The 288,358-nt window shown below is 43.7% G+C and overlaps 1 long non-coding RNA gene across 1 annotated transcript; it reads right to left on the bottom strand.

The window, feature by feature from the left end:
- Positions 1–12,461: 12,461 nt before the first annotated feature.
- LOC122810925 lies at positions 12,462–217,652 on the bottom strand. The gene is made up of 2 exons (XR_006366155.1): positions 217,567–217,652; positions 12,462–12,782 (listed from the first exon to the last, which is right to left on the bottom strand). It is a non-coding gene; the product is annotated as an uncharacterized LOC122810925 (long non-coding RNA).
- Positions 217,653–288,358: the final 70,706 nt, after the last annotated feature.

Here is a 288,358-nt window from a genome sequence, read left to right on the forward strand (position 1 = left end):
AACTCTTTCTATTGCTTTCATTCGAGTCAGCAGAGTGATTTGCTTGATAGCCTCTGCCCTTTGATGTTGTGGTAGATTTGGCATGCCTTGTTTTCTTGGTAAGGTATGAAAATGAAACCTGTACCCTCGGTCTATAATGTCCAAAATCCATTTGTCCTTTGTTAGTCTGTGCCAGTTTTCTGCAAACAGAGATAATTTCCCACCCAAGGGAGCTTCTAGTTGTTCCCTGGTAGGCGGTAGTAGAGGAAAGTCATTGAGTTTGTGGTTGTTGGGCAGGTGAAACCCCTGCGTCACTTCTTTGGTTTCCTGGCTGCCATTGTCGCCCCTGTAAGGGCCTCTGTATTGGCCTCTTCCTCGCCACGCCTGTTCTTACCCCTTTGAAACTTTTCTGCATTAGGAAAGGACCAGTTTTTTGAAGGTCAATTCCTACTGAATCTGGGGGTTGAACCTGGAGGAAATCTTTCACAGTCTGAACTGATTTTGCTTTTTCTTCGATGGTCTTTAACACATCCTTAGCATTTGCACCAAAAAGCTTGTTCTTTTCCAAAGGTGCATCCAGAAGTTTTGCTTTACATGATCTGGTAGAGGTTGATCTTTAACCAAGCATGTCTACGCATCACTGCCCCTGTCATAGCTGCCCTACATGAAGCTTCCAGTGCATCATATCCACACTGCAGGAAGTGATTGCTTACTTGCTGAGTGTTATGTACAGCTTCCTGCAAAGTCTTCCTGTCTAAAGGATCAGGAGAAGCTAATGATTTTTGTAAATCTTCTAAGAGATAATCCTGATATTGGAACATATGAAAAGGCAATTTAAAGCTCTCATAGATAAGGTAGTGGATGTGTAAACCTTTTACCCCATCTCTCTAATGACCTTGCTTCCCTGTTGGAGGGCAAAGGATTTTTGAGGTGGAGGCTGAAACTCCTTTAGGCCCCTGTGAAATAGTTTCCAAATCAGCAGTATGGGCCCTGAATAAATGGGAATGAGTTTCTGGGACCCTGTAATATCTGTCTGGCTTGGCTGGAGCAGGAGGAAGAGAATCAGGGGTAGCACTAGAATCAGAATACAAATCATCCAGAACATCAAGTACAGGAGGAATAGCTAAGGGCCTGTGCTGAGGCTTCTTAAGGAAAGTCCTAAGGCTTTCCTAGAATCAGAATATTCCTGACCCTGCCACTTGAAATGTTCCCTCATGGTGCAGAACTTCCCCAAAAGAAATATCCTCAGGAGGGAGGCCAAGGTATGGAATCTTCTGCATCCGAGTCCTCATAGGTCTGGAAGAGCTCTTCCTGGCTATCAGAGTGGACAGAGCCCTCAGAGTCTTCATCTGAAGGAGAAGGGTCAGAGGGTTCAACCCGGGCCTTTATCAGGAGGAGGCTGGGATGCTCTCAGGATGGGACTGTGAACCTCTAATCATGGAAATTAAATCAGCAGCCATGGACATAATTTGTGTCTCCAGAGTCGGCTGAGGTAAGGATTTGGAAGTAATATGCTTTGTTTTGCTGGCTGCCTTAGCCCTAGTGTAGGCCTTAATAGACATGGCCATAGGAGGCCTGGCAGCTCCACGTGCAGGAGTGACCTTGTCTACAGCAATGGTCTTGGACATTTCCTCGGTTTCGGTATCTGGAGGAAAAACTATAACTGGCATCGGAGTAATGTCTGGAATCGGAGTCGTCGGTAATGCGGTGTCTTCGGTTCGGAGCGGTGGAGAGACCGTCTCAGAGGGAACCGGAGCACTCGCGCTAGGTTTTGGCGTGGAGTCGGTGGTAGACGCGGGCCGAGGATGTCGGTCCCGGTCTTTTCGCTTTTTGGGAGTTGCGATGTCAGAAGATGCGACGGCATGGTGTAAGCAAAATTATCGCCGAAAAAATCTTCAGCGAACTCCGCCCGGCGCCTGAGAGCGCGCTTGTTGAAGTGAGCACAGGCTACACAGGCCGAGACGTCGTGGTCTGGGCCCAGGCAAGGAAGGCAGTAAGAGTGGAAATCCTTATGAGGTATTTGTTTATCACAAAAAAGACAATTGTTAACTTTTTCAGTAATTTCTGACATCGGCTGAGGCAAGAAAAGGTCCCCAACGGGGTACTTAGCTTTTTTGATGACTTCGGTATCGTAGAATACAGGAGCTGACCGACCGGCACTTGCGAACTGCTTCTGCTTCGGGCACCGCGCAGCAAGAAAGACTGAAGAAAATGGCGTCGGCTGATGCTTATGTACTCCAGCCGCTCTGACGTCGGAGAGAAATGCGACATCAGCCGACGTCGGACCCAGACTTTGGAATCCGGCCGACCGAGGGCTGCCTGAGGCAGGACATCCCACATGTTATGACTGCAGTTGCATTCTTGAAGGACATCCTCTTGCTGTGGGGAGACAACGCTACCGCTGGACCACTGTGGCTTGCTCTTATTATGTTTATTATTGGGAGTTAATTTTAGAAAACATTTTCTTGTTTGTTCAAGTAACATATTTACAACAAGATGGCATAGCTATGGGCACATCATGTGCAAATATCTACGTCAATATAGTGATGGCTATATAGGAGGAAGATACTATTTTAAACTCCATTGGGAATACGGTAATTTTTTTATAGACTGTAGATTACCTGTTTTTAGTATGGGCAAGTAATAAAAGTGACCTTTTAGTCTTCCGTGAACATTTCAGCACTATGTTTTTGAAGTTCTGTATGAACTTCTCTTCAATGCAGGTAGATTTCTTACATGTGAAGATATGCAAGGCAGTTGAGGGAGTAATTACTACCAAGATTTACTGTAAGGACTGTTACAGAAATACATTATTACATGGGGAAAGTATGAGTTAATTGATTTAAACATGAATAGTGAAAGCATTAATGTTCAGCATTAGGGGGAAATAAAGCAACATTTCTGTGGACAGGATTACTTTTTTTTTAAACAAGAAACATCTTTATTAAATCATGTATGACATAGACATCTTACATTTATATAAATGAAAATAAACCATACCGACAATCTCGGCTGCTAACATTACAAACCATGCCGACATGACTGTAGCTACATACATTACACATCACTTGTAATATATCAAGTCAATGTCAGTCAGCCATTACATAGCTGTTCCTACCTTCTTTTAAAACTCATTCCTCCTTCACATGCATTGATCCCACATTTCCAATTTTTTCCTGTGTAATTTGCTCCTAATCTTTTATGAAGTTCCCATTTCCAGTTGTTTTACCTCTTGTTACTATATTTGCTACTTCTAGTAAAGTTGGTTTAGACACTGATTTCCATTTTCTAGTAATTCCTTTTTTGTCTATCATAATTAGACACTGCAAGGTCTTACTATGGCTAGGCAATTCCAATTCTGTATCATAGCTCAAAAAATCATTTCCTTAGTAACACCAACTTGTGCACCCTGCATTTTGAAGAGAGCAGTCTACAGAAAATCTTTAAAGTCTGTCCCCAGTTACCTCTTTCTTCCCCATCACACCAACATTTGCCGTCTACCGAGAAAAAATTCTATGGAGTCTACTTGGGGTATATAAAAATACCTATGTAAACAATTCTAAGATCCAAAATTGTCCAGACTTTGTTGCACATTTGTGATACATACACATATCCCCCATTGTTTCTTTGTGAATTTTTTACCAATCTCTCTTCCCAATCATTTCTAACCTCCTCTGATTCTTATAGTTATCATGCAATATTTTATATGCTCTACTAATTACTCCTTTCTTAATGGCAGCTTCTGTTCTAGAGTCTACTAAAAACTCTACCAGTGCTGGTCATTCATTTAGGAGCCCCATATTTCTCTTTGCCTATACTCTGATATCAATCCTCGTTAGGGAAGGCAATCTCTAACCTGCAATCCAAGTAAGTTCTTGGCATCTTCCCATTCTGTTACCTTTCACTCTCTAGTTATTTGTTCTCAATACCTTGGTTCCTTTGCCAGTTTTCTCCAATAAATTCCACCCCACTCTTGCCTATGGTGTACATCTCTAACCGCAGTCATCCCTAATCAGCAAAATCTCCTTTCTACATTCCTGTGCTGGCTTAGCTCTTAGAATACCTTCTGCTACTTTACAAATATAAAATTATGTGTGATTACTGTTATTCTTAAAGATATGCATCCAAAATCCCACTCTTTCTTCAACTTCCCCCGTTTCATCAGCACTATCGACTTTGAATTATAGTTTTCTGTTTGTGCTACGTATGGAAGCCTTAACTGTAAAAGCAATGTATTTCGGCTTTTCCCGGTTAGGGGTCGCCATAGCAGATCACCGTTCCACTTATGATTGGCAGTGGATTTTTACGGTGTCAAGTTACCAACCCAGCACCCAACCTTCAAAGAATGCACACCCACTCACACAAGCACTTACCTACATGTCTTTAAGGTTCACTCGACCACTGGGAGGACATGCAGACTCTGCACAGAAGCCTTAACTGTGTTCCTCTGACATAACCCTTCAAATCGGGTAATCCAAATTTGCCCTGTTCTACTGGAAGAATAAGCTTATCCCACTTGACTCTTGCAGTTTTCTCCTCACAGATAAAATCCTTCAGCTCTTTATTAATTGCTATCCAAACTTCTCCTCTGGTTGATAAAAATATGCCTGACCTGTGTACAAGACTAAAGGGACTGAAAACATTTTCGATATCCATATAACAGAGCTTCCATTTTCTCAGTTTTTATATTACCTTTTTAGTCTCTTCTCTTGCATCCTTAGCTGCCACATCAGAATCATTTTTAATCCATACTCCTAAATACTTCATTTTGTCTTTTTCCCCATTATGTATGGATATTGCTGAACCAAATTGTATATGGGTACATAATTTACTGCTATTGCCATTGTTTTAGCTTCATTTATTTTATCTGAAAAGATTTGAAAATGTCTCAATGTGTTCCACACACTGTAATGTCCCTTTCTGGTTTTGTCAAGTATAAAACAAAGTCATTCATGTGCAAATACAACTAGCTTTTCTTGACTACCATCCCAATTATATCCTTGAATTTTTTAGTATTTTCTTTGCCACTGGTTCTATAGTGCAAATAAAGGGGAAAGGAGACGACCCCTGCCTGGTTCCTCTGCTCAAACAAATTATCGGAGAGGAATCCATCCATGTTAAATTTCGCCTCCAATCCCTCATACATCCTACTAATCAGCTTTAAAATTTTTATCAGGGAATGCAAATGCTTCCATTATCCTGCTCAAACTCCCAGCTTACTCTGTCAAATGCTTTCTTGGCATCAAGACCCAACAACAATACTATTTTCTTATATTCAGCTTCCCTCTGGGTCACCAATGTTCTTATAATATTGTCAAATGTTTGCCTCCCCTCCACTAAACCACACTGATCCATGTCTATCAGTTTTGGCATCACCTTTGCCATTCTTTTAGCCATTACAGACAAACACTCTATAATCAAGGTTTAAGATTGAAATGGGCCTGTATGAAGATGGATCTGATGGGTCTTTACTCCCTTCTAGGTATTACAGGCACCACTTGGTGCCTCCCCTCCTCTTAAAATACTGTTAAACAAAACCTTTCAGATAACACTCTTTTTGATCATGTTTGTTGAACCATATTTATGGATGACATCTGGGAGGAATAATGCAAACTATCCACTTGAGATTCAACTCAAAGGAACAGGATGAAGATGACTACTCTTCACTTAGGTAGAACAGGAACACAACCAAGATAGTGGTGTGTATGTGTGTGTGTGTGTGTGTGTGTGTGAATTTTAGCTATCTGCCAGTACAGAAAGGTAGTTCTCTGTGAAACGTCTGCAGAGAAACTCCCAAGAAAGTACTGAGGGAGGTGGTAGTGATGCTAGGGCCTCAGGCATATGGCCCTCCCTCTCCAAAAGAGATGCAGTATCAGGAAGTCCAGGTTTGTAAAACAATCTCTTGACATACCTGTGAAGAAGCAACACCAAAGAAAGAAACCCACCATTTGCCTCTGGAAGGATTGGGACAGGTGGAACTCAACAATAATGTTATGCCAGGCAAGGGTAAAAAAAACAAGCAGATTCTCACCAGAACAAGGGATAGCAGAGCTCTGTGGTAATGCTGCAGTTACAAAGGTGTTAAACTCTCTGTGCACCATTTTCTTAACTGTTCATTTTTAAGTCTGTTCTACCTTACAGATTTTCCTTTGCTAAATGTCAGTGATAGAGGGACTGCTTGGCTGGTAGTCTGCTTGTACCACAGCTTTTTTTCTGGGAAATTAGACCTAAACATTCTGCACCCTACTTGCAAAAATATTTTTTTCTATTAAGTTGCACAATATTCACAAGTAATCACCTGGTGCCTTTCCCTTTAACAGAAAAAAGGATTTTAAATGGAAATCCTTAGGAAGAATTTATCCTCCACGTGCATACTTATTAAAACTGGGACCTTGGAAAGTTTACACTATGCAAATCCAATACAAATCCAGTCATATCAATAACAGACTTGGCTAATACTTTCAGCTCTAGAAAATTCTGAACAGATAGCAATACTAAAATGAATACATTCTGTGCTCTGGAAGACACCTGAGAGAGAGAGAGATGTAAAACAGTATGTGACTGATGGTCAGGGAGCAGCAAAAAGTACAGTTTTGTACCTACCATAAATGTAGATGTCCGATAGGTATGCATATGCAGTCCTAACATATGGGTTGTCCTGCCTCAGGCAGCCCTTCGGTCGGCCGGATTCCAAAGTCTGGGTCTGGCCTCGGCTGATGTCGCACTTCACCCGACGTCATAGCTGCTGGGGTATAAAGGCATCAGCCGACGCCATTTTCCTCAGTGTTTCTTGCCCCAGATACCAGGTGCCCTCTAGGAAGGCTAAATTTGGATAAATGCAAATAATTCCAAACAGTAGAAAGCAAAAAATATATATATATACATATATACAAACAAATACACCATAATACATTCCCCCAGCTAGCTAAAAGAGGGGTAAGTACCCTAGGAATACCACAGAGGGGAAGGAGGGTGGGTAATCCTGACTGCAGATGCATACCTATTGGACATCTACACTTATGGTAGGTACAAAACTGTACTATGTCCTTCAAGGATGCATCTGCAATCCTAACATATGGGTAGAATACCATAGCCAAACTGGGGGAGGAGGCACTAAGATAAAGATGGTGTAGTTAGGATCCCTTGCAAAACAGCAGTTGCAAAACCTGCTCGGGATCTGGAGTATAAAGGAAGATTATAATGCTTGGCAAATGTATGCATGGAGCTCCAAGTAGCAGCTTCTAAAATGTCTTTGGTAGCCACTCCTCGTAGGAAAGCTGTAGTGGTGGCTGTAGCTCTTGTGGAATGAGGCCTGATATTTTCAGGCGTTGTCTTTCCAAGAAAAGAGTAGCAAAATCTAATGCAATTTCCTATCCATTTTGAGATTGTCTGTTTTGAAATTGCTTTTCCTTGTATTCCTGTTGCATATGCTACCAGAAGCTGGTCAGTTTTTCTGTTGGTCTTAGTTCTGTCCAGATAGTAGCGTAATTGTCTGTGCACATCCAAGGTATGTAGTAGTCTCCCCCCCCCCCTGTTCTGTGGGTTGGGGAAGAATGTAGGTAAATTAATTGCTTGGTTCAATGATACTCTGGAGACCACTTTTGGCATAAAAGTAGGGTTAGTTCTCAGAGACACTCTATCCTGATGGAAGATAAGGAAGGGCTGTACTGCCATTAATGCCTGTAACTCAGATACCCTTCTTGCAGAAGTGATTGCTAGCAGGAAAGCAGTTTTCCAAGATAAGAACTGTCTGCTGTTGCTGCTGGTTCAAAAGGGGGAAGTGTTAACTTTTCCAGCACAAAGTTGAGATCCCATGTAGGTAAAGGTGGTTTCCTTGGAGGCTTTACATTTTTGATTCCTCTCAAAAACTGCCTGAGTAGAGGATGAGAGAAGACAGGAGGATCCATGTTGTATTCTGCTGAAATTGCTGATGCATGAATCTTAATGGAGGAGTAGGACAGGCCATTGTGGAACAGTTCTGCTAAGTATTCCAGGATGTGTGCTATGTTTGCCAATGAGACATTTTCTCCCTTTGCTGCACTCCAAATGAGGTATCTTTTCCATTTGGCTGAATAAGTTTTCCTTGTGGAGGGTCTGCGTGCCTCCAGGATAATGTCCTTAACCCTCTGAGATAAATCTGGTTTATTTTGTCTTATGCACTATTCCAAGCAGCTAGCTGCAGTGTTTTCAAGTTTGGATGCAGGATCTTGTAGTTGTTCTGTGTTAGAAGTAAGGGACATAGAGGTAGAGGCCATGAGTGTGTCCGAGACATGCTTCTCAGTAGCGGGTACCAATGTTGCCTTGGCCAGTCTGGAGCTATCAGGATTACCCTTGGCTGATCCTCTCTGATCTTCAGTAGGACTTTGTACATCAAAGGAAGAGGTGGAAATGCATATGCTGTCAGGTTTTTCCAGCTGAAGGAAAGGGAGTCCACCCTCCAGGCAAGTGGGTGGTATGCTCTTGTGCAGAATTTCTTCAATTGGTGGTTGTGTGGGGAGGCGAACAGGTCTCTCTCTGGCATTCCCCATTTCTTTGTTATGGTTTTGAAGATATCTGGATGCAGCATCCATTCGTGAGCATCCGTGGTAGTTCTGCTTAAGGTGTCTGCTAGTGAATTTTCTTTTCCTGGTACAAATCTGGCCTGTAGTTGAATGTTGAGATTCAGGGCCAAATTCCACAGGTCCATTGCCATCCGGCATAGAGGATATGAGTGTGTACCTCCCTGTTTGTTGATGTACCACATGACTGTGGTATTGTCCGTCCTTATCAGCAGGTGACCTTGTTGAAGGAGTGATCTGAATGCCTGGATTGCATGTTTCACTGCCAGCATCTCCTTTAGATTTATGTGTAGATTCAGCTGGTCTTGGGTCCATAGGCCTTGTATACACTTGTCCACTATGTGTGCCCCCCAGCCTAGGTCTGAGGTGTCCGTGGTGATGATCTGGCTTGGATGTGGTTTGTGGAAAGGCAATCCTCTGTTCAACTGACAGGCCTGAGCCAACCACAGGAATTCTTGTTTCAGGCATGGAATTATTGGAATCTGGGCTTCTAGACTGTGCTTGTGTTGAGACCATACATTCCTTAGGTACCATTGCAACTTTCTCATATGCAGCCTGGCATGCGGAATCAATATTATGCAGGATGCCATGTAACCCAGGGCTTGCAGGACTTTCCTTGCAGTAAGCTGAGTTTGTGTTGTTAATGTCATGAAATAGACTGGTAGTTGCTTTTGTTTTTCTTCTGAGAGAAAAGCCATCTGAGTTGATGTATCCAGTTCTGCACCCAAAAATGTTATCCTTTGGGATGGTACTAGTCTTGACTTTTGCATGTTGACTGTGTATCCCAAGGCTTGCAACAGTTGTATGACATTTTCCAAATCTTTTGTTAATTTTGTCTTGTTGTCCGCTTGTATTAGGCAGTCGTCCAGGTATGGGTAAATTTGAATTCCCGGAAGCCTGCAATGAGCAATTACTGATGCCAGGCATTTCGTGAATACTCTGGGCAGTAGATAAGCCAAAGGGCAATGCTGAGAATTGATAATGCTCTGATCCTGCAAGAAATCTGAGGTGTCTTCTGCAATCTGGTCGTATAGGGACGTGCAGGTATGCCTCCTTGAGATCTAGAGTCACCAGCCAAGACTCCTTGCCCAGCATGGGAAGAAGTTGCTGGAGGGTCAGCATTTTGGAACAATGAGGTATGTGTTCAGTGCGGACAAGTCGAGAATAGGTCTCCATTGATTTTCTTTTCTTGGTACAAGGAAAAGCCTGGAGTAAAATCCTTGGCCTTGTTCCATAGGTGGTACCTTTTCTATAGCTCTCATTCTTAGTAAGTTGTTGATTTGTCTTTGAGCCTCTGTTTTTTGGCTTGGTGGTAGGTTTGGCATTCCTCTCTTTTTTGGTAGAGTGTGGAAGTGAAACCTGTAGCCCTTGTCTATTGTTTGTAAAGTCCATTTGTCTCCTGTAATGCAATGCCAGTTGTCGGAAAATAAGGCTAGCTTTCCGCCCAAGGGTGCTTCCAGTTGTTCCCAGGTAGGCGGAACCAGAGCCAAGTCATTGTGTCTGTCCTGTGGAAGTGGTTGTAGTTGAATCTGTGACAGCACTTCTCTGGTTGGCAGGTTGCCACTGACGTCCCCTGTAGGCACCCCTAGATTGACCTCTGCCTCTTGGGCGTCTATTTCTGCCTCTCTGTGCTCTGGAGGTGTCTGGAAAGGACCAATTCTTCGAAGGCCAACTTCTGCTAAACCTCGGAGGTTGGACCTGTAAGAAATCCTTGACTGTTTGGACAGATTTTGCTTTTTCTTCCACTTTCTTTAGAACCTCCTGTGCAAGGGAGCCAAACAAACTTTGTTTCTCCATAGGAGCACCTAGGAGTTTTGACTTAACATGGTCTGGTAAGGATTGTTCTTTTAACCAGGCATGCCTTCGAAACACTGCTCCAGTCATAGCTGATCTAAAGGAAGCCTCCAGTGCATCATAGCCACATTTTAAGAAATGATTACTGACCTGCTGAGAGTTATGTACCAAATCCTGAAGGGACTTGCGGTCTATAGGTTCAGGAGAGGACAGTTTTTTATTTAGCTGGTCTAACAAAAATTCCTGGTACTGAATCATGTGAAATTGACAGTTTAAGGCCCTGGCCGAAAGAGTAGCAGAAGTATAAACCTTTTTACCCCATCTCTAATGCTCTAGATTCCCTTTCAGAGGGAAGAGGGTTTTTGGCAGAGGCAGCTGCCACACCTTTAGGGCCCTGTGAAATGGTTTCTGGGTCTGCAACAGGAGCCTTATACAAGTGGTAGTGTGTGTCCAGGACCCTGTAATATCTGTCAGGCTTGGCAGGGGCCGGAGGAAGAGAATCAGGGGCAGTACAGGCATCATTATATGCATCATCAACAACTGATAGTACTGGAGGAATGGCTAAAGGCCTATGCTGTGGTAAGTGTAAAAAAGTCCTTGGCCTTTTCCTTGAATATGAAAAATCCTGGCCCTGCCATTGGAAGTGTTCCCTCATAGCATGTAGGGTTTACCCAAAAGAACATTCTTCAGGAGGAGAAGCAGAAGGAATGGAGTCTTCTGCATCAGAATCCTCATAAGGAGAATATGGGCCTTCCTGATGGTCTGAAATATCTGAGTCATCCGAGGAATAGTCTGTAGAGACAGGTTCCGGGGGTTCAATCCTAGACCTCTTATCTGGAGGGGGTTGAGAGGCCCTGTCTGGGTGAGGTTGTGATCCCCTGATCAAAGAAATAAGATCCTCAGCCAGGCTGAGTATTTGGGAACTAGAGGTAGGCCTGTGTGAGGGAGTTTTAGCAGGTAAGGACTTAGAAGATTTAGCTGCTTTAGCCCTGGAAAAGGCCTTGATAGACATAGAAGCGGGGGGTCTAGCAGCCCCACGTGCAGGGGTAGAAATGTCTAAAGGAATAGTGTCTGACAAATCCTGGGTGCCTGCTTCTGTAGCAGTAATTTCAGTAGCAGATTCAGCCATGCTCTGTGAGGCCTCGGTTATCGGAGGCATGCTTTTGGCCGAAGGAAGAATCGAGGGCTCTGTTTCAGCCGAAACCGAGACACTCGCGGTTGGCCTAACCGTGGTTTCAGCCGAAACCGCGGACCGCGAGTGTCGGTCCTTTTCCTTGCGCTTTTTAGCTAATTGTGTAGTCGGAGTCTCCGACGGCATTTTGTATGCAAAAGCGGGACCAAAAAACTCCTCTGCAAACTCTGACAGACGTCTAAGCGTCAGTCGGTTGAAGGAAGCACAGGCTAGACAAGCCGATACGTCGTGGTCTGGGCCTAAGCAAGGAAGGCAGTAAGAGTGGAAATCCTTATGAGGTATTTGTTTCCCACAAGTTAAACAATTATTTACTTTGTCTGACATCGGCTGAGGCAAGAAAGAGTCCCCAACGGGTACTTAGCTTTAGAAGTCTTCGGTAGTAGAAATCTCTGGATCTGACCGACCGCACTTGCGAACAGCTTCTGCTTGGGCACCGCAGCGGCAAGAAAGACTGAGGAAAATGGCGTCGGCTGATGCCTTTATACCCCAGCAGCTATGACGTCGGGTGAAGTGTGACATCAGCCGAGGCCAGACCCAGACTTTGGAATCCAGCCGACCGAAGGGCTGCCTGAGGCAGGACAACCCATATGTTAGGACTGCAGATGCATCCTTGAAGGACATCTCACTAGACCAACCCAGACCATGCAGTCAGCTTCTTTAGGAGTTGGTGGCTAGGATTCTGGGAAGTCAGAAAGTTTGGAAACTAACTTAAGTAAAACATTCAAGAAACATTACTGCAGCTGTGATGCTACAATGAACATCTGCACTATAATTTATTTACACAGACTTTTTTGCTAAGAATATAATTTCAGTTGGGATGATGGCAGTTACTGTGAATAAGAACAATCTTTATTCTTACAAAGGTGTCACTCTCTTCATTAAAGCACACAGGATAAAATAAGCAAGCCAAGTTAAAACATCTAAGCAAACGTACACAATTGTTTTCCACACTTTTTTTTTAATTTGGCATTTTTAAAATGTATAAATAGATACATGATAAAACACCTGATCCTGCAGTCACTTTAAGTACAAAATGAACACAGATAAGTCCATTTGGACAGTTAAAAACCATTAAAACCGAAGACAATTCTGTAACCATGTTAAACACAGGTTAAGCCTGACTCATAAAATCGACAAGTAAAACTTAATGACTTTTAAAAACGTTGATCCTTGAATTGAGTCATGTCTTCAAATTCCCTTTAAGTGTAGTCTGAACAATTTTAATTTGTTCAGTTGACAGTCACGAGCTGGTTGTCATCCTGAAATAAAAGCACAAGAGAAAGGTATCAGTGTAATGTGCTCTGCTGTTAAAATAACACCAACATTCCAATGTGAGCAAATGGGCGCGCGCGCACACACACACACACACACACACACACACACACACACACATAATTTGGTGCATCACCAATTCACTTACAGCAGTTGCTTAGAATAGGACAGGAAACTGTATCAGCTGGTGAAAACTCATACAGACATAAGAAAGTACAGTTGTGTACACCTACCATAAATGTAGATGTTCGAGTGTCTTCACTGTTGCAGTCATAACAGTAGGGTGCTCCTGCTGGCAGGCAGCCCGAGGTCGGCCAGAATTCCAAAGTCTGGGTCTGGAGTCAGCTGTACCAGCAAGTACCCTGACGTCAGAACGTAGAGGTATAAAGCTGACAGCCGACGCCATCTTCTCCAGCCTTTCTTGCCCCAGATGTCAGAAGCCCCCAACAAAGAAACCAAAAGGTGTCCAAATAGAAACACAAATACACCACAAAGGAAGTGGAAGAGAGACCAAGTGAAAAATAGAGGGGATTGGTGGGAGGGAAACACCGACTGCAACAGTGAAGACACTCTAACATCTACATTTATGGTAGGTGTACACAACTGTACTATGTTCTTAGTGTTTCACTGTTGCAGTCATAACTGTAGGGTAGAATCCCAAAGCTGTGAATGAGGGAGGAGGTTATGCAGAAGGGGCAGCTAGAAGGCCCTGCAAAACAGCAGAGGCAAAGCCTGCCCTAGACTTAGAATACAAAGGGAGATTATAGTGCTTAGAAAAGTATGCACTGAACTCCAAGTGGCAGCTTCCAAAATGTCCTTGGTAGGAACTCCTCTGAGAAAAGCTGCTGAAGTGGCAGCTGCTCTAGTAGAATGACTTCTAACAATACCTGGAATCTGTTTCCCATAGTGAGAGTAACAAAACCTTATTCCATGAGCAATCCATTTGGAAATAGTTTGTTTAGAAATAGCCTTACCTAGAGAACTGGAGGCATAAGAGATAAGCAATTGATCAGATTTTCTGAAATCTTTAGTTTTGTCCAGGTAAAATCGTAGTTGTCTGTGTACGTCCAATGAATGTAAGATCCTTTCCCCTTTATTTTGAGGATTTGGAAAGAAGGTAGGAAGGTGAATAGTCTGATTTAGAGCCACTTTAGAAATCACCTTAGGCATAAATGTAGGATTGGTCCTCAAGGAAACTCTGTCTTGGTGGAAGATAAGATATGGTTCCACAGCCATGAGAGATTGTAACTCTGAAACCCTTCTAGCAGAAGTCAATGCTAATAAAATAGCTGTTTTCCAGGATAACAACTTGATATCCAAAGCCGCAGCAGGCTCAAAAGGAGGCAAAGTAAGTTTCTCCAAGACATAATTAAGATCCCAAGCAGGAACAGGAGGAGTTCTGGGAGGTCTTAAATTCTTAGCTCCTCCCAAAAATTGTCTCACCAGCTGGTGAGAAAAGATGGGAGGATCAGTGTTGAAATGAGCCAAGATAGCAGAAGCATGGATTTTGATGGAGGAAAAGGAGAGGCCTTTAAGCAAAAGGTCTGAGAGGTAAAGTAAAATGGAAGAAATATCAGGCAAAAGAGGATCTGAACCTCGATCCTGCATCCAAATACAAAATCTTTTCCATTTAGAAGCATAAGATTTTCTAGTGCTAGGCTGCCTAGCTTCTAAAAGAACATCCAAAACTTGTTTGGGAAGAGAAGAAGAAATCAAAGGCCCTTGTAGAGCCAAGCTGCCAGGCATAGAGTCTTGATTTGAGAGTGTAGCATCTGACCCTGATGCTGGGACAGAAGAGAAGGGATCAGAGGTAGAATCCATGGAGGTTCCAAGAATAGGTGTTTCAAAGTTGGATACCAAAACTGCCTTGGCCAATTTGGAGCTATCAAAATGATCATCTTTGGTTTGTCCTGTTTTATTTTCAGTAACACCCGAGGCAGAAGAGGAAGAGGAGGGAAGGCATATCCCGAAAGATTCCTCCAGCTGAATGACAGGGCATCCACTTTCCACGCTGTTTTGTGGAAGGACCTGGTGCAAAAGAGAGGCAACTGATGATTGAGATGGGATGTAAACAGATCTATCTGAGGACAACCCCAAACTGCAGTAATCCTGCTGAACAAGTTGGGGTCCAGCATCCATTCGTGAGGATCCAACAGGTTTCTGCTTAGGCTGTCTGCTAAGAGGTTCTGTTTTCCTGGAATGAATTGAGCTTGAAGATGAAGATTCAGATTTAGAGCTGTGTCCCATAAACTCATGGCTAGTCTGCAAAGGGGGTAAGAGTGAGAGCCCCCTTGCTTATGTACCACATGACTGTGGTATTGTCTGTACGAATCAGAAGAGGCCCTGGTTGCAAAAGATTCTGGAAGGCTAGAAGAGTATTTTGGACTGCCAACATTTCCTTCAAGTTGATGTGCCAAGGAAGATGCTTCTTTGTCCAAGAGCCCTGCTGGCAAATGTCTAGAAAATGAGCTCCCCAAGCATAACCCGAAGCGTCCGTGGTTATGATCTGAGAAGGTTGAGGCAGACGAAAGGGATTCCCTTTGTTTAAAGCACAAGCCCTGGACCACCAAAGGAACTCTTTTTGGAGGCAGGGAATCAGTGGAATCGTTGTGTCCAGACTGTGGTAATGCTGTGACCATACACTCTTTAGGTACCATTGAAGTTCTCATATGAAGCCTTGCATTTGGAATCAACAGGATGCAAGAAGCCATGTAGCCCAATGCCTGCAGGAATTTCCTTGCAGTGAGCTGAGTTAAAGTAGCCAAGGTCTTGAAAATTGAGGCCAGTTGTAATTGTTTTTATGGAGTGAGGAAGGCCCTTTGCAAGCTTGTGTTTAGAAGAGCTCCTAAAAAAATCATTTGCTGAGAGGGGATCAGATGTGACTTTTTTGTGTTCACTGAAAATCCCAGAAGTAGGAGAAGACGTTGAACTGCAGATGTTGAAGTAGAAGGTCTTTGCTGTCCGCCTGAATAAGGCAGTCGTCCAGATAGGGGTAAATTTGAATCCCTTGGAGTCTGCAATAAGCTACTACTGGAGCCAGACACTTGGTAAAGACTCTGGGCACAGTAGATAAGCCAAAGGGCAGTACAGAGAATTGAAAATGCCTCAAACCTGCCTTGAATCTGAGGTATTTTCTGCGTTCCTGCCTGATGGGGATGTGCAAGTAGGCTTCCTTTAAGTCCAATGTCACCATCCAAGCATCCTGGGAGAGCAATGGAAGAAGTTGTTGTAGAGTAAGCATCTTGAATTTTGGAATTTCCAGATAGGTGTTCAATACTGAAAGGTCCAGAATAGGTCTCCATGAGTTTTGTTTTCTTGGGACCAGAAATAGTCTTGAGTAAAAACCTTTTCCCATTTCTGAAAGTGGAACAGGTTCTATAGCTCTCATGGCCAATAAAGCGTCCACTTGATTTAAGGCCTCTAACCATTGATGTTTTGGCAGATCTGGCCAACCAAAAGACCTTGGTAGAGTATGAAAGTGGAACTTGTAACCTCTTAAAATCACGTCTAAAACCCATTTGTCTTGGGTAATATGTGTCTAATTTTGGTAGAAAAGAGAAAGTTTTCCTCCGAGGGGGGCTTCCAGGCAAGGAGGACCTGTAGCCCAACAGAGGGAGTCATTGGGTCTGCTTCCTTTTTGATTGAGATCCCTCTTCTCCCCTTCTAGGTGATGAAGCAGTCCATTGTCTGGACCTGTAAGAGGTCTGAGCCCGACCTCTGGAGCATCTATATCTTCCCCTTTGAGGCCTGTCAGACGTGGGAAAGGACCAATTTTTGGAGTGACAATTTCTGGAAAATCTAGGAGGCTGAACTTGTAAGAAATCTTTAACAGTCTGCATAGATTTCGCTTTATCTTCCATCTTTTTAATAACCTCCTCAGCCTTAGACCCAAACAAAACATCATGCTGAACAGGGGCATCTAACAATTTAGCCTTAACTTGCTCAGGTAAATTCTGCTCTCGAAGCCAAGCATGTCTCCTGATAACAGTACCAGAGGCTGCGGCCCTGCAAGAAGCCTCCAAGGCATCAAAACAACAATGTAAACTATGTTTGCTAACTTGTTCAGTTGCATGCAATACATCCTGTAATTCCTTGTCCTCTGCACATGCAGGAAAGGTAGAAAGTTTTTGCTTTAAAACAGACAAAAGAAATTGCTGATACTTGAACATATGAAACTGGCAATTTAAAGCTCTAATAGAAAGAGTAGCAGAAGTATACACCTTTTTGCCCCATCTGTCCAAGGCACGAGAATCCTTTTCAGAGGGAATAGGATTTTTAGATGAAGCGGCCTTAGCAGCCTTGGAACCCTGAGAAATAGTTTCAGGATCTGCAGAAGGGTTCTTGTACAAAAATTGATGGGAATCAGGGACCCTGTAAAATCTATCCGGCTTAGAAGGAGCAGGCGGAAAGGAATCAGGATTCAGGTTCTGTTCAGAGAAAGCATCATCCACAATATCAAGAACAGGAGGAATAGCCAAAGGTCTGTGTTGAGGGAGAAGGAGAAACTCCCTAAGTCTCTTCTTGGTAGCGGAATAATCCTGACCTTCAAAATGAAAATGCTCTCTCATCTCATGCAAAGTTTCCCCAAAAGAAAAATCTTCAGGGGGAGAAGCAGAGGGAATAGAGTCCTCTGCATCAGAATCCTCATAGGGAGGAAAAGAATAATCCTGGTCAGAGGAAGAGACTGAAGACACAGAAGCCTGATCAGAGGAATCCAAAGGAATATCCTGCCTAGGCCTTTTTTCAGGAGGAGGGTGAGAGCCCCTAGTCATAGTAAGCAAATCTTCAGCCATTCTTAATAATTGCTTCTGGGTCTTGGGAGCTGAATCCGAAGAAACTTGAGAAGAAACCCTTGGCTTAACATGGGGTCTTTGACTTTGCCTTTGTCTTTGTAGTAATAGTGATATGAGAAGGCCTGAAAACCCCTTCAGAAGCTGGTACCTGCACAGCGGTTCTGGACCCATCTGAAGGAGCGATGTCCGAAGGTCCTGCAGCAGCTAAAATACTGGGGCTAGTTGGCTCCCCATGGGTGTCCGTGTCGGCCATCGGTTCCGAAGTGATGACCGCCGAACCTGGCTCTGGCTGCAAAGTATCCTGTTTGGACCTCGGAGGCCTATCCTTGTCCTTGCGTTTCTTGTGAATTCCGGTTGCTGGTAAAGTATCCAACGACATCCTATAATTGAACCATCTACCAAAATAATTCAAGGCCCAATCGTACCTACGCTTAATAGTGCGAGAATTAAACCTGGCACAAAACCGACAGCAAGAAACGTCGTGGTCAGGGCCCAAGCAAGGAAGACAGTAAGAGTGGAAATCTTTATGAGGTATTTTTCCCACATGATATACAATTATTAACTTTTTCTGACATCGGAGGAGCAAGAAAAAAGTTTCCCCAACGGGGTACTTAGCTTGAGAAGAGAAGACGATGACTTCGGACCGACGACAATCAAAGCACGTTGTCCGGAATCCGCCAACCAACAACTTGCGAGCTGCTTTCCACCGCACGGCAAGAAAGACTGGAGAAGATGGCGTCGGCTGTCAGCTTTATACCTCTACATTCTGACGTCAGGGTACTTGCTGGTACAGCCGACGCTGGACCCAGACTTTGGAATTCTGGCCGACCTCGGGCTGCCTGCCAGCAGGAGCACCCTACAGTTATGACTGCAACAGTGAAACACGAAGAACATCATGTAAACTCCACAAAGACATCACCACAGCAGCTCTAATGGTCATGCCACTCAGATTAATTTTAAATAGAAAAGAATCCGGAAATAAAAGCCAGATCTAAAACAAAGAAATTAGAAGAGTTTAATGAAAATGCTATATAACAATACATGATCATACTAAACACCACAGAAAGGCAAAGGGAGGAGAAGAAATGCAATAATGTAATATATTGCTTATGAGCTTCTTCCTGTAACCCAGGATACAATGTTTGACTTCGGTTCCCTCCATTTGCCTACTGTGCTACTCTGAGCATGTCACTTAAAGGACAATGGGATTCTATTATTAAATGCTCAACTTCTCTATCCTTTTTCTCCCTATTTACTGTCCCTGCTATGAATAAACAATACAGTAGCATTTAAAAGATTTTAAATAAACTGCTTCTCTCCACTAGAACAGTACCTTACTGTACTGTGGTGGTTTCACTTTCAAAAACATTTATCCTGCCCTGGAAAAGCTTGCTGCAGTCTCCATTTCAATGATGTCAAGGTAGTTTCCTGGCCATTTCCCACCCCAAACTGACATCACCATGACCTTCCTAAAAACCCACCCATGCTGTGATGTCACAGCTCCCTGGTCCTTCCCCTACTCATTACATAAAGTAAAGGCTAGAACAAGGAAATAGTACACAAGTCAAGTCTCCTGCTGTTAGCTGTCAATCACAGCAGGTAACATCTCAAATTACCCTTAACACTTTGACAGTTAGGGAAGTTGGGTGTGAAGGCAGATGGTAGAGGAGTCGAAGTAGTACAATTCAGGCTTCACAAAAGACTGCAATTTAGTAAAAAGCACTTTGAAAGTCTGTTCTGTGGTATTTGCACTGCTTGTGTTTTAAGTAGTCATTGAAAGGCATGAAATGTTACTTAAACTGACTGAAAGATAGCAGTGTATGCATATAAAAATCAATGCAGTGACTGGAGCTTTCGGAAGAAAGAGGCCTGTGTGATGTAATTTTTTTTTTTTTTTTTACACAGACAAGCACTACATTGTGGGACACCTAAAGGCAGACTAAACGATCAGGATCAATGAGATTCTACACCTCATGTGGTCAGACTCAGAAATTACATATAAAATATTTAAAAACCTGTAAATAGTCCCAGAGTGGTGTTAAAATGTAGGAAACCAAACCATGATGAAATAAACATGTTTGAGTCTGTGGGTGTGGTTCTCCTTTAACCAGAGACACTGCTCATGTGTCACCCCTAAAAAGGGGCACTTATGTCCAGTGGGATATTCCAATTAACAAATGTATATAAAACAAAAAAAAACTGGCAAAAGGAGTTCACCAATTTCCACATGAAAAGATTCTGGGGAAAAAGAGGCACAAGGTATCCAACAATAGTTAGACTAAACAGGAGAGTCAGAAGAACTTGTGAAATGCTCACCATAAAGTACACCTGTGTCAATATACTCAACATAACAGCATATGTCCACACAGGTTTATTGTTGCACTGTAATTCATTATACATGGGAATTAAACAAGCAGATGGCCATCTTGCATTTATTTATTAGTATTTGTTTACCGGGAAGGTCTGCCTGGGTAAGTTAAAGTTACCCCAGGGGAAAAAAGCTCCAATAAACACAATGCAATAAAAATATCAAACAGTGAATATTATACATCAATAGTGTTGGACAAAGGAAATCTACATATTGTCAAACTGAAAGTGCAGGTATATACTGACATGGGGAAAACAGTGTTGCGGTAATCGTGGCTCTTAAAGTGAAAAATAAAGGATGTGTTGAAACTGCAAGATATATAGGAACACATTAATCCTTTGTAAGAACATGAAAATGATTAGTTATGTACTTACCATAACTTGGTATTTGTGTTGTCCTTTTCTCATTCTGCTTCACGTATGGGTCTCTGATCCAAACCTTGGATCCGGTTCGGCCACCTCCCACACAAACTTCTAGGTTCAAACTCCTCCCCTACCCATAATCCTCTATATACAGCCCAACCTCCTCAGATTGCATTTGCTGTCCCCAAAGCCAAGGAAGAAAGGAAAGATAACCAGGAGCTCAACCTGTAACCATGGTTCCAACAAAGGCTATTTAGATCCTCTAGAAGCAAATCCAAAAGGAGGGGGATGGTTGGGCAGGAAGGTGAAGCAGCACAAGAACAAGGCAACACGGATACCAAGTTATGTTAAGTACATGACTAACCAATCGGATGCAGTCCTCCTCATTCTGCTTCACTTATGGGCCAGATCCCCCAGCTACATGATTACTTGGGCGGCCTCAGGGAAACACCAAAGGAATCCTGCTCCTGGACACAGCATCCAATTTATTGTGGGACACAAAAGTGTGGGACCATGTGGTTGCAGCACAAATCTCATCAATGAGGATCCTAGAAGAAAAGGCAGCAGACAGCAACAGATCTTTTTGAATGGGCCTTTGGAGAACCTGGCAACTGCCAACCATTCTTGTCATAAAAGAAAGCAATACAGTTACTAATCCACTGTGCAACTGTCACTTTGGAAACAGCTTGATCCCTACGATTAGGGGAAAAGAAAACAAATAACTGGTCTGACTTCCTGAAGTGCTTAGTCCTTATAGCTGTAGAACCAAAGCTGCCTTTGAACATGCAGAGAACGCAGAAGGTATTCTCCTTTGTTACAGTAACTGGGAAAGAACACTGGCAATTTAATATATTGGTTAATATACTGGATGATGTGGCCAACTTTGGCATGAAGGATTAGTACAAAGAGACACCCTATTGTAGTGGAAAATTATGCAAGGATGCTTGGAAGAAAGGGCTTGCAACTCAGAAACCCTTTTCGCTAACGTAATGGCAACCAGAAAGACAGATTTCCATGATAAAAATTAAGTCACAATCCTTAGCAAGCTCAAAGGGACTCTGGGTTAAGGCTTGCAAAATCAGAGCAAGATCCTGCAGGGGCATAGGATCTTTAGTAGGAACCCTCAAGAGAAAAATACCCTTCATGAAGGCTTTACACAATCTAGCAGAAGCAATCAATCCAGAAGGCAATCCTGAATAAAAGTTGGAGGTAGCTGCTAACTGGAGTTTAATGGCAGCAAAACTAGAACTTTGCTTAAATAAGGACTCCAAGAATGACAGAATAGAGGGAATCGGAGTTGAAAAGGGATCAGTGTTATTACTGACTGCCCAGATAGAAAATCTCTTCCACTTACTCTTGTAAACCTTCTTGGTAGATTGTTTCTGAGAGGCCAAAAGGATAGCTTTGACCAGAGGGGAAAACTTGGGCCCTCAGCAATCATGGGAAGTGGAGAAAAGTACAGTTGTGTACACTTACCATAAATGTAGATGTTAGAGTGTATTCACTGTTGAAGTAATCATATTTGGGTTATCTGCTTGCAGTAGCTCTCAGTTGGCCTGATTATCAAAGTCTTGGGTCCTGCGTCAGTTGCTGTCATCTTCCGTGATGTCAGGTAGTCAGTGATATAATGCAAGCAGCAGACGCCATTACATCAGTTTTCTTGCCCCAGATATCAGGTGCCCCCCTTAATGGGAAGCAATTAAATATATATATATATATATATATATATATATATATATATATATATATATATATATATATATATATATATACACACACACACACACACACACACACACACACATGGATCTAGGACGTTTGCTCGACTGAGCAAACGTTCAAATCCATAAAACCCGAACACACTAACGAAAGCACTTATCGAAAAAGCGCTTTTGTTAAAGCGTGTGACAAAAAAAAGCACTTCATTTACATTTTAGCAGGGGGGCTTTGCCCAGCTGCACCCTCCATGTGGGGGGCTGTGCCCCCCACACCCCCCTACTTTAATATTCTCCCTCTGAGACTGCACTACAGTCGGGAAAAGTGAAATTTCCCTTACCCGCACCATAGTACAGCCTCGGCAACAGTCATACTTATGCAAAAGTGCTGCTTCAGTGAATAGGACTTTCGCGTAAGTATGCCCGGCCGTTTCGATTTCGGTCGTTTGCTCAGTTGAGCAAACATCCTAGATCCATATTTATATATATATATATATATATATATATATATATATATATATATATATATATATAGATATATATACACATATACATACACACACACGCACACACACACAAGGTTATACCTCCAATAGAAAAGCAAATACACCAAAAAGCTTTTGAGTACAGTAAAGGAGAATAGAGGTATAGCCATAAGTAGTCAGGGGGCTGGAGGGAGGGTAACCAGGACTGCAACAGTGAATACACTCGAACATCTACATTTATGGTAAGAGTACACAACTGAACTATGTTCTTTGCATTTCACTGTTGCAGTCATCACATTTGGGTAGATTCCCAAAGCTAAGGATGGAAGGAGGAATTTAGATAGCATTAGGACCAGCTGTAAGACCCTGCAAGACTGCAGTGGCAAAGTCAGCTCTGGATTTAGAGAAAATTGGCAAATGGTGATGCTTGGTGAAAGTATGTACAGACCTCCAGGTAGCAGATTCTAGGATGTCTCTGGTAGGGACACCTCTGAGAAAGGCTATAGAGGTAGATGCAGCCCTGGTTGAATGGGGTCTAATCCCTTGTGGGATAGGTTTTCCATGGTGCTTATAGCAGAAATGAATGCAATGGCCTATCCATTTAGAAACAGTTTGCTTTGAAATAGCCTTCCCCTCTGCCCCTGCAGCAAAAGCCACCAGCAGTTCAGATTTCCTTTGAGGTTTAGTCCTGTCCAAGTAAAATTGTCTGTGCACATCTAAGGAGTGCTGTATCCATTCCCCTTTGCTCTGTGGATTAGAAAAGAAGGTTGGCAAATGAATAGACCGATTAAGAGCCACACTGGATACCACCTTGGGCATGAAAGAGGGATTGGTCCTGAGGGACACCCTGTTTGCATGAAAGATGATGAAAGGCTCCACTGTCATAAGGGCCTGTAATTCAGATGCCTTTCTTGCTGAAGTGACTGCTAAAAGGAAAGCTGTTTTCCAAGAAAGGAATTTTAACTCTGCAGTTGCAGCTGGCTCAAAAGGAGGAAGAGCGAGGTTTTCCAATATAAAATTAAGGTCCCAGGCTGGAGTTGGGGCTCTCCTGGGTGGTCAAGTTTTTGGCCCCTCTGAGGAACTGCTTGAGCAGTGGGTGAAAAAAGAGGGGTGGATCTGTGTTGTAATGAGCTGAAATGGCTGAGGCGTGAATTTTGATGGAGGAAAAGGAAAGGCCCTTGTGAAGCATCTCAGTTAAGTATTGAAGAATTTGAGGTAAACTGGGCACTGCTGTGGCCATCCCTTGAGTTTGGTTCCAGTCACAGAATCATTTCCATTTCTCAGCATAAGATTTTCTAGTACTAGGCCTCCTTGCCTCCAAAATAACACCCAACACTTGTTTACTGAGAGATGGTAACAGAGAGCTTAGGTAATTAGCCAGGCTGCCAGCTTCAGGGTTTGAAGCTGGGGGTGCAGAATCCGGCTCTCCTGCTGAGACAGCAGGGTAGGGGTCTGAGATAGGTGCCATGGGGCCAGCTGTGACACTGCACAAGAGGGGGTACCCAGTGTTGGTGTGGCCAGTCTGGTGCAATCAGTATCATCCTTGGTTTGTCCTGTTTCATCTTTAGTAGTACTTTGGAGAGGAGAGGCAGAGGAGGAAAGGCATAAACTGATAGATTTTTCCAGCTGAAGGACAGAGCATCCACTTTCCAAGCTTGATTGTGGGGAGTCCTTGTGCAGAATTTGTTCAATTGGTAGTTCTGGGGGAGGCAATCTGGTCTATATCTGGGGTCCCCCATTTGATCACCATGTTGAAAATCTTTGGTTCCAGTTTCCACTCATGTTGGACCATGAGATTTCTGCTTAGTTCGTCTGCCAGTGTATTTAGTTTTCCTGGGAGGAAGTGAGCCTGTAGATGCACTTGGTAACTCAAGGCTGTGTTCCATAGAGCCATGGCTAGTCTGCAGAGGGGGTAAGAATGGGTACCCCCCTGCTTGTTTATGTACCACATAACAGTGGTGTTTGTCCATCTTTACCATTAATTGTCCTGGAAGATTGTGGTCCTTGAAGACTGTCAGAGCATTCTGTACAGCTAACATTTCTTTTTGATTCATATGCAGGTGCATTTGACTTGGGTTCCATTTGCCCTGAATGCACTTCCCTGCCAGGTGAGTCCCCCTATGCATAGTCTGTTGTGTCTGTTAGGGTTTGGGCAGCAGGAGGTAGTGTGAATGGTAGTCCCTTGTTTTGGTGGCAGGCCTCTGCCACCAAAGAAACTCTAGGCATAGACAAGGTATGCTAGGAGTCATTGCTTCTAAAATATTAAGAATGTTGACACCATAGACTTTTTAGATGCTATTGTAGTTTCCTCATATGCAGTCTTGCATATGGAATTAGTAGAATGCACGACACCATGAACCCCAAGGCTTGCAGTATTTACCTTGCAGATAGCAGGGTTTTTGTGGCCACTAGCTTGAAGTAAGCTGTTAAATGATTTTGTTTCTCTGGCGTGAGGAAAGCCATCTGGGAAGTTGTGTTCAAGCTTGCTCCCAGGAATATAATTTGTTGACAGGATACCAGATGTGATTTATTTTCGTTTATGATGCACCCCAGACAAGTTAACACCTTTTGTACAAATGCAGATGATTCAGAAGTATGTCCTGGCTTTCTGCCTGAATTAGACATTCGTCCAGGTATGGGTATATTTGAATATTTCTTTGCCTGCAAAATGCAATGACTGGAGCTAGGCACTTTGTGAATACCCTGGGTGCAGTAGATAAGCCAAAGGGCAGTGCAGAGAACTGATGGTGCAAGCAGCCTGCTTTGAAGCATAGGTATTTTCTGCAAGATTCCCTGATTGGGATGTGCAGGTAGGCTTCCTTTAAATCCAGTGTTGTCAACCATGCATATTTGCCTATCATGGAAAGCAACTGAAGAATTAGCAACTTGAATTTTGGAATCACAAAAAAGGTGTTTAGGATAGACAGGTCCAGGATAGGATGCCATGAGTTGTCTTTTCTGGGTACCAGGAAAAGTCTCGAGTAGAAACCTTGTCCCTTTTCCTCTTCTGGTGCAGACTGAATAGCCTTTAATCTTAAGAGAGAGCGTACTTGCTTTTGAGCCTCTGTCCACTGATTTGGGGGTAGATCTAGCCAACGGTTTGGGGTTGGTAACGTGTGGAAGTAAAATCTGTATCCTTGGGAAACTATGTTCAAAACCCATTTGTCCTGGGTAATGAGTTCCCAGTTTTTTGCTTGCAGAGAAATCTTTCCCCCTAAAGGAGCAGTCAGTTGAGAAGTGCTTGAAAGTTTTAAACTTAAGTAATTGATACAGCTTACCATATGGGGGAGTCTTACTACTCCCTGATTTGGAAGTGGGAGCCCCCCACTGCTTAGTCCTGTGCGTACCATGGGACTGAAGCCTGGGTGTGCTGCTGGTTCTGGGTTTGAACTGAAAAGGCCTGGAAGAGGCAGGAAAGGACCAATTTTTGGGGGCCAATGCCTACTAAATCAAGGAGGCTGCACTTGTAAGAAACCTTTAACTGTTTGCCTAGATTTAGCTTTTTCCTCCATCTTTTTAAGAACTTCTTCTGCTTTGTCGCCAAACAGGTGGTCCTGATTTAAAGGAGCATCCAGTAATTTAGTTTTAACATGATCTGGCAAAGATTGCTCCTTAAGCCAAGCATGCCTTCTAAGTACAGACCCGGTGACAGCAGCCCTGCAAGATGCCTCTAGTGAATCAAAACCACATTGCAAAGTATGTTTTCCAACTTGTTCAGCAGAATGGATTAAATCCTGTAAATCCTTATTTTCAGCACAATCAGGAATCAACATCATTTTCTGTTTAAGCAATCCAATAATATGCTGCTGATACTTTAACATACAAAACTGGCAATTTAAGGCCCTGATGGCCAAGGTTGCAGAGGTGTATACCTTCTTACCCCATCTATCCAGGGCCCTGGAATCTTTATCAGAGGAGGTAGGATTTTTGGCAGTAGTAGCCTTAATGCCCTTGGGTCCCTGTGAAATGGTCTCAGGATCCGCAGTAAGATTTTTAAAAAGGAACTTGTGAGAATCAGGAACCCTGTAATATCTATCAGGTTTTCTGGGAGCAGGAGGTAGAGAGTCAGGGGCCAAGCTAGATTCCAAAAAGGCATTGTCAATGTCCAGAACAGGAGGGATAGCTAAAGGCCTGTGTTGGGGCAAGAGTAAGAAATCTCTAAGCCTCTTTTTAGAATCAGAGTAATCCTGGCTTTCCCAGTGAAAATGATCCCTAAGAGTATGCAAGGTTTCACCAAAAGAAAAATCCTCTGGGGGAGAAGCAGAGGGAATAGAGTCCTCTGCATCAGAATCCTCATAGGTAGATAAGGGTAAATCCTGGTCATCAGAGGAGACAAATTTCAGAATCCTGGTCAGAGGAGACAAATTTCAGAATCCTGGTCAGAAGTATCATAAGCAAATTCAGTCCTAGGTCTCAGAGGGGGAAGGCTGGCTTCCCCTGATTAAAGTAATAAGATCTTCAGCCATTCTTATTTGTTTTTTAGGCATAGAGGCCTGACCATGCGGTTTGGGTGTCTGCTTCCTAGGCATGGTTCGAGTTTTAGAAGTAGAGACATCTGCAGGTTCCACAGTTGAAGCATCTCACGGCATACCGGACTCCGAATGGGTCTCAGTATAGGCCTGCGAATCTGAAGTAGTGGGTATCAGGGGCTACAAAAGCGCCGGAGTACCGGTGAACTGGTGACTAGCTTAGGAGAAGCGTCAGCAGCTTTGGACCTAGACGGCCTGTCTCTGTCTATCTTTGCGTTTTTTCAGAATGTCGGTAATCAGGTGACTTACCAAAGACATATCTGGATAATTGAACAGAGTACCAAAATATTTAGAAGCAAAAATGTACCGACTATGAATAGTTGTGGGATAAATAAGGCACAAAACCGACAGAGGTACATCGTGGTCAGGGCCTAGGCAAGGAATACAGTTCGAATGAAAATCTTTGAGGTATTTGCTTTCCACAAGACATACAAATACTGACTTTTACTGACATCGGTTTAGAGCAAGAAAGTTTCCCCACTGGGGTACTTAGCTTTTAGTTGAAGACTTCGGCTCTGAAACTCGAAAATGAAAATTTCAGGAGTCAGTCTACCGGCACTTGTAAACTGATTCTGCTTCGGGCACCGCACGGCAAGAAAGACTGATGTAATGGTGTTGGCTGCATGCTTTATACCCCTGACTACCTGACGTCATGGAAGATGACAGCAACTGACGCAGGACCCAAGACTTTGATAATCAGGCCGACTGAGGGCTACTGCAAGCAGATAACCCAAATGTGATGACTGCAACAGTGAAACACGAAGAACGTCCATGCGGTCTTGTGTGTATGAAGATCGGGGTGGTGCCCTAATATTGGAGAAAGGAGATCCGGTTTGGTTTCCAGCATCCAAGGAGGATGTTTGAGAGGATACCAAAAGAAGGAGAGAACCACAACTGATGAGGCCAGAAGGGGGGCAATGAGGATCACTGAGCTCTTCAACCATTTGGTTTTTTGAAGAAATCCTGGGATCAAAGGGAGAAGAGGACAGACGTACAGAAGTCCAGGAGGCCAATCGTGGACCAGAGGATCCCTTTTGGCAGCCCTCAGATGGGGAATCAGAGTGAACTAATTGCTGCATTTGGTGTTGTAAGGGGATGCAAAGAGGTCGTAGCAGGGAGGGACTCCAAGGGTTGCATATCTAGCTCGCCACTTAATTGGAGGAACCACTCATAAGGCATCAGAATAGACCTGCTGAGCCTGTCCACTAATGCATTGGATTTCCCCCAGTACATGTGTTACAAGAAGAAAGCGGTTTGAAGATATCACCCATTCCCAGATTCTCTTGGCCTCCCTGTAGAGAGGGTACAAACAGGTTCCTCCTTGCTTGTTGATAAACCAGACAACTGACATGGTGTGAATAGCAACTGTACCTGGAGGGAGGGTGTCCTGAAAGGCTTGGAATGACAGAACTCAGAGTCCATGTGCCTTAGAACATCTTTCCCTGTAAATGCCCCCCCATCACCTTAGATGGGAAGCGTCCATGGTCACAGGGGCTATGGGTGAGGAAAGAATGAATGGTCTGCCTAAAGTCAGACTGGTTTTAATCCACCACCTTAAACAGGATCTGCTAATGTTTGTCAACCTGATAGGAGCAGACAAGGGATGATGCAGAATGGGCCACTGAATAGTGTCCATTGGAAAATGCACATATAGAACCTTGCCAGTGGAACCAAAAGAATGGTAGCAGCCATACTCCCCAGACCTCTTAGAATCAATCTGGCAGTAGGTGGTGGAGAACGTAGAAGAGCTTGAACTTGTGACTTCAAAGTGTTGCTGTGACATTGGGGTAAGGCAGCTATCTGAGTAGAAGCGTTCAGATGTACCGCAATGAACTCTAGGCTCTGAACCAGCATAGGATGTGACTGTCTACATTTATGGTAATGCTTAGACAATGAGACAATTGGTAAAGTTGATCCCTGGCCTGAGAAAGCTGATGCTGAGTAGGGGCAGTCCAGGAGCCAGTCGTCCAGATATGGAAATACCTGAAACCCTTGTAGTCATAGATGAGCTGCAACCTCTGCCATGCACTTGGTAATCACCCAGGGAGCCACGGTGAGACTAAAGGGCAGAGTTCAAAATTGGAAATGATTGGCTCTTCGACAAAAGCGCAGATTACTTCTGGAGCACCTATTTTTATGTAATAGTATGCATTCTTGAAGTCCACCGAGCACATCCAATTGTTCTTCCTCAGTAATGGGAGTATGGACTGTACAGTTACCATCCAGAAATTGGTCTTCAACAGATTCAGATTGCTTAGGTCCAGAATGGATCACAGGTCCTATTTTCTTTGGCACCAAAAAGAAATGGGAGTAAATTCCAGATCCTTTATGATCTGCCAGGACCTGGCAGATGACTTTTTCAGAGCAAAGCAGTGATTTTGGCCACTGCCAACACCCTCTGACTGGGTGGAACATTGGGGAGTGATTTCAGTGCATTTGGAGGGGGGAAGGGAAAAGGGAATGAAGTAACTTCTGGATATGATTTTTAGCAACCCAGCGTTTGACGGGATCTGGGCCCAGATGCTTGAGTGTACAGAAAAATGACCTCCAACTGTCTTCAGAGTAGGACAGAAGGACAGTGCTTCAGGAGTGCTGAAAGGGCTTGTCAGGAAGAGATTTCCCTGTAACCCAGATTCTGCGGGCCCCTTCCGCCTCTAGGGTGGCGTCTCCCATTATAGGCTCCTTGTCTGCCTCTGGAGGAGAATTCTCAGTTCTGGTTAGGCAAGGAACCCTGGGACTTACAAAACCAATTTTTTTTAGCAACCCATTGATTCCTAGAATAGGCTCACTGGGGACAGAAAACTTAATCCCTACGGCAGACAAGGTCTTGCCATCTTGCTCGCAGTGGGTCAGCGTGTCCTTAACAGATGGTCCAAACAGCAATGAACCATCAAAGGGGGCAATGATAAATGACGCCTTAAAGGGCTCTGTGAAATTGCAGTTGCATCAAGGCATGACAGCGCACAGCAATGCCGGTGCCAGCTGCTCTGGAAGAACCTTCTGCTGACTGTGAAATAAGCCAAGTGAGAGTGACTAGCTTAAGGGAAATCTTATTGAACTCTGCCTTAGGCATAGACTCAAAGTTCCTTGATCATGTCTTTCTGTAGGCACGTAAAATGTGCCAGATAATTGAGTGCTCACAGTGAAAAAGTCACTGAGGCAAAAGTGGGCTTCCCAAACCTGTCCATCGTTCTGGTCTTTCTGTTCAGCAGATGGACAGTGGGGCTCTGCTGGGCAAGCTCCTTCTTGGTAACAGCTGCTACCACCACAGCATCAGCAGGAAAACCTTTACTCCAGAAAGTGTGGTCCTCAGGAAGTGAGAGTATCTTATCTGGGTGTTTTGGAACTGGTTCTATTGTGTCCAGCTCCTTCCATGCCCAACTGGCAACCAGATCAATGACAGCGTCTGCCGAAACCACCACCCAAGATGTAGACGGCCCCATCCAGAAAGCCTCCAGGAATACAGATTCCTCCAGAGAGGGGGTTTTGGAAGTCCAGCCACCTTTTGTCTTCAAAATCTGTAATATGTCTGCAATGGAGATATCGTCCGGTGGTGTTTTAGGGGACCCCTCTCCCTCATCATAGTCCGTATCCTCGGTGAAAAACTCCATAGGGGAGTCCAACTGCCTCCTTTTGCATATCCTCTTCCATGGCTTCTCCTCCGTGGGATACTCAGGGGAGTAGTCGGAAGAGGAAGCGACCACCTCCGGTGGAGCAGACTGGAAGTCCTTCAAGACAGGCTGACCCTGGGAAAGAATGGCTAATCCAAGACCACAATCCATTGGAGGAACACAGGGTACAGTAGCAGCCAAGGGTTTGGTACTCTTCTAGCAGAGAACACCTTTTCTGAGCCTGAAAGGCAGAGGGCCCAGGAGAGATACCTCAAAGTTCTCCTGGAGTCAAAGCTGCCAAGGAAGACTGAGGCAGCCCACCAGAACCTAGACTCCCAGATGGAACCAGAACTGCACTGTACAGAGTCAAAGCTCCAAGAGGGAGAGACTGATCCAAGAGTAGCGAAGCATACCCAATCCCTCGGATCCGGCCGCAACATCCCAGGTCCAGGACGCACTCTGATCAGAGGACTTTACAGCAGAGGCATTCAAAGCAACAGCTGGAGTAGAGGAAGCAAAGGCCCTGTGATCTGACTCAGAATCTCTCGGTAGGCTACTGTCCTGGGGCTCTGAAACAGATAGCTGGATCAGAGAAGCAGAAAAGGTCACAGGCTGGGATTACTGGGGGGGGGGGACAACAGGAAGAACCCCCATCTGAATCTGTGTCTTGATTATGGCTCTAACCATTCTCTCCATGTCCACGTAAAGGGTTGTAGTTGACCTAGAAGAAGCCATGGATGAAGGATAAGAATGTTTAGGCATTTGGAGATCTTTTCTGGTAAAGTCGGGAGAGACACCAACAGGACAGATCTTCCTGGAGACTGGATCCAGAGACTGATGGATCTGAGGAGGGCTACATGGATCCAGAGGCTTAGGATCAGAGGGCACAGTGGAAGGCTCAGCTCAGAGCCATTAGGATCATCGGATCCGACGGAGCAGACAGAGGTCTTGGCGTCGTCAAGGCTGGATCCAATAACCTCAGAGCCTTGGCAGGCAGCTCCAAGGAAGCTCTTGGTTCCTTAAGGTGCTTTTCCTTAGCGTCAGAGCAGAGATATGGAGGGGGGGGGGTTAAGCCCCTGGAGAAACAGAAGCGGGTAAATAGGCCTTTCAAAATAAGTTTGTTTCTCCTCTCTTGTAAGGCCCTAGGGTTAAAACTCTCTCAGCTCTTGCAGGAAGAATCAAGATGACCTGGCCCTAGGCAGTAGACAACGATCGTATGCATCTGTATGTGGAATCTTTCTCTCGCATTGGGAGCACCACTTAAAGCCAAAGGCTTCTCCATAGCAGGTAGAACAAAACTAAAGACAAACTGTCAAGAAAAAAAAAACAGACTCTAAACTAAGAGCAAATTACCAAAAAACAAACTTTTTTTCACAAAAGGTTAGAAAAAAAAGAAGGGTCAAAGTCAGGAAGAAAAGTGCAGGAGATAGAGAGAAAAAAAGGCCCCTAAGACACCAAAAAACAAAAACAAAAAAACTACATGGGGAGGAGGAAACTACTCTATATAAAACTAGGAGAAGGAACACTAAAGAAAATAGAAATATAAAGGTTTACCTCCATTAGGTCGCAAATGAAATACGTGACCGTTCAAATAACCAACTCAACAGAAACTGCACTTTCAACTGCTAAAAACAGTGAAAGTACAACACAATTTCAACTATCCGGAAATGTCAAAAGTGTTCAAAACACATTTCCAGATATCTCCAAACACCGTAATGCAGGGGAGCAAGCTCCCCTGCACCCCACAGCCCCTGCTAATTTAATATACTAACTCAAGGATTGCACCACAGTGAAGGAAAGGGCACATGTCCCTGATCCCCACCTGGAATGCCTAATTGAAATGAGCGAATGCACACTGCCATTCGCTCATTTGAATTCACAACTACATGCTTTGACATTCCCAAATCTTGCCATTCTACTTTCGCACTTTAGTGCATCATACAATGGACTCCCAACCTAATGAAGGTAAACCAATATAAAATATAAATGCTTATCAGAGTCTGGAAAAAAATTCACATCTGTGCACACTGGCGTCAAACAAGATCTAAGGAGGTTGGGCTTGATATAAAGTATTATGGGTAGGGGAGGAATTTGTGCCTGGAAGTTCAAGTCTGTGGGAGGTGGTCGAGTCGGATCAGAGGTTCGGTTCCGAAACCCATATATGAAGCAGAATGAGGAGGACATCATCAGATACAGCTATTTAGTGGAAACCTCAATTATGACAGTTTTCTTGGTACCAGGTGACAAGAAGGTCTACAAGTAGCAATACATACAATATTCACATTAGTGCATCTGGTTTGCAGTTATGTAGTCATGGACAGGTGAGGGATGCAGGTGGTACGGAAGGTAGATTAGGTGCATTCTGTGGGCAAGCTATGGCTATACAGAATAAAGGGTGGAGAGGAGGAAATAAAGATGTATATCAAGTATAGAGTTGTTAGGTAGTAGTCAAATTCCTTTGGGCTGGTACTGAGACACAGTCATTTAAAGGAAAACGCCTCCTCCTACAGTTTAAATTTACTCTTCGGTTGCTTTTCTACCTTCAACATGGATTCCAATACTAGCTTTTCACATAAATTTTCACATAAATTACAGAAGAATTTGTCTACATCTGCATGACATACCTTAGGCAGAGAAATTTGTAGTCCAGTACTGCTGACAATCTTATAAGAGTAATTAGTTCTGCTGATGTCAGGAGCTCAGGCTGCCATAAACAACATAGGTGTGAAACTGTTTTCCATTATCTTTATTGCAGGGAGGAAAAAAAACTTGCAGTTTTACAGCTGCTTCCAATGTAGTTATGCCTTTCATAGCACAACAGAGCAACTAGATCAGTCAGTGGTTCAGAGGCAGTTGTCACCTCTTTTGACAAATTTACAAAAGCAGCATCACAGCATTGAAATGCTAATCTTTAAACTTTAAATGGTTTTTATACTATTTTACATTATAAGGTGACCTGAATGCAGTATCCAAGATGTCTGATATTTAAAGAAAAGTCAGAAAATATTTTTCTGGTGAAGTATCTGCACATTTACCAAAGTGTAGGGGGAGGGGCTATAAATTCATCTTGGACTACAAAAAGATACTTTGAACAAAGGCCTGCAGTTTAGCAACTGTTTTGGTTTCAGCTGTATAATGCCCTAGTATACTGTAAAACAAGCCCAGAGACACACACACACACACACACACACACACACACACACACACACGAGGGCCATTCAAGAAATAAAAGAAGCAGCCCTGTTACATACAGTATACAAGACCGTGACTGACAAATCCCATTATGTCAATGGTATGGGAATACACTAGGTCTAGCATGACTCACAAAACGGACTTGAAATGTATTATGGGGAAAAGAAAGGCTTAAAGAAAAAAGATCACGTTGATATGTCAAGCCCCTTTGAAAGCCATTTTGCAGAAAATATTAAAATTCTATAAGAAGCTATGACTTTGAGGTGTTTAACATAGCTCAGAAAACAGACTTTTGTTTTTAGTTTTAAGGTTGAGTTTTCCTTTAATGTGCTCTCTAAGCTGGTCTTTGAAGCCCTACTTAGCTAGGTTGTTTGATTTCAAACTGCAAAGTTCTACAACTTAGCAACATCAAAGGAGTAAAGGCAGTCATTGTCCTGATTAACTTTGGTTGTTAAACAGTGGTGAAGGCAGAACATCTGGATGGGAGAAGTATTGTCATCTGATAAATTGTACTCAGTTCTGCACATTCTAGGTTAAAGGAAAATCTAACCCTCCTTTTCTCTTGATGTTGAGAGGTACAGTTTTAAGTTGTCCACTGATTACCACAAAAACAGTAAACGTATTCCACAAATTCAGCTATGAACAAAAACTGTGGAGAAGAAAGTACAGTTGTGTACACTTACCATAAATGTACATGTTCGAGTGTATTCACTGTTGTAGTCATTACACTTGGGTTATCCTGCTGGCAGGCTATCCTCAGTCGGCTTGAATTCCAAAGTCTAGGTCCGGTGTCGGTTGCGGTCGCCTTTTCCCTGATGTCAGAGCGCCAGGGGTATAAAAGATGCAGCAGACGCCATTTTCTTCAGTTTTTCTTGCCCCAGATGTCAGGTGCCCCCAAAACGGTACCCTAAAGAAATATGCCAATAAAACAAGCATGCACCAAAATATATTATACCTTCATCTACAAGCAAATACACTACATAGGTTGTATAGATTAGAGAAGTGCAGATAAGTTCCAGGAAAGAAATGGGGGATGGTGGGTGGGTAACCTGGACTGTAACAGTGAATACACTCGAACATCTACATTTATGGTAAGTGTACACAACTGTACTATGCTCTTCATGTTTCACTGTTGCAGTCATTACACTTGGGTTGAATCCCAAAGCTATGGATGGGCGGCTGGAGCTAGTATAGCATTAGGAGCGGCTATGAGGCCCTGCAGAACTGCAGTGGCAAAGCCTGCCCTGGATTTAGAGTACAGTGGTAAATTATAGTGCTTTGCAAAGGTGTGCACTGAACTCCAGGTAGCAGCCTCTAAAATGTCTTTGGTTGGTACTCCCCTGAGGAACGTTGCTGAAGTGGCTGCTTCTCTGGTTGAATGTGGCCTAATGCCCTTAGGCACTGGCTTGGTATGTTGTGAATAACAGAACCGAATGCAGTGGCCTATCCATTTAGGAATAGTCTGCTTTGAGATAGCTTTTCCTTGCGATCCTGCAGCATATGCCACTAGTAGTTGCTCAGTCTTTCTGAAAGCTTTGGTTCTGTTCAAGTAGAAGCGTAGTTGTCTGTGTATGTCCAAAGAATGCAGAATTCTCTCCCCCTTATTCTTTGGTTTGGATAGAAAGTAGGCAGATTAATAGCTTGTTAAGGGCCACACTGGACACTACCTTAGGCATGAATGTCGGGTTTGTCCTCAGAGAAACCCTGTCTGGATAAAAAATGATAAAAGGTTTCATAGCCATGAGTGCCAGTAGCTCTGAGACTAGTCTTGCAGAAGTTATTGCTAGGAGCAGAGCTGTTTTCCAAGATAAAAACTTTATATCAGCTGTAGCGGCTGGCTCAAAAGGAGGCAGGGTGAGTTTTTCCAAGACATAACTGAGGTCCCATGCAGGTATTGGTGATCTCCTTGGAGGCCTTAAGTTTTTGGCTCCTCTGAGGTACTGCCCTAACAAAGGATGAGAAAAGATTGGTGGCTCTCTGTATTGTAATGAGCTGAAATGGCAGAGGCATGCATTTTAATTGATGAAAAGGATAGGCCTTTGTCCAGCATCTCAGTTAAGTATTGCAAAATCTGAGGAATATATGGTACAGCTGTGTCAATTCCTTGTGCCTGGTTCCAAGCACAGAATCACTTCCATTTTGCAGCGTAAGATTTTCTGGTACTAGGCCTTCTGGCCTCCAAAATGACATCCATCACAGCTTTAGTGAGGGGTGCGTTTTGTATGACTACATTATCCGCCATGCTGCCAGATTTAAGGTCTTCACCTTACTTAAGACAGAGGTGGCAAGTTTCACAGCCCCCATGCTAAAGGATAACAGTGTCCAAGATGCAGGAACCTTTACAAATGTACTCTATGAGCACCTACAAGGATGCATGGATCGTGCCATCCCTAGCAAAACCAAGACTCACTTCCCTAACAGAAGGAAACCAGTCTGGTGGACTACTGCCATAAACAGGCTATACAACAGGAGGAGGAAACTAGTTCAGAAAAAAAAAACAAATCCCAAGAAGGAAAGACATCCCTTATCAGTATCAGTAAGAAACTAAGGTCCCTCAAAATCATACAAGGCTAACTTCAAATGAAAAATAGCCAAGGATTCAAAAGATAACCATAAAGCCTTCTTTAGCTATGTCAAGAATCTAAGTGGCAACTCACAGATATGCACTGAGCTAGTGCAAAATAGCACAAAATATACTAAACCTACTGACATTGCCAACATCCTGGCAGATAGATTCAGTGTAAACTTCACCCCCCTCTCACCCCCAAAAGGGCCCACAACAATACCGGAAAAGTGTAGTGTCCTGGAAATCAGATGCACAGGTGAAAACGGCCCTTTCAAAAGCCAAACGCACAGCGTCGATGGGACCAGACGGTATCCCAAGCTGTGTCTTGCACGAACTACAGAATGAACTAACCCCCACCTAAACACACTGTTCAACCTCAGCTTCTCCACAGGTTACGTGCCCATAGAATGGCGCACAGCAACGGTTATTCTGCTCCACAAAGGAGGTGCCACAAGTGACCCTGGAACCATCGCCCCATAAGCCTGACTAGCCTGGTCTGCAAGGATATGGAGCACATCATCATGGAACTCATTAACAAAGACATTGGGAACCTCCAAATACTTGACAGGACCCAGTTCGGCTTTAAGGGCAGATCATGCCTACTAAACCTGGTTGACTTCTTCGAGACAGTCACCAAAGTCATAGATGAGGGGAAGGTGGTTCACACAGCCTTCCTTGACCTCAAGGCTTTTGACACCATTCCCCACTCGGGAATTATAGAAAATCTCACCAGCCTGAACATTAACCCCTACATCATGAGATGGGTTGCCAACTGGCTTACAGACAAAACTCACACGGTAAGAATAGTGGGCTCCAGGTCCGACTCTAAACCAGTCACAAGTGGTGTCCCACAAGGCTCAGTCCTGGGACCCCTACTGTTCAGCATATACTTTTCAGAAGTACAGACAAACACAGGAGGACTATGGTTAACCAAGTTTGCCGATGACTGCAAACTGGGAGCCATAACTGACTCTCCGGCTGACCCACATTCTCCAAAAGGGCCTTACTGAGATGGACACCTGGTGTCAAAGTCATGGTCTCAAGCTGAATGCCAAAAAATGCATAGTTATCCCATTTGGGGAAAAACAAAACACCCATGAATTACCACATAGGTGGCAGCCCCCTTAATACAGAAGAGGTAATAAGAGATCTGGGGACCCAGGTAGATAGTAATCTCTCCTTTGACAATCACATTGCCAAAGTAGTTAGGAAATCCTTCTATGTAGCCCATCTAATTACTAAAGGGTTCACATCTAGAAATAAAGAGGTTATAGTGCCCCTCTACTCGTCACTCAGACCCATCATAGAGTACAATGCCCCATTTGGGATGTACCTCACAAGACACTTCCAACAGCTGGAAAGACCACAAAAGTACCTCACCAAGCGGATTACTGGCCTCAAACAAATGTCCTATGCAGCCCGACTGGAAAAACTCTGGCTGTGCTCAGTGACATATCGCTTACTCAGAGGTGATCTCTGCCTGACTTACAAAGCCATGTGCAACTCGGAATTGATGGACATGCTCTACCTAAAGAAATTCAAGTCACTGCGAGCCACTCACTCTAGTGAGCTAAACCTCACCACAACAATAAATAGAACATGCTGGAGGGATAAATTCCTGTCACAGAAACTCCCCATGCTTTGGAACAAAATTCTTAACTACATTAGGCAGAGCCCCTCACTAACACTCAAGAGAAACCTTGATGAGTGGATGGGTAACAGAAAATACACCCCTGGGATCACTTCATTGGCTCTTCTTGACAGAGACTCAGTTAATTAATCAATGGGGTGGCGAAAGCTGACACTGGCTAGGCTTATAAATGCCCTCAGGCAGATAGCCTAGTCCCTACCTATGAACAAATGCTTGTTCAAAAACCCCATTGTTATTGTTTGGGCTAATAAACTCTCCTTCTTGACCCAATATCGGTGCAAACCTATCCAACCTACCTAGGGACACTTCTTTCACCTCCCTAAATAATTCTAATGGGTAATCTCTTAGTAAAAACATCTGTTCCAGAAAGAGACAATCAGAAAATCCTCCTCTTCCGAGGACATCAGACTCCCCCTGACAAATTGCCCCTTAACCAAACTTTTTTCTGGCTATAGGGGTGTGCACTGGTGAAAAATAGGTAGGAATTTGAATAGGTTTCTTTCCTACATACTGTAGATTTGAATCTACCATCACTCTTGTGTATGGTAATATCCAAATAGTTCATATGATTGTGTTGAATGTTACAAGTAAACCTTAAAAAATCAGTAGTGCTAGAAATGTAACTATAAAATTCAAAAAACATCTCCTCAGAGTAATTCCAAATTAAACAATTATCTAGGTACCGTTTGTATAATTTCCAGCATCTTACATATTTTGAATTAAAAATGTACTTGTTCTCCCATACAGAGAATAATATTGGCATAGGTGGGTGCACATTGTGCACCCACAGCCACAGCTTGGATTTGCTGGAAAAATTCACCTTCAAAATAAATGAAATTATTCCCAAGAACTAAATCCATAAAGGTTAAACATGAAAATTATTGGTTAAACTTCCAGATTCAGCCATAGCTTCTTCTAACCAAACTAGTCCCATCTCATGTGGGATAGAGGAAGAGAGATCCACTACGTCGAAGGTAATAAATATTGCATTCTCATCATAAAGATTTAGTTTTACTTGTCTGAGCAAATCCCAGGAATCCTTCAAAGTATTAGTGCATCCCGTAGGAGATTTTAATTTGACATCAAGAAACCTAGCTAAAGGACCCTTCGGCCACCACTATAAGTCTAAGAGGTGGATCCGCCAAGTTTTTGTGCATCTTCGGTATACCAAATATGGTAGGAATTCCTGGTGTTTCATTGTGTAAAAATTTAAACAGGTTCAGATCTATCGAACCCTCCAACAGTGAATCATCAAGCACTGGTAAAATTTCTTATAAGAAATATTTTATTTAATGAAACTCTAGAATATTTGGTATCCTCCAATATATTCATAACTTTGGATTCCTATATTAGGGTATCCATAAAAAGTGCCCCCACCTTTATCAGGGGCCATGACTCAAATTATGGTTATTCCTGATTTCTTCCAATAATTCTCTTTCCTCACGAGATGTATTAGGTATAACTTTATTATTTGCAATAACTTTCCTTAACTCAGATTCGAGTAGGTTCTCAAAATTCTTCAGCTGAGGATCTAATGATGTAATGTTTTTTTTTTTTTTTTTTTTAAGTACTTTGTTTAATCAAGGTAATATTCTTAGATGTCCTGTGCTCATTATTTTTAAATAAAAGCTCCAAGTTTTTTTTTTCTGACAAACAACTTGAGGTCAATGATAACTATTTCAGCCTTCCTTCTGGGGATAAATTTGAAACTCCTAGAAAATATTCTCTTGTATGTCTTCAGCACTATAACTGTATATACTGTATCCCTTGTAGCTGTACTTAGCCCCATCCTGCTCAATTACATCCAAAAGTAATGAATTAGTACAAACTACCTTCTGTTCCCCCTGTATCCCCCTCCCCATCTTGAATGATTGTAACTGACCGGCTCCTTGTTCATTAACCTCTCCGATCTCCAAAGAGGGGGATACTCTAAAGGGTGATTGAACCTATTATATCCTAGTGTTCTCCATTATGTTGTTCTTTGTCAAGATTAAAAGTTGAATCATTTGGTACGTTTACACCTTCCTGTTCAAAATGTTTAAACTTTGTTTTCTTGGGTTTTGGATAAGCTCTATGCTCACTATATTATAAGGTATCACATTCTTTCGACTACCTGTTGAATGCCTCTCTACATTTTTTATTTACTCTTTCTAGCATGTGTTGATATTTTTCCTTTCCACTACCTACTGTACACAAGTCATTCAACATTCATTCATAATAAGTTATTCAGTCATTGATTTAACTCTTCTATTTCTCCCATTAAGGTTTCAATAAATTGGTCATTCTACCTTATAAGAATACGCATTACATCAAAACCACAGTGGTCAAAAACTTTCAACAATTCATTATAACTTTCAGAGTAGGTGTTTACATTTTATAGCTTGACATCTGCTAAAATAGCAGCTTTGGAACAGGAAGACTACAGGGTTAGTCAGTCTTTGAGGAGGCTGGAATGGGAGATAATATTGAATACTTTTGAAAGGTCTAAAAAACAGCTGAGACACATTTACCTTCATTTCTGTTTTTGGTTCATGGAGGTGAAGTTTACAAGAGCTAAATCCATGTTGAGAGGTTAATAGGTGATTATCTACGATGTACTTAAAGAGCTACGCTTAAATGCAATTGTCAAACACTTTTGATAGATATGACAGGATGGCAATGGGCCTAAAGTTAAGAGTTCTGTGAATTTTCCTCCTTTGTGACGTGGAATATAAGATTCTTTCCACATAGTGGGTACATAATTTTCATTTATTGAATGGTTTATGAGAATGGATACACGGTAAGCCAGGTTGTCAGATACAAGTTTTTGTTAATTCAGCTGGTAGGGCTGTCTAAAGCTAGGGTGGTAAATTTTAACTTGGAAATTAACTTTGATGTAAAGGTGTGGACAGGTGTGGACAGGTTTTAATTTGAAGTTAAGGGTAGTACTGGTGTATGTTTTGGCAGGAGAATTAGCAGAGGCTGTATGCTTGAGAAGAAAGGCAACAGTCTGAATGGAGTGAGTGTTAAGCCAAGATGCTATGGTTGGGGTAATGTGGTGAAGTAGTAGGGCTGGGTTAACTATAGACAAAAGAGCTTTTGGTTTTATTTGTGTTTTGGAAATTTGTGAAGCAAGTTTTTTTTTTTTTTTTAAATCAAGTTTAACTCTGAATTTAGCAGTGGTCCGGAGGTTATCTATAAATTTGTAAGTTGGGGGCTGTTTTGTTTTTGAACCAGGCCCTCCAAACTTTGTCCCTTTCATACACAAGTTTTATTTCTTAGGTTAGACAGGTATCTGGTAAAACTTTTTTTTTCTATACGGACTGAGGCATCGGTTTCGAGGAGGTTAAAAAGCAGAATTAAAAAATGAAACAGTCTTCCAGAGGGAAGAAGTGTAAAGGTTTCCATTTCAGGAGTTTAAGGGTAACAGTGAAAGTACCTTTCTAAAGCTTGAGAGATTATGTACTTTATAAATCTGCTGTTTATTTATGTTGGCCCTGCATCTGAGGATGGAATTAGGACCGTGATCAATAAGGGAGTCAGGGATGCAGCCACTAGCCACTAGCTGTAATTTTACCTGGAGCATTAGTAAGTATTCAGTCTGTGGCTGGGTAAGTGTGGCAGCTTTGAGTCTTGCAGGACAGGAAATGAGTTGGGTGAAGTTAAACAGACTTGTAGCATTGTTGGGTGTCTCCCTGTTAATACTGTACCAATCTATATTACACAGTTATCAAGGATTATGGTTTACTTTTTAATATCTGTTACAGTCCAGATGAAGGTTTCTCCTGCACTGGAAATGTTATTGCTAGGTGGAAGTAAACTACTACTGGGCTTTGCTTTTGTGATTATTTAACTTAAGTGACAAAAGTAGTGTTATAGAATTTTGTGTGGCGGGAGGTGGAAAGAGAGGTCGAGTGGGTTTTGGTAGGGTATGTGAACTCCCCCACCCTTTTTTTACTTCTATCAATTCTCAGTATGTTATAGCCAGGGGAAGGGTATCTTCATGTCTAACTTCCTGTTCGAATCAGGTTTCAATAATTACTATTAATACACTTGGGGGGGGAATGCTGGTTAACCTATGCATAGAATTCTGGTACTTTATTGTAAATGCTACAAAGATTCATATAACACAGGCTAAGGTTGGATGACATAACTAGGTTAATCTGTTTGATAGTGGTGGGGCTGTTCAAAGCAATTTGTAGATTTTGGATTTGGGAAGATGGTTTGCTGTTTGAGTGGATGTCCCCATATACTGTGAGGTGATGGTGATATAGATACAGAAGTAGAAAAAGTATTTTTATTTATATTTTATGGTATGGAGGGTGATTAAGAGTTGGGGCGTATATAGTAAGGTACATTTTTCTGTACAAGTGAATATAAGCAATGTTAAATATATGTGCTGCTATGGGAAATTAGAAGTGATACTTAACATGACTTGGCATCTGTGTTGTCCAATTTCATTCCTCCTCACTTCTGGGACGGATGGGAGGGAAGTGAGGAAGAATGAAACTGGACAACATAGATGCCAAGTTATGGTAAGTACATAACTTCTAAATCTGATGTTGTCCACTTCATTCTTCCTCACTTCTAAGTCAGAGTCCCCAGCTATGTAGTGCCCCTGGGTGGCCCTTATGGAAGGATATATGCAGGAGCACCATGGAACCAAAGGATGGTCTACTTCTGGAAACAATGTCTAACATAGTGAGACACGGGTATGATGTCTGGACCAAGTTGCTGCAGCACAAACCATTAATAGAAGTTCTGGCTGAAAAAGTAGATAAAGTGGCAATAGACCTCATAGAATGCACTTTTGGAGGGTGGGGGTAGCTGCATAACATTTAAAGAATAAAGGGTAGAAATGCAATTAGTAATCCATATGAAGACCGTAACACTATTTGGCCCAAGCGAATGGGTGAGAAGGATACGAATAACTGCTCAGATTTCAATGTTTATTTGTCCTGTGTAAATACACACAGTTGCCTATGAACATCAAGGAAATGCAACATGTATTCAACCCATGTTGGAATGGTTCAAGAAGAAAGCTGGAGATTGGATAGTCTGGTTTAGATTTGCCTCCATAGCCACTAAGCATGAAGGAAGGGGTTAGAGTTCTTAAAGAAACCCTATTTTTATGGAAAATAATGTATGGTGACTTGGAAGACAATGCCTGCAATTCAGACACCCTTTTTGTGGTGGTTACAGGCACAAGAAAAGCTGTTTTCCCCAAGATAAAAATGTTATATTACAAGAATCAGCTGGTTTGAAAGGTTTTTCAGTGAGACCTTGGAGGACAACAGTCAGGTCCCACAGAGAAAGATCTTTGATTAATGGCCTAAGTAAGAAGACTAGACTCCTTTCAAAAAGGCTTTACATAGCTTGCTCTTCCAATGTGAAAATATGAAATTGCTGCCAGTTGCAACTTTATAATAGATAAACTAGCTCCATCCTGGAAAAGTGAAGTTAAAAAAAGTAGCATGTCTAATATGGAAGTCTGAATAAGGATTAATATATTGTTTGGAGGCCTAAATAGAAAATGTTTTCCACTTTCTACTGTAGACCTTTTTTGTGGAAGGTTTCTGAGAGGCAAGAATAATCTTTTGGTCTGGCTAGGGTAGCCTGGACTTTGTTAGAATCATTGGAAGTGTAGAAACCAAGAGGTTAACTGAAGGGAGTGGAGATTGGAGGGCTGATGTTCTGACGGGGAAGAGATCAGATCTGACTGAGATCCAATATCCAAGGGGGATATTTCAGATGAGACCTCAGAAAGGGGAACCAAACCAAACAAGGCCAGAAGGGGACAATGAGAATTAGTGCAATCTTCAATCTACTTGCTTTCTGTAGAATTCTTGGGATCAGATGTACTGGAGAGTAAGCATATAGAAGACCCGAAGGCCAATTGTGGATTAGAGGGTCTTTAGGGGACTCTCTGACTGGAGGGATCGGAGCAAAATACCTGCTGCACTTGTTTAGGGGAGAGGTGAACAGATCTCAGCAAGGTTGGCCTCATCAGCTGAAAATGTGGTTTGCTACTGATTGATTGAGGGACCACTTGTGCCGGCTCAGAATGGACTGAGTGTCTTCTAGCACACTGGTCTCTCAGGGATTGTGAATTGCAAGGAGAAAGTGGTTTAACAGGTCACCCATTCCCACACTCTCATAGCCTCTCTGCACAAGGGATATGATAGAGTTCCCCCATTTGTTGATGTACCAGACAACTGACATGTTGCCTGTATGAACTGCTATTGTCCCCAGAGGGAAACAGTTGTGGAAGAATTGCAACGTCAGGAGAACTGCTGTCATCTCTAGGACATGTATATGCAATTTGGTCTCTGTCAGGGACAACGTGCCTCGGACCATTCTTCCCTGTTAATTCCCCCCACCCCAACAGGGAAACGTCTGTGGTCAATGTGGCTGTGGGAGGAGGAAGTGAAAAAGGTCCATCTAGATACACGTCATCTGACAGCATCCACTACTGGAGATGACATTTGCAAACTGGGGTTAGTTTGATAGGAACCAATAAAGGATGGAAGAGAATGGACCACTGCAGTACTCGCATGAAGAACCTCGCTAAAGTTACCAAAAGTATTGCTGCTGGCATTGAACGTAGCGCTCTTAGAATTAGCCATGCAAGAGGAGCTAGCATGTCCAGAAGTGTCTGTACTTGTTGCCTCAGAGATAATGCTCATTGTTGAGGTAACGCTGCTATTTGTGAAATTGTGTTCAACTGCATTCCTATGAACTCCAGGTCTTGCACCGGAGTTAGGTTTGACTTTCCCAGGTTTACAGTAGATACTCTGTGGCCCGGAAGAGGTGATTCTTTGTTGGTGCAATAAGCAGCCAATCGTCCAAATATGGAACACCTGGAATCCTTGCATTCTCAAGGTGAGCTGCTACCACACACTTGGTAAACACCTGAAAGGCTGTGGGTAAGGCCAAAAAGCAGGGCTCTGAACTGATCGTGAATGGCTCCCAGCCAGAAGTGCAGATGTCTCCTGGACAGTCTAGTTTGATATGATACTATGCATCCTGGAGATCCACAGAGCAGATCCATTCATCCCTGTGCAGAAGCTGCAAGATTGCCTGGACCGTGACCATCCAAAACTTCGACTTCTTGACATACAGATTCAGCTTGCTTAGATCCAATATCGGTCGTAGGTTCTCTCTCTTTTTTGGCACCAAAAAGAAGTGCAAATAAGTTCTGGACACTTGTTCAGTTGGGACTTTTGAATGGCTCTTTTTTTCTAGAAGTTTTTGAACTTCCCAAAAGGCGAACTCCCTCTGACTGGGTGGTCATCAGGGAGATTCCTCCTTGGACTTGGAGGTGGTAGGCAAAAGGGAATGTAGTAACTGTTGGATATTATGCTTAGCACCCAGCAGTCACTTGTTAGATTTTCCCAGGCATCTCAGTGCAATGACAGATGGCCCCCAACTGCCTCCACAGTAGGACAGTTGGGCAATGCTTCAGTAGTACTGATACAGCTGGTCAGAGAAGGGTTCTCTGATGCCCTGGTTTTGCAGACCTCCCTCTGCCTTTTCGGTGGTGCCTGCCATTAAATCCTCTTCCTCTGGAAGAGGAATCTTTCTGTGGATCCTGGAAAGAACCTTGACATTTTTTTGAACTCAAATTTTTTTAGCCCCTTGCTGGTTCCTTGAAAAGCTCCTTTGAGGGTAGAAAATGTTATCCATACTGCAGACAAAGTGTTTCCCCCCTTCTGGCTGCTGTGGGTGAGATTGTCATTGACAGATGGTCCGAAAAGGGAGGAAGTATTGAAAGGGGCATTAGTGAAAGATGCCTTAAAAGGTTCTGCAAACCTGCACAGCCTCATCCAGGTATGTCTCCTCAAGGCTATGCCTGATCCCACTGCTCGAGAGGTACCCTCTGCAGCATTAGAGATTAACCTCATCGAGGAATTAGCTAGAGAAGAAAGAGTAGCCAGCTGGGGAGACCCCTTCTTGAAGTCCTCCAACAAAGTCTCTGTAAGAGAGACTGTTAGCTCCTTAACCAAGTCTTTCTGACTGAGTAAAATGGGCCAGGTAGTTCAAAGCTCTCAGCCCAAAAGTGGCTGATGCGTAGATGTGCTTCCCATGTCTGTCCAAAGCTCGGGACGTCATGTTCAGGGGATGAACTGTGGAGCTCTGCTCGGCAGCTGCACCTTTGTGGCTGCCAACACCACAATAGCATCAATGGGTACACCTTTGTTCCATGAAGTCCATCACTAGGAAGGCTTAGATACTTATCTGCAGGTTTTGGAACAGGCTCCATGGTGTCGAGTTCCCTCCATGCCCATCGGGAAACTAGATCAATAAGTTCATCTGCCAAGAGGATTACCAAAGACGTAGATGTCTCCGCCCAAAATGCCTCCAGAAAACACAGACTCCTCAGAAGAGGGAAGTTGGTAGGACCATACACCTCTCTGCCTCAATATTTCCAGAAGTCTCTAAAGGAAACATCTCCAGGTGAAGATTTTGGGGACCTCTCTCCCTCATTTAAGTCTGTGTCCTCAGTTAATGGCTCCATAGGGGAGTCTAAGTGCCTCCTCTTGCACTTTTTCTTCTAATGTACCTCCCCTGCGGGTGGTTCAGGGGAAGAACTGGAAGATATAGGAGACCCCATGGGGGGTAGTAGCAGTCTGAAAGCTAGTTCGGGAGGGCTGACCTATGACAGGATGGATGGGCTCGGGGATCAGAAGAAATATAGACTGGGTAGGATCTGGGGGAAGAAGGAATGCAGCTCCAGGTCTAGAAAAAGTCCTACCACCCACAGGGCTGACAGACTCAAAGAAAACACTCTACTCTCTCAGAACTGAAGCTACCTCAGGAAAAGTAGTAGAATCTACCCCAGATTCGAAACCTCCAGATAGTATCAGACCCGAGCTGCTGAAGACTGAACGTCCTAGAGAAAGGGACAGATCTGACAAGGTTAGACCCAATACTCATCCCCTGGAGTCGGTGTTGACATCTCGGATCACAGACCTGCTCTGCTCCAATGGCATTGGTGCCGAGCAGGTCGATGACCCTGATGGAGTCAAAGAAATCATTATCCTCAGATTTGTTGATAACTCCCTCAGAGATACCGGATCCTGGGATTCCAAAGCAATGGTTTAGATCAGAACAGGAGCATGTAGAGAAGGTGCTGGAGATCTCATGAATCCTGGATGGGACAGAGATGGCAAAAGTCCCAAATCTATCTATGCCTTGAGGAAAGCTAAGCATCATCCTATCCATATCTGATTGAAGGCTCTGAGATAACCTAGAGGAAGCAGAGGAGTGCCTGGATCTTGGCGATGAGATATTGGAGGTAAGAACCAGGGATGCAGGTTTCAATATCAAAACTAGTGTTCCGCTCCAAGACCTCAGACCTGAAGCTGTTGAATCAGAGGATGACATTCTTGGCATAGGAGACTCTATAATGACCATGGTTGGATATGGGAAAAACAAATCCATAGATATATCTTAAGCCAGCTTTGGATCCAAAGTAGATTTAGATGCACTTGGATCCAAAAACTTTGGATCTAGTAGCCTTTGTCTTTTCCAAATGAGTAGCAGCAGCCCCCAGAAAAGCTTTGGAGGTTCCAAGATCCTTAGCGCTCAATGACTTGATAGGAGTTTGAGTTCTAGAAGCAGGAAAAATCCCCTTCAAGATTAACTTGTTCCGGCAGTCAGTGAGGACATGTGGGTTGAAGGCTGCGCATTATAGGATAATCAGCCTGCATATGCTCGGACCCCAGACAATACACACTTCTTGCTGGCATCAGAATTAGGAATGTTGTGCCCACAGGAAATGCATCTTTTGAACCCTTGTAGGCATATCAGTTTTATCAGACATTTTGACAGATAAGCCACACTACCATGTGCTCACAAACATGTGTGCACACACTCTAAAGAAATGCTATACAGAGTAAAAGCAAAGACTATTTAAAAATCTTTTTTTAACTACAGGAAAAGTGCCAAACCACTGAAAAAGAAAGTGAAAGAAAAGGGAAGAGTCCCCAACACTCAAAAAATGAAAAACTATAGGAGCTGAGGTATAGGAAGAATAGCAAAAAGGAATATTTATCTTAATTACGAATTGTAAGGAAAGTTGAACAAGGAGAGAAAAAAAGTCACTCATCTTTACAAATGAACATGCTAGAGCGCCACGGACCACATCTGTACATAAGTGACAAAAGAAATAACAGGGTTAGAGCAAGTGTGAGGCATTATGGGAGAGGGAGGAGCTCGAGGCTCAGATCACAGTCTTGTAAAAGTGGCCAAATTAAATCCTGTCAGATCCTAGACCCAGAAATCAGGAAGAATGAAATGGACATCAGATGTAGTAGTTTCTATTGTTAGGGTAGTTTGAATGTACTGGAAAGTTGTACAGATGTTGTGGTAGTGAAGATACACAGATATGAGAATGAGAGGGTGTGAGATATGCAGGTTTACGTGGAGGTAATGGGGCCAGGAAAGGGGCTTGGAGACCCTATTTAGTAGATAAAGAAATAAGGGGAAGGGAATTAGTCTGCTGAGGATGTAAATGTGGAGATTAACTGGTAGTGTTAGCAAAACGGAAGTGGTACATTCACACAGGCCAGTTGGCTAAACTGGTACAAAGATGGAGACAGGATAGTGTAAATGTAGAGGTTGAGGGGGTGGGTGGGACAGCAAACTGTGGGGCCCACCCACAAGGAGAATAAGCACTTTCACAAGAAAACAATCAGGACAGTGGAGCTCAAGTGAGATGGTGAGTGGATAAAAGCATGCAGGGTGTCAGAAAGACAGCAGTGTTGATTAACTAGTAAAGCATATCATTTTTTACGGGGACTTCCTTGAGTTAAAGGAGAAGTTATGGGAGAAAAAAGTGAAAATGAGGAATGTGTTAAGTGCAAGATCATCACTATGTTCAGGTGAAAAGGATGCAGCAGGCAGGAACAGTCATATATTTAGGGACTTAAGAGCTGAATTATATGACACCTCAGTATAACAAGTAAATGGGAGTTCCATCCCTGAGTCATCAACTGTGGTACCTTATCAATTATTACACAATGGTTAAAAAATATAAATATAAACTTTTCATTCACTGCTCTTTTTTATGGAATATAATAGCTGGCCAACAGTATCAGGACTTTTTATGGAACAGCAGTCATCAAAGAGGAAGGCAACTTAACAGTCAAGGTAGTAGCAAGCAGAAGACTGAGTGATGGACTATAATAGAAGTTGAAATAGCTTCATTAGGAGAGATAAAAGTTACAAGTCCTGGGCTACACTTGGTGTCCTCTTCAAGCTGAGGGTATTAATATGCAGCGCAAAATTAAATGGATTGTTGCCCATAACATCCTCTGTTCTATACTATGAAATCTTCAAAGATGTGTTCAGACGTCCTGTGGAGGCAGCCAAGACTAATTATGAAATGGTCTCTCTCGTTCCATAGATGAGCCTGCCAGATTACCTCAGATGCCCAGGAATAATGGCCCTAACATGTAAAGGATGCGTCTTTGTTTATTCTCCCCAAGAATTGGGGAGGTATGGTGGCAGTTCCCTAAAAACAACAAACCCTAAAGCAGTGGTGATGGTGACTGGCAGATCATATTGCAGTAGCAATCCTGTTATTGAGACAATTACTACAATGGAACATATACTCACAAAATTGTACTGCATTCATCAAAAGGAACACTGTTGCAGTACTTATTTAAATTTGTTTACTGGGATAGAATACTGATCAAACAATGACTAATTACACACAGCCCAGATTACGTACAATGCAAGAAAAACAATGTACAGTACATGAATACCAGTGGTTGACATTTATGGATACATACACTTCCTTCCATATCTGAAGAGTAGTAAAAACAGTTTACTACATCGAGGGGTGGCCTGAGCCCAGACCTGGGAGAAGGCAGCACCATGCCCTGGAGTACTGTAATGGCAAAAACATGTTTGGCTCTTGGACGGCACTTCCAGCATGTATTAATATGGTCTCTCAATACCTGCCAATCAGAAGCACCCCTACATTCACCTGGCATAGTAGTCATCCAGACAAACATAAGACAGAGTTTGTTCCCCTCCATATCCTGTCAGTTCAATCGAATCCAAGGGTATATTTCTGTCACTGACTTGATGGTCTAGCTTCACATCCCTGCCCAGGGCCAGAAGCATTTAAGAATTGACCCAAATGGTAAATAGGCAGGGGAAATACACAGTAACCTTACTAGCAGCAAAGTGGAGTGCTTGTGATACTATCCATCAACCCTTTAGTCACTGTGTGGCCTGCCAACAGTTTCATCTGTTTGGAGAAAGTGTCAGTAATAAGCCTGTTCATTTTTGAAAATAAGCAGATATAGCAGCTGCTCTGGTAGAACAGGTTGAAGTTAGTTGTATGAAGTCCCATTTCTGTGAGTGCAATTACTGCAAAGTAATCTCACTGAAAGACAGTTCAAAGGATCATAGGAGGTTACTAGGCTAATGGCCTTGGGGCCCTTACAAGCCTAGCCAACAGTTTATCCCCAAAAAAGAAACCTCAGTCAGCCCCTGTCAATGAGAGAGACAGGTGAAACCCCTGGGACAACTTTGTGGTTTCCCATCCACTCATCAAGGCTGTACTTGAAGAGGGTCAGTGAAGCACTCTGACATGTACGGGAAGTCTATTCCAGAGAGGAGTTAGATACAGATATGGAGCATCTCTAGTAGGGCAGATTCAATATTGCCTTGTAGGCGAGCTTCCTCTGACTGAGCCTGTCCACATAGGACAGTGGGTGTTGGAGCCCATGGATTCACTTCATTTCTGTGTTTCTGTGGTGGCCCCAGTTTGGAGAGGTACATTTGGAACGTACATACCAAGCAGGGGCTACTAATCAGGGATTGGAGGAGAGAGGGAGTACTCCTTTAATAAAACCTCCTTTTCTTATGAGCTTTTCCTATTCTTATAAAGAGATAAAGGCTTTTTCTGCTACTCTGACATCGAATGTGAGATTGTCAGAATGTGAGCAGCACAACACAGGCCCACTGGTCTCTCACCACTGGTTTGCCGCTTTGCCGGTGATGTGGGGGGCCATGTTTTGGGCCATGTTTATTTGAATGGTTTGATGCATTTTTGTAGGCCATAATAACTTAACCATTTTGACACCAGTCATTTGTTGCTGAGTAGTATATATTTTGTAGTATGTTATCATTTGCAGTCAATGACAGCACCAAACTTACAGACATGGTCATCATGGTCATCCACAGGGCCTTTGCCTTTGCCTGGGCCTAGAGCAGATGCCAAACAGTAGGGATCCCAGGACAGATCTGGGGGAACCACTAGTGGTGGGTCCAAAAAGGGATCAAAGGCCTGGCCAAGTCCAGACCCATTGTATGTAACCTGTATCCCCAGACCAGTGGGGACTGTCAAAGGCCTGACTCAAAGGCAAGATCTGTCAAAGATTCAGCCTAATCAGGGTGGCCTCAATCTGTCTCAGTGAGTCATCAACCTGGTATGTTCAACATAATATCCGCGCCATGGATTTACTGATTTTAAGGATCAGAGTTGTAATGCTAATGGGCGATTCCAGAGAGTCAGGTAGGCACATGGGCCTATGCCAAGGGGATTACAATGGCACACTTTCATTGCTAATGGAGTTTGTACTTTTCCCTATTCTGATATGACATTGGAAGTGCTGTAAGTTTGAGGGTTGTCCTAGCAAAACCATACTTTCCCTATTCCACTTCTCCTATTTTTTCAGTGATTTTGGAAGTGCTGTAAGTTTGAGGGTTGTCCTAGCAAAACCATACTTTGAGGCCCACTGAATTTTTTTTTTTCCAAATCAGTATCAACCATTCCAATCAAACTTCTAAGCCATCAGTAGAATGTGCTTTTATCCTTTCAGTATCAAGTTCATAGCAGAAAGTAATGCAATTAAGCCAGATAATTAATGCATTTTTTTTAGCATCAAACTTTTTGTTTTTGGCATAAAGGGAGGGCAAATAAATCTGCATTGAGCTGTCAAACTAGCTGGTTGTAAGGGAGGCAAGGGCAGTTTCTGTACTGCATTTCAAGTCTAAAAAAATCAAGGAGAGGGTCTTGACAAGATCCCACATGTCAAAAAAGAGCACAAAAATGATAGCTAAAGAGAAAATCCCATGATGCCAAATTTTTCATGATACATAGCTCTTGCACAAATAGCTCAGCAAAGCTTCATCAAGTAGATGCTGCACAAATACTAGATTTATGGATCTTCCTGCCATGCAAAAGCTCAAAACCAGCCTGATTTCCATAGACTTTCATAATCTGTAGTTGACAGTTGTCTGACGGCCCATCAGGCGTCGCGGTCTGTAGTTAGAGGTTGGCTTGTGTCTAGATTCAGGTCTTGACGGCTGGTATCTTAGGTCTGCTGCAGACAGACAGCAAGGTTCAGATGTCAGGTCATAAAAACTTTTGGACAAGATGAGTAGAAGGTGCAAGAAAAGGACAAAAAAAAAAGTACTGATGAGCAAAAAAGAACTAAATGTCGGTCTGATGATAAAGTAAACGAGATGATGGGAAAAAGAGTGTTTGATGAAGGAGCTAGAAAAGGTACCAAGGGGATAAAGCTTTGTAAATGTATGTACAGGACCAAGCTTAGCTTGCTTGGAATCCAACTCTTTCAAAAAGTATAGAGATGAAGCCATCATCCTAGCAGAGTGGGCCTTGACCTTGCCTAGAAGCCCAGCCAGCAGCAGAGTGGGCCAAATTACAATTACCTTAGACAGCCATTTGGAAAACTTTTGTTACAATTTGTTGAAGCCTGTTTTCTTACTTTGTCTGTTTATTGTTTTAGAATTTCTTTGTTTCCTCCTTCCATTTCAATTTTTAATTCTTCACTAGACTGAAGTTCTGTGAAGGCTATCACTATTCCTAAGGTCTTACAAAGTATACTTCCTTAGATTTTTAGGATTTTATAAATACTTTTAGATTTAGATTTTATAAGGTGCAGGGCATACATAGGACTACACAGTGCAGGGTGATACAGCGTCTGTGCCACTTTATGGTGATATAAATATGACACGCCAGTCAAAGCACGAATGCTTATCCATCAGCTGTTCTGCCCATTTGTCTTGTCTTAAGTGCCCCATTCTTTAGTCTTCAGATATTTTTCTGTATTATTCTGTTACTTTTTCTTCTCTTCTCTAGGATATAATTATGTTGTGGGAATTCTGGTCACAATGAAGGAAGGCAGTGAAATTGTCCTAATGCTGGCAGTCATGATCAATATGATCAGTCTCAGTGTCCTATGTAGTTAGTGCTCTGTCCTCATGATGTCTCATACTTGACCCTTCTTTTCTTTATATACCTTGAGAAATATTCTTCTTGTTGGCTGAGGCAGCTAAGGCAAGGCACAGCTAAAACTAAGGGGCAGCTGCAGCCAACAAGGCAACAAGGACAACTCAATCCAGAATGTCTTCCTGGTCTGGTTCCAGTCCAGTCCCATCCAGACATCTCTCAAAGGTGTAGAGACCATCCAGATCCATCCAGATTTTTGGATTGATTCTTCTGAACCCACATGCCTTCTTCTCAGATGCTTTACAATCATCTCCTTTGATGCATTTGGGGTGGATGAAGTTGATCAGGGGTTGAGGGCTTCATCAAATTCATCAAATCTTATCAAATCAAGAGATGAAGAGATTCTATTAGACCCATTCTCATACAATCAGGGACCAGTGAGGGACTGCTAGGGTGTGTAGGTGACAATTAAAAATCAAACTAAAAAGACCAAGTATATTGCCTATATGCTGCCAGCATGACATGAATGGAGATATTCAAAGGCTATTTTAATGCTTAATGCCTTGATGGCCTTGAAGCCACCTCAAGGGACATTAGTCCCTGCTCCTCCCTGGTCTTTCACGCCTATTAAGAGAACACGGGAATCAGATTCCTCATATGAGGACCTAGATTCTGTGGAAGAATCCATTGCATACTCCTCTCAAATTCCTTTTCCTCTGAGCTCAAGTCTAGAGGAACAGGATTCTTTGAGCCTGGATCCCACGTTGGAAAAATTATCCTTTGGGGATACTATTGCTCATATGATGGAGTAATTAAGTGGGATTGCTCCCCGGTCTCTGGCATCCAAAAGATACACTATGAGCTTCTACAAATGGTGTCTCCAAAGCAGTCTGCAGTGCCTCCTGTGTTGGCAGCACCTTTAGACATCACCTCAGCTGTCGCTATAGCTCCTGACTCTCAGCCTCCCCAGCCCCTAAGAAACTTGATGGGTTCTATAAGGTGCCTAAGGACTGCAAATTGTGTGTCCTTCTGCTGACCTGTGGTTTCAAGTCTCAACTGATAAGCCTTCTGAACTTTTGCCTTCTTCTAAGAGTCTTCCTTCAGATAAGGATAGTAGAGATATGGAAAGCTTGGGTAAAAAAAAGTGTACCACATGACAATACATGTCTTGTCTCTCCTTTCTCCAGTACCTAAGATTTTGTATGACCTTCCTGATTCAGAAGCGAAAGTTTCAGCTTTTTTCCCCCGCCTGGGCCCAATTTCCAGGTCACTTGTCACTCCATAAAATGCAGTTACAATGCTGCTGATGCCTCATTCAGGGCTGCTACTTTTGGTTTTCTGAAGAGGCATTTTTCTTGGCTTCATTTTCAGGTTTTTCCTGATAACATTAAAGCCAAACTTTTGGATGGCACTCTGGATAATAACCTTTTGGGGACAACTGCTGCCAACCTCTTCAAGTCCCTACATAAGAGTAAGGCCATGCAGAAACTCCAGAATATTTGTCTCTCCCCTATACCTAAATGTCAAAAATTATCCTTCTAAATCTGCCTTTGTCCATAGGCAGACCTGTCAACCTCCCAAAGTTAAGAAGGGATCCAGGCGTATTCCTCCCAAGTCCACTCAGACCATCTCAGAAGCCTTCCTTTCAGGACAAGACTTTCTATTTGACGCAGTCTCCTCTTCCCCTCAGCCAGGTCCACTTGTCTGTCCACCTTTCTCTCCTCGCGTTCAAATTGGCAAAAGATCACCTCAGACTTTTCAGTGCTGTCCATCATTTGTCAGGGCTACTTTAATTTGAAACAGTGTAAGAAACTTGTGTGTGTGGAAGATTTCAGTCCACATAGCTCTAGTTAATCACTGTATATTAATCAGATCAGACAATAGAAGTAGAAGTAGTGAACTTAAACTCGTCTTAAGTAAAATAAATAAATAAAATATATATAATTGTACAGAATTACTAAGTATTTGAAAGTAATCCAAGCAAGGTAGGCAGTGTTTCCACTTGAAAATCCTTTATTAAGTACACAGACAAGTGATCCAAGTAAAACAAAACTACAGTAATAGTTTCCTCACAAACTTTCTAAATATATATATACTTTTTATCAGGCAAGGGAGTGGTTTATTGTGCTGTACAACAAGAAGTTATGTACTCACCATAACGTTCGATGTATGTAGTCCATCTTGCCTTACATTCTTACCCATGGGTTTGGAGCCGAACCTCGGCTCCGACTCGGCCATACTCTACCTCGAAGTCTTCAATTGGCTTGTGGCTAAGAGGTATCCCATCATGCAACAGGCCCATTCCCCAGATCTTGTTTGTTGCAAGCGCACACACACATACTGGGAAGAACAACCCTAACCAAAAGGACCACTGACACCTAGAGACTATACCTCTAGGTCCTCAAGGAGGGGATAGGAGGGTGGGTTAGTAAGAATGTAAGACGAGATGGACTACATACATCGAACGTTATGGTGAGTACATAACCTCTTGATGTTATGTAGTCCAATCTCACTTTCATTCTTACCCCTGGGACAGCATCCCTAGCACCTTGACCTTGGGTGGCTCAGTGAAAAAAACTCAAGCACTATAGAACCAAAGAAAGACCTGCCTCTAGAGACCAGATCTAAATTGTAGTGACTAATAAAAGTATGAGGCGAAGCCCATGTTGCTGCAGCACAAATATCATCCATAGACATCCTAGCCTGAAATGCAGTAGAGGTAGCCACAGATCGTGTAGAATGAGCCTTCACTTTAAAGGGTAATTCATTGCCATTGGAACCATAAATAAATGAGATGCAATTGGAGATCCAGCGAGACAGGGTTACTTTAAAGACAGGAACCCCAAGTCTAGTGTCTGAAAACGAGACAAACAGTTAATCTGATTTCCTGACATCTTTTGTCCTATGTAAATAGAAATGCAATCATTTATGAACATCTAGCTGATGAAACTTAAATTCTGCCTTGCTAGAAAATTCAGGAAAAAACACAGGCAACTCAATGGCTTGGTTGATATTGACAACAGAAGCAACCTTTGGAATAAAAGAAGGATTGGTTCTTAAGGAGACCCTGTCTTTGTGAAACACCAAATAAGGTGGCTTAATCGATAAAGCTTGGAGCTCAGAGACGCACCTAGCTGAAGTTATGGCTACCAAAAATACTGGTCTTCCATGACAAGAATTTTAGGTCACACGTAGCTACGGGCTCAAAGGGAGCCGAGGTGAGCTTCTGTAAAACAAAACTGAGGTCCTATGGCATTACTGGATCAAAGACTGGAGGTCAGAGTAACATATTGTCCCTTTCAGAATGGCCCTACAAAGCCTATGAGCCATAAGGTTGGGCTCATTAACAACGTGAAAAGTAGAAATCGCTACCAATTTCACTTTAATGGTTGCTGCAGCTGATCCCTGACTGAGCAGTTGAGAAAGAAATTCTAATATTGCCGAAATAGGAGCTGTATAAGGATCAATATGTCTTTCATGAGCCCAAATGGAGAATCTCTTCCACTTACTGGAATAAATCTTCCTGGTAGAAGGCTTGTGGGAAGAAGACAGAATATGGACCACTTCCGGGGAAAATCATGAAGCTCAACAAGGGAGGGAACTGGAGCAGCCAAGCTGTCAACTTGAGGGTCTGGATGGAGGGAGGGATGGAACTGTCCTGACATACGAGTCAGCAGATCTGGATCTGGGTCCAGAATCCAGGGATCGTCCATTAGACAGGGTTGAAGGAAGGGATACCAAATTTGACGAAGCCAGTGTGGGGCAATCAGGATCATTTTGCTTCCCAAAGACTGTGCTTTCTGAATGACCTTTGATATCAGAGGAAACGGTGGAAAGGCATAGAGAAGACCAAAGGGCCAATCATGAACCAGAGCGTCCCTGGGTGTCTCCTCCGGGGGGATAAGGGTGAATTAGCTGTTGCATTTGGCATTGAGGGGGCTGGCAAATAGATCGCAGCAAGGCTGACCCCATCTGTGGAATACCTTCTCCGCAACATATTTGTTCAGGGACCACTCGTGAGGCATTAGGATAGCTCTGCTCAGCCTGTCGGCAATTACATTGGACTTCCCTGGTATATGCGTTGCAATTAGAAAGCGTTGGAAGACACCGCCCACTGCCAAACTCGAAGTGCCTCTCTGCAAAGGGGGTATGATTTAGTTCCTCCCTGCTTGTTCAGATACCATACCACCGACATGTTGTCCGAGTGGATTGCAATTGTACCTAGAGGGAGAAACCTCTGAAGTGCTTGCAGCGCTAATAGCACTGCTCTCATCTCCACAGACATTGATGTGCAAATGGGTCTCGTGATCCTGCCATGTGCCTTGGACTGTCCTGCCGAGATAATGCCCCCCACCCGATCTGGGAGGCATCCGTGGTCACCGTGGCAACTGGAGAAGATGGGACAAAAGGCTTGCCCACATTGAGATTGCTGGCCTGAAGCCACCAGCATAGATCCTGCTTGCACGTGTCCATAATCAGAATAGAATGGGAAAGTGGAAGATAATGTAGTGACCCATTGGGCGAAAAGCAGCCACTGAAGAACCCTGATGTGTAGTCTGGCAAGGGGAACTAGCAGGATCGTGGCAGCCATAGTCCCTAATAACTTGAGGACCACTCTTGCCTTGACCTTCCTCAATGGTAGTAAAGCGTAGACCTGCTGTTGTAGAGCCTGAATTCTCTCTTCTGGTAAGAAGGCCCTCATGAGCACTGTATCTAGTTCGGCGCCGATAAAAGTGACATGCTGCAAGGGCAACAAGGCAGATTTTCCCAATTTAGAGTAATTCCTAACCTTTGGCACAGTGTAATGGTGGCGTCCCTGGTCTAACAGTAGATGCCTGGTGGTGGCAGAAAGGAGCCAGTCATCCAGGTGCAGAAACATATGGAATCCCTGATGTTTTAAGTGAGCCATTACCACTGCCATGCATTTGGTGAACACCCTGGGGGCTGTGGTGAGACCAAATGGCAGGGCATGAAACTGGAAATGACTGGCTCCCAGCCGGAAGCATAGATGACTTCTTGATGCCCTGTCCATCTTGATATGGTAGTAAGCATCTTTGAGGTCAATGGAGCACATCCACACATCTTTCCCTAACAGAGGGAGCATTGACTGTAAGGTGACCATGCGGAACTTGGACTTTTTGTACATGCAGGTTCAATCGGCTGAGATACAAGATAGGTCTCAGGTCCCCTGTTCTTTTCGGCACCAAAAAGAATCTGGAGTAAGTCCCTAATTCTACTTGGTCTGCGGGGACAGGCTGGATGGCTCTCTTTGAAAGCAACTTTTTTAATTCTAAAGTTGCAGTATCCGTTTGACCGGGTGAAAGGTCTGGCATTCTCTTGGTTGGCGAGGGAGGAGAAGAGAAGGGAATATGATAACCTCTGGAAATTATCTTTAAAACCCACTCATCTTGGGTGATGTTTTGCCAGGCTTCTGGAAATAAAGAAATGTGACCCCCGACTGGCTCCAGAGATGCCCAGTCAGGCCTCCTTTCAGAAGTGCTGGTAGGGAGAACCGCGGAAGGAATCACAGTCCCCCTGGTTCTGCGGGCCTCCTCTGCCTTTAGGGCAGCATCTACCTGAATTTCTACCCCCTCCCCTGCCTCTGCAGGGGGAATCACTTTGTGCTTCCTGAAAAAACCTCTGCAACTTCTTGAACCACATTTTCCCACCATTCTGGCCCTTGGGGTAAGGTCTAGAAGGAATGGAAAAATGGACTCCCACGGCAGACAGGGTTTTTCCTTTCTGTTCGCACCTAGTGAGAGTGTCCTTCACCTTGGTTCTGAATAAAGATGAACCGTCAAATGGGGCATTGGTGAATGTAGACTTGAAGGCCTCCGTGAAGTTACACAGGCGCATCCATGAGTATCTCCTAAGAGTGATTCCAGAACCCGCTGCCCTGGTCACTCCGTCTGCTGCGTATGAGATCAGCCTCATGGAGGAGTTGGTAAGGGAATTTATGGTAGACATCTGTGCATTGACCTTCTGTGCCACGGCATTAGAAACGTTACCCTGTAGAGAATCTCCTAGCTCTTTTAGGAGATGTCTCTGGAGCTTTGTAAAATGTATCAAGTAGTTCAGCGACTGCAGAGTAAAGGCCACAGAGGTAAACACATGCTTTCCATACCTGTCCATGGCCCGGGACTCCTCGTTAGGCAGATGGATGGTAGACGAGGATTCAACAAGTTCCTTCTTGGTGGCTGCTGCCACCACCATGGCATCTATTGGAATGCCTTTCGTCAGATATTCCTTGTCTGTGGAAGCGGACAAAAACTTATTGGGTCTTCTAGGGACCAGTTCCACAGTGTCAGGAGTTTCTCACACCTTTCAACAGACGAAATCTAGTAGCTTATTAAAAGGGGGAGAACACCCAAGAGGCAGAAGGTTGAGACCTGAAATCCTTCAGGAACACAGACTCCTCATCAGAAGGGGATTTGGAGGACCAGCCGCCTCTCTGTTTCAAGATCTCCAGGATATCTGAAAAAGAGATCTTCAAGACGACTTGGGGGAACCCTCTGACTCCTCGAGATCGGTGTCTGATGCGACAGACTCCTCCGGGGAGTCGACGTGTTTCCTCGTACACAATCTGTTTCTGGCAGGCTCCTCAGGCAAAAACTCTGGGGAGACGTCAGAAAGTTGGGGACTACTCATGGAGGTATCCTGAGGCCTTGGGTCTCCGCTGTCCTTGGATAGAGGGTGATCTGAAACTGACACTGGTGCCGGAGGGAGCAGTGTGTCAGTGCCGTAGGATGCAGCTGACGACCTGACCAGCATGCTCCTCATAGCCTCGAAGGCTGATTCCCCCCGGCTCCGAAGGTTGACTAACTGTAGAGGATATGGTGGTAGCCCTCGGCGCAGAGATGAGGTCCAAAGCAAATGTCTCGTCCAAGCTCACCTGAGCCAAAGCACAGAGAGGAAGGCTCGGAACTGATGAAGATTGCTCCGAGCCCTCCCCCTCGGGTCTGACTGGGCAACTGTGGACCCTTGACCCCATGGATGGAACAGACTGGGTTGGAGTGGAAATCGGAAAATACAGTTTTGTACCTACCATAAATGTAAATGTCCGATAGGTATGCATCTGCAGTCCTAACATATGGGTTGTCCTGCCTCAGGCAGCCCCTCGGTCGGCCGGATTCCAAAGTCTGGGTCTGGCCTCGGCTGATGTCGCACTTCACCCGACGTCATAGCTGCTGTTTATTGGGTATAAAGGCATCAGCCGACGCCATTTTCCTCAGTGTTTCTTGCCCCAGATGCTAGGTGCCCTCTAGGAAGGCTAAATTTGGATAAATGCAAATAATTCCAAACAGTAGAGAGCAAACAATATATATATATATATATATATATATATATATATATATATATATATAGATATATATATATATATACATATATACAAACAAATACACCATAATAGATTCCCCCAGCTAGCTAAAAGAGGGGTAAATACCCTAGGAATACCACAGAGGGGAAGGAGGGTGGGTAATCCTGACTGCAGATGCATACCTATCGGACATCTACATTTATGGTAGGTACAAAACTGTACTATGTCCTTCAAGGATGCATCTGCAGTCCTAACATATGGGTAGAATACCATAGCCAAACTGGGGGAGGAGGCACTAAGATAAAGATGGTGTAGTTAAGATCCCTTGCAAAACAGCAGTTGCAAAACCTGCTCGGGATCTAGAGTATAAGGGAAGATTATAATGCTTGGCAAATGTATGCACGGAGCTCCAAGTAGCAGCTTCTAAAATGTCTTTGGTAGCCACTCCTCGTAGGAAAGCTGTAGTGGTGGCTGTAGCTCTTGTGGAATGAGGTCTGATATTTTCAGGAGTTATCTTTCCATGAAAAGAATAGCAAAATCGAATGCAATTTCCTATCCATTTTGAGATTGTCTGTTTTGAAATTGCTTTTCCTTGCATTCCTGTTGCATATGCTACCAGAAGCTGGTCAGTTTTTCTGCTGGTCTTAGTTCTGTCCAGATAGTAGCGTAATTGTCTGTGCACATCCAAGGTATGTAGCAGTCTTTCCCCCCTGTTCTGTGGGTTGGGGAAGAATGTAGGTAAATGAATCGCTTGGTTCAATGATACTCTGGAGACCACTTTTGGCATAAAGGTAGGGTTAGTTCTCAGAGAGACTCTGTCCTGATGGAAGATAAGGAAGGGTTGTACTGCCATTAATGCCTGTAACTCAGATACCCTTCTTGCTGAAGTGATTGCTAGCAGGAAAGCAGTTTTCCAAGACAAGAACTGTAACTCTGCTGTTGCTGCTGGTTCGAAAGGGGGGAGTGTTAACTTTTCCAGTACAAAGTTGAGATCCCATGTAGGTAAAGGTGGTTTCCTTGGAGGTTTTACATTTTTGATTCCTCTCAAGAACTGCCTGAGTAGAGGATGAGAGAAGACAGGAGGATCCATGTTGTATTCTGCTGAAATTGCTGATGCATGAATCTTAATGGAGGAGTAAGACAGGCCATTGTGGAACAGTTCTGCTAAATATTCCAGGATGTGTGCTATGTTTGCCAATGAGACATTTTCTCCCTTTGCTGCACTCCAAATGAGGTATCTTTTCCACTTGGCTGAATAAGTCTTCCTTGTGGAGGGTCTGCGTGCCTCCAGGATAATATCCTTAACCCTCTGAGATAAACCTGGGTCATTTTGTTTTATGCAATATTCCAAGCAGCTAGCTGCAGTGTTTTCAAGTTTGGATGTAGGATCTTGTAGTTGTCCTGTGTTAGAAGTAAGGGACATAGAGGTAGAGGCCATGCGTGTGTCCGAGACATGCTTCTCAGTAGCGGGTGGGGAGGCGAACAGGTCTATCTCTGGTAATCCCCATTTCTTTGTTATGGCTTTGAAGATATCTGGATGCAGCATCCATTCGTGAGCATCCGTGGTAGTTCTGCTTAAGGTGTCTGCTAGAGAATTTTCTTTTCCTGGAACAAATCTGGCCTGAAGTTGAATGTTGAGATTTAGGGCCACATTCCACAGGTCCATTGCCATCCGGCATAGAGGATATGAATGTGTACCTCCCTGTTTGTTGATGTACCACATGACTGTGGTATTGTCCATCCTTATCAGCAGATGACCCTGTTGAAGGAGTGGTCTGAATGCCTGGATCGCATGTTTCACTGCCAGCATCTCCTTTAGATTTATGTGTAGATTCAGCTGGTCTTGGGTCCATAGACCTTGTATACACTTGTCCACCATGTGTGCCCCCCATCCTAGTGAGGCGTCCGTGGTGATGATCTGGCTTGGATGAGGTTTGTGGAAAGGCAAGCCTCTGTTCAACTGACAGGCCTGAGCCCACCACAAGAATTCTTGCTTCAGGCATGGAATTATTGGAATCTGGGCTTCTAGACTGTGCTTGTGTTGAGACCATACATTCCTTAGGTACCATTGTAGCTTTCTCATATGCAGCCTGGCATGTGGAACCAATATTATGCAGGATGCCATGTAGCCCAGGGCTTGCAGGACTTTCCTTGCAGTAAGCCGAGTTTGTGTTGTTAATGTCATGAAGTAGACTGGTAGTTGCTTTTGTTTTTCTTCTGTGAGAAAAGCCATCTGAGTTGATGTATCCAGTTCTGCACCCAAAAATGTTATCCTTTGGGATGGTACTAGCCTTGACTTTTGCATGTTGACTGTGTATCCCAAGGCTTGCAACAGTTGTATGACATTTTCCAAATCTTTTGTTAATTTTGCCTTGTTGTCCGCTTGTATTAGGCAGTTGTCCAGGTACGGGTAAATTTGAATTCCCTGAAGCCTGCAATGAGCAATTACTGATGCCAGGCATTTCGTGAATACTCTGGGCGCAGTAGATAAGCCAAAAGGCAATGCTGAGAATTGATAATGCTCTGATCCTGCAAGAAATCTGAGGTGTCTTCTGCAATCTGGTCGTATAGGGACGTGCAGGTATGCCTCCTTGAGATCTAGAGTCACCAGCCAAGACTCCTTGCCCAGCATGGGAAGAAGCTGCTGGAGGGTCAGCATTTTGAATTTTGGAACAATGAGGTATGTGTTCAGTGCGGACAAGTCTAGAATAGGTCTCCATTGATTTTCTTTTCTTGGTACAAGGAAAAGCCTGGAGTAAAATCCTTGGCCTTGTTCCATAGGTGGTACCTCTTCTATAGCTCTCATCCTTAGTAAGTTGTTGATTTGTCTTAGAGCCGCCTGTTTTTGGCTTGGTGGTAGGTTTGGCATTCCTCTCTTTTTGGTAGAGTGTGGAAGTGAAACCTGTAGCCCTTGTCTATTGTTTGTAAAGTCCATTTGTCTCCTGTAATGTAATGCCAGTTGTCGGAAAATAAGGCTAGCTTTCCCAAGGGTGCTTCCAGTTGTTCCCTGGTAGGCGGAACTAGAGCCAAGTCATTGTGTCTGCCCTGTGGAAGTGGTTGTAGTTGAATCTGTGGCAGTACTTCTCTGGTTGGTAAGTTGCCACTGACGTCCCCTGTAGGCACCCCTAGATTGACCTCTGCCTCTGGGGCGTCTATTTCTGCCTCTCTGCGCTCTGGAGTTGTCTGGAAAGGACCAATTCTTCGAAGGCCAATTTCTGCTAAACCTTGGAGGTTGGACCTGTAAGAAATCCTTGACTGTTTGGACAGATTTTGCTTTTTCTTCCACCTTCTTTAGAACCTCCTGTGCAGGGGAGCCAAACAAACTTTGTTTCTCCATGGGAGCATCTAGGAGTTTTGACTTGACATGGTCTGGTAAGGATTGTTCTTTTAACCAGGCATGCCTTCGAATCACTGTTCCAGTCATAGCTGATCTAAAGGAAGCCTCCAGTGCATCATAGCCACATTTTAAGAAATGGTTACTGACCTGCTGAGAGTTATGTACCAAATCCTGAAGGGACTTGCGGTCTAAAGGTTCAGGAGAAGACAGTTTTTTATTTAGCTGGTCTAACAAAAATTCCTGGTACTGAATTATGTGAAATTGACAGTTCAAGGCCCTGGCCGAAAGAGTAGCAGAAGTATAAACCTTTTTACCCCATCTCTCTAATGCTCTAGATTCCCTTTCAGAGGGAAGAGGGTTTTTGGCAGAGACAGCTGCCACACCACCTTTAGGGCCCTGTGAAATGGTTTCAGGGTCTGCAACAGGAGCCTTATACAAATGGTAATGTGTGTCCGGGACCCTGTAATATCTGTCTGGCTTGGCAGGGGCCGGAGGAAGGGAATCAGGGGCAGTACAGGCATCATTATATGCATCATCAACAACTGTTAGTACTGGTGGAATGGCTAAAGGCCTATGCTGTGGTAAGTGTAAAAAGGTCCTTAGCCTTTTCCTTGAATCTGAAAAATCCTGGCCCTGCCATTGGAAGTGTTCCCTCATAGCATGCAAGGTTTCCCCAAAGGAAAATTCTTCAGGAGGAGAAGCAGAAGGAATGGAGTCTTCTGCATCAGAATCCTCATAAGGAGAATATGGGCCTTCGTGAGGGTCTGAAATGTCTGAGTCATCCGAGGAATAATCTGTAGAGACAGGTTCGGGGTTCAGTCCTAGGCCTCTTGTCTGGAGGGCTGAGAGGCCCTGTCTGGGTGAGGTTGGGATCCCTGATCAAAGAAATGAGATCCTCAGCCAGGCTGAGTATTTGGGAACTAGAGGTAGGCCTATGTGAAGGAGTTTTAGCAAGTAAGGCCTTAGAAGATTTAGCTGCTTTAGCCCTGGCAAAAGCCTTGATACACATAGAAGCAGGGGGTCTAGCAGCCCCACGTGCAGGGGTAGATATGTCTAAAGGAATAGTATCTGACAAAACCTGGGTGCCTGCTTCTGTAGCAGTAAATTCAGTAGCAGATTCAGCCATGCTCTGTGAGGCCTCGGCTATCGGAGGCATGCTTTCGGCCGAAGGAAGAACCGGGGGGCTCGGTTTCAGCCGAAACCGAGACACTCGCGGTTGGCCTAACCGTGGTTTCAGCCGAAACCATGGGCCGCGAATGTCAGTCCTTTTCCTTGCGCTTTTTAGCTAATTGAGTAGTCGGAGTCTCCGACGGCATTTTGTATGCAAAAGCGGGACCAAAAAACTCCTCTGCAAACTCCGACCGACGTCTAAGCGTCCGGTTGAAGGAAGCACAGGCTAGACAAGCTGATACGTCGTGGTCTGGGCCTAAGCAAGGAAGGCAGTAAGAGTGGAAATCCTTATGAGGTATTTGTTTCCCACAAGTTAAACAATTATTTACTTTGTCTGACATCGGCTGAGGCAAGAAAGCGTCCCCAATGGGGTACTTAGCTTTTTAGAAGTCTTCGGTAGTAGAAATCTCTGGATCTGACCGACCAGCACTTGCGAACAGCTTCTGCTTCGGGCACCGCGTGGCAAGAAAGACTGGGGAAAATGGCATCGGCTGATGCCTTTATACCCAATAAACAGCAGCTATGACGTCGGGTGAAGTGCGACATCAGCCGAGGCCAGACCCAGACTTTGGAATCCGGCCGACCGAGGGGCTGCCTGAGGCAGGACAACCCATATGTTAGGACTGCAGATGCATCCTTGAAGGACATCCAGGAGGCCAGGCGAAGCTACTGGAACCAACCTAACGCCACCAACCTAATGGCACCCAACGGAACTGACAACTCTGGCTCTGAGGGCCGAGAAAGGCTTGGAGGAGGAACAAACGATGAAGGGGCCCATGGTCTCCGGAGCCAACTGGGTCGGAGTCTAAATCAATTTGCCCAGCACCGATGACTGAAGCAGTTTCTTCACCACTCTATCAATGTTCTCATCGGAAAGGGACCTCGAGGACTTGGAGGATATAGTTCGAGATCTGGATCTCCCTACGAGGGAGACTGATGTGAAGGAGAACCCGGTTGAACAACTGGAGACTGGCTCCGAACCAAAATATCTGTGACCGGCTCTGAAAAGCTGGGAGCCGATACAGACAGTCAATATACCACCTTCTGTCAGCACCGAAGCCAATGGAGCCAAAGGAAGAGATGCTGTTCTAACAACTTTCTCTGGCGTCTCCGAAGAAAGAGACATAGCCGGAAAGCGCTTCTTAGCAGTCTTTTTGTCCTTTTTAGCTGGAGAGGATATGGTACTGGAAGACTTAGCCAAGTCTTCCTCGAAGGAGTGTTTAAGCAGTCCTTTCAGGATGAGCTTTGTTCAGTCCCCGTGTGCTACAGGAGAGGAAGAAGGAATGACAAAACAAGCAGGACTCTTGGAAGTGAATAGCCCCCAAGCAGTACACGCACACAGAGTGCCTCATCAGTCAAAGACATTTTATTGCTGCATTCAATACACTTCTTAAAGCCTGAAGGCTTGTGTTCCTTAGAATCCTTAGACATGCTGTATAAGGAGTACACACACACACACACACACACACACACACACACACACACAGACAGAGACAAGCTGCAAAACCACATGTACACACAAAAAACCTAACTAAACCCTGCGCGGAAAACTAGAGCCTCTAACTAAAAATGGCCTAGTAACTGACGGGAACAGAAACTACAGGGAGGACTAGGTCCTCTAATTTAAATGGGCCTAGCCCAGGGAAAATAAAGGCAGGATAACACCACTATCCGATAAAGATACTAAATACGTTACAAGTAACAGAAGCACAATACAAAGAGACCACACAGAAACAATGGGGAGGACTAGGCCCTCTAACTGAAACGGGCCTAGCCCATGGGAAGAAAGGGAGAGGACGGGATACCAAAAAAACGGCCAAAGAAAAAGGCCACACAACCAGCCAGAGAGAGAGAGAGAGACGCACAGTAGCTATGAAAATAGCCTTTTTAGATCAACAAATATCCAAAACTTTAGAAAAAAGTATACTTAGCCACGGCCAAAAGCACGACCACGTCTGAGCGTAACGAGCGGCAAATGAGATCTGGAGAATGGGCCTGTTACATGATGGGATACCTCTTAGCCACGAGTCAATTGAAGACTTCGAGCTAGAGTACGGCCGAGTCGGAGCAGAGGTTTGGCTCCGAACCCAGGGGTAAGAATGAAGGCAAGATTGGACTACATAACATCAAAGTGTTATTGGTACACATGTTAAATTCACATCCCTTCCCCCATCAGTGTGACATTCAAGCTGGTCCTGCCCTACTTAGTAGCTGTCATAATAATATAACCCTTATGTACTTTAAATACATTTTATAATGTAGTACCTCTTATTTAACCATGTTATTAAGTAGATTATTAAATCTGGGATTTTATCCAAGACAATATACTACATGGTTGGAAATATATCTACCTTAGTCCATTTGGCAATCAAAAATATATACATATACACTTTGCATGTAAAAAATGTTAATAGATTATGAAAATAGAAAAAGAAGTTATGTCCTTACCATAACGTTCCATGTGGAGTGTTCATCTCGCCTTTGTTCTTACACATGGGTGTCGGAGCCGAGTCGGCCGCTTAGCAAAGCTTTGCATCCAGAAGAAGCTTGAGACCAACCTACCTCCCACAATCCCCTCTGCCTTTACCTCAGATCTAGTTTGCAAGAAACACCACCAGATCCAGCAATAACAATGTAATCACCTATAAAGAATACATACGTATACACAAGGAACGTAACTAGCTCAAGCCAGTAGAACAACAGAGAGACCACTAGTGGGAGACAAACAGACCAGACTTCTAAACCGAACGTTCTTCCAGACCTGAGGGTGGGAAGATGGGAATGTAAGAACAAAGGCGAGATGAACACTCCACATGGAACGTTATGGTAAGGACATAACTTCTTTATGTGAGAGTGTTCAATCTCACCGTTTGTTCTTACACATGGGTAGCGTCCCTAGCTCCGTTACCCTGAGTGACTCACGGAAGAATGTTCCTGAGCACAGTGGAACCAAAAGATGCTCTGTCCCTGGGAGTCCTGTCCACTTTATAATGAGTGATGAACGTATGTGGTTTAGACCAAGTGGCGGCTGCACAAATAGTGTCCAAAGGCAGACGAGCCGCATGAGCCAAAGATGTAGAAACTGATCTAGTAGAATGTCCCTTTGGTTTGGTGGGCAAACTCTGATTAGAAGCAGAATAAACAAACAAAGGTAATACAATCAGTTGGCCATTTGGAAAGAGTACGCTTCGTCACTGCCATGCCCTTTTTGTTGTCCGCAAAGGCTATAAAGAGTTGGTCTGCTTTTCTATGGTCTTTAGTTCTATCTAGGTAGAATCTGAGTCATCTATGAACATTCAACTTGTGCAACATATATTCCAGCTTATTGGAGTGGTTTTTGATAAATGTGGGAAACTCAATGGACTGATTAATGTTGTTAACTGAACAAACCTTAGGGAGGAAAGAAGGGTTGGTGCGTAATGATACCCTGTCCGGGTGAAAAATTAAATATGGCTGCTTAATGGAAAGAGCTTGAAGTTCTGATACTCGTCTGGCTGAAGTGATAGCTACTAGGAAAAGAGTTTTCCAGGACAAGAACTTTAAGGAACAGGAAGAAGCTGGTTCAAAGGGTGGTAACATTAGTTGGGATAAGAGTAGATTTACATTCGAAGGAGCTGTAGGAAACCTAACTGCTGGTCTAAGATGAAAGGACCCTTTCAAGAAGGCCTATGAACCATAATGGGCACTCCGTTCTCTCCTACATGAAAGTTCGAAATAGCAGCCAACTGAACTTTTAAAGTGGCAGTAGAGGCCCCTTGATGAAACAGCATGGACAGGAACTCCAAAATCTTGTTTAGAGGGGCCACTAAGTGGTCTAAATGCTGTGCAGTCGCTCAGTAGACAAAACGTTTCCACTTACCGGTGTAAAATTTTGTAGTGGAAGCCTTGAGAGGCTACCAGAATGTCCTGAACCGTCGGAGAGAGAAGATTAGACCTGGCCAAGTAGGGAAGCGGAGCAGCCAAGCTGCTAAACTTGAGGGACAGGAGCGACGGGTGGGGAGCTCCTGACGAATGAGTCAGTAGGTCTGGCACCGGGTCCAGAATCCAGGGCTCCCGCATTTGGTGAGCTTGAAGAAAGGGAAACCAAATCTGTCGAGGCCAGAATGGGGCAATGAGAATTATAGTCCTCTCCTGGTCCTTGGCTTTCTGAAGAAATCTGGGTATCAGAGGTATAGGAGGGAAAGCGTACAGGAGACCCGGGGGCCAATCGTGAATCAGAGCGTCCCTGGGGACATCCCCTGGAGGGGGTAACAGGGCAAAGTAGCTTCTGCATTTGGTGTTCATTGGAGACGCAAATAGATCGCAGCAAGGCTGGCCCCACTTGCGGAAGATTCTTTCCGCCACTATCTGGTTGAGGGACCACTTGTGAGGTAACAGGACGGCTCTGCTCAACCTGTCCGCTATGACGTTGGATAACCCCGGGATGTGCGTTGCTATCAGAAAGCGACCCGTGGATTCTGCCCATTGCCAAATTTTCATGGCTTCTCTGCACAACTGGTAAGATTTGGTTCCTCCTTGTTTGTTTATGTACCAGACTACGGACATGTTGTCCATCTGAACTGCAATGGTCCCTAGAGGTAGAAGGGGGGAGAAGTGTTGCAACGCTAGAAACACTGCCCTCATCTCTAGAACATTGATGTGCAGGTTGTACTCTAAACTGGTCCATTCGCCTTGGACTGTCTGTCCCTGAAAGATGCCCCCCCACCCTATCAGGGAAGCGTCCGTGGTCACTGCGGCTGACGGTGTGGGTAACACAAACGGTCAGCCGCTGATGAAACTGAGACTCTGGAACCACCAGGACAGGTGTGCTTTGCAGGTGTTCGTAATGTGAATCTCATGTGTCAGTGGTAACTGTTGGAACGACCACTGTGCGAACAGCAGCCATTGGAGAACTCTCATGTGTAGCCTCCCCATGGGAACTGCAATGAGGGAAGCTGACATGAGTCCCAAGACTTTCAGGACTAGTTTGGCTGGAGATTTTTTGGACAATAGGAGGAGAGAAACGTGTTCTTGTAGGGAAGCTATTCTTGCGGAGGGGAGTTTTAGTAGCAAAGAATGGGTATCTAGATCTGCCCCTATAAATGAAATATGCTGCGAGGGCTGTAATGCAGATTTTTCGAAATTTTCGAAATCCCTAGCTGAACACAAAGGCTGAGTGTGTAGTCCCTGGCCTGCATCAGTTGACGCTCGGTGGTGGCAGAAAGGAGCCAGTCATCCAGATACGGAAACACCCGGAATCCTAGGCATCTCAAGTGAGACGCTACCACTGCCATGCATTTGGTGAAAACCCTGGGGGCTGAGGTTAGACCAAAAGGCAGGGCCCGAAACTGAAAGTGGCTGGCTTCCAGCTGGAAGTGCAGGTGATCTCTGGACGCTCTGGCCATTTTGATGTGGTAGTAGGCGTCCCTGAGATCTATTGAGCACATCCAGTCGTCCTTCTGTAAGAACAGAAGGATCAATTGAAGCGTGACCATCCGGAACTTTTCTTTCTTCACATACGTATTTAGATTGCTTAGGTCCAGAATTGGCCTCCAGTCCCCTGTCTTTTTTGGAACTAAAAAGAACCTTGAGTAAGTTCCGGATACTCTTTGGTCCGCCGGGACTGGTTGAATGACTCTTTTCTAGCAGCTTTGAGATTTCTATAGCTGCAGGTTCTCGCAGATGGGGTGGTACATCTGGAAATCTTTTTTGTGGTAACGGAGGGAATAGAAAAGGAATTTTGTAACCTCTGGTAATAATGCTTTTTACCCATTTCTCTGAAGTAAGGTTTTGCCAGGCCTGAGGGTATAAAGCTAAGCATCCCCCGACTGCCTCCAGAGCAGGACAGTCAGGCCTCCTCTCAGGACTGCTGGAAAGGCTTCCCAGGGATGGTATCCCTGTCGCCTTGGTTCTGCGGACCCCCTCTGCCACCAGGGCGGCGTCTTCCACTTCTGCCCCCCCCGCCTCTGGAGGGGGCATCACCCTGTGTGCCTGGGAAAGAACTCTGGGGTTTACGAAACCACATCTTTCCACCTCGTTGCCCTTTGGGGTACGGTCTGGATGGGGTGGAAAAACAGACTCCAACAGCAGACAGAGTCTTTCCCTCCTGCTCACACCAGGTCAGGGTCTCCTTTACTTTGGGGCTAAAAAGAGTGGCACCATCAAAGGGGGCGTTAGTAAAGGAAGACTTGAAGGCTTCCGCAAAGGAGCACAGGCGCATCCAGGATTGTCTACGAAGAGCAATCGCTGAAGCTGCAGCCCTACTCGACCCTTCGCCGCATGAGATGAGCCTCATGGACGAGTTCACAATAGATGTAAGGGTATTGAGCTGTGCTGTAACCTTATCCGAGACAGCAGCATCTGTACTACCCTGGAGGGTATCTCCCAACTCTTTGACTAGATCCCTCTGTAATCTTGTGAAGTGTGTCAAGTAGTTCAGCGATCGCATGGAAAAAGTCGCTGAGCTGAAAATGCACTTCCCATATCTGTCCATGGTCCTAGAGTCTCTGTTAGGAGGATGAACAGACGAGGAAGATTCGGACATCTCCTTTTTCGTGGCAGCTGCCACCACCATAGCGTCCACTGGAACTCCCTTAATGAGGTATGACTTATCCTGAGGGGCAGTTATATACTTGCTAGGCTTCCTGGGAACTGGCTCCACTGTGTCAGGTGCCTCCCACGCCCTTCGAGCAATTAATTACATTAACTTGTCGAAGGGCGGAGTGACCCAGGAGGAAGAAGGGCGAGCACCAAATGCCTTCAGCAAAACCGACTCAACCTCAGAAGGGGGTAGGGCCTGCCAATCACCTCTCTGTTTCAGGATCTCCAGGATGTCAGAAAAGGAGACATCCTCCGAAGGTGATTTTGGGGACCCCTCTGACTCGTCCAAGTCAGTATCCGATGTTAAGGATTCTTGTGGAGAATGTAAGTGCCTCCTCTTGCACAATCTTTTCCTCGGAACGTCATCGGGGGGGCATCCGATGAAGCCTCCGAGGAAGAAGGGGCTCCCTCTGGGAGTGGCTGAGACACTGGTGCTCAACGCTTTTGTGTAGTCGTGGGTGCAGAAGACGACAACGGACCTTTATGGGAGGGAGAAGTTGCTTCTGCTAAAGTGGTTGTCTGAGAAGACAATACCTTCCTCATAAGGTCGAAGGCCCCTGGACCCAGAGCCGAGGAATCCCCCAGTTCCGAAGAACACGGAGGTATCTCCGATGCGGAAGCCAAGGGCATCGACCCAGAGGACGGAGCCGAAGTGATCCGTGCCGAGTCGGCACCGAAACATCGGTTCGACTCTCGGTCCCGGAACCAAGGATAGATCGTCGGCTCCGCGAGTCCGGTAATGGTTCCGATGGAGTCGAGGTCAATGGTGCCGACCGAGAAAGGGACGGTTCCGGCACCAAGGGCTCCACTATCATCAGATCAACGTCTCCTGGCTCCGAAGGCTGAGTAGGCCTCAGAGGAGGATCAGATGGAGATAAAGGAAGGCCTTCGAGTCTCGACACCAATTGAGAGGAGACTGCAATGAGTTTGGACAGGGCCATGTTCTCCATTAACTTCTGTACCACACGATCTACGTCGGTGTCAGAGAGGGGCCTGGAAGATCAAGTCGAAGGAATCGAGGACGGTGCCGACCTCAACAGAGCAGGAGGTGGAAGCTCAGTCACCGGTTCCAAGACTCGAGGCTCGGTGACAGACAGAAGTTCGACACTCGGCCCCGAAGTCTGAGGAACCGGTGAACGAACCTTAAACGAAGAACTCGGAGCCGATGACATGGGCTCCAATGTCTTCGACTCCTTCGAGGATTTAGAAGCCTGGTCTGACTTGTCAAGAGCTTCCTGGAAGGCAGGCTTCAAAAGACCTCTGTTCATAAGCTTCCTGCACCTATCTGTCATGACCCTTCCACTAAAGGAATGACAAATAGAACAGTCTTCCTGTAGATGGAGAGGGCCAAGACAGTAGACACAGGAGCTATGGTTGTCGGTGACAGACATCTTCTGCCCACACTGACGCTTCTTAAATCCTGACTTAGCTTTCTCAGACATTCTGTAAGAAAAATACTGTACACTATTCACAAAACACCGACTCCTTCGAGGATTTGCCAAAATAGGTTAGTAAGTCACAGCAATAATATTGCAAGTATCAAATTCTAAGTTTAGTAGTAGGTGGGGTAGGCCCTAAGGTAAAACTAAACTATATATATATATATATATATATATATATATATATATATATATATAATAGAAAAAGGATGACCAGACCACACACACACTAAATATATGTGTCAAGAATCCTAAAAATTTTCAAGAAAATTTTTTAAGAAAAAAAAGTTAGCTTATCTTCCCAGTTGGTCAGAGCTCTTCAGAAACGATGCGATTGGTTGCAGCAGCAAACTAGATCTGAGGTAAAGGCAGAGGGGATTGTGGGAGGTAGGTTGGTCTCGAGCTTCTTCTGGATTCAAAGCTTTGCTAAGCGGCCGACACCTATGTGTAAGAACAAACGGCGAGATTGAACACTCACATCATGAATTTTACAACTGATTTTTATATGCAAAGTGTATATGTATATATTTATATATATTTTTTGATTGCCAAATAGACTAAGGTTGATATATTTCCAGCCATGTAGTATATTGTCTTGGATAAAATCACAGACTTAATCTGGTTAAGAGGTGTATCATTATAAATTTTATTTAAAGTACATAAGGGTTATATTATTATGACAGCTACTAAGTAGGGCAGGACCAGCTTGAATGTCACACTGACGGGGGAAGGGATGGGAATTTAACATGTGTACCAATAACACTGTTTTACAGCACAATAAACCACTCCTTTGCCTCATAAAAAAAAATATATATATATATATATATATATATATATATATATATATATATATATATTTAGAAAGCTTGTGAGGAAACTATTACTTTAATTTTGTTTTACTTGGATTGCTTGTCTGTGTACTTAAAGGATTTTCGAATGGAAACAGACTGCCTGCCTTGCTTGGATTACTTTCGAATACTTAGTAATTCTGTACAATTATGTATATATATATATATATATATATATATATATATATATATATTTTTTTACTTGAAACTAGTTTAAGTTCGCTACATCTACTACTGTCTGATCTGATTAATATACAGTGATTAACTAGAGATATATGGACTGAAAATTTTCCACACACGCAAGTTTCTTGCACTGTTTTTGTTCCCACTACACTTGTTTAGTGGGTTGTTTTGAGACTTTAGGGATACCACGGAGATTGCTTGTTTTTTTGTGGTTACTTTATTTTGCAAACCCATTTGGATCAAGGCACCATTCAACCTGTTCTACCAACCCAAGTGGGAAGAGGTATTTAACTCCTAGGTGTTTTTTTGGTTCCTCAGAAGGTGGGGACTTGGAGACCAATTCAGGACCTCTCTCCCTCTCTAACACTTTCTTAATGTCCCTTCTTTCAGGATGCTCTCTATCCAGATTTTGTTTCCTCTTTTTGCTACCCCAGGGCCTTCTTGGTCTCTCAACCTCAAGGATGCCTATCTTCATATCCCTATTCACCCTCTGTTTAGGAAATATTTCCATTTCTCTGTTTCTTCCTCTCAGTTACAGTTCTCTGCTTTGCACTTTGACTTCTCTATTGGAGCATGGGTATTCACCAAATGGCTTGCTCTCTTCATTGCCTTTTGCAGGCTTTAAGGAATACAGATACTGCCTTATCTAGATGACCTGCTTATTCAGGCTCCTTTTCCCAGCAGTCTTCTGCAAGTTCTTCACTTTACCACTTGTCAAGCAGTCCGTGCTTACACCCTCCCAGGATCATATTTTTCTCAGTTACAGGATTCAAACCATTCCCATTCTGGCATCTCTTGCTCACAAAAACAACTCCAACACCTCCAAAAATAAATTGTACCACACAGTTCCAAAATTCAGCAACGTTGCTGAATTTTGGAACTCTTCTTGCTCCCAAGGTTCTGCCTCTGATGACCTTCGTCCAGTCTTCTTCCTCTGTCCTCTATCACAGCCAGGGAATTTCTCAGGATTCTGGGGTTTATGTCATCCATCATTCCCTGTTGGGTGTTGCCTTTGAGGTCCCTGGCATGGCTGGGGGGCCCTTGTGACTGTCTTTATCCTGGAGGGCTGTCCTGATCTTGTAGGTGGCCTTGTTGGACTTAATTGGACCTTTTAAGTTTCTTGCTTGATTGAGTCAGAGCTCTGGTCTCAGTGAGAGTTTTTTCTGATTTTGGCCATCACTTTTTTCTTTTGTGTACCCTGATGGGGTAGGGATTCTATCAGTGGGGTTTGTTTCAGGTGTTGGATCTGGGCTTATCTCTGGTAGATACAGCGGCCTCACTGTGGCCATTTGAATGTTTGTGCAGGGTTATAATTCTGCATGGTCGGCTGTGTTCTCTGAGTTTGGGGGAGCAGTGAATTTCAATACACTTCATTTAATAGGATGTAGGTTTGCTTTAGACTAGTTCAACTGTTACAGGTTTAGTTGAGTTTTCCAGGTTGATTTTTATTCCCATGGAGACAACTTGTTTTCTGACCTCACCAATGAGGCCATGACATGGTGGGGTGCAATGGACATGGGGGCACAATGTTATCCCATGTTAGTGAGTACTCAGTCCTGTATGTTTGATCCACTGGATGGAGCACGCACTATCTGGTCCAGGGTGTTTGTGCTGATAAAGTCTGTGAAACACTATGCCTGCGAGTTAGAGACAGTGCAGGCTTCTCATTCTAGAAAGAGATATTTAAAGTCTTCAATTAATAGAGTACCTAGTTGGATGGCGAGCATGTCTAGGTCTAGGTAAGATTTGTGAGCTTTGTGGGTCATAGAGGGCCCATCCTGTAGCTGCCTAGGATATAAGGAATCTTGTTTATGGAGACTTGGACATGGATGAACTCTAGGGCATCACCCAGTTTAACCAAATGGGAGTTGTATTAGTTGCCAATGTAGAATGAGACACTGCCACCTTTAGCCCCATTCTGTGCTACTGCTGATCTAAGTGTGTTGAAAGCACTGTAGCCTTCCACTGCCAGAGTATTTTTTGCAGCTTTAAAACAAGTCTCATTGATCACACAGATGTCCATGTTCTACACTGTGAGGAGAGCTAGTAGCACGTGGAGTTTCTTATTTAGGTTTTGAGCACTGAGCACTAACAATTTAAGGCTACTTAAAAGTTTTTTTTTTTGCTGTCTTGGTACTTTTGTTTTGACACGGTCTTGAAATTTTATAAGGGTGGATAAACTTTTAGCCAATATCTGAAAGCCTAGAGTGGACAGGTGCAGACCAATCTTGGCAAAATAACATGGTCTGTTAGCCATGCCCTCCTGTGTTGCTGGACATTGGATTTCCCTAGGGGGACACCAGAAACTAGGACAGTTTTAAAATCAACTAGATAATGCAAATTCTAAGCATCATACTAAATTTCAATTCGACTCCAGGTACTAAAAGTATTACTGGGTTTTGTTGGTGTTATACAAGAAGCACATGAACTTTGCTCCTATGCATTCCTGCTCACTTTCACCACTTATCCCAAGCCTTTAGCCTGGTCTTACGTTGACAGATGGTTTTCCTTTCATGTTTTGTAAACTGTGTGTATGCATTGATGCAGCCATCCATTCGGTACATAGGGTGTTCCAAGAACTCTACCGCCCTCTTTCAGAGGCAGTACAGTAATTAAGCCAGAATTATATACCTTAGCTTTTGAGATGGTTTCTAATCACAAATTTAGGAAAAAGGTGCAAAAAAGTCTTTAAATAGTATGAAAACGGAAATTATCTTCACGTTTACTTTGCATTTGCTATAAAAAATTGTGTTGTTTTGGAAGTTGGATTCATAGAAAATTTGTAGAGTCTGAATACTTTAATTACCTTTCAAGAGGTGAAAAAATGTGTAAAGGATCATTTTAATGCAAGGAAGAACACCATAGAGTACTTCTAACAGGTGTTCTTTGGTAACACTATGGGGTTTGAGATCCATGGGTAAAATATGGGTTTGTATAGATGACTCTGGGGTGAAATTTGCATTGCCCACGTTTGCTAATATTTGCAATATTCACTGGATCAGAGTAACAGTTCCATTATGAATAAATTCAGAGCAATGAATTTGTGGGTTTGATTCTCACATGGGGTAATTGGCTAGGCTTAAAATGGCCCATAAAGGCAGTTAGCCTAGTACTAACCTATGAACCATGGTTCCATTTGCCAGACTTCATATGATGAAGCTTCAACTGTACCTCAAATCGGTGCAACTTCAGCATTGCCACCCCCTGGAGTTTCCTGTTCCTTTGCTTATTCTATCAAACTTGAGCTCCACTGGTGGATTCAGAAAAATTCTCTCAATCTAGGACTGTCTTAAAGCTCCAGTTCCTTCTCAAGAACAGTTTATGGACACCTCAGACCTTTTTTTTGGGGGGGGGCATCATGTGGCCCTCTGAAAGTTCACGGCCTCTTGTCTCTTCAACAGATGTGAACCATATCAATGTAAAAGAGACAAGGGTTCTGCTGACCTTTTATTCCCATTTCCTGCATAGACAGCAGAGATATTTAGATAAAACAAAAGTTATTCACAAAGCACAACATTTTGTTCCTTTTCATTCCAGGAATTTGGGTTTAGATTTTTCTAAACAAAACATTTCCTCTTGGCTCCCTAAGGCCATTTTCTTTTGCTATTTCCTTCATGGCAAATGTCTTTCTTTTCCTTTAAGGGCACATTCTACTAGGGTGGCTGCCTATTCTGGTGCTTTTTTCAAGGGTTTGCAAGCAATTCCATCCTTGAAGTTGCTACTCAAGTCCTCTGTTTACAGTGTTACTAAGCATTACAAACTGGATGTTGTTTCTAGAGCCAGGGCAGGTTTTGCCAGTGCTATTCTGCATGGGTTTGTACAGGGTTTTTTATGTGCCTCCCTCCTCCTACCCTTATTTTTAGCTCCCTTTAGCAAAGAATACCACAACAGTGGCATGTAAGGACATAGTACAGTTGTGTAAATCTTACAATGACAGATGTTCTTTTCACTGTTGCAATATTCAATCCCTCCCTTCTTCCCCCTGTTATGGCTCTTGCCCCTTTCTTTTGTTATTCTCTTGGAAGAGGGACTTTCACTTCCTTTCCCTTCTGAACTTTTTCTTCTGGATGTACATGTTCTACGTTGTCCTTGGGGATATTTTGCACCTCCAGGGGCAATTCAGTCCTGAGTATTTCTCCATATGTCACTTTTATGCCCTACACCCTGTACAGGCAGCATACATGTGATGTACGTCATCTATAAAATCTAAAGGCTTTGGTATACTTGCAAGACATTGGGCTATCCTTGGCAGGAGATCTCTTCAGTGAAGAATACTGCAACAGTGAAGGGAAGGACATCTCCTGTTATTGTAAGATTTTATATAACTGCACTTTTAATCACAGTTATCTGTAGACATCCACAGTATTGGCTATCCTTTCTCCTCAGTTTTATGTTCAAGGAAGAAACTGGGGAGATTGACAGTTTGGCTTAAAGTAAACTTGGATGCCACTTTAGACAGAAAAGGATTTAATTCTCAAAGAAAGCCTACCCTTGTGGAAAACGAAATAGGGCCGACTCACCAGATGAGCTTCCAACTCAAGATACCCTTTCATGAAGGGGTTAGAGCAATCAGTAAAACTGTTCTCCTCGTTAAGAACCTCAAGTCATTCAGATTAGCTGGTTCAAATGGAGTGTGTTAGTTTCTCTTAGTTTCTCTAACACAAAATTAAGATCACAAGGAGGTGATACCAGTTTAATTGGTGGCCTCTTATGCAAAACTCCTTTCAAGAACAATCTGACCCAAGACTGCTTTGAAAGAGGAGGATCCATGAGCAGACATGCTGAAATGGCAGATAAATGAACATTGACGAAGAGTAAGAAAGGCCATGGGAGAGTAACTCACAAATATAAAAACAGAGAACAACTATCCCTCAATGGGTGCTGGTTATGTTTGTACCAACTAAAAATCATTTTCCAGTTGCTAATGCATGAATTTCTAGAAGCAAGCTTTCTTGCCACCATTAATACCCTCTGCATTTCCTCAGAAAACAGGCACTTAAAAGGAATTGCAACCTTATCATCCAGGTAATCAGCTGATGATTAATGTTGAGTACATCAAATATCCCTAGTCTTGTGAGAGTAGATCCAGTCTGTGAAGAAGCCTGCAATAATTGCCCCTGTCCATTCCCAAAAGAAGGGAGAACCACATCAGAAGGAAGTCACCAAATGATCTGGGGGGAGGTCTTCTGAATCTTCAGAAGTTCATTGGTTCATAAGTGTTTACTAGGCTAACTACCCACAAGGGCCTTTTTATGCCTAGCCATGCATCTCAAATCTCCAAGATGTTCCGATACCCTTGATAAGTGTAAGCATGGGCCTAGTAGATGAACCATTTACAGGTTACCCGTGTCCATTAGAGAGACAGGTGTCAAACCAGGGATGAATTTCTGGTTTCCCATCCAACTGTCCAAGTTAAACTTGAATTGATTTAGGGAGAAACTCTGCTTCACATGGATGGGGAGCCTGTTCCATAGATGGGGTAGTCTCTGGGATACATACCCATTTTCCAGCAGATCCTATTTATATCACAGGCAAGGTTTAAGTCTTTAGAACAGGTAATTCTGGTGCTGTTTGTTTTGTGGATATGCAGGAGGTCCATAAGAGTGGGGTCTGACAATGCCCTGTATGCCAGGCATAGACCTCCCTTCAAAGCATGTAGGAGACAGAATACAGGGAAAGGGCCTTGAGGCGGTCTGCGTAGGACATTATACTTATGCCCTGTATTCTTTTAGTGAGGAATCTCTGTGGACGTTCCAGTTGTTGGATATACCTGGTTAGGTACATACCAAAGGAAACACTGTACTCAATGATAGGTTTGATGAAGACCAAATACAGTGGAACAATGACTTCCCTGGACTTAGATGCAATACCTTTGTTTATAAGTTGCGCAACACAAAATGAGTTCCTCACCACTGTAGACACATAATGGTCAAAGGTTAGATTACTGTGTGCCCCCAAATCCCTGACTAATGGGTCAACTGTAAGGGGTGTGTTGTCAATAAGATAGTTACCAGGGATGGAGGACTTCCCAAAGGATACCATTATGCATTTCTTGGCATTTAGTTTTAGTCCACGGCTTTGACACCAGTTGACGGTCAGCCCCTCCAGGAGAACATTTGTGTCAGTGTGAGATTAAATTTGCAAATTAGGAGCTGTCATTGAGTCAGCCATAGACCACTGACCTTGGACTTGACATCTGAGAAGTAAATGCCAAAAAGGAGCGGTCCAAGGACTGCTCCCTGAGGGGACTCCACTTGTGACTGGCCTCTTTGTAGAGATGGAATCCCCAGTTCTAACTTTCTGGGTCCTATGAGGCAGTTGGCTACCCACCAGCTGACATACAGGTTTGTACCCAACCTCTAAAGTTTGTTCAACAATGCCTGAGTGGGGTATTGGTCAAATGCCTTGGCCAGGTCAAGGGAGGCAGTGTGAACTATTTTGCCCTCACCCACTGCTCTGGTGACCTTCTTAAAGAAGCCCACCAGGCTGAGTAGGCATGATCTGCCCTTGACAAAACCAAACTGGGTTGGGTCCAGTGCCTGGAGGTTTATTTCTCAGTTTATTATCTCCATGATTGGTCTTATATGTAAAGCCATGGAAAGAATTGTGAGACTTATGGGTCTGTAGTTTCCAGAGTCTGTAGATGGCCCACCATTGTACAGAGGAATTTTTTTGCCTTTCTCCATTCATGAGGCACAAAGTCTGTTTGGAGGCTACAGTTAAATAGTAATTCCAGATGTCCTGATAGGTCATGTTTCATGCAATTTAGAAGATATCCTGGGATACTGTCTGGGCCCATTCATGCAGTGTTCTTGGCCACAGAGATAGCATTAAGGACCTGTTCCCTAGTGATAATAGGGGGAGTTGTATTTGATATTTCCTGAGGGAAGGTTGAGGGGGAGAGAGGGGTAAAGTTGGAATTGAATTCATCAGCCAGGAGGGTTTGCTATATCTTCTGGCTCAGTACAGGTGGCTCCATTTACAATGAGCTCTACACACAACTGTGTATTGCCTTTGAGCTTGCGGACAAGGCTCAAGGATGGTTTGTGGCTGTCCTTGGCCTGGGAGGCCACACTTACCTCAAATTTGGCTTTGGTAGACTATTTGTCCCGAGTTGTTTTAGTTTGATGAGAGTGCTTTTATATTGCTGGGTGCTGCACTTCTTAATTTTTGCCATGAGTTTTCTTCCGTCTGTTATACTGCCTATTGATTTTGCGATTCCACCAGGATGGCTTGTTTTTTTGAGTTAGTTCTGTACTTCTTCCTGGTGGGTACAGCTGCCTCTATGCAGCTATTAACAGGCTTCTGTGAACAGTTCTGCATAGCCTTAGAATAGTTCCTGAATATTCCAAGTTTAGCTGGGGTTTCAAGTTTTATTTTTACTTCAAAGGAGACCATTTTGTTGTCTGACCTTACCAGGCAAGGCATTACAGTAGGGGTGTGCAGCAGTCTCACATATTGAGGACCAGATCCAGTATGGCTGCACCCCTGCTTGGTGTATTGACTATCTGGTCCAGGGAGTTTGTGTTTACAAAATCCAAGAATCTGTGTGCCTGTACATTTGGTGTCGTATAGGATTCCTAGTTAATAGTGGGGTAAATAAAGTCATCCATAAATATGGTATTGGGTTGAACGGTAAGTGTTTCTAAGATGTTTAAATACATGGTATGGGTTTCCTAGGTCAGAGGGAGACCTATAGCTTGCAAGGAAGTGGTATTGGATTTTGCCTATGGTGATTTGAACATGGAGCAGTCAAGTGCATTGTCCGGTTTGACCAGCCTTGAGGTATATTTATTTTTGATGTAAATAGGGACACCTCCACCTTTAGTCCCTGCCTGTGAAGTAGCTGGCCTAAATGTGTGGAAGGCATTACAACCTTGCACTGTTGGTGTGCTCTCCATGGCTTTAAACCATGTCTCAGTGACCACACAGACAGCAGCATTGTCTAGGGTAAAGGGAGCTTCTAGGAAGGGGAGTTCTTTGTTTAGACTCCTAGCACTGAGCAGCAATACCTTTAGATTTTCTTGGTTTTGATTTGCTATGTCAGAAGTACTTTCAGTTTGGCAGTGCCTAAAAAAAGGCACTATGGAGGAAGGCAACGTTTTTGCTAATATTCGAAAGCCTAGAGGGGAGAGGTGCATACCATCCCTGGCAAAGCAGCATGGTCTGTTGACCATCTCCTTGTATGCTGACAAATATTGCACCCCCTTAGAAAGGCACCAGAAACTAAGCCAATTATTATAGTCAATCATCTTTTGTTTGTATTATGGCATCATCCTTGGAGAAGGCAAAATGCAGCTCAATGCTAGGCTCATACCAGCCTGAGACACACATTCCGAGAGCTTCATGATGTCTCTCTTCATATACTCAAGGAAGGTACGTCTCAGGTCATTTACTCCCACACGGACTATGATGGGGTCATATTAACTGTGGTCCAATGACCCGATTGCATGTGTAATGTGGCAGATCCTAGCCCCTGATAAGCAACTGACCGTAACTTTCTCCTTACTCAGCCTGATGACAGGGACATCAGTGTGTCTCACAACTGAGTCTCCAATGACTAGAATGTTGGAATGTGTGGTGGTTTGCCTTATAGGCTTAGAGGTAGAGGCTCCATAAGATGTAGCACTGTGTGTTGATGTGGGTGTTGTTTTGAAAGAGAGCATTTGGGGCTGCTGATGGTATTTGTTATGTGTACTTCATTTAGGAGGTCTTTGCGGTTTTGGAAGGTTATAAAAGTGCCTCAGCACATGCGGGTCGATATGTCTGCTTTGAATTGTGTATGATGGGTGCAGCACGTGTACTACTGACAATCTTATTGACATTAGGAGTACTTTTATGTGAGAGCTTTGCCTCCAGTGACATTGTGTAAATACATCTCTAACATACCATATCAGCTTGTTTGAGAATTAACTGGTTGTCAGTAAACATGAGGCAATTTCTACATTGCCTCAGGATGTAATGGAAACAGTAGGAAAGTTCATATCTATGGCAACAGACCCTTTTCTATTGATTATACAGGTGGAGTGAATACCAATCACTGTCAGGAGTATCCGGTTTGCAACTATGTGAACAGTGCTTGTTACTGCAAAGTAGTTGTCCTATATGCAAGTACCCTGGATATAAGTGGAAAGCATGGAAAGACATACAGGAACATTCCTGTCCAAAAGAAATGCAAGTTTATTATTTAATTCATTTATTTGTCTTTGTTTACTACGCAACACCCATTTTGCAGCGGAGGCCCGGGAAGAAAAGCTCCATTTGTTTACACTGCATTATACTAATAAGGTTCCAGTTAAACGCAGTAGTTAAATTTCTATTTACATTTATACACAAACAGTAGTTACACATTCTAACATTTTAAAGAGATGGAAGTTACTAAAGAGAAAGCCCACATGAAACTTAGTGAACTGTTCAGTCAGCAATTATGTATAAAAAAATGTTTTGTCATTTCAGTGAGAGGGCGAGAGCATTCTGCTTAAGGAGAGTATTTGGAGAGTATCGTATGGTGAACACAGTCTTAACATTGTGATGAGCATGTGCAGGACCAGGACTGGTTGAGATTTTGTTTAAGCAGTGGTTTAAAACTACTGAGCTTGTCGGAGAGTTTTATTTGTGTGGGATACAATTCCAGGGTTTAGTAACGTAATGGGAGTAGAGAGTCTCCTGCAATGTTATTTGACTTATTTGTAAGTAATACGAATTTGTTAATAGACAGAAGGTCCCTTGCTGGACAGTAGGGCAGTAACAGGCTTTGTAGTGCAGGGCCGTTTTTCTGGATGATTAATGAGTTTTATGTGCTGTAGTTAGTTGTATAATTCGTTAGTTTCATTGCTTTAAGCTATGACAATGGCAGATCCCCATCAGGGAGACTGGTGGCGAATTTAACAATTTTATTGTAGCAGGAGGCAAGTTTTTTTGTTTGTTAGCATAGGAGCGGCATATACGAGTTGGCAAAAGGAAGGCGATGGCTAGAGTTTCCTTGCAGTATCTGTAAAGAATCTATTGATCTTATAAAGGAAGCCTAGTTTCTGGCATGCAGATTTAATGGTGTGCAATATATACTGGTCATATTTGAGATTGTCATTTATTACATCACCTAGTAGTTTACTTTGTGGTACAGTTTCAATCTCAGTAATATTTGCAGAGTTTATGTTAAAAAATTGCTTTAGATTTTGGCAAATTTTTTGAGGTAAAAAACATTAACTTAGTTTTCTTGAGGTTGAGTAGGAGGTTTGAATCTGAGCCAGTTTTATACAGAGGAGAAAGATTTTTTGGTAGTGTCTTGGTGCTTATTTATTGTTGAAGCCGCACACATTACTGTTGAGTCATCTGCATAATTGTTTGTCTCTTTCGGCTTTTCCCGGTTAGGGGTCGCCACAGCGGAACTCCGGTCCGCTAATGATTGGCAGTTGATTTTTACGTACCGGCTTGCCAGGCCTGATGCACAACCTTCAACGAAGGTACACCCATTCACGCATGTCTCCATGCAGAAGACGCTCTAGCTGAGAATCGGACCGGGCAACGTCTTACTGTGAGGCGACAACGCTACTGCAGCACCACCACTGCATAATGTACTAAAAAAAAAAAAAAAGGTTATGTACTCACCACACCGCTCTGTGTTGTCCATTTTCATTCTTACTCAAACATGTGGGTTTGTATCTGATCCTCTGATCCGACTCTGCCGCTGCAAAAGCTCATGGCAACAAAAAGCTCTTGACCTCTTCCCTTACACATAATGCACCCCTCCAAGTTACCTCAGATCTAGTTTGCTGCTATATACAAAAGATACAGATATAGATACAGATACAGCTATGGATATGCATACCAGCAGAAGGGGAGACGACTTCTAGAGCTCAGCACAGGGAAATGACAATTTAGGTGTACACGGTCCTTCAGAAGTACCAATGTCAGGGGATGGGGGATGCAGGATGGGTTGTTTGAAGGATGAAATGACAACACAGATGGAACATTATGGTGAGTAAATAACTGTTTTTATCCAAGTTTGACAATTTTCATTCTATTCCCAGCTATCCTGTACCTTGGGGGACTCATGGAAGTATGTTCCTAAGCACCATTGAGACGCATGAAACTCTTCCCCGGAGACCAAATCCAATTTGTCTTAAAACTGTCTTTCGGCTTTTCCCAGTTAGGGGTCGCCACAGCGGAACTCCGGTCCGCTAATGATTGGCAGTAGATTTTTACGTGCTGACTTGCCAGGCCTAACGCACAACCTTCAACGAAGGAACGCCCATTCACACATGTCGACACACAAGACGCTCTGAGAATCGAACGTGCGACATCTAACTGTGAGGTGACAACGCTACCGCAGCACCACCACGAGTAATAAAGGTATTGTGGGGGAGGGGTATAGCCCAAGTCGTGGCAGCACATACATCATTCATGGATACTCTACACTGGAATACTGATGAAGTTCACTACGGCTCTGGTTGAATGGGCTTGCAAAGGAAAGGTTTAGATAATTCAAGACCTCGTTTCTTGTAAGTATAAGAAATACAATCTGTGATCCATCGAGCCAATGTTACCTTGGGTCACTGGCCTTTTCAGTCTTGTATCTGAAAAGGAGACAAACAGTTGGTCCAATTTCCTGATATTTTTTGTTCTATGAAGGTAAAAACGTAGCTGCCTATGAACATCTAATAAGTGTAACGGGCATTCACCTTTATTTGAAAATTTTGGCAAGAACACTGATAAATGAATGGATTGATTGATATTGTCATCAGACACTATTTTAGGTAAAAAGCATAGGTTAGAATGTAATAAAACCCTGTCTTTATGAAAGATCAAATATGCTGGTTGAGATAAGGCTTGAATCTCTGAAATCCTTCTTGCAGATGTTATGGCTACTAAAAATATAGCTTTCCAAGGAAAGAACTTGAGATCACATGTAGCTGCTGGTTCAAAGGGGGATTGTATAATTTCTTGTAGCACCAAATACGGGTCCCAAGGAGGAGTGGGGTCTTTATAAGGGGGTTTAAGTAAGAGTTCCCTTTAGAAAAGCTTTACAGAGTTTGCATGAAGCAACTGAAGACCATTGATACCAATATGAAAACTGGAAATTGCAGGCAGTTGTACTCTTATTGTTGAAGAAGCTGCTCCTTCGTTAAACAATTGGGCCAAGAAAGAATAGTTATGTAAAATCTTACCATAACCATAGATGTCCTTCTCTTCCATGTTGCAGTATTCTTAGTGTGAGATTCTTGGTCTCAGGCAACCCAAACGTCAGCTCCTATACAAAAGCTTAAGCCTGGTTCCTGTAGGTGTGTGGGATGTCACATGCAGGACCCTAAACCAGGACCTTAAATGTGACATCTGCATGCACAGACCTGAGAACTTAACTGCCTAGTCGGACAGTCAAGTAGAGAAAACCAAATATCAACAAGAAGTGTGAAGTGTCATTTGCTGGCTAGTCTGACTGTAGGTCTAGGAGGTGCACCAGGGTGCCATTTAGACAGGTCAATAGGAAAGAAGGGGGATAGCTGAGGGGGAAGGAATACTGAAACATGGATGAGAAGAGCATCTATGGTTATGGTAAGATTTTACACAATTATTCTATGTCCTTCTATTCCTAGGTTGCAATATTCTTAGTATAAGAGAGTTCCACAGCTTAGGAAGGAGGAAGGGTGGAGGTAGAGGTAGCTGATTCCAGAAAGTCCTGTAGGATTGCCCTAGCAAACCCTGCCCTGGCTCTGGAAACATGGTCCTATTTGTAGTGTCTGGTAACGGTATGTATGGTGGACCAGGTGGCTGCCTCCAGAATGGAGGCTGTGTCCAGGCCTTTGTGGAAGCCACAGCCCTGGTAGCATGAGCTCTTACCCCCTGAAGTAGGTCCTTGCCATGGTGGAAGTAGCAGAAGCAGAAAGTTTTTCTGATCCAGCAGGAAATAGTTTGCTTGGAGACTGCTTACCCCAGCGCCCTGCGGTGGAAGGATACAAAGTTGGTTGGATTTTCTGATGGACTTAGTTTTGTCTAAATAAAACCTTAATTGTCTGTATATGTCCAGGGACTGGAGTATCCTCTCACTGTCATTAGTGGGAGAGGGGAAGAAAGTGGGCAGGTGAATATGTTGGTTTAAGGACAGTTCATTGACCACCTTTGTCATGAAAGAAGGGTTGGTGCACAGAGTCATGCTGCCCTTGTGGAAGATAGTGTAGGGTGAGAGCAGGCCATGACAGCTTGCAACTTGGACACTCTTCTAGCAGAGGTAAGGGCCACCAGCAGTACAGTCTTCCATATGCACATTTGGAGCACTGGCTGGCTCAAATGGAGGCAGTGTGAGTTTTTACAGAATGAAGTTTATGTCGCAGGGAGGTGGGATAGTCTTTCTTCATGGTCTGATGTGTAAGACCCCTTTCACAAACAATTTAACTTCTAGCCTGGATAGTAGAGGGGGTTCTAGGGATAAGCAGGCAGAAACTGCAGATAGGTGGACTTTGAGTATGAAAGACCAGCCTTGATAAGTTCACACACATGTACGGACTAGAGGGGTAACCACTTGAAAGGTATCCCTACGCCTATGGATACACTACTTGGAGAATCTTTCCTATTTTGATATGTAGTACATCCTTGTAGGTTTCCTGGCCTTCCTCCGGACTAAAAGCATGTCCAGAGTAGTGGTGTCTGAAAGGAATTAAACATTTATCACCTAGAGTGTTAAAACTAACATCTCTAGGTGAGGGTGAATGAGTGATCCCTTCTGTTGTGTGAGTAGGCCCACCTTGTGGAGTAACTTGCGGTGATTTCCCTTGGCAAGTGAAAGTAGTAGGGGGAACCAGTGCTGCTTTGGTCAATAGGGAGTCACCAGCAAGATTTTTGGTTTGTTCTTCCTGAGGGTGAATCCCAGACCTTGTAGCAGGGAAATGGTGAACTGCAAATAGTTTTGTAGGGTTATCCTCTCTTTCTGCCAGAATGAGGATGTCGTCTATGTCATCTAGGAAGAGGTAAATTTGAACACCTTTGGTTCTGCAAAAGGCTACAGCTGGGGCTAGGCATTTTGTGAATACCCTGGCTTAGATAAACCAAAGGGCAAGGCTATAAATTGAAAGTGAGAAAAGAGCCCAGTGAAACGCAAGTATTTTCTGTGAGAGGGTTTTATGGGGATATGGAATATAGAGATAGGCCTCCTTCATATGGAATGTGGCCATAAAGGCCTGGGGCTGGTAATAGTGGAAGAAGGGTTTTGTAGGGAAAACAGTCTGAATGATGGAACTTTTAGGAAGTGGTTTAGAAAGGACAGATCCAGAACTAGCCTCCAAGGGTCATCTTTTTTGGGAACACGAAATAATAGAGTAAAAGCCTTTTCTTTCTTGTCCTGGAGGGACAGGTGCTATATAGTTCCATGGTTCAGAAGATCCTGTAGGACCTGAGAAATAAGGTATAGTTGATTTTTGGGGGGGGAAATGGAATGCCCCTTGTAAGGGGCTTTTCTTTCCGAGAGAGGAAATATCCCACTTGTACTATTGCCAGCACCCAGCGGTCTGAGCTGATGGATCTTCAAAGGGGTAGGCAAGCAGTGGGAGAGGCGGGCTGACAAGTGAAGTGGGCAAGGCAGTCACACATTGTTGTAGCCATTTCTGTCATAAAAGGGTGGTCTTTGAATAGGCTGTGAGGTGGCTGGTCTGGAAGTGGTCTGCCTCCTATTTCCTTTTCTATGTCTGGAAGAGGATGGAGTTGCAGAGGAGGGGTCCTCCTGACAAAGGTCTTCTTAGCAAGGTAATTTCTATAATATTTAAGAATGGGAGACACCAGCAGGTACTTAATGTCTTGAAGCTCTTTACTTTTCTCCTGAAGGTTTTTAAAGAGGTCTGCAGACTGTTTACCAAACAGGAGGTTGTGGTCTAGAGGGGCATCAAGAATGTTAGACTTGAAGTCCTCTTGTAGGGGTTGAAGGTGTAGCCATGAGTATCGGCATAGTACTGATGCAGAAGCAGCAGATCTTGCAGATGCCTCTACTGCATCTAACAGAATGTCTGTCCACTTGAGAAGCCAGGGACAATTTTGATGCTATCTCTGTTTTGCTATGGCAGTCAAGCATGGATGACAGGAGGGTAGAAGCTTGGGATACAAGGTCCAGAGCATATTTTATCATATGGGTTTGGTAGTTGATAGCTCTGAATGCTAGGGTGGAGGAGGTATAAACCTTCTTGCCTATCCTGTCCATGTTTTTACTGTCTTTGTCAGTAGGCAAAAGAGATGAAGGACTCGGTCATGACTGCTTGTCAGGGGATACAGCAATAACTGCTGGATCTGCCAGGGGTGGTTTTGCCAGGATTTTTTGTTCATCTGGTACTTTATAGAAACGGTCAGGTTTCTTAGTGGCAGGAGGTTGAGAGTCTGGGTTTTTTGATGCTGAAGAGAATGCATCAAGGTAGGTAGGTAGGTATAACTGGGGGAATGGCTGAAGGGAAGGGAGATGCCACTTGAAGTAACTCAAAGTATCTCTCTTGAGTTTGTCATTTGGGAAGTGTCCCAGTGATGGCCTCCCCAAAGGTGATATCCTCTGGTGGACCGTCCCTTTCTATGGATTCTTCATCAGGGGAATAATATTCTAGTAGAGAAGCAATTTAAAATGAACAAGTAATGGACTCAAAAGATTAGTAAGCCTCCTGTTCTTCCCCTTCATAGGTAGTAGGAAGGTGGAGAGAAGAAGCTGAGGCAGGCCTAGGGCTGAGGACAGGAACGGTGGAGGGGGAAGAGGGTGTGGGCCTAAAGGCCATGAAGCCCTGCATCAAGAAGTTAGTGAAAGACTACCAGTCTGGAACTCCCTGTGGGGGGAGGTAGGGGTTTAGTTTTCTGCTTCCTTTTAAAAGGAGTAGTTCTAGGAGAAGGCCTGGTTTCAGGGGCCTGGATTGGATCTGGGGCTTCAGGTAGTGGCATCCCCCTCGGTCTTCTGGCGTTGCCTGGTTCCCCCTAGACATCGGTAGGGACCAACGTCTGAGTTGTCTCTGTGGATAGCCTGGCTGTTACTTCCAAAGCAGCTTCCTCAAGGGGAGTCAAAGTAGACGGCTTTATCAGATGTCCCTCAACTCCTGAACTGGAAGCTGGCGGGACATCCGATGGTGGAGAGGCAGAGGTACTAGGCCTTAGAAACTTGGCCTTTTTCCATAGTGATACTGCTGGGGAGGCTGACTCGAGATCCATCCTGAGTGCTAGCTTTTTAAGCCTCTGGTTTTCCAGATACAGATTAAGGGCGGCCAGACAGCTTCGGAGGGTCTTTGGTACAAAGGATTGGCAAATAGGGCAAGAGGTATGGTCGTATTCTCAGCCTAGGCAGAAAACGCAACAGTTGTCCATATCCTTATGAGGAATCTGGTACCCACATCGGCATTTATCCTTCTTAGCAGACATCAGCTAACAGAGGGGAACAGCAAACCAAGCTCAAGCAAATAAATAAAAAAATCCCCAACAGGGTACCTCACTTTAGACTTTTTCAAAGAGGAGGAGCTAAGTGATCTGTGTGATGGGTGACTGCGGCTGAAAAGTTCTGAAGTCTGTGCGTGCAGACGTCACATTTAAGGTCCCTGGTTTATGGCCCTACGTGCGACATCCCACGCACCTACAACCAGGCTTAAGCTTTTGTATAGGAGCTGATGTTCGGGTCACCTGAGGCAGAGAATCCCACACTAAGAATACTGCAACATAGGAATACCAGGACATCAAGGATCCTATGAATCGGAGCCAAGAATTGGTCCAAGTCATTTTGCTATGCCCAGTAAACAAATCTCTTCCCTTTACTGGAGTATAGTTTATGGATAGATGCCTTATAAGAAGACAATAGTATGCGACAGACTGAGGACGACAGCATAGGTCATCTGGCTATTAATGGAATTGGAGAAGCCAAGCAGTTAGCTTGAGGTTTGGAATGTCTGGGTGAATCATGCCCGTCTGGGTGAAACAGGAGGTCCAGAGTTGGCAGAATCCATGGTTATGTCAGTAAATGAGGCCAAAGGAAGGGAAACAAATCTCTCGAGTCAAGTATGGTCCAATGAGGATTACTTTGCTCTTCAGCCTGCTCACTTTCTGTAGAAATTTGGGGATTAATGGGGTTGGAGGAAAGGCATTAAAGGAGACTGGGGGCCAATCATGAACAGCATTCCTTGGGGATTTGCTGTGGGCTCCATTGGCCCAGTATGCACCTGCCATCCAGGTGAGCACCCCAGGCATAGTCTGATACATCTGTTGTGAGGGTCTGCGTGGCATGGGGTGGTGAGAAAGGTAATCTCTTGTTGTGGGAGCATGCTGCTGCCCATCAAAAAAAATCTTTATTTAGGTAAAGTATCATTGGTATAAGAGTTTCCAAGTCTCAAGAGTGTTGACAACAAAGGCTTTTTAGGTACCATTGAAGTTTCCTCATATGCAGTCTGGCACATGGAATGAGTAGAATGCAAGATGCCATGAACCCCAGAGCTTGCAAGATTTTCCTTGCAGATAACTGGGGTCTGGTGGCTAGTTGAGAGAAGTAGGCTGTTTGGTAAGTTTGCTTTTCTGGTGTAAGGAATGCCATCTGGGATGCTGTGTCCAGGCTTGCTCCCAGGAATATAATCCTTTGGGTGGGTACTAGTTTGGATTTCTTTTCATTGATAGTGTACCCTGGGGAGCTCAGTAGGGATGTTACAAAGGCCAGGTGCTTGAGCAGCTTTTCCGGACTGTCTGGCTGAATTAGGCAGTCGTCTAAGTATGGGTAAATTTGGATATTCCTTTGTCTGCAAAAGGCAATGGCAGGAGCCAGACTTTTTGTGAAAACTCTGGGAGCAGTAGATAAGCCAAAGGGAAGCACAGAGAACTGAAAGTGCAGGGATCCTGCCCTGAAATGTAGATATTTCCTGCATGAGTCCCTGATAGGGATGTAGAGGTGGGTCTCTTTTAGGTCTAGGGTGGCTAGTCAAGCATCCTTGGAGAGCATGGGTAGCAGTTGCTGGAGGGTGAGCATTTTGAATTTTGGCATCACCAGGAAGATGTTTAGAATGGATAGAGAATGGGGCGCCAGGTGCCCTCTTTTCTGGGTACCAGAAATAGTCTGGAGTAGAAACCTTGGCCTATCTGTTCTGCAGGAATGTGCTTTATTGCCCTCATACAGAGCAGGGGAAGGACTTGCTTTTTTGCCTCTGCCCACTGGTTTGGAGGGGGGAACCCTTCTGGGGTCAGAAGAGTGTGGAAAGAAAATTTGTATCCCTGGGACACTATGTTGAAGACCCAGCGGTCACTGGTAATAGTGGCCCAGGTGCTTGCGTGAAAGGAGAGTTTCCCCCCTAGGGGTAAGTGTAGGTGGGCAGAGGGAGTGGGTGAAGAGGAGAGTCATTGTGAGCTTTTAACATGAGGGGGTGGCTTAGAACTCCCTGGTTTTGAAGTGGAGGAATTCCACTGGTTTGATCTCTGCATTCCCTGTGGCGGTTGTCTGGGGGGGGGGGTATGCTTCCCCAGGGTCTGGGCTGAACTGACCTGGTGGGAAGCAGGAAAGGACCAGTAATTGGAGGGGCAATGCCTGCTAAATCTTGGTGGCTGGACCTGTAGGAGATCCTTAACTGTCTGCATAGATTTAGCTTTTTCTTCCATCTTTTTTTAAGACCTCCTCTGCCTTAGTGCCAATTAATATGTCTGTATAAGGGTGGTGCATCCAATAATGTAGATTTAACATGGTCTGGCAAGGGCTGTTCCTTAAGCCATGCATGTCTTCCAAGGACAGAACTGGTGACTGCTGCCCTGCAAGAAGCTTCTAGGGCATCAAAACCACAGTGTAAGGTATGCTTAGTCACTTGACTTGCAGAACGCATTAACTCTTGCAGCTCATTAGATTCTGCACAAGCAGGAAAGGAAGACACTTTGTTTGAGGAGTTCCATGGTGTGTTGCTGAAATTTTGGCATATGGAACTGGCAATTTAGTGCTCTGACAGCAAAAGTAGCAGAGGTGTATACTTTTTTACCCCATCTGTCTAATGCTCAGGAATCCCTATCTGAGGGGGTGTGGGGTTCTTAGCAGAGGTTGCTTTAATTTCTTTGGGCCCTTGAGAAGTTACCTCAGGGTCAGCAATAGAATTTTTGAAATGAAATTTGTGAGAGTCAAGGACTCTAATACCCATCAGGTTTTTTGGGTGCAGGAGGGAGGGTGTCAAGAGTCAAAGTGGATTCCAGAAAAACATCATCCACAACATCCAGGACTGGGGGAATGGCCAGGGGCCTGTGCTGTGGAAGATCCAAGAATTATTTGTGTCTCTTCAGACTGAGGGTAGTCCTGATATTCCCACTGGAAATGCTCCCTTAAGGTATGAAGGGTTTCCCCAAAGGAATAGTCCTCTGGTAGAGAGGCTGAAGGAATGGATTCCTCTGCATCAGAATCCTCATAAGCAGAGGGGGGTTTGCATGTCTTCATATTCAGATGCAGTCTCAGACTCCTGCTCAGACAAAACTACTGAGGACAGATCTCTTTTCCTTTTGGAAGGGGTAGCTTGGCTTCCCCTAATCAGGATGAGAAGGTCTTCCGCCATTTTAAGCATTTGAGACTGAGGCAAGGAAGCAGGTGCCTGAGATTGGGTAGTCTGTTTCTTGGGAGTGTTTCGTACCCTGGGCCGTAGAAACTCGGTAGTTTTTGAAAGAAAAGTAGACGCAAAATAAGTCGGTTTGTGATGAGAATCGGTAGTGCGAAGTACTTCCTTGGAAGCCGGTGCCTGCTCAGTGGCTATGTACCCATCCGAGGGCAAGACAACTGCAGGATCCTTAGTCGAATAAGAGTTCTGCGGCATACCAGACTCCGAAAGGGCCTTGGTAGCGGCCTGCGAATCCACAGAATTGGGCATCAGGGGCTGCGAAAGCACCTCACTGAGACATGAGAACTGATGACTAGCTTAATGGAAGCGCCATCAGTAGGTTTGGACCTATGCGGTCTGTCTCTGTCTTTATCCTTACGTTTTTTCAGAAGATCTGCTGTCGGATGGCTTACTGAAGCCATTTTGGAATTAGAGGACTGTAAGCAAAAATATCTAGCTACAATAAGGGCCCGATGACATATAGTTCTGGCATTAAGCAAAGCACAAAAGCAACAGCGAGGGACTTCTTGGTCTGAACCCAAGCAAGTGATGCAGTAAGAATTAAAGTCTCGGTGTGGTATTTACTTTCCACAGCAGAGACAATTGTTAACTTTTTCTGACATCGGTTAGAGCAAGAAAAAACGATCCCAATGGGGTACTTATCTTTTAGAAGACTTCAGCTTCAATTCGGAAGATGAAACTCTGGTAGCAGCCGACTGGCACTCGTGCAAACTGCTTCAGGCTCCTTGGCAAGAAAGACTGATGTAATGGCATTGGCTGTCTTATTTTATACTACTGATAAACTGATGTCAGTCCTGAAGCGACAGCAACTGATACAGAAATACTAAGCTTCTGGTATTCGGGCTGGCTGAGGGCTACCCTGGCAGGGGATAACCCAAATGTGATGACTGCAACAGTGAAACACAAAGAACATCTATCTACACGTGTGTTCTGAAAAGGTCCTTGGGGCTTTTTGAACCACATTTTTCCAGTACTTCTGATTCCTGGAGAAGTTTGAGTTTGAATTTTTTTTTCCTGGAGAAGGATCTCTGAGGAGTGGAAAAATATATGCCCACAACAGACATGGTCTTTCCATCTTTCTCACATCTAGATTAAGTATCTTTTACCTTGCAGCCAAACAGGGATGTACAGTCCAATGGAGTGTTGCCGAAGTTCTGAATTCTCTCTTGTCTGGGGGGACCTCTTGGATGACTTTTAGCCGCCTTTGAACTTGAATGGCTGCCTGATACCTCCGACTAAGTGGAACATCAGGGATTTTTTTTGTTTTGGGGAGGAGGAAGGGAAAAGCATATAAAGATGTTATGTCTAGCGAGGCTGTTTGGTGCAGGGACAATCAACCCAGATGGTCTCTAGAGCAGGACAACTGGGTCTCCCTTCAGGATCGCTGGAAGGGCCTCCCAAATAATGCATCTCTAGACCCTTGATTTTGCAGGCCTCCTCTGCCGCAAGGGCAGTGTCTTCCATTAGAGTTCCCCCCTCTGCCCCTAGGGGGAATACCTCCACACATGTTCTGAAAAGGCCCTTTCCACTACTACTGTGGTTCCTGGACTAAGGTCTCTGAGGAGTGGAAAAATGCGCACCCATGGTAGATGGGGTCTTTCCATCTTGCTCACACCTGAACAAGGTATCTTATATACTTTTGGGCCAAACAAGGAAGTACTGTCAAAAGGAGAAATGATTGATGAAGACTTGAAAGGCACTGGAAAGTCACACAGGCGCAGCTTGGCATGTCTCCTTATAGATAAGCTTGAACCTGTTGCACTACTCGTTCCTTTGGCTACATGTGAAATGAGCCTCATGGAAGAGTTAGATATGGATTGTAGGGTGGACAGCTGAGAAGCAACTGAGGCTTGTACTTCTTCAGAAACGGCTCCCGAAAGGGTATTTAACAGCTCATTTATCACATCCCTTTGCAATCTCATAAAATGTGAAAGATAATTCGGGGACCTTAGAGTGACGTTTGCTGAAGCATAAACACTTTCCAAATCTATCCACAGTTTGACTCCTTGTTAGGAAGATAGATAAAAACTTTCTTCAGCTAGTTCTTTCCTGGTGGCTGCCACCATGACCATGGCATCTACTGGTACACCTTTAGTCCAGAACTGGTTATCCTCTGGGGCCGTAATAATTTTATCTGATCTCCAGAGAATAGGTTTGATGGTGTCTGGGGTGTTCCATGCATACCGAGAGTTCAACTCTGAGCTCAACGGTGGGTTCCATGCATACCGAGAGTTCAACTCTGAGCTCAACGGTGGGTGGAGTCAACCGGGAGGGTAGATGGATGAGCACCAAATGCCACCAGATATACAGACTCCTCAGATGAAGGACTGCTGGACTTCCAGTTACCTCTCTGTTTTAGGATTTCTAAGATGTTTCCAAAGGAGACATCAGGAAGTGACCTTGGGGATTTTTCACCCTGATCAAAGCCCATGTCTTCGGTGACTGATTCCTCAGTGGTGTCCAGATGTTTCCTCTTACATGTCCTCTTCTTAGGGACCTCCTCAGTAAGATGTTCTGGAAAGGTATCAGAAGAGGTGGGGAAGCCTGTTGGGAAATCTGGGGTTTTGGTGCCCACTGTACTGTGGGAGATCCAAGTGAGAAGCCATGTGCAAAGTTGTCAAAGGTGAGAGTTGCAAATCTGAGGGGATAGGCAGTGTCTGAGCTGCAGAAGCAGTCATGTCTCTCTCCAGGGCCTCAAATGCTGACTGTCCCCAAGAAGAAAGACACTCCAGATCAGACAGGGCATACCTCTTTGGTCATAGTCTCTCCCGGTCGGAAGACAATCTTCCCGGGGTCAAAGCTGGAGACGAGCTAGTCCAAGCAAAGGCTCAGATATGTAGAAATGGCTATAAAAATCTCTGGACCGAATCTATCACCTCAGATCTGACAAGGCCGCTACAGCTCAGAGGTCTCTGGCTCTGACTGGGATGAAGAACTCAGAGCAAACATCAAATCAGAGGAAAAGTATATCCTTTGATTCAATACAGAACATGTCATGCAGTTTGGATCCAATGGCTACAATACCGCAAAAGAAATCAGAGGTGGAAAAAGTGGAGGGGTAGCTGATGCATGGAACTCAGGTAGGAGCTAAAGGAGCCCCTCACATCCCCTGTGACCAGAGAATCTTCTTCACTAGTCTGTTCACGTCTTCAGTGAGACTCCTGGAAGAGTGAGTTGACATGACTGATGGAGATTTTGGTCTCTCCAGAAGCAAGATGGAACCCTGGAAGAGACCAGGTCAAGAGGGTGAATATTGAGTCCTAAGAAGGTACATCTGATCTGAACCGTCGTCCTTCCTGAGTTGGGCTGGATCCGAAGTAGTTAGATCCAATGTCTTGGCCTTTTTTGGAGTGGGATTCAATGGAGAAGTTTGCACTTAAGCAGGTCTTTTTCTTCCTTTGTCCGAAACTCTAGAGGACAAGGAAGAAGCAGAGCTCAACTGTCCAGATTTGCTAGATTTAGACTTTTCTTTTGGTGTAGCTCATACGGTATTCTGTATACAGAAAAAAAAAAGGAAAAAATGTACTTATGCTATTAATTTAAACTAGTTGCTAAGGTAAAGGATAGAAAGAGTTAAAGGAAACTAGAGGAAGTTAGATAAAAATATAATACTGAAAAATTTTACTAGAGGGCTCCTTAGCCCGGATTTGTATCAGTTTTTGATGACTGATGAACCAGTTTTGGGTAAATTTGGAATACCCAAACTCAAAGATTTTAATTCACCTTTTCGACCTATAGTTTCCGCTCCTTATTCTGTTATCAAATGTATTTCATTATATTTAGATATATTTAACCCAGTAGTCCAGAAGTCACATTCATATATTAAGGGGATTTTTGGAATAAATAGGAGATTTTAGTTCTATGTAGATCACTTTTAATACATGTTCCATATTTACTTGCATACCTCATGAAGTGGGAATAGAATAAGGGAATATTTGAAAATAGTAGAACACATGCCTTATAATAAAATTTACTTGCAGCCTTTTGGATATCATATTAAAATAACTTTTTATTCAATGGAAAAAGATTTACAGGCAACTTAAAGGGGCTGCTATGGGGTCAGCGGTAGCCCCAGCGTTTTCTAATGTGGTGTTGGCATTCTGGGAGCATTTTATTCTGACTTTTATTGTTGCTACATTTACAGTAGTTTACGTCAGGTCTGTTGACTACTTACTTTTTTATTACTGAACGGAAAAGTGATGATGTAACATTACTTTTGAAAACATTAAATGACAAGTCAGGGTTCCTACAGTTTATGAGAGGAAATTCTGGTCTTACTGTCAAATAAGTTGGATGTATTGATTTCTTGGAATTATGGAAAACATCGTTTTGACAGTGACGTTTATAGGAAAAGTATCTTCACCAACAATTTACAATTTAATAGCAATCACCTTTACTTCATAAAGAATATTCCAAGAGACCAATTTATTAGCGCCTCAAGAATGACTACCAGTGATTATATTTTTAATAAAGAGGTTGGACTGAATACTGCTATGTTCTTAGAAATAGGATACAAGAAAGAACTATTATCTAAGGCAGCTGAAGAAATTAGTACAAGGAGGGTCACTGATTTTCAACCTATTTTAGTGGCAGGGTTAAATGCAGTCAGCAATGACAATACCCTTTTAGCAGATCATAGTTTGGCATGTGGTTTAGACATGACTACTGATAGTGCCAATATAATTTCCATTATTAGAAGAAATTGGACTATTCTACAGGGTAACTTAGATTTGATTCCTGTTATTGGGCATTCCCCAAAATTTGTATATAGAAATAATTTTAATTTAAAGAGGGCTTTACAGAATGGTAATTTTAAGGTAGCCCGGCTACCCCTAGTTCAAACAAGAATAAAGGGATGTATAAAGTGTGGGATGTGCTCAGAGTGTAGGTACACTTTAGAAGGACTGTTTACTGATTTAAAACATCTTGACAAAACACTGACTGTACCTGGGGTTTTCACTTGGAAAACTGCTGGAGTTGTTTATATATGTGCTTGTTCAGGCTGCCAATGTTTTTATGTTGGTATGACAACTAGAAGTCTTGAAAAACGTATTAAGGAACATGTTTAAAGTATTAAATCTAAGAACAAAAACAATGCTTTATATAGACACAGCGTAGTACAGTATGTAAAAATAGTAATAAATTCTTATTTTCTATTTTTGAACAGGTTCCCAAAGATATCAGAGGGGGGACGATTATAAAAACACTGTAGAAATAAGACAGACACTTTGGCAACTTGAGTTAAGACAGAAAATGCCAGGAATAAATGACTCCATCAACATTAAATGTTTAAAATCATGAAGGTTAAAAGTAAATAGTCATTTTGATAATTTTATTTTAATTTATTTGATTACCTTGTGACTAACAGGGAATTTGCTCAACTGTTTTATTGTATTAGATTACATGATTATGTGATTTGAATAATTGTTTTTATTGGTTACTTGTGTATTTAAAAGGTGGGCATGTGTTAGTTGAATAATTGTTCTGCAGATGTCTTGTTTAAGACTAAAGCAAGTTCTTTAATGCTAATTCTAACAGAGATTCATTCCCCGATGCTGCAAACCTTGATGTTTTTTTATTTTATAATATTGAAAATTCACTTAGCTGTGCAACAGCTACAGGAGAACCACGTCTTCGCAAAGCAGCAAATGAGATTTGAGGTAGCTTGGAGGGGTGCATTATGGGTAAGGGAATAGCTCAAGAGCTTTTTTGTTACAAGCTATTGCAATGGCTAAGTCGGATCCAAGGATCAAATCCAAACCCACAGGTTTGAGGGGGTCTATATTAGAAGACTGAACATTTAGGTGATCGAACACCTAAATGTTGAGGATCTATTATCGAACCACACAACATTGAACGTCCCAGAGAAACACATCCCTCGGCCACAACACAAAAAACATTACTTTACAACTAAATTAAGTGGGGGATGTGCCTAACTAAATATACCAACTCCAAGATCGCTCAACAATAGGGTAATAGCAAACTCGGGCGAACGGCCAAGGGAAATCTTTCCCTGCATTAAATCGGCTGTTCGCCATTGTTTGCTTTCGACATTGTAAGATTGATGTTTAGGTGTTCGATTACCTAAACATTCAGATTTTCAATATAAACCCGGTTTGAGGATAAAATGAAAACTGACATAAGATTTAGCATTGTGAGTGGAGGTAATTAATAAATATATTAAATAGGGGAAAACTGCATCTGTCTTCCAGGCCTTCTTGCCTGGAGTCCTGGGACAGGATTTTTCGAACTGATTATTTAGAGAGGAAGCAAAGAGGTGGTCTTGAGATCAAATCTTGGAAGACCCCCTGGATCTATTTTCCATCCATGAAGGTCTGCCCTGGTCCTGCTCAGCTCATCTGCCACACAGTTTTACTCTACCACAATGCAAATGCCTGCAGAGTGAGATTATGCTGTAAAGGTATATCCCAAGCTAACATGGCTAATCTACAAAAGGGTATCAACCTGTTTCCTCACTTGCTTGTTGATGTAACCAGATGACTATAGTATTGTCTGTAATCACCTGAAGAGGTCCAGGGGACCAAAGACAGTTCAGAGAGTTGAGTGCCTTGAACAGGGCAAGAATCTCCTTGATATTTATATGTGCTTGCATCTGTCCTTGAAGTCTCACACCATCTGCACTTTTATCCCTCCTAAAACTGCTCCCCAAGCAAAGTCTTTAGAGTCTGTGGTGATCGACTACTTTAGAGCAGGGAGGAAGAAGGGCTGGATTTAAGGATATCTGTTGTTTCCAACAAGATTTCTCTTCTGACAAATCCCAGTACTGGGATCTGAAAAGATAACAGGTGTTGATGCTGTGACCAAAGTGATTTCAGATACCAATGTATCTTTCTGATATGGGGTTTTGTCAGAAGTATCATGAGAAACATGAATGCCATGAGAACCAAAAACTTGAGGTACTTCCTTGCAGCGACAGAAGTTGACAACCTTAGAAATGGATCTAAATATAGATCTTTTTTTTCCTGTTGAAGAAAAGCTCTTTGAGCTGCTGTGTCTAGTTGACATCCCAGGAAAACAATCCTGTGCAATGGAGATAGGAAAAATGTTTGAATTGTTCTCTTATAATCCCACTTTCTGCAAGAGATCTCTCATCCAAGAGGGATTATGGACACCTTGAAAGAGACTCTGTAAAGATAAGCAAGTAATTTAAATTTGGAAAAATGTGGGTACATTGAAGCCTGCAAGAAGTTATTATCAAGAGCTACACACTTTGGTTTAGTGGATATTCCAAAAAGTAAGGCAGAAACTGGCACTGTGATCCTGATGGACAAAAAATCTTACAAAATGTCTGAAGTCTGGATGAATAGATGTGATAAACATCTTTTAAGCCTAGTGTTATCAAGAAATATGAAAGAGGAGGAACAGGTTATGAAGTGCCAACGTTTTTAATTTGGGCACCATCACAAATAGGATTAGGAAAAAAAAAACAGAAATTATCTCCAAGCATTTTCTCCGTCACTTAGAACAGGTCTACATTAAAATCTCAAAGAGGCATTTCAGCAAATGCCTCTTCATCGACACATATTGAATGAACGCACTAAACCACTATTGTTCAGAACAGAAATTTTCTTTCCCTGGAAAATAAATCAATTGCCCTCAAGCCACAAATACACCACTTCAAACAAAACGTTGCCCCCCCCCCCAACTAAATATACCAACTCAGAGATCACACTACAGTGGAGAAAACGGCAAACTAAAACGGACAGCCAAGCAATTTACTTCCCAGGGAAAGAAATTACTGTTGTGAACCATCACGGTTTAGTGCATTCATTCAGTGTCGGTGAAGAGGCGTTCGCTGAAACGCCTCTTCGAGATTCTGATATAAACCTCTTAGAACATCCCTGAATAAAACCGTTTCCCCACCTGTGAAGGAGGAACTCCTTAGGACAGCATGTGATAAAGAACAGGTGGAAACAGAGTCTGATCTGCAGAATGAGGAATGATGCCCTAGAAAGAAGAGATTTCCTCCATTGCCATATGTAACCTTGATGAATGTTTCAGACAGATGGGTTCTAAAAAATCAATCTGCTGCCAAAGAGAAAAAGGAGATTCAGACTTTCTGGAAGAGAAAAAAGGGCAGGCTGGGGGAAGGGGGGGGGGGGTCACAAGATCTCTTGAATAGTCATTCAGACTTGGATTATCCTTGTTTTTTGGGAGGTTTGAGACTTCTTTTTGGCCCCCCCTTGCCATTTCTTTTTTCTTTCTTTCTTTTAAGACACCTTTACCAAATTATTAGTTGTGACACAGGCAAACTTACATTTATATAAAAAGTCTTCTTCTTTTGTCTGCTCCTGTTAGGGGTCACCACAGCAGATCAACTGTTTCCATTTCTTTCTGTCCTCTGCATCTTGCTCTGTCACACCAACCACCTGCATTATCCTCTCTCACCACATCCATAAACCTTATCTTAGGCCTTCTTCTTTTCCTGTTACCTGGCAGCTTCGTCCTTAGCATCTTTTTCCCAATATACTCTGCATCCCTCCTCAGCACATGTCCAAACCAACATAATCTTGCCTGTCTTTTTCTCCATACCTTCCAACCTGGGCTGACCCTCTAATATACTTATTCATAATCCTGTCCATCCTCGTCACACCCAGTGCAAATCTTAACATCTTTAACTCTGCCACGCCAAGTTCGGATTCCTGCCTTTTTGTCAATGCCACTGTCTCCAACCCATACAACATAGCTGGTCTCACAACCCTCTTGTAGACCTTCCATTTCACTCTTACTGGTACTCATCTGTCACAAATCACTCCTGACACTCTTCTCCACCCACTCCATCCTGCCTGTACTCTCTTCTTCACCTCTCTTCCTCACTCACCATTACTCTGAACTGTTGATCCCAAGTACTTAAAACTCCTCCACCTTCACCACCTCTACTCCCTGCATCCTCACCATTCCTCTACCCTCCCTCTCATTTACATACATATTATTAGTCCTGCTGACCTTCATTCCTCTTCTCTCTAGAGCATATCTCCACCTCTCCAGGGTCTCCTCGACCTGTTCCCTACTCTCACTACAGATCACAATGTCATCTGCAAACATCATAGTCCACGGGGACTCCTATCTGATCTAGTCTGTCAACCTGTCCATCACCATTGCAAATAAGAAAGGGCTCAGAGCTGATCATTGATGTAATCCCACCTCCACCTTAAATGCATCAGTCACTCCCACCGCAGACCTCGCCTCTGTCACACTACCCTTGTACATATCCTGTACCACTCTTACAAACTTCTCTGACACTCAACTTCCTCATACAATACCACAACTCCTCTCTAGGCACCCTGACATATGCTTTCTCTAAATCCACAAAGACACAATGCAACTCCTTCTGACATTCTCTGTACTTAATCAACACTCTGAGAAAACATCGCATCTGTAGTGCTCTTTCCTGGCATGAAACCATACTGCTGATCACTAATCATCACCTCCCTTCTTAACCTAGCTTCCACTACTCTTTCCCATAACTTCATGCTGTGACTGATCAATTTAATCCCTCTGTAGTTACTACAGTTCTGCACACCACCCTTATTCTTAAAAATCGGTACCAAAACACTTTCTCCATTCCTCAGGCATCCTCTCACTTTCCAAGATTTCATTAAACAATCCAGTTAAAAACTCCACTGCCATTTCACCTAAACACCTCCATGCTTCCATAGGTATGTCATCTGGACCCACAACCTTTCCGTTCTTCATCCTCTTCATAGCTATCCTTCCTTCCTCCTTGCTAATTCACTGAACTTTATGATTCACTATCTGCACATCATCCAACCTTCTCTCCCTCTCATTCTCTTCACTCATCAACCCCTCAAAGTACTCTCTCCATCTGCTCAACACACTCTCCTTGCTTGTGAGTATGTTTCCCTCATTATCCTTTATCACCCTTACCTGCTGCACATCTTTACTAGCTCGGTCCCTCTGTCTAGACAATCGGTACAGGTCCTTTTCTCCCTCCTTAGTGTTCGACCTTTTATACAACTCTTCATACGCCTTATCTTTAGCCTTCGCCACCTCTCCCTCTGCCATGCACCTCATCTCTTTATACTCTTGTCTACTTTCTTCATCTCTTTGACAATCCCACTTCATCTTCGCCAACCTCTTTCTCTGTATACTCTCCTGTACTTCTTCATTCCACCACCAGGTCTCCTTCCTCTTTCCAGATGTCACACCAAGCACCTTTCTAGCCATCTCTCTTACTAGCTCTGCTGTAGTTAGCCAGCTATTCGGTAACTCTTCACTGCCACCCAGTACCTGTCTTAACTCTTCCCTGAACATCACCTCACAATTACCACCATTTGATCCTTGGTGCTGCCCTCACACTCATCCTCCTCCTCTTCTTGATCACCAATGTCATCCTACAAACCACCATCCTATGCTGCCTAACTACACTTTCCCCTGCCACCACTTTACAGTCTCCAATCTCCTTCAGACTGGCCCTTCTACATAAGATATAATCTACATGTGTGTATCTTCCTCCACTCTTGTATGTCACCCTATGCTCCTCCCTCTTGTTAAAATACATATTTATCAAAGCCATGTCCATCCTTTTCACAAAATCCACTACCATCTGACCTTCTGCATTCCTTTGCTTAACTCCATACCTACCCATCACTTCCTCATCCCCTCTGTTCCCTTCACCAACATGCCCATTGAAATCTATATTTATATAAAAAGTAATTAAACAATATTACCAAGTTCATATTTAAAAACATTATACATCACATATCCTTGTCATTTTATCTGAATTGTGTTCAGGCTGTTTATTCAGTTTTTTTTTTTTTGCCAAAACTGGTTGAGGAGAAAGAAAATCCCTTGGATAATTTGGAAAAGGATGGCTGAAAAATCTTAGATTCCCTGGAGAAACTTTCACCTCTGCAACAGACAGGCCAAACACAATCTCTACTCAATTGAGATTTTAAAATCTTATTTTTTTACATCTAGGAGGTTCTGAGAATGTAGCTAAGCAAACCTCCTTAAAATAGTACCAGTGGCCATAGCCCTGGAAGAAATACCAACAAAGTCATAGACACACTGCAAACAATGAGTAGTGACCTATACAAAAAAACAGACTAAGCTTTCTTCAAGCAGATTTTTATTCACAAAAAAAAAAAAAACATTATTCGTACTTTCACAATTTGTCAGAACAAACTTTAAAATATGAAGCTGACAAGTCAAAATTCTAACAAATCAAAGTAGCTGAAATACACATTATTAGAACAAGTAGGATCGGAATTAAGGGCTTAGCAGCAGGGGATTCAGCCAAGGCTACAGCTGCCGAGTCAGGTTTGGGAATAGTGTATAAAAATTTAAATGCAGTTCCCCAATCTATTGACTTTTTTAGGGACAGCTAGTTGACTGTTAGGAAGATTGTAGGCAAGGCATTCTCTAAAGTAGAGGGGACATTGGGAATGGGTATATGTTCTGGAAAATCCTTCTGTAACAACTCAGTATTTTCTGAGGGACTGATAAACTTTGTTGTTCTCCAACTGAAAACACTGGGACATTCTAGCAATAGTCTTACAGAAAGGGAACCTCTGACAAGGAGGAATCAGAAACTGAGCAGAGTCTGAATCAGAAATCTGAGGACAAAACCCTAAATCTGTCTGTGCATATTTTTGTTCAGATTTAGAATCTTGAATCTTTTCAGAAAAAGAGGAATCCCTCTTTCTTTTACCAGAAACTGCATTACAAGAAGGATCTACAGCCTAAATTAAACCTTTAACCAGTCCCAGTAAACTACTCCTATGCAAAGAAATTTGAAGAGGATTTGGTGTTTCTTTTTGACAGGAAATAGGGGGCTAATCATGCTACTAATGGTGGCAGTTGCTTCCCCACGGATGGGTACAGCTTTTCGACACAAAAGGGTAACATTCTTTATTCCCTCTGCCAGGACAGAAAAGAGCATTTCTCCCTTGCCCACTGAGGACTTTCAAACAGTTGCAGAGGATGTGGCTAACCCCTGGTCCACAGTAGCTGTAGATGCTACACCAGAGGGATCTGGGGCAAAAGAGGAGTTGTCTGAGGTAAAACCAATTGCCAAAGCAGAACATCCATTCTATACTACAGCAAACTACTAGCCTGCTGTGGTTGCAAAGGTTGCTTGCTTAACTTTCTTTTTGTGGCTGGAAGAAGGACCGGCCGTGTGACTGGTAGACTCTTCCAAGCTGAAAATAGTGCCACTTTCCCAAAGAAGACAAGCAGCAAATGCTATTACGTTTTTGACAGAAAAAAAGAAATGCTACGGCAGCCCCACAATGTAAAAAAAATAAACAATTTCTCTACAGAAAAATATTTTCAGTACGTATAAACTATTTTAATCTAACAGAAACTAGTGCTCCATTTAAAAGAACGTTAAAGTCTTGAGACCAAATAACTTTTCAGAAGAGAAAGGTAATTAGTCAACAACATTTTTTTCCCCAAAAAGGAACTTATCTATCCAGCAAAGAAAAGCACAAGTCCACTGTCAATCCTCAAAAGCCTCAGTGGAGCATACTCTTTGGTGGCAAAGCTCTGAAGAGCTTTGCATACAGTTTTGTCTTTTAGTCAACTCAGCTGGAGCTACTTGCCAGTTTGAGTGCGTGGAAGGTGCCCCAAAGCTTTGGAAGATGGTTGGCTGTTAAATCCTTGGCAGGATATAACCCATATAGCTACGGCTACTGCAGCAGTGATCAATATGATGAATATCAGCTGTGCTTGTATGCCAAAAAAATCCATTTAAAACTGAAAAATGGCAGACAGATGCACTATATGTTGGTCTTTCTCTAACCATTACTATAAGTGAATGGACCATGCCTGGCTTACCTCTTAGATTTCTGATGGACAAACTACATAGAACAGTTGATGCTACAGTCAAGGTCAATGAGGCATATTTTGTTCACTATTTGTAAAGACTAAGTGGAAAAAGTGGCTATACGATGGATTACACATGTACTGAAATGAGGATTATATATAGCATATTTAATAGATGTAATATATGGAAGAATTTACAGCATTTTATTACAGGTCAGTATGTATGCCAGAATGGAAGCACCTGTTAAAACAGGAGTCTAAAAGAGAAAAGATTTTAGGAAAGTACAGTTGTGCAAGTAGCTTACCATAACTGCTGATGTTACAATGTGGTCACTGTTGCAGTCATAACTTATAGGAGCCTCTACCACAACCAGAGTCCAATTCCTGACCTATCTTTTCATATCTGGCAGACCTCCCCTGAAGTCTTTTGTTGCCTGAACTGAGACCTCTCTACATACCTTGTATATGGATGGCATCAACCCTTTCCATCTTTGGCTCTTTCCTTCCTATAAATCTGGGCACAGCAATGCATCTGTTTGCGTCTGCTAGGACATATGCCTAAACCAGGGTATGTTGATCTGGCCTACTTCAGGGGTGCAGGCCACTGAGAGAATATAAGCTCTCTTTAGGTAACCAAGAGAATAAGGGAAACAATAGAGGACACCGACAAGAGAAAGGGATACAACAGTACTCACCCAGCCAAGAATACTCCACTGTAATACAGGGGAAGAAGGGAGTGAAATAGGACTACAATAGTAACCACACTTGCTCATCCACAGTTACAATAAATTGCCTACACAACTATACTCTTCTTCATGGGTCACAGTTGTAGGCATAACTTGCAGAGAACATTCCCAAAGCTCATCTAATCCAGAAGAGTGGCTGAACAATTCTCTCAACTAACACTGGAATATGGCCTCCAGGACAGAGGCAAATCCAGCCCTAACCCTTCTCTCCTCGCTAGTATCCCTCTATAATCCTGTTTGCACTCTCTGTAGCTCCAATCAACTTTCTTGACATTTACAAACCTAACAAAAACACAGGTAAACTACTATACAAAAGCACTGTTGCCCAAGCCTGGAAGAAACTCCTCTCTAATATTCGTACTATCAAATACACAGCTTCAAAAAAAGAAATGAAAAAGTTCCTTGAAATCTCTAGTGCCTGTCAATGCCAGGAACCAACCTAATCCTCCCTCCTTTCTCTCTATGTTGTATTCTTATGTCGCCTACACTTGCACACTAAAAGATGTCTAGTGGCCAATGAGAAGCTGTCAGCAGCATTTTTTACATATTTTATGTACATAATTCTTAAGAGATATAGACAGCATAACCTCCAGTACTAAGCCAGTAAAACTATCATCAGCCTATTGCATACACATTTTAAGTAACATGGTTACCAACTTTTAAGCTACAGACCTATATAGGTAATTCAACTTCAGTCTGCCTTTGCTCTACATAACCTGTATGTTTATCTTCTCTTTGCTCTTCAGAACCATCTTCTCTCTGCTCTTCAGAACCAGTCTGTTTATCTTGTATAAATGTTTTATTTGATTGTTAAACCTAATTCATACAGCTTTGAATCGTTTTTTTTTGCAACGGTTATATTTAATTTGTACTGTTTCTGTACTTGCTTTGTTTTTAGTACAGTTGGAGCTTTTCTCCTCAGGTCTCCACTGAAAATGGGCTTTTGGTTCAGTTGGACTAACCCAGTTAACAAATGACAAATAAATAATAAATCATCACATTAAGCCAGTAGTAGCTATACAGTGTACGAACAGATGACCAAATGGCCACTTCCAGGATATCTTGAATACTAACATCTCTCAGGAAGGCCATAAAAGAAATAGTATTATCCCCTTGCAAGATGGGGTTTGACCTCCTGTGATGTTGTACCATGTGCTTTACAGCACAAATTAATGCAATGTGCAAGTCACTACAATACAGTTTGTCACTGTCAAGCTATGCTTAGTTTCTGCAAATGAAACTGATCTGATTTTCTAAAAGGCTTAGTTATGTCCGAGTAGTATCTCGGTTTTCTATGCACATCCAGTGAGTAAAATTCCTCTATTGTAATTTATATTATTACGATTCCAGTTTATTTTGGGAATTAGGGAAGAACACCAGCAGTCTGACAGTTTGGCTTTACCTCAGTAATAGCATCTAGCATAAAGGAGAGGTTGGTATGTAGGGTCACCCTCTTTATGGAACTGTAGAAAGAGATCCCTGCATACAAAGGCCTGTAGTTCAGAATCTCTTCTTCCTGAAGGTGATAACTACCAGGAATACAATTTTCCAGGTAAGTAAGTTCAAAAGTGAAAATGCTGCTGATTAAAGGGTGATATGCTCAGCTTTTCCAACACAAAACTGAGGTCTCCAGCTGGGGGCGAGTCTTCCTTCTAGGGGCCCCAGGTGGGCCATGCCCTTCTCTGCTCCATAGATGCCAGTGGTGTGGTCCATTTGCAGACATGATGAAATAGATGAGAACAGGCTATTCCTGAAAAGAACAGCTCAGACAAATAATAGAGAAGCACAAGTACAGTCACGTGATTTTGGTGCTGGCTCCTCCTTTGGCAATAGACAGATACCTTCAATTAAGATAGACAGGATTTCCTTGTAATTGGCCTTCTAGCTTTTTAATGATTTTTGGCACATCATCATAGAAAAGGTGACCAAAGAGTAGTAGGATCACAGTCTCCCATCTAATAGTTTGAGCATGGAGATGTGTGAGGGGATCTCTGCATTGTGTCAGAAGGTTCACATAATGAAGATAGTGTTTTCCTTACCATCTGAAATTTGGGGGGAGGGGGGAGACACTAGTGCTGCCTGCAACAGAATAAGGAATCAGGATCATTTCTGGCCTCTTCCCCAAATTTTGCAGTACCCTGGAGAGTGAGAATATGGGAGGTGAAAGCACAGAGAAATAGACTCATCTAACCTAGGGAGAATGCAGCCGTTGCCCAAACTCATACCTTTCCTTTCAGGAATCCACAGCAGAACTTTGTCAATTGCTTGTTGTATGTGGGTCTGTTGAGGTCCTGTTCAATTAGACTAACACATAATTCTCCTGGGTGGGAATACATGTGGCTTTCAAGAGAAGACTGCACTTGGGACCTGACCCCATGTTTACCTGACTAACCTGAATGTGTGTTAAGATTATGTAAGTGACTGTGGTGGTGGTTATGATATGCAGGACCCCATGGTGGTTATGACATGCATAGCAAGTCCCTAGACTGCGCTAAAGAAGCAGAACCTGGACCACCGCCAACGTCTTTTATGGGCAGGTTAATTTATCTTTTCAAAAGGTTCTTGCTATGTGCCCCTATGCAGTGTCTGAGGCATCAGTGTTCAAAGTCTGGTTTGGGGATGGTAGTTTGAAAAGCATGCCCTCATTCATTCCGATGGGGTGTACCCACCATTTCAGTTTTTTTCATTTTGCATGGTAGGACTGAGATGGCATGTTACAGGGATTGAAACTGCTGGTTCCTGTTACTCAAGCACTATTGAAGTTCCTTCTTCAGCAGCCAAGCTATTTGCACCATGACAATTATGGATAAATTGTTGCCTAGAATTAACCCCATAGCTGTCTCCACCAATTTCCTAAGTGTGAAAGCAGATCAAAAGGAATTGTTTTCTCTATGAGAGGTATACTTAAATACAGCAGATGTCTAATGTGCACCCAGGAAAGTAAACTTCATTTAGCTACATAAGTTTAATTACTGTTCAGATAGAACCCTGTTTGTTGAGACAATCTAGAGTGTACTTCAAAGCTCTCCACACTTCTATCTAGCCTAAATCACAGTGATCAAAACAGGGATAAATCTGGATGTCCTACAATGAGCTCTAACTGGTGACAGATATTTTGTAAAAACTGGCTGCAGTAGTCAAATCAAAGAGCAAAAAAGAAAATTGGCAGTGATGGCTCCACACAGTACAAATCTCAACGTAATGTCTTGTCTTTGAAAATCTGAAACCTCGCGAAACCATTAGGGGTGTAGATGCTTGGGGTGTGGGGGCATGACCACCTTACCAGTTAACATCTTGAATGTTGGAACCTTTAAGAATTTGTTTCGTCTTGATAGATCTAGATCTAGCCATCATGATCTGGTCTTTCTTAGAACAAGGAACAGTATAAAGTAAAATCCTTCACCCTTTGGGCCAAGGGCACAGGCTGTATTGTTCCTTGGAAATGCATGTCTTACAGAAGGAATAGGAATAAATATTCCTGAATTTTTGGTACACATGGCAATTTTCTTCCATGGCATGAATCTGTGGAAAATCTGGAATACTCACTGCTCTGAGATTATGCTTAGCTCTTCTGGTTAAAAGGAGACCAACTGGTCTCCCATCTTTGGATGACAGGGAGAGGTGAGGGTTGGTGGCCTGAGGGTACAGGATGCTATTATCACAGCTGCACCATTATGGGGGACACAGCCCTGACTACTCCAAGACCTTCCTCTATCTTAACTGTATAGGAATATTAGGCAAGGAATCACAAAGATAACACGCCTAGCTAAATACACTTTTCAACAGACCCTTAAGATTTTGCCATCCTTTTCAAGCACTAAATAGTGCTCACTTCACAAAGACCAGAGCTGTATGCGAAAAAAAAAACTTCCTACTTGCATAGCAGAGGATAGTTTTGATTCACTGACCTCTGGATTATGGACACAACATGCTTCAGATGTTCCACTCTGCATTCTCTTGGCCTCAGATTCATACTGTCTTCCTGCTGCCATTTACTTTTCTGTGTAGCCTATTTACATTTTGGTTGCTTGCCATTTTCCTGCATTTAGCAGTAAGGACATTGTTTCGAGGGATAGCTTAATTACAGTTCAGGAATAGGAAGGTGAAAGGTATTCCACAGACTCCATGCAGTTCTCATTATCATCCTGCCTTTTAAATGCATAACATGGAGATGGTCCAGAGAGCTGCTCCTAAAACAGTGGAGGCATTAATGAGTAGAAGTTTCATATCCTCAGTTAGGGAATGGGTCCTCATCCAAGAACATCTCTTTATAACTGATTTTTCTGCAGTAGCTCAGTATTCTAGCCTGGGGAAAGCTGACAACCTTGAGCACAATAAATTTCTTCTCCTTTTGCAGCAAGCTAGAGTAGATACCAAATCAGCCAAAACTGAATTTCAACAGTAGGTAAAAGCACCTTGGTTGGCTCAAACATTGTTGGCCCTCTCATATCCATTTGTAACAAAAGCATCTTTCCCGAACAATCCTCCACACCCAAACTCTGCTTAGATATGATTAATGGTATTACTAGAAACATACTCAGTCTTACTAGAAACATACTCAAATCTCCCATCTCTCAATGGTTCACACTGCACTCAGTCTACCAGTAACTTTCTGCACCCCTTCACAAACTAATACAGTAATTCCTTTCTTCAAAACCATCAAGAAAAGAGTGCAGAAAAGATCCATTACAAATTACAATCCATTTTTCCACTCTACCTGTGAATCCTCAGAGTAATCAGCACTATTCTCAAATAAACCTCTTAAATTTAAGTTTAACTTCCCCCTTACTAAAAAAAAAAAGGGTCTATACCACATGAGCGAATCGTACAAATTGTGAATGCTCATATCGAACATACCAGTTCCAACTCAGAGATCGCACTACAGTGAGGAAAGGGCAAATATCCCATTCTTCACTGTATCGCGATCTCAGAAAAAGCACTTCGAGGTCCAGTACATTGAATATTATGAGCGTTCGCAATTTGTGCAATTCGCTCAAATGATATAGACCCAAAAAACAACTAAGTTTAACCATGCACTAGTTATTCCTCTTTAAAACCCAGGAAGTAGTAGACCCCTCAGATATCTGCCCTATTGCCAACATTTACTCACTAGTAAAAATACTTGAAAAAATAATTTTTGAACACGCCATCTTTCCAAATCTGATATATTGACAGCAACAGCTTCTGTCCCCAATTACAGCTCCTTAACCATGCTATGTTCACCGATGAAATTTTAACAATATCGATCAAGGTCTGATGATGGGTGCAATACTTCATGACCTCAAAATAACCTTCAAAATGGTCAGTCCTGAACAAGTTGTAAGCTTACAGGCTGCATCTTCTCTCCTTAGGTTGTACAATGGTTTCACAACTACTTATCCAATAAAACCCTACTATAAATAGAGCTTATGGGTCCTTAGTAAATGAAAAATTTCCTACAGACCATCACAACAGTCCATTTTTGGACCAGCTCTGTTATTGTTTATTAATCTCCCTTAGCACCACCCAGCTCTTGACTGCATAATGTGTGAAGATGATGTACTGTTCACTAGACAAAGGAAATCAACTCATTAAATTCTTACAAAGATACAGTTTGATTTTGAATTACTTTGGAATTGGTTCGCTAACAAAATGCAGTTTGGTACAGTGCAAACGCTTAAATGTGCCCCTATAGCTGTTATCACTGACCCCTCAACATTTTGCCTACAGCCACCTCTCAAAGACACTTGAAAATTGGGTTAGATCCTTCTCTGTTATTTATCTTATTACATCCGAGTGATGTCTCCAAGTGCATCTGCAGTTAAAACCTGTTGACGCCTCTAGGCGTTAAATATTGCTTGTTCAAATTTGCATCAATAATTCCAAAACCATGCTATATACAAAGTTTTAAAAGATTTTATCTTAAAGCTTACACAATGGCAAACTCAACTGCATTAACATTTGACCACTGTCTAGTGCAAGTAAATAGGTATTAACTGTTGTTTTTATGATATTAATTTATATACATATTTTCACATTTTTCTAAATATCTCAACAACCAAATAACTCCTTAGCCCAATATGAAAGCTCTCAACTAGATAAAATGCTGCAGACAGTACGAGTGTAACTTGAGTGGTTGCGGAGATATTGTAAGTTGTTTACAAAATATTACAAATGTAATACTGTGTTTACTGTGACTTATAAAATCAGTTTAAGACCTAGAACCTTAAGAATACTACCACTATAAAAATAGTTTGTGCTGAAGGGTTTGCCATTTACACTTTTCATAACCCCTACGGTTCCAGAGACATGAATATTTGTTTGAAATGTGAGGACATAATTTGATTTTGTCAAAAGGCTTAGGCTCAGCCCATTGGACAATGCATACAGTAGAAACTTCCTGAGCTACATTGGAGTGAATAAGTTATTCTTCATTTAGAGACCAAAGTTATAGTAGGACAACTTAAAACAGCCTATGAAAGATCCAATCTCCTCACTTCTGAAGCCATACATTCCATATCCATCAATATACTCATTCCAAGGATCGAATACAGACTGCCCCTTACTGTTTCAAACTCAGCTGCTAATACATGATCATAAACCACATATAATAGAATATCATGCTTCATCAACCTAGCTAGCAATAGAAAACACACTACAATAAAGAATGGTATATGGTTTACAGAAATGAGCTACTGTTTTACATCCTCATTAATACTAGATCATGTCCACCTCTAAAGACCAGCCTCTAATAAGCATCGTAATTATACTCTTAGAAATATAGATGGCATACATTTTACCAGGTCCCTTTACAAATTAGCCAGTACTGAAAAAAGTCTTCGCGGTTGCAGTATTCTTTACTGAAGGGATGTCATGCCAAGGATAGCCCGTCTGCCCAGTATGCCAAAGCCTTTGGAGTTTATAGGTGCCATACGTCACAAGTATGCTTCCTGCATAGGGCATAAAGGTGACATATGGATGCAAATATTCATAACTGAATTGTCCCATGAGGAGCAAAATATCCCGAAGAACAATGTAGAACATGTACTTCTAGAAGAAAAGTTCAGAAGGGAAAGGAAGCGAAAGCTACTCAGCCAGGAGGGTAACAAAAGACATGGGCAAGAGCCAAAAAGTACAGTTTTGTACCTACCATAAATGTAGATGTCCGAGAGGTATGCATCTGCAGTCCTAACAAATGGGTTGTCCTGCCTCAGGCAGCCCCTTGTCGGCCGGATTCCAAAGTCTGGGTCTGGCCTCGGCTGATGTCGCACTTCACCCGACGTCATAGCTGCTGTCAGTTGGGTATAAAGGCATCAGCCGATGCCATTTTCCTCAGTGTTTCTTGCCCCAGATGCCAGGTGCCCTCTAGGAAGGCTAATTTGGATAAATGCAAATGATTCCAAACAGTAGAGAGCAAATAAAAATAAACATGTATATACATATATACAAACAAATACACCATAATAGATTCCCCCAGCTAGCTACAAGATGGGCAAATACCCTAGGAGTACCACAGAGGAGGGGAGGGTAATCCTGACTGCAGATGCATACCTCTCGGACATCTACATTTATGGTAGGTACAAAACTGTACTATGTCCTTCAAGGATGCATCTGCAGTCCTAACAAATGGGTAGAATACCATAGCCAAACTGGGGAGGAGGCACTAAGAAGATTATGGTGTAGTTAAGATCCCTTGCAAAACAGCAGTGGCAAAACCTGCTCGGGATCTGGAGTATAAAGGTAGATTATAATGCTTGGCAAATGTATGCATGGAGCTCCAAGTAGCAGCCTCTAAAATGTCTTTGGTAGCCACCTCGTAAGAAAGCTGTAGTAGTGGCTGTAGCCCTTGTGGAGTGAGGTCTGATGTTTTCTGGAGTTGTCTTTCCATGAAAAGAGTAACAAAATCTAATGCAATTTCCTATCCATTTTGAGATTGTCTGTTTTGAAATTGCTTTTCCTTACATTCCTGTTGCATATGCTACCAGAAGCTGGTCAGTTTTTCTATTGCTCTTGGTTCTGTCCAGGTAGTAGCGCAATTGCCTGTGCACATCCAAGGTATGCAGTAGTCTTTCCCCCCTGTTCTGTGGGTTGGGGAAGAATGTTGGTAGGTGGATTGCTTGGTTTAATGATACCCTGGAGACCACCTTTGGCATAAAAGTAGGATTAGTTCTCAAGGACACTCTATCCTGATGGAAGATAAGGAAGGGCTGTACTGCCATTAATGCCTGTAATTCAGAAACCCTTCTTGCTGAAGTGATTGCAAGCATGAAAGCAGTTTTCCAAGACAAGAACTGTAATTCTGCTGTTGCTGCTGGTTCAAAAGGGGGAAGTGTTAATTTTTCTAACACAAAGTTCAGGTCCCATGTAGGCAAAGGTGGCTTCCTTGGAGGCTTTACATTTTTAATTCCTCTCCGAAACTGCCTGAGTAGAGGATGAGAGAAGACTGGAGGATCCATGTTGTATTCTGCTGAAATTGCTGATGCATGAATCTTAATGGAGGAGTAAGACAGGCCATTGTGGAAAAGCTCTGCTAAATATTCCAGGATGTTAGCTATGTTTGCCAATGCTACATTTTCTCCTTTTGCTGCACTCCAAATGAGGTATCTTTTCCATTTTGCTGAATAAGTTTTCCTTGTGGAGGGTCTGCGAGCCTCCAGGATAATGTCTTTAACCCTTTGAGACAAATCTGGGTTATTTTGCTTTATGTAATGTTCCAAGCAGCTAGCTGTAGTGTTTTCAAGTTTGGATGCAGGATTTTGAAGTTGTTCTGTGTTAGCAGCAAAGGAACTAGAGGTAGAGGCCATGCGTGTGCCCGAGACATACTCCTCAGTAGCGGGTACCAATGCTGCCTCAGCCAGTCTGGAGCTATCAGAATGATCCTTGGGTGATCTTCTTTGATCTTCAGTAGCACTTTGTGCATCAAAGGAAGAGGTGGGAATGCATATGCTGTCAGGTTTTCCCAACTGAAGGATAGGGAGTCCACCTTCCAAGCAAGTGGGTGGTATGTCCTTGTGCAGAATTTTTTCAATTGGTGGTTGTGTGGGGATGCGAACAGGTCTATTATTTCTTTGTAATGGATTTGAAGATGTCTGGATGCAGCATCCATTCGTGGGCATCCGTGGTAGTTTTGCTTAAGATGTCTGCTAGTATATTTTCTTTTCCTGGCACAAATATGGCCTGGAGCTGAATGTTGAGGTTCAGGGCCACATTCCAGAGGTCCATTGCCATCCGGCAGAGAGGATATGAATGTGTCCCTCCCTGTTTGTTGATATACCACATAACTGTGGTGTTGTCTGTCCTTATCAGCAAATGACCTTGTTGAAGAAACGGTCTGAATGTCTGAATTGCCTGTTTTACTGCCAGCATCTCTTTTTGATTTATGTGTAGGTTCAGCTGGTCTTGTGTCCATAAGCCTTGTATGCACTTGTCCACCATGTGTGCCCCCCAACCGAGGTCTGAGGCGTCCGTGGTGATAGTCTGGCTTCGGTGAGGGCTGTGGAAAGGCAGTCCTTTGTTCAATTGACAGGCCTGAGCCCACCAGGCATGGAATTATTGGAATTTGGGCTTCTAGGCTGTGCTTGTGCTGAGACCATAAATTCCTTAGGTACCATTGCAACTTTCTCATATGTAGTCTGGCATGTGGAATCAATATTATGCAGGATGCCATGTAACCCAGAGCTTGCAGGACTTTCCTTGCTGTAAGCTGGTTCTGCGTTGTTAATGCCATGAAATAGAGTGGTAGTTGCTTTTGCTTTTCTGCTGTGAGGAATGCCATTTGATTTGATGTGTCCAGTTCTGCACCCAAGAAAGTTATGCTTTGGGATGGTATCAGCCTTGACTTTTTTATGTTGACTGTGTATCCCAGGGCTTGCAATAGGTGAATAACCCTTCTCAAATCTTTTGTTAATTTGTTTTTGTTGTCCGCTTGTAACATGCAGTCGTCCAGGTATGGATAAATTTGAATTCCCTGTAGCCTGCAATGAGCAATTACTGATGCCAGGCATTTCGTGAATACTCTGGGCAGTAGATAAGCCAAAAGGCAATGCTGAGAATTGATAATGCTCTGATCCTGCAAGAAATCTGAGGTATCTTCTGCAATCTGGTCGTATGGGGACGTGCAGGTATGCCTCCTTGAGATCTAGAGTCACCAGCCAAGACTCCTTGCCCAGCATGGGAAGAAGTTGCTGTAGGGTCAGCATCTTGAATTTTGGAACAATGAGATATGTGTTCAGAGCGGACAGGTCGAGAATAGGTCTCCATTGGTTTTCCTTTCTTGGTACCAGGAAAAGTCTGGAATAAAATCCTTGTCCTTGCTCCATAGACAGTACCTTTTCTATAGCTCTCATCCTTAGTAAGTGGTTGATTTGTTCTAGAGCGTTTGTTTTTTGGTTTGGTGGTAGGTTTGGCATTCCTCTCTTCCTTGGTAGAGTATGGAAGTGAAACCTGTAACCTTTGTCTATTGTCTGTAAAATCCATTTGTCTCTTGTAATGTAATGCCAGTTTACTGAAAATAAGGCTAGCTTTCCACCCAAGGGTGCTTCTAGTTGTTTCCTGGTAGGCGGTATCAGAGTCAAGTCACTGTGACTGTCCTGTGGAAGTGGTAGTGGCTGGATCTGTGGCAGTACTTCTCTGGTTGTTAGGCTGCCACTGGCGTCCCCTGTAGGCACCTCTGGATTGACCTCCGCCTCTTGGGCGCCTATTTCTGCCTCTCTGTGCTCTGGTGGTGTCTGGAAAGGACCAATTCTTCGCAGGCCAATTCCTACTAAACCTCGGAGGCTGGACCTGTAAGAAATCCTTGACTGTTTGGACAGATTTTGCTTTTTCTTCCACCTTCTTTAACACTTGCTGTGCAGGGAGCCAAACAAACTGTGTCTTTCCATGGGAGCATCTAGGAGCTTTGACTTTACATGGTCTGGTAAGGATTGCTCTTTTAACCATGCATGCCTTCTGATCACTGTACCAGTCATAGCTGATCTGAAGGAAGCCTCCAGTGCATCATAGCCGCATTTTAAGGAATGATTACTGACCTGCTGAGTGTTATGTACCAAATCCTGAAGGGACTTACGGTCTATAGGTTCAGGAGAGGACAGTTTTTATTTAGCTGATCTAACAAAATTCCTGATATTGAATCATGTGGAATTGACAGTTTAAGGCCCTAGCCGAAAGAGTAGCAGAAGTATAAACTTTTACCCCATCTCTCTAATGCTCTAGATTCTCTTTCAGAGGGAGGGTTTTGGCAGAGGCAGCTGCTACAGCTTTGGGGCCCTGTGAAATAGTTTCAGGATCTGCAATAGGAGCCTTATACAAGTGATAATGTGTGTCCGGGACCCTGTAGTATCTGTCGGGCTTAGCAGGGATGAGTCAGGGCAGTACAAGCATCATTAAATGCATCATCCACAACTGTAAGTACTGGAGGAATGGCTAAAGGCCTATGTTGTGGCAAATGTAAAAAGGTCCTAAGCCTTTTCCTTGAATCTGAAAAATCCTGGCCCTGCCATTGAAATTGTTCTCTCATAGCATGCAAGGTTTCCCCAAAAGAAAATTCCTCAGGAGGAGAGGCAGAAGGAATGGAGTCTTCTCGTCAGAGTCCTCATATGGAGAATAAGGGCCTTCTGGAGGATTTGAGTTTTCTGAATCATCAGAGGAATAATCTGTTGAAACTGGCTCAGGGGGCTCTGCTCTAGGCCTCTTCTCTGGAGGGGCATGAGAGGCCCTGTCAGGGTGAGGTTGGGATCCCCTGATCAAAGAAATGAGATCCTCTGCCAGGCTAAGCATTTGGGTACTAGAGCTAGGCCTGTGTGAGGGGGTTTTAGCAGGCAAGGCCTTGGAAGATTTAGCTGCTTTAGCCCTAGAAAAAGCCTTGATAGACATGGATGCAGGGGGCCTAGCAGCTCCACGTGCAGGAGTAGATATGTCCAAGGGAATAGTATCGGATAAATCCTGGGAACCTGCAACAGCAGGTGGAAATTCAGTAGCAGATTCAGCCATGCTGGATGAGGCCTCGGTTGTAGGAGGCATGCTTTCGGCCGAAGGAAGAACCGAGGACTCTGTTTCAGCCGAGAGGTCCTTTTACGCTTTTAGCTAATTGTGAAGTCGGAGCTCCGATGGCATGTTGTAAGCAAAAGTGGGGAAAAACTCCTCCGCAAACTCAGTCGGACCGTCGGTTGAAGGAAGCACAGGCTAGAAAAGCTGCTACGTCGTGGTCTGGGCCTAAGCAAGGAAGGCAGTAAGAGTGGAAATCCTTATGAGGTATTTGTTTCCCACAAGTTAAACAGTTATTTACTTACTTTTTCTGACATCGGCTGAGGCAAGAAAGAGTCCCCAACGGGGTACTTAGCTTTTTAGAAGTCTTCGGTAGTAGTAATCTCTGGTTCTGACCGACCGGCACTTGCGAACAGCTTCTGCTTCAGGCGCCACGTGGCAAGAAAGACTGAGGAAAATGGCGTCGGCTGATGCCTTTATACCCAATTGACAGCAGCTATGACGTCGGGTGAAGTGCGACATCAGCCGAGGCCAGACCCAGACTTTGGAATCCGGCCGACCGAAGGGCTGCCTGAGGCAGGACAACCCATTTGTTAGGACTGCAGATGCATCCTTGAAGGACATCACAGGATGGGAAAGAGGGAGGGACCAAATACTGCAAAAGTGAAGAGGAAGACATCTACTTAGAGCAAGTAACCAGTGTGCCATATTTCCAATAAATCAGGGTCAGAGATTGCCTCGGAGTAGTCTGTATTAAACAGAATAAAGTGACAGTGATTTAAGATGATCCAAATAGGAAAGATGCTGAAGATCGTGAATTTTCCTTGTGAGGAACCTTTGCGATCTTGCCAGTTGCTTCAGGTGCTTGGGAAGTTACATACCAAAAGGGGCGTTACACTCTACTATTGCTCTGATGAGGGAAGAATACAGGGAGGTTATAACTTTTTCCAGAGGCAATGCCCTTACTTATGAGATGAGCAATACAGAATGCATTTCTTACCACTGTGGAGACATGTTGATCAAAGGTGAGGTTGCTGTCAACCTGTGCGCCCAGGTGTCTCACCACTGAGTGCAAACTTAGGGTGATGCTATTGATGTGGTAGTTAGCAGGAACATTGCCCTTAATGAAAGGGATGATAATACATGTTTTGCATTGAGTTAAAGGCCATGAATTTGGCACCAATCATTTGTTTGCCCAAGACACTATTGTAGGACGTTCACATCATTTGGAGATTCCATGACTGCTTCCAGTTTACAGTAGTCAGCAAAGTTTGTCAACCACAGACCTTTAGTTTTTGCGTGTAATTCAGAGAAAGATTCCCAACAGCAGATGTTCCAGGATTGATCCCTGTGGAACACCGCTGGTTACGGGCCTGCTGTTGGAAGTGGGGTCCCCTGTTTTGACTGTCTGGGTTCTAGCTGTGAACTAGTTAGCGGTCCACCTAATGATATAAAGGTCGATACCTAGCTGTCACTATTTTTTAAATTTCTCTGAGTCTTTTGGGTTTCTAATACCATGACGAGAATGGACCCCATCCCCAAGTCAAAGCACGATTAAAGTTCATGAAATTAGTATTGTTTCAATCTTTGACGTCAGCCAGAAGTGCTTTGTGCAAAGTGATACCTAGCTGGGTGAGTTAGTCAATGATGCCTGAGTGGGGTATAGTGTCAAAACCATTGGCTAAACCTAGGTAGGCTGTATGCAGGGCCTCGGTGACCGTCTCAAAGTAGTCCACCAGTTTTAACAGGCATAATCTTCCCTTTGACAAATCCAAACCGAGTAGGGTCAAGTGTTTGGAGATTGCCTGCATCTTTGATAAGGTCCATGATGATTCTCTCCATGGCCCTGCAGATAAGGCTAGTCAGGCTAATAGGTCTACAGTTACTGAAGTCAGTGGAAGCATCACCTTTGTGCAAGGGAATAACTGTGGCCATTTTCTATTCAGCTGGGATGAAGCCGGTGCTTAGACTATGACTGAGAAGAGTACCCAATGGTGTTGCTAATTCTTGTTGGAGCCCATGTAGGATGCAGCCAGGGATGTTATCGGGTCCCATATATGCTGCGTTTTTGGCCTTGGAGATAGATTTACAACCTGCTCTTTACAGATACAAGGTAGGGGAGAGGTAGTAGGGATGTCATGGGGTACGTGTGGTGGGGACATGGGAGTAAAGTTTTCAAAGAACCTGTCAGCCAACGGGTTAGCTATATCCATAAGTACAGTATATGTGGTATCATTAACTACCAGTTTGATGCATATCTGGTCCTTTCTTTTTAGGTTACAAATGTAAGTAAAGAATGCCTTATGACTATCCTTTGTTGAGAAAGCTAACCTGGATTTGTAATATGCTTTGCAGAACTTCACAAGAAGTCTTATTTGCTTAAGTGGAGGAGGGAGTGTTTCCAGTTTAGAGCCCACTCCCTCTTACTATTAGGAAAGCAAATTCTTCCTTTTATTTTAAAGCCTCTTAATGACAACTGTCCACCAGGCAGGTTTGCTCTTCCTTGAAGAGCTTGTTTTGATCCTATCTGCTATGGCCGAATCAATGCAGTTATATGCATGTTTGTATAAAGCATTGGTGTAGGACTCTACATAGTTGATAGCTCCCTCTTTGGGGGGAGGTGCAATGAAGCCATTTATACGATCCCATAACAGGTTATAATCTGCTTTGGAGAAGTTTAGTCTAGTTGCTGCTTGGGGGGGGGAGATCAGGTGTGATAGTTACTTTGAGACTGACGTTTGGTCAGATTTCACCAGGGAAGACCTCACAGCCTCACAGTGGGGGGGTGGGGGTGCTACAGCAGTCCCCCACATTGGTAAGCACCAGATCCAGGATGTTGGTGTCCCTTCTGGGGGTGTCAACCAGCTGGTCCAGAGCACTGGAGTTATAGAGGAACCTCTGGGAAAGTGAGTTTGAGCAGGAGCAATTTACCCAGTCAACAGATGGGTAGTTGAAGTCACCCAAATCCATGGTGTTCAGATGTATCTTGATAGACTTAAGATCCAAATAGGCAGTGTGTGTCCTGTAGCTGGTAATGACTTGAATAGGTGTTGTACCAACATGTAATTGCACCTGAAGTGCCTCCAGGGAATCGTACTGTTTAACCAATCTGTAGGTATTATTTACCTTTAAGGAATATTGATAAATCACCTCCTTTAGCTTTCATGCCTACATTTTGTGGTCTGAATGTGTGGAAGGAGGTTTAATCCTGTATGGCTGGGGTGCTCTCCACAGCCTTGAGCCAGGTCTCTGACTGCACAAATCTCTGTCAAGGTGAGGGCCGATTCCAATGAGTGGAGTTTCATGCGGACTCCTAGCATTTAGCAGCATAACCTTGAGGTTGTTTTTTGATGAAATCTTTATGATGAGAGTTTTGTTCTTTTGACTTTGCCTAAAAAGGCACTATGATGGTGGCAAGAGCCTTTGCCAGTAGCCGAAATCCCAGGGGAGACAGATGAAAACCATCTCTGACAAAGCATCGAGGTCTACAATCATGTCATCCCAGGCTGACAAATGGGAACCCCTTAGAATGAAACCAGAAACTAAGCCAATTATTGAAGTTAATGATTTTCTGTTCATATTGTGGCATCATCCAAGGCAAGGGACATACCTGTCTGTGACACATGATCAGGGATCTCAATCAAGTCTCTCCATGTAGTCAAGGGAGGTACGTCTCAAGTCATTCACACCAACATGTACTATGACCAAATCATAATGGTATTGTTGAAACTTGAGTGCCTGCATTATCTGATGAATCTTGACACCACAAAGACAGTTGACCGTGACTTTCTCCTTGTTCAGCCTGGTGAGGGGGGGATGTCTGTCTCTCACTATAGTCTCCTATGAATAAGATATTTGGAGTAAATGTGCATTGCCTTATGGGCTTTGATGGTGAGACACTTATGCTTGTGTCACATTATGTGTATTGTGGGTTTTGGTTGTTATGGTTGGTTTAGTATTTAGGTGTTTTGGAGGCCTCTGTTGCTTACATACATTTTTTGTGAGCACGTCCGCATATTTTGGTCTGTGTGCATGCTGTGTGTTACGAGTAGGACTTGTGGTAGGTGGGCTGACAACCCACTCTATATTGCTATCTATTGCATGAGAGATCTGTGATTCCAGATTCATAATGTAGGTGCATCTCTCACAAATGGTACAGGTATGATGAAGTAGAAGGTTTTCAGTGTACATGACCAGTGTCAACCAGGCTGGTATGAGAAAAGGAGGAAACTTGACAGTTCATGGTCCCAGGAATAATCTTGGTCTGGCTATAACAGTTGAAGAGGGAATACAGCAGAGGCGGGTATTAGTAAGTTATGCATGAGGGGCTCTGGTTTAGGTAATATTTGCAAGGCTGGAGCAGGTGTCTAACTGGTAATCCCTCTGAGCAGTAGTGAGAGATGCTGCGTGATGGGCAAACAGGTGCAAACAAGCACAAACTGTTTCAAACATTGGGTACTTAAATTAGAAAAACAGGAACCAGCCAAAGTTCAAATTATCCAATCAAAACACCGTAAAACAGAGCCCTGTAACAGTAACTCTAGCTAGATCAGACCAAACTGTGCCCTCCTCCCATGAGGGCACAGCTGGGCCTCTCCAAAGAGAAGATTAACTATTTTTCAATCTCCAAAGGTCACAAGTAGTAATAATTCAGCAACCCAGCAAAAATCCACCAGTTACTTGTCACTATATCACAGACTGCCAAGTGTATTAATTAATACCACACCCAAGTATACTTGTTTGCAACAAGACCCATCACAGAACGATCATAATCTTCATATTTCTCTATTAATGATGTATACTGAAATTTTGTTCATTGTTATGTCACTGGCCATCTCCTCAATGACAAGATATCCCTGTTCTTTAAACATTTTTTTCAGACGGACTACTACTCTTTCAAAATCAGAATAATTTGTGGTTAGTCTACTAATCCTCACCATCTGACCTCTTACTATATTATGCTTTTGATGGGTGGGGAGTCGTCTTCTTCCAGCTCTTCCCGGTTAGGGGTCGACACAGCGGTATGCTACCATAATGAAAGTAGCTATTACTGGCAACAGCTTTTCTTGCAACGGTCGTAAACAAGTCATTTTACAGACATTTCCCAAGCTTATTATCGAAGAATAATATACTGCAAGCGCTTGTAGTGAATGTAAAATACAGGAATTTGGTTTTGTTTTAGTCCTGAAATCTTACTAGCAAATTATTGTCACCATTCCAGACTTGAAGTACATCATCGATAAAGCACACATACTTTTTCAAAAAGATAGAAAAATCACTGCTGTAAACATGAAAGTCTTCCAAGTGTCCCAACACTATTAAACACTGTGGACCACTGCGCATGGCCATCCTTTGTGTTTGCTGAGAAAAATTATTGTTCAGAATGAAGTAGTTGCGTTTCAAAGTTACCTCTAAATATGAAGCGATAAACTTTTCTATCACTAAATGTTCAGTTTTCAACTAAATATTCTTTAAACCAAACAAGACCAATGTCAATGGGAATGACTTGTGTATAGACTGTGAATATTAGATGTTACCAAGTAATCTTGACTTGTTACTGTAACGTTCTTAAGCTTGCGAAATACAGTCATCAAAAACTAATATGAAAGATTTTATGATTTTACAAAAGGTTTCAACTTACATTCAACAAATATAGCAAAAGGCTGTTTTTGAACCTGTAGCCAACATTATCAGTCTTGGGGGCGGATTGTTGCAGTTCTTATGAGGTTTGGGTATGTCAAATATTTTTATTTATTTATTTATTTTATTTTACATTTTAGTCTTGCTAATAGGCTCATTTTTTCAGCAGAGGCAGAGAGAAGAGAGGAACTAGACTCACTAACTAAGACAATACATGGATATATACTTTACTAACTTAATTTTTTTTTTTTTTTAACAAAACAAAAAAAACAAAAAAAAAAAAAACACAGGACAAAAATATAGTTTGTCTTGACTAACTTAACTAGGTTACAGTAAGAGACTGTATTTAAGAGCTTAAGAACGTAAGAAGCTTAAAGTCAGATTACTTGGTAACATCTCTATATTATACACTAGTAATCTTCAGAAACTGACTGCCTACCACAGTATAGCCAGATTTTGCCACTGCTCACCTTCCAAACTCACCACTGTCTTAACTTAAAGAAACCAGCAACAAACTGAACTCCCAGGTAGAAGAGAGAAAGAAAGTACTGTTTCAGAGTAATGACCAGTAATGATCAGTCAGATGAAGAGTCAGGCAAAGCCAGTGGGATAGTAGGTGTTTTTTTTTTTTTTTTTTTTTGGTGAGGTGACATGAGGAGGGGTCAGTAGTGGGAGTTCAGGGAAGTTTATTCATGATAGAATAGTAAAATTTGCAAATAGGGAATCACCTGATTTATTATGAGATTTCAAGGTAGTAACTAATAGCTTGTTGGCTGATCTGAGTGTCTTGAGATTCTTATGTATTGTCTTAGTCACTCCTATTCTGGGAAAGATTACAGTTAAAAATATCTGTCAGCTTTTTATCTGCATACCCCTCTTGTAAATTCCATTGTAAAAATGTCAACTTCTTTGTATCCAGCATTAACTGCTTCTTTATCCACTAGTTTGTAAAAGGAGCCATCACTTAAAGAGTTCATTCATCTTTGTACTAGAACATGTATCCAGGACTACTACAGCCCTGCCTTTATCTGCCTTCATGACCTGCATCTCATTATTAGATAATTTTAACATGTTTTTTTTCTTCAGAAAGATAATAGTAATCAGAGTCTGAAGTCTAAATGTGAACAGACAAAAGCACTCGCTCTGTGTGAGAAAGTGTTGGCTTAAAGGAATGAGACAGTGGATTCCAGATTTTTTTTTCTTGTTTTTACTTTAACACATGGTTATGTTCTTGGAACTTTTTCTCCCAGGGTCCCTGTTGGAAAGGCTTTCTCTGGATAACAGATGCAAACAAATAAATGTTACAGAAACCCCCAGCTTTGAAAGCAGACTACGTTGAAAAGTAAGGCCTTTCCAGTTAAGGTTTTTCCAAAAGCAATTCATGAAGCCAGGAATTGTGTAAACTCCTGGTGTAGTAGCCAATTCAAAGGGCAAAAAATGATTAATGAGGGATAGATGTGATAAAAGCAACAAAATATTATAACAGATCAGGATCAATCATGCATTATTGCAAATAATAAACTAAAAATATCAGCACAGGCAGAATAAACTTGTAGACAAGTAGATAAATATAAAGGAAAACTACAAAATAAGCAATTTATTGATGACCCAAAAATGTTTTCTAGAGAGTTGGGAAACAAGGCAAAAGGAATTAAAACACCACCAAAAAAGAAGTAGATACATTTTGGAGAAATAGCTATGAAAATCCTGTGGAACATAAAGATGCTAAACGAATGGAAGAAAATGAAAAAAAGTTTAAATGTACAGGATATGAAATGTGATGAAGTAATGGCCAGAGAGATTGAAACAATTTTATTTATTTTACATTTGTTTACCGGGAAAGTCCAACTGGGCAGGTCGTTTTTGAGCGAAGGCCCGGTGAGAAAAGCTCCATTACAAAATATAGAGAAGATATGAACATTATAGAACTTAACTTACATGGTCATAACATGCTCACACCAACAGTATTTGCACAATGATAATATATAAAGAGCTTAAGTGGAAGCTTTATCATAGCAAATGGTATTATAGCAAACAAAAGTAATTTCAAGGATAGGAGTAGGTTAAAGTCAGCAAGCAGTGTCTGGTTACGTATATAGAGGTAGTTTAGCCTGGAGACTTAAATGTACAACACCAGATGTTATTAGTTTAGCTACAAAGTAACACACAAAGTTAAGAAAAGCTAATTGGAAAACCCCAGGCCCAGATGCAGTACCTAACTTCTGGCTAAAAGTATTAACACTTTTGCATCAAGATTTAGCCATGAGTAAGAACTATTTATATACACAACCACCACCAAACTGGAAACAAGGCAGCCTGTAGATAAAAACCACCACCACAGAGCCAAAAAATGATTTATTCACCTCACACCTCTAGTGCCTTGGCAAAAGTGCCTTCAAGGAGTAACAATCTCAAAAAAATCCATAAATATACCCAACAATTAAATGAATGGTTGCGCATCTTTTAAACATGGAAGGAGGGTTTAAGATGAAACTGTAGAAAAAATGTATTTTGTTGCAACATACAGTATATATTAAGTGAACAGCTCAATGATTTACTAAGATATTATTGGCCTATTTTGTTTAAAGATAGGGTATTATATGGGCTAAACATTTTCCCTGCATCTCTTATAAAAGAGGACGTTAACAGATTTTTACAGCACATAGTAGGCTTGTTCCCCCTTTAAATAAGTTGAGTAAGCAACTTTGTGGAGTTAGGTACTTTTAAGTGCAACAACTGCTCTGTGTGTAAATATATTGTAAACGGGTTTGCTAAAATAAAAGGCAATATATGATGTCCTTCATGGATGCATCTGCAGTCATAACAAGTGGGTTGTCCTGTCGTCAGGCAGCCCTGCAGTCGGCCGGATTCCAAAGTCCGGGGCCGGCTTCGGCTGATGTCGCACTCCACCCGACGTCATCTCTGTTGGTCTTCGGGTATAAAAGCATCAGCCGACGCCATTTTCCTCAGTTTTTCTTGCCGCGTGGCGCCCGAAGCAGAAGCTGTTCGCAAGTGCCGGTCGGTCGGATCCAGAGATTACTTCTACCGAATACTACTTCGAAGACTTCTAAAGCTAAGTACCCCGTTGGGGACTCTTTCTTGCCTCAGCCGATGTCAGAAAAAGTTAACAATTGTTTAACCTGTGGGAAACAAATACCTCATAAAGATTTCCACTCTTACTGTCTGCCTTGTTTAGGCCCAGCCCACGACGTAGCAGCCTGTTCGCCTGTGCCTCTTTCAACCGACGAACGCTTAGGCGTCGATCGGAGTTTGCAGAACAGTTTTTCGGTTCTGATTTTGCGTACATTATGCCGTCGGATCCTCCGACTACCCCCAAAAACACAAAGATAAAGACCGACACTCGCGGTCCGGTTTCGGCCGAAACCACGGTAAAGCAAATCATGAGTGTCTCGGTTTCGGCCGAAACCGAGAAAACTGCTCAAAGTACAGCTGAACCTATTCTTACAACTGAGGCCCCTGCTACAACTCTTGAATCGACCTCAGAAATTTTACCCACTACGGTGGTTGACTTATCAGACACCATCCCCTTGGATGTCTCTACCCCAGCACGTGGTGCTGCTAGGCCTCCAGCTGCCATGTCCATTAAGGCCTTCGCCAGGGCTAAAGCAGCCAAGACTACTAAAACAGTGCCTGTTAAACCCCCCACATCCAGGCCCTCTTCTAGTTCTCAAATGCTTTCTTTGGCAGAAGATTTAATTTCTTTAATTAGAGGATCTCAGTCTCATCCAGACAGGGCCTCTCAGCCCCCAGAGAAGAGACCTAGGGCAGAGCCCCCTGAGCCAGTGTCTTCTGATGATTCTGCTGATGAATCAGACTTAACTGACCAGCCTGAGGCTCCCTTCTCCAATTTTGAAGATTCTGATGCTGAAGAATCCATTCCAGCTGCTTCCCCACCAGAAGAATTCTCCTTTGGGGAAACCTTGCATGCCATGCGAGAACAGTTCCAATGGCAGCAACAGGATTTTCAGACTCCAGAAAAGACTTAGGACCTTTCTGCACCTCCCACAGCACAGGCCCTTAGCTATACCTCCTGTTCTCTCTGTGGTGGATGATGCTTTCAATGATGTTTGCTCCGCTCCAGATTCTTTACCCCCAGCCCCTGCCAAACCAGACAGATTTTACAGGGTGCCAGATACTCATCACCACCTTTACAAGGCCCCTCTTGCAGACCCAGAAACTATATCCCAGGGTCCCAAGGCAGTAGCTGCGACCACAGCTAAAACCCTATTCCTTCTGAAAGGGAAGCAAGGTCACTAGACAGATGGGGTAAAAGGTCTACACTTCAGCTACTCTCTCAGCTAGAGCTTTAAACTGTCAGTTTCACATGATACAATACCAAGAGTTTATGCTTGATCAGTTAACTAAAAAACTAACCACTGATGAATCTCTTGATAAGAAATATGTAATAGAGATGGTAAATAACATACAACAGGTTAGCAACCATTCCTTAAAATGTGGCTATGATGCACTGGAGGCTTCATTTAGATCAGCCATGACAGGCACAGTGATAAGAAGGCATGCATGGCTAAAGGAACAAGCTTTACGGATCATGTTAAAGCTAAGTTGCTAGATGCTCCTATGGACAAGACAAGTTTGTTTGGTACACCTGCCCAGCAGGTTATGAAGAAAATGGAAGAAAAGGCAAAATCTGTTCAAACTGTTAAAGATTTCTTGCAGGTTCAACCCCCAAGGTTTAGCAGGAACTGGCCTGCCAAAAATTGGTCCTTTCCTGACTCCACAAAATTTCAAAGGGCAGGAATAGACGTTCCAGAGGCAGAAACCAATCCAGAGGAGGTGCCTACAGAGGACGACAGTGGCAAGGTAACAACAGAGGCACAGACACAACCACTGCCACTGCATCAGCACAACCACAGTGACTTAACCCTAAATCCGCCTACCAGGGAACAAATAGCTGCTCCTCTAGGCGGAAAGTTAACCTTATTTTCAAAGAACTGGCACCACATAACAAAAGACAAGTGGATTTTACAAACCATAGATCAAGGTTACCGGTTTCACTTCCACACTTTACCAGTCAAAAGAGGAATGCCAAATCTACCTCCAAATCAAAAAACAGAGGCTCTACGCCAGATAATGGAGTTAGCAAACATGAGAGCTGTGGAAAGAGTGCCAACAGCAGAACAAGGAAAGGGGTTCTACTCCAGACTATTCCTAGTTCCAAGAAAGGAAAAAAGTTGGAGACCAATTCTCGACCTGTCCACCTTAAATACATACATCATTGTCCCAAAATTCAAAATGCTGACCCTACAGCAACTTCTTCCCATGCTGGGCAAGGAGTCTTGGCTGGTAACTCTAGATCTCAAGGAGGCATACCTGCACGTCCCCATTCGACCAATCTGCAGAAGACACCTCAGATTTCTTGCAGGATCAGAGCACTATCAATTCTCAGCATTGCCCTTTGGCTTATCTACTGCCCAGAGTATTCACAAAATGCCTGGCATCAGTAATCGCCCATTGCAGACTACAGGGAATTCAAATTTACCCATACCTGGACGACTGCCTGCTACAAGGGGACAACAAAAGCAAGCTGACAACAGATTTACAAAGGGTCATTTACTTGCTACAAGGACTGGGATACACAGTCAATTTACAAAAGTCAAGGCTGATACCATCCCAAACAAGGACATTCTTGGGCTGAATTGGACACAGTACAACAAATGGCATTCCTGACTACAGAAAAACAAAAAGAACTTCCTCTTTACTTCTTGGCACTAACAAAACTGAACAAGTTAACAGCAAGAAAAGTTCTGCAGGCCTTGGGCTTCATGGCATCATGCATAATCTTGGTCCCATTTGCCAGACTACATATGAGGAAACTACAGTGGTACCTAAAGAATTTATGGTCCCAACACAGACACAGTCTAGAAACAGAAATCCCACTAATTCCATGCTTAAAACAGGAGTTCCTATGGTGGGCTCAGGCATGCCAGTCAAACCCAGGCCTACCCTTTCGCAGATGTCAACCAAGCCAGACCATCACAACAGACGCTTCAGACCTAGGATGGGGGCCCACATGCTGGACAAATGCGTGCAAGGATTGTGGACACAGGATCAACTTCACCTGCACATCAATCTAAAAGAAATGCTGGCAGTAAAACTGGCAATCCAAAAGTTCAAACCATTTCTCAAAGAGGGCCAGTTGATGATAAGGACAGACAACACCACAGTCATGTGGTACATCAACAAACAGGGAGGCACTCATTCATACCCCCTATGCAGGATGACCTTGGAGCTGTGGACCCTGGCACTCAGCTACAACATTCAGTTACAGGCAATATTTGTACCGGGGAAAGACAATACCCTAGCAGACATATTAAGCAGAACCACTTCGGATGCCCACGAATGGAAGTTGCACCCAGACATCTTCAAGACCATCTCGAAGAAATGGGGAATGCCACAGATAGACCTATTCGCATCACCTCTCAATCACCAGCTCAAAAATTGCTCCACAAGGACATTCCACCCACTAGCATGGAAAGTGGACTCACTCTCCTTCAACTGGAAAGGCCTAACAGCATATGCATTCCCACCTCTTCCTTTGATACACAAGGTACTACTAAAAATCAAGGAAGAACGTCCAAGGATAATCCTGATAGCTCCAAACTGGCCAAGACAACACTGGTACCCACTACTGAAGAGCATGTCTCGAACAATATGTGGCCAATACCCTGATGCCTTTGATGTTAACTCAGAACAACTACAGCATCATACATCCAAACCTAAAACGCTGCAACTGACTGCATGGAACATCACATAGCAGCAGCTAATCCAGAACTTTCCCAAAGAGTTAAAGACATTATTCTTGAAGCACGCAGACCTTCAACAAGAAGGAACTATGCTGGAAAATGGAAAAGGTTTGTCATTTGGAGTACGGAAAGAGGAAAAGATGTGTCAAACATAGATATGCCTAACATTCTGGAGTATCTGGCCGAACTTCTTCATTCAGGCCTGTCCTACTCCTCCATCAAGATACATGCATCAGCTATTTCAGCAGAATACAGCTTTGATCCACCTGTTTTTCGCACCCTTTGCTCAGGCAGTTCCTCAGAGGAATCAAGAATGTAAAACCTCCAAGGAAACCACCATTACCAGCTTGGGATTTAAACTTTGTGCTAGAAAAGTTGACACTATCACCCTTTGAACCAGCAGCAACAGCAGACCTACAACACCTGTCATGGAAAACTGCTTTCCTACTGGCAATTACTTCAGCAAGGAGGGTTTCAGAACTACAGGCCTTAATGGCAGTGCAACCCTTCCTAATCTTCCACCAAGATAGAGTGTCCATGAGGACTAATCCTACATTTATGCCCAAGGTGGTATCCAGAGTGTCTTTAAACCGGGCAATCCACCTACCTACCTTCTTTCCCAACCCACAAAACAGAGGGCAAAGAATACTGCATACCTTGGATGTACATAGACAGCTACGCTACTACTTGGACAGAACAAAAAATAGCAGAAAGACTGACCAACTTTTTGTAGCCTATGCAACAGGAAGGGAAGGAAAAGCTATTTCCAAACAGACAATCTCCAAATGGATAGGAAATTGCATACAATACTGTTACTCCTTCCATGGAAAACCAATTCCACAGAACATAAGACCTCATTCTACAAGGGCAACAGCCACTACCACAGCCTTCTTACGAGGAGTGGCAACCAAAGACATTATTGAGGCGGCTACTTGGACCTCCGTGCATACATTTGCCAAGCATTATAATTTGCCTCTATATTCCAGATCCCGAGCAGGGTTTGCCACTGCTGTACTGCAAGGGATCCTAAACACACCATAATCTACTTTTATCCTCCTCCCTAGTTGGCTATGGTATTCTACCCACTTGTTATGACTGCAGATGCATCCATGAAGGACATAGTACAGTTTTGTACCTACCATAAATGTAGATGTCCGAACTGGATAGCATCTGCAGTCAGGATTACCCTCCCTCCTTCCCCTCTGTGGTACTCCTAGGGTGTTTACCCTCCTAATAGCTAGCTGTTGGGGGGGAGACTTTTATGGTGTATTTGTTTGTATATATGTACATATATGCTTATTGTTGTGTTTACCTCTATCTATTTGGAAACATTGGCATCTATCCAAATTTTAGCCTGCAAGAGGGCTACTGGCATCTGGGGCAAGAAACACTGAGGAAAATGGCGTCGGCTGATGCTTTTATACCCGAAGACCAACAGAGATGACGTCGGGTGGAGTGCGACATCAGCCGAAGCTGGACCCGGACTTTGGAATCCGGCCGACTGCAGGGCTGCCTGACGACAGGACAACCCACTTGTTATGACTGCAGATGCTATCCAGTTCGGACATCTACATTTATGGTAGGTACAAAACTGTACTTTTTCCAAAAGAATAGTTTTGTTGCAACACTCAGGGCATTGTGTATATATTAAAATGCCCTTGTAATTTATTTTATGTGGGAGAAAGTGGGAGATCTTTTAAAATCAGGTTGCAGGAGCATGTTAGGGATATTAAAAATGCTAAAATTGAAAGTCCCTTGGATGCTCATTTTCAAAAAGTTCACCATAGTGACCCATCAGTATTGAAAGGTTGTATATTGGAACAACTACACTCTGGGATGGGGGAAACATGGTGATTTTTAAAGACAAATTATTAAAATATGATACACTAGTACCCCAGGGGTTAAATGGCAAATGTAATTAGAAGTACATGATTTAATGTGTGTTAAATATTTTAATTGTTTAATGAATTGTAATTGTTGGGTATATTTATGTTTTTTTTAGATTGTTGTTACTCCTTACAGGCATTTTTGCAGAGGAGCTACAGGTGTGAGGCGAATAAGTCGATTTTTCTGGATCTGTGGTCGTTTTTATCTACTTGCTGCCTCGTTTCCAGTCTGGTGGTTTCTGTGGTTTCCTTATGGCTACAGATCCATCTAATAATATTCCACATATTTTCAGAGATCAAAATATGGATGGTTCACAATGGACCATAAACAGTATATTGTACATGCAAAAGATCAGATCAACAGACCAGGTGAAGCTCTGGTTAAAATATGGGAAGAAAGAAATCACAGAGCTAATAATACTTTCTACAGTAGGTGCATCTGCCACGGTATCAGTTGAACTCCAGGACATCTGCAATAAGCTGGAGAATGTCTTGTTTAAAGAAAGAAATGTACATTTTGGTCAACATGTTTTCAGATGATACAAGAATGTCATTTGGTCTTGACAAATGTGCAAAAGCAACCTTTAGAGCAGGAAAGCTGTAGCATCAAGAAAACATTAGTTTGGGACAAAGAATGTGATATGAAATAACTTGAGCAAGAGGGAGTGTACAAATATTTGGGAATTGATGAAGGATCAACAATAAAACATGAAAAAATGCAAATAAAACTTAGTAAGGAATATTTTAGAAGACTTTAATACTGAAAACAGTGTTGAAATCTAGGAACGAAGTCCAAGCTATAAACCAACTTACTCTTCCTGTCGTAACTTACAGTTTTGGAGTGATTGACTGGCCCCAAAAAAGATGCTGGATAGGTTGGACAGGAAAACAAGGATGCTTCATGCTCAGATGATTTATAAAAATCAGTTCATAACAAAAAGTACAGTTTTGTACCTACCATAAATGTAGATGTTCGAAGATCCACATTGCTGCAGTCCTTACATATGGGTAGTCCGCTGTCCTCGGTCGGCCCGAATACCAAAGTATAAGGCTGACGTCGGTCAAGGCGCTTAAAACTGACATCAGGACGTCAGGGTACAAAAGCGCATGACCGACGTCATATCCTCAGTCTTTTCTTGCCCCAGATGTCAGAAGGCCCTAAAAAGAAAGGCCAAAACCAAAAGACAGCAAAAAACCAACCAACCACCCGTGCACTAATCCTATTTACAATATTTACAATATTCACAACCCAAACCACACAACCGCCTCTAACTACAGAGGGGAAGGAGGGAGGAATTGGACTGCAATGTGGATCTTCGAACATCTACATTTATGGTAGGTACAAAACTGTACTATGTTCTTCATCTCACATTGCTGCAGTCCTTACATATGGGTAGAATCCCAAAGCAGAGGTAAGGGAGGATGGCAAAACTATAAAGCATTAGGAGCTGCCAAAATGCCCTGTAAAATTGCAGTGGCAAACCAGCCCTAGATTTAGAGTAAAGTGGAAGGTGGTAATGCTTAGAGAAAGTATGCACTGAACTCCAAGTAGCTGCCTCCAAAATATCTTTAGTTGCCACCCCCTTTAAAAAAGCTGTAGAAGTGGCAGTAGCCCTAGTGGAATGAGGCCTAATCCCAGCTGGAATCTCCTTACCATGATGGGAATAACAGAAAGCAATACAAAACCCAATCCACTTAGAAATAGTTTGTTTTGAAACAGGCTTGCCCTGAGAACCCAAAGCAAATGAAACAAATAACTGCTGAGACTGCCTGAACCCTTTAGTTCTGCTCAAATAATATCGCAACTGCCAAAGTATATCCAAAGTGTGCAAAATCTTTTCCCCTTTATTTTGGGGGTTTGCATAAAAAGTAGGCAAATGAATAGTTTGGTTTAAAGCCACACTAGAAACCACTTTAGGCATAAAGGAAGGATTAGTACGCAAAGATACCCTATCCTTATGGAAAATTAAGTAAGGCTCAACCGCCATAAGGGCCTGTAATTCAGAAACCCTTCTCGCAGAGGTAATGGCCAACAAAAAAGCAGTCTTCCATGATAAATATTTCAACTCGGCAGTAGCTGCAGGCTCAAAAGGTTGTAGAGTGAGTTTCTCCAACACAAAATTGAGATCCCAAGCAGGAGTAGGAGCTCTACGTGGCGGTCTTATATTCTTTGCCCCTCTAAGGAATTGCTTAAACAAAGGATGAGAAAACAATGGTGGGTCACAGTCATAGTGAGCAGAAATTGCTGCAGCATGAACCTTAATAGAGGAGAAGGACAAACCTTTGTCCAGTAACTCAGTAAGATATTGAAGAGCCACACTTAAATTAGGCTTAGAAACATCAAATGCCTTTGCTGTACTCCAAAATAAAAATCTCCTCCATTTATCTGCATACACTTTCCTTGTACTAGGCCTTCTGGCCTCCAAAATAACATTCAAAACTTGCTGTGGAAGCTGAGACCCTCAGGGTTTAAAACAGAATATGCCAGGCTGTTAGATGTAGAGAGTGAAGTTTGACATTGAGTAAATGACTGTTCTCCTGAGACAGCAGGTGTGGAATCGAAGGCAAAGGCCATGGAGGCTCCCATACCAGACTTCTCAGTAATGGGTACCAGTGCTGTCGAGGCCAATCTGGAGCTATTAAAATCATCTTTGGCTTGTCCTGTCTGACCTTCAGGAGTACCTTTGGGAGGAGAGGCAGAGGTGGAAAGGCATACACATGAAGATTGCTCCAACTGAATGAGAGAGCATCCACTTTCCAAGCTGTGGGATGAAACCTTTTGTGCAAAACTTTGGCAGCTGGTAGTTTAGTGGAGAAGCGAACAGATCTATGTCTGGAGTTCCCCATAACACTGTCAATTTCTGAAATACATGAGGATCCAATTTCCACTCGTGGGGATCCATAATTTGTCTGCTCAACACATCTGCTAAGGAGTTCTGTGCTCCCGGCAGAAACCTTGCCTGAAGATTTAGCTGTAAACTGAGAGCAGTCTCCCACAAAATCATTGCTTGTCTGCATAGAGGATAAGAATGCGTCCCCCCTTGCTTGTTGATGTACCACATGACAGTTGTGTTGTCTGTTAGAACCAACACCTGCCCTGGAAGAAGTAAATCCTTGAAAGCTATTAATGCAAACTGGACTGCCAACATCTCCTTCAAGTTGATATGCAGATGTTGAAGTCTGGCAGGCCACGTGTCTTGTACCCACTTTCCATTTAGATGAGCTCCCCAAGCTTTGTCTGAGGCATCCGTCGTTAGAATCTGACTCGCCTCTGGCCGGGTCACAGAGAGTCCCTTGTTTAGGTGACATTCCTGAGCCCACCACAAAAATTCCTTTTGAATGCAAGGTATTATCTGAATGACAGTGTCCATATCTTGGCAGTGCTGTGTCCATACATTTTTGAGATACCATTGTAGCTTCCTCATATGCAGTTTGGCATTGGGAAGTACCAGAATACAAGATGCCATGAACCCCAAGGCTTGAAGGACTGTCCTTGCAGTCAGCCTGGACTGATGAAACAATTGATGGAAGTAAAGAGAAAGATTCTTTTGTTTGTCCGGGGTCAAAAAGGCCATCTGGGATGCTGTATTCAGTCTCACACCCAGAAAGCACATGTCCTGAGAGGGTACTAGACTGGACTTTATTTTGTTCACAGAATACCCCAGGCATCTTAGCACTGCTATCACATACTGTAAATGATGAAGACGCTTAGTCCTTTCCTTGGGCCAGAATCAGGCAATCGTCCAAATAAGGATAGATCTGTATTCCTCTTAGCCTGAAGAAAGCTATCACTGGAGCCAGAACCTTCGTGAACACTCTGGGCAGTAGATAAGCCAAAGGGCAATGCAGAGAACTGATAATGAGAAGTCCCAGCCCGAAAACGCAGATACTTTCTGCAACTGAGCCTGATAGGAACATGAAGGTAAGCCTCCTTGAAATCCAGAGTCACCATCCAGTGATCTTTGCCCAGCAGAGGTAAAAGCTGTTGTAACGTCAACATTTTGAACTTGGGAATGTCCAGATATGTGTTGAGGATAGATAAATCCAAGATTGGTCTCCACGTGTTCCCTTTCTTTGGTACTAGGAACAGGCGAGAATAAAATCCTAGGCCCACTTCTGGCAGAGGGACCGGTTGTATGGCCCTTATTTGAAGTAGCAGAGAAATTTGTTTGTGAGCCTCTAGTCTTTGCTGAGGAGGAACGTCCGGCATGCCTTTGAAAGGAGGCAAGGTATGGAAATAAAACTTGTAACCTCGGTGTATGATATCCAATACCCATTTGTCTTGGGTAATCAAATTCCAATTTTCCTTGAAGAGTGCCAACCTTCCTCCCAAAGGAGCTGCCAGGCAAGAAGGATCTGGCAGCTGAAAAGGTAGGTCATTGGGCCTGCTTACGAAAGGACTGGCCCCTGCCCTCACCCGAAGATTGTGCAGGTGAACTCCCTGTTCTAGGCCTGAAAGAACTCTGAGCTCTGCCCCTACCACGTCTAGATCTACCCCTAGACTGAGAATCATAAGAAGGATACGTCCACCCCATAGCAGGCCAATTCCTACTAAACTTTGGAGGCTGTACTTGCAAAAAATCTTTAACAGCTTGCATGGACTTAGCCTTGTCTTCCATTTTCTTCAAGACTGACTCCACAGGTGAACCAAACAACACATCAGACTGTAAAGGAGCATCCAAGATCCTTGTCTTAACATGGTCAGATAAATTCTGATCCCTCAGCCATGCGTGCCTGCGAAGAACTGAACCAGTGGCAGCCACTCTAGACAAGGCCTGTACAGCATCAAAACCACTTTGTAAAGAATGCTTACCCACCTGCTCTGAAACATGCACCAAATCTTGTAATTCTTTACACTCAATGCCTTCCGCCAGAGCATCCACCTTAGACTTCAATTGAGAAAGAAGATAGTTTTGATATTTCAACATATGAAACTGGCAATTCAAAGCCCTCATAGCTAGGGTAGAGGATGTATAGACTTTCTTTCCCCATCTATCCAAAGCTCTGGCTTCTTTATCTGGAGGAACCGGATTTTTTACAACAGAGGCCTTGACACCCTTAGGTCCCTGACTAACAGTTTCTGGGTCCGCCCTAGGACTCTTATAAAGATATTTATGAGCCTCAGGCACCCTGTAATACCTATCCGGTTTAACAGGAGCAGGTGGCAGAGAATCAGGATTAAGTGAAGCCTCTGCAAACACATCTTCCACAACATCCAGAACAGGAGGTATAGCCAAGGGCCTATGCTGGGGTAAAAGCAAAAATTCCCTAAGCCTTTTCCTGGAATCAGAGAAGTCCTGACCTTCCCACTTAAAATGTTCCCTCATGGAATGAAGAGTCTCTGAAAAAGAAAAATCCTCTGGAGGAGAAGCAGAAGGAGTCGAATCATCTGCATCAGAATCAGAATAAGGAGAGTACTCAGAAACATCCGAAGTCTGCTCAAAACTCCCCAACTCTGGCTCCACCCTAGGCCTCTTATCAGGCGGGGGCAAAGAACCTCTAATCAGAGTAATCAAATCTTCTGCCATTTTAAGCATGTGCTTCTTGGGCACAGACCCTGCTGCACTAGGAGTGACACCAACAGAAGCTAAACCTGGCCTGCCTCTGGGAGAAGCCTTGGAAACAGAAGGAGAGGGCCTAACCACCCTAGGAAGGGAGGGGAGTACAGTAACCTGGGAAGCCCCTTCAGCCTGACCTGCCTCCTGAGAGGCCACATCTTGCAATATCAAAGTCTCCCCCTGGGACTCCAGAGAAGCCTCCGTCGGAACCACCGTTTCCACTGACGCCTCTAAAGAACCGACGTCCGCAACGGACGACTCTTCTTGCCTGGGTTTAACTGCTTTGTCTTTGCGCTTCTTCGAAGAAGCTGGCCGGAGAATCCGGACGGCATATTATAATTGCACCGCTTCCCGAAGACCAGCCTAGCACAATCTAACTTTCGCTTAATAGTGCGCTTATTGAACCTAGCACAAAAGCGACACCCAACGTCGTGCTCAGGCCCCAAACAAGGAATACACAAAGAATGATAATCCCTATGCGGTATCTGTTTCCCACAAGAAATACAGTTATTCACTTTTTCTGACATCCGGTAAAACACTGAGGCAAGAAAAAACCAAAATATTCTAACGGGTACTTAGCCAACTTTGATTCGGTCTGAAACTCCGAACTCGAAAAATTTCAGAACGCCGAACGGCACTTGCAACGCTGCTTCTGCATCGGACCATGCGGCAAAAAAGACTGAGGATATGACGTCGGTCATGCGCTTTTGTACCCTGACGTCCTGATGTCAGTTTTAAGCGCCTTGACCGACGTCAGCCTTATACTTTGGTATTCGGGCCGACCGAGGACAGCGGACTACCCATATGTAAGGACTGCAGCAATGTGAGATGAAGAACATCTACATAGTCCCCATTCTGAAGGAGGTATAGGCCCTCCTTGAAATTGATTACATGTACAGATCTTAAATTATGGGACTGCATACATATCTGTTGACCTCAAAACCCAAATATAGTGAAAGTTTTGAAACATGAGAATAACTAAGCTGACTTCTCTGCTTAGTTTAGCAGAGGCATACTGGCATTATGCAGAAATTCTAATCAGACCAGAAGTAGATAAGTCAGGGAGCAACTGAATGTGCCAAAAAACAAAAGAAAGAATACAAGGTGAAGGATCAGATGAGAAGGCAAGAAATGTAGAAAATGCATAAATATATTTGCAAGTATAGAAAACTCTTGGAACAACCTTATTTTGATCAGGATCAAACACAGGAATGCTTAAGGAGAAGTGAATTTAAACAAAGACGAAACATTAATATTGGCGGACAAAGATAGCGGATGACCTACACATTTGGTTTACAAAGTCTATCGAACATGTGGAAGAAACAGACAATTGTTGGTATTGTAAAACAAAATTGGAAACGGTCACATCTTATTGTTGGTTGTGATATACAGTGGATTTAAAAAGTTTACACACCCCTGTTAAAATGCCAAGTTTTTGTGATATAAAAAATGAGACCACAATAAATCATTTCAAAACGTCTCCAACCTTTAATGTGACCTATAACTTGTACAATTCAGTTGAAAAAAATAAATCTGTTAGGGGAAAAAATATAAAAAATAAAAAACATGCAATACGCTGGTTGCACAAGTGAGCACACCCTTAAACTAATACTTTGTTGAAGCACCTTTTGATTTAATTACAGCAGTCTTCTTGGGTAGGAGTCTATCAGCATGGCATATCTTGACTTGGCAATATTTGCCCACTCTTCCTTGCAAAAGCACTCCAAATCTGTCAGATTGTGAAGACATCTCTTGTGCACAGCCCTCTTCAGGTCACCCCACAGATTTTCTATTGGATTTAGGACTGGGCTCTGACTGGGCGATTCCAAAACTTTAATTTTTCTTCTTGTGAAGCCATTCTTTTTTTTATTTGGATGTATGCTTGGGATCATTGTTGTGTTGAAAGGTGAAATTCATCTTCAGCTTTCTAGCAGACCCCTGAAGGTTTTGGGCCAAAAGTGACTGGTATTTGGAACGGTTCATAATTCCCTCCACCTTGACTAAAGCCCCAGTTCCAGCTGAAGAAAAGCAACCCCAAAGCATGATACTGCCACCACCATGCTTCATTGTGGGGATGGTGTTCTTTTGGAGAAGCGAAGTGTTTTTGCACTAAACGTACCGTTTGGAATTGTGGCCAAAAAGTTCAACCTTGGTCTCAGACCATAACACATTTTCCCACATGCGTTTGGGAGACTATGTATTGTTTTGCAAATTTTAGCCGGGCTTGGATGTTTTTCTGTGCAAGAAAAGGCTTCAGTCTTGCAACCCTCTTCCCTGTAGTCCAGGCATATGGAGAGTATGGGAGATTGTTGTCACATGTGGTACAGAACTAGTACTTGCCAGAAATTCCTACAGCTCCTTCAGTGCTGCTGTAGGTCTCTTGGCAGCCTCCCTGACCAGTTTTTATCTGGTCTTTTCATTAGTTTTGAAGGAACGTTCAGTTCTTTGCAACATCACTGTTGTCCCATATTTTCTCCACTTTTTGATGACTGTCTTCACTGTGTTCCATAGTATATCCAATGCTGTGGAAATGTTTCTGTACCCTTCTCCTGACTGATACCTTTTAACGAGATCCCTTTGATATTTTGTAAGCTCTCTGCGAACCATGGCTTTTGCTGTAGCATGCAACTAAGTGTCAGGAAAATCCTACTAGGACAGCTGAACTTTATTTGGGGTTAATCAGAGTCTCTATTTGATGGTAGGTGTGTACCCAAAAAGACTGAATGTTGTAATTAAATCAAAAAGTCATTCAACAAAGTATTAGTTTAAGGGTGTGCACACAAAGTATTAGTTTAAGGGTGCGCACACACAAAGTATTAGGTTAAGGGTGTGCACACTTATGCAACCAGCATATTGTATGTTTTTTATTTTTTATATTTTTTCTCCTAACAGATTAGTTTGTTTTTCAATTGAATTGAACAGGTTATAGGTCACATCAAAGATCGGGAAAGTTTTGAAATGATTTATTGTGGTCTCATTTCTTTATATCACAAAAACCTGGCATTATAACAGGGGTGTGTAAACTTTTAATATCCACTTTACTAATGGCAGAAGGACTGTACAATGAATGGCATAATAATGTGGCAAGACTGTTGAACTGGGGATTGTGCAAACATTATGGTACTGAAGTGACTGAAAGAACACTGGAAGCATTAGCCACAAAGCATTATAGAAAATGTAGTTTATCACATGTAATCACCCATTACCTTTCTTTCTTTTCGGCTTTTCCCGGTTAGGGGTCGCCACAGTAGAACTCCGGTCCGCTAATGATTGGTAGTCGATTTTTATGGTGCCGAGTTGCCAGCCCAGTGATCAACCTTCAGCGAAGGCACCCCCATTTACCCATGTCTTTCGGAGACCACTCAACCACGGGGAGGACAGGCAGACTCCACACCGAAGGCACTCCAGCAGAGAATTGAACAGGAGAACCTCTTTGCTGTGAGGCAACAACGTTACCGCTGTACACACACAACAAGGTTGATCACCCATTACTAACGGTAAAAAAAAAAACAGATGCAAGAAAACCAGATACAGTAGTCCATGAAAGGACAAAAGTAAAGTACAGTTTTGTACCTACCATAAATGTAGATGTCCGATAGATATGCAACTGCAGTCCTGACATATGGGTTGTCCTGCCTCAGGCAGCCCTTCGGTCGGCCGGATTCCAAAGTCTGGGTCCGGCGTCGGCTGATGTCTCTTCTTCCCCGACGTCAGAGCGGCTGGGGTATAAAAGCATCAGCCGATGCCATCTTCTTCAGTGTTTCTTGCCCCAGATGCCAGGTGCCCTCCAAGGAAGGCTAAATTTAGAGAATGGATAAAAATTCCAGACATGCACAACAGTAATAAACAGATACACCATAACAGATATCCCCAGCTAATTTGAAAAGGGGAGTGGACCCAAAAGAGAATTACAGAGGGTAGGAGGGAGGGAAAACCTGACTGCAGTTGCATATCTATCGGACATCTACATTTATGGTAGGTACAAAACTGTACTATGTCCTTCAAGAATGAAACTGCAGTCCTGACATATGGGTTGAATACCATAGCCAAGCTGGGGGTGGTAGGATCTAAGATAAGGATGGTGTAGCTAAAATGCCCTGCAGGACTGCAGAAGCAAAGCTTGCTCGGGATCTGGAATATAAAGGCAGGTTGTAATGTTTGGAAAATGTATGCACGGAGCTCCATGTAGCAGCTTCTAGAATGTCCTTTGTAGCCACCCCTCTTAGAAAGGCTGTGGAGGTGGCTGTAGCTCTGGTGGAGTGTGGCCTGATATTGGCTGGCACACCTTTTCCATGGAAAGAGTAGCAGAATCTGATGCAGTCCCCAATCCATTTTGAAACTGTTTGTTTGGAAATTGCCTTTCCTTGTACTCCAGCAGCGTAAGCTACAAATAGTTGGTCAGACTTTCTGTTGGCCTTTGTTCTGTCCAAGTAGTAGCGCAATTGTCTGTGTATGTCCAAAGTGTGCAGAAGCTTTTCTCCTTTATTTTGAGGATTGGGAAAGAAAGTAGGCAGGTGAATTGCTTGATTTAGAGAAACCCTGGATATCACTTTTGGCATGAATGAAGGATTGGTTCTTAAAGAGACTCTGTCCTGATGGAAAATGAGAAATGGAGGTACTGCCATGAGGGCCTGTATCTCCGAGACTCTTCTTGCTGAAGTAATTGCCAACAGGAAAACTGTTTTCCAGGAGAGAAATTGCAATTCTGAAGATGCTGCTGGCTCAAAAGGAGGAAGAGTTAATTTTTCCAAGACAAAGTTGAGGTCCCACGCAGGCACTGGTGGTTTTCTTGGAGGTTTGATATTCTTTATCCCTCTTAGAAACTGTCTTAGCAAAGGATGTGAAAACACAGGTGGATCACAGTTGTATTTTGCTGAAATTGCTGAAGCGTGTATTTTTATGGAAGAATATGAAAGGCCGTTGTGAAGCATTTCTGCCAAGTATTCTAGTATCCGTGGGATGCTCATTACTGATGCATCCTGACCCTTGTTGGCATTCCAGATGTTGAATCTCTTCCATTTGGCTGAATACGTTTTTTCTGGTGGAAGGCCTGCGTGCTTCCAGTAAGATCTCTTGAACTTTTTGGAGAGAGAGATATGGGGAGAAGTCATGGAACCATCCAAGCTGTCAGTTGCAATGTTTGCAGGTTGGGATGAAGAGTCCTGTAATTGTGCTGAGTTATAAGCAGAGGCCATTGAGGCAGGGGCCACGGCTTGGTGCGAGTTATGCTCCTTAGTAATGGATACCAGTGCTGTCTTGGCCAGTCTGGAGCTATCAAAATGCCTTTCGGTTGTTCTGCTTTGATCTTCAGTAACACCTTGGTCATTAATGGTAGAGGTGGGAATGCATAGATTGTTAGAGAATTCCAGCTGAAGGAGACAGCATCCATTCTCTAGGCTTGAGGATGGTGTGTCCTTGAGCAGAACTTCTTCAGATGATGATTGAGGTGTGAGGCAAAGAGATCTATGTCCGGCCTTCCCCATGCATGAGTTATTTGTGAATAAATGTCTGGATGCAACATCCATTTGTGCGGGTCCATAATGTTTCTGCTTAGACTGTCCGCCAGAATATTGTCCTTGCCTGGAACAAACTGGGATTGCAACTGTATGTTCAGTTTCAGGGACTTTTCCCAAAGAGACATTGTTAGTCTGCAGAGGGGGTAAGAATGGGTGCCTCCCTGTTTGTTTATGTACCACATAACAGTGGTGTTGTCTGTCTTTATTAGCAGATGACCTTGCTGAAGAAATTTTCCGAAGGCCTCGATTGCATGAATCACTGCCAACATCTCTTTTTGATTGATGTGCAGATGCCATTCCCGGGGTGCCCATTGCCCTTGAATGCATCTGCCCTCCATGTGCGTCCCCCATCCATGATCTGAGGCGTCTGTTGTAATGGTTTGGCTTGCTTGAGGTTTGTTGAAAGACATGCCTTTGTTTAGCTGGCTTGCTTGTGCCCACCACAAAAATTCCTTTTGTAGACATGGAATGAGTGGAATAATCACTTCTAAGTTGTGGCTGTGTTGAGACCATAAACGTTTTAGGTACCATTGTAGTTTTCTCATGTGTAGTCTTGCCAGTGGAATCAGAAGAATGCAAGATGCCATGAAACCCAGGGCCTGCAGGATTTTCCTTGCAGTCATCTGGGTGTGCTTTGCTAGGCTTTTGAAGTAATCTGGTAATTGTTCTTGTTTTTCTTCTGTGAGGAAAGCCATTTGTGAGTTTGTGTCCAGTTTGGCTCCTAGAAAAAATATTTGTTGGGATGGCAGTAGTCTTGATTTTTGAATGTTGACTGTGTATCCCAAAGCCTGTAGTAAGTGAATGACATAGTCCAAGTTTCTTATCAAGGCTTGCTTGCTGTCCGCTTGTATAAGGCAGTCGTCCAGGTAAGGGTATATTTGTATCCCCTGAAGTCTGCAATGTGCAATTACTGATGCCAGGCGTTTCGTGAATACTCTGGGCGCAGTAGATAAGCCAAAAGGCAATGCTGAGAATTGATAATGCTCTGACCCTGCAAGAAATCTGAGGTATCTTCTGCAGCTGTGTCTGATTGGGACATGCAGGTATGCCTCCTTGAGGTACAGAGTAACCAGCCAAGACCCCTTGCCCAGCATGGGAAGAAGTTGCTGTAACGTCAGCATTTTGAATTTTGGCACAATGAGAAAAGTGTTTAGAGCGGACAAGTCCAGTATAGGTCTCCATTGCTTTTCTTTTCTTGGAACAAGGAACAGTCTTGAGTAGAATCCCTGGCCTTGTTCCTGAGGAGGAACCTTTTCTATTGCTTTGATTTGTAGCAGCTTTGAAACTTGTATGAGTGCCTTTGCCCTTTGATTGTGTGGCAGGTTTGGCATGCCTTGTCTTGTTGGTAAGGTATGGAAGTGGAACTTGTAACCTTTGTCTATTATGTCCAAAATCCATTTGTCCTTTGTAAAAACGTGCCAATTTTTGGAAAATAAAGATAATTTTCCACCTAAAGGTGCTTCTCTTTGAGCCTAGGTCGGCGGTGTCAAAGTCAAGTCATTGTGACTGTCCCTGTGGAGCAGTAGAAGTCCCTGCGCCACTTCTCTGATTAGTTGGTTGCCATTGGCGGCCCCTGTAGGAGCCTCGGTATTGCCCTCTACCTCGAGCACGCCTGTTTTTTTCCCCTTTGGAACTTGTCAGTGTCTGGAAAGGACCAATTCTTCAAAGGCCAATTCCTGCTGAACCTTGGTGGCTGAACCTGGAGGAAATCTTTGACTGTTTGTACTGATTTAGCCTTTTCCTCAATTGATTTCAACACACCCTGTGCATTAGTACCAAATAGCTTGTGTTTTTCCAGAGGTGCATCTAGAAGCTTTACTTTAACATGAACTGGTAATGCCTGTTCTTTCAACCAAGCATGTCTACGTATGACGGCCCCTGTCATAGCTGCCCTACATGAAGCTTCCAATGCATCATAACCACACTGAAGAAAATGATTGCTAACCTGCTGAGTATTATGAACCAAATCCTGCAAGGCCTTTCTATCTAAAGGCTCAGGAGAGGCTAACTTTTTCTGCAAATCATCCATCAAGAAATCCTGATACTGAAACATATGAAAAAGACAGTTAAGTGCCCTCATGGCAAGGGTGGTTGAGGTATAAACTTTTACCCCACCTCTCCAGGGACCTAGATTCCCTGTCTGGGCAAAGGATTTTTGGCGTGGAAGTGGCCACTCCTTTGGGCCCCTGAGAAATAGTTTCTAGATCAACAGAGTGGGCCTTAAAGAGATGTTTATGAGTTTCAGGAACCCTGTAATATCTGTCTGGCTTGACAGGAGCAGGAGGGAGAGAATCAGGAGAAGTACTGGAGTCTGAGTACACATCATCCAATACATCTAACACTGGGGTATAGCTAAAGGCCTGTGCTGGGGTAACTTAAGGAAAGTCCGAAGCCTTTTCCTGGAGTCGCAGAAATCCTGGCCCTGCCACTGAAAATGCTCTCTCATGGAGTGGAGAATTTCCCCGAAAGAAATCTCCTCAGGAGGAGAGGCAGAGGGAATGGATTCATCAGCATCAGAATCCTCGTAGGCCAGGAAGGATTCTTCCTGGGAATCTGAATGGCCTGACTCACCAGAGGCTTCATCTGAGAAAAGGGTATCTGCCTGCTCAACCCTAGGCCTTTTGTCTGAAGGCGGCTGAGAGCCCCTGATTAAAGAAATTAGATCTGCAGCTAAAGTCATGATCTGTTTATCAGAAGTGGGACCCTGTGAAAAAGATTTATGAGGGTGAGACTTAGCCTGGCTGGCAGCCTTAGCACGTGTGTAGGCCTTGATGGACAGACACAGGAGGCCTAGCTGCCCCACGTGCTGGAGTAACTTTGTCCACCGGTATGGTGTCAGGCAAATCTTGGGCTTCGTTTTCAGGAGGAAAATCAATAACCGGCACCGGGGTAGCCTCCGGGACCGAAGTGTGCGGTAAAGCGGTGTCGTCGGCCTGGAGCGGTTGAATTACCGCCTCCGAAGAGACAGATGCACTCGCGGTAGGCTTTAGCGTGGTGTCGGTGGAAGTCGCGGGCCGCGAATGTCAGTCCCGGTCCTTCTGGTTTTTGGAAATATGTGCTGTCGGTAGTTCCGAAGGCATGATATAGGAGTAATTTTCCCAAAAAAGTCTTCAGCAAATTCTGCCCGGCGCCTAAGTGTGCGCTTATTGAAGCAAGCACAGGCAGCACAGGCTGAGACGTCGTCGTCTGGGCTGAGGCAGGGAAGGCAGTATGAATGGAAGTCCTTATGAGGTATTTGTTTACCACAAGACAAGCAATTATTAACTTTTGCAGTTTTATCTGACATCGGCTGAGGCAAGAAAAGGTTCCCCAACGGGGTACTTAGCTTTTTGATGACTTCGGTACCTGAAAACACAGGAGCTGGTTGACCGGCACTTGCGAACTGCTTCTGCTTCGGGCACCGCGCGGCAAGAAAGACTGGAGAAGATGGCGTCGGCTGATGCTTTTATACCCCAGCCACTCTGACGTCGAGGAAGAGGCGACATCAGCCGACACCGGACCCAGACTTTGGAATCCGGCCGACCGAAGGGCTGCCTGAGGCAGGACAACCCATATGTCAGGACTGCAGTTGCATTCTTGAAGGACATCACTGATCACCAAAATTGCTACACCCAGTGGCTACAGTGTCTCACATACAGAGAAAATCATAAAATACCAGGATTCACAGGCAGAAACAAAGGCAATGTGACAGTTCCAATAGTAATAGGAGCAACGGGTCTTAAAAGAATTTACAATTGTACTTAGGTTACCAATACATGCATCTCTGTACGAATTGCAGGAGTCATCATTACTGAGCACATTGCAGGTGCTGTGAAGAGCACTTCTGTCCATCATCAAAGACTGGAACAATACTAATTTCATGAACTTTAATCATGCTTTTATCTTAGAATGGGGTCCCTTCCAATCATGGTATTAAAAACCCAAAAGACTTGGAGAAATTAAAAGAATAAAGCCATAAAGAATGCCTCATCACAGAACAAAAAGTAGCAGCCCTGGAATAGACATAAGCAGCATTGTACCTGTACTTAATGGAGTGACAGCGACCAGTGAAGTGGACCCAAGCAGGAAAAAAGGCGAAGCTTTCCCTTCAAAATCCGGTAGATCAGACACAACCTTAGCTACCAGACAGAGGAGAGCCAATACATACCTGGTCATGTGGGTTTGTTAATATACCCAAATGACAAGGTGACGGCAATATATACTTTTTATCCAACCTTTCCATAGCTCTACGACCCTTATCGGAAGGGAGGAGCTTAGAAGAAGGCAAAAGTTTTGAAGGCTTATCAGTTGAGATTGAAACCAAAGAAAGGTCAGAAGCACATTTAAACAAGAACCTGCAGCCCTCATGCACCTTGTAGAACCCATCAGGTTTCTTAGGGACCAGGGGCTGAGAGTCGGGAGCTACAGAGGCAGCAGTGATGGTGTTTCAAAAGTGCTGCTAACACAGGAGAAACTGCAGATAACTTAAGAGACTCCATTTGTATAAGCTCATATTTCTCTTGGATGTCAGAGACCTGTGAACGATCTCACCTAAAAGTACTTCATCAAATGAGCAATAGTATCCACAAAGGAGAATTCTTCCAAGAGGGAATCTGGGCTCAAAGAATCCTCTTCCTCCGAACCATGATCTAGAGAAGGAATCAGAGAAGTATGCAAGGAATTCCTTCCCAGAATCAAGGTCCTCATCTAGGAATGCAGTTCTCTTATCCTCTTAACAGATGTAGAAGACTAAGGAAGAGCAGGGACGGACACCCCTTGAGGAGGCTTCAAGTCCATCAAGGCATTAAGCAAGCATTGGGGATATTTTGCAATAGGGATAATATGCTTGGTCTTCTGCTTTTTCTTAAGTGGGATACCCGTCCTGACAACCCTGGGCAGGATTCAATCATAGTAGGATTCTCTTCCCACACTACGATTTGAGGAATCCCCTTTGGAAATAATCAACTATGGTTCCCCATGAACATCTGGGGCAGACATGTGATAAGGTTCAGAGGATGCATGAGAACTCTGATCTCTGCCAGATTCCAAAAGGATTGTGGCAGAGGAATCCAATGAAAACCCCAGTCATTCTTCAAGGCTTTCACTAGCTTCTAAAGTGATGTCTGGTGGAGGCTGGACAGCAACTGCGGGCCTAGACTTTTGCCTTCTTGGAAGATGTTTTCCAATGTGATGGGAGGACTTTGTCATGGAACCCTGAGCCAACAATTTAACATGTTTGCTTTCAAGGCATATGGAGAGGGAAGATAAATTCTGGATGGTCGTAGGGCATAAGCTTAACAAATAGAGCACTCTTTATGGTCTTGGGAAACACCCAGGCAAAAAAAAACAAAACACTGGTCTTGGTGGCCTTTATGAGGAATCTGTCTCCCTTCTTGGATGGCATGAACACACGTAACAACAAAACTGGGAAAAAAAGAGATGAATCCCCTAAAGTGCATGGGGCACTTAACTGAAGACAGCTTGGCAACACCAGCACAGCAGACGGGCATTCAGACCAACATTTGAAAAAGGCATTTAGACTGGCAGCAAGGAAGTTCTGAGCTTTGTATCTATATATCACCTTTATGCCCTACACACACAGGGAGCATGTGTGTGATGTATGGTGCCTACAAGACCACAAGGCTTTGGTATATTGGCCAGATGTTGTGCTGTCCTCGTCAGGAGATCCCTTCAGTGAAGAATACTGCAACAATTACATGGGAGGATATCTGAAAAAACAGCATGCCTGCAAGTGCTTCAGAGATATGGGCCTTAAAGAACCCATAAGGCAAGGAACAATTATGTATTCCATCTACTAGCTTAATGCCATTTCAGATTTTATCATATTCATTGAAATACTTCTATAGAATTGAGCTGTCAAGATGCTCTGTCAGTAATGACCTGTACCTACCTGAAAATTCAAAATTATCTATTCCTAAAAGAAAATTTATTACTGTGCTATATCAACAACTAGGTTACTGTCAGTGCCTATGTAAATAAATGTACATTCTGTTGTATGTTTAGTTGCACTGCCTGACATCACGGACTTGTGTCATGACTGAAGAGAGTCCTTGGACTAGTTCATCTACCTGGTTAACAAAATGTTAAATGAACGAATGAATAAATGAATAAATGCTACACCAACAGCATCGACACTGAAGTTTATGGCATGTTTCCCAGCTGCCAAGTAAGTCTGGATTTGGCCATCCTATTTGCCTTCAGGGTTTCATCTCACATTCCCCCCAAAGCTGTTCTGAGGATACCTAATGATATGCCCCTAATATTGCAGTAATGTGGGTCTGAACATTCAACGCCTTGAATACCAGGGCTTGTAAAGTATACACCTTCCCTCATCAGTCTTGTAACCTGCTTGCCCTGTCACTGGGAAGAGTAATCTGCACTGGAACTAGTCTACTCCCTTTGGTAGTTTCTGGCAACAGTGTGTCTGGATATGCATTAGGAGTTCTTACACAAACTCAAAGTTCCTGAACTGTACATAATCAGTCAGGCCTCTTGGGATCTAGGGAGTTGGTAATAGAGCACCAAGAATGCTGTCTGGAAATATTCAAGAATGCTTCCTGGACAGGAGGAATTTTCAATGGCTTTAGGGCAAAGATCCAGAAGGTCCCAGTATTTATTCTGTGAGTTTGAGACCTTTTGAGATTTTCATTTTAAGTGCTCTTTCATTACAAAGTGTGCCTTCAAATGACAAGCCCTCTGGCTGGGTGTCAGAGTCCTGGGTGTCCTCAATATCTAAAAAATGAATGAGAGAGAAAACTCACTTTATTTAAAACATGAAACAAAGCTTTCGGGAATAACCCTTGCCCTCAATATCTGTCAGACCCAAGGAGGGAGGAAACCTGATCTGTAATCCAGTTCCTCTTCCTTAAAAAAAAAATCAGAGGAATCGGTGCCCTTCAATGAGGATGCTTCTCTCTCCTTCAAAAAGTCTATGTTGGGGAAGGCTCCTGACAGAGACAGCTGCTCCTAGTCCAAGTACCAGTACACAGAAATTTAAGGAAACCTGTGCCAACCTTCACCTGAACTACTGAGGGAGTTTGGCTGAGGCTACAGGCAAAGTACAGTTTTGTACCTACCATAAATGTAGATGTCCGAACTGGATAGCATCTGCAGTCATAACAACTGGGTTGTCCTGTCGTCAGGCAGCCCTTCAGTCGGCCGGATTCCAAAGTCCGGGTCCGCTGATGTCGCACTTGACCCGACTACATCTCTGTTGGTCTTCGGGTATAAAAGCATCAGCCAACGCCATTTTCCTCAGTGTTTCTTGCCCCAGATGCCAGTAGCCCTCTTGAAGGCTAAAATTTGGATAGATGCCAATGTTTCCAAAAAGATAGAGGTAAACACAAAAATAAGCATGTATGTACATATATACAAACAAATACACCATAAAGACTCCCCACCAGCTAGCTATTAGGAGGGTAAACACCCTAGGAGTACCACAGAGGGAAGGAGGGAGGGTAATCCTGACTGCAGATGCTATCCAGTTCGGACATCTACATTTATGGTAGGTACAAAACTGTACTATGTCCTTCATGGATGCATCTGCAGTCATAACAACTGGGTAGAATACCATAGCCAACTAGGGAGGAGGATAAAAGTAGATTATGGTGTGTTTAGGATCCCTTGCAGTACAGCAGTGGCAAACCCTGCTCGGGATCTGGAATATAGAGGCAAATTATAATGCTTGGCAAATGTATGCACGGAGGTCCAAGTAGCCGCCTCAATAATGTCTTTGGTTGCCACTCCTCGTAAGAAGGCTGTGGTAGTGGCTGTTGCCCTTGTAGAATGAGGTCTTATGTTCTGTGGAATTGGTTTTCCATGGAAGGAGTAACAGAATCGTATGCAATTTCCTATCCATTTGGAGATTGTCTGTTTGGAAATAGCTTTTCCTTCCCTTCCTGTTGCATAGGCTACAAAAGTTGGTCAGTCTTTCTGCTATTTTTGTTCTGTCCAAGTAGTAGCGTAGCTGTCTATGTACATCCAAGGTATGCAGTATTCTTTCCCTCTGTTTTGTGGGTTGGGAAAGAAGGTAGGTAGGTGGATTGCCTGGTTTAAAGACACTCTGGATACCACCTTAAGCATAAATGTAGGATTAGTCCTCATGGACACTCTATCTTGGTGGAAGATTAGGAAGGGTTGCACTGCCATTAAGGCCTGTAGTTCTGAAACCCTCCTTGCTGAAGTAATTGCCAGTAGGAAAGCAGTTTTCAATGACAGGTGTTGTAGGTCTGCTGTTGCTGCTGGTTCAAAGGGTGATAGTGTCAACTTTTCTAGCACAAAGTTTAAGTCCCAAGCTGGTAATGGTGGTTTCCTTGGAGGTTTTACATTCTTGATTCCTCTGAGGAACTGCCTGAGCAAAGGGTGCGAAAAAACAGGTGGATCAAAGCTGTATTCTGCTGAAATAGCTGATGCATGTATCTTGATGGAGGAGTAGGACAGGCCTGAATGAAGAAGTTCGGCCAGATACTCCAGAATGTTAGGCATATCTATGTTTGACACATCTTTTCCTCTTTCTGTACTCCAAATGACAAACCTTTTCCATTTTCCAGCATAGTTTCTTCTTGTTGAAGGTCTGCGTGCTTCAAGAATAATGTCTAACTCTTTGGGAAAGTTCTGGATTAGCTGCTGCTATGTGATGTTCCATGCAGTCAGTTGCAACGTGTTTAGGTTTGGATGTATGATGCTGTAGTTGTTCTGAGTTAACATCAAAGGCATCAGGGTATTGGCCACATATTGTTCGAGACATGCTCCTCAGCAGTGGGTACCAGTGTTGTCTTGGCCAGTTTGGAGCTATCAGGATTATCCTTGGACGTTCTTCCTTGATTTTTAGTAGTACTTTGTGTATCAAGGGAAGAGGTGGGAATGCATATGCTGTTAGGCCTTTCCAGCTGAAGGAGAGCGAATCCACTTTCCATGCTAGTGGGTGGAATGTCCTTGTGCAGAACTTTTGAGCTGGTGATTGAGAGGTGATGCGAATAGATCTATCTGAGGCATTCCCCATTTCTTTGAGATGGTCTTGAAGATGTCCGGTGCAGCTTCCATTCGTGGGCATCCGATGTGGTTCTGCTTAATATGTCTGCTAGAGTATTTTCTTTTCCCGGTACAAATATTGCCTGTAACTGGATGTTGTAGCTGAGTGCCAGGGTCCACAGCTCCAAAGTCATTCTGCATAGGGGTATGAATGAGTGCCTCCTGTTTGTTGATGTACCACATGACTGTGGTGTTGTCTGTCCTTATCAACTGGCCCTCTTGGAGAAATGGTTTGAACTTTTGGATTGCCAGTTTTACTGCCAGCATTTCTTTTAGGTTGATGTGCAGGTGAAGTTGATCCTGTGTCCACAATCCTTGCACGCATTTGTCCAGCATGTGGGCCCCCATCCTAGGTCTGAAGCGTCTGTTGTGATGGTCTGGCTTGCTTGACATCTGCGAAAGGGTAGGCCTGGGTTTGACTGACATGCCTGAGCCCACCATAGGAACTCCTGCTTTAAGCATGGAATTAGTGGGATTTCTGTTTCTAGGCTGTGTCTGTGTTGGGACCATAAATTCTTTAGGTACCACTGTAGTTTTCTCATATGTAGTCTGGCAAATGGGACCAAGATTATGCATGATGCCATGAAGCCCAAGGCCTGCAGTACTTTTCTTGCTGTTAACTTGTTCAGTTTTGTTAGTGCCAAGAAGTAAAGAGGGAGTTCTTTTGTTTTTCTGTAGTCAGGAATGCCATTTGTTTTACTGTGTCCAATTCCGCCCAAGAATGTCCTTGTTTGGGATGGTATCAGCCTTGACTTTGTAAATTGACTGTGTATCCCAGTGCTTGTAGCAAGTAAATGACCCTTTGTAAATCTGTTGTCAGCTTGCTTATGTTGTCCCTTGTAGCAGGCAGTCGTCCAGGTATGGGTAAATTTGAATTCTGTAGTCTGCAATGATTACTGATGCCAGGCATTTTGTGAATACTCTGGGCAGTAGATAAGCCAAAGGGCAATGCTGAGAATTGATAGTGCTCTGATCCTGCAAGAAATCTGAGGTATCTTCTGCAGATTGGTCGAATGGGGACGTGCAGGTATGCCTCCTTGAGATCTAGAGTTACCAGCCAAGACTCCTTGCCCAGCATGGGAAGAAGTTGCTGTAGGGTCAGCATTTTGAATTTTGGGACAATGATGTATGTATTTAAGGTGGACAGGTCGAGAATTGGTCTCCAACTTTTTCCTTTCTTGGAACTAGGAATAGTCTGGAGTAGAACCCTTTCCTTGCTCTGCTGTTGGCACTCTTTCCACAGCTCTCATGTTTGCTAACTCCATTACCTGTTGTAGTGCCTCTGTTTTTTGATTTGGAGGTAGATTTGGCATTCCTCTTTGACTGGTAAAGTGTGGAAGTGAAACCGTAACCTTGATCTATGGTTTGTAAAATCCACTTGTCTTTTGTTATGTAGTGCCAGTTCTTTGAAAATAGGGTTAACTTTCCGCCTAGAGGAGCTGCTATTTGTTCCCTGGTAGGCGGATTTAGGGTTAAGTCACTGTGGTTGTGCTGATGCAGTGGCAGTGGTTGTGTCTGTGCCTCTGTTGTTACCTTGCCACTGTCGTCCTCTGTAGGCACCTCCTCTGGATTGGTTTCTGCCTCTGGAACGTCTATTCCTGCCCCTTTGAAATTTTGTGGAGTCAGGAAAGGACCAATTTTTGGCAGGCCAGTTCCTGCTAAACCTTGGGGGTTGAACCTGCAAGAAATCTTTAACCGTTTGAACAGATTTTGCCTTTTCTTCCATTTTCTTCATAACCTGCTGGGCAGGTGTACCAAACAAACTTGTCTTATCCATAGGAGCATCTAGCAACTTAGCTTTAACATGATCCGGTAAAAGCTTGCTCCTTTAGCCATGCATGCCTTCTTATCACTGTGCCAGTCATGGCTGATCTAAATGAAGCCTCCAGTGCATCATAGCCACATTTTAAGGAATGGTTGCTAACCTGTTGTATGTTATTTACCATTTCTAATACATATTTCTTATCAAGAGATTCATCAGTGGTTAGTTTTTAGTTAACTGATCAAGCATAAACTCTTGGTATTGTATCATGTGAAACTGACAGTTTAAAGCTCTAGCTGAGAGAGTAGCTGAAGTGTAGACCTTTTACCCCATCTGTCTAATGACCTTGCTTCCCTTTCAGAAGGAATAGGGTTTTTAGCTATGGTCGCTACTGCCTTGGGACCCTGGGATATAGTTTCGGGTCTGCAAGTGGGGCCTTGTAAAGGTGGTGATGAGTATCTGGCACCCTGTAAAATCTGTCTGGTTTGGCAGGGGCTGGGGTAAAGAATCTGGAGCGGAGCAGACATCATTGAAAGCACCATCCACCACAGAGAGAACAGGAGGTATAGCTAAGGGCCTGTGCTGTGGGAGGTGCAGAAAGGTCCTAAGTCTTTTCTGGAGTCTGAAAAATCCTGTTGCTGCCATTGGAACTGCTCTCGCATGACATGTAAGGTTTCCCCAAAGGAGGATTCTCCTGGTGGGGACGGAGCTGGAACGGACTCTTCAGCATCAGAATCTTCAAAATTGGAGAAAGGAGCCTCTGGCTGGTCAGTTATGTCTGATTCGTCAGCAGAATCATCAGAGGACACTGGCTCAGGGGCTCTGCCCTAGGTCTCTTCTCTGGGGCTGAGAGGCCCTGTCTGGGTGAGATTGAGATCCCCTAATTAATGAAATTAAATCTTCTGCCAAAGTAAGCATTTGAGAACTAGAAGAGGGCCTGGTTGTGGGGGTTTAACAGGCACTGTCTTAGTAGTCTTGGCTGCTTTAGCCCTGGCGAAGGCCTTAATGGACATGGTTGCTGGAGGCCTAGCAGCACCACGTGCTGGGGTAGAGACATCCAAGGAATGGTGTCTGATAAGTCGGTGGCAACCACCGTAGTGGATAAAATTTCTGAGGCCGATTCAAGAGTGGTAGCAGGGGTCTCAGTTGTAGAGATAGGTTCAGCTGTACTTTGATCAGTTTGTTTCGCCGAAACCTTTGCTTAACCATGGTTTCGGCGAAACCGCGGACGTGTCGGTCTTTATCTTTGCTTTTGGCAGATTGGGTAGTCGGAGGATCCGACGGCATAATGTACGCAAAATCAGAACCGAAAACTGTTCTGCAAACTCCGGCCTAAGCCGCGTGCGTCGGTTGAAAGAAGCACAGGCGAACAGGCTGCTACGTGGCTGGGCCTAAACAAGGCAGGCAATAAGAGTGGAAATCTTTATGAGGTATTTGTTTCCCACAGGTTAAACAATTATTAACTTTTTCTGACATCGGCTGAGGCAAGAAAGAGTCCCCAACGGGGTACTTAGCTTTAGAAGTCTTCGGTAGAAGTAATCTCTGGATCCGACCGACCGGCACTTGCGAACAGCTTCTGCTGGAGCCACGCGGCAAGAAAGACTGAGGAAAATGGCATCGGCTGATGCTTTTATACCCGAAGACCAACAGAGATGACGTCGGGTGAAGTGCGACATCAGCCGAAGCCGGACCCGGACTTTGGAATCCGGCCGACTGAAGGGCTGCCTGACGACAGGACAACCCAGTTGTTATGACTGCAGATGCATCCATGAAGGACATCATACCACTCACTGGCCAGCTGGCTAGGTAAAAGAGGCACCTTGCAAATAGACTGGAGTTTTAAGAGGAGACTTTGGAATCCTTTGAGAGCAGGGCTATCCTCCTTGATTAAGACTAAGGCATAGAAATGTTCCATATTTTTAACTTTGGGGAACTGCCCTCCCCTTGTATGAATCAGATGGCATTTCAGGCAGAAGTTGAGGAACTAGTATCCAAAGTGGAGTGAAAGGCTAATCTTTTGTCTGGTGAAACTGGCTATGGTCTGGCATGTATGATGAGTTCCCAATAGGTGACAGAGGCCTTGGCCATTGCAGTTATTGGGTACATGGGCTATGAGGGCATCCGTGACACTGGTACCCTCTAATTGAAGGATATACTCTGGCTCTGAAAGTACCAACGTGTCCTTCCCTTCTTGTGGGTGCATTTCTTTGTTGGCTAGATATCTATGCTACCCTACAAAGATGGCAGGAACAAGAAGTTATGTACTCACCATAACATTCGATGTATTTAGTCCATCTTGACTTACATTCTTACCCGTGGGTTCGGAGCCGAACCTCAGCTCCGACTCGGCCATACTCTAGCTCAGTCTTCAATTGGCTCATGGCTAAGAGGTATCCCATCATGCAACAGGCCCATTCTCCAGATCTTGTTTGCTGCAAGCGCGCGCACACACACACACACACACACACACACACACACACACACACACACACACACACACACACACACACAGAAAAACAACCCCAACAGAAAGGACTACTGACACCTAGAGACAATACCTCCAGGTCCTCAAGGAGGGTGGGGGGGTTAGCAAGAATGTAAGATGAGATGGACTACATAAATTGAACGTTATGATGAGTACATAACTTCTTGATGTTATGTAGTCCAATCTCACCTTCATTCTTACCTGTGGGAAAGCATCCCTAAGCATCTTAACCTTGGATGGCTCAGTGAAAAATACTATTGAGCACTGTGGAACCAAAGGAAGATCTGCCTCTAGAGACCAGATCTAATTTGTAGTGACTAATAAAAGTATGCGGCGAAGCCCATATTGCTGCAGCACAAATATCATCCATAGACATCCTAGCCTGAAATGCAGTACAGGTAGCCACAGATCGTGTAGAATGAGCCTTCACTTTAAAGGGTAATTCTTTGCCATTGGAAGCATAAATAAAGGAGATGCAAGTGGAAATCCAGGGAGACAAGGTTACTTTTAGAAACAGGAACCCCAAGTCTAGTGTCTGAAAACGAGACAAACAGTTGATTTGATGATCTGAAATATTTTGTCCTATGTAAATAGAAATGCAATGGTCTATGAACGTCTAGCTGATTAAACTTAAATTCTGCCTTGTTAGAGAATTCAGGAAAAAACACAGGCAACTCAATGGATTGGTTGATATTGACAACACAAGCAACCTTTGGAATAAAGGAAGGATTGGTTCGACCCTATCTTTGTGAAACACCAAATAATGTGGCTTAAATCGATAAAGCTTGGAGCTCAGAGACCCGCCAAGTTATGCCTACCAAGAATACTGTCTTCCATTACAAGAATTTAATGTCACACATAGCTGTGGGCTCGAAGGAGTCGAGGTGAACTTCTGTAATACAAAATTGAGGTCCCATGGCATTACTGGATTAAAAACTGGAGGTCGGAGTAACACTGTCCCCTTCAGAAAGGCCCTACAAAGCCTATGAGCCATAAGGTTGGGCTCATTAGCAACGTGAAAGGTAGAAATCGCTGCCAGTTGCTGCAGTTGACCCCTGACTGAACAGGTAAGAAAGAAATTCTAATATTGCCAAAATAGGTGCTGTATAAGGATCAATATGTCTTTCACGGGCCCAAACGGAGAATCTCTTCCACTTACTGGAATAAATCTTCCTGGTAGAAGGCTTGTGGGAAGTTGACAGAATGTAGACCACTTCCGGGGAAAAATCATGAAGCCTGACTAGGGACGGAACTGGAGCAGCCAAGCTGTCAACTTGAGGGTCTGGATGGAGGGATGGAGCTGCCCTGACATATGAATCAGCAGATCTGGATCCGAGTCCACAATCCAGGGATCATCCATTAGATAGGGTTGAAGGAAGGGAAACCAAATCTGACGAGGCCAGTGTGGGGCAATCAGGATCATTTTGCTTCCCAAAGACTGTGCTTTCTGAATGACCTTTGATATCAGAGGAAACGGTGGAAAGGCATAGAGAAGACCGGAGGGCCAATCGTGAACCAGAGCGTCCCTGGGTGTCTCCCCCTCCGGGGGGATAAGGGTTAAGTAGCTGCTGCATTTGGCATTGAGGGGGCTGGCAAATAAGGCTGACCCCATCTGCGGAATATCTTTTCCGCAACACATTTGTTCAGGGACCACTTGTGAGGCATTAGGATAGCTCTGCTCAGCCTGTCGGCAATCACGGATTTCCCCGGTATATGCGTTCCAACTAGAAAGCATTGGGAAGACACCGCCCAATGCCAAAATCAAAGTGCCTCTCTGCAAAGGGGGTATGATTTGGTTCATTCCTGCTTGTTCAGATACCATACCACTGACATGTTGTCTGAGTGGACTGCAATAGTCCCTAGAGGGAGAAAGCTCTGAAGTGCTTGCAATGCTAATAGCACTGCTCTCATCTCCAAGACATTGATATGCAAATGGGTCTTGTGATCCTGCCACATGCCTTGGACTGTCCTGCCGAGACAATGCCTGGGAGGCATCCGTGGTCACCATGGCAACTGGAGAAGATGGGACAAAAGGCTTGCCCATGTTGAGATTGCTGGCCTGAAGCCACCAGCATGTCCATAATCAGAATAAGATGGGAGAGTGGAAGATACTGTAGTGACCATTGGGTGAAAAGCAGCCACTGAAGAACCCTTATGTGTAGTCTGGAAAGGGGAACTAGCATGATCATGGCAGCCATGGTCCCTAATAACTTGAGGACCACTTTTGCCTTGACCTTCCTCAATGGTAGTAAGGCATAGATCTGCTGTTGTAGACCCTGAATTCTCTCTTTTGGTAAGAAGGCCCTCATGAGCACTGTATCTAGTTCGCCGCCGATAAAAGTAACACTCTGCGAGGGCAACAAGGCAGATTTTTCCCAATTTAGAGTAATTCCTAACCTTTGGCACAGTGTAATGGTGGCGTCCCTGGTCTGTAACAGTAGATGCCTGGTGGTGGCAGAAAGGAGCCAGTCGTCCAGGTACGGAAACACTTGGAATCCCTGACATTGCAAGTGAGCCATTACCACTGCGCCATGCATTTGGTGAACACCCTGGGGGCTGTGGTGAGACCAAAGGGCAAAGCACAAAACTGAAAATAACTGGCTCCCAGCCGGAAGCGTAGATGACTTCTCAATGCCCTGTTCATCTTGATATGGTAGTAATAACCCCAGGCCTTTACAAGCCTAGCCAAGTTGCACTTGTTTCCACGATCAGCACCTATTGCCCCTGTCCAACAGAGAGACAGGTGAAACCCTTGGGTGAATTTACAGTTACCTGTCCAACTGGACAAACTGCGTTTGAAGAAGGCTAATGAGGGGCTCTGTTTTAACATGAAGTGGGAGTCTGTTCCAAAGGTGTGGTAACCTCTGGGAGACGAATCTGCCCCTCCAGCAGATTCTATTAATGTCACATACCAGGTTTAGGTCTTTAGAGCGAGTAACTCATGTACATTTTGACTTGCGGACATGCAGCACTTCCAATACAGTGGAGTCAGAGATTGCCCTCTACGCAAGGCAGAGATTGCCTCTGAGTAGTCTGTATGAAACAAAATAAAGTGACAGTGATACCAGATGATCCTTATAGAACAGATGCTGAAGACCTTGAATTTTCCTTGTGAAGAACACCTTTGGAGTCTTGCCAATTGCTTCAGGTGCTTGGGAAGGTACATACCACAAGGGGCGTTGTACACTATTGGCCTGATGAGGGAAGAATACAGGGAAGTTACAACTTTTTTTTCCCCAGAGGCAATGTCCTTACTTATGAAATGAGCAATATAGAATGCCCTTCTTACCATTGTGGAGACATGTTGATCAAAGTTAAGGTTGCTGTCAACCTGTGTGCCCAGGTCTCTCACCAGTGAGAACGAACTTAGGGTGATGCTACTGATGGGTTATTAAGTAGGAACATCACTCTTAATGAAAGGGATGATAATACAGGTTTTGCATGGAGTTTAAAGCCATAAATTTTGCACCAATCATCTATTTGCGTAAGACCCTCTTGTAGGATGTTGACATCATCTGGACATTCTATGACCTCTCCCAGTTTGCAGTAGTCAGCAAACTTTGTCAGCCATACACCTTTAGTTTTTGCTTATACTTCAGAAAAATAGATTCCTAACAGCAGATGTCCCAGGACTGATCCCTATGGAGTACCACTAGTTACGGGTCTGCTGTTGGAGGTGGATTCCTCTACTTTGACTGTATGGGTTCTAGCAGTGAACTAGTTGGCAACCCACCTAACGATATACAGGTGGATACCTAGCTGTCATTATTTTTTTAAATTCTCCAAGTCTTTTGGGGTCCTAATACCATGACGGAATGGACCCCATTCCTAACTCAAAGTATGATTAAAGTTCATGAAATTAGTATGGTTTCAATCTTTGACGTCAGCCAGAAGTGCTTTGTGCAAAGTGATACCTGACTGGGGGAAGTTTATCAATGTTGCATGAGTGGGGTATAGTGTCTAAACCCTTGGCTAAGCCTAGGTAGGCTGCAGGCACACATTTCCCCTTGTTTAAGGACTTGGTGACTGTCTCAAAGAATTCCACCAGTTTTAACAGGCACGATCTTCCCTTGCCAAATCCAAACTGAGTAGGGTCAAGTGTTTGGAGATTACATCTTTGAGAAGGTCCATGATGATTCTCTCCATGGCCCTGCAGATAAGGCTATTCAGGCTAATACATCTATAGTTCCTGGAGTAAGTGAAAGCACACCTTTGTGCAAGGGAGTAACTGTGGCCATTGTCCATTCAGCTGGGATGATTCTGGTGCTTAGATTATGACTGAGAAGAGTAGCCAATGGTGTTGCTAATTCTTGTTGGAGCCCATGTAGGATGCAACCAGGGATGTTATTAGGTCCGATATATGCTGTTTTTGGCCTTGGAGAGGGCATTTACTACATGTTCTTTACAGATACAAGGTAGGGGACAGGTGGTAGGGATGTTATGGGTATGTTGTGGGGACAGTGGAGTAAAGTTTTCAAAGTACCCGTCCGCTAACAGGTAAGCTATGTCCACAAACAGTATATGTGGTATCATTAACTACCAGTTTGTTGCAAATCTGGTCCTTTCCTTTTAGATTATGGATGTCAGTAAAGAATGCCTTACTACTGTCCTTAGTTGAGAAAGCTAATTTGGATTCATAATTGCTTTGGAGGACTTCACAAGAAGTCGTATTTCCTTGTTTAAGCGGAGTAGGGAGTGTTTCCAGTTTACGGCCTGCTCCCTCTTACTCCAACAGAATTTTTTTCCTATTATTGTATAGTCTCTTAATGACAGCTGTCCACCAGGCATGTTTGTTCTTCCTTGAAGTGCTTGTTTTGGTAATACATGGTACAGCCGAATCAATACAGTTATACACGTGTTTGTATAAAGCACTGGTGTAGGACTCGACATAGTTGACCGTTCCATCTTTGGGGGGAGGTGCAATGAAGCTATTTATACCATCTTGTAAGATGTTATAATCTGCTTTGGAGAAGTTTAGTCTAGTTGCTGCTGGGGGGGGGGGGGTGAGGTGCAACAGTTACTTTGAATGAGACGGATTTGTGGTCAGATCTCACCAGGGAAGACCTCACAGTGGGAGTGCTACAGGGGTCCCCCATATTGGTAAGTACCAGATCCAGCTGGTCGAGGTTATTGGAGTTAAAGTACAGGAACCTCTGGGCAAACAAGTTTGAGCATGAGTAATTTACCCAGTCAACAGATGTGTAGTTGAAATTACCCAAAACCATGGTGTTCAGATGTATCTTGATAGCCTTAAGTAGACCCAGATAGGCAGTGTGTATGTCCTGATTCATGGAGGGGGTCCTGTAGCTGGCAATAACTTGAATAGGTGTCTTACCAACAGTTAACTACAGCTGAAGCATCTCCAGGGAATCATACTGTTTAACCAATCTGGAGGTGTATTTAAATTAATGAATATTGCTACACCACCTACTTTAGTTTTCATGCCTACAGTTTGTGGTCTGAACGTGTGGAAGGAGGTGTAATCTTGTAAGGCTGGGGTGCTCTCCACAGCCTTGAGCAAGGTCTCCGTGACTGCACAAATCTGTCAAGGTGAGGGATGATAGTTTCATGCTAAGACTCCTAGCATTTAGCAACATAACCTTGAGGTTGTTTATGAACTTTTTACATTGAGAGTTTTGTTCTTATGACTTTTTCTAAAAATGGCACTATGGGGCTGGCAAGAGCTTTTGCCAGTAGCCAAAATCCCAGGGTTGACAGATGAAAACTCTCTGGCAAAGCATCCAGGTCTATTATCATGTCATCCCAGGCTGACAGCTGGGATCCCCTTAGAATGACACCAGAAACTAAGCCAATTATTGAAGTTAATGATTTTATGTTTATATTGCGGCATCATCCTAGGTGAGGGTAATATGTTGCTCAAGGGTAGGGACATACCTGTTGATGATTTGATATAGAGGTATGTTGTTCTGACTGTAGTGCACAGGGTACTGGGTTCAAGACTTGGCAGTGAAATGCATGGTGACACAGAGAGCTCTATCATGCCTCTCCATGTAGTCCAGGGAGGTACATCTCAAATCATTCACACCAATATGTACCATGACTGAATCATAATGGTACTTTTTGAGAGACTTGAGTGCCTGTGTTATCTGATGAAACCTGGCACCAGAAAGACAGCTGTGACTTTCTCCTTGTTCAGCCTGGTGAGGGGGATGTCTGTCTCGCTATAGAGTCGCCTATGAATAAGATATCTGGAGTGATGTACATTGCCTTATCGGCTTTGTTGGTGAGACACTTATGCTTGTGTCATTATGTGTACGTTTTGGGTGTTATGCCTGGTTTAGTATGCATGTGTTTTGGAGGTCTCATGCTTAGAAGTAGATTTTCTGTGAGCACCTCCGCATATGTTGGCCTACGTGTATGCTGTGTGTTATGAGTAGTTGTTGCGGTAGGTGGGCTGACATCCCACTCTGTACTGCTATCAATTGCACAATAGATCTGACATTCCAGATTCATAATGTATGAGCATTTGTCACAAATGGTACAGGAATGATTTAGAAGTAGGGGGTTGTCAGTGTATATGAGGCAGTTGTAACACTGCCTCAGTAGACTCATGTCAATCAGGCTGGTAAGAGAAAAGGAGGGAGAAGTACAGTTGTGTACACTTACCATAAATGTAGATGTTGAGTGTATTCACTGTTGCAGTCATTACATTTGGGTAATCTGCTGGCAGGTTGCCCTCAGTCGGCCTGATTAAAGTCTTGGGTCCTGCGTCAGTTGCTGTCCCTTCTTGCATGACGTCAAGTTGTCAGGGGTATAAAACATGCAGCTGATGCCATTACATCAGTTTTTCTTGCCCCAGATGTCAGGTGCCCCCCAAATGGGGAGCAAATAAAATTAAAAACACAAAAATATACCTCCAACCAAAAGCAAATACACCAAAAAGGCTTTTAAGCATAGTAAAAGAAAGTAGAGGTATACTAAGGGAAAAAATAGGGGGCTGGAGCGAGGGTAACCAGAGGACTGCAACAGTGAATACACTCAAACATCTACATTTATGTTAAGTGTACACAACTGTACTATGTTCTTCGTGTTTCACTGTTGCAGTCATTACATTTGGGCAGATTCCCAAAGCTATGGTTGGGAGGATGGATTTATACAGCATTAGGACCAGCTATAAGGCCCTGCAAGACAGCAGTGGCAAAGCCAGCTCTGGATTTAGAGAAAATTGGTAAATGATAATGCTTGGTGAAAGTATGTACAGAACTCCAGGTAGCAGCTTCTAGAATATCCCTGGTAGGAACAACTCTGAGAAAGGCTGCAGAAGTAGATGCAGCCCTGGCGGAATGCGATCTGATCCCCTGGGGGATCCGTTTTCCATGATGCTTATAGCAGAAATGAATGCAATGGCCTATCCATTTAGAAATGGTTTGTTTTGAAATAGCCTTCCTCTCTGCCCCAGCAGCAAATGCCACTAGCAATTGTTCAGATTTTCTTCGAAATTTAGTTCTGTCCAAGTAGAATCTAAGTTGTCTGTGCACGTCCAAGGAACGCAGAATCCGTCCCCTCTTTTTTCTGTGGATTGGGATAGAAGGTTGGCAAATGAATGGACTTGGTTAAGAGCCACACTGGAAACCCCCTTGGGCATGAAGGATGGATTGGTCCTCAGAGATACCCCTGTCCACATGAAAGATGATAAAAGGCTCCACTGCCATAAGGGCCTGTAATTCAGATATCCTTCTAGCTGAAGTGATTGCTAAAAGGAAGGCCATTTTCCAAGAAAGAAATTTTAAGTCTGCAGTAGCAGCTGGCTCGAAAGGAGGTAAAGTGAGCTTCTCCAAAACAAAGTTAAGGTCCCAGGCAGGGGTAGGAGCTCTCCTGAGTGGTCTCAAGTTCTTTGCCCCTCAGAGATACTGCTTGAGCAGGGGATGAGAAAAAAGGGGTGGTTCTGTGTTATAGTGAGCTGAAATAGCTGAAGCATGGATTTTAATAGAGGAAAAAGACAGGCCCTTGTGAAGCATCGCAGTTAAGTATTGCAAAATCTGAGGTAAATTGGGCGCTGCTGTGCTCATCCCTAAAGATTGGTTCCAGGCACAGAATATTTTCCATTTGTCAGCATAAGATTTTCTAGTACTAGGTCTTCTCGCCTCCAAGATGACATCCATCACAGGTTTGCTGAGGGATGCTAAGGCTGAATTTAAGTGATTAGCCAAGCTGCAAGGTTCAATGTTGGGAGCTGAGGGTGCAGAATTTGGTTCTCCTACTGAGACAGCAAGGAAGGTGTCTGAGGCAGGTGCCATGGAGATATTTGTGACACACTGCACAGGAGTGGGTACCAGTGTTGGAGTGGCCAGTCTGGAGCAATCAAAATCATTCTTAGTTTGTCCTGTTTGACTTTTAGCAGAACTTTGGAGAGCAGGGGCAGAGGGGGAAAGGCGTAGACTGATAGGTTTTTCCAGCTGAAGGACAGAGCATCCACTTTCCAGGCTTTTTTGTGGGGAGTCCTTGTGCAAAATTTGTCCAACTGGTAGTTCTGGGGGGGGGGACAAATAGATCTATGTCTGGGCTCCCCCATTTGCTTGTCAACATGTTGAAAATCCGTGGTTCCAGTTTCCACTCGTGTGGGTCCATGAGATTTCTGCTTAGTCCGTCTGCCAGTGTATTCAGTTTTCCTGGCAGGAATTGAGCTTGTAGTGGCACTTGGTAGCTCAAGGCCATGTTCCACAATGCCATGGCTAGTCTGCAGAGGGGATAGGAATGTGTACCCCCCTGCTTGTTTATGTACCACATAACCGTGGTGTTGTCCGTCTTTACCATTAGTTGTCCTGGAAGAATGTAGTCCTTGAAGGCTGTCAGAGCATTCTGTACAGCTAACATTTCTTTTTGATTGATATGTAGGTGCATTTGATTTGGGTTCCATTTGCCCTGAATGCACTTCCCTGCCAGGCGAGACTCCATGCATAGTCTGATGGGTCTGTAGCTAGGGTTTGGGCAGCAGGGGATAGTGTGAATGGCAGTCCCTTGTTTTGGTGGCAGGCCTCTATCCACCATAGGAACTCCAGGTGTAGGCAAGGTATGATAGGAATCATTTTTTTCAGGCTGTGGCAATGTTGACTCCATAGACTTTTTAAGTACCACTGAAGTTTCCTCATATGCAGTCGTACATATGGAATTAGAAGAATGCAAGAGGCCATGAACCCCAAGGTTTGCAGTATTTGTCTTGCAGATAGCAGGGTTTTTATGGCCACTTGTTTGAAGTAAGTTACCAATTGAATTTGCTTTTCTGTCATGAGGAAAGCCATCTGGGCAGTTGTATTCAAGCTTGAACACAGGAATGTAATCTGTTGAGAGGGTAACGGTTGTGATTTCTTTTCGTTTATGGTGTACCCCAGACAAGTCAGAACCCTTTTTACAAGCGCCAGATGATTCAGAAGTATGGCCTGGTTTTCTGCCTGAATTAAACAATCGTCCAGGTATGGATATATTTGAATATTTCTTTGCCTGCAAAATGCAATTACTGGAGCCAGGCATTTTGTGAATACCCTGGGCGCAGTAGACAAGCCAAAGGGCAGTGCAGAGAACTGATAATGCAAGTAGCCTGTCTGAAGTGTAGGTATCTTCTGTAAGATTCCCTGATTAGGATATGCAGGTAACTTCTTTTAAATCTAGAGTTGCCAACCAGGCATCTTTGCCTAGCATAGGAAGTAACTGTTGAAGAGTCAGCATCTTGAATTTTGGAATGTCCAGAAAGGTGTTTAGAGTAGACAGGTCCAGAATTGGATGCCATGGTTCGTCTTTTCTGGGTACCAGGAAAAACCTGGAATAGAAACCTTGTCCCTTTTCCTCTTCTGGTACCGGTTGAACAGCCCCCATGTTTAAGAGGGAAAGTACTAGTTTTTGAGCCTCTGCCCACTAATTTGGGGGCAGGTCTGGCCACCCATTTGGTGTTGGCAATGTGTGGAAATGAAATCTATCCCTGAGACACTATTTAAAACCCATTTGTCCTGGGTTATGAGTTCCCAGTTTTTTGCACGAAGAGGAATTTTTCCCCCCAAAGGGGCGGCTAAAAGGTAAGTGCTTGGTAATTTTAAAGGAAAGTCATTGAGACTGTTTACCACAGGGGGGTGTTTTGTTATTTCCAGATTTGGAAGTGGAGGCCCCCCATTGCTTAGTTCTGAGAGTCTATAGAATATACAAATGAAGAACACCAATTGCTGTACGTTTGAAATTTTAATTCTGGTACCTCCTGGAATACAGTTTACATAGCAAACACCACCCATTTTTAAAGAACATTTTGATTGAATTATTGATGCACCATCCCCTAATTATCCAATTAGGCTCACTTATTACTGTTTCACAACACCTATCCAGCATCTTTCCCTCTATTACATGGATATATACACATAAATAGTTTATTACAAAAAATATATGTAACATTTAATACATAAATACTATAATATAAACAGTATTTGTGCTTTTTTCTTTCTTCCTTATTTAAGCTTTGGTAAGACCAACCAAGGTCCTAATATATACATAAATATAAATACTGTTATAAAATGGATATTAATTTTCATATAACCCTTGCGAACAATTCATTCAAATTTTATTAACAGACAATTCCTCAAATCAATTATTTACTATTTTCGAGAAATATGTGGAAAATACACTAAACTTCCATGTTCATTCCATTGGGAAACAATGTTTTCAAATTGAGAATGAACCTAGATTCCATCAATAATAATTTTTCCCGGAAAATAGCTTCATTACCAAATACATTGGGTCTGCCCAATACACTGAATACAAAACCATCTGGAACCCCCCCATGGTTATCACAAAATGTCTTCCTACCGGACTCTCCAATCTCCTGTGCCTTATATCCCCTAGATGTTCTAGGATCCTTAGTTTGACCCTCCTAGTGGTTTGTCCTATGTACCAATTTTGTTTCTCACATCCACATCCTATGATATACACTACCCCTGTTGAATTGCAGTCATAATATTCTGTGGCATTATATCTGACCTCATTAATTTTGAGACCATCCAAGTTCTTAACCCAATTACACACCTTACATTTTCCACACCTGAATGTTCCCTTTCTGTTACCTTTACTACATCTACTGTTTTTTCTGAAATGTAATATTTCCCTGAGATTGAAATATCTCTTAAACGAAAAGGTAACCCTTGACGGAAAAAGTTTTCCTATTCTATCATCCTCACAGATAATAGGCCAAAATCTACCCACTAATTCCTTCAGTGTGTTGGAGAAATGGGAATATCTGGTCACAAAAAATATTTTGTCACCAGACCCATTCTTACCACCATCATTGTCAACATCAATCCTAGTATTCCCAGAATACCCATAAATCCAGGATCTGCCCCTGTTGCCAGACCATTTTACAAGACCTAACTCACTTTCTACCCTCTTTCTGGCTTTCCTGACACTCATTTCGGAATATCCCTCCTACCAACTTTCCTTCAACCTTGTTGAATTCTCTTGGAATCAAACTTTTCTCAGAAGTATGCCTGCCTATTCTTTTAAACTCGCTCAATGGTAAAGAACTTATCAAAGAGTCACTGTGCATACTAGAGGCGTGAAGAAAATTTTCCGCTGCAGTCTTTTTGTGATAAGGTTTGTAATGTATTTTGTTATCAGGGCACACATAGATTTCCACATCCAAATAATGGATACTTCTACCCCCTATAATGCGAGTAAAATCCAATCCCCAGTGGTTTTGCTTCATCTCCGAAACAAAATTGCCAAATTCCTCTGGTGAACCCCTGCACAAAAATAAGAAGTCATCAATAAATCTCACATATTTGACTACCTTGCTTCTGTAAAATTGAGAGGGATAAATATAACAATTCTCAAAATGGGCCATGAACAAAATGGCATATGAGGAAATGCTGCCCCCATTGCTGTGCCCTCCTTTGCAGAAAATGCCTTCCTAACTCGAAGCAATTATGCGTAAGGCAGAAGTCCAATAAACTAATGATAAAAAATGTTCTTGGTCCATCCCCCAACATTTTCTCCACTGCTTTTAGACCATGGAACCTATTGATGCTAGTGTATAAAGACTTGACGTCCACACTTGCCCAGTAGAAATCTTTGCCCCATACAATGTTGCTGACCTTAAAACACACCTCATCACTGTTTTTAACATATGACTGTACCCTTTCCAAATGGCCTTTTAATAAGGAATCCAGGAATATTCCTACATTCTGTAAATAACCTCCCTTTCCTGAAACTATGGGGCGTCCTGGTGGATTCCTGATGTTTTTATGTATTTTGGGAATAGTGAAAAATTTTGCTACTCTAGGATTTTTTACATACAACTTCCTAACATCCCCTGAAGACAAAAAGCCAAGCCTTTCTCCCCTTTCCAATAATTCCAATAATAGTATGTTATATTCTTTCATTGGATTAAAAGGTAATTCTAAATAGGTGTTGGAGTCCTTTAATAGATCCAGTGCCATGGAATTGTATTTGTCCCTGGAAAGAACTACCCAGTTCCCTCCCTTGTCTGCTTGAGTGAATACATACTGATTGTTCATATCCTTTAAATCACACAAAGCTTTCCATTTGTCTTTCTTTAAATTATATTTTTTCTTTTCTCCACAAAACTTTTTATATTCTTCTTCTAAAGTTTTTAATAATGTTTTCTCAAAAACATTACTAACCAAATTCTTTCTAGGTGGCATAAATTCACTTTTGCAAGGTACATTGGGTACTGCTAGCCTTCCATAACCAGTGCTAAAGGCAAACCCCCCCCCCCCCAACTTCACACACTTCATCTTGTTCATGGATATCCACCAAATCATTTTCATGTAATGTTAGATTCAACAAGGACTCATCAAAAAGTTCTACATTCTCTACATTTTCTAAGCCATCAGAAATTAGAACATTATTATTAAGTCCATCATTGTTTCTATCATGAAAAAAACTTTGATTCCCAAAAAATTCTTTTAAATACAATTTTCTGCAAAACTGCTTAATTTCCAAAGATAGGTCAGCTAAGGAAGGAAAACAAACAGGTACAAATTTGGTGCCTTTAAATAAAACATGTTTAACACTCTCGGAGATATGTAAATCCGAGATATTTACAATATTGTAATTCTCACCTTCACAAATGTCCACATTATCACCAAAAACTGCTGCAATGTCCTGTATGGGAACCATTTCATTGGCAATATCAGTGTTTCCTTCCAACACAGGAACCTGCATAAAATCCTGTTGTAACCTTCCCTCGGTAGCAAAAACAATCTCTGGAAAGACATTTCCCTGCTTCTTAAATCTGGATGCGCTGTCATCTCCTCCTTCCCTTGGTTTGAAAACGACGGCCTCTTCCTTTCTGCTGCACTGCTGTCTGGTCTGGGTCGCTTGTTACACCATTCGCTCCCATACAGGATTCATGCTCCGTGTTCAAACTCTCGAAAGACACACTCTTTCTGCTGCTCAATTCTTCCGCCGAAGAAGCAGAGGTTTCACCACCGGTGGATCTCGGGCCCCTAGTGACATCACGGGAAGCGCCCAGCTTCCTCTTAAAGCTGTACTGCCAAGAAAACAGCTTACCCATTTCATGATCTTTAATGTCACGGAGATACTTTCTTTTTTTGCGGGAAACCACCTCTGCCTCTATTTTAGATACTCTATTTTTAATTTCAACCATGTTCTTATTAAAAAGAGTTTAAGAGATATTTCAATCTCAGGGAAATATTAAATTTCAGAAAAAACAGTAGATGTAGTAAAGGTAACAGAAAGGGAACATTCAGGTGTGGAAAATGTAAGGTGTGTAACTGGGTTAAGAACTTGGATGGTCTCAAAATTAATGAGGTCAGATATAATGCCACAGAATATTATGACTGCAATTCAACAGGGGTAGTGTACATCATAGGATGTGGATGTGAGAAACAAAATTGGTACATAGGACAAACCACTAGGAGGGTCAAACTAAGGATCCTAGAACATCTAGGAGATATAAGGCACAGGAGATTGGAGAGTCCGGTAGGAAGACATTTTTGTGATAACCATGGGGGGGTTCCAGATGGTTTTGTATTCAGTGTTTTGGGCAGACCCAATGTATTTGGTAATGAAGCTATTTTCCGGGAAAAATTATTATTGATGGAATCTAGGTTCATTCTCAATTTGAAAACATTGTTTCCCAATGGAATGAACATGGAAGTTTAGTGTATTTTCCACATATTTCTCGAAAATAGTAAATAATTGATTTGAGGAATTGTCTGTTAATAAAATTTGAATGAATTGTTCGCAAGGGTTATATGAAAATTAATATCCATTTTATGACAGTATTTATATTTATGTATATAATAGGACCTTGGTTCGGTCTTACCAAAGCTTAAATAAGGAAGAAAGAAAAAAGCACAAATACTGTTTATATTATAGTATTTATGTATTAAATGTTATATATATTTTTTGTAATAAACTATTTATGTGTATATATCCATGTAATAGAGGGAAAGATGCTAGATAGGTGTTGTGAAATAGTAATAAGTGAGCCTAATTGTATAATTAGGGGATGGTGCATCAATAATTCAATCAAAATGTTCTTTAAAAATGGGTGGTGTTTGCTATGTAAACTGTATTCCAGGAGAAGGCCGAGGTACCAGAATTAAAATTTCAAACGTACAGCAATTGGTGTTCTTCATTTGTATATTCTATATACTTGGATTTGTGAAGGAGTAGAAGAGTTGTGTTTCTTTTAGTTCTGAGAGTCCCCTGGAACTGAAACCTGGTGCTTTTGGTGTGTATGGGTTTGGCTTGAGAGGATCTGGAAGAAGCTGGAAAGGACCAATTCTTAGTAGGCCAGTGCCTACTAAATCTTGGAGGTTGCACTTGTAAGAAATATTTTACAGTTTGTATAGATTTAACTTTATCTTTCATCTTTTATTGCCAAACAGGTGGTCCTGATTTAAAGGAACATCCAACAATTTTGCTTTAACATGATCAGGCAGAGATTGCTCCTTAAGCCAAGCATGCCTTCTAAGCACAGACCCAGTAACAGCAGCCCTGCAAGAGGCCTCTAAAGAATCAAAACCACATTGCAAAGTATGTTTTCCAACTTGTTCAGCAGAATGCAATAAATCCTGTAAATCTTTATTTTCCACACAGTCAGAAATCATCATTTTCTGCTTTAGCAGTCCAATAATATGATGTTGATATTTTAACATATGAAATTGGCAGTTTAAAGCCCTGATTGCCAAGGTTGCAGAAGTATAAACCTTTTTACCCCATCTATCCAGCACCCTGGAGTCTCTATCAGAAGGGGTAGGATTTTTAGCAGTAGAAGCCTTAATGCCCTTGGGCCCCTGAGAAAAGGTTTCTGGATCCACCACAGGATTTTTGAAAAGGAACTTGTGAGACTCAGGAACCCTGTAGTATCTGTCAGGTTTACTAGGAGCCGGAGGCAGGGAATCAGGGGCCATACTGGATTCCGAAAACACATCAACAATACAGTACAGGAGGTATAGCCAAAGGCCTATGCTGAGGTAGAAGGAAGTCCCTAAGCCTCTTTTTAGATTCAGAAAATTCCTGGCTTTCCCAGTGGAAATGCTCCCTTAAGGTATGCAAAGTTTCTCCTAAAGAAAAATCCTCAGGGGGGATCCAGAGGGAATGGAATCCTCTGCATCAGAATCTTCATAAGTAGGTATGGACAAATCCAGGTCATTAGAAGAATCAGAAGAAACAGAGATCTGGTCAGAAGATTCGTAGTCAAGCTCAGGCCTAGGCCTCTTAGAAGGGGGGGGGGGGGGTTGACTACCCCTAATTAAAGTAACATCTTCAGCCATTTTGATCATTTGTCTTTTAGGCATAGGGGCTTGAACATGTGGCCTGGACATCATTTTTTTAGACACAGATCGAGATTTAGGCCTTAGAATAGAAGGTGGATTCAGTTTAATATGCAAGTCTGTAGGCCTGAATACTCCCTCAGAAGCAGGTGCCTGCACAGCAGCTCTGGACCCATCCAAGGTAGAGACATCCGCGGGTTCCAAAGGTGAATCATCTCGTGGCATACCATAGTCCAAATGGGTCTCACTAGAGGCCTGCGAGTCAGAAGTAGCGGGTATAAGGGGCTGCGAAAGCGCCTGAGTACCAGCGACTGGCTTAGGAGAAGTGTCATTGGCAGTTTTGGACCTCGACGGCCTGTCTCTTTTTCTTTGCGTTTTTTCAGAATTCCATTAGTCGGATAGCTAACTGACGTCATTTCTGGATAATTAAACCGAGAACCAAAATATTTAGAGGCAAAAACGTACCGATGACGGATAGTGCGCTGATTAAAGCACAAAACTGACAGCAAGGTACGTCGTGGTCAGGACCAAGGCAAGAAATACAGCACAAATGAAAATCTTTATGAGGTATTTGCTTTCCACAAGTAATGCAATTATTAACTTTTACTGACATCAGTAAGGAGCAAGAAAAAGTTTCCCCAATGGGGTACTTAACTTTAAGTTGAAGACTTCGGTTCTGAAACTCAAAAATTAAAATTTCAGGAGTCGGCCGACCAGCACTTGTGAACTGCTTCTGCTTCAGGTACCGCACGGCAAGAAAGACTGATGAAATGCCGTTGGCTGCATGTTCTATACCCCTGACTACCTGACTTCATAGAAGAAGGGACAGCAACTGACGCAGGACCCAAGACTTTGTTAATCAGGCCAACTGAGGGCAACCTGCCAGATTACCCAAATGTAATAACTGCAACAGTGAAACACAAAGAACATCTGACAGTTCATGGTCCCAGGAATAATCTTGGTCTGGCTGTAACAGTTGAAGAGGGAATACGGCAGGGCAGGTATTAGTAGGTTAGGCATGAGGAGCTTTGCTTTAGGTAATATTTGCAAGGCTAGAGCAGGCATCTGTAACAGGTAATCCCTCTGAGCAGTAGTGCGAGATGCTGCGTGATGGAACAGGTGCAAACAAGCACAAACCAGTTCAAACACTGGCTATTTAAAGCAGAAAAATAGGAACCAGCCAAAGTTCAAATTATTTATTTATTTATAGTTTGTTTGCCAGGATAGTCCATTGGGCCATGCGGAGGCCGTTTTCAATGGAGTCATGGGGAGAAAAGCTCCAGAAAATTACAAATTACAGATTTAACAGAAGAGTAAGTTATTAGAAACGTAATGTGCACAAATGAAGCAAAATTAAACAAATAGAAAACACATACGAGTAGCGTGCACAAATTAGTACAATGCAATAAGAGTAATATTTGCAAACAGTCAAAGTTTTTAACAATTTAACATATTAGCACAATGCAATAACAAACAGTCTAAATTTTTTAGCAGTTAAGCTAATTCAGTTAATTTCTAGGGTACTGAATTGTACCATTCTAGGAGTTATGCTAATTCCTAGAGTTTATTAGGGGGTACAAAACAATGGGAGGCTATTGTGAATTATAGCTTATAAAGAGTAGCTATACTGTAGGGAGATTATGTGGGGTGGGAGCAATAGCATTCCCATAGTGAAGTTAGGTGTGTGTGAAGTAAGGTTTTGAATGAAGAGGCGCTGCTGATGCTGCAGATGAGAGGTGGGAGGGAATTCCAATGGCATGCTAGAGAGAAGGACATCAGATGTTTGCCTTTTGGATGGGCAGGTAATGCAGTTCAATTAGATTTTGGGAATTAGATCTCAAAAGTCTATTTGGTTGGTGCATTTTAAAGGTGGTGGCAAGACGGGGACAGAGAGAGGGGGTGAAAATAAGTGTGCATGCTTGGACAAGTTGAATATAGATGAAGGAATTGGACAGCTCAAGCCAATTCAGTTGGTGTAGGGCACTGCAGTGATGGGAAGTGGAACTATGGCTGGTTGCAAATTTTGTTATTTTATTATAGCAAGAGGAGAGTTTAGTCTTGAGGGAGGATTGCAGGTTAGTAAGAAGAGAGGCACCGTATAGGAGGGATGGGATAAGGCAAGTGTTGGCGAGGGTGAGCCTAGTGGAGGGAGAGCTGTAACCATTGTGGTGGTAAGGCATGCCTTTTTTTTTTTGATATTTACTTGTAGATGATTATCAAACTTTAGCTGGTCATCAATCAGGATTCCTAGTAGTTTAGCATTAGAGACTATTTCAAGATGACTATTATTTTGACTGGTGACTGAGAATGAGGTTTTATCTAGGGTGTTTTTTTTTGGCAGCAGTAAATATGAGTTGAGTTTTAGTAGCATTGAGTGCTAGATGGTTCTCCATCATCCATTGCTCAGCGGAGAAAGCATCTTGGGTTAATTTAACTAGGGTGGGTATAGAAGAGGCAGAGTAGATTATTGTTGAATCGTCGGCGTATTGGACAAGGTTGGCATTTGGGATGGCTTGGAAGAAATAGTTTATGAATATATTGAATAGAAGGGGGCCTAAAACTGAACCCTGGGAGACACCTGGGGGAGTATTGAGAAAAGGGGAGGTGGCTTTTTTCCATCTGACTGCTTAATGCCTGTTTGAGAGGTAAATGGTAAACCAGTTAATACAGGAGTAGGATAGATTTAGTTTGGAGAGTTTAGTGAAAAGAAAGTTATGAGAGAGAGTGTCGAATGTCTTAGAGAGGTCAAGGAGAGTGGATACAATGTGGCCAGTGTCACGGGCCTTATTAACTGTTTCTAGGAAGGAGAGGAGAGCTGTGGTAGTACTGTGGCTGGTTCTGAAACCATGTTGAGCAGGGGTTAGAAGTTGGTTGTTTATGAGGCAAGGTAGAAGTTGTAGATGGATGCATTTTTCGAGAAGTTTAGAAATGGGGGATAAGACAGCGATAGGTCAAAAGTTTGTGATATTATTATTACCTTTATGGAGTGAAATAAAGGTCTTTTTCCAGAGCTGGGGAACTTGACCTTCAGCAATAGATCGATTTATAAGAATGCAGATGGGAAGAGCTATGCCTTCTGCGGCAACTTTTAAGAAAAGAGGGCATATCATCAAGGGAATTGGAGCCGGGTTTCAATGTTAGAAGTTTTTTTTTATGGTGGCTGTAGGGATGGGGTGAAGGAGAAAGGAGGTTGGGAGCAGGAGATGCTAGGGGAGGGAAGGATAGGTGGAAATATGGGTGAGGAAGCCGAATGGAAAGTGAAGGATGATAAGTGTTAAATTGGGTGACTAAGTGCAAGTCAGAGGCATCTGGATCAGGGCAGCCGTTTTCTTTTTTGCCAGGGTTGAGAAGGAAGGAGATTCCATGCCAGAATTTTATGGGGCTTGTTGGTGTTATGGTTGGTTTGGAGTGTAGAGAAGTAGGCTTTGCGGTCTCAGATAAGTTTTTTTTTTACTTTGTTACGAAGTGCTTTAAATTTAAGGGTGGTGATAGTTTTATTTTTGTAGTAGTGCTTCCAGGCTTTATCCCGGGATTGCATGGCTAGTAAGGTATTTTTGCTTAGCCAAGGTACAGGATTGCTTCATATGCATTTTGTTTTCAGAGGGACAAAGGAGTCAAGCAAGTTGAAGAAAGTTGAGTTAAAGTAGGTAACTCAATTTTCTAAGGGAAGGCTTTTTAATGGGTTCCAGTTCATTTTTTAGTGCATCTGAGAATGTGCTAGGATTTAAGTTTTTTTAGACAGCAAGTGAAGGGGTAGGTATGAGTTAGTTGCGTGGAGGAGGGAAGATGGTGGGCAAAAGTGAGGAAGCGGTCGCCTAATGGGTCGGGCAGAGGGCCACTATCAGAGATGTGATGTGGATGAAAAACTAGAATCCAGTCCAGGGTGCTAACAGTAAGGAAGTTCTTGGAAGGCATAGTTGTTGAGTTAATAAGCTGAGTGAAGATGTACAAGTTTCCAATAAGTGAGGCTGAAGGAGATTGAATTGTTGACCAGTTAATATTATCACCACCCAGGATTACAGTTTCATTAGTGATGTTGTTAGAGAACCAGGAGAGAATATCTTCAAGGGTGGAGATATTGTCTCCAGGAGGGATATAAAGGGAGACTATGCATATAAATTTATTTGTTTATATGAAGTAGGGCTGGAATTAGTTCTGCCTTGCCAAATTTGGGAATAGGTTTGGTATAGGGGGTAACTAAGTGGGATGAGGAGTAGAGGAGAGACACTCACCCCTCCTTTTTGTGTGCTCTGTCTTTCCTAATTATGGAGTAGTTGGGTGGTGTTAGTTCAGAGTCTTTTATATGGGGTTTGTGCCAGGTTTCTGAGATGGCCACAATATCGGGTTGGTTATGGAGAAGCCAGGGATGGAGGTTAGGAAATTTGTTGCATATGCTCTGAGCATTTAGAGCTGAGAAACGGAGGGGTTTACCAGCTGTGGGAGGAAGATGGGATTGGGAGGTTGAGATGTGTCAAAACACCCTAAAACATAGCCCTGTAACAGTAACTCTAGCTAGATCAGACCAAACTGTACCTTCCCTCCCATGATGACACAGCTGGGCCTCTCTGGAGAGAAGATGAACTGTTTTACAATCTCCAAAGGTCACAAACAGTACTAGATTCAGCAACTCAGCCAAAATCCACCAGTTACTTGTCACTATATCACAGACTGTTGGAGTGTTGTATATAAATTAATACTACACCTAAGTATACTTGTTTGCATCAACACCCATCATAGAAGGATCATAATCTTCATCTTTGCCGATCAATGGTTTATACTGAAGTTTTCTTCATTATGTCACTGGCCATCTCCTCAATGACACTTACAGGATTATCCCCTTTCTTTAAGCTTTTTTCCAGACAGACCACTTCTCTTTCAAACTCAGAATCATTTGTGATTAGTCTACTAATCCTCACTGTCTGACCTCTTACTATACTATGCTTTTGGTGGGTGGGCTGCATGCTACCATAATGAAAGCGGCTATTACTGGCAACAGCTTTTCTTGCAACTGTCGTAAACTAGTCATTTAACAGATATTTCTCAAGCTTAATATCCAAGAATATTATACTGCAAGTGTTTGTAGTGAATGTAAAATGCAGGAATTTGGTTGTTTCGTTCAAATAGTCCTGAAATCTTACTAGCAAATGATTGTCACCATTCCAGATTTGAAGTACATCGATAAAGCACACATACTTTAAAAAAAAAAAAAAAAAAATCACTGCTGTAAACATGCACGTCTTCCAAGTGTGCCAACACTATTAGCAAAACTGCAGGCCACTACACATGGCCATCCTTTGTGTTTGTGGAGAAAAATTCTTGTTCAGAATGAAGTGGCTGTGTTTCAAAGCTACCTCTGAATATGAAGCGATAAACAACTTCTCTATCACTAAATGTTCAGTTTTCAAATAAATATTCTTTAAACCAAACAAGACCAATGTCAATGGGAATGACTTGTGTATAGACTGTGAATATTAGATGTTACTAAGTAATCTTGACTTGTTACTGTAATGTTCTTAAGCTTGCTAAATATAATCTAAAACTAATATGAAAGACTTTATGATTTTACAAAAGGTTTCAACTTCTATTCAACAAATACACCAAAGGCTCTTTTAGAACCTGTAGCCAACACCATTAGTCTCAGGGGTGGATTGTTGCTGTTCTTATGCGGTTTGGGTATGCCAAATATCACTCCTATTCTGGGAAAGGTTACAGTTAAAAAGTCTGTCAGCTTTTTATCTGCATACCCCTCTTGTAAATTCCAGTGTAACAATTTATATTTTTTCTTCAGAAAGATAACAGTAGTAGTCAGTCTGAAGTCTAAATGTGAACAGATGAAAGTGCTCACTCTGTGAGAGAAAGTGTTTGCTTAAAGGAATGAGACAGTAGATTCCAGATTTTTTTTTTCTTGCTTTTACTTAACACATGGTTATGTTCTTGGAGCTTTTCTCTCAGGGTCCCTGTTGAAAAGGGTTTCTCTGGATAACAAATGCAAATAAATAAATGTTAAGGAAAACCCCAGCTTTAGAAGCAGTCCATATTGTAAAGTAAGGCCTTTCCAGTTAAGGTTTTGCAAAATGCAATTCATGGAGTCAGAACGTTGCATAAACTCCTAGTGTAGTAGCCAACTCAAAGGGCAAAAAAGTAAACTGATTAATGAAAGCACCCCCCCCCCATATTAGAAAGCACCTATGGCCCCTGTTTATGGACATAGGAATACAGGCATCTGAGCTCAAAGTGTGAAGAAAACTTGCAACGTCAGTAACTTGAAATCTGGAGCCTTGACATGGGTGTAACTTTGACAGGTTTAGCCTTCTTTCTGGAAGGCAGCAATGATCTTGGGTATAACCTGCTATGCTTTTCCTAGTCTGGCCCACGTTCTTGACTTCTTGTAACAATTCTTGTGGGATGGGTGGGATTATCTGCACTTGACCCCCTCATGTAGGTGGGATGTTTGATGGTTTTGGCTTTCTCGGGAATAGTAGCTTGCACTCTTGATACTTACAGCATGTTTTTTGTTATTTTTTTGTTTTAGTTTACTCTTCCTGATATCTTTGGGGGGTGCAGGGTGAGGATTTTTGGGGAGTGAGTGTTTCAATTCATACAGTCATGGCTGCTCATACAGGGAGGGCCCTGTGGTCCCAAGACTTTCATTTCTCGTCTCCCTGTCATTTTTCTGCATACTAGTCCTCCTTACTCTTGGCTTGCTTACCTTTTTGTCTTCTCCAACAGAAAGTTCCAGACATAGATGGATAGATCACACCTAGGCATGGGGTAGCGAAACAGCTGTTTCAATGGCTATAGTCTTCCCCCTTTTCACCATTTTTTAAATACTTTCACGGTTATTCTCAAAAAGCAAATCCTTACCCAGGTGGTAAATTAAGAAGTTGCACTTTTACATCTCATGGCATATCTCCTGATCACTGACCCTGTAGCTGCCACCCTGGATGCTGCATCTACAGCATCACCACCACCACCACACTTGGCTATATTAATCATCTGCCTGAATGGGTGATGTCCAACAGTTCTGCCCTCAAATCTCCACCAGACACCTTCTCAATTTTCTCCATCTGGTTTAACAGAGAAATCTGAAACTTGGTCATGCATGTCTGATAATTAACTTCTGTGCAGACCAGCATGGCAGTTTTGAATACTTTCTTCTTAAATCAGTTCAACATACTACTTTCCTTACTAGGGGTAAAGGCAGCAGGCACCATTTTCAGTCTCTTCTTTGGAAACAAAGACTTCATGTCGGATCTGTCAAGTTTTATTTATTTTTTTAACTAGTGGAATTTGTGGGACTCCTGGATCTAAGAGAAAGTACAGCGGCCCACCGACGCCAAAGGGTAGCTTTCTTGTCCCCACACAGAGACATCCAACAACCAAGGTCAAACCCTAACACACATACAACCAAGAAATACCAAAAATATACACAATATTACAATACAATATAGGCATCCACAATCTAACTACACCTAAAACACAACACACATAAACAATACTTAGGAGAGGTGGATCTTGAACAATGTCATTACAGAGATCTACAGAAACTACTTATACAAACTCATCTCACATTCACTATGTTCACATTGGAGCAGAATCACCAGCAGAGTAAATCTTCTAGGCACAACTATAAAAGAAGCTAGAGCTGCAAAAACTAAAAAGCAATAACAGTGGCTACACCAGCCCTAGATTTAGAGTAAAGTGGAAGCAAAAAATGCTTAGAAGAATAGACAACTATGTAAGGCACACGAGCATATTATTAGTTGCCACCCCCCCTGCTGCAGCCCTTACCCTTGGCAAGTACCCTATAAACCAGTAGCCTAGTGGCAGCTGGAACCTAAAGAGCTTGATGGGAATAACAGAATAGTGGGCACAACCCAATCCATAGAAATAGTTTGTAGAAACATAGAATAAAGTGGAGTTAAACAAAAGAGCAAATAGAATTGCCAACTGCCTGAACCTTTAACAGAAGCAGAATAACAACTCAAACTGCCTAGATATAAAATGTTTGTAAAACTGCCTCCCGCCTTTTCTGCTCAAGCAAAATCGCAAAGGTAGAAAAATATTTCCTTTAAAAAATTTAAATACACTGGCAGTTTGTTTAGAACTGCAGGTTAATGAAAAGCGCAAAGAATGCTATCCCTGTGGAAGGTAAAGATACGCAAGCTGCCATAAGGGCCTAAAATTCAAACCCCTCTTGCACCAATAATAATCAGAAACCTGATCTTCCATGATAGATATGTGCAAAAAGCAGAAAGTGCAGGCTCAAAAACAATATTTCAACTCAGCAGAAGCTGCAGGCTAGTTTGTAGAGCAGTAGGGCTCTCCACATAGAAAAATATTCCAACAAGCTCTTGAGAATTGCTTAAGGTGAGGTCAAATTTTCAATGGTAGGTCATGCTTTGCTTAAGCATGAAATTGCTAAATGGTGAATCTCAATAAAGAAGAGAAGAAAGCAAGCAACCATCTTAAATATTGAGAAGATATTGAAGGCTTACATAACAAACTTTGTTGATATTGAAGAGCCACAACTCAAATTAGGCAAGAAAAACCATTTATCTTTTGCTGCATTTCAAAAATAAAAATCTCTTCCATTTATAACATTAAAACTTGCTGTATACTTTTGGAGCAAAGGCAAGTAAAAAACAGAAAATACCAGGGACATGACTCTGAAGAGAGTGAAGTTTGAACTCCATTATGACTGTTCAGGTGAAGAGAGTGAAGTTGAAGGTAAAGTAAATGGAGGCTGATTGCAGGCAGGTCTCAATGCAGAAGGAAAAGGCATGCTGAGGCTATGGAATCTAGACAGTTAAAATCATCTCGTAGTTGTTCTACCCCATTTCAAGTACCTTTGCTGCTAGAGGCAGAGCCTCCTCCTTGTCCACACATGGAGATTGCTCCAACTGAAGAGGAGAGCATCCAAAGGAATACACATGAAGATTGCTCCTTTTTGTGCAAAACTGGAGCAGCTGGTTTCAAGCTGAAGCATGCAAAAGATCTAAACTGGGAGTTCCCAGTAGAAGTTTAGGAGATTTCACAACATTAAAATCTGAGCAGTCAATTTCCACTTTCATTGGGGATCTATAATTTTCCTGAGGATCACATGGGCTGGAGTAATGTACTCCAGCGAAACCTTGCCTGTGGAGTTCTGCTGTCCCGCTGCTCCCCTGAGCCTAAATCATTGTTTGTGCCCAGGAGAAAACTGAATGTCCTCCCCTTGCTTGTTGATGTACCACAGAATGTTCCCTTCTTTGTTGATTAGAATGCTTTATGACCCTGGAAGAAGTAAATCACAAGAACTTGTTGAATGCAAGTTGGACCTTGGAAGAAGCTATTAAGACAAATATGTAGATGTACAGACCTTGAGGTTGATGGCGTAGATGGTAGTCTGATGTCCATTTAGGTCTTGTATCCACTTTCCATTTAGATGAGCTCCGTGTCTTGTGTCCTGCCTCTGGCTGGTTGATCTCCCTCCTTGCCTGGGTTCGCTTCCTGAGCCCACCACAAAGCCTCACCTACCCTGAGCACACCACAAAAATTCCTTGACAGTCTGAGCATCATAGCATCTGAATTCCAGTACATTTGTTTTGTTGCATTGCTGACATACCATTGTAGCATCCAAGCATTGTCAAGCATTTGAATTTGGCATTGGAACCCCAAGTGTTGAAGGACTGCCCATGAACCCCAAGCCTGGACTGACTGGACAAGCAGATGGAAGATGAGAAGATTCTTTGAAAGTAAAGAGAAAAGAGATTTTGTTTGTCCGGGGTCAAAAAGTCATCTGGGATGCTGTATCATGTGTTCACCCCAGAAAGCACATGTCCTGAGAGGGTAAGTTAGACTGGACTTTATTTCGTTAGCACTGCACCCCACGCATCTTAGCACCAATGAATAACATAGATCCTTGATGAGTTCGTCTGATCCTCTTTTGGTGAGCCAGAATCAGGCACCCAAATAAGGATAGATCTAGCTTGAAGAGAGCCCTGAAGAAGCTACACTGGGTTTCGCTGAGGAACGTGAACGCAGAGTAGATAAGCCAAAGGGCAATGCAAAATGGCAATGCAGAGAACTGATAATGAGAAGTCCGTAGAAAAAAGAGATAAACCTGCCTGAGTAGCTGAAGGAACATGAAGTGGTGTCCTTTGAGAGTCACCATCCAGTGATCACTTTGCCCAGCAAGCAGGTAAAAGCTGTTGTAACTCGCAAATTTTGAACTTGGGAATGTCCAGAGATAAGTGTTGAGGATAGATAAAACCAATTGAATTCTCCGGTTCCCCTCTTTGGTACTAGGAACAGGCAAGCGAAAAATCCTAGGCCCACCTATCAAACTTCATAATGGCAAGAGGCTGGCTGTCTGGCTTCCCCTCATTTTGAAAAGGAGGTTTGATCTGAATTTGACTGCAAGACCTGAAAGAACCCTTGACCTAAGGAAATCCATTCCTGGAGAATAGCATGGGAGTAGGAGTGGGCAGGACCCAACCACTGCCTCACATCCAGACAACTGAAAGGAGATGGGGGGTAAGCCCTTTCTGAACTTTCAAATCCTTAGTAGTTGGGCTGTGGCCGTGCAGGACAGGGACAAAGGACATGATTTTTGGACCTTGCTACAAATCTTGAAAACGTCAATGCTTAAAATAGTGGGTACACCAACTGCCCCTTTTGAGGCAACAAAATGCACTTCAGTCACAGGCACTTGAAGCAGGGTGCTTCGTCTTGACTTCCATGTAAAGATTCATAGCTCAGTGGGATGTCTTGATCTGCAGGAATGGTGGCCTGCAAAATGGGCTTAACCACAGACCATGGATCCTCGAGATGCCAGGGATTGTGAAAGTGCCTGTACTGTATTATGTTTTTGTGTGTTTGCTAATGAAGTTATGACCAGGAAGATTACAAAAGCTGCCTACTGCAAATGAGAAGGTACACAATATTTTTAAGAATGTAAGGCAAATCCTGCTTTGGCTCTGGACACCAATTTTAGTCTGAAGTGCTCTTAGAATGTGTGGAATGACGACCAAGTGGCTATGACAGGCACCCCTCTTTTCACACAACACAGTTTGGTTCTGTCTTTATAAAATCTCAATTGATTGTATATCCAAAAGATGAAAAAAAATTTTCCCCCTCTGTTTTGAGGTTCTGGGGAAAACAGGTAGCTGGAGGGCAGGTTCACAGAAATTTTCTTCACTAACTTGGCAAGAAAATGGAATTTGGTCACAACGTTGTTCCACATTTGTGGAAGCACAAAAGATCCTTGCGCATCAGGGATGAGTATTCCCGTATTCTTCTGGCTGTAGCAATGACTACTAGCTAGTCTTTCAGGTTAGGAATTTTAAATGCACAGCTGCTGCTAAATGCAAGATCTATTTCTCTAGTAAAGTCCCAAGCTGGGAGCCTCTCCTCCTTGTTAGTCTGAGATGGTAGATGTTCCCCTGAAACTGCTTGACTAAAGGGGTCCCAAGTGCAGGCAGGCATAAACAGTTGGCTAATGCAACCCGAGTGATACATACCCTAGGCCCTAAAGAAAAACGCTCAGAACAGATAATTTAGCACCAAGAACACCTATGACAGGTCTGGATCCTGGTTTTAGCACCACAGAGAACATGTTTTTCATGCAGGTAGGATTTTCTAGAACTGATCACAAAGTCTCCTAGCCTCATTTATGATTCTAAGTGTACCTTTATAGAAAGGAGATATACAAAGGTTAGCAAGGCAACATCTCTGAAGTACTTAGCCCGAGTGTGTCCAGGTTTTTGTACACCAAATCCACTCCTAAGCTGTGTCAGGAGGTTCACATGCTGTGGTGACACCAATGGTTTTCTTCTTGCCATTTCCAGGAGAAGAGAGAACCAGTGGTGCCTTGACCAATAGGCAGCTGTCTCACTTTTGGTCCTCTCCTCCCTTATCTGCATTACCTTGGTGAGCAAAAGCACAGAAGAGAAGGCATACATAAAGAAACAGGCCTCTTCCAATTCAGGGAGAAACATTTACTGCCCAAACCGGTTTGCATGGTACCCTGGAGTACAGCATCATTATGTTCCTTTTGTTTTTTACCATGACTGGTGTTATGCCTGTGGCCACACTGAGGATCCCTGGCTTCCTTAAGGATTTGAAGGCTTTGAGGTCATAATGACAGCCATAATTTCATGTGCCTTTTTCTTTCAGTGGGACTCCAGAAGCCTTGTGTTCCGAGAGCCTGAGTATGGCACTCATGGCTATATTTGCTTAGCTCTTTCTCCCACCATTCATAGGATCATAGCAGATTAATAGGCTAATTGCCTTGGGGCCCTTACAACCCTAGACAAGAGTTTATCCCCAAAAAAGAAACCTCAATCAACACCTGTTGCCCTTGTCAATGTGAGGCCTCTCAGAGCAAACTTTTTATTACACAAGGCAGAACCAGGATGGCTCTACAATGACTAATTGTGCTGCTCCCAAGTCCCTCAGGAACCACTGTAGGTTTCACATACATACACTCTAGCCAGTGGTACCATTATGACGGTGGAGACCATGGACCACTGAATCCTCACGTGTTACCCGGCTGTAACCTTTGTATTTAGGGTCACATCCTGGGAGAGGGCAAAGGAGTCCCTTCTCCAGGATAGAAGGGCTCTTACTATGCTGTTGCATCCCAACAGACCACCCACGAAGACAACAGACCTGACTGGGGTTAGGTTTGACTTGGGAGTATTCAAGGAGAGTCCTAGTACAGGGTTCATTGTACAACAAAGTTCAAGGATCTCTATACTTTATTGCATTATCCAGGCTCAGTCCAAGGATCTGGGTATGGGTTAAATGTGAATGCTGCTGTTTCTGTAACTAGCAATTATTGAAGCCAGGCATTTTGTAAACACGCTGGGTACAGAAAACAAACTAAAGGACAAGAAAAGTTTACCTCCTCCCACTATAAACATTAAAAAGCAGCAGCAGTTCCTGTGAACAGGAATAAGATGAATATCTTTGACAGTGTTCCTTACAAGAGGGATATCCTGCCAAGGGTAGCCATAAAACCAACCAGCATACCAAAGCCTGGGGCCTTCCACACACTGTATGTCAGACATATGGCTTTCACTTGCCCCAGAGAAAATACAGTTACATACACTTACCATAAATGTAGATGTTCGAGTGTATTCAATGTTGCAGTCATCACATTTGGGTTACCCCTGCCAGGGTAGCCCTCGGCCGGCCCCAATACCAGAGGCTTAGTATTTCTGCGTCGGTTGCTGTCGCTTTAGGACCGCTGTCAGGTCAGTAGTATAAAGTAAGGCAGCCAATGCCATTACATCAGTTTTTTTTGCCCTAACCTGTCAGGAGCCCCCAAGAAGGAGCCAGGTTCTGGTGGAAGAACCACCCCAGTAGAAAGTAAATACCAATATGTCCCTTGTAAGGAAAGAGAAAAAGGGGGATGGAGGGAGGGAAACCAGGACTGCAACAGTGAACACACTTGAACATCTACATTTATGCTAAGTGTACACAACTGTACTATGCTCATGTTTCACTGTTGCAATCACATTTGGGTTGATTCCCAAAGCTGAAGTAATGGGTGGAGGCAGTCAAGGAAACTAGGGGCTGGCTAGGATGCCCTGCAAGACTGCAGAGGCAAACCCTGCCCTAAATTTGGAGGAGAGAGGCAGGTGGTAATGTTTGGTAAAAATGTAAACAGATGTCCAGGTGGCAGCCTCCAGGATGTCCCTGGTGGGGACTCTTCAGAGGAAAGCTGCACAGGTGGAGGCTGCTTTGGTGGAGTGAGTCCTGACCCCTTTGGGGGAGGCTTTTCATGTTGTCTGTAGCAGAAATGGATGCAGTGTGCTATCTATTTGGAAATGGTTTGTTTGGAGACAGCTTTGCCTTCTGCCCCTGTTGCATAGCTAACCAGCAATTGTTCAGACTTTTTGAAGGATTTAGTCCTGTCTGGATAGAATCTGAGCTGTCTGTGCACATCTAGAGAGTGCAGGATCCTTTCCCCCTTGATCTGGGGATTAGGAAAAAATGTGGGCAAATGAATGGATTGGTTGAGAGCCACACTGTACATCACTTTGGGCATGAAGGATGGGTTAGTTCTGTGGGATACCCTGTCAGCATGGAAGATGAAGGGTTCCACAGCCATGATCACTTGCAGCTCGGAGACTCTTCTGGCTGAACCGATTGCCAGAAGGAAAGCTGTATTCAAGACGAGAAATTTTAGCTCTGCAAAAGAAGCTGGTTCGAAAGGGGGCAGGGTGAGCTTTTCCAACACAAAGTTAAGGTCCCAAGCTGGGGTTGGTGCTCTTCTGGGTGGCCTCAAGTTGCTAGCCCCTCTTGGGAACTGTTTGATTAAAGGGTGTGAGAAAAGGGGCTGCTCAGTGGGGAAATGAGCAGAGATAGCAGAGGCATGGATGTTTATAGGTGAGAAAGAGAGGCCACTGTGTAGTAGGTCAGCTAAGTAATCCAGGATGAGAAGGAGGGAGGGCTGTGCCATATTGGCTCCCTTAGCCTGGATCCAAGTGCAGAACCTTTTCCATTTGTCAGCGTAAGACTTTCTAGTGCTAGGGCGTCTGGCCTCATGTACAACATCTAAAACCTGTTTACTGAGGTTGGCAGACTGATCCAGGGTTAGAGAATAAGCCAAGCTGCCAAATTGAACGTCTGCAATTGGGGATGCATGAATTCCCCTTCCTTCTGGGTCAGGAGGTTTGGAATCTGAGGACGATGCCATGGTCGCAGTGGGGACAGGCTGCGGAGCAAGGGGTACCAGTGCTGGTGAGGCCGTCTGGAGCTATAAGAACTGTCCTTGGTTTTTCCTCCTTTATTTTGAGCAGTACCCTGGGGATGAGAGGTAGTGGAGGAAAGGCATAGACTGACTGACTGACCCAGGGGAAGGAGAGGGCATCCACTTTCCAAGCCATGCAGTGATGCTCCCTGGTCCAGAATTTGCTGAGCTGATGGCTGCTGTGGGAGGCAAAGAGGTCGACCTTCGGGATGCCCCATTTCCGAGTTATTAGGGTGAAGATTCTTCTGTTGAGCTTCCACTCATGTGGGTCCAGAAGACTTCTGCTTAATTGGTCTGCCAGGGAGTTGAGAGAACCTGGTAGGAATTGTGCTAACAGGTGCAGTAGCATGGCAGAGGCTGTGTGCCAAAGGGTCATGGCCAGCCTGCATAGAGGGTAGGAGTGAGTCCCTCCATGCTTGTCGATGTACCACATCACAATTGTGTTGTCTGTTTTGATCAGGAGAGCCCCTGGGGAGGGAAGGGGCTTGAAAGCTATCAAGACATACTGGACAGCCATCATCTCTTTTTGGTTGATGTGCAGAGGGATTTGCTGTGGGCTCCATTGGCCCTGTATGCACCTGCCATCCAGGTGTGCACCCCAAGCATAGTCTGATGCATCTGTGGTGATGTTCTAGGGGGCAGGGGGTGGTGAGAAAGGCAGTCCCTTGTTGTGGGAGCATGCTGTTGACCACCAAAGAAAATCTTTTCTGAGGCAAGGAATTATACATACAAGTCTCCAGGTCTCAACAGTGTTGACACCAAAGGCTTTTTAGGTACCACTGAAGTTTCCTCATATGCAGTCTGGCATATGGAATGAGTAGAATGCAAGTCCCCATGAACCCCAGAGCTTGCATGATCTTCCTAACAGATAACTGGGGTCTGGTGGCTAGTTGAGAGAAGTAGGCTGTCAGGAAAATTTGTTTTTCTGGTGTAAGGAATGCCATCTGGGATGCTGTGTGCAGGCTTGCGCCCAGAAAGATAACCCTTTAGGTGGGCATCTGTTTGGATTTCTTTTTATTGACTGTGTAGCCTAGGGAGGTTAGTAGGGTCTTTACAAAGGCCAGGTGCTTGAGCAGCTTTTCCTGGCTGGCAGCCTGAATAAGACAGTCATCTAAGTATGGGTAAAATCTGGATATTCCTCTGTCTGAAAAACGCAATGGCCGGAGCCAGACATTTTGTGAAAAAGTACAGTTGTGTACACTTACCATAAATGTAGATGTTAATGTATTCACTGTTGCAGTCATTACATTTGGGGTAATCCTGCTGGCAGGTTGCCCTCAGTCGGCCTGAATTCCAAAGTCTCGGGTCCTGCGTCGGTTGCTGTCGCCCCTTCCCTTGACGTCAGGGGTATATAAAAGACGCAGACTACGCCATTTTCTTCAGTTTTTCTTGCCCCAGATGTCAGCTGCCCCCAAAAGGGTAGGCTAGATATATATATAAAACATACATGCACCAAAATAAACTTTACCTTCATCTACAAGCAAATACACCACATAGGTTGCATAGATCAGAGAAGTAAAGACAAGTTCCAGCAGACGTAAGGGGGATGGTGGGTGGGTAACCTGGACTGCAACAGTGAATACACTCGAACATCTACATTTATGGTAAGTGTACACAACTGTACTATGTTCTTCGTGTTTCACTGTTGCAGTCATTACATTTGGGTAGAGTCCCAAAGCTATGGTTGGGGGGGCTGGAGCTAAACAACATTAGGAGCGGCTATGAGGCCCTGCAGAAAGTACAGTTTTGTACCTACCATAAATGTAGATGTTCGAAGATCCACATTGCTGCAGTCCTTACATATGGGTAGTCCGCTGTCCTCGGTCGGCCCGAATACCAAAGTATTAGGCTGACGTCGGTCAAGGCGCTTAAAACTGACATCAGGACGAGTGACCGACGTCATATCCTCAGTCTTTTCTTGCCCCAGATGTCAGAAGGCCCTAACAAGAAAGGCCAAAGCCAAAAAACAGCAAAAAAATAACCAACCACCCCTGCACTAACCATATTCACAATATGTACAACCCAAACCACACCAACACCTCTAACTACAGAGGGGAAGGAGGGAGGGTAAATTGGACTGCAGCAATGTGGATCTTCGAACATCTACATTTATGGTAGGTACAAAACTGTACTATGTTCTTCATCTCACATTGCTGCAGTCCTTACATATGGGTAGAATCCCAAAGCAGAGGTAAGGGAGGATGGTAAAACTATAAAGCATTAGGGGCTGCCAGAATGCCCTGTAAAATTGCAGTGGCAAATCCAGCCCTACATTTAGAGTAAAGTGGAAGGTGGTAATGCTTAGAGAAAGTATGCATTGAACTCCAAGTAGCTGCTTCCAAAATATCTTTAGTAGCCACCCCCCTTAAAAAAGCAGTAGAAGTGGCAGTAGCCCTAGTGGAATGAGGCCTAAGCCCAACTGGAATCTCCTTACCATGATGGGAATAACAGAAAGCAATACAAAAACCAATCCACTTAGAAATAGTTTGTTTTGAAACAGGTTTGCCCTGAGAACCCAAAGCAAAAGAAACAAACAACTGCTGAGACTGCCTGAACCTTTTAGTTCTGCTCAAATAATATCGCAACTGTCTGTGTATATCCAAAGTGTGCAAAATCCTCTCCCCTTTATTTTGGGGGTTTGCATAAAAAGTAGGCAAATGAATAGTTTGGTTTAAAACCACACTAGAAACCACTTTAGGCATAAAAGAAGGGTTAGTAGGCAAAGACACCCTATCCTTGTGGAAAATTAAGAAAGGCTCAACCGCCATAAGGGCCTGTAATTCAGAAACCCTTCAGAGGTAATGGCCAACAAAAAAGCAGTCTTCCATGATAAATATTTCAACTCTGCAGATGCTGCAGGCTCAAAAGGTTGTAGAGTGAGTTTCTCCAACACAAAATTGAGATCCCAAGCAGGAGTAGGAGCTCGGGGTCTTATATTCTTTGCCCCTCTAAGGAATTGCTTAAACAAAGGATGAGAAAATAATGGTGGGTCACAGTCATAGTGAGCAGAAATTGCTGCAGCATGAACCTTTATAGAGGAGAAGGATAAACCTTTGTCCAATAACTCAGTAAGGTATTGAAGAGCAACACTTAAATTAGGTTTAGAAACATCAAAGTCCTTTGCTGTACTCCAAAATAAAAATCTCCTCCATTTATCTGCGTAAACTTTCCTTGTACTAGGCCTTCTGGCCTCCAGAATAACATTCAAAACTTGTTGTGGAAGCTGAGACCCTCCAGGGTTTAAAACAGAATATGCCAGGCTGTTAGATGTAGAGAGTGAAGTTTGACATTGAGTAAATGGCTGTTCTCCTGAGACAGCAGGTGAGGAATCGAAGGCAAAGGCCATGGAGGCTCCCGTACCAGACTTCTCAGTAATGGGTACCAGTGCTGTCGAGGCCAATCCGGAGCTATTAAAATCATGTTTGGCTTGTCCTGTCTGACCTTCAGGAGTACCTTTGGGAGGAGAGGCAGAGGTGGAAAGGCATACACGTGAAGATTGCTCCAATTGAATGAGAGAGCATCCACTTTCCAAGCTGTGGGATGAAACCTTTTTGTGCAAAACTTTGGCAACTGGTAATTTAGTGGAGAAGCGAACAGATCTATGTCTGGAGTTACCCATAACACTGTCAATTTCTGAAATACATGAGGATCCAATTTCCACTCGTGGGGATCCATAATTTGTCTGCTCAACACAACTGCTAAGGAGTTCTGTGCTCCTGGCAGAAACCTTGCCTGAAGATTTAGCTGTAAACTGAGAGCAGTCTCCCACAAAATCATTGCTTGTCTGCATAGGGGATAAGAATGCGTCCCCCCTTGCTTGTTGATGTACCACATGACAGTTGTGTTGTCTGTTTGAATCAACACCTGCCCTGGAAGAAGTAGATCCTTGAAAGCTATCAATGCAAATTGGACTGCTAACATCTCCTTCAAGTTGATATGTAAATGTTGAAGTCTGGCAGGCCACGTGTCTTGTACCCATTTTCCATTTAGATGAGCTCCCCAAGCTTTGTCTGAGGCATCTGTCGTTAGAATCTGACTCGCCTCTGGTCGGGTCACAGAGAGTCCCTTGTTTAGGTGACATTCCTGAGCCCACCACAAAAATTCCTTTTGAATGCAAGGTATTATTTGAATGACAGTGTCCATATCTTGGCAGTGCTGTGTCCATACATTTTTGAGATACCATTGTAGCTTCCTCATATGCAGTTTGGCATTGGGAAGTACCAGAATACAAGATGCCATGAACCCCAAGGCTTGAAGGACTGTCCTTGCAGTCAGCCTGGACTGACGAGATAATTGGTGGAAGTAAAGAGAAAGATTCTTTTGTTTGTCCGGGGTCAAAAAGGCCATCTGGGATGCTGTATTCAGTCTCACACCCAGAAAGCACATGTCCTGAGAGGGTACTAGACTGGACTTTATTTCGTTCACAGAATACCCCAGGCATCTTAACACTGCCATCACATACTGTAAATGATGAAGAAGTTCGTCCTTTCCTTGGGCCAGAATCAGGCAATCGTCCAAATAAGGATAGATTTGTATTCCTCTTAGCCTGAAGAAAGCTACCACTGGAGCCAGAACCTTCGTGAACACTCTGGGCGCAGTAGATAAGCCAAAGGGCAATGCAGGGAACTGATAATGAGAAGTCCCAGCCGAAAACGCAGATACTTCCTGCAACTGAGCCTGATAGGAACATGAAGGTAAGCCTCCTTGAGATCCAGAGTCACCATCCAGTGATCTTTGCCCAGCAGAGGTAAAAGCTGTTGTAACGTCAACATTTTGAACTTGGGAATGTCCAGTATGTGTTGAGGATAGATAAATCCAAAATTGGTCTCCATGTGTTCCCTTTCTTTGGTACTAGAAACAGGCGAGAATAAAATCCTAGGCCCACTTCTGGCAGAGGGACCGGTTGTATGGCCCCTATTTGAAGTAGTAGAGAAATTTGTTTGTGAGCCTCTAGTCTTTCCTGAGGAGGAACGTCTGGCATGCCTTTGAAAGGAGGCAAGGTATGGAAATAAAACTTGTAACCTTGGTGTATGATATCCAATACCCATTTGTCTTGGGTAATCAAAATCCAATTTTCCTTGAAGAGTGCCAACCTTCCTCCCAAAGGTGCTGCCAGGCAAGAAGGATCTGGCAGCTGAAAAGGTAGGTCATTGGGCCTGTTTACGAAAGGACTGGCCCCTGCCCTCACCTGAAGGTTGTGCAGGTGAACTTCCTGTTCTAGGTCTGAAAGAACTCTGAGCTCTGCCCCTACCACGTCTAGATCTACCCCTAGACTGAGAATCATAAGAAGGATACGTCCACCCCTTAGCAGGCCAATTCCTACTAAACGTCGGAGGCTGAACTTGCAAAAAATCTTTAACAACCTGCATAGACTTAGCCTTGTCTTCCATTTTCTTCAAGACTGACTCCACAGGTGAACCAAACAACACATCAGACTGCAAAGGAGCATCCAAAATCCTTGTCTTAACATGGTCAGATAAATTCTGATCCTTCAGCCAGGCGTGCCTGCGAAGAACTGAACCAGTGGCAGCCACCCTAGACGAGGCCTGCACAGCATCAAAACCACATTGTAATGAATGCTTACCCACCTGTGCAGAGACATGCACCAAATCTTGTAATTCTTTACACTCAATGCCTTCCAGAGCATCCACCTTAGACTTCAATTGAGAAAGAAGAAAGTTTTGATATTTCAACATATGAAACTGGCAATTCAAAGCTCTCATAGCTAAGGTAGAAGATGTATAGACCTTCTTTCCCCATCTATCCAAAGCTCTGGCCTCTTTATCTAGAGGAACCGGATTTTTTACAACAGAGGCCTTGACACCCTTAGGTCCCTGACTAATAGTTTCTGGGTCCGCCCTAGGACTCTTATAAAGATATTTATGAGCCTCAGGCACCCTGTAATACCTATCCGGTTTAACAGGCGCAGGAGGCAGAGAATCAGGATTAAGTGAAGCCTCTGAAAACACATCCTCCACAACATCCAGAACAGGGGGTATAGCCAAGGGCCTATGTTGGGGTAAAAGCAAAAATTCCCTAAGCCTTTTCGAGAATCAGAGAAGTCCTGACCTTCCCACTTAAAATGTTCCCTCATAGAATGAAGGGTCTCTGAAAAAGAAAAATCCTCTGGAGGAGAAGCAGAAGGAGTGGAATCATCTGCATCCGAATCAGAATAAGGAGAGTACTCCTGCAAGTCTTCAGCCGAAGACTCTGAAACATCCGAAGCCTGCTCAAAACTTCCCAACTCTGGCTCCACCCTAGGCCTCTTATCAGGAGGGGGCAAAGAACCTCTAATCAGAGTAATCAAATCTTCTGCCATTTTAAGCATGTGCTTCTTAGGCATAGACCCTGCTGAACTAGGAGTGACACCAACAGAAGCTAAACCTGGCCTGCCTCTGGGAGAAGCCTTGGGAACAGAAGGAGAGGGCCTAACCACCCTAGGAAGGGAGGGGAGTACAGTAACCTGAAAAGCCCCTTCAGCCTGACCTGCCTCCAGAGAGGCCACATCCTGCAAAATCAAAGTCTCCCCCTGAGACTCCAGAGAAGTCTCCGTCGGAACCACCGGTTCCACTGAAGCCTCTAAAGAACCGGCGTCCGGAGCGACGACTCATCTTGCCTGGGTTTAACTGTTTTGTCTTTGCGCTTCTTAGAAGCGGCGCGGAGTCCGGCGGCATATTATAATTGCACCGGTTACTGAAGACCAGCCTAGCACAATCTAACCTTCGCAATAGTGCGCTTATTGAACCTAGCACAAAAGCGACACCCAACAACGTCGTGCTCAGGCCCCAAACAAGGAATGCACAAAGAATGATAATCCCTATGCAGTATCTGTTTCCCACAAGAAATACAGTTATTCACTTTTTCTGACATCCGGTAAAACACTGAGGCAAGAAAACCAAAATATTCCCCAACGGGTACTTAGCCAACTTGGATTCGGTCTGAAACTCCGAACTCGAAAAATTTCAGAACGACGGCACTTGCAACGCTGCTTCTGCATCGGACCATGCGGCAAAAAAGACTGAGGATATGACGTCGGTCATGCGCTTTTGTACCCTGACGTCCTGATGTCAGTTTTAAGCGCCTTGACCGACGTCAGCCTAATACTTTGGTATTCGGGCCGACCGAGGACAGCGGACTACCCATATGTAAGGACTGCAGCAATGTGAGATGAAGAACATCTGCAGTGGCAAAGCCTGCTCTGGATTTAGAGTAAAGTGGCAGATTGTAATGCTTTGTAAAGGTGTGCTCTGAACTCCAAGTAGCAGCCTCTAAAATGTCTTTGGTTGGTACTCCCCTGAGAAAGGCTGCAGAAGTGGCTGCAGCTGTGGTTGAATGTGGCCCAATGCCCTTAGGCACTGGCTTGCCATGCTGAGAGTAGCAGAAATGAATGAAGTGACCTATCCACTTTGAAATAGTCTGCTTTGAGATCGCCTTTCCTTGTGATCCTGCAGCATATGCCACTAGTAATTGTTTTGCCTTTCTGAAAACTTTAGTTTTGTCCAAATAGAAATTAAGTTGTCTGTGTACATCCAAAGAATGCAGAATTTTCTCCCCCTTGTTCTGTGGATTTGGATAAAAAGTTGGCAAATGAATAGTTTGGTTAAGGGCTACACTGGACACCACCTTAGGCATAAATGTAGGGTTTGTCCTCAGAGAGACCCTGTCTGGATAAAAAAATGATAAAAGGTTCCACAGCCATGAGAGCCTGTAGCTCTGGCACTCGTCTTGCAGAAGTTATTGCTAGGAGCAGAGCTGTCTTCCAAGATAAAAACTTTATATCTGCAGTAGCAGCTGGCTCAAAAGGAGGTAGGGTGAGTTTTTCCAAGACATAATTGAGGTCCCATGCAGGCATTGGCGATCTCCTTGGAGGCCTTAAATTTTTGGCTCCTCTGAGGTACTGCCTTACTAAAGGATGAGAAAAGAGTGGTGGCTCTGTATTGTAATGAGCCGAAATGGCAGAGGCATGAATTTTAATTGATGAAAAAGATGGGCCTTTGTCCAGCATCTCAGTTAAGTATTGCAAAATCTGAGGAATATTTGGTACAGCTGTGTAAGTTCCTTGAGCTTGGTTCCAAGCACAAAATCTCTTCCATTTTCTAGCATAGGATTTTCTAGTACTAGGCCTTCTGGCTTCCAAAATGACATCCATCACAGCTTTACTGAGCAGTGTGCTTTGTATGGCTACATTATGCGCCATGCTGCCAGGTTTAGAGTCCTGAGTTGGCTGTGCAGAATCGGATTGTTTTGTTGGGACAGTAAATGAGGTAATTGAGGTAAGGTCCAGGCTGGGCACTGAGACAAGTTCCTTAAGATCGGATACCAGTACTGGCGGGGCCAGCCTGGGGCAATCAGAATCATTTTTGGTTTCCCCTGTCTCACCTTTAGGAGTACCTTGGGGAGGAAAGGCATATACTGATAGGTTTTTCCAGTTGAAAGATAAGGCGTCCACTTTCCATGCTTGCCTGTGATAAGTCCTTGTGCAGAATCTTTTTAGTTGATAGTTGTGAGGGCAGGCAAATAGATCTATGTCTGGGCGTCCCTGTTTCTTTGTTATCATGCTGAAGACTTGTGGATCCAGGTGCCACTCATGGGTATCCATGAGGTTTCTGCTTAGTTCGTCTGCCAGAGTATTGTCCTTTCCTGGCAGGAATTGTGCCTGCAGATGAACTTGGTAAGTCAATGCTGTTTCCCCATAAAGCCATGGCTAGTCTGCAAAGGGGGTAAGAATACGTGCCCCCCTGCTTGTTTATGTATCACATGACCGTGGTATTGTCTTGTCTTTATCAGTAGTTGTCCCGGATGAATTAGGTCCTTGAAGGCTGTCAGGGCATTTTGAACAGCTAGCATCTCTTTTTGATTGATATGCAGATGCATTTGATTTGTGGTCCAGGTGCCCTGAATGCCTTTTCCTGCCATGTGGGCCCCCCAAGCATAATCTGATGCATCCGTTGTTAGGTTCTGCCTGGCTGGGGGTAGCGAGAATGGCTGTCCCTTGTTTTGGTGACAAGCCTTTGCTCATCATCGAAACTCCTATTGCAGGCAGGGAATGAGAGTAATCATGGTTTCCAGGCTGTGGCAATGTTGTGTCCAGACACTTTTTAGGTACCACTGAAGTTTCCTCATATGCAGTCTTGCATATGGAATTAGTAGGATGCAGGATGCCATGAAGCCCAAAGCCTGCAGATTTTTTCTTGCAGATAACTGGGTCTTTGTTGCCATTTCCTTGAAATAGATAGTCAGTTGCCTTTGTTTGTCTGGCATGAGATAAGCCATCTGGGCAGTTGTATTTAAGCTTGCATCCAGGAATAGGTTCATAGGTTCATACTAGGCTATCTGCCCTAGGGCATTTATAAGCCTAGCCAGAGTGTGTTTGGCTTTCACCACCCATTTTAAATTAATTTTGCTATGCCCTTTTTCGAGGTTAGTATACTGTCCCTCTGTCTAACAGTGACACAGAAGTGATACCTCGGGTAAACCTACGATCCCCCATCCACTCATCAAGATTCCTCTTGGAGAGTCAATGAGGGACTCTGCCTAACCTGGACTGGGATTTTATTCCAGAGTGAAGGGAGCCTCTGGGTTATGAATCTGCCCCTCCAGCATGTCCTACTTATTTCAGTGCTGAGGTTCAAGTCTCTCGAGCGTGTAGCTTGATGGGATTTGGATTTTCTGAGGTGCAGCATGTCCATTAATTCCAGGTTGGACATGGCTTTATACATCAGGCACAGATCGCCTCTGAGCAGAGCTGGAGTTTCTTTAACCGGGCAGCATATGGCATCTGTTTGAGCCCTTTGATCCTCTTGGTGGGGTACTTTTGGGGTCTTTCCAGTTGCTGCAGGTGTCTGGTAAGGTACATCCCAAAAGGGGATTGTACTCAATTATGGGCCTGATGAGGGATGACTAAAGAGGCACGATGAACTCTCCTGATCTAGATGTGAATCCCTTCATGATTAGGTGGGCTATATAAAATGTTTTTCTAACCACTTTGGCCACGTGGTTGTCAAATGAGAGATCGCTATCAACTTGGGTCCCCAGGTCCCTAATTACTTCTTCCGTACTTAATGGATTACCACTTATGTGGTAATTTGTGGGCACTGTCTTTGCCAATGGAGATGACTATACACTTTTTGGCCTTTAGCTTGAGGCCATGGCTCTGGCACCAGTTGTCTGTTTCTATGAGGCCCTTTTGGAGGATGCTTGTGTCGGCTGGAGAGTCGATTATGGCACCCAGTTTGCAGTCATCTGCGAACTTGGTCAGCCACAGTCCTTCCGTGTTGACCTGTACCTCTGAAATATATACCGAACAAGAGAGGTCCCAGGACTGAGCCTTGTGGGACGCCACTTGTAACTGGTTTGGAGTCTGACATGGCTCCAGCAATTCTAACCATGTGGGTTCTGTCCTTGAGCCAGTTTGCAACCCATCTAGTGACATAGGGGTTTATATTTAAGCTAGTGAGCTTATCTATAATGCCCGAGTGGAGTGGGGTATTGTATCGAAGGCTTTTGCGAGGTCCAGGTAGGCTATGTGGACCACCTTCCCCTTGTTAATGGCCTTGGTGACTGTTTCAAAGAAATCGACCAGGTTTAAGAGGCAGGATCTGCCCTTAAAGCCGAACTGGGTAGGATCCAGTGTCTGTAGGTCCCCAACATCTTTATCTATAAGGTCCATGATGATCCTTTCCACAGCTTTGCAGACCAAGCTAGTCAGGCTTATGGGGCGATAGTTTTCATGATCTGTTGAGGCACCACCTTTGTAGAGAGAGACCACTGTTGCTGTACACCACTCTTTGGCTACATATCCTGTAGTAAGGCTGAGATTGAACAGTAGTTTTATGTTTGGGTTTAGCTCTTCTTGGAATATTATCTCTTGAGAGGGTACTAGCTTTGATTTCTTTTCGTTGACTCTGTACCCTAGACATGTTAAAAGTCTTTTCACAAATGCCAAATGCTGTACTAGAATGCCCTTGTTCTCTGCTTGAATGAGGCAGTCGTCCAAGTAAGGATATATTTGTATTCCTCTGTCTGCAGAAAGCAATTACTGGTGCCAGGCACTTTGTGAAGACCCTGGGTGCAGTAGATAAGTCAAAGGGCAGTGCAGATAATTGGTAATGCTTTGAACCAGCTTTGAATCTGAGGTATCTTCTGCATGACTGTCTGGGACATGCAGGTATGCCTCTTTTAGGTCTAAAGTGACAAGCCAAGCCTTTCTGCTCAGCATGGGCAGAAGCTGCTGCAAGGTCAACATCTTGAATTTTGGTATATCCAGGAAAGTGTTTAGAATAGATAGGTCCAGTATTGGTCTCCATGCTTTGTCCTTTCTGGTACCAAGAACAGTCTTGAGTAAAATCCTTGTCCCTGCTCTTGCTGTGGCACTTGTTGAATATCCCCCATTGTCCATGAGGGATGAGACTTGTTTTTGAGCCTCTGCCCATTGATTTTTTGGCAGGTCTGGCCAACCGCTTGCCCTTGGCAGGATATGGAAGTGAAACTTGTAGCCTTGTGACACTATGTCTAGAACCCATTTGTCCTGGGTTATAATGTGCCAATTTTGAGAAAAAAGTGCTATTTTTCCCCCTAAGGGTGCTGCCAGTAGGTAAGTGCTTGGTGCAGGCAGGGGGAAGTCACTGAGACTGTTTCCTGTATGGCTGTGATTTCTCCTCTCCGCTTTTGGAGGTAGAAGCACCCCATTGTTTAGGCCTATATGAGCCTTGGGGCTGTGATCTGCCTCTGGGGCATCTGTATCTGCCTCTTTGTGGCCTGACACTGGAAAGGACCAATTCTTTGTAGGCCAGTTCCTGCTAAATCTGGGAGGCTGTACCTGTAAGAAATCCTTGACTGTTTGCATAAATTTAGCTTTGTCCTCCATTTTCTTCAACACCTCTTCTGCTTTAACATCAAACAAGGTATCATGGTGTAATGGAGCATCTAATAGTTTTGCTTTAACATGATCGGGCAGATATTGTTCTTTTAACCAAGCATGCCTCCTAATGACAGAACCTGCATTTCTTTGTTTTCTCACATTCTGAATTTGTCAACATCTTCTGTTTAAGCAGTGATATAAGGTATTGCTGATATTTAAGCATATGAAACTGACAATTTAAAGCTCTTACAGCCAAGGTAGCAGAAGTATAAATCTTTTCCCCCCATCTGTCCAGGGCCCTTGAATCCCTATCAGAGGGGATAGTGTATTTTGCAGTGGAAGCCTTGACCCCTTTGGGACCCTGAAAGATAGTTTCTGGGTCAGCAGTAGGGTTTTTGTAAAGACATTTATGTGAATCAGGAACCCTGTAGTATCTGTCTGGCTTAACAGGAGCTGGTGGTAGAGTCAGGAGACAGACCGGACTCTGAAAATACATCATCTACAATGTCTAAAACAGGAGGAATTGGCAAGGGGCCTGTGCTGAGGTAATAAAAGGAAGTCTCTGAGCCTTTTCTTGGATTCTGAGTAATCTTGGCTCTCCCAGTGGAAATGCTCCCTCATAGTATGCAGGGTCTCGCCAAAAGAATAATCCACAGGAGGAGAGGCTGAAGGGATAGATTCTTCAGCATCAGAATCCTCATAGGGAGGAAGAGAATATTCCTGTTCAGAAGAGGAATTGGCGGAAATGGAAACCTGATCTGAAGATTCATATTCTATCTCTCGCCAAGGCCTCTTATCAGGAGGGGGATGGGAACCCCTGATCAAAGTAATTAGGTCTTCGGCCATTACACCCCTCAGAAGCAGATGCCTGCTCAGCGGCTCCGGACCCATCTCAGGGAATAGTTTTCTGAGTGTCCAATACCTTGAATTTCCAGTGGTCTAGTCGGCTCCACGTGGGAGTCAGAAGCGGCCTGTGGCTCTGAGGTAGTGGGAGTCAGTGGCTGCGAAAGCGCCTCACTGAGACTGGCGAGAGGTCTAGCGGAAGCCTAGTCAGTTTTGGATCTCGGATGCCTGTCTTTTTCCTTTTCTTTGCGCTTTTTATAAACTCCGGTAGTCAGCTGTTCCGACGGCATTAAATAATTGAATCTTCTGCCAAAGTAATGAAATGCAAAATCGTACCAATGCTTAATAGTGCGTTGGTTAAATCTAGCACAAAACCGACAGCTAGCAATGTCGTGGTCGGGGCCTAGGCAAGGAATACAATGAGAATGAAAATCCTTATGAGGTATTTGCTTCCCACAAGAAATACAACTAACTTTTTCTGACATCAGTCTGGAGCAAGAAAAAGGTTTCCGCAATGGGGTAATTAGCTTTAATGAAGACTTCGGATCTGAAATTCGAATTTGAAAATCTCAGTAGTTGGCCGACCGGCACTTGCGAACTGCTTTTGCTTCGGGCACTGCACGGCAAGAAAAACTGAAGAAAATGGCATCGGCTGCATCTTTTATACCCCTGGTGCACTGACGTCAGGGAGGAGGCGACAGCAACTGATGCTGGACCTAGACTTTGGAACGCGGGCCGGCTGCGGGTAGCCTGCCAGCAGGATAACCCAATTCTAATGACTGCAACAGTGAAACACAATGAACATCAGGAGCTGGAGGTAAGGAGTCATGGGTCAGACTAGACTCTGAAAACACATCTACAATGTCTAATACAGGTGGAATAGCTAGAGGCCTGTGTTGAGGTAGTAGAAGGAAGTCCCTGAGTCTCTTAGATTCTGAAAAATCTTGGCTCTCCCAGTGGAAATGCTCCCTCATGGTATGCAAGGTTTCTCCAAAGGAGTAGTCCTCAGGAGGAGAAGCTGAAGGAATAGATTCTTCAGCATCAGAATCCTCATAGGGGGGAAGAGAATATTCCTGATCAGAAGAGGAATCAGAGGAAATGGAAACCTGATCTGAAGATTCATAGTCTGTCTCTTGCCTAGGCCTCTTATCAGGAGGGGGATGGGAACCCCTCTGATCAAGTCTTCGGCCATTTTAAGCATCTGTTTTTTGGGCATGGAGGCCTGTCCATGTGGCTGGTGAACTCGTTTTTTTGTCTTTAAAGGTGCTTTAGTCTTTGCCTTTGAAGCTGAAATCGGTTTAATGTATAATTGTTTAGGTCTGAAAACACCCTCAGAAGCCGATGCTTGCTCAGTGGCTCCGGACCCATCTGAGGGAATAGTCTCCGAGGCTCCAATACCTTGAGTTTCCAGCAGCCTGACCGACTCCATGTGGGAGTCGGTAGTGGCCTGCGACTCTAAAGTAGCGGGTGTCAGGGGCTGCAAAAGCGCCTCACTGAGAACCGGCGACTGGCTTAGGAGAAGCTTCGTCGTCAGTTTTGGACCTCGGTTGCCTGTCTCTTTCTTTTTCTTTGTGCTTTTTGTGAACTCCAGAAGTCGGATGGCTATCCGATGACATTGTATAATTAAATCTGTGCCCAAAACAGCTTAGTGCAAAATCGTACCGATGCTTAATAGTGCATTGGTTAAATCTAGCACAAAACCGACAACTTGAAACGTCGTGGTCAGGGCCTAGGCAAGAAATACAGTAAGAATGAAAGTCCTTATGAGGTATTTGCTTCCCACAAGAAATACAATTAACTTTTTCTGACATCGGTCTGGAGCAAGAAAAATGTTTCCCTAATGGGGTACTTAGCTTTTAAAGAAGACCTCTGATCTGAAACTCGAACACGAAAATCTCAGGAGTCGGCCGACCGGCACTTGCAAACTGCTTCTGCTTCGAGCACCGAGCGGCAAGAAAGACTGAAGAAAATGGCTTTGGCTGCATCTTTTATACCCCTGATGACCTGACGTCAGGGAAGGGGCGACAGCAACCGATGCAGGACCCGAGACTTTGGAATTCAGGCCGACTGAGGGCAACCTGCCAGCAGGATTACCCCAAATGTAATGACTGCAACAGTGAAACATGAACATCTCTGGGAGCAGTAGATAAGCCAAAGGGAAGTGCAGAGAACTGAAAGTGTTGAGATCCTGCCCTGAAATGGAGGTATTTCCTGCACGATTCCCTGACAGATAGGAATGTGGAGATAGGCCTCTTTTAGATCTAGGGTGGCTAGCCAAGCGTCCCTGGAGAGCATGGGTAGCAGCTGCTGGAGGGTGAGCATTTTGAATTTTGGGATCACCAGGAAGGTGTTTAGAATGGATAGATCGAGGATGGGGCACCAGGTGCCTTCCTTTCGGGGCACCAGAAAAGTCTGGAGTAGAAACCTTGGACTATCTGTTCTGCAGGAATGTGCTCTACTGCCCTCACAGAAAGCAGGGAAAGGATTTGCTTTTGAGCCTCTGCCCACTGGTTTGGAGGTAGATCGGGGAACCCTTTTGGGGTTGGAAGGGTGTGGGAGGAAAATTTGTATCCCTGAGACACTATGTTGAGAATCCAGTAGTCACTGGTAATGGTGGCCCAGAGGTGCTTGCGTGAAAGGAGAGTTTTCCTCCTAGGGGTAAGTGAAGGTGGGCAGAGGGAGGGGGTGGGGGAGGTGAGTCATTGTGAGTTCTTACCATAAGGGGGTGGCTTATACCTCCATGGTTTTGAAGAAGTGGAGGTAGTCCACTGCTTAGATCTCTGCATTCCCTGGGGCTGCTGTCTGAGGGGTCTGGTTTCCAGGTGCCTGGGCTGGACTGGCTTAGTGGGAGCAGGAAAAGGCCACTGCTTGGTGGGACAATGCCTGCTGAACCTGAGTGGCTGGGACCTGTAAGAAATCCTTAACTGTCTGCATAGATCTTGCTTTTTCTTCCATCTTTTTTAAGACCTCTTCTGCCTTAGTGCCAAATAAGTTGCCTTTGTTCAAGGGGGCATCCAACAATTTAGATTTGACATGGTCTGGCAGAGGCTGTTCCTTAAGCCATGAATGCCTTCTAATGACAGATCCAGTGACTGCTGCCCTGCAAGAAGCTTCTAGGGCATCAAAACCACAGTGCATGGTGTGTTTAGTTACTTGACTTGCAAAATGCATTAACTCTTGTAACTCTTTAGATTCTGCACAAGTAGGAAAGGAAGACATTTTTTGTTTGAGGAGTTCCAGGGTATGTTGCTGAAATTTTAGCATATGGAACTGACAATTTAGTGCCCTGATAGCAAGAGTAGCTGAGGTGTATACTTTTTTTTACCCCATCTGTCTTCTTTCTTCTTCTTTCAGCTTTTCCCGGTTAGGGGCTGCCACAGCGGATCACCTGTCCGTTCATGATTGGCAGTGGAGTTTTACAGTGTCGAGTTGCCAGCCCGGCGCCCAACCTTCCACAGAAGGCACACACTCACACCTAGGGCCAGTTTAGAGTGTCCAACCCACCTACAGCAGGTCTTTGGGATGTGGGAGGAAACTGGAGCACCCGGAGGAAACCCATGCGACCACAGGGAGGACATGCAGACTCCGCACAGAAGGCACCCCAGCCAAGGATCGAACCGAAGAACCTCTTGCTGTGAGGTGGCAATGCTAACCACTGCACCACCGTGGCCACCCACGTTTTACCCCATCTGTCTAGTGCTCGGAAATCCCTATCTGAGGGGGTGGGATTCTTGGCAGAGGTTGATTTAATCCCTTTAGGCCCTTGAGAAATTACCTCAGGGTCAGCAGTAGTATTTTTAAAAAGAAATTTGAGAGAGTCAGGGACTCTATAGTACCCGTCTGGTTTTCTGGGTGCAGGAGGGAGGGTTGTCAGGAGTCAAGCTGGACTCCAGGAAAACATTCTCCACAACATCCAGGACTGGTGGGATGGCCAAGGGTCTGTGCTGTGGAAGATCTAAGAATTCCCTGAGTCACTTTTTAGACTGAGGGTATTCTTGACGCTCCCATTGGAAATGCTCTCAAGGTATGAAGGGTTTCCCCAAAGGAAAAATCCTCTAGGGGAGAGGCTGAAGGGATGGAGTCCTCTGCATCAGAATCCTCATAAGTAGAGAGGGGTTGCATATCTTCATATTCAGATGCATCAGAGTCATCTAACTCTTGTTCAGATGAAAACTACAGGGGACAGATCTCTTTTCCTTTTGGAGGGGGTAGCTTGGCTTCCCCTGATCAGCATGATAAGGTCTTCTGCCATTTTAAGCATTTGAGACTAAGGCAAGGAAGCAGGTGCCGGAGACTGGGTCAGTTTCTTGGGTGTGGTTTGTACCCTGGGCCTAAGAGACCCGGTCGTTTTCAAAAGAACGGTAGTCGCAAAAGAAGATGTCGGTTTGTGTCGAAAATCAGTAGAGTGAAGGACTTCCTCAGCTGCCAGTGCCTGCTCTGCGGCTCCATACCCATCCAATGTAGAGACGACCGCAGGATCCTTAGACGAAGAAGAGTTTTGTGGCATACTGGACTCCGAAAGGGTCTCTGTAGCAGCCTGTGAATCCACAGAATTGGGCATCAGGGGCTGCAAAAAGCACCTCACTGAGGACCGGAGAACTGACTACTAGCTTCACGGAAGCATTGTCGGTAGGTTTGGACCTGTGCGGTCTCTGTCTTTATCTTTACATTTTTTCAGAAGATCTGAGTCGGATGGCTTACTGAAGACATATTGAAATTAGAGGACTGTAAGCGAAAATATCTAGCTACAATAAGGGCCCGATGATGGATAGTTCTGGCATTGAACAAAGCACAGAAGTGACAACGGGGGACGTTGTGGTCTGGGCCTAAACAAGTGATGCAGTAAGAATAAAAGTTTTGGTGTAGTACTTGCACTCCACAGGAGATAATTAACTTTTTCTGACATCAGTTAGTGCAAGAAAAAAGGATCCCCAATGGGGAATGTAGATTTAGTAGACTTCAACTTCAATTTGGTAGATGAAACTCAGGTAGCAGGCCGACTGGCACTCGTGCAAACTGCTTCTGCTTCGGGCTCCACGGCAAGACAGACTGATGCAATGGCGTCGGCTGCCTTACTTTATACTACTGACGACCTGACGTCAGTCCTGAAGTGACAGCAACTGACAGAGAAATACTAAGCCTCTGTTATTCAGGCCGGCCAAGGGCTACCCTGGCAGGGATAACCCAAATGTGATGACTGCAACAGTGAAAGACATAGAACATCAAATGAAACAGAAGTAGAGATAACTACATACATATCCAACAAGAAAAGGAGAAAAGACGATGACCTTCAGCCAGAGAAAAGAGGGATAAAGAAGGGAAGGATAGAACACTGCAACAAGGATCAGTAGGACAGCTACTGCTATGGTAAGTTCTTACACAAATGTACTTTGTCCTTCCACTGTTGCAGTATTCTTTACAACAGGAAGAGTCCTAAACCTAACGGAGAGGGAAGAGAAAGTAGGGACTTAAATACAGTCCAAAATGCCTTGGAGTCTGGACCTGGCAAAATATGCTCTGGCCCTAGAGAATGTCTCCAACTTATAATGTTAACTAAAAGTGTCAACAGAAAACCAAGTAGCTGCTTCTAGAATGGACCTGGTTAGTTCCCAAGCAGAATGGACTAACAGAGGAACAAAGTTGTTTCCCATGATAAGAACAACAAAGAAATTACCCTGGATATCCAAGAAGAAATTGCTGGTTGGAGATTGGTAAACCTAAAAAGAAACAATAAATTGCTCAGATTTACTAATGTCCTTAGTTTTGTCTATGTAAAATCTGAACTGCCTTGGCAAATCTAAAGAATTAAGAATCCTCTCGCCCCTATTCTAATACAAGAGGAAGAAAGACCGATAGACTGATTTAAGGACAAGTAGGGTTGCCACCTACCTTTTTTTTCTGGACTATCTGGAAATCAAACCGACTGTCCAGTAGTCTGGAAAACACTGTATAAACTCCAGTATTCTGTTTCAAAAAAGGAAACAGATTTACTAAGATTGTCTTATAAAAAAGAAAAGCAAATTGCAAAAAGCAAGCATCAGGAATGGATATACAGGGCATTCCCCATCAGCTGATATCACAACGTCAATAAATGGGCAGAACGTGGATGGCAGATGTTGCAGAAATGGGTGGGGGTTACGGGTGTAGCCTTGGTCTGGTTTTAGCCACAATTAAAGGCAGCAACCCTAAGGACAAGTCATTAACCTTAGGCATAAAGGAAGGATTAGTCCAAAGAAAATACCTTTCCTCATGAAAAACCAAGGGAGAACTGCCATAAGTGCATGCAATTCAAAAATCCTCTTGGCAGAAGTCAGAGCCACCAACAGTACAGTTTTCCAAGTGCAAAATTTTAAGGAAGAACTGACAGCAGATTCAAATGGTGTCTGGGTCAACATTTCCAGAACATAATTCAGGTCTCAGGGGAGTAGGGATAGGCTTTTTTGGAGGCCTAACATGAGGCACGTCTTTGAAAAATTGCTTGACCTCACGTCTGGAAGAAAGAGGTGAATTTAAAGGCAGACAAGCGGAAATGGCTGACAAACAGGCCTTAGTAACCGAGTAAGCCAGGTCAGTGTTGAGAAACTTACACAGATATGAAATAAGAGGAATACCCACAACGAAAGTGTCCTGGTTCTGTTTCTTGCCTTATAAAGAAAATCCTTTCAATTAGATGTATAACACTTCCTCATATTTGGTTTTCTAGTCTCCTATAAAATCTGGAGCATGTCATCAGGAAAATGGTACCTAGAAGGAATTAAAACCCTATCACCCAAAAAGTCAACTGCACGGCGAGAATAAGAAGGTAACTGGGAGAGCCCTTGTCCTGTGTGAGAAAGTTCATGCTGTAAGGTCACTTGTGATTGCCTCTGGCCAAGTGAAAAAGGTGAAACCAATGCCAAATCTAAGCCAATACCACCTATGAATCACTGACCTAGACACAGCTGCCTTGGAAGCATCGCATCTGCACTTCAGAGTGTGCCTGGCTACTTGAGAAGCAGAAATAAGCAAGGAGAAAGTCAAAGGCTTATTGTCAGACTCGGGCATTGCACTCAAGTCATCCCCAGTCAGACAGACGAGAACATGTTGTCAAGAGAGTCCAATAATCAATGGCTCTAAAAGCCAAGCTAGCAAAAGCATATTCCTTCTTGTCCTATTTGTCTATGGCTCTGCTATCTCCATCAGTAGACAACATTTTTGGGGAAGTTAGCAACTTATGTCTGCAGAAAAAGTAACAGAAGGATCAGGAGTCATCCTATAATGGAATTTCTGATCATTAACAACCTTATAAAACCTATCAGGTTTCTTGTGAGCAGGAGGCTGAGAATATGAAACTAAGTATCCAAGAGAGCTTCTACAACTGGGGGAATAGCACAAGGCTTGTGCGTCTCCATCTGAAGTAAAGCTTAATATTTCTGCTGGACATCAGGCATTTTACAACTCTCACAATGGAAGTGTTGCATTGTTCCCATAGTATTCTCATAAGAAAGTTCTTCTAACGAGGAATCCGAGAGAGAATCCTCCCCTTCTGAAGCTATAGCCAAAGGAGAATGAATCAGTGGAAAAGGCAAGAGGAGATTCATCAGAGTCTAGGCCTTATCTTCAGAGGAATTCCCATGTCTTTTAAAGGAGTAGAGGAAAAAAGGATCCTAACAGCAGAAGACACTTGAAAACTATGAGGGGGTTTCAAAGGCACAAGAACTTTAAAGAGTCAGTAGAAAAGTGCTCTAGAAGAGCAGAGCAGCTCTCTCTCTCTAGCTGTTCAGGAGGGGTTCTGTGCAGTTTGCTGAAAGAAGCCCGTGATGAAGAGCACTTACTCCTATGGCACAAAACCCTCTACTCTAACACCTACAAATATGACAAGTCCCTAACACAACTGCACAACATTCTTCAAAGTTCATTATTACAGTACTGACTCTTGGGATGACTTTCAGAGCTACAGTGTTGGCTGGCCTGAGACAGGACCAAGGGACATCATCTCTTTCAGAATGAATGAGGTGAATCCTGGCCTGGCCCGGCCCCTGGGTTGTAATGCCTGGCAAACTTGTGGGCGGCAGATGACCAAGTTGATGCTTACAGAATCGAGTGGAAGGCCCTCTTAGGAAGGCAGTGGTGGCAGCTGCAGCCCTAGGAGAAGAGGCCTGACTGGGCTAGGGACTGATTCATCACAATGGAAGTAACAAAAGGCAATGGCAGTTAGCAATCCATTTGGAAATGGTCTGTTTACTGATTTTCCCTTTCAAAAGGCAACAAAAAAGCTGTCTGTTCTCATGTCCCAGTAGAATTGTACAACCTTCTCACCTTTGTTTTGTGGGGATGGCTAGAACATTGGCAAATGTATTGCCTGGTTCAAAAAGTTTGTTTACTACCTTTGGCATGAAATAACCATATGTACAATTCCCTTTATTATGGGGGTTGTGCATAAAAAGTAGCAAAAGATTTATTTTGGTTAAAAGCCACACTAGAAACCACTTTAGGCATAAAGGAAGGATTAGTGGGAAAAGATACTCTATCCTGGAAGAAAATTTTAAATTAGATACTATCCTCAAATAATACAAAAAAACTCACTGAGGTAGAAAGTGACAAAAAGCAGTCTTCCATTCGCAATATTTCAAGCTAACAGCCAGTCTTCAGGCCAAATAAGCAGGCTCAGCCAAGTTGAAACTGAGATCCTAGTGAGGAGTAGGAGTGAAATTGGAATCTGTGAGTGAAGTCCAAGGCTCTAAGTGGAAATCTCTTTTCCTTTAACCCAAAGAAAGGCCAAAAAAGTGGTCACAGTTGCAGTGCAGTGAGCAACAAAGTGAGTAGACCTTAATAGAAGATGATGAACCCTAGAAAGACCTAACCTTTGTAGAAGTCCAAAGCCACACTTAAATTAGGCTTAGCCAAACTTAAATTGTTTCTAAAGCTTGCAAAAAAAAATCTCAAAAAAAAATAAAAATCCCTTCCATTTGGCTCGCGTACTATGGCCTGGGAATATTTCCTTCCAACTCAAAAACTAATTGTAAAAAAATATGGGCTTTTTTTGCCAGCAGAATATGCCAGGCTGTCAGGTGAAGAGAGTGAAGTTTGACATTGAGTAATGTACAGTCTCCATGATTCTCCTGGAGGGTTGAATCAAGAATACCTGGGTAAAGGCTTGGGCTCCACTCTCAAAGACTCTTCCAGTAGTGGGTCGCAGCACCTTCTAAATCTAAGGCAGCTATAAAACTATCTGAAGCCTCTTGCTTGTCTTTCAAGTAGAAAGGATGAGAGGCAGAGGTGAGAAGGAAAAGGCATACACAATTAGATGCTCAGAATGAATGAGAGCATCCACTGTCAAGCTGTGGGATGAAACCTTTTTGTGCAAAAAACTTTGGCAAAACAGTAGTGGGAAGGAAGAAAGATCATCTGTCTGGGTTCCCCCATGACACCATGAAACTGAAAATTTTGAGGATCCACCTGATCCACAAATAGGATCCATAATGTTCTGCTCTAACACAGGGCTTCTGACATTGTGCCAGAAACCTTTGCCTGAACCTGAAGTTGTAAGCTGAGAGGGGTCTAGTCATAGTGAAAAATCATTGCTTGTAGAGGGATATGAATAGATTCCCCCCTTTGTTGTTGATGTACTTTGACAGTTGTTGTGTTGTCAGTTAGACTAGCACCCTGGCCCTGGAAGAAGTAAGAAAGAAAGTATTAGTGCCAATTGGACTCGCTAACATCTCCTTCAAGTTGATATAGATGTAGAAGTCGGGCAGAGGCCACGTGTCTGTATCCACTTTCCATTTACAAATTCTGTAGTTTTCCTTACTCAATGCCTTCCCATGAGCATCAACCTTAGATTTCAGTTGAGAAAAGAAGATAGTTTGATATTTCAACAGAGAACGCTTCTTACCGAACCTACACCAACGCACGGACGCTTCTGGCAGCCTCTTGATGGCTGGCTTGTAGCCCTTGCGCTCCGTTAGCGCTGCCGCGAGGCTTCCGGACATCAGGCAGCATGCCCGACTCCCAAAGCACACCAAAACCACACCTAACCTTCGGCTAACAAACAGTGCGCTTATTGAACCTAGTTAAAAAGCCTAGCACAAAGACCCCCACAAGAGTCAACAACAAGCCCCTGACAAACACATACACAAAATACTCATCGTATGATCACAAGAAATACAGTTATTCACTTTTTATTCCTTTTTTGAACCCGGTAAGGCAAGAAATAACTAAAAAATTAAAAACGGCGGGTACAGGTAACTAATAACTTGAAGGTCTGAAAAAAATAACCGAAAAAAATTTGGCACAACGGCACGTAAGCGCTTGCCTCTGCATGGGACATGCATGCGCAAAAAGAGGGATATAATGGACGTCGTCATGCGCATTTGTACCCTGACGTCCTGATGTCAGAACTGGCAGCAATGTGAGATGAAGAACATCCAGAGTTATAGTACATAGAGTGATGCTATCCTTTTGAAAAAAAAAAAAGGCTCTTCAAACATTAAAGCTTGCAACTCAGATACATCTAGCTAAATTCAAGACTTCAAAATACAGTTTTCCACATCAGCACCTTGATAAGGGGCAGAGGCCGCTGGCTCAAATGGTTACAGAGTTATAGTTTTAACACAATATGTGAGTCCAGAGGGGGTCAGCTCTTTTATTGGTCAGTCAAAATTTGAGGACTCCTCTATGGAACAGTTTCATAGGCAGATGACAAGCTAGAGGATTTAGTGGTAGACAGCAGAAATGGCTGCATGCACTCCATTAAAGGTATAAAAGTTTGACAAATAGATGACGACCACTGACAGCTCAGCTTGGTTGGGATGTTGTCCTCTGTTCAGGCACCAGTGGGAGAACCTCTTACACTTAGCTTTCAGACACGTTGTGGTACTGTTTTTTCTGGTTCCTCTCAGAATGTGTATACTGCCCTCAAAAACAAGTGCCTGGAAGGAAAGAGATCATCATCCACTCTGTCAGATTCAGTATTTTACAGATTGGGGATATGACGGACCTTCAGTGTCCTGTGTCAGGATGGCCATCTGTTGTGGCTGCACTACTGGTTTCTCTCAGGTCATGCTCAACATGGGTGAGAAACACTGCTGTCTGGGCTAGTAGGGAGCTATAAAAACATTCTTAACCCATCCACCCTGATCTTTTGTATTACCCTGGTGTGAAGGGTAAGAGTGAAGCCATACAGAAATAGACCTGTCCACAGAAAGGTGTCTGCCCTCCAGACCACTCTTTATGGAATATGGATGCAAAACTTGCAGAGTTGCCAGTTTTCTGCTGAAGCAAACATGCCTGTTTCTGGCACATCCCATCCTGTTTGTGAACAAAAAGTCTTTGAAACCTTCCCTTTTCAGAATGAATTTGTTGGGGAACAGGTGGGACCTACTCAGACTGTCTGCCAGGCGTTTGTCTTGTCCTGCCATGTACTGAGGTAATCCTGATGCCTGTGTTAACTCACACCTACATTGGCTAGTCTGCACAACCAAGTAAGAGCATGTGCCGCCCATCTTGTTTCTGTACCCCATTGCTGAAGTGTTATCTGTTCAAATCACCACAGGTCTTGCATGCCAACAATGTTGTACCTTTGACAGCTAGAATCAATCATTCATTTACATTTGTACATCTCTGAAAGCCATGTTCCCCCAAAGGAACCCTGCATTTTCATGCCCACTGAGTGGGCTCTGCAGGCAGTGTTTGATGCATCGATGAGTGATGACCTGCTATCAACCTGAGGGGACCACCTTGTTAAGCTGGATGTTCTCTGCCCACCACAGCTGCTGTCTTCATAGAATGGAAGAGAGAGACATCTACATGCAGGGGATGGCAATGTCAGCCCCACTGGTACTTTAGGTACCACTGGAGTTCACATGTGGAACTTGGCAAGGGAAACCAACAAGATACAGGAAGAAATGAACCCCAGAAGCCTGAGGCATTTCCCTGGCAGACATGCTATTAAAATGGTCAAGCTTGTTCTGAACACAGGCGAGAAAAGACTTTTTTCCTAAGAAAGGGAAATCTTCTGTTCTGTAGAGGTAGGTCCACACCTAGGAAGGTAACCCAAGTGATGGGCTGAGATGGGATTTTTCCAAGGTTTGAAGGTTTAGGAAAAGTCCTACCCTGTGAAAGCAGTTCATAATTATTTGGATCACCCTGCTGTACTCCTCACAGGGCTTGACTATAACAGTTGTCCTGGAAATACTAGATGTGCCCCCCCCCCCTTTGTCCTGGAGAATGCAGTCACTGGGTCCAGGTACAGAACTGAAAATGTGATCCCCCCTGCCTCGAAGTACATGAATATTTTGTGTCCTTGAGTTATGGGGATGTGAAAATATACATCCTTTAAGTCCAGTGTAATCAGAGCTCCCAGGAGGACCATAGGTAGCAGTTTTTGCAGTATCAGCATCTTGAACTATGTTACAAAAAGGAATTTGTTTAGTCTTGAAAATCCAGAATGGGTCTGCAAGACCCTTCTTTTCTTAGGAAGAGTAACAGCTTTGAATAAAACCAGTCCCTGTCTTTTTCTGGTACCAATTCTACAGATCATTGTGGTAAGTAACTTTTGACCTGAGCAAGAGACAGATCCCTTTCCAGCTTTGGCATTGGGGAATGCCCTGAAGTTTTGGGATCCTCTGAAACTGCATGGAGCAACCTAATCTTATTATGCACAGAATTCACTTGATTGGGTAATCTTTTCTTACTGATCTAGGAACAGAGCCAGTCTTGTCATTTATTCAGAGGGGTTGGGGTGGGATTTGCTGAAGGAGGGAAACGGAGATACTTTGCCACTTTTTAGACAATTTGCCCTTTTTCTCCTTTTATGGATTTCCTTTGGTTTGCTGAGAAGGGTAGGGTCAAGTTTCTCTGAGACAGTTTCATGAAGCAAGGGACTGAAGGATGTCTACCAAACTGCTTAGTTTTCACCTTTCCTCAGGTTTTTAATCTTTTCTACGTGGGGGGTGGGGGGGGGGTCCAAAGAGGAGCTCTTTATCCAAAAGAAGATACAAGAACTTTGCTTTACATGCTCTGGAAGGTGATGACCCCTCAAGCCAGGAATGCCTTTGATTACACACACTGCAGCAGTTGCCCTGGCTTGATCCATCTTGAGCATCACAGCTACACTTTATAGAGTGCCTAACTCCCTGGGAACTGATAATGCATAAATCCAGCACCTCCTTTTAAAGGCTCTAATACCACTAGGTCCCTTTTTGGAATCCAAACACCGCATTTACTGGATCCACGACTAGACTAATACAAATGCTAGTGGGACTTAAAGACCCTCTTACAAGCGTTCAGGCTCCCTAGAGGCAGGAGGTTGAAGTCAGGCTGCAAAGTAGTATCAAACAAACAGGATTTCTTAGACTGGAGAAATTGTCAAGGGCCTAGGTTCAGGCAAGAATAAGGACTGCCTATATCTGACGTGGGCCTGAGCGAACTCCTTGGTCTTCCAAATGAAGGATTACATCATTCTAGAAAGAGTATCCCCACAAGATGGCAAGGCTAAGGTCAAGATGTCTTCAGACTCGCAATCCAAAGAGGAGGCAGGAGATGGGAGACAGCTGGTCTACATAGGCTAGTTCCTCCTTAGAATCTGAGAAGTTCTTGGGGAGTCCCGTTTTCTTTTAACAGAGTAAAGTCTAAAAGGGGGTCTCAAAATTTGGCTGTCTCGATTTAGTGAAATCCATAAAATCCTGAACGAGTCTGAAGAATTCTGATGAAGGAAGCTGGGTTTAAGTGGTTTGAAGCTTAGGCAGTGAAAGCTAAGGTAAACAACTGGATGATTTAGCTTCAGAGATTTGCGCCCAAAGTTTGGGAATAGAATTGGAGAGAAAGGCCTTAGGCCATGGACGGGTGAGTGTGAACTGAATCCAGTCGGTGTCCATTAAATGTCTTCTCACACAATGATGAGGGATGTTGCCCTCATCCTCTATAACTAGCACTATCAGAAGCCAAGGCCTGCAAAGTAGCTCCACACTTAATAGATGCCAGTAAGATTTCGGATCAAGTGGACATCAAGGGAGATGGTGTGGAACACACCATGGGATTGCTCCACAGGTAGTCAGATGAGGGCTGTGAAGATGTCTTACCATTTTTGAAAATCTCGAGCCTGGTGGGATTGTAACATTGAGACTGTCGGACTCCCTAATACTTCTCTTTTGGATGCACCATCTTCCATTTTTTTTAATGATCTCTGAAACGGTCCAGCGGAAACTTACACCTAGGCCAAAAGTGGGATTTTTGCTGTAATAACTTCTCCAGGGATTCAGCTGTATACTTAATTGCTCTACAGTTAATAATCAAATTGGAGACAACTTGGCATTTCATGCTCCAGACCCAAGCAGAAAAGCCAAATAGAATGAAAGTCTCCGAGGAATTTGCTTCCCATGCTTATGCAATTACTGACTTTCCCAATGGAATAATTATTTGAAATTATCTACAGAAAACAGGCAATATTCATTACACTTTTACAGCAACACAAATACAAATGTCACCACCCAACTCTCCTTTATACCACCAATGTCCTGACACTGGAAAATGTGGGTATTTGCTGGGCCATGGGGCAAGGTGAGATCTGTGGTATTCTAAATGACTTTGGGTTTCTGCAGACAGGGAATCTGAACATTCAGTACTGTAACTGAACTACAAAGATCATTTCTCCATTAGAAAGGTAATTTACCAAATTCCCTAATGGAAACTTTATCTGGACTCTAACTGATGGCCTGGGCTGACAACACTATCAAATATCTGACTATTGTACCAAGAAGCATGAAAGAACTGAAGACAACAGACCATACATTTGGCTTTGTACTGATATGTGGAGATGTTTGGGGAGGGGGTAAGATCAGCTTAAGGGAGAAGAGAAGGGGAGTGGCTCAGAAACTCTGGTCAAATGTAGGACTGTCTGCTGCTGAGATCCCTGAAGTTATGACTGCAGCCATGACAATGATCATCATTTTGTAGTCTTTTCTGTACTAAATTTCCAGCCTATCTTACTGAATCCAGATTTTAATTCTGATGATCCAGATACTACTCCAATGAACATTTTTTTTTCTTCTTTTTGGCCAGATGGCCCACTATCATCCATGTATCCATACTTTAAGCCATGTATTACATTTATCAATACATCCCCTTTCAATTTAGTTTTTTTTTTTTTGTAACCACAAAATCTATACATATTGCAAATCAAGGACTGTGAAGGAATCTTTAAAATCTTTCTATATTCATAGATCTTTATTTGCATGTTCTATAATCAATGGAAATACAGCCAAATCAGTATGTATGTGTTAAACATGTGTCACAAATTAATATGCTAAGTTGTTGGTTTGGAGGGCTTTAAAACTTGCCTGACCCAACAATTATATGCCTTCTACACAAGAAAATAGCACTCGGGACTCCTTAATAAACCAAAACACTTACGCTATCTCATACTCAAACAGGCTAATATATGACCTACTCTGCTCTGAAGAATTCCACCCAAAATCTTACTCATAAACCAGTCTATAATTGTAAAAAGAAAAACTTTTATTATCCCTTCATTCAGAGAAAGTTAATACACACTGAACATCTCCTCACACCCTTTCTCAAACCACAAGCTTCATTTGAGTACTGGCTAAAACCCTGCCTATAAAACAAGTATGACCAGTGGCTTATGCATCTGATGGAGCTGGCAGAGGAAAAGAATGACAACGTTCAGCCTGCTCATCTGCTTGGAAAGTGTTAGGGACACTGTAAACATGTGGCTGAAGTATGGACACATGGTGACAGTGGAGTTGTGAAGTCAGTTCTTGTGCATGTTGGAGAGGACAGGCAGCTTAAATCACAAAGGTAAAATGAGATTCCTTGCAGCACTACTGCAAGCCCCCATAATGTAAAACAAACATGTTAAAGGGAGTAGGGCATAACAGTGAAAAGCACTGGTGTGAGCATGTATGATACTGCAGGTAAACTTAGCTACTCCCTGCCTTCCAAAAGCTGTGGTATACTTCCCATTCTGCCAAGACAACCTCATCTGGGGTAGACAGTAGCAAACAAAGCTGCTGTCTCATTCCCCTTCTCTCCTCCACAAGACAGCACTATAAATGGGAGTAATATCAGGTGAGCTTGTCAGAAAATAAAGAACAGGTTGCCTGGTAGCCAACTGTCAAACTGGGACACAAGTCAAAAATGAACGCCATTCATTTAATACCAAAACTAATTATTGCAAAATTTACAAATTTTGATAAAAAATGTTATTTGAACCATTTATACCACATACAGTCTGCCTTTTTAAAGCAGCTACACATTTCTGTATCGGTTCTCTTATCCAAGAACTTCAAAACAGGACCTTGTGCACACTTTCTCAAGGTAATAAAATGCTTTATGCCCTTAAACAATTTTCTAAACAGTTTCAGCCACATTTGATACATCAGTGGTGTTTCACAGCCTGTTTTTTTTTTTTTTTTTTTACATCCAACAAGCTTTTGATTGATAAACTTTCTCAGGCATTAAATGAGGTGCATAGTTCATCTTACCTTGTACTAGTGTTGCCTGTTACACACCATATCTTCCAAGAGTTGGTGGCAGTCCATTAACCTTTAATGTTGTTGTGTGCTTGTTCCTCCCTGCAAAACATATGAAACCATTAAACCAGCAAGAAAATACACTTTCTGAAAATACAGTTCATATGAGGCGTCCACTGTGATGTATAATCCAATCTACCACCAAATCACACTCGGTGGACAAGGGCTACACTCAAAATCCACACCAATTATATAGGATGGCACAGGTTTTAAATCTCCTCCGTTTAAATGGAAAATTTGAGAGGTGGCTGTGGAGTGGAGATTCATCACTGGGACAAAGAGCAGAATAAGTTATTTCTTACATTTATTTCATTGAACTGCACTTCTTAACACTTATAATTGTGATACACAGCTAATCTACTACATTTTGCACTGTTATAAAGCTTTTTTTTTTTTACTATTTCACTGCATTTGTGTACCGTTTTATATTGTTTTAACTACTTTTCATCGCTAGTGTTTCATTACTGTAATTGCATTTTTACTGAATTACTTAACTGTAAACTGCTTTTTCATACTGAGAGTTGTATTTTATGTTTGTGAGTGCGGCTTTTCTGTACATTTTTTGTGAGGTTTCTGTGTTCTAGTCAAGTAGCATAGTCTGGATAGAGGCCTGCTGTTATCCAAGCCTAGTTGTTTCGTTTGTTGAGTTTCCTGTGTTTCTGGTAGCCATCTTCTGCTGACAGTGTCTTGTCTTCTCTGTTAGTGAGAGTAACAGAGTTGCCTGACCTTCTCTAGCACGAGTGATTGGTTGAAAGAGCAGGGCTAGCAGGACTGGGTAGTAAAATTCAAGCTTCTAGATTGTTCCATCTTTTCTAGTACTTAAATTCTGTGTCTGCAAGGGACTGTGCTTATTTTTACCAGGCTGTGGAATGGTGCTTCATCACTGGGACAAAGCAGAAATTCCCCAAGACTCCAAGAGCAGAATAAATTATTTCTTACATTTATTTCATTGAATTGCACTTAACACTTATAATTATGCTATACACCTAATGTACTACATTTTGCACTGTTATAAACCTTTTTCTTACTGTTTCACTACATTTGTGCACTGTTTCATACTGTCTTAACTGTATTTTTCATTGCTAGTGTTTCATTACTGTAATTGCATTTTACTGAATTACTTAACTGTAAACTGCTTTTTCATATGGAGTTTTATTTTCTGTTTGCGAGTAGCTAGTAGCTGTAGTATAGTTCCCCACCCTCCCTTCCTGTTGGTGTCTTGTTATACTTGGTGGCTTTGCAGTTGACCACCCCTACTATAAATTTGATCTGGGACACTCCTCCCAGTCTAGTGTCATTGGCTCATTCTACCCAATACAGAGAGCATTTGAGAAGGCCAACCCACTTAGTTTCTTAACCTTGAATTATATTCTGTTCCTCCTTTCTCCCTTTCCACTTTATATAAAAAACATTTTGCTAGAATTTACCATTGCTAGAATCTCCTTGTGTTCTGACTGTGCTTCTCGAACAATCTGGAAATATAGAGCTGATAAGTATATTTTTTGGCACTTTTTAACTGTTTAGAGTTCTGCACTGTCTTACTTTTTGCTTGACTGAATTTATATATTTGCTGGCATTGTTTTCTGATACTCTACGTGCCTCCATTTTGATTTTTTCCTAATTTACTGCTTTCTGCACGTTTTTAGTCATTTTTTTAATTTTAATTGCATTTATTTAAACTGTATTTGCTTTAATATTGCTACAGACTCAATGTTACTAAGCACCCTGGAATCTATCAAGGTCCAACCCAACACTCTCATACTAGCAGACTTCAACTACCCCTCCATCAACTGGGAAAACTACTTGAGCACCAATGCACTGGCCCAACGCTTCCTGGAATTCATCAATTCCAATGCCCGGGACCAGTTCATTTTTACCGACTAGCTAACTTGCACTGCATTTGAATTGTTTTACTGCTGTTTTAGCTGCTTTTCTGTTAAAAAAAAAATTCTAAGCTTGTTTCCCACCTTTCCTGTAACTAGTCTAGTCCAGACACAGATTTGCTGTATGTAAGCTTCTGAGCCCCCCAAGCCTTTGTGTTGGATGGAAGCCTTCTTGCTCATCAGTGGGAGTGGCAAGCACTAGGTAGTTTCTGGCCCATAAATTGTAGTTTAATGGCTGTTAGGGGAGTTTTTCCACCCCCTTCAACTTTCTGGTTTAAAAACCCATGTTTGCGCTTGTTTCCCGCCTTTCCTGTAACTAGTCTAGTCCTGATACAGATTTGCCATATTCAGGACTGTTTGTAAGCCTCTGAGCCCTCCCCCCACACCTTTCTGTGTTGGAGGGAAGCCTTCTGGCTTATCAGTGGGAGTGGTAAGCACTAGGTAGACTATCTACCACAAGAGGAGTAGTTTCTGGCCCAGAAATTGTAGTTTAGTAGCTGTTTGGGTAGCTTTTCCATCCCCTTCAACTGTTTGGTTTAAAAGCCCACATTTGCACTTGTTTCCCACCTTTCTTGTAACTAGTCTAGTTCTGATACAGATTTGCTGTATCCAGGACTGTTTTTAAGCTTCTGAGCCCCCCAAGCCTTTCTGTGTTGGAGGGAAGACTTCTAGGTTAATCAGTGGGAGTAGTAAGCACTAGGCAGCCTATCTACCACAAGAGGAGTGGTTTCTGGCCCAGAAATTGTAGTTTATTGAATGTTTGGGCAGTTTTTCCATCCTTTTCAACTTTCTGGTTTAATAGCCCGCATTTGCACAGGTTTGCGCTTGTTTAAGCTCCGCTCAGAGGCAAAGAGCTGAGGTAAATTATTACTGAAGCCAGAAAGTCTACTCTTCAGTTTTCCCTTAGATCTTGCTAGTTTTTTTCTCTCTTGCACTTCAAAGAGCCTAAACGCTTTGCTCTTCAACAGGTTTTTGTAGCAATTATTACAGCACACCCAAGAGCCATCAGCACTAGTCGTTCTTCACGGAAATAGTTCCAGTGCTTAGTAGTTACGATCACACCTCCTGGCATGATTAAAGGGCAGTTTCCTGTACTTTCTCCTATTAACCTGGTGCACTTGGGCATTCTTAGGCAGTGTAGCAACTGTCTCATGTACACAGACAACTCTCTTCTATTGCTTCCCAACAAACACTTGTGAAAGATGCACTTATCACCAAACTGGAAGCTATGCACTCTCCAGCCAAGACCAGACTAGCTAGTCATGAGGAGAAGGTCAACACCTGCACCACACCACATGGAACACAAAGCCCTCCAGAACACCCACATAAAAACAAACCACACACCCACCTTTGCTTAGGCACTCAATTAGAAATTTACCCAAACAGCAGATACCTCCAACACAGAAACACACTCTACCACCATAACACAGCACAAACCACAGGACACACAGCTCACCTCCACTGTGTGCTCCTCAACCTAAGCCCCTAAGACTAAAAACCTTGCCCAATGCAGTAATCATAGGTGACAATAGTGAGGCACACAGATGTCCCACTCACTAGGTTGAATAAGGAGAAGGTAACAGCTGTCTATCAGGTGCCAGAATCAGACAACACGCACTCAGGTCACTCCACAACAAGTACAAGTATGACTCTGTCATTGTCCATGTGGGTGTGAATGACCTGCAATGCACCTCCCTGGACTACATGAAGACAGACATGGTGGAGCTCTCGGATTATGTGGCCCAAGCAGGTATGGCACTAGAACTGAGCAGTATCCTATTGTCACCCAGAATGATACCTCAGTACAAACAAAAAATGGTTGACTTCAACAATTGGCTAAGTTTCTGGTGTCATTCTAAGGGGCTCCAGTATCTGTCTGCTTGAGATGACATGACTGACTGACCTCGATGCTTTGTCAGAGATGGCCTGCATCTGTCACCCCTGGGTTTCCGGGTACTGGCTAAGGCTCTTGCCACCCCTATAGGGCCTTTTTTAGGCAGTATTCCAAAGACCAAATTACCACCGTAACAGCTATAAATAAATGCAATCTGAGGGTCATGCGGCTCAATGCTAGAAGTCAATCTCAAGATGCACCTTTTCAAAGCACTCCTCAAAATAGAGAATATAGACATTTGTGCTGTAATTGAGATCTGGTTTAAAGTGACAAAGCGCCACTGTGCTACCAGGCTATAACTCATTCCACACCTTTTGGCCCCCAAAACATGGGCTGAAGCTCCAAAGGTGGTGGTGTCTCCATATTCATAAAGGATATGCACACCTCCAGACTAGTACCCCAGCATAATGCATCTGAGATACTTCAGGTACAACTAACATTGGGTAAGACTGTGATCCAGGTCATAGCCTGCTACCGGTCCCAAACCATGTCCCTAGACTCTCACTCCATGTTACTAAGCACCCTGGAATCTATCAAGGTCCAACCCAACACTCTCATACTAGCAGACTTCAAATACCCCTCCATCAACTGGGAAAACTACTTGAGCACCAATGCACTGGCCCGACGCTTCCTGGAATTCATCAATTCCAAAGCCCAGGACCAGTTCATTTTTACCCTGACTAGATGAAGCAACATCCTTGACTTGCTTATTACTAACATGGGCAACTGTTGCTCTACACCAATAGTCAATTCCTTCCTGGTTAGATCCGACCACAAACTAATCTCCATGGAAATCCACATCTCAACCACACCCCCCGCAAAGGTATCCACCATGAAAAACTTCACCAAAGCTGACTTTGGACTACTAAAAACAGAGGTGGCCAACTTTCCGGCACCCATGCCAATAGAAAATAGATGCAGGACTGTCAAATCATACACCAATGCACTGTATGAACATGTACATAAATGCATGGAACTAGCCATAACAGCTCCAAGATGCTCTTCTCCCAAAAAAAAAAAAAGGCCAGTCTGGTGGGCCACTGCCATTAATAAACTCTACAACAGAAGGAAGAAACTGTTGTATAAAAAGGTGAAGTCATAAGACTGGAAAAATTCCCTTATTAACCTCAACAAAAAGTTGAGATCCCTCATCAAAACCTTCAAAGCCAGCTACAAAGGCAGAATTGTGGCAGACACTAAAAACAACCACAAAGCCTTCTTTAGTTATATCAAGAATCTCCATGGCAATACCCAGATTTGCTCTGTTACTGCACAATGGTACCTTCTATACTGAGCAGACACTTTGCCAACATACTGGCCAACAGATTCAATGCCAACTTTACCCCTCTCTCACCCCCTAAAGGACCAATTTCAATACCAGAAGAATGCCAGGCACCCTGCATTACTGCAGCACAGGTAAAAGCTGCATTGTCTAAGGGCCAAGAATATAGCTTCCATGGGACCCAACAATATCCCTGGCTGTGTTCTACATGAATTACAAAGTGAACTGGCACCACATTTGTGTTGCTCAGTTCACTTACAGGCTTTGTCCCTACTGAATGGTGCACTGCTACAGTCATCCCTCTCCATAAAGGAGGAGCGACTACAGACCCAGGAAAATATCGTCCCATTAGCCTGACGAGTCTGATATGCAAGGCTATGGAGCACATCATCATGGACCTAATTAATAAGGATATAGGGAATTTCCAAACTCTACATCCCACGCAATTTGGTTTTGTGAAAGGTAGATCATGCCTGCTCAACCTGGTTGACTTCTTTAAGTCAGGTCACCAGAGCGGTGGATGAAGGTAAGGCAGTTCATACAGCCTACCTTGATCTGGCCAAAGCCTTTGATACCATTCCTCACTCAGGAATTATTGATAAACTCGCCAAACTAGGCATCAACCTCTATAGCATTAGGTGGGTTGCAAATTGCCTCACAGACAAAACACAGTGTGAAAGTAGTTGACTCAAAGTCAGACTGTTGACCAGTCACGAGTGGAGTTCCACGGGGATCGGTCCTGTGTCCTCTCCTGTTTGGCATCTACTTCTCAGAGGTCCAGGCCAACACGGAGGTACTCTGGCTGACCAAATTCGCAGACTGCAAGCTGGGAGCCATTACTAACTGCCCAAGTGATGCAGACATCCTACAGAAAGGACGCAGTGAGACCAATGACTGGTGTCAAAAAGTACAGTTGTGTACACTTACCATAAATGTAGATATTGAGTGTATTCACTGTTGCAGTCATTACATTTGGGTAATCTGCTGGCAGGTTGCCCTCAGTCGGCCTGATTAACAAAGTCTTGAGTCCTGCATTGGTTGCTGTCCCTTCTTCCATGACGTCAGGTCGTCAGGGGTATAAAGCATGCAGCTGACATTACCTCAGTTTTTCTTGCCCCAGATGTCAGGTGCCCCCCGAATGGGGAGCAAAATAAAATTTTAAACACAAAAATATACCTCCAACCAAAAGCAAATACACCAAAAAGGCTTTTAAGCATAGTAACAGAAAGCAGAGGTATAGTCAGAAAAAAACGGGGCTGGAGGGAGGGTAACCAGGACTGCAACAGTGAATACACTCAAACATCTACATTTATGGCAAGTGTACACAACTGTACTATGTCCTTCATGTTTCACTGTTGCAGTCATTACATTTGGGTAGATTCCCAAAGCTATGGTTGGGAGGATGGATTTATACAACATTAGGACCAGCTATAAGGCCCTGCAAGACAGCAGTGGCAAAGCCAGCTCTGGATTTAGAGAAAATTGGTAAATAATGCTTGGTGAAAGTATGAAGTAGCAGCTTCTAGAATATCCCTGGTAGGAACACCTCTGCGAAAAGCTGCAGAAGTAGATGCAGCCCTGGTGGAATGAGATCTGATCCCCTGGGGGATAGGTTTTCCATGGTGCTTATAGCAGCAATAAATGCAATGGCTTATCCATTTAGAAATGGTTTGTTTTGAAATAGCCTTTCCCTCTGCCCCTGCAGTGAATGCTACCAGCAGTTGTTCAGATTTTCTTTGACTTTTAGTCCTGTCCAAGTAGAATCTAAGTTGTCTGTGCACATCCAATGAATGCAGAATCCGTTCCTCTTTGTTTTGTGGATTGGGAAAGAAAGTTGGCAAATGCATGGACTGATTAAGAGCCACACTGGATATCACGGGCATGAAGGATGGATTGGTCCCAAGTGACACCCTGTCTGCATGAAAGACTCCACTGCCATAAGGGCCTGTAACTCAGAAATCCTTCTAACTGAAGTGATTGCTAGAAGGAAGGCTGTTTTCCAAGAAATAAATTTTAAGTCTGCAGTAGCAGCTGGCTTGAAAGGAGGTAGAGTGAGTTTCTCCAATACAAAATTAAGGTCCCAGGCAGGGGCTGGAGCTCTCCTGGGTGATCTCATGTTTTTGGCCCCTCTGAGGTACTGCTTGAGCAGAGGATGAGAGAAGAGGGGAGGTTCTGTGTTATAATGAGCTGAAATGGCTGAGGCGTGGATTTTAATGGAGGAAAAAGACAGGCCCTTGTGAAGTATCTCAGTTAAGTATTGTAAAATCTGAGGTAAACTGGGCGCTGCTGTCATCATTCCTTGAGACAGATTCCAAGTACAGAATCTTTTCCATTTGTCAGCATAAGATTTTCTAGTACTAGGTCTTCTCGCCTCTAAGATGACATCCATCACAGGCTTGCTGAGAGATGCTAAGGGTGAATTTAAGTGATTAACCAAGCTGCAAGGTTCAATGTTGGGAGCTGAGGGTGCAGAATCAGGTTCTCCTGCGGAGACAGTAAGGTAGGTGTCTGAGGCAGGTGCCATGGTGATATTTGTGACACTGCGCATGAGCGGGTACCAGTGTTGGCATGGCCAGTCTGGAGCAATCAAAATCATTCTTGGTTGTCCTGTTTGGCTTTTAACAGAACTTTGCAGAGTAGAGGCAGAGGTGTAAAGGCGTGGACTGATAGGTTTTTCCAGCTGAAGGACAGAGCATCCACTTTCCAGGCTTTTTTGTGGGGAGTCCTTGTGCAAAATTTGTCCACCTGGTAGTTCCAGGGGGAGGCAAATAGATCTATGTCTGAGCTCCCCCATTTGCTTGTCAAAATGTTGAAAATCCATGGTTCCAGTCTCCACTCATGTGGGTCCATGAGATTTCTGCTTAGTCCATCTGCCAGTGTATTTAATTTTCCTGGCAGGAATTGAGCTTGTAGGTGCACTTCGTAGGCTCAAGGCCGGGTTCCACAATGCCATGGCCAGTCTGCAGAGGGGGTAGGAATGTGTAGCCCCCTGCTTGTTTATGTACCACATAACTGTAGTGTTGTCCATCTTTACCATTAGTTGTCCTGGAAGAATGTAGTCCTTGAAGGCTGTCAGAGCATTCTGTACAGCTAACATTTCTTTTTGATTGATAGGTAGGTGCATTTGATTTGGGTTCCATTTGCCCTGAATGCACTTCCCTGCCAGTTGAGCCCCCCCATGCATAGTCTGATGCACCTGTATTTAGGGTTTGGGCAGCAGGGGGTAGCGTGAATGTTAGTCCCTTGTTTTGGTGGCAGGCCTCTGCCCACCATAGGAACTCCGGGCAAAGGCAAGGTATGATAGGAATCATTGTTTCCAAGCTGTGACAATGTTGACTCCATAAACTTTTTAAGTACCACTGAAGTTTCCTCATATGCAGTCTTGCATATGGAATTAGAAGAATGCAGGAGGCCATGAACCCCAAGGCTTGCATAATTTGTCTTGCAGATAGGGATTTTGTGGCCACTTGTTTGAACTAAGTTACCAAATGAATTTGCTTCTCTGGCATGAGGAAAGCCATCTGGGCAGTAGTATTCAAGCTTGCACCCAGGAATGTTATCTGTTGAGAGGGTACCAGTTGTGATTTCTTTTCATTTATGGTGTACCCTAGACAAGTTAGAACCCTTTTTACAAACACCAGATGATTTAGAAGTATAGCCTGGTTTCCTGCCTGAATTAGACAATTGTCCAGGTATGGATATATCTGAATATTTCTTTGCCTGCAAAATGCAATTACTGGAGCCAGGCACTTTGTGAATACCCTGGGCACAGTAGACAAGCCAAAGGGCAGTGCAGAGAACTGATAATGCAAGTAGCCTGCTTTGAAGCGTAGGTATCTTCTGCAAGATCCCCTGATTGGGATATGCAGGTAAGCTTCTTTTAAATCTAGAGTTGCCAACCAGGCATCTTTGCCTAGCATAGGAAGTAACTGGTGAAGAGTCTGCATTCTGAATTTTGGAATGTCCAGAAAGGTGTTTAGAGTAGACAGGTCCAGAACTGGACGCCATGATTTGTCTTTTCTGGGTACCAGGAATAGCCTGGAATAGAAACCTTGTCCCTTTTCCCCTTCTGGTACTGGATGAATAGCCTCCATGTGTAAGAGGGAAAGTACTTGTTTCTGAGCCTCTGCCCACTGATTTGGGGGCAGGTCTGGCCATCTGTTTGGTGTTGGCAAAGTGTGGAAATGAAATCTGTATCCCTGGGTCACTATATTTAAAACCCATCTGTCATGGGTTATGAGTTCCCAGTTTTCTGTATGAAAAGCAATCTTTCCTCCCAAAGGGGCGGCTGAAAGGTAAGTGCTTGGTAATTTTAAAGGAAAGTCATTGAGACTGTTTACCATGGGGGGGTCTTATTTCCAGCTTTGGAAGTGGAGGCCCCCCCATTGCTTAGGTCTGAGAGTCCCCTGGGACTGAAACCTGGTGCTTTTGGTGTGTCTGGATTTGGCTTGAGAGATCTGGAAGGAGCTGGAAAGGACCAATTCTTGGTAGGCCAGTGCCTACTAAATCTTGGAGGTTGCACTTATAAGAAATATTTTACAGTTTGCATAGATTTAGCTTCATCTTCCATCTTTTTTAAAACTTCTTCAGTCTTATTGCCAAACAGGCGGTCCTAATTTAAAGGAGCATCCAATAATTTTGCTTTAACATGATCAGGCAGAGATTGCTCCTTAAGCCAAGCATGCCTTCTAAGCACAGTGCCAGTAACAGCAGCCCTGCAAGAGGCCTCTAAAGAATCAAAACCGCATTGCAAAGTATGTTTTCCAACTTGTTCAGTAGAATGCAATAAATCCTGTAAATCTTTATTTTCCACACAATCAGAAAAGTACAGTTTTGTACCTACCATAAATGTAGATGTTTGAGTGTATACACTGCTGCAGTCATTACACTTGGGTTATCCTGCAGTCAGGCGGTTCCCCAGTCGGTCTGAGTTCCAAAGTCTTGGTCCGGCGTCGGTTGCTGTCGCCTCCTCCCTGACGTCAGTGTGACAGGGGTATATAAGATGCAGCAGACGCCATTTTCTTCAGTTTTTCTTGCCCCAGATGTCAGGTGCCACTAAATAGGTAGGCAATTCCAATTGCTAATACAACATACATAATAAAAGCAAAAAACAACTTACAGTTACCAGCAAATACTCCCCATAGGTAGTAAGGGTAGAAGACATAGGTACGTACCAGCCAGTAAGAGGGGAAGGAGGGAGGGTGACCTGGACTGTAGCAGTGTATACACTCGAACATCTACATTTATGGTAGGTACAAAACTGTACTATGTTCACTCATTACACTTGGGTAGAATTCCAAAGCTGAGGAAGGGTGGCTGGTTCTATAAGGCATTAGGGGTGGCTATAAGGCCCTGCAGCACTGCAGTGGCGAAGCCAGCTCTGGATTTAGAGTATAGGGGCAGATGGTAATGCTTGGTGAAGGTATGTACAGAACTCCAAGTTGCTGCTTCCAAAATATCCTTGGTACGTACTCCCCTGAGGTAGGCAGTTGAAGTGGCTGTTGCCCTGGTGGAGTGAGATCTAATGCTGCTAGGTACAGGTATGTGTAGCAGAAACGTATGCAATGTCATATCCATTTTGAAATGGTCTGTTTTGAAATGGCTTTTCCCTGTGCTCCTGCAGCATATGCTACCAATAATTGCTCAGATTTTCTGAAAGCTTTGGTTTTGTCCAAGTAGAAGCGTAACTGCCTGTGAATGTCCAGAGAGTGCAGTAGTGTCTCCCCTTTATTCTGTGGTTTAGGATAAAAAGATGGCAGGTGAGTAGTTTGGTTTTCAGCCACACTGGATACCTCCTTTGGCATAAAAGTAGGGTTAGTTCTTAAAGACACCCTGTCCTGGTGGAAAATGAGGAAAGGTTCCACTGCCATTAGTGCCTATAATTCTGAAACTCTTCGTGCTGATGTTATTGCCAGGAGCAAAGCAGTTTTCCAAGAGATATATTTTAATTCTGCTGTGCTGGCTGGCTCAAAAAGAGATAAAGTTAGCTTCTCCAAAACAAAGTTGAGGTCCCAAGTTGGAGTAGGTACTCTACGGGGCAGTCTTATGTTTTTAGCCCCTCTGAGGTACTGTTTTAACAGAGGATTAGAGAAAATTGGTGGATCCGTGTTGTAATGAGCAGAGATGGCCAAGGCGTGGATCTTGATGAATGAGAAGGAGAGTCTTTTGTCCAGCATCTCAGATAAGTATTGTAGTATCTGAGAAATGTTTGGGACAAGAGGGTCAAGGCCGTGAGCTTGGTTCCAGGCACAGAATCTCTTCCATTTATCCAAATAGGCTTTCCTGGTACTAGGCCTCCTGGCCTCCAGAATAACATTCATGGAGAGAGGCATTGCTTGCTTGACTAAGGAATCTTCCATGCAGCTAGGTTTAAGGTCTTTAGCTGGCTGTGTAGTATTTGTTTGTTGTGCTGAGTCAGCAGATGTGGGATTTGAGGCAAAATCCAGGGTGGTTCTTGTGCTAAGCTCCTTAAGATTGGGTACCAGTGCTGGCGTGGCCAGTCTGGTGCAATCAAGAACATTTTTGGCTCTTCCTGCCTGGCTTTTATGAGTACCTTTGGCAGGAGAGGTAGTGGTGGGAAAGCATATACTTGTACGTTGTCCCAGCTGAATGAGAGGGCATCCACTTTCCATGCTTGTGGATGGTAACTCCTTATGCAGAATTTTTGTAGCTGGCAGTTTATTGGGGATGCAAACAGATCTATGTCCGGGCTCCACCATTTCTGTGTTATCATTCTGAATATTTGTGGATTCAACTCCCATTCATGGGGATCCATGATGTTTCTGCTTAAGTCGTCTTCCAGGGTGTTTTTCTCTCCTGGCAGGAATTGTGCTTGCAGATGAACTTGAAGGTTTATAGCTGTATTCCACAGGGTCATAGCTTGACTGCATAGGGGGTAGGAGTGAGTGCCCCCTTGCTTGTTTATGTACCACATAACTGTGGTGTTGTCTGTCTTTAGTAGTAGTTGTCCTGGATGTAGCAGGTCCTTAAAAGCAATAAGGGCATTTTGTACAGCTAGCATCTCTTTTTGATTGATGTGAAAATGCCTTTGTTCTGCGGGCCACGTGCCCTGAATACATTTGCCTGACATGTGTGCTCCCCAGGCATAATCCGATGCATCTGTTGTCAGTGTTTGCCTGGCTGTGGGTTGTGTAAAAGGCTGTCCCTTGTTGAGGTGACAAGCTTGAGCCCACCATTGAAACTCCTGTTGAAGGCAAGGGATTAGTGGTATAACCGTTTCCAAACTTTGACAGTGTTGAGACCATACATTCTTTAGGTACCATTGTAGTTTCCTCATGTGCAGTCTGGCATATAGAATTAGTAGTATGCAGGATGCCATGTAACCCAAGGCCTGCAGAATTTTTCTTGCAGGGAGTTGGGTCTTTGTTGCCATCAATTGAAAGTATTGAGTCAGTTGTCCTTGTTTGTCTGGCGTGAGATAAGCCATCTGGGCCGTTGTGTTCACGCTAGCACCCAGGAATATAATCGCTTGTGAGGGCACTAGTTTTAATTTCTTTTCCTTTACTGTGTACCCCAGGCAATTTAACTTTTTTACAAACGCCAGATGGTTTAGAAGAATATCTTTGCTCTCTGCTTGAATCAGGCAGTCGTCCAGGTACAGATAAATTTGAATTCCTTTGTCTGCAAAATGCAATTACTGGTGCCAGGCACTTTGTGAAGACCCTGGGCGCAGTAGATAAGCCAAAGGGCAGTGCAGAGAATTGGTAGTGCATTGAACCTGCTATGAATCTGAGGTATCTTCTGCAATTTTGTCTGATAGGGACATGCAGGTATGCCTTTGAGGTCCAAAGTCACGAGCCAAGCTTTCTTGCCCAGCATGGGAAGAAGCTGCTGTAATGTCAACATTTTGAATTTCGGAACATCCAGGTAAGTGTTTAGAGATGAAAGATCCAGAATGGGCCTCCAGGCTTTGTCCTTTCTGGGTACCAGAAGGAGTCTTGATTAAAATCCTTGTCCTTGCTCTTGTGATGGTACATTTTGAATAGCTCTCATATCAATGAGTGCTGTAATTTGTTTTTGAGCCTCTGCCCATTGATTTGGTGGCAGATTTGGCATTCCTTTTAACCTTGGCAGAGTGTGAAAGTGGAACCTGTAATCTTGAAATACAATGTTGAGAACCCATTTGTCTTTGGTGATCATTTGCCAATTGTGGTAGAAGAGTGCCAGTTTTCCTCCCAAGGGGGCTGCCAAGAGGGATTGGTTTAGCAGCTGTAGTGGGAAGTCATTGGAGGTGCTTTTTATATGGTTGAGGCCTGTCTTCCCCTTCTTTCTGGCCTGATGTAACCCATTGTCGAGGCCTGTAAGGACCTTGTGTGTGACCTCTACCTCTTGGACGTCTATCTTCCCCTTTGAGGTCTGTCTGTAATTGGAAAGGACCAATTCTTAGTTGGGCAGTTTCTGCTAAATCTAGGAGGCTGAACCTGTAAGAAATCCTTCACCGTTTGCATAGATTTTGCCTTATCCTCCATTTTCTTTAATAACTCTTCTGCCTTAACTCCAAATAACACATCCTGCTGCAAAGGTGTATCCAATAATTTTGCTTTAACATGATCTGGTAACATATGTTCTTTTAACCAAGCATGTCTTCTAATGACAGAGCCTGTAACTGCTGCTCTGCAGGAGGCCTCTAGAGAATCATAACCACATTGCAAAGTATGCTTTCCCACTTGTTCAGCTGCATGCAATAAATCCTGCATTTCTTTAAAATTAGGAGGATCTGATTATGGAAGCATTTTTTGTTTCAACTGAGACAGTAAAAATTGCTGATATTTTAGCATGTGAAACTAGCAATTTAAGGCTCTCATTGCTAAAGTTGCAGACGTATATACTTTCTTTCCCCATCTGTCTAATGCTCTGGAATCTCTGTCAGAGGGAACCGGATTCTTGGCTGATGAGGCCTTAACTCCTTTGGGTCCCTGAGAAATAGTTTCAGGGTCAGCTACAGGGCTTTTATACAGAAATTTATGTGAGTCAGAGACTCTAGTATCTGTCAGGTTTAACAGGGGCTGGAGGTAAGGAATCAGGATTTAAGCTGGATTCAGTATGCACATCATCTACAATATCTAACACTGGCGGAATAGCAAGGGGTCTGTGTTGAGGTAATAAAAGGAAGTCTCTGATCCTTTTCTTGGATTCTGAGTAATCCTGGCCTTCCCAGTGGAAATGCTCCCTCATGGTATGGAGGGTTTACCCAAAGGAGTAGTCCTCAGGCAGTGAGGCTGATGGAATTGATTCCTCAGCATCAGAATTCTCATAAGGGGGTAAAGAGGTATCCTAGGTCTGAGGATGAATCAAAAGAGATGAACACCTGGTCGGATGAGTCATAATCTGCATTCTAACTAGGCCTTTTATCAGAAGGGGGATGGGACCCCCTGATCAGAGTGATTAGGTCTTCGGCCATTTTGAGCATTTGTTTCTTAGGCATGAAGGCCTGTCCTGGAGAATGCTGTATTTGTTTCTTTGACTTTAATGGAGGATTAGACTTAGCTTAACTGAGTAGGTCTGAAGACACCCTCTGTAGCTGTGGGGGTTGCTCAGCTACTCCAGATCCTTCTGAAAGGTTAGTCTCGGTAGGCTGAAGAACTTGTGCGTCCGAAGGCCCAGCCATCTCCACGTGGGAGTCAGAGGTGGCTTGTGGTTCTACAGAAGTGGTCGTCAGGGGCTGTGAAGGCACCTCGCTGAAAACCGGAGAACCGGTGACTGGCCTAGAAGACGCCTAGTCAGTTTTGGGCCTCGGATGCCTATCCTTGTCTCTGTGCTTTTTGTGTATTCCGGTCGTCGGAAGTTCCGACGGCATGATATAAATGAATTTTCTACCAAAATAATGTCGGGCAAAATCAAATAGACGTTTAATAGTGCGCTTGTTAAACCTAGCACAAAACCGACAACCAATAACGCCGTGGTCAGGGCCTAGGCATGGGATACAATAGGAATGGAAATCCTTATGAGGAATTTGCTTCCCATAAGAAATACAGTTATTAACTTTTACTGACATCAGTCTGAGGCAAGAAAAACTTTCCCCAACGGAGTACTTAGCTTTGTAGAAGACTTCGGTTCTGGATTCGGAATGAAAATCTCAGGAGACGGCCGACCGGCACTTGCAAACTGGCGTCGGCTGCATCTTATATACCTGTCACACTGACGTCAGGGAGGAGACGACAGCAACCAACACCGGACCACGACTTTGGAACTCAGGCCGACTGGGGAACCGCCTGACGGCAGGATAACCCAAGTGTAATGACTGCAGCAGTATGTAGTATGTTTTCCAGCTTGTTCAGCAGAATGCAGTAAATCTATTTTCCACACAGTCAGAAATCAACATAATTTTCTGTTTAAGCAGTCCAATAATATGCTGTTGATATTTTAACATATGAAATTGGCAGTTTAAAGCCCTGATAGCCAAGGTTGCAGAAGTATAAACCTTTTACCCCATCTATCCAGCGTCCTGGAGTCTCTATCAGAAGGGGTAGGATTTTTAGCAGTAGAAGCCTTAATACCCTTAGGCCCCAGAGAAATGGTTTCAGGATCTGCAACAGGATTTTTGAAAAGGAACTTGTGGCAGTCAGGAACCCTGGAGTATCTGTCAGGTTTACAAGGAGCTGGAGGGCAGGGAATCGGGGGCCATACTGGATTCCAAAAACACATCAACAATGTCTAGTACAGGAGGTATAGCCAAAGGCCTATGCGGAGGTAAAAGAAGAAAATCCCTAAGCCTCTTTTTTTAATCAGAGAATTCCTGACTTTCCAGGGGAAATATTCCCGCAAGGTATGTAAAGTTTCACCAAAAGAGAAATCCTCAGGGGGGGGAGCAGAGGGAATAGAATCCTCTGCATCAGAATCCTCATAAGTAGATATCAACAAATCCAAGTCATTAGAAGAGTCACACGAAACAGAATCCTGATCAGAAGAGTAAGTCAAGCTCAGGCCTAAGCCTCTTAGAAGGCGGGAGTTGACTGCCCCTGATTAGAGTAATTAGATCTTCAAGCCATTTTGATCATTTGTTTTTTTAGGCATATGGGCCTGAACATGTGGCCTGGGTGTCGGTTTTTTCAACATAGATCGAAATTTAGACTTTAGTATTGAAGGTGGAGTTGGTTTGATATGCAAGTCTGTAGGCCTGAATACACCCTCAGAAGCTGGTGCCTGCACCGCGGCTCCGGACCCATCCAAGGTAGAGACATCTGCGGGTTCCATAGATGAAGTATCTCGTGGCATACCAGACTCCGAATGGGTCTCAGTAGAAACCTATGAGTCAGAAGTAGTGGGTATCAGGGGCTGCAAAAGCACCTCACTGAGTACTGGCGAACTGGCGACTGGCTGAGAAGCATCATCGTCAATTTTGGATCTCAATGGCCTGTCTCTGTCTATCTTTGCGTTTTTTCAAAATCCCGGTAGTTGGATGGCTAACCGACATAATTTCTGGATAATTAAATTGAGAACAGAAATATTTAGAGGCAAAAATGTACGGACGATGGATAGTGCACTGATTAAATAAAGCACAAAACCGACAGCAAGGTATATCGTGGTCAGGGCCTAGGCAAGGAATACAGTACAGATGAAAATCTTTGTGAGGTATTTGCTTTCCACAAGTAATGCAATTAACTTTTACTGACATCAGAAGGAGCAAGAAAAAGTTTCCCCAATGGGGTACTTAGCTTTAAGTTGAAGACTTCGGTTCTGAAACTCAAATGAAAATTTCAGGAGTCAGCCGACCGGCACTTGCCAACTGCTTCTGCTTTGGGCACCGCACGGCAAGAAAGACTGAGGTAATGTTGTCGGCTGCATGTTTTATACCTATGGCGACCTGACGTCATGGAAGAAGGGACAGCAACCGACGCATGACCCAAGACTTTGTAATCAGGCCAACTGAGGGCAACCTGCCAGCAGATTACCCAAATATAATGACTGCAACAGTGAAACATGAAGAACATCCATGGCCTTAATGCCAAAAAGTGTGTCATCATCCCCTTTGGGAAAAACTTAGTTCCCACTAATTACCACATCAATGGGAGCCCACTGAACACTGAAGGCGTTAAGAGATCTGGGGACACAGGTTGACAGCAACCTCTCTGACCATCACATTGCCACTGTGGTCAGAAAGTCCTTCTGTGTGGCACATCTCATTACCAAAGGTTTTGCATCCAAGAAGAAAGAGGTCATCATTTCTCTCTACTCTTCCCTCATTAGATCAGAGTGTATAATGCCCCATTTGGCATGTACCTCACCTGCACGAAGAGGATCCTAGGCCTTAAACACATGTCCTATGTGGACAGACTAAAAAAAAAACTCCAGCTATTCTCTGTCTCATCTACTAAGAGGCAATCTCTGCTTGACTTACAAAGCCACGTCTGACCCAGCTGTGTTAAAATGCTACATCTAAAGAAAACGTCAATTCCTCTGCACCACATGCTCCAGAGACCTCAACCTCATTACCACAAATCAGCAGAACATGCTGAAGGGACAGGTTCATAACACAGAGACTACCCATGCTCCAGAATAGACTTCCCAATACATGTCAAGCACAGCACCTGACTAGCCCTCTTAAAGAGAAATTTTGATGAGTGGATGGGAAATAGAAAGTTCACCCCGGGATCACTAGTGGCTCTATTTGATAGAGGCACTGGGAACTAATGACAGGTAGCAAAATGCCAAGGCACGTCTATGGGCTACAATGAAGGTGACTAGCTCCCTAGGACACCTCAGAGTGGGTCCAGTAGTCTTTCAGTGCATGTTTACCAACAGTGTGAAATTTGATCATCTGTTATAGGTATTAAGTAGGACTTAGATAACTGAACTATGCTCATCATTCATACTGCCTCAGCAGCATATGGGTAGATTCCCAAAACTTACCTTACCTGGGAGAAGGAAGGATGAGGATCCAGGAGCCCCTGGAGAATGGTCCTAACAAAGCCTGCTCTGGAACTTGAGAAAAAATCCAGTTCATACTGCTTTGTACAAGTATGATGAATGGACCTGGTCGCTGTCTCTATAATGCTTCTAGAGTTCATTCCTTTCCAATATGCCACTGAAGAGGATAATGCTCTGGGGGAATATGCCCTACTCTTGCCGAAAATAGATTTACCATGGATGGAGAAACAAAAAACAATAGCAGAAGACAATCATCAAGCACTCAGAGGCAAGGTTGACCCTTCTTAACCTTAGAATAGGAAACAGCTGTTCAGCTTTCCTGAGGGGATTAGTTCTGTTAAGGTAGTACCTGAGCTGCCTGTGTACATCTAAGATGCACATAATCTTCTCTCAAGTTTTTTGCTGTCAAAGAAACCTGGGAGATTGACAGCTAGATTCATGGTAAATTCAGAAACAACTTTTAACATGAAAGAAGGATTAGTGTGCAAAATAAACATGTCCTTGTGGAAAAACAGACAAGTTTGGCCCACCATGGCAGCTTACACCTCATACTCAAGTGGTGAACTTCAAATCAGCTTGAAAGGCATGTTCATAAGGAGATCAGGTCAATATTTAAATAAAGTTGAGATCACAAGGAGGAGAAGGAATTTGCTTTTGATAGGGTCTCAACTACAAATCGCCTTTTATAAACTTGTTGACAACAAAGAGACAAAAGAAGGGGATCTGTCAGCAGACAAGTCGAGATGGCCACAAGGTACACTTAGATGCATAAGACAAGTCATCGTTGAGTAACTCTCACAAATATTTCAAAACTACAAAGATAGACACCTATCAGGCTCTCTAATATCAGTTAGGCACCATATAGAAAACCTCTTCCAGTTGTAGACATAAGATATTCTAGTTGCAGGTCTTCTTGCCTTCGGTACTTGCTGTACATCCTCATGGAAGAAGCGCCTAAAAGGTATCAATATAGAATTGTCTAGATGGTAGTTACAATTGCTCTAAGATGGGATGCACCAGTTGTCCCTGAAAGTGTGTGAGCATTTTCAGACTGTGAAAAAGCTTGTGCTAATTGCCCTTGGTCAATTCCATTAAAAGGGAGAAATTACATTTAACATAATTGTAGGTGTTATAGTAGCTCAATGTTGCAGCACTGATTCTTGGGTCATCCTGTCATGCGGAAGTGCGTGACTGGCCCAACTACTAAAGTCTTTGTATCATCCTTGGCTGATGGTATAAGAACAGCATCCATTGGCAGCATCTTCAGGAGTTTCTAGGCCGTAAAAAGCAGTCTGTGATGCCCAAGTACAGCTTAGCCTTCCCAGATGCCACAGTTTGTGTGTGTAAGCATGAGACAACAGAAGAAAAGGAGGGATGAAGATGAGGCATGGAGCTATCTACAGGTACACCCTCTCCCCTTTGGGGGAAACAGGTCAGCAGATAGAGGGACTGGAGTGTGGGAGTTTGTGCTGCTACAATGATCTGCTCTGATGTCTACAATTAACTGTGTTCTTTGTAGTCAATGTTGCAGTACTGACTTCCCATTGGTATCGGTTAAGTGGTAGGTAATCTGTTTGGCTCTGAGAAAGCACAAGTTACAGGATGGCAGTAGAAAAGCAACATCTAGGATGACCTTGGTAGGACCTCCTTTGAGAAGAGCAGTGGTAGCTGCCCTGTGCCTGGTGGAACGGGCTTTGACATGGCTAGGCAGAGGTTGGCCATTGTGAGAGTAACAGAACTTAATGCAACTAGCTCTAGGAGACAGGTCAGCACTTTTCCCCCTTCTGTGAAAGCCATAAACAAATTATCTGCTCTATATGGAGTTTTTGTCTTGTCTAGGTAGCACTTGATTGGTGGCACACATCTGGAGAATGTGTTTTGCTTTATTCTGTGAATTATGATAAAAAGACTGGAAGGTGGAGAGACTGGTTTAAAGAAAGTTCTGATACCACCTTGGTCCTAAAAGATGAGTTGGTTCTGAAAGTTACCTTATCGCTGTGAAAGACAGTGAAAGGTTCTTTGTACATAAGGGCTTGTAGTTATGTGACCCACATTTCTGAAATGACAGTTATTAGTAAGGTGGTCTTCTAAGTGAGCATTTGTAGAGGAGCAAATGCTGCTGGCTCAAAGGGAGGCCAGTTGAGTTTTTCTAGCACACAGTTGAGATCCCAGGTGGGAACCAGGCGCCTTTGGGGGTGCCTTAAGTCAATTATCCTTTTCAAGAACAGCTTTAGGTGGTTGTGAGAATAGCTAGGTGGCAAACAGAAAAGGTAAACTGAGATGGCAGAGGCATGCATTGTAATATATTTAACACCTTTTACTGAATTCTCTCTTAAGACAAATGCAAAAAAAAGTTATGTACTCACCATAATGTTCCATGTTGGTAGTCCATCTCACCCTTCATTTTTACATATGTAAAAATGAAGGTGAGATCGGACTACTTAACATCATACATTTACATAAATAAAAACAAACCATATTAACATTACCATTTGCAAATACTAAATATCACATATATTCTTTTGTATAATTATCACAGATACAACACTAAATAAATTGATCAATTCCTGCTTTCCCTTAAACCTTACACCTCCTACAAAACTTCATCCTGCATGTATTGTTCCCATAATCTCCATTTTTATGTAATTTGCTCCTATCCTTTTCTAAAGCTCCCACTTCCAGCTATTATATAGGCAGCCTTTTTAAATGTTAATTTCCAGCTTTTGTGTTACATGCACCCACTAATGTTTGGGAGTTTTATCCTTTGTACAGCTGTTTCTTGTAATTTCCATTTGAACCAGTCACATTTTACGAGACCAACTTTTTTTTAATGAAAACTCAGAAAAATCAGCCCCAGAAAATCTCTATAACCTATTAAAAACAAACGCACAAAACTATGCATATCTTCAAATAATAAAGTTTAACCCTCCTAATAGGACAAAGTGTCCCAAATTGACAAGTGCACCCACAGGTATTGCCCAACATAAAATTAAGGTTGTCCATGCTAAAGTGCATGTTACAGCCTGTGCTCCTATTTAAACTAATTGCTATCTTTTCTTGTCCTTATTCCCCTTGCAGATGCAAAAAAACAGCTTGTATGCCTTCAGAAAAACACTGGCTATCATTAAACAAAGCCAAACTCTACACTGCTCTAGTAAATGCATTGATGTATTTAGATACCAGGAAAACTGCTATCCCTTATTCACGTCCAATAATTTAAAACTTTTTTTTATTAAGCTTCTTGCCCTTGTAGCTTTTAATTTAATGTTTCCCTCAGCAAACAATGTCCAGAGTTCTCAAAATTGTCTGAAGTTGTAGTCCGCTTGTCTACATAGAAACAGAATGTACAGGTGCTGCAGACTTCTCAACTCAGACTGAACATTTGCTATAGGAAAACTTTTCATTATATTCAGCATTCTAATTTTTATTGTACATACACTTGCACAAGAAACTGGTTATCAGATTAAGTCAAAAGTATTAATCTGGACATTCGAATATGCAAAAGTAAGAAAACATCTCAACTATATATATATATATATATATATATATATATATATATATATATATATATATATATAAATCAGTGCACTTTTGCACCCCATCCTCCATCTCCAACAATCCAAGATTACAGCATCTTAACCTGAACATGGCTTTTGTCCAGCCTTTTTTGTTTTACATTGCAATGCTTAAATTTCTTAAAACTAAAAAACAATAAAAGTACTTGCTTACTTTAGTATCTTTATCACATACAACAATCATTTACATGTTTTACTATACAACATGCAATTTATATCATGAAATGTTTTATACAAAATACTATTAACAAAAATGTTTTACTTAGTTTCTTTCTCTTACTGTCTTTCCAAACATTAATGACGTGAAGTGGGGTATGTGCCTTTCAGTCTCCTCAAGTTTAACAAAGCCAAGAAAGTCCAATTTTTTATCAGCCACTTCTTGTGAAGCCATACTTCACCAATGTGACTGATGCATTATAGTCTCACATTTATTCACTGATTTCAGTGTTGCTAGCCTTCTTCCTGTGCAACTATAAATACCAAACTTCAGACTCCAGTTCAATTCCAAGGTACTCTCAATTCTTCTAGTCAACGTCTATACTTTTTTCCATCTCTGAAGCATTTTCCTTTGCAACACCGGAAAAGGTTTTACTGGCAAAGTCTCTCTACAGGCTTTATTACCAGAATAATGAAAAGAGTAGTCCCCTTCTGATTGATCGCTCCCATTTTGAGGAACAAACTTTTGTATCTCCTACTTAGCCTGCCTCTGCATCAGAAATGACTTTGATCCTCCAGGAAACAATATTTTGAAGATAGCTGGATACAGAAGCTTGAATTTCTCAACTTCCTTGACATTCCCTGATAGCCAGGATAAATTTGCTTACTCTTCTGCCTGACCTACAATGAATAATCATTTTCCACAAACACTGTACTCTCTCTAGTTTTTAATACTCGGTTAATCTATCAATGTTTTGTCAGGATCAAGTCTTTCTGCTGGTATGACTGCATCTTTACTAATGCAGGTCTTGGCTGCTTTCTCATAGCCAGGTTTGGAGCATACACAATGTGCCCTTCCAATTAATAAACCTGCTGTGGCACACCAACCCCAGTTGCTTATTTGTGCTTGCATGAAATTATTGCAGTATGTTCCTTCCAGTTTTTCTTTTACAACTGAATATATCTCAGGCTTTCTTCACATGCTCTGTCCTCGATAACATTTTATGAAACAGGTCTTCTTGAGCACTGTCCTACTCAGCAAGGCTTCTCTTCATTTCAACCTCTAATTTTTGCAGTTTTAGTAGTTCATATGAATAGCTGTTTAAAGCTTCTTTCATCCTTTAGTTATTTGAGTTGATATACTCATTCAATTGTTTCATTTACTGTAATCAGCTCTGAGCACAATTTGTTTTACTCTAAATTACTGGAAGCCATCTCTTGTACCAAAGTTAGAGCTTGAACTAGTTTTTGCTGAAGAGCTGCACGATTCTTCCTAGTCAGTGTTTTCTCTTCATCTTTCCTAGCTGATTTTCTTTTAGGCTAAGTTTCTTCTTTACTGGCAGCCAGGCAGTGTACTTGCTAACCAGTAACTGAATTTTAACAAACTATCAGAATCACGAGCCCTTATTTCTCAGTTTCTTTTTTGCACACTAAAGAGCTGAAGTCAAGCTGTTGATCAATTTGCAGCTATTTTGAAGTCCCATCCACCTTAATACTCAAGTAAAAAAGGCCCTGGTTAAACAAACCCAAAAGGTATTCCAGGACTAAATTGTCTGAAGAAAACCGGTGATCCTGCTGTGGCAGCACATGAAAAATCTTTTCCATTTTGCCAAGTACAATCTTCTGGTAGTGGGTTGCCTTGCCTCCCTTCAGAATTGTTAGCAACTTCAGAGGAGTAGTTTACATTTTTTGGAGTCAAACCCAAACACTCCAGGTTTCACTGAGTGTCCATGGTGAGGACTGATTACACAGCCCTTGGTCTGGCTGAGGAGATCTATTCCCCTGTGGGAGTTTAGAATCTCCCTTTACTGAGAATCAATAGGAGGGAGAACCAGTGTTGTCTCAGCCAGAAGGAGGCTATGAGGATCATGCTTGGCTAGCACAAGCAGACTTAACAGCACCCTGGGAATTAGAGGTAAAGGCGAAAAAGCATACATGAACTGGTTTGTCCATTTGAAGAACAATATCTGCTCTCCGTGTCCCTGCCTGTTGGGTTCTGGAGCAGAACCTCTGAAGTTGTTTTTTGAGTGGAAAAAAAAACGTCTGTTGAGAGAATTACTCACTGTAAGATTAAATACAGGAACATCTCTCTCTCTCTCTTCAGCATCCATTCATTTGGGGTCTAGAAGATTCCTGCTTAGACAGTCTGCTAGGGTACTGTTCTGCCCTAGTATTTAGATGTTATAAGTGTTAGTTTTAGTTCTTGTGCCAACATCCAAATCTCCACTGGAAGACTGCAAGAGGGATATGAGAGGGTACCTCTTGTTTATGTACCACATCATTGTCTGCCCAAATCTCTAAAATTCCAAGAGCCAAATTGTGTTGAAAGGCTTTTATGGCCAAGTAAAAAGTTAACATAGCTTTTTGGTTTACATGCATCTTCCTTTGGTCTGATGTTCAGATGCCTTGCATCTCTGTGGTATGGTCTTGTCTGCCTCGGACAGAATTTTTACTGTGGCGTTTTTCTACCACAGTAGCTTCTTTTTTAAGCATGGATAAAGAGGCTTGAGAGTTTACAAGAGGTGAGAAGGTTGTTCCAAAGTACTTTTTAGGAACCAATGAAGCTTTCTCATGTGTAGCTTTGCTGGGGGATCATGACTGTGCAGGATGCCATACAACTCACTACCCTTAGAAATTTCCTTGCTGAGATTTGTTGCTTTGGCAGAAAGTTGGTCAGGTAGTTTTGTCAGATAACATATCCTGTCTTGGGGAGGAAGGCGTTTTGCTGCAGATAATTTAGGAGTGCCCCCCACGAAAAAAAAAACAAACAAAAAAACAAAAAAAAAAAAAGAATCCCTGACTGGGGTAGAGTTGAGGACTCCTGGAGGTTTATGGTAAGATCTACCTTTTGGAAGCTGTTTATGCTAAACTGCAAGGCGTTTAAGAGACTCTGTTGTAGATTTTTCCTAAATGAGACAGTCATACAAGTAAGGGTAAATATACACCCTAGGGTTCTGCAATAAGTGGAACTAGGCATTTGGTGAACACACTGGAAGCAGTAGATAAACCAAAATGGTAATGCACAGAATTTGTAGCCCAAGCCTACTACTACAAAAAAGCAAGTATTTCCTGAGACTGTCTGCAAAGTACAGTTGTGTACACTTACCATAAATGTAGATGTTCGAGTGTATTCAATGTTGCAGTCATTACATTTGGGTAATCTGCTGGCAGGTTGCCCTCAGTCGGCTTGAATATCAAAGTCTTGGGTCCTGCGTCGGTTGCAGTCTCCTCTTCAATGACGTCAGGTCGTCAGGGGTATAAAACATGTAGCAGACGCCATTTTCTTCAGTTTTTCTTGCCCCAGATGTCAGGTGCCCCCAGATGGGGAGCAATATATATATATATATATATATATATATATATATATATATATATATATATATATATGACTGCAATTGCAACAATGTTTACCTTCATCTAAAAGCAAATACACCACAAAGGCTGTAGAATATAGTGAAGGAAAGAGAAGTTCTAGAAAAAAGGGGGATGGCGGGTGGGTAACCCGGACTGCAACAGTGAATACACTCTAACATCTACATTTATGGTAAGTGTACACAACTGTACTATGTTCTTCGTGTTTCACTGTTGCAGTCATTACATTTGGGTAGAATCCCAAAGCTAAGGATGGGAGGCTGGAAGTAAATAGCATTAGGAGCGACTATAAGGCCCTGCAGAACTGCAGTGGCAAAGCCTGCCCTGGACTTAGAGAAGAGAGGCAAATGATAATGCTTTGTAAAAGTATGAACAGAGCCTCAAGTAGCAGCTTCTAGAATGTCTTAGGTTGGCACCCCTCTAAGAAAAGTTGCTGAGGTAGATGCAGCCCTGGTGGAATGTGACCCGATTCCCTTGTGCACCTGTTTACCATGATGCAAATAGCGGAAACAAATGCAATGGCTTATCCACTTTGAAATAGTCTGCTTTGAAATGGCCTTCCCCTCTGATCCTGCAGCAAATGCCACCAGTAGCTGCTCAGTCTTTCTTACAGATTTGGTCCTATTTAAGTAAAATCTTAATTGTCTGTGTACATCCAAGGAATGCAGATTCCGCTCCCCCTTGTTCTGCAGATTTGGGTAAAAAGTTGGCAGGTGAATAGTTTGGTTAAGAGCCACACTGGATACCACCTTAGGCATAAAGGAAGGATTGGTCCTGAGGGACACCATGTCCGGGTAAAATGTAATAAAAGTCTCCACAGCCATGAGGGCCTATAGTTCTGAAACCCTTCTTGCTGAAGTGATTGCCAGAAGAAAAGCTGTTTTCCAAGATAAAAACTTTATATCCGCAGTAGCTGCTGGTTCAAATGGAGGCAGGGTGAGCTTTTCCAACACAAAATTGAGGTCCCATGCAGGAGTTGGTGATCTTCTGGGAGGCCTTACATTTTTGGCCCCTCTAAGATACTGTTTTAGCAGATGATGAGAAAAGATGGGAGGCTCTGTGTTGTAATTAGCCAAAATGGCAGAGGCATGGATTTTTATTGATGAAAAAGATAGGCCCTTGTCAAGCATCTCAGTGAAGTATTGTAAAATCTGAGGAATATCTGGCTTTGCTGTGTCCGTCCCTTGTGCTTGGTTCCAAGCACAGAATCTCTTCCATTTATCAGCATAAGATTTTCTAGTACTAGGCCTTCTGGCTTCCAAAATGACATCCATCACAGATTTACTGAGAGGTACTTGAATAATTACATGATCAGCCATGCTGCCAGGTTCAGAGTTTGGAGCTGATTGTGCAGAATTTGATTGCTCTGCTGAGACAGTAGATGTGGTATTTGAGGCAAGTACCAAGGAGGGAGATGACGCATATTCCTTAGAATTGGGTACCAGTGCTGGCGAGGCCAGTCTGGGGCAATTAGGATCATTTTTGTTTTTTCCTGTCTGACCTTTAGTAAGACCTTGGAAAGAAGAGGCAGAGGAGGAAAGGCGTAGACTGATAGGTTTTTCCAACTGAAGGATAGGGCATTCACTTTCCATGCTTGTCTGTGATAAGTCCTTGTGCAGAATTTGTTCAGCTGATAATTTTGGGGAGAGGCAAATAGATCCATGTCCGGACTCCCCCATTTCTCTTATCATGCTTAAGACTTGTAGATCCAGTTTCCACTTGTGAGGGTCCATAAGATTTCTGCTTAGGTCGTCTGCCAGAGTATTTTGTTTTCCTGGCAGGAATTGAGCTTGAAGATGTACTTAGTAAGTCAAGGCTGTGTCCCACAATGCCATGGCTAGTCTGCAAAGGGGGTAGGAATGTGTACCCCCCTGCTTGTTTATGTACTACGTAACCGTGGTGTTGTCCGTCTATCAGTAGTTGTCCTGGATGAAGTAAGTCCTTGAAGGCTGTCAGGGCATTCTGAACAGCTAACATCTCTGTGGTTGATATGCAGATGCATTTGTTTTGGGGTCTATATGCCCTGAATGCATCTCCCCACCAGGTGGGCCCCCCAAGCATAGTCTGATGCATCTGTGGTTAGGGTTTGGGTGGCAGGGGGTAGAGTGAAAGACCGTCCCATGTTCTGGTGACATGTTTCTGCCCACCAAAGAAGCTCCTGTTGTAGGCAGGGAATGAGAGGAATCATTGTTTCCAGACTGTGACAATTTTGACTCCATAAACTTTTTAGATACCATTGTAGTTTCCTCATATGCAGTCTTGCGTATGGAATTAGTAGAATGCAGGATGCCATGAACCCCAAAGCCTGCAGAATTTGCCTTGCAGATAACTGGGTTTTTGTTGCCATCTGTTTGAAGTAAATAGTCAGTTGCCTTTGCTTGTCTGGCGTAAGGTAAGCCATCTGGGCAGTTGTATTTAAGCTTGCACCCAGGAATGTAATCTTTTGAGAGGGTACCAGTTGTGATTTCTTTTCATTTATTGTGTACCCTAGGCATGTTAGAAGCCTTTTTACAAACTCCAGATGTTGAAGAAGAATGTCCTTATTTTCTGCTTGAATGAGAGAGTCATCCAAGTAAGGATAGATTTGTATGCTTCTTTGTCTGCAAAATGCAATTATTGGTGCCAGGCACTTTGTAAAGACCCTGGGCGCATTAGATAAGCCAAAGGGCAGTGCAGAGAATTGGTAATGCATAAAACCAGCCTTGAAGTGGAGGTATCTTCTGCATGATTCCCTTACTGGGATATGCAAGTACGACTCTTAAGTAGAGTCACTAACCAAGTGTTCTTGCCCAGCATGGGCAGAAGCTGTTGCAAAGTCAGCATTTTGAATTTTGGGATGTCAAAGAATGTGTTCAGAAATTGATAAATCCAGTATTGGGTGCCAGGCATCATCTTTTCTGGGTACCAGGAACAGTCTTCAATAAAAAACCTTGCCCTATTTCCTGTTCTGGTACTGGTTGAATAGCCCCCATATCCATGAGGGACGTAACTTGTTTCTGTGCCTCTGTCCATTGATTTTGTGGCAGATCTGGCCAACCGTTTGGAATTGGCAAGGTATGGAAATTAAATCTGTATCCCTGGGATACTATGTTTAATACCCACTTGTCCTGGGTTATTAACTGCCAATTTTGAGCATGAAGTCTAATTTTCCCCCTAAGGGGGCTGCCAAAAGATAAGTGCTTGGTGATGGCAGATGGAAGTAATTGAGACTGTTTACTGTAGGGTTGTGCTTTGTTTCCTCCAGATTTGGAGGTAGAGGCACCCCATTGCTTTGGCCTGTAAGAACCCTGTGATTGGTATCTAGAGCCTTTTGAGCACCTGGATTTGCCCCGTGAGGCTCTGTCAGACACAGGAAAGGACCAATTTTTTGTAGGCCAGTGTCTACTGAATCTTGGTGGCTGCACTTGTAAGAAATCTTTTACAGTTTGCATAGACTTAGCTTTGTCTTCCATTTTCTTTAAAACCTCTTCTGTCTTATTACCAAGCAGAGTATCATGCTGTAAAGGCACATCCACCAATTTAGCTTTAACATGATCAGGCAGATTTTGCTCCTTGAGCCAGGCATGCCTTTTAATCACAGATCCAGTAACTGCGGCCCTGCAAGAGGCCTCCAAGGAATCAAAACCACATTGCAAAGTATGCTTTCCAACCTGTTCTGCTGCATGCAATAATTCCTGTAATTCTTTATTTTCCACACATTCAGAAATCAACATCATTTTCTGTTTCAATAATCCCATAACATGCTGTTGATATTTAAGCATATGAAACTGGCAGTTTAAGGCCCTAATTGCCAAGGTTGCAGACGTATAAACCTTCTTTACCTATCTATCCAGCGCCCTGGAATCTCTATCAGAGGGGGTAGGATTCTTAGCTGTTGAGGCCTTTACACCTTTGGGACCCTGTGAGATAGTCAGGGTCAGCAGCAGGATTTTTGAATAAAAATTTGTGGGAGTCTGGAACCCTGTAATATCTGTCTGGCTTACTAGGGAGCCAGAGGCAGGGAATCTGGAGCCATGCTTGATTCTGAAAACACATCAACAATGTCTAATACAGGAGGTATAGCCAAAGGCCTATGCTGAGGAAGAAGGAAATCCCTAAGCCTCTTTTTTGATTCCGAAAAATCCTGACTCTCCCAATGAAAATGTTCCCTTGAAGTATGCAAGGTTTCTCCAAAAGAATAATCTTCAGGAGAAGATGCAGATGGGATGGATTCCTCTGCATCTGAGTCCTCATTTTGTGGTATAGAAAATTCCTGATCAGAAGAAGAATCAGAAGAAATAGAAACCTGATCTGAAGATACATAATCAATGTCTTGCCTAGACCTCTTATCGGGGGGGGGGTTGGAACCCCTGAGCAAGGTAATTAAGTCTTCAGCCATTTTGATCATCTGTTTTTTAGGCATAGAGGCCTGAGCACGTGGCTCATGCATCAGTTTTTTAGCCTTAGAAGTTGCTTTTGTCTTTGTTTTTGAAGCTGGCATTGGTTTTATATAGAAATGTTGAGGCCTGAAAACACCCTCAGAAGCCGGTACCTGCTCAGCAGCTCTGGACCCATCCGAGGGAGAGACATCCGCGGGAACAATACGCTGAGAATCTCGCAGCATGCCAGACTCCACATGGGTCTCTGTAGAGGCCTGCGACTCGAAAGTAGTTTGTATCAGGGGCTGCGAAAGCGCCTCACTGAGTACCGGTGAACAGGCGACTGGCTTAGGAGAAGCTTCGTCGGTTTTGGACCTCAGCGGTCTGTCTCTGTCCTTTTCTTTGCGTTTTTTGTGAACTCCGGTAGTCAGATTGCTATCAGATGACATTTCAGGGTAATTAAATCCGTTTCCACAATATTTTGAAGCAAAGATATACAGACGCCTAATAGTGTGTTGGTTAAATCTAGCACAAAACCCACAGCAAGGAATGTTATGATCTGGGCCTAGGCAAGGAATACAGTACAAATGAAAATCCTTATGAGGGTATTTGCTTCCCACAAGTAATGCAATTATTAACTTTTACTGACATCAGTAAGGAGCAAGATAAAGTTTCCCCAACAGGGTACACAGCTTTAGTTGAAGACTTCGGTTCTGACACTCGAATGCGAAAATTTCAGGAGTTTGCTGACCGGCACTTACGAACTGCTTCTGCTTCAGGCACTGCACGGCAAGAAAGACTGAAGAAAATGGCGTCTGCTGCATGTTTTATACCCCTGATGACCTGATGTCATGGAAGAGGAGACAGCAACCGACGCAGGACCCAAGACTTTGATATTCAGGCCAACTGAGGGCAACCTGCCAGCAGATTACCCAAATGCAATGACTGCAACAGTGAAACACGAAGAACATCAGGGATGAGGAGGTTGGCATCTTTCAGATAAACAGTAATCATGTAGGCATCCTGAAAGATCAAGGGAAGTAATTTCTGTAATATTAGCATTTTGAATTCTGGTGCATAAAGGAACTTGTTTAGCCTTGATAGGTCTCTCTAGGTGGCTTATTTTCTTGGGACTAGAAAAATCCTTAAATAGAAACCTCTTCTCTCCTGACCTGGAGGAACTGGCTGAATGTAGCAAGTCTACAAGGACTGGAGGTAAGAAACTCTTCTGCTCTTTTGGGGATATGATATGCCTAGAAAGGGGAAAATGTCTCTGAATTGAATGGAATAACCCTTTTCTATGATGCTGACTACCCATTGGTCTTTGGTGATGAGCTTCCACTGTAGTAGGAGGGAGGAGTGTCTTCATGCCTGAGGGTTGGAGGAGGTGTCAGAAGCAAAACATAGCCACAGTTTTTCTCTGTGATGGGCGAGTTCTATGGCACTCCCTGGTCTCTGGGTTCGCTCTTGTTGCCACCTCCTAGTTTGTCTGGATCTCTTAGCATGGAAAGGCCTCCCCTTATCCTGCCTACGGGGAAGGCCACAGTTTGGAAGGGTAATTTACATATACCCAAGTGTAGGTGAAAGGTAAAATTTCCTTTGTTTTTATTTGTCTTCCATTTTTAGTTCAGCTTCTCAAAATGCCTTTTCAGGTGGAGGTCCAAAAAGAAATTCTGTCTAATACAGCATCCTGGAGTTCAGCCTTCATTTGGCCTGAGACAGGTTGTGTCCAGAGCCAGGCATGTCTGCAAATGACTTAGCTGCTCTGCATGATGCATCAAATGCATCATACCCACATTTTAAATAATGTATTGAGACCCACACAGCTGCTCTAGCAGTTTCCTGAAGTTACTTAGACAGGGTCTGGTTAGAAATAGTCTCTAACTTAGAAATGATTTGGTCATGTACTTTAACATATGGAGCTAGCAATTAAGCACGGTCATAGACAGATTTGACAAAAAAGCTTATACCTCAGCTATTCTAAGTTTACTTTCCCCATTATCAGGCAAGGGGTGTCTAGTTGCACCCTTTGGTGGCCATTTAGCTGACTCTAAATACTACGGAGGGATCAGCTTTAGGGTTCCTACAGAGGTGCTTATGAGAGTCAAGCACTATAAAAAAAAATCCTCCTGGAAGTAGGTGGTAGACAGTCAGGTTGCAAAGATCTGTCTTCAAAAATAACAAGCACTACATGTGCTGAAGGGATAGCCAGTGGTCTGGGGGATGGTAAACTCAGGAGTTCCTTATGAGTTTGAGCCTGTAAGAACCATTTACTTTCTCTATTGAAAGCCTCCTTCATTTTATGATGGGTGTCCCCTAAAGAGAGGTCCTCTGGGGGCAAGAAGAGAGGGTATCAGAGTAAGTCAGGATAGGTTTCGGGTATGAGGTGCTCAAAGTAGAACAACTTAGCCTCATCTTCAGAGCCTGAGGAAGCAGATTCTTCTTACAAAGCCACATCCTTTTGAGGATGAAGCTTCAGAAATAGTGGTCCGAGTGTGGGTGGGCTCCATGGATTTCATGAAGGGCATGATTTCCTGGGCTATTTTCAAGAGGTGCTGGGCTCTGACCAGAGTTGGAGTGGCAGAGAGTTGAGAAGAAGACTGTGGTTGGTGGACTGTTCTTTTAGATTTAGGCAACTATTTAGTCAAGACAGCCTAAGGGTGTGGTCAGACTGTGACCTCACAATGGGGCTCTAAGGCTGACTGAGATGAGATGTCACTGTTAGTACCCACAACACACATCAGAAGCTGAAGCCTGCGGACCAACCTCAGACCTGACAGACACTGATGTTATGGAAGAAGTGAACAAAAGCTCTGGAGCCATCATAGATAAAGGGTTCGGACCTAGCAGTTGTTGGACCAGGGGGCTGTGAAGGCACCTCTTATGAGTTGATCAACTTAGTGGCATGGGCAAAAGTCTTTTTCCTTGTATTTTTTGTCTTTGAATTTTTAGAAAGGACAATGGCAGAAGCCAGGGGTTGCAAACTGAAACAGAAGATTCCATATGACCTAGGACCTTGGCCCTGCATTTGAGAATCTTCAGTCGGAGTTTAGTACAATCAGGAAAACTAGAGATGTCATGCTGAGGCCCAGACAGAAAGGCAGAGCGAAAATCTTCACACAGGATATGCTTCCCACACTTCAGGCAATTAACCTTTTTAAACATTAATTAGAAGAGGAAAATACATAATAGGGTACTTGTCTGACTGGTAGATTGTAAAAACTCTGAAAAAAGTGAGCCAACTAGTGGACAGTGTATTGTACACAGGAAGCACATTGTACATGGCTAGAAATAAAGTACAGTTGTGTACACTTACCATAAATGTAGATGTGAGTATATTCACTGTTGCAAGTCATCACACTTGGGTTATCTGCTCGCAGGTAGCCCTCAGTCGGCCTGAATACCAGAGTCTTGAGATTTCTGCGTCGGATGCTGTCGCCGCTTCCATAATGTCAGGTCGTCAGGGGTATAAAACATGCAGCAGACACCATTACATCAGTTTTTCTTGCTCCAGATGTCAGGAGTCCCCAAAAAAGGAAGCAATTACATGGTATGGAACACCTCCAGTAAAAAGTAAATACCATTGCCATAAGATATGGCCAAAAAGAGGATAGGTAAAAAGCATAGAAAAAAATCAGGGGGCTGGAGGGACGGTAACCAGGACTGCAACAGTGAATACACTCGAACATCTACATTTATGGTAAGTGTACACAACTGTACTATGTTCTTCATGTTTCACTGTTGCAGTCATCACACTTGGGTTGATTCCCAAAGCTGAGGAAGGGTGGAGGCAGTCAAGAAGTATTAGGGCTGGCTAGCAGGCCTTGTAAGATTGCTGTGGCAAATCCAGCTCTGGATTTAGAAAAGATAGGCAAGTGGTAATGCTTATGCTTGGTGAAGGTGTTTACAGAACTCCAGGTTGCAGCTTCCAGGATGTCCCTGGTAAGGAATACCCCTGAGAAATGCTGAAGAGGTTGAGGTAGCCCTAGTGGAATGAGTTCTGATCCCCTGCGGGGTAGGTTTTTCATGGTGTTTGTAGCAGAAATGGATGCAGTGTGCTATCCATTTGGAAATGGTTTGCTTTGAAATGGCCTTGCCCTCTGCCCCTGTAGCAAAGCTGACTAGCAGCTGGTCAGATTTTCTGAAAGGTTTAGTCCTATCAAGGTAGAACCTGAGCTGTCTGTGCACGTCCAAGGAATGCAGGATCCTTTCCACTTTATTCTAAGGATTAGGAAAAAAGGTTGTTAAATGGATGGATTGATTTAAAGCCACACTGGATACCACCTTGGGCATAAATGATGGGTTAGTCCTGAGGGAAACCCTGTCAGCATGGAAAATAATGAAGGGTTCCACAGCCATTAGTGCCTGTAACTCAGACACTACTTGCTGAAGTGATGGCTAGCAGTAAGGCTGTTTTCCAAGACAGGAATTTGAACTCTGCTGCAGCAGCAGGCTCAAAGGGGGGAAGCGCGAGTTTCTCTAGTACAAAGTTAAGGTCCCAGCAGAGTTGGGAGCTTTCCTCGGGGGCCTTAAATTGTTAGCTCTCCTCAAGAACGGTTTTGATGAGAGGGTGAGAAAAGAGAGGTGGCTCAGTATTGTAATGAGCTGAGATGGCAGAGGCATGAATCTTAACTTATGAAAAGGATAGGCCTCTGTGGAGCAGCTCTGCTAGGTAATCTAGGTTTTGAGGTAAGCTGGGCACGGCTGTGCCCTTTCCTTGAGACTAGCTCCAAGAACAATATCTTTTCCACTTTTCTGAACTGGATTTCCTAGAACTAGGACTTATGGCCTCAAAGATGACATCTAGCACCTGTTTGCTGAGGGTTGCTGGTGGTGTAATTCAGGGGGATAAGCCAGGCTGCAAGGTTCAGGGTTTGCAGCTGTGGATGCAAGATCTGTCCCTCTTGCTGGGACAGCAGGGAGGGGGATCTGATGTTGGTGCCATGGTGGCACTGCTGTCAGACTGCATATGAGTGGGTACCAGTGCTGGCGCGGCAAGTCTGGGGCAATAAGGATTGTCCTTGGTCTGTCTTGTTTGATCTTAAATAGTACTTGAGAGAGGAGGGGCAGAGGGGGAAAGGCATAAAAATTGAGAGTTTTTCCCATATAAAAGGATAGGGCATCCACTTTCCAATCTTTGCTGTGAGGATTTCTGGAGCAAAATTTGCTCAATTGATGGTTTTGGGGGAGGCAAAGAGGTCCACCTCTGGTGTCCTCCACCTGTGGATTAGAAGTTTGAATGAGTTGGGTTCCAGTTTCCACTTGTGTGTGTCCAGTAGATTTCTGCTCAAGTTGTCTGCCAGTGAGTTTTGTTTGCCTGGCAGGAATTGAGCTTGCATGTACACTTGGTTGCTCAAGGCTGTGTCACACAGGGCCATGGCTAACCTGCAGAGTGGGTAGGAATGAGTTCCCCCCTGCTTGTTTATGTACCACATAACTGTGGTGTTGTCCGTCTATCAGTTGTCGTCCTGGAAGGATAAGGTATTTGAAGGCTGTCAGAGCATTCTGTACAGCTATTTCTTTTTGATTGATATGCAGGGGAATTTGTCCTGGGCTCCATTTGCCTGGCATGTGAGCCCCCATGCATAATCTGATGAGTTTGTTGTCAGGGTTTGGACGGCAAGGGGTTGAGTGAAAGGAAGTCCCTTGTTGTGGATGCATGCCTCTGCCCACCAAAGGAACTCTGCCCTTAGACAAGGAATGATAGGCATCACCATTTCCATGTCCTGAGAATGTTGACACCAGAGACTTTTCAAGTACCACTGCAGTCTTGCATACGGAATTAGTAGAATCCATGAGGCCATGAACCCTAGGGCTTGCAGTATTTTTCTTGCAGATAACAGGGTTTTGGTGGCCATTAGTTTGAAGTAGTTAGTCAAACAAGTCTTTTTCTGGTGAGGAATGCCATCTGGGAAGTTGTGTTCAAGCTTGCTCCCAGGAATACAATCTTTTTGCTGGGCACCAGTTGTGATTTCTTTTTGTTGATGGTGCACCCCAGAGAAGTTAGGAGTCTCTTTACAAATGCCAGGTACTGAAGTAGCAATTCCTGACTGTCCGCCTTAATCAGGCAATCGTCCAAGTATGGGTAAACTTGAATATTTCTCTGCCTACAGTATGCAATGGCTGGAGCCAGGCACTTTGTGAACACCCTGGGCACAGTAGATAAGCCAAAGGTAAGGGCAGAGAACAGATGGTGCATAGAGCCTACCCTAAAACGTAGATATTTCCTGCAAGATTCCTTTATGGGATGTGCAGATAAGCTTTTTTTTTTTTTAAGTCTAGGGTGACTAGCCAAGTGTTCTTGGCTAGTATAGGAAGAAGCTGTTGCAGTGTAAGCATTTTGAATTTTGGGACCACCAAGAAGGTGTTGAGTATCGACAGATCCAGGATAGGGCATCAAGAGCTCTCTTTTTGTGGCACCAGGAACAGTCTGGTGTAGAAACCCTGTCCCTTTTGCTCTATTGGAACAGGTTGAATAGCCCTGATATTGAGAAGAGAAAGTACTTGCTTTTGAGCCTCTGCCCACTGGTTTGGTGGAAGGTCTGGCATCCCACTTGGGGTTGGCAGTGAGTGGAAGTAGAATCTGTATCACTGGGATACAATGTTTAGGACCCATCGGTCTTGGGTAATGGACATCAAGTTTTCTGCATGCAGGGCGAGTTTTCCTTCCAGGGGTGCAAGTACTTGGGCATGGCTGGGAAGGATGATAGACAAGTCATTGTGAACTTTTCCCTTAAGGCGGTGACTTACCACTCCCTGTTTTTTTTTAGGTGGGAGCACTCCATTGTTTAGATCTCTGCATACCCCGAGACTGTAGCCTTGGTGGTCTGTTGCCCCTGGGTTTGGACTGAGAAGGCCTGGGAGGGACTGGAAAGGACCAGTTTTTTGAAGGCAAATGCCTACTGAATCTAGGTGGCTGCACCTGTAAGGAATCCAAGTTTGCATAGATTTAGCTTTTTCCTCCATCTTTTTAAGAACTTCTGCTTTTGTGCTAAACAAACGTTCCTGGTTTAATGGAGCATCTAGTAATTTTGGTTTGACATGGTCTGGCAAGATTTGTTCCTTCAGCCAAGCATGCCTTCTCAGTACAAACCCAGTGACTGCAGCCCTGCAAGATGCTTCTAAGGCATGAAAACCACACTACAAAGTATGTTTACTAACTTGGTTTGCAGAATGCATGAACTCTTATAAATCTGTTTTCTGTACAATCTGGAAGCAACAACTTTTTTTGTTTAATTAGTAATTAGTCCCATAATATGCTGCTGGTACTTCAACATGTGAAACTGGCAATTCAAAGCCGTGATGGCAAGAGTTGCAGAGGTATATACCCTTCTTACCCCATCTGTCTAAAGCTCTAGAATCCCTGTCTGAAGGGGTAGGGTTTTTGGCTGTAGTAGCCTTAATGCCTTTAGGTCCCTGGGAAATGGTCTCTGGATCTGCAGTGGGATTCTTAAAGAGAAATTTGTGAGAATCAGGTACTCTGTAGTATTTGTCAGGCTTTTCTAGGAGCTGGTGGTGAAGTATCAGGAGTAAGACTTGATTCCATGAAGGCATCTACAATATCCAAGACAGGGGGTATACTAGAAGCCTGTGCTGAGGCAAGTCTATGAGTCTCTTTTTGGACTGAGGGTAGTCCTGGCATTCCCAGTGGAAATGATCTCTTAAGGTATGCAAGGTTTCACCAAAATAAAAATCCTCTTGAGGGGAGGCAGAGGAATGGAATCCTCTGCATCTGAATCCCCATAGGTAGATAAGGGTCAAGTCCTGGTAATCAGAGGAATCAGAGTCATCGGACTCATGGTCTGTAGAATCAGAAGGAAAATCAATTCTTTGCCTTTTAGAGGAGGAAGGCTGGCTTCCCCTAATTTAGGTTATAAGGTCTTCAGCCATTCTAAGCATTTGTTTGTGGCATGGGAGCTTGAGCATGCGCTTCTGGTTGTCGGTTTTCTAGGGGTAGTGTGAACTCTGGGCCTGAGAAACTCGGTAGTTTTAGTCAAAAACGAAGTTGTCTGTTTAATATGAACATCGGAAGGTCGGAATACACACTCAGAAGCCAGTTCCTGCACAGTGGCTCCGGACCCATCCAAGGTAGAGACATCCGCAGGTTCCATAGTCTAAGAAGCATCTCGCGGCATACCGGACTCTGAATGGGTCTCAGCAGAGGCCTGTGAATCTGTAGAAGTGGGCATCAGGGGCTGCGAAGGTGCCTCACTGAGTACTGGTGGACTGGCGACTAGCTTAACGGTCGGCAGTTTTGGACCTATGTAGTCTGTCTTTATCCTTACGTTTTTTCGGAAGATCGGTAGTTGGATGGCTTATTGAAGCAAACAAAAGCAAAAGAATTTAATGACAAATACAGCCAGACGATAAATAGTTTGGGCGTTAAGGCACAAAACCAACAGCTAGGAACGTCGTGGTCTGGGCCTAAACAGGTGACAGTAAGAATGAAAATCTCTCTGAGGTACTTGCTTTCCACAGGCAAGACAATTGTTAATTTATTTCTGACATTGGTTAAAGCAAGAAAAAAGGATTCCTAGCGGGGTACTTCACTTTAGAAGACTTCAGGATTGAAACATGAACGAAAATTTCAGGTAGAGGCTGACCAGCACTTGCAAACCGCTTCTGCTTCAAGTTCCCACGTGGCAAGAAAAGCTGATGTAATGGTGTCTGCTGCATGTTTTATACCCCTGACGACCTGACGTCATGGATGAGGCAACAGTATCCAACACAGAAATCCCAGGACTCTGGTATTCGGGCCGACTGAGTGCTACCTGCAAGCAGATAACACAAGTGTGATGACTGCAACAGTGAAACATGAAGAAAATCTGGAGAAGACACTGATGGACATCCTTCTTACATCGTGATTTCCAGATGTCAGCCCTGGAACTTCCATCAGCTACTGATGATGCAAAGACTCTGGAAAATGGGTCAGTTGAGGACTTCTGCATGGCTATGGAGAACATCCAACTTTTCCTGGTCAAAAACTGAGATCACCACAATGATCTTTGGTAATTTATTCTGAATCTTCAGAAGCATCTTCAGTATCAGTGGAAAAGGTGGAAATGCACAAAGGAACATTACTGTCTACCAGAATAAGAATGAACCTTCCCTCCAAGCATGGCTCAAGCAGAAATTTCAGTCTGTTTTGAAAGGAGGCAAAAAGATCTATTTGAGTGTTTCCACACCTGAACCAAATCCTGGAAGACCTCTGTCCTGAGTTCCTACTCGTGAGGGTCAATCTGCCACTATGCTTTGCTCTAAGGGGATGTAGGAGGCCTGAAGTTTCAAGAGAATGTGGTACAGCTAGTACCAAGGCCATCATTGCCAAATGGCAAAAAGGGTATAACCTTGTACTGCCTTGTACACTGTGATGTTGCCTATGAGCCCTAAAAGGGGACCACAAGTGGTGAACTTTTAAAGTATGAATCACTGCTAACATTTCTTTGATGTTTACATGCTTTGTAGTGATTGAAGGACCCAGTTTGGCTTGCACTTGAACTCTCTTGGACACTGTTCTCCCATGAAAATCTAACGAGTCCCCCTGGACTAATTGAACTGTGGTCTGCAGAGAGAAGTGTAGGTCTAGATTGAGACACATTTGTTCTTTCCACCAATGTAAATCTGATTTCACAAATTTGAGCACTGGTGCCTGGAGGTCTTAAGGGATGCAGCTGTAGCAGCCAATTTTTTTTAAAAGTTCGGTATCATGAGGATCATTGATGCTGTGACACCAAGAATTTTGAGAAAGATAAATTGTGTATAATATTACCATAATGTTAGATGTCCTCCTATTCTCTGTTGCGGTATTCTTTACATGAGGGAGACTGCCTGCCAAGCGACCCAATGTCAGCCAGTTTACAAAAGTCTTAGGTGCCTGTGGTGCATGGTACGTCACTTGTAGTCTGCTATCGGACATATGCCATAAAAGTGATGTATGCATGCACCATCCTCAGAATTGTGTCCAAGGGAGAACCATTGAGAAGTAGGAAGTAGCATGGGTAAAATCCAAGAAACAACAGATGCAGGGGGATGGAGGGTAAGATAGTATACAGAATACTGCAACAGAGAAGAGGACAACTTACCTATGTCCTTCTATTCTGCTGTTGCAGTACTCATTACATGGAGTGTGCAAAAGCTCATGAGGAGAAAGGGAGGAAGAAGGGGCTGAAGAGCTTTCTAGGAAGCTGTTGAGAATAGCACTAGCGAATGCTGCCCTGGAATTGAAAATGCTGTCCAGTTTGTAATGTTCTGTGAAAGTACGAGCTGAAGACCAAGTAGCAGCCTCCAAAATGGAGTTTGTGTCCAATCCTTTGAAAAAGGCATCAGAAGAAGCCAAAGCTCTGGTGGAGTGAGCCTTCAACGGAGAAGGGAAGCACTTTCCATGGTGTTCATAACAGAATTTGATGGCTTTAGAGATCCAAGAAGAGGCAGTCTGCTTGGAGATTAGGAGCTCTAAGTGGAAGGAGACAAACAGCTGGACAACTTTCCTGATGGTCCTGTTTTTTTCTAGTAAAACCTAAGCTGCCTGTGCATGTCTAGAGTATGCATGAGTCTTTCTACAGAGGTTTGGGGGGATTAAAATAAATCTCATTGCTCACCTTAGGCATAAAGGAGGGGTTGGTGAGGAGGGGCACCTTGTCCTTATGGAGGGCAAGAAAAGGAGTGGATGCTATAATGGCTTGTAATTCTGAACCCCTTCTTATGGATGTGATTGCCAGAAGCAAGATAGTTTTCCAGGAGCAGAACTTTAACAAAGCAGAGACTGCTGGCTCGAATGGAGCCAGGGTCAGCCTTTCCAAAACAAAATTAAAATCCCAGGAAGGAGGCACTGGTCTCCTGGGAGGACTCATATAGGACACCTTTCAGAAATTGTTTGACCTCAAACCTAGAGGCAAAAGGGGGTGAGAGGCTGACAAATGTACTTTCACTAAGAAATAAGTTAGTCCAGCCTCCAGCAACTCACACGGGTATGATAGGACTGCGGGGACATCTGCTGTTAGTGGGTTCCATTTTACGTAAACAAAACCAGATTGAAAATCTTTTCCATCTGGATAAATCAGATTTCCTTGTGTTGGGTTTCCTGGCCTCCTGCAGTACCCTTAAGCACATCCTCTGAGAAAAGGTGTCTAAAACGAATTAGAGCTCTATCACCCACAGTGTCATTTGTACGGTTAACAAGTGGGGATGAATGAGGGTGCCCTTGTGTAGTGTGAGTAGGTCCACTCTGTGGGTAACTTCTGATGACTGCCCTTAGCTAAATGTAGAAGCAAGGTGAACTAATGCTTTCTTGGCCAAAAGGAAGTCACCAACAAGATTTTTGATATGTCCTGCCAAACCTTCAGGACGACTCTTGGGATAAGAGGCATGGGAGGAAATGCGTATAGAAACATCCCTCTCTAAGAGAAGCTTAGGGAGTCCACTTTCCAGGCCAGATGGTGTGGGTTTTCTGGCACAAAATAGAGGAAGTTGTCTGTTCATGGGGGTTGCAAAGAGATCCACTTGTGGAATACCCCATTGGTGGACAATGTCTAGAAACACGTCCCTGTGAAGCATCCATTCATGTGGTTGTGTTTTGGATCTGATGAGTATGCCTGCCAAAACATTCAGGTTGGATGGAATGTATACTGCCTGAAGTGGTGTCTGCAACCTGACTGCTAGTTCCCATATACCTGTAGAGCTAGTCTGCACAGTAAAGTATGAAAGAGACCCACCCGGTTTGTTTACATACCGGAGCAATATCATGTTGCGACTTTGAGGGGCCCTGGGATGAGAAGAGGCTGAAAGGCCTAGAGTGCCAGAAGTAGTGAATTTTTCTTTTATATTGAACACCATATGTTCTCTGCAAGGGTGACCAGGCCTTGAGCTTTCATGGCATCTAAGGTTGCGCCCTGGCCCGAGTCTGAAGCATCTGTGTACATTTTCTGTGCTGGTGGCAGAGGACAGAGTGGGAGTCCTGGACTGGTAGACAGCTGTTGGATCCACCAACTTATTTCTCTCTAAAGAAAAGTGAGGAGAGGGATTTGGGACTCCAGTGGGTGAGCATGCTCAGTCCACACTGACTAAATACCATTGCCATTTCCTCATGTGCATCTTTGCCAGAGGGAACATTGGAATGGTGGAAGCCTTAAAGCCCAAGACAGTGAGGTAGGTCCTGGCTGAAATTTGGGACCATGGAGTGAGACTGAAAAAATAGAGTTCCTGGGCCTTCTGCAAGGAGAGGGAAACTTTCATGAGGTCGTATTGAACCCTGCACCCCAGGAAAATCTGATCCTGGGTAGGAGTGAGGGCTGATTTCTGGTAACTTATGGTGAATCCCAAGGAAAGATTACGTTGATAGTGCGGTTGAGGTCTCATTGTGGCAACACTGGACTGTCTGCTTGGAGCAGAAGGTCATCCTGATATGGGAAGATTTGGATGCCCTGCAGTCTGCAGAAGCCCACCACTGGTGCTAGGCATTTTGTAAAGACCCTTAGGTTGGTAGAGAGAACAAAGAGCAAGGCAAAAAAATGAAAGTGTCTAGAGGCTACAGAAAATCTGAGACATTTTCTGTATCTTGGGTGGACAGGAATATGAAGATAGGCATTTTTATGTCTATGGAGGTCATAAAGGCTTGAGGTAGGCTCAGGGGAAACTAGGTTTGTAAGGTGAGTATCCTGAAGGATGGCACCTTTAAGGAGAGGTCTAAAATGTATCTCCAGGGTCCTCATTTACTTAGGACCAGGAATAGCCTGGAATATAATCCCTTTCCGCTGTGATGGACGGGTACATGTTGGATGGTGCCTTGGACTGGTGATGCTTTGGATCGTTGGGGGATGCCCCTGAACAGTGGTAGAGGCTCCCACACCATGAAATATCCATTCTTTATTATGGACAGTACCCAGGGGTCTTGGGTAAGGGTTTCCCAAACCTGACTTGAAAGGGATAGGAAAGGGGGGGGGCAGGGTCCAGGTAGTTAGATGGACCCTGATCTATCCGAAGGGACTGCTTTGGAGTTGGGGTTTGTTGTGGAATACGAAAGGATCATTGCCTCTTTCTTGTACTCTTGGACTGGGTTAAGCAGGTCTGGCTTGCCTCCTGACAAAGGCTGGTTTAGAGGAGCAGTTTCTCTGGAATTTAAGGACTGGAGAAACCAGGAGGTGTTTAACGTCTTTCATTTCCTTGCCGTTCTCTTGCAAGATCTTGAAAAGCTCTGCGGGTGCAGATCCAATCAAGGCTTCATTCCCCAGGGAAGCATCCATCAATTTGGATTTCATATCCTTGGACAAGGGTTGCAGCCTGAGCCCTGCGAACCTCCTTAGGACAGACCAGGCACAGCTGCCCTAGCAGAAGCCTCTACGGCATCACAGCTACATTTGCTAGGATGCCTGGTCAACTGGGAGGTGATAGCTAACAGGGATGTAGCTAGGTTTTGTTCTCAGATTCAGGTAATTCAGAAATTACTTTAGACAGTTGAGACAGGAGTTCCAAGGAAGAATCATATGGATCTGGTAATTTATAGTTTTAAATGCAAGAGTGGCGGATGTATAAACTTTCTTGCCTAGCCTTTCCAAATGCTGCTGTTGTCTAAAGGAAGCAGGGAAGAGGAGGGAAGAAGTCCACAGGGTTTGTCAGAGACACCAAGATGACTGATGGATCAGCTGCTGGTGCTCTGAATAAATATTTGCAATCTGTAGGCACCTTATAAAACCCATCAGGTTTTTTGGGTGCTGGTGGTAGAGAGTCAGAGGCCTTGCTTGAGAATATGAAGGCATCCAAGAAGGCTGGAAGGATAGGGGAACAGTAGAGGAACTAGGGGTGTCCACTTGCAACAGAAATGTTTTTCAATATCTGTCATTTCAGTGATTTCCCCATTTGAAATGCTCTTGCATTCTCATCAGAGTGTCACTAAAGGAAATCTCTTCTACAGGGGAGTCCAGTCCCATTAGAAATCTTCCTCAGGGGAAGCACAGTCTAGTGTACAACGGAATCTGGGTAGAGTAGGCTAGAGACTTACCAGAAGAAAAATCCTCCTCACATGAAGATTCTTCCCTGCGCCCCTCTTTTGGGAAGTTGCAGGCCTTGGTGAAGTAGGGATAGCAATCCCTGGAGGGGGGTTCTTAGAGACATAATGGCACTGAAGATGCTTTGGGAAAAGACCTGACAATCCTTTTGTGGATCAGAAGGAGAAATGTGTTTAGTTGTAAGTTTCTTTTTGCTGGACATGTCCATTCTATGGAGAGAAGGTGGACCGGACATGGGCCTGCATTCAATGTCTGTACCGACTTCCTCACAAATAAGGATGAGCAGAATCCCTCATGGCCCTTCAGAAATAAGGAGTCATGGTCCCCCTTGGACATCCACAGTGTACGCCTGCATTACTTCCAAGGGCGTGCTACTATCCTGTTCCACAGTGACCTCCATTATGGGTTCGGCATGTGGTTTGGATGGCGGCCTAGATCGAATCTCTGGACTGGTAGTTCTCAGGAAAGACATCAGGCCCTGGAGGTGCAGCTGAGGCTTCCGGCCTAGGTTTCTTGGCTTTCCGCTTTGCTACTGACTCAGCTTCTGAGGTTGAGGGACCCTTCATCCTTTTTGCAAGGAGTTTGAAATGTTGACTTTCCAGATGTATGGAAAGTGAGTTAAGCCTACTTCATAGGGTTTTCGGGATGGGACAAATGGCAGATAGGGCAGGTCTTATGGCCATGGGAAGGCGCAAAACAGGCACTGTTGATAGCCATCTTTATGTGGAATCTGATGTCCATATTCAGATCTGCCCTTCTTGGATGACATTAAAATTTTATCAAAAGTAAAAGGATTCCCCAACGGGGCACTTATCTGAGTAGAAGTTTCTTCGGCGGTCAGACCATATGTACAGGAAGTGTGTTCTGTCTAGTGGTAAAGAAGTTCTGAGGATGGCACATGCGTACATCACTTTTATGGCCTACGTGCGACTTACCATGCACCCTAGGCAACTAAGACTTTTGTAAACTGGCTGACGTCAGGTGTCTTCCTAATGTATAGAATATAGCAACAGCAGAATAGAATACTCTCTTGTGGAGGCAGCTTCTTGGAGAGAGAAATCCCTGAAAATATTCTGATAGGACAGGACTGTCCTTGTAGAAAGCTCATCCTTTTTGTGCGTCTATCATACATCCCAGGAAGACAATTCTTTTATAGGGTGCGAAACAGGACTGTGTAGGATTTACTTGAAGCCCAGGTGAGCCAGAATGGTCGAGATCTTGTCTAATGATCCTAAACACCTGAAAACAAACTCTGCATAAATCAGAACGTTGTCTAAAGTCAAAATGCCGATGCCCTGGATCCTGCAGTCAGCAACTATTAGAGCCAAGCACTCTGAATACTTGAGGTGCAGTAAATAGCCCAAAGGGTAATGCAGAAAGTACAGTTGCGTTCATTAAGATTACCATAACAGTAGATGCTCAAATGATCACTGCTTCAGTATCCTTAGTTATACAGATTACATCTTGCTAAGGATATAATGGACAGCCAGCTTCCAAATCTTCAGGGCACCTGCCAGGTGCCCAAACTGTCAGGATGAATAAAAAACAAGTTTGGGGAGGATGAGCTCCAAGGTATGGAATATCCTCTCACTCATTTTTATGTTTAAGAGAGAAAACTGGGAGATTGACAGTTTGGCTTAAAGGAAATCTAGATACCACTTTAGGCTCAAAAAGGATTAGTTCTCAAAGAAACCCTGTCCCCATGGAAAATGAGAGGATTGACTTGCCAAAAGATCTTGCAATTCAGATACCCTTCTTGCAGAGGTCAGAGCAATGACAACTGTTTCCTATGTTAAGAACCTCAAGTCATCAGGTTAGCAGGTTCAAATGGATCAAGTGTTAGCTTTTCTAACACATTTTAAGATCCCAAAGAGGGGCCATTATTTTTTTGGAGGCCTCTTAAGCAAAACCCCTTTCAAGAACATTTTGACATGAGACTGCATTGAAAGAGGAGGAGGATTCATGGGCAGATATGCTGAAATGGCAGATAAATGAACCTTGATAGAGGAATAAAAGACCACATGACAGTAACTCACACAAGTATTGTAGAAACTGAGAACTAGCCCTTAATGGGCGCTGGTTATGTTAACACCAACTAGAAAATCTTCTCTCTGCTATTATATGAACTTCTAATAGCAGGCTTTCTTGCCTCCATTAGTACCTGCACGTCCTCAATAAATGGTGCCTAAAAGGAATTAAGAGCCTATCATCCAGTGTCAACTTAAGTTGACTGATATCGGGGTGCATCAAATACCCCCCTATTCCTGAGTGAGTAGACCCAGTCTGTGAGAAAGCTTGAGGTAAATTGCTCCTGGTCCACTTCCAAAAGAAGGGAGAAAGTACAGTTGTGTACACTTAGCATAAATGTAGATGTTAGAGTGTATTCACTGTTGCAGTCCTCACATATGGGAAATCCGGCTCCCAGTAGCCCTCAGTCGGCCCGAATACCAGAGTCCTTGGTATACGACGTCAGCTGCTGCTGGTTGCAAAACTGTCAGTACGTCAGGTATAAAGGGTGGCAGCAGATGCTATTTCCTCAGTTTTTCTTGCCTTAACTTGTCAGGAGCCTGCAAAAGAAGGCTAATCCAGGCATGGTAGCACCCAGGACACATGTCATACAAAAATAAAAATCTATAGTCTGTGCCTTAGGAAAAAAGGGGGAATGGAGGGTGGGAAACCAGGACTGCAACGGTTCTATATCAGTTCATGTAAACATCTGAAGTTCGAAAACCATATGTTCAAACTTCAAACCACGAACTGCAAAAACACTGAAGTCTTAAAACTGCAATTTTTTTCCCAGGGGAAAAAAAAAAAAAAAAAAACCGCTATTCCAAGAAACACACGCAACACAAACCGACCAAAACAACATCAATTCACACACATACACTCAAAATCCTACATCTAACCCTACACTACTACCTATCCACTTACCTTAACCCAAACCCTAAGGTCCGTCAATATTGCACACTCACCTGACCTGCGCCCTAACCCTAACTCACCTATCCCGCCCTAACCCTAAAGTCTTTCACTATCGCACACCCACCTCACCCGCACCCTAACCCTAACTCACCTAACCCGTGCCCTAACCCTAACATCCACACAATCGCACACTTACCTGAACCCGACCCGTAACTTCCCACCACAGTCCTGATACTCGTGAAGCCACAGAAATGGCCCACCAAATTCTTTCCCTGGGAAAGAATTTGGTGAGCAGTGGCTTCGCGATTACCAGTGTTCTAACTTTACAGTTCAAACATCTGGTATTCGATATTCAGCCGTTTCGACGGACTAATATAAACCAGACTGCAACAATGAATACACTCTAACATCTACATTTATGGTAAGTGTACACAAATGTATTATGTTCTTCATGTTTCACTGTTGCAGTCCTCACAAATGGGTTGATTCCCAAAGCCCAGTAAAAAGACAAAGGGTGGGGGAGGAAAGATCACAGATTAAGGGTTGGTAAGGAGGCCCTGCAAAACTGCAGAGGAAAAACCAACTCTGGATTTAGGAAACAAGGGTAGATTGTCATGCTTTGTGAAAGTATGGACAGAAGACCAAGTAGCTGCTTCTAGAATGTCCTTAGTAGGCATGCCTCTCAGAAAGGCTGCAGAGGTAGAGGCTGCTCTAGTAGAATGGGTTCCAATACCCTGAGGAGGAACCTTCCCATGCTGCAGTTAACAAAAGTGAATACAATGAGCAATCCACTTGGAGATGGTTTGTTTTGAAATAGCTTTACCCTGAGCCACAGGAGCAAAACTGACCAATAACTGTTCAGATTTTCGAAAGGATTTGATCCTAAGCAAAATCTCAGCCGTCTATGCACATCAAGAGAGCGCAGAATCCTTTCTCCTTTATTTTGGGGATTGTTAAAAAAATGTAGGCAGGTGAACAGACTGGTTAAGGGTTAAACTGGAAATTACCTTAGGCATAAAGGAGGGATTGGTTCTCAGAGAAACCCGATCTAAGTGAAAAATAATGAAAGGTTCTACTGCCACTAAAACTTGCAGCTCAGATACCCTTCTAGCTGAATTAATAGCTAAAAGGAAAGCAGTCTTCCAGGATAGAAACTTCAAATCTGCAGAGGCAGCTGGTTCAAAGGGAGGCTGAGTAAGTTTTTCCAGGACAAAATTAAGATCCCAAGCAGGAGTAGGAGCTCTTCTGGGAGGTCTAAGATTACCAAATCCCCTCAGGAACTGTTTCATCAAGGGATGAGAAAAAATGGTTTGCTCAAAAGAACAATGAGCCGAAATTGCTGAAGCGTGAATTTTGATTGAAGAAAAGGAAAGTCCATCATTAAGCAATCCTGCTAGGTAGTCAAGAATGAGTGAAAGGGAAGGATGAGGAGAGTCTTCTCCTTTAGCTAGCATCCAAGAGCAAAATATCTTCCATTTATCTGCATAGGATTTTCTTGTGCTAGGCCTCCTGGCCTCATGAAGAACTTCAACCACCTGTTGGGAAAGATTTAGAGTATTAGTCAGGCAGTCAAATGCAGTGTTTGACGATTAGGATGAAGGAATTTTCCCCCTCCCTGAATCAACAGATCTGGTACCAGGGGAAGATGCCAAGGCTGAGCCTGGAAAAGGCTATGAAGGAGGGGATACCAATGCTGCCTGGGCCAATCTGGTGTTATCAGAATAGCCTGTGGTTTTTCGTCCCTTATCTTTAGCAGCACCCTGGGAAGAGGAAGAGGAGGGAATGCATAAACTGAGATGTGCATCCATGGAAAGGACAATGCATCCACCATCCAATGCTTTGTTGTGAAACTCCCTGGTGCAGAAGGTTGGAAGGAGATGATTGGTGTGAGAGGAGAAAAGATCCACTTGTGGAGTGCCCCAATGAGGAGTGATGCAATGGAAAATGTCCCTATTCAGTTGCCACTCGTGAGGATCCAGAACATGTCTGCTCAAATAATCCATCAAGGAGTTTAGCCTCCCTGGAAGATACTGGGCTATTAGATGTAAGCCCATGGATGCTGCTGTGGAACATAGCCTCATGCTTTGTCTGCACAAGGGGTAAGAGCGAGTCCCCACTTGCTTGTTGATGTACCACATGACTGTGGTATTGTCTGTCCTGATCAGCAGAGTCCCAGGGTAGAGTAAGTCCTTGAAAGCCAGCAAGGCCTGCTGCACTGCCATCAATTCTTTTAAGTTTTTGTGCAGATGAATCTGTTGGGTGCTCCAAGTCCCCTGTATGCCCCTGCCCTCCAGATGAGCCCCCCATGCAACATCTGAGGCATCTGTGGTGACAGTCTGGCTGCCAGGAGGTGGGCAGAAAGGTAGACCCTTGTTCTGAGAAACTACAGTTTTGTACCTACCATAAATGTAGATGTTAGTGTTTTCACACTGCTGCAGTCATCACACTTTGGTTATCCTGCCGTCAGGCGGTCCCCGTAGTTGGCCAGAGTTCCAAAGTCTTGGTCCGGTGTCAGTTGCTGTCGCTTCTTCCCTGACGTCAGTGCACCATGGGTATACAAGATGCATCCAACGCCATTTTCTTCAGTTTTTCTTGCCCCAGATGTCAGGTGGCCCCAAGTAGGTAGGCAATACATATTGCTAAAAAAATATATACATATAAAATAAAAACAATACCCTCAGTTACCAGCAAATACACCCCAAAGGTTGTATAGGATAGAAAGGTATAGATAAGTCCAGCTAGTTCAGAGGGATGGAGGGAGGGCAACCTAGACTGCAGCAGTGTGAACACTCGAACATCTACATTCATGGTAGGTACAAAATACAAAACTGTACTATGTTCATCGTGTTACACTGCTGCAGTCATCACACTTGGGTAGAATCCCAAAGCTAAGGTTGGGTGGCTGGTCTATAAAGAGTTAGGATTGGCTATGAGGCCCTGCAGAACTGCAGTGGCAAATCCTGCTCTGGATTTAGAGTAAAGAGGCAGGTGGTAATGCTTGGTAAAGGTGTGCACTGAACTCCAAGTTGCAGCCTCCAAAATTTCCTTGGTAGGTACTCCTCTGAGAAAGGCTGTTGGAAGTGGCTGTTGCCCTGGTGGAATGTGGCCTAATGCTATTTGGGACTGATTTTCCATGCTGTGTGTAGCAGTACCAAATACAGTGTCCTATCCATTTGGATATAGTCTGCTTTGAGATAGCCTTGCCCTGTGATCCTGCAGCATATGCTACAAACAGTTGGGCAAAACAAATGCTTTCAGGAAAACTGAACAAGTAGAAGCGTAGCTGCCTGTGTATGTCCAAAGAATACAGAAGTTTCTCCCCTTTATTCTGGGGGTTTGGATAACAGGTTGGCAAATGGATGGTTTGGTTAAGAGCCACACTAGATACCACCTTTGGCATAAAGGTAGGGTTTGTCCTTAAAGATACCCTGTCCTGATGAAAAATTATAAAAGGTTCCACTGCCATTAATGCCTGTAGCTCTGAGACTCTTCGTGCTGAAGTTACTGCCAGGAGCAGAGCTGTTTTCCATGATAAAAATTTTAAATCGGCTGTATTGGCTGGCTCAAAAGGTGGTAGGGTCAGTTTTTCCAAAACAAAATTGAGGCCTCAAGTTGGTGTTGGTGCTCTCCAGTGCGGTCTTATGTTTTTAGCCCCTCTGAGGTACTGCTTTAGCAAGGGATGAGAGAATAAAGGAGGATCTGTGTTGAAATGGCAGAGGCGTGGATCTTAATTGATGAGAAGGATAGGCCTCTGTCCAGCATCTCAGTTAAGTATTGTAAAATCTGAGGAATGTTTGGAACAAGAGGGTCACGGCTTTGAGCCTGGTTCCAGGCACAGAATTTCTTCCATTTTTCTGAGTAGGCTTTCCTGGTGCTAGGCTTCCTGGCCTCCAAAATGACATCCATAACAGCTTTAGAGAGAGGTGTCGCCTGTTTGATTAAAGTATCTGCCATGCAGCCAGGTTTAGGATTTTGAGCTGACCGTGCAGGATCCGATTGTTTTGTTGAGTCAGAAGGTGTGGAATTTGAGGCAAAATCCATGGTGGGTCCTGAGCCAAGTTCCTTAAGATAGGGTACTAGTGCTGGCGTGGCCAGTCTGGAGCAATCAGGATCATCTGTGTTTTTTCTTGTCTGGCTTTTAAGAGTACCTTTGAAAGGAGAGGCAGTGGTGGGAAGGCATAAACTTTTAGGTTTTTCCAGCTGAACAGAAGAGCATCCACTTTCCATGCTTGTTTGTGATAAGTCCTTGTGCAGAATTTTTGTAGTTGGCAATTCAGTGGGGAGGCAAAAAGATCCATGTCTGGGCATCCCCATGTTTGCGTTACCATGCTGAAGATTTGTGGATTCAATTTCCATTCGTGAAGGTCCATGATATTTCTGCTTAGGTCTGCCAGACTATTTTTCTTTCCTGGCAGGAATTGTGCTTGCAGGTGAACTTGGTACGTTAGATTTGTGTTCCACAAGGCCATGGCTTGCCTGCATAGGGGATAAGAATGAGTGCCCCCTTGCTTGTTTATGTACCGCATTACTGTGGTGTTGTCTGTCTTTAGTAGTAGTTGTCCTGGATGTAGAAGGTCCTTGAAAGCTGTTGGGGCATTTTGAACAGCCAACATCTCTTTTTGATTGATGTGAAGATGCATCTGGTCTGTGGTCCACTTGCCCTGAATGCATTTTCCTGCCATGTGTGCTCCCCCAGGTGCAATCCAAAACATCTGTTGTTAGAGTTTGCCTGGCTGTGGGTTGGGTAAAAGGCTGACCCTTGTTTAGGTGACATGCCTGTGCCCACCATCGAAACTCCTGTTGTTGGCAGGGAATTATTGGTATTACTGCTTCTAAACTGTGAGAGTGTTCAGTCCAAACACTTTTTAGGTACCATTGTAATTTCCTCATATGCAGTCTGGCATATGATAGTAGTATGCAGGATGCCATGAATCCCAGGGCCTGCAGAATTTTTCTTGCAGGGAGATGGGACTTTTTTGCCAGTAATTGAAAATATTGAGTTAGTTGAACTTGTTTGCCTGGCATGAGGTAAGCCATCTGGGCTGTTGTATTTAAGCTGGCACCCAGGAATATAATCCGTTGCGAGGGCACTAGTTTTGACTTCTTTTCATTTACTGTGTACCCTAGAGAAATTAGCAACCTTACAAACGCCAGATGCTGTAGGAGAATGTTCTTTGTCTCTGCTTGAATGAGGCAGTCGTCCAGGTATGGATATATTTGAATTCCTTTTTGTCTACAAAATGCAATTACTGGTGTCAGGCACTTTGTGAAGACCCTGGGCACAGTACATAAGCCAAAGGGCAGTGCAGAGAATTAGTAGTGCATTGTACCAGCTTTGAATCCGAGGTATCTTCTGCAATTTTGTCTGATAGGGACATGCAGGTATGCCTCTGAGGTCCAGAGTAACAAGCCAAGTCTTCTTGCCCAGCATGGGTAGAAGCTGCTGTAATGTCAACATTTTGAATTTCGGAATATCCAGGTAAGTATTCAGAATTGAAAGGTCTAGTATGGGCCTCCAGGCCTTGTCCTTTCTGGGGACCAGGAAGAGTCTTGAGTAAAATCCTTGTCCCTGTTGTGGTACTTTTTGAATAGCTCTATGTCCATGAGGGCTGAAATTTGTTTTTGTGCCTCTGCCCATTGATTTTGTGGCAGGTCTGGCATTCCTTTTAGCTTTGGTAGAGTATGAAAGTGGAATCTGTAACCTTGAGACACAATATTCAGAACCCATTTGTCTTGGGTGATTGTTTGCCAGTTTTGAGAAAAAAGTGCTAGTTTGCCCCCTAAGGGGGCTTCCAAAAGGGACGTGCTTGGTGTACGAAGATAAAAGTCATTGTGACTGTTTCCTGTAAGGTTGAGACTTGTCCTCACCTCCTTTTGGGGTTGAGGTGCCCAACTGTCGTTGTCTGTTTGAGCCTTGGGGTTGAGATCTGCCTCTTGGGCGTCTGTATCTGCCTCTCTGTGGCCTGACACTGGAAAGGACCAATTCTTTGTTGGCCAATTTCTGCTAAACCGAGGTGGTTGTACCTGTAAGAAATCCTTGACTGTTTGCATAGATTTAGCTTTATCCTCCATTTTCTTTAACACCTCTTCTGCCTTAACACTAAACAAGGTATCATGCTGTAAAGGAGCATCCAATAATTTTGCCTTAACATGATCAGGTAAACTCTGTTCTTTTAACCAAGCATGTCTTCGAATAACAGAACCTGTAACTGTGGCTCTACAAGAGGCCTCTAAAGAATCAAAACCACATTGCAGAGTATGTTTTCCCACCTGTTCAACTGCATGCAATAAATCCTGCATTTCTTTACAATCAGGAGCTTCTAAGCTTGCAAGCATTTTCTGCTTTAACTGAGCCATTAAATATTGTTGGTACTTAAGCATGTGAAACTGGCAGTTTAAAGCTCTTACTGCTAAAGTTGCAGATGTGTATACTTTCTTCCCCCATCTATCCAAAGCTCTGGAATCTGTCAGAGGGTACTGGCTTTTTGCAATGGAAGCCTTAACCCCTTTTGGACCCTGGGAAATAGTTTCTGTATCAGCAGAAGAGTTTTTGTAAAGAAACTTGTGAGAGTCAGGGACTCTAATACCTATCTGGCTTGGCTGGAGCAGGGGGCAGAGAGTCAGGAGATAAGCTGGATTCGGAGAACACATCATCCACAATATCTAGCACAGGCAGAATAGCCAGGGGTCTGTGCTGAGGCAATAAGAGGAAATCCCTGAGCCTTTTCTTGGACTCTGAGTAATCCTGACTTTCCCAATGGAAATGCTCCCTCATGGTATGCAACGTTTCCCCAAAAGAATAATCCTCAGGAGGAGAGGCTGAAGGGATAGATTCTTCAGCATCAGAGTCCTCATAAGGGGGGAGAGAGTATCCCTGGTCTGAAGAGGAATCAGAGGAAATGGAAACCTGATCAGAGGAGTCATGGTCTGGATCCTGCCTAGGCCTTTTCTCAGGAGGGGGGTGGGAACCCCTGATTAGAGTAATGAGGTCTTAGGCCATTTTAAGCATCTGTTTCTTAGGCATGGAGGACTATCCAGGAGAATGCTGTACTTGTTTCTTTGTCTTTAATGGTACCTTTGTCTTGGCTGTTATTTTAATGGTAAGTTGTGAAGGTCTGAAAACACCCTCAGAAGCCGATGCCTGCTCAGCGGCTCCGGACCCATCTGAGGGATTAGTTTCCGTAGGCCCAATACCTTGAGTTTCCAGAGGCCTAGATGTCTCCACGTGGGAGTCGGAAGCAGCCTGTGGCTCTGAGGTAGCAGGTGTCAGGGGCTGCAAAAGCGCCTCACTGAGAACCGGTGACTGGCCTAGAAGAGGTTTCGTCAGTTTTGGACCTCGGATGCCTGTCTTTATCCTTGTCTTTGCGTTTTTTCAGTAATGAGGTCATCGACTGATCTGATGGCATAGTATAATTGAACCTTCGGCCAAAGTAGTGTAAAGCAAAATCAAGACATCTTTTTATAGTGCGTTTGTTAAATCAAGCACAAAACAGACAACTAGTGACGTTGTGATCAGGGCCTAGGCATGGAATACAGTAAGAGTGGAAGTCCTTATGAGGTATTTGCTTCCCACAAGAAATACAATTATTAACTTTTTCTGACACCGGTCTGAGGCAAGAAAAAAGTTTCCCCAACGGGGTACTTAGCTTTATTGAAGACTTCGTATGTGAAATTTGACTTCGAAAATCTCAGGAGTCGGCCGACAAGCACTTGCGAACTGCTTCTGCTTCGGGCACCGCGTGGCAAGAAAGACTGAAGAAAATGGCATTGGATGCTTCTTATATACCCCTGGTGCACTGAGGTCAGGGAAGAAGTGACAGCAACCGACGCCGGACCAAGACTTTGGAACTCTGGCCGATTGCGGGACCACCTGACGGCAGGATAACCCAAGTGTGATGACTGCAGCAGTGTAACACGAACATCAGGTTGTTGCCCACCAGAGGAACTCCATTTGTAGACAGGGAGTCAGGGGAAGAATCATGTCCAAGTACTGTGTGTGTTGACACCAAAGATTAAGGTACCACTGAAGTTTTCTCATATGCAGCCTTACATATGGGATCATCAAAATACATGAAGCCATGAACCCCAGTGCTTGCAGGAATTGCCTTGCAGAGAGCTGGGTCATGCTTGCCAAGTTCATGAAGTAAGCAGAAAGATCTTCTTGCTTCTGTTGAGAGAGGAATACCATCTGGATGGCTGTATTCAGACTCACTCCTAGGAAAGCAATCTCCCTTGAAGGAACCAACTTTGACTTCTTTTCGTTGAGTGTGTAACCCAAAGAGATGAGAATGTTCTTCACAAAATCCAAATCCTTTTGTAGTTGTTCTGGGGAATTTTCTTGAATGAGAGTCTCATCCAGGTAAGGATAAATTTTAATGTTTCTCTGCCTGCAAAAAGCAATGGTTGGAGCCAGGCACTTCATAAAAACTCTGGGAGCAGTAGATAAGCCAAAGGGCAACGCAGAGAACTGAAAGTGTTGCTCCCCAGCCCTGAAGTGAAGGAACTGCCTGCAACTTTCCCTTATTGGGATGTGCAGACAAGCCTCCTTGACATCCAAAGTTACCAGCCATGAATCCTTGCCCAGCATTGGTAGTAATTGTTGAAGGGTGAGCATCTTGAATATGGGAATCACCAGAAAAGTGTTTAGAATGGACAGATTCAGAATAGAGTGCCAGGTGTCCCTTTTCTTGGGAACTGGAAAAAGCCTTGAATAAAAGCCTAGGCCTGCCTGATTTGCAGGAAATGGCTCTATAGCCCCGATAGTCAGTAGTGAAGACATTTGATTTCCTACCTCTGCCCTGTGAGTTCTCAGTATGTCTGGGTACCCTTGTAAAAGAGGGAAGGTGTGAAAGTAAAACTTGTAGCCTTGGTTTACTATATTGAGCACCCATTTGTCATCTGTGATGGTAGACCATACCTCTGTGAACCTGGCCAACCTTCCCCCCAAAGGAAACCCAGGGTCTGCAGAGGTAGGCAGAAGGCCGGAGTCATTGAGAATGTTTTCTTTGGGAAGCTGGCTTAGAACTCCCAGATTTAACACAAGAATGCCATAGTTTAGTCCTTTGAGGGGCAGAAGCCTGCCCTCTGGAAGACCTGAAACTCCTACGCCTAGAGCGACCCTGCTTGCCAGGATCAGGGAAAAAAACAATTCTTGGAAGGATGTCTATTGAACCAAGGAGGCTGAACCTGAAGGAAATCTTTTACAGCTTGCATAGATTTTGCCTTATCCTCCAACTTCTTCAGTACCTCCTCAGCCTTATTACCGAAAAGATTGTCCTTGTGCAAAGGAACATCCAGCAATTTGGATTTAACTGGTTCAGAAAGAGGCTGCTCCCTGAGCCAAGCATGCCTTCTATTTATAGAACCAGTGGCTGCTGCTCTGCAGGAAGCTTCCAAAGTGTCAAAACCACAATGAAGTGAATGCTTACTAATTAAAGTGGCAGAATTCAGTAAGTCCTGTAAATCTTTGTTCTCTGTCATAGAAGGAATATCTCCTAATAGCCTCCAAAGTATGCTGCTGATACTTAAGCAGGTGAAAAAGACAATTCACGGATCTAATGGCAGGAGTTGCAGAGGTATAGACTTTTACCCCACCTGTCCAAGGCCCTAGATTCCTTATCAGAAGGCTCAGGGTTTTTAGCAATAGTAGCCTTAACAAGCTTGGGGCCTTCAGAAATAATTTCTGGATCAGCAGTAGGGTTTTTAAAAAGGAACTGATGAGAATCAGGAAATCTGGGAAATAGATATATAAAATGGCAATGTAGGAAATGTCAAGTCAAGGCCTCAATAATGTCTTTGGTAGCCACTCCTGCTCCCGTAAAAAGCTGTGGTAGTGGCTGTTGCCCCATATGAGATGAGGTCTGTTGTGTGGAATTGGCTTTCCATGGAAGGAGTAACAGAATCGTATCATCTGTTTGTTGAAGAAGGTGGCAGGTGGATTGCCTGGTTTAAAGACACACTGATACCACCTTAGGCATAAATGTAGTGTCAAGTCTGTCTGGACCTTGGTCTGTGATTAGAATAGATTAAGGTTGCACTGCCATTAAGGGCCTGTAGTTGAAACCTCCTCCCTGGAAAAGCCAGTAGGCCAGTGAAAGCAGTTTTTCCATGACATGTAGGTCTGCTGTTGCTTGCTGTTCAAAAGGTGATAGTGTCAATTTTTTTCTAGCTTGAAGTTCAAGTCCCAAGCTGGCAATGGTTTCCTTCCTTGGTTTGAGGTTTTACATTTTTGGAACTACTTACCCAACGAGCAAAGGTGAAAAAAAACAGTGGATCAAAACTGTATTCTGCTGAAATAGCTGATGCATGAATCTTGATGGAGGAGTAGGACAGGCCTGAATAGTTGGAGCTATCAGGATGGCGTTCCTCCTTGATTTTTTTTAGTAGTACTTGTTTATCAAGGAAAGGGGTGGGAATGCATATGCTGTAGGCCCTTTCAGCTAAGGAGAGTCCACTTTCCATGCTAATTGAGTGGGAGGGAATGTCCTTGATTTTTTTTTGCTGGTGATTGAGAGGAGGATCGATAATAGATCTATCTGAGGCATTCCCATTTCTTTGAGATGGTCTTGAAGATATCGGCTGCAGATGCATCCATGAAGGACATCCCTGTAATACCTATCTGGTTTTCTGGGGGCAGGAGGAACAGAATTAGGAGTTAAAGAATTTTCCATGAAAACATCATCCACAACTTCTAAAACTGGAGGTATAGCCAGCGGCTTATTCTGCGGAAAATCTAAAAATTCCCAGATTCTTTTCTTAGACTGTGGAAAATCCTGACATTCCCATTTAAAATGCTCCCCAAAAGTATTCAAAGTATCCCCAAAGGAAAAATATTCTGGAGGGAGGCAGAAGGGATAGAGTCCTCAGCATCAGAATCCTCAAAGCCAGAAAAAAGTTGAGAATTTCCTTCTTCACCAGCAGACATACTGGAAATTTCAGAATCTGAGACAGACAACACATCAGGAAATAATTCCCTAGCCCTCTTTGAAGGGGGGAGGAATGAGAGCCTCTGATCAGGGAAAGAAGATCACCAGCCATCTTTACCAACTGGGACTGAGGTACAGAAGGGGAGGCCGACGTCTGTTTGTGAGTAGGTTTGCGGCTGGAAGGTTTACTAGCAATCCGGAGGGACTCGGGAGGCCTAGCAACTGCAAAAGCCTGAACTAATGTAGTCTCTGTCTGGTTCTGGTCTCATGTCGAAAAGAAGAGACGTCAGAAGCCGGTGCCTGCAAAGCGGCTCTGGACCCATCTGAGGCAGCAACAGGCATAGGGTCTGAAGACGAAAAATCAGCCTGCAGCATGGAGGACTCCGTAAAGGTCTTGGCAGAGGCCTGTGGCTGAAAATCTGCAGAGGCTGCGAAAGCGCCTCACTGACTACCGCTGTGCTGATGACCAATTTCACCGGTGCGCCGTCAGAAAGTTTAAGCCTAGGCCTGTTGCAGTCTGTCTTTGCATTTCCTAGGTATATCCGAAGTCGGAAGACCAGAAGATGCCATACCAACGAACTTAGGCCAGACTCCGAAATGCTTATACAAAATCTTAGCTCTACGGCATATGGTACGCGGGTTAAAGGAAGCACAGAGATCGCAGTTAGGGACATCGTGATGAAGGCCCAAACAAGTTATACAATAGGAATGGAAATCACGGTGCGGAATCAGTTTTCCACAGGCAAGACAGTTATTAACTTTATCTGATGTTCGTTAAAGAAAAGAGGATCCCCAACGGGGTACTTATCTGAAGGCGTCTTCAACTTGGTAGTCTGAAAGCGAAACAAAGGTAAACGGCCACCCAGCACTAGTGCGAATTGCATCTGCTTCAGGCTCCATGGCAAGAAAGACTGAGGAAATGGCGTTGGCTGCCACCCTTTATACCCAATGTACTGACATCAGTTTTACAAACAGCGGCAGCCGACATCATATACCAAGGCCTCTGGTATTCGGGCCGACTGAGGGCTACCAGGAGCTGGATAACCCATATGTGAGGACTGCAACAGTGAAACACGAATAATATCAACGGTTGCCTCGGCCTGAAGAGAGTCACCATAATGTCCTTGGGGGATTCCTTCTAAATCTTCATGAGTACCCTGGACATTACAGGAAAGGGTGGAAAAGTATGTAGGAACATTCCTATCCAAGGAAAATAAAAAGCATATTTCTTCCAGACCTTTTTGCATGGAGTCCTATATATCAGGATCTTGACAGTTCATTGTTCAGAGAAGAAGCAAAGAGGTCTACTTGAGGAAACAGGTAGTTATGTACTTACCATAACGATCGATGTATGTGGTCCATCTCACCTCACATTCTTTACTCACGGGTTCAGAGCAGAGAATCGGCTCCGACTCGGCCAACTTATTTTCTAGCACGAAGTCTCTAATTGGCTGGGCTAACCCGGTATCCCAAGATGCAGCTCGCCCTAGCCCCAGATCTAGTTTGCAGCCATCCCAATCACACCCCACACACACAACTGCCACTGGAGGGAGCTCCAGCCTGAAAGGAAGAAAAACAATGGACATTGAAGGGTTCTCAGAACCAATTTTCCTCCAAATCCTATAGGAAGGGGGCAGGTGGGAGGGTACGTAAGAATGTGAGGCGAGATGGACCACATACATAGATCGTTATTGTGAGTACATAACTACCTGATATTATGTGGTCCTATCTCGCCTACATTCTTTACTCACGGGACAGCGTCCCCAGCACCTCTATCCTGGGCGGCTCATAGGAAAATACTCCTGAGAACCATGGAACCAAAGGAAGCCCCGTCCCTAGAAGCCACGTCCACCTTGTAATGAGTAATAAAGGTGTGCGGAGAAGCCCAAGTGGCCGCAGCACAAATATCCAATGAAAGCCTAGCATGGTATGCAATTGATGTAGACACTGCCCTGGTAGGATGAGCTTTAATGGGAAAAGGTAAATTTCTGCCTGCTGACGAATAGATAAAGGAAATACAATCTTTGATCCATTTAGAAATTGAGCTCTTGGAAATAGGACAACCTGTTCTGTTTTCTGAGAAGGACACAAACAGTTGATCAGACTTCCTAATATGCTTAGTCCTGTGTAAGTAGAATCTTAGTTGTCTGTGCACATCCAACTGGTGAAACCTAAACTCTGCTTTATTGGAAAAGTTCGGAAAGAACACTGGTAACTCGATAGACTGATTCAGATTAATGGTGGATGACACCTTCGGAAGGAAGGACGGGTTAAGTCTCAGGGAAACTCTGTCCTTATGGAAGGTCAAATACGGAGGCTTAATGGACAAGGCTTGAATCTCTGATACTCTTCTGGTCGATGTAATGGCTATCTGGAAAGCCGTCTTTAAAGATAGAAATTTTAATTCACAGGTGGCAGCCGGTTCAAAGGGCAGTGAAGTGATGGCTTGTAACACAAAGTTTAGATCCCATGGCATGACAGGTTCTGAAACCGGAGGGCGAAGTAACGAGGCACCTTTCAAGAAGGCCTTACAAAGTTTATGGCCCATAACAGAAGGCTCATAAGATGTATGAAAGTTGGAAATTGCAGCCAGCTGCACCTTAATGGTAGTGGGCACAGAGCCCTGTCGGAAAAGCATGGCTAAAAAGTCTAAGACCGACGGAATTGGGGCTGTGAAGGGGTCCAAACCTTAGGCCTGAGCCCAAATGGAGAATCTCTTCCACTTGCTGGAATAAATCCTTCTGGTGGAAGACGTATGAGACTAAGACAAGATGTGTACCACCTCAGGTGAAAAGGAATGTCGTCTAACTAGTGATGGAAGTGGAGCAGCCAGGCTCGTCAACCTGAGGGTTCGCAGGGAGGGGTGGAGCTGTCCTGAAATATGAATCAGTAGGTCTGGCACTGGGTCCAGAGTCCAAGGACCGTCCACCGTGTACTGCTGAAGAAAGGGGAACCATACTTGTCGAGGCCAGTGTGGAGCAATTAGAATCATCCTGCTTCCCAAGGATATGGCTTTCTGAATCACTCTTGGTAACAGAGGAAACGGAGGGAAAGCATAGATCAGACCGGGGGGGCCAATCGTGGACTAGAGCATCCCTGGACGACTCCCCCTGTGGGGGGATCAGTGTGAAGTACTTGCTGCATTTGGCATTGAGAGGGCTGGCAAAGAGATCGCAGCAAGGCTGACCCCACCTGTTGAAAATTTGAACCGCCACTCGGTCGTTCAGGGACCACTCGTAAGGCATCAGAATAGATCTGCTCAGTCTGTCTGCCATCACGTTGGTCTTTCCCGGAATGTGCGTTGCCACTAAAAACCATTAGGAAGACACTGCCCAAAGCCACACTCGCATGACCTCTCTGCAGAGGGGATAAGATTTGGTTCCCCCTGCTTGTTCAGGTACCAAACCATGGACATGTTGTCCGAGTGAATTGCAATCGTTCCCAGAGGAAGAGAGCTTTGGAGTGCCTGCAACGCTAGTAACACCGCTCTCATCTCTAGAACACTGATGTGCAGGTGTACATCGTGATCTTGCCACGTGCCTTGGACCGTCCTGCCAAGATAATGCCCCCACCCCCATCCCATCTGGGAGGCGTCCGTGGTCACCATGACCACTGGAGACATAGGAATCAAGCTCCTCCCTTTGTCCAGATTGATGGAGCATAGCCACCAGCGGAGGTCCTGTTTGCACCGTTCCGTGAGAAGTATCAAGTGGGAAAGAGGAAGTTTCTGAAAGGACCACTGGGCCGAAAGGAGCCACTGTAGGATCCGCATGTGTAACCTGGCTAGAGGCACCAGCATGATGGTGGCAGCCATGGATCCCAGGAGCTGGAGAAAGTACAGTTTTGTACCTACCATAAATGTAGATGTTCGAAGATCCACATTGCTGCAGTCCTTACATATGGGTAGTCCGCTGTCCTCGGTCGGCCCGAATACCAAAGTATTAGGCTGACGTCGGTCAAGGCGCATAAAACTGACATCAGGACGTCAGGGTACAAATGCGCATGACCGACGTCATATCCTCAGTCTTTTCTTGCCCCAGATGTCAGAAGGCCCTAAAAAGAAAGGCCAAAGCCAAAAAACAGCAAAAAACAACCAACCACCCCTGCACTAATTATATTTACAATATTTACAATATTCACAACCCAAACCACACAACCACCTCTAACTACAGAGCGGAAGGAGGGAGGGTAAATTGGACTGCAGCAATGTGGATCTTCGAACATCTACATTTATGGTAGGTACAAAACTGTACTATGTTCTTCATCTCACATTGCTGCAGTCCTTACATATGGGTAGAATCCCAAAGCAGAGGTAAGGGAGGATGGCAAAACTATAAAGCATTAGGAGCTGCCAAAATGCCCTGTAAAATTGCAGTGGCAAAACCAGCCCTAGATTTAGAGTAAAGTGGAAGGTGGTAATGCTTAGAGAAAGTATGTACTGAACTCCAAGTAGCTGCCTCCAAAATATCTTTAGTAGCCACCCCCCTTAAAAAAGCTGTAGAAGTGGCAGTAGCCCTATTGGAATGAGGCCTAATCCCAGCTGGAATCTCCTTACCATGATGGGAATAACAGAAAGCAATACAAAAACCAATCCACTTAGAAATAGTCTGTTTTGAAACAGGTTTGCCCTGAGAACCCAAAGCAAATGAAACAAACAACTGCTGAGACTGCCTGCACCCTTTAGTTCTGCTCAAATAATATCGCAACTGTCTGTGTACATACAAAGTGTGCAAAATCTTTTCCCCTTTATTTTGGGGGTTTGCATAAAAAGTAGGCAAATGAATAGTTTGGTTTAAAGCCACACTAGAAACCACTTTAGGCATAAAGGAAGGGTTAGTGCTAAAGATACCCTGTCCTTGTGGAAAATTAGGAAAGGCTCAACCGCCATAAGGGCCTGTAATTCAGAAACCCTTCTCGCAGAGGTAATGGCCAACAAAAAAGCAGTCTTCCATGATAAATATTTCAACTCAGCAGTCGCTGCAGGCTCAAAAGGTTGTAGAGTGAGTTTCTCCAACACAAAATTGAGATCCCAAGCAGGAGTAGGAGCTCTACGTGGGGGTCTTATATTCTTTGCCCTCTAAGGAATTGCTTAAACAAAGGATGAGAAAATAATGGTGGGTCACAGTCATAGTGAGCAGAAATTGCTGCAGCATGAACCTTAATAGAGGAGAAGGACAAACCTTTGTCCAGTAACTCAGTAAGGTATTGAAGAGCAACACTTAAATTAGGTTTAGAAACATCAAAGTCCTTTGCTGTACTCCAAAATAAAAATCTCCTCCATTTATCTGCGTACACCTTCCTTGTACTAGGCCTTCTGGCCTCCAAAATAACATTCAGAACTTGTTGGAAGCTGAGACCCTCCAGGGTTTAAAACAGAATATGCCAGGCTGTTAGATGTAGAGAGTGAAGTTTGACATTGAGTAAATGACTGTTCTCCTGAGACAGCAGGTGAGGAATTGAAGGCAAAGGCCATGGAGGCTCCCGTACCAGACTTCTCAGTAATGGGTACCAGTGCTGTCGAGGCCAATCCAGAGCTATTAAAATCATGTTTGGCTTGTCCTGTCTGACCTTCAGGAGTACCTTTGGGAGGAGAGGCAGAGGTGGAAAGGCATACACATGAAGATTGCTCCAATTGAATGAGAGAGCATCCACTTTCCAAGCTGTGGGATGAAAGCTTTTTGTGCAAAACTTTGGCAGCTGGTAATTTAGTGGAGAAGCGAACAGATCTATGTCTGGAGTTCCCCATAACACTGTCAATTTCTGAAATACATGAGGATCCAATTTCCACTTGTGGGGATCCATAATTTGTCTGCTCAACATGTCTGCTAAGGAGTTCTGTGCTCCTGGCAGAAACCTTGCCTGAAGATTTAGCTGTAAACTGAGAGCAGTCTCCCACAAAATCATTGCTTGTCTGCATAGAGGATATGAATGTTCCCCTTGCTTGTTGATGTACCACATGACAGTTGTGTTGTCTGTTAGAATCAACACCTGCCCTGGAAGAAGTAAATCCTTGAAAGCTATCAATGCAAATTGGACTGCTAACATCTCCTTCAAGTTGATATGTAGATGTTGAAGTCTGGCAGGCCACGTGTCTTGTACCCATTTTCCATTTATATGAGCTCCCCAAGCTTTGTCTGAGGCATCTGTCGTTAGAATCTGACTCGCCTCTGGCCGGGTCACAGAGAGTCCCTTGTTTAGGTGACATTCCTGAGCCCACCACAAAAATTCCTTTTGAATGCAAGGTATTATCTGAATGACAGTGTCCATATCTTGGCAGTGCTGTGTCCATACATTTTTGAGATACCATTGTAGCTTCCTCATATGCAGTTTGGCATTGGGAAGTACCAGAATACAAGATGCCATGAACCCCAAGGCTTGAAGGACTGTCCTTGCAGTCAGCCTGGACTGACGAGACAATTGGTGGAAGTAAAGAGAAAGATTCTTTTGTTTGTCCGGGGTCAAAAGGCCATCTGGGATGCTGTATTCAGTCTCACACCCAGAAAGCACATGTCCTGAGAGGGTACTAGACTGGACTTTATTTCGTTCACAGAATACCCCAGGCATCTTAACACTGCCATCACATACTGTAAATGATGAAGAAGTTCGTCCTTTCCTTGGGCCAGAATCAGGCAATCGTCCAAATAAGGATAGATTTGTATTCCTCTTAGCCTGAAGAAAGCTACCACTGGAGCCAGAACCTTCGTGAACACTCTGGGCAGTAGATAAGCCAAAGGGCAATGCAGAGAACTGATAATGAGAAGTCCCAGCCAAACGCAGATACTTCCTGCAACTGAGCCTGATAGGAACATGAAGGTAAGCCTCCTTGAGATCCAGAGTCACCATCCAGTGATCTTTGCCCAGCAGAGGTAAAAGCTGTTGTAACGTCAACATTTTGAACTTGGGAATGTCCAGATATGTGTTGAGGATAGATAAATCCAAAATTGGTCTCCACGTGTTCCCTTTCTTTGGAACTAGAAACAGGCGAGAATAAAATCCTAGGCCCACTTCTGGCAGAGGGACCGGTTGTATGGCCCCTATTTGAAGTAGTAGAGAAATTTGTTTGTGAGCCTCTAGTCTTTGCTGAGGAGGAACGTCCGGCATGCCTTTGAAAGGAGGCAAGGTATGGAAATAAAACTTGTAACCTTGGTGTATAATATCCAATACCCATTTGTCTTGGGTAATCAAAATCCAATTTTCCTTGAAGAGTGCCAACCTTCCTCCCAAAGGTGCTGCCAGGCAAGAAGGATCTGGCAGCTGAAAAGGTAGGTCATTGGGCCTGTTTACGAAAGGACTGGCCCCTGCCCTCACCCGAAGATTGTGCAGGTGAACTCCCTGTTCTATGTCTGAAAGAACTCTGAGCTCTGCCCCTACCACGTCTAGATCTACCCCTAGACTGAGAATCATAAGAAGGATACGTCCACCCCTTAGCAGGCCAATTCCTACTAAACTGGAGGCTGAACTTGCAAAAATCTTTAACAGCCTGCATAGACTTAGCCTTGTCTTCCATTTTCTTCAAGACTGACTCCACAGGTGAACCAAACAACACATCAGACTGCAAAGGAGCATCCAAAATCCTTGTCTTAACATGGTCAGATAAATTCTGATCCTTCAGCCAGGCGTGCCTGCGAAGAACTGAACCAGTGGCAGCCACCCTAGACGAGGCCTGCACAGCATCAAAACCACATTGTAATGAATGCTTACCCACCTGTTCAGAGACATGCACCAAATCTTGTAATTCTTTACACTCAATGCCTTCCGCCAGAGCATCCACCTTAGACTTCAATTGAGAAAGAAGAAAGTTTTGATATTTCAACATATGAAACTGGCAATTCAAAGCCCTCATAGCTAAGGTAGAAGATGTATAGACCTTCTTTCCCCATCTATCCAAAGCTCTGGCCTCTTTATCTAGAGGAACCGGATTTTTTTTACAACAGAGGCCTTGACACCCTTAGGTCCCTGACTAATAGTTTCTGGGTCCGCCCTAGGACTCTTATAAAGATATTTATGAGCCTCAGGCACCCTGTAATACCTATCCAGTTTAACAGGAGCAGGAGGCAGAGAATCAGGATTAAGTGAAGCCTCTGCAAACACATCTTCCACAACATCCAGAACAGGGGGTATAGCCAAGGGCCTATGTTGGGGTAAAAGCAAAAATTCCCTAAGCCTTTTCCGAGAATCAGAGAAGTTCTGACCTTCTCACTTAAAATGTTCCCTCATAGAATGAAGTGTCTTTGAAAAAGAAAAATCCTCTGGAGGAGAAGCAGAAGGAGTGGAATCATCTGCATCAGAATCAGAATAAGGAGAGTACTCCTGCAAGTCTTCAGCCGAAGACTCTGAAACATCCGAAGCCTGCTCAAAACTTCCCAACTCTGGCTCCACCCTAGGCCTCTTATCAGGAGGGGGCAAAGAACCTCTAATCAGAGTAATCAAATCTTCTGCCATTTTAAGCATGTGCTTCTTGGGCACAGACCCTGCTGAACTAGGAGTGACACCAACAGAAGCTAAACCTGGCCTGCCTCTGGGAGAAGCCTTTGAAACAGAAGGAGAGGGCCTAACCACCCTAGGAAGGGAGGGGAGTACAGAAACCTGAGAAGCCCCTTCAGCCTGACCTGCCTCCTGAGAGGTCACATCCTGCAAAATCAAAGTCTCCCCCTGAGACTCCAGAGAAGTCTCCATCGGAACCACCGGTTCCACAGAAGCCTCTAAAGAACCGGCGTCCGGAACGGATGACTCATCTTGCCTGGGTTTAACTGTTTTGTCTTTGCGCTTCTTACGAGAAGCGGGCGGAGAGTCCAACGGCATATTATAATTGCACCACTTACCGAAGACCAGCCTAGCACAATCTAACCTTCGCTTAATAGTGCGCTTATTGAACCTAGCACAAAAGCGACACCCAACAACGTCGTGCTCAGGCCCCAAACAAGGAATACACAAAGAATGATAATCCCTATGCGGTATCTGTTTCCCACAAGAAATACAGTTATTCACTTTTTCTGACATCCGGTAAAACACTGAGGCAAGAAAAAACCAAAATATTCCCCAACGGGGTACTTAGCCAACTTGGATTCGGTCTGAAACTCCGAACTCGAAAAATTTCAGAACGCCGAACGGCACTTGCAATGCTGCTTCTGCATCGGACCATGCGGCAAAAAAGACTGAGGATATGACGTCGGTCATGCGCATTTGTACCCTGACGTCCTGATGTCAGTTTTATGCGCCTTGACCGACGTCAGCCTAATACTTTGGTATTCGGGCCGACAGAGGACAGCGGACTACCCATATGTAAGGACTGCAGCAATGTGAGATGAAGAACATCTAACCTGGCCTGAACTCTCTTGAGGGGCAACAATGCGTGAATCTGAGACTACAGCACTCATTCTCTCTTGTGGCAGAAAGGCCTGCATTTGAATAGAGTCTAGCTCGGCGTCTATAAAAACAACATGCTGTGAGGGCAGCAAGGCAGACTTTTCCCAGTTCAAGGTAATTCCTAGTTGGTGATAAGGTGTAATGGTAGCCTCCCTGGCTTGAATAAGGAGATGCCTGGTGGGGGCGGTGAGAAGCCAGTCGTCCAGCATATGGAAACACCTGGAACCCCCGATGCCTCAGGTGAGCAGTCACCACTGCCAGATACTTGGTAAACACCCTGGGGGCTGTGGTGAGACCAAAGGGCAGGGCACGAAATTGGAAGTGACTGGCTCCCAGCCGGAAGCGTAAATGAGTCCTGGATGCCTTGTCCATCTTGATGTGGTAGTAGGCATCCTTGAGATCAATGGAGCACATCCATACTCCTTTTTCCAGCAAGGGAAAAATGGACTGAAGAGTGACCATTCGGAACTTGGACTTTAGAAAGTAGTGATTCAATCGGCTGAGATCCAGAATGGGTCTCAGGTCCCCTGTTCTTTTCGGCACCAAAAAGAGTCGAGTAAGTTCCTGATCCGATATGGTCTGAGGGGACTGGTTGGATGACTTCTTTTTCTAGCAGCTTTAAAATTTCTAGTCCTGCTTGATCCCGTTGACTGGGTGGAACGTCCGGGATTCTTTTGACTGGAGGGGGTGTTGATAAAAAGGGGATGGTGTAACCTACAGTAACTATTCGAAGCACCCAACGATCCTGAGTGATGCTTTCCCAGGCTTCTGGATGCAATGAAATTCGGCCCCTGACTGGCTCCGGAACAGCAGTCTGGCAACGCCTCAGGAACACTGAAAGGAGACCCGCGAAAGGAATAGCAGTCTCCCGAGTTGCGGGGGCCTCCTCTGCCTCTAGGACTGCATCTTCCAGAATAATTTCCCCCTCCTCTGCCTCTGGAGGGGGACTCACCTTGAGCGGCAGGGAATGACCTCTGTGACTTCTTGAACCACATTTTGCCAACTCTTTGAGCCTTGGGGTAAGGCCTAGAAGGAAGAGAGAAACGGGCCCCTACGGCAGATAGGGTCTTCCCCTCCTGTCCGCATCTGGTGAGGGTGTCTTTCACTTTGGTCCCAAAGAGTAAGGACCCATCAAAAGGGGCGTCAATGAAGGAAGACTTAAAGGCCTCCGCAAAATGACAAAGGTGCATCCAGGCTTGCCTTTTGAGAACTACACCTGAGCTAGCTGCCCTACTCGCCCCTTCGGCTGCATAGGATATGAGCCTCATGGATGAGTTGACAATGGAACCAAGGGTAGACAACTGGGCGTTAACAGTCTGCGTTACCGCCTCAGGCATGTTACCCGTCAGAGTGTCTCCTAGCTCCTTAAGGAGATCTCTCTGGAGCAGAGTAAAATGACAAAGATAATTCAGCGACCGCAATGTAAAGGTCGCTGAAGACAGGGTACGCTTCCCGTACCGGTCCATACTCCTGGACTCCTTGTTAGGAGGATGGACGGAAGAAAAAGCCTCTGCAACTTCCTGCTGAGTGGCTGCTGCCACCACCAAGGCATCTACGGAAACCCCTTTGGTCAGGAACTCTTTCCCCGGGGGAGCAGAAAGAAACTTGTCTGGGCACCGGTTCCACGGAATCAGGGGTCTCCCACACCCTTCGACAAATCAAATCCAGGAGTTCATCTAAGGGTGGAGACACCCAGGAGGCGAAGGGTTGAGCTCCGAAGGCCTTGAGGAATACCAACTCCTCCTCAGAGGGGGTCTTGGAAGGCCAGTCACCTCTCTGCCTCAAAATCTCCAGGATGTCGGAGAAAGAGATCATCGCAGGACGACTTAGGGGACATCCTCAGACTCCTCGAGGTCAGTATCAGAAGTGAGGGACTCATCCTGGGAGTCTATGTGCTTCCTCTTGCACAACTTCTTTCTAGTGGGCTCCTCAGGCACCAACCCTGAGGGGCCCTCAAAGTTGGGGACCGCTCATGGGGGTATCCTCAGACCTTCGGGCTCTGCCATCCACGGACAGGGGTGTGTCAGAGGCTCTAGCCAGGGTGTAGGTGGAAGGAGTGACCGATCAGAGTGCTGTAACTATCTGGCCAGTACACTCCTCATGGCCTCGAAGGCAGGTCCCCCCGAATCCGAGGACCGACCCGTCTCCAAGACCACAACTGGAGTCGGGGTTCCCCGAGCCGAAGCACCAAGAGGGAGACTCGGAACAGACAAGAGTCCCGAGGTATCCCCCTCGGGTCCGACTGAGGAAACCAGAGTACCGAAACCAGAGGACGGAACCGACATGGCCGGAGCAGACGTAGGCTCAGATAAACTCACAAGGGGTATCGGAGCCGAAATGAGATCACTCGGCGTGGAGCACTCTGGCTCCGATGACACAGGGGGTGCTCGGAGGAGGAATCATTGGTACAAGAATAGGGACTGGCTCCAAAGCAGACTGGGCCGGAGCCGAGAACAATTTTGCTAACACCAGCGACTGCAGGAGCCTCTGGACCACCCTATCCACATCCAAATCAGACAGCCTAGAGGATTTGGAGGAAATAGAGGGAGATCAGGATCTCCTAACCTGGAGACTCGGGCCTAACAGTGGGTGACCGGCTCCAAATAGGTTCCAATAATATCGGGGCCGAGGTAGACTCCAGTACAACTGATACCTCCTGTGGCCCCGAGGACAATGGAGCAGAGGAGACAATATCCACTTTCGAAACTTTCTCCGGGGGTTCCGAAGAGACAGATGGAGCCGGAGATCTTTTCTTGGCCTTGGAAGTCTTAGACTTAGTACTAGAAGAAGAGTCTTAGGACTCCTCAAAAGAAGGTTTAACCAGGCCCTTCAAAATCAACTTATTTTTTTCTTTCCTGCAGTACCCTCGGGCTAAAAGCGTGGCAAAAACTGCAGGACTCTTGCAGGTGAATAGCACCAAGACAATAAACGCAGATAGAATGCCCATCTGTGATGGACATCTTGTAGCCACATTTAGAAAATTTCTTAAACCCAGAGGGTTTATGCTCTTTCTGCTCCTTAGACATAACAGTACACAGCACCCACTCAACAGACGACAGACACGAGAGGAAGGCGGGAAAACCAAACCAAGAATAACCAAAGAAAAGTACAGTTTTGTACCTACCATAAATGTAGATGTTCGAAGATCCACATTGCTGCAGTCCTTACATATGGGTAGTCCGCTGTCCTCGGTCGGCCCGAATATCAAAGTATTAGGCTGACGTCGGTCAAGGCGCTTAAGACTGACATCAGGACGTCAGGGTACAAATGCGCATGACCGACGTCATATCCTCAGTCTTTTCTTGCCCCAGATGTCAGAAGACCCTAAAAAGAACGGCCAAAACCAAAAGACAGCAAAAAACAACCAACCACCCTTGCACTAATCATATGTACAATATATACAATATCCACAATATTCACAACCCAAACCACACAACCGCCTCTAACTACAGAGGGGAAGGAGGGAGTGTAAATTGGAGTGCAGCAATGTGGATCTTGAACATCTACATTTATGGTAGGTACAAAACTGTACTATGTTCTTCATCTCACATTGCTGCAGTCCTTACATATGGGTAGAATCCCAAAGCAGAGGTAAGGGAGGATGGCAAAACTAGAAAGCATTAGGAGCTGCCAAAATGCCCTGTAAAATTGCAGTGGCAAAACCAGCCCTAGATTTAGAGTAAAGTGGAAGGTGGTAATGCTTAGAGAAAGTATGCACTGAACTCTAAGTAGCTGCCTCCAAAATATCTTTAGTTGCCAAGCGCCTTAAAAAAGCTGTAGAAGTGGCAGTAGCCCTAGTGGAATGAGGCCTAATCCCAGCTGGAATCTCCTTACCATGATGGGAATAACAGAAAGCAATACAAAACCCAATCCACTTAGAAATAGTTTGTTTTGAAACAGGCTTGCCCTGAGAACCCAAAGCAAATGAAACAAATAACTGCTGAGACTGCCTGAACCCTTTAGTTCTGCTCAAATAATATCGCAACTGCCTGTGTATATCCAAAGTGTGCAAAATCTTTTCCCCTTTATTTTGGGGTTTGCATAAAAAGTAGGCAAATGAATAGTTTGGTTTAAAGCCACACTAGAAACCACTTTAGGCATAAAGGAAGGATTAGTACGCAAAGAT

Source organism: Protopterus annectens, chromosome 9.part0 (genome assembly GCF_019279795.1).
Source record: "Protopterus annectens isolate FY-2018-M chromosome 9.part0, PAN1.0, whole genome shotgun sequence".
Classification (NCBI taxonomy): Eukaryota; Metazoa; Chordata; order Ceratodontiformes; family Protopteridae; genus Protopterus; species Protopterus annectens.